Source organism: Condylostylus longicornis, unplaced genomic scaffold (assembly GCF_029603195.1).
Source record: "Condylostylus longicornis isolate FDR11 unplaced genomic scaffold, ASM2960319v2 ptg000023l, whole genome shotgun sequence".
NCBI classification, from domain to species: domain Eukaryota; kingdom Metazoa; phylum Arthropoda; class Insecta; order Diptera; family Dolichopodidae; genus Condylostylus; species Condylostylus longicornis.
The window spans coordinates 592,091-816,869 of NW_026577992.1; the positions used below are offsets into that span (position 1 = coordinate 592,091).

Here is a 224,779-nt window from a genome sequence, read left to right on the forward strand (position 1 = left end):
ATCTTTACATTTTTGATAAAGAACCGACCAAAAATAAAGTTATTTAACTATGAAGTCAACACGCTATACTTGGATTGAATATTAATATAAATCGTAAGAACAACAATAACAATAATCCAAGTATCTATTTATGTCAAAGAAATGTCGTTAAATGCAATAATAATTGTATGGTTATATAGACTTAAGTTATATTGAAATATCCGGATATTATGGTAGTCATTATTTTTAGTATTTTTCCAAAAAATTTTTGAAAAAAAAGTTTTTATTACTTTCACTTTGTCGCGGGCGCCCGACCGTGCGCACGGGTTTCTTTTTACAAAACTTTCACACCTTTGAAGGGAGAAAGCAGAAATTTCATATGTAAATAGATCTTCGCTTGAAACTTGTTTCCGTAGAAGAAAATTTTTCACTACTGCGTCATAACTTGGTTAATCTTAAGAAAATGAAAATGGCCGTTTAAATTAACCGTTATGTAAAATCTGTTTTTTGAAATTTTTGATACCCCTTTTCTTCTAGACAATTAGCTATAGGAGCCTGAGATTTTAACAGCATGTAAATATTACTAAACAGTTTATTTTATTAATAAGAACTTTTTTCTCTACCTTATTTCCCTCTCAAGTTATTGTCTCTCGAAATTTCTAAAATTTAAATTTTCGGCACTTACGTATGTTACTAAAACTGCAAGCTTCCTCAAATTTTTATACATGCAGAACGCTATCATGAAATGCCATAATTGTAAAAATATAAGTATTTGTAATGGTACGGCATTTACTAATTGTGTTTATACGCAATTGACCCTTGAAAACGATAATTATGTTAACGCCTCCTTTAAGTTTTTTTTTCTCATCCGGAATGTATGCAATATTTTTATACATAGTTGAGTAGAATCATTGAAACTAATTTAAATAATGTAGTTGTTATATTCAATAATGAGTAGATTGCTTTTAGAAGCTGTATATTCCACTTGTTAAAATAAAATGCTTTCAAAGTTTAAAAATAATATTGTTAACTAAAATTTGTGATAAAATTAATTTCATTTTAAAGATGGCCAATAATTAAAATAGAGTCGATTATTATCAATCGAAATAGCTCTCAAAAATTTAATTTTTATCGAATGACCATTTATAAGGAATTTTTCAAAGTCTTATATTAGGCAAGAAAAATGCGTAATTTAAATTAGGTTTATTGCTATAGGGTGCGTGAAGCTTCTTTATCCTTATAATTTTTAAATATTTTGCTTATACTACAAAAATTCTGTCTTAAATTTTTTTTTCTAAATATTTTTCTTTTTTAAAATTAAATATGGCTCACTTTTTGATTAAAAAAAAAGTAAGAGCTCTGAAGTTTTTCTCAAGGAAATTTTGCAACACAATTGCATTTTTTTTTAATAAATATTTGTATGAAATCAAGTTTTTTACGATCACTTAGAAAGTTTTAACATACTTTAAACAAAAAAAACTTTTTTTACCACATTTTAGCACTTATCAGCAAAATTTTAAATGCATGTTTTCTAAAATCCATAAAAAAAGTGTTGAATATGTACACACTTGGTTTTTCAATCGGACAAAAAATGGCATGGATAGTTGAAGATTTTCAAAGATTTTCTTTAGGGAAAAATTTACATTTTTAGTTTAAAATTAAACAAACAAATTTTTTTTCTGAATATTCACCATTGAATGTTTTAAACTTCTCTGAAAAATTGATTTAACTTGCAACAAACAAGAAATCGGATCAATGAAAGTTTTTTGTTTTTAAATTTATTTGAATTGTAAATTTTAACAAGACTATTGTTTTCATATTTTCCCATACGCTTTAAGCTCTTATTTTAATAACTTCCTCTATATGAATTTGAATTTTATTGAATATTTTTCTATATAGATTCTAAATATGAAAATTTCAAGAAGAATATTGAATAACAATTGTTATCTTTAATGACCATTTTTCTTGCAAAAAAATTCAAAAAAAATATTACTACACAAGTCATAAAGCAAAATGTTCGACTTACATGTACAGCAATCACGAGACCGGTGTATAGAGATTAATCGGCAATATGCTTACAAACCACAATGTAACGGCTCTACAGAACATGACAGGCTACTGGACTAAAGCATTGCCTTAGAAATCTCAACAGTCTTATCAAACCCAAAGAAAAAGACGATAATTTGTTTCATATTTTACATATATTTTTATAACGAACGTTCATAGTGATCCAAGTACTTCATTACTATTATTCTGCCAGACAGAAGTTCGAGGATATTATACACAATCACAGTCTCATAATAATATTTTCCAGGAAGAGGTTCCTCAGGCATATATGAAAAAAGCTTGAACGCATAGTGTGACTTTTTTTGAAAATAAACGTTTTCTAAATTTATTTACTACGAGTATAATATTTGTGTAACAGCAGCTGTAAAGTCATTTATGAATTAAATTAGGTTAGTTTGTTTTTGCATTTTCTGAGCTGTGTATACAATTCAATTCAATTCTATTCTAAATTTTACTCAGGGTACACATATGCCATGTCTGTTCCACGTCGTTGTTCCTGAGCGTTCTAAACAAAGTGATAAAACTGTAATACCATACAAAAGTTACGTAAATCATTCGGGTTTAAAAATCAATTTAGAAACAACTAAAAATTTTAAAATTTTCCTTAAAATAGAATTCAATAAAAAGAATTTTAGGTGTGTTTTAATATGCAAATTTTGAAGGTAATTAAAACTTAAGAGTTTTATATACTTTAAGGAAACATTTTTAGGGCTTTATTGTTAAAAGAAATAAAGGATATTTATTGAATTTTTTGAATAGAGACTTTTTGTTTAATTACAAAGTTCATTTCAGAATTGATTTTTTTTTTAATAACGAACAAGTGTTGATCTATTTAAATGATTTCCGTTTGAATTTCGCTATAAAGTGGTTATATTTTTACATTAGGTTCTTTAAGAAGGTGAATATATTAAATTCATTGACATGTAAAAGGCGTTACTAACTTTTTACCTTTTCCTTTATTTTTTCTAATAAAAGGAAAGAAATAAATAAAATAAATTTTTATCATTCTTTTTTTATTTTTTCGCATTTTCTGTATAGCTTACATAATTAGGAAAAATTAAAACAAATTTTGCTGTCCTTTGTTCATTTAAAAAAAGAATTGAATTATTGAATTTTAAATGAAAGATTAGAAGCCATTTTAAGAACTTTTATCATAAGTCATTTTGTTTAATGAATTTTTATTTGGGTTTAAATTTTGGGAATGAATAAAAACTTGTGCACTTAGGCAGACCCGTTCTTTTAAGTTTTAGTAAGAGAAGAAAATGACAGAGTGTCAAATTTTGAATTAAATTTTTGTAAACTGTCATATAGATAATATTGTTTTTTATTTTAAATTTTCAACTGAAGTTTATTTTCTAATATTTAAGTAATATGAAATTTGCAGTGACTCGCTTAACGAGTCTTACAATTTTTAAAAAATCAATACCAAACTAACCCTATACAGCTTTAAAAACTAGAGGTATTTTACGAAAAAAAATCAAGTAACGCAACCATTTTTTGGGTACTACGACACTATTGCCAGGACTAACATAAATAATAATAAATTGAAAACTGTTAAATTTGCCATACAATCTTGAGAAAAAATTAGTTTGCTCAAGTATTAAGAAAAAATTCAAGTATCAGACACATTTTTATTTTTAAATCACCTCCAGGAAATCCTCCCATTTGCTAATAATATCAAAATTTTTTGTTAACAATTCAACATATTTTTAATACATGTACACGTTATGGTCCAATTAAAATTTCCTGTGGCATAGAAAATATTAATATTTTGAGAAAGGATGATTTTAAAACAGATGCAAAAGTTTTCAAATTTATCAAAATCGCACAAAATTTATAATTTTATATAAATATTTTAAATATTGTAAATACCAAAACTCTAATTAAATTATTTTGTACATAAAATTGTAAATGATTCCTAATATTGCAAATTGGGCTCATAAAACCTCTCTGTGTTAGTAGCTCTGTAATTTCTTTAAATTCTATATACATAAAAATAATATGAAAAATTGCATTTCCCTGTAAAGCTTTCGTTAAAGTCATTGTTTATTTTCATCAAGAAGGCATTTACTTCGACGTGTTAGCAACAACAATAATGATATTTTCATTTTCAAAAATCGTTCTGTTTTCAATTTTTAAATTTTTCCTTTATTTAAAAATACAAAGAAAAATTATATTTTCAACATTTTTCTATAATATTCAATAATATTTTTATACATATTTTTTCTTTTCAGAATTATTATCGTTATCACTATAAATTTGGACCACTTTCGTTAATAAACTATTTTTAAGAAATCCAAAAATATCTTGGATTGTGCTCAAAGAAAAAATTTTTATTTTTAAATTGTTAAATATTTTATTTAAGTGAAAAACTCAAAGTTTTTATTAAATATGCATTTTCATAAACATAGAATGTAGAGTAAATGCGCAATACTAGTTTGTTACACAAAAATATAAATATATTTTATAAAAGAATTTAATTTTGGAACCTCAGAGAAATAATTTAATTTCGGTTTTTCAAGGTATGTAAAATTTTTATTGTATAATGTAATTTATAAAAATATTTTAAAACTTATTTTTGATTAATAAAAAATTAAATTTTTATAAAAAAAATGTTAAACAAAACATAATCAGGTTGTTAAAAAAATCAAATATGAGCTGCACTGTACATGTATGAAATCCACATTAATTTGTTTTATTAGTTGAACCGAAGTGATACACAAGATTGACTAAATGTCCTTTTATGTATGCACTTATTTAAAATTTTAAGCAAACAAAGAATCTTTCAATATAAGCGTCCCTTCAAAAATATGAAATTTCTTACAAAAGATTCTTACCTTTCAGGTTATACATAATATTTTAAGACAGTCTGTTCTCAAAAATATTTTCTCAAAAACTATAAAGTCGGCATATATAAAAAAGGTTCAGTCAAATTAAAAATAAGCAGACAATTTTCATTAAGGTCTGTTTAGACGAAATTAAAATACAAGCCAAACATAATTAAAGAAAGATCGACATCTTTATAATTAATTAAAAACTATTAATTTAGACTTCTCTTTCATTGAGAAACGAATTTCCACGAAAATTCGGCATGCCAAATCTTGGTTATTCTTTCATAATAAAATTTAGCGGTATATTTGTTTTACAATTATTGTAACAAGTTTTTTTTTCCATACTAAAATTATTGCAACTTTCAGAGTAAATTTATTTTGTAACAAACTTTAAATTAGCATACAAAATAGAAGACAACCCCAAAAAATTTATAAAGTTTGAATATCATTAACAAAGAAGAAAAAATATCATTAACTACGAACCCTTACCTCAAACCAATTTCTTGCCTGTGTAAAATTTTTTACCTTTTCACACGACAACTAGGATTAGCTCCAAATTTCAATCAATTATGGATATCTATTAATATTTTACATCTCCTCTCCCTGGTTTATTGTTTCACAGAGTTTTCAAAAAAATTTTCATAATATACACATTTAAACTTCTATTTAAATAAGTGATAAAGATTATTTTTCTTATAAAAATATTATTTTATTTAATTATTACTTTAGATAATCTTAAGTATAAAGTTCTTAAACAACTCAATTTATTTTGACGACTAGCAATAATTTTTTTTTTTAATAAAAAAAAATCCCACATAATCATTTAATATTGATTTCTTTAACCATGGTACACTGACAGAATTTAAGAAGCATTTTGTTGATGAAACAAATTGATAGTAGATATTATAAGATTTAGTAAAATCATAATGACTTCTTGCCATATTAATTATTTCAGAAATTTATGCTATAACTTTTTTCTGCTTTCGATTATTGTAACTTAACTATAATAACGCAAATCAAATGGTTTTATTTTTCAAAAATTTGCTATTTATTATCATTTTGTCTATATTGTTGTTCTTAGATTTTTTTTATAGTGTTCTATAAATTGTAGTATAGCATAGCAATATGTTATTTATAAAACAGTTTTATATATTCTATTGAATTATAACAGTTACATGTTTAACATTGTATATAACTTAGTTACAATATCAAATTTTAGTAAAAGCAACAAATTTTATTGCAAATAATAAAAAAAATTACTTACTCTTAAATTTAGTTTAAGTTTTTATTCATGCAGGCTTGAAATTGCTTAAATGAATTTTCTTAATAATTAATTAACCGCTTAATTATTAAAATAACCTCGTTAAATCAAAATAATTTCTAGTTGTCAAATAACCTTTTTTGGATCGAAAGGATTTGAGTATTCTACATACGAAAAATGTACTTAAATGTACTTCAATTGAATAACAAATTTAGTACATTTTCTTTTAAGTATATTATTTTCCGTATTCAACAACATGAGCACTTTACAATACCTTCGACTTTGACTTAACTTATCTTTATTTATTTTGAAAATTTTTTGAGAAAAGCGATTTATAGACAGGTAAAATTCTATCCATTTCTCTTGCGTGAATAATAAAAACAAAAATATATAGAAGAAAACTTTAAGTTTGGTCATGCATAATAATTTTTCTCATATTATTTCTACTAGATTTCAATATCATAATATTATAGTTGTATAATATACAAATAGCTTAGAAAATATTATTTACTTTGGAATTTTTAAATCATAAATCACGTAGTTACATACATTTAAATATACATTTATATATATATTATATATATATCATTATTTTCATATGATATATGTATCAGTACGATTTTTGTTATCCTATATATATATACGAGTATAGGCAATATAGACTATAGAGTATAGAAAGTTCATTGTTTTTACTTATTACATATACATATATGTATATTCTAATATTTTATTGTTAAAAGATAACTTTTTTACACTAAAATCTTGTATATAATTAAAGTTATACGCTTCATAATATCCCATTAATAGTTAAAAAGAAATTCAGAAATTTCTAATCATATATTCAAAATTTATTTTATTATTTCTTATTTTTACAATATAACCATGAATCTTAAACAAAAATCTATATATATATATATATATATATATATATTATAGACTATATATATAGTGTGTACATCTTCATATTTTGATTTTGTTATTAAACATGGCAACTCTCTGTAGAAAATTATTTAAACGTGTACAAATTATTAATAATATTCATTAATAATAATAATTAATATAAAAATGATTTCTTAACATCCTAATTGGTTATTTTTGATTTAGTGCGTGATGGTTTTACTCATCTCTCATGAATATATGTACGTTATTGTAAAGTGTAAGAAATATTTTTGTATACATAGATTTTTTTCATATTGGTATGTTCATAGGGTGATTTTGTTTATCAATTTAAAGAAAAATACAAAAAAATACTAAATATGTACGTTATTTTTATTTAAAAAAAAACAAAAATTCATGCAAATTTTGATAAAGTTTTCGCATTAATTAGGTCGCCAATTTGATGGGTTCAATAGTGACACAGTATTTTTCATTTATGATTATTTTCCAAAATGTATTGGGATCTATCTTGAATGATCGATATAAGCAAGTTATTCTTACATGATTAATAAATTGATTTTTTGCCCTAAAGAAAACATTTCTGAGGATAGATACAAACTGCTAAAAAGTACAATGGTAAACATTAAAGATTGTTTCCAGTTCCTGACATCTGTTACAAGTCAAGAGTAAGGTGTCAAAAATTAGAATATGAAAAAAGCATACAAGGCAAGCTATTTCCTGGAAATTTCGTTTTTTCTCTCAGAAAGTTGAATTTGTTTTCTGGGTGGATGAATTATTCTTTGCTAAGTGCATTTATCACTTTAAGCGGTTTGCTTTGTCACAAATAAAACAGGTTCTACTTGAAAATTCTTCTTAGGTTAATTGAACTAAATTCAAACCAAATATAAGTTTTTTATATTATGTTTCATATATACATACATACATATGTACATAATTAACATTATTAAATTTTGGTATATAAAAATAAATATTAGAAATTATCATGAAGGAGGCGATACTTATACTATGATTTATTTATATTCATTAATTATTATCTATAAAATTTTTCGTGCTAAAACAAAATATACACAATATACACAATATCATTATATAGCATAGTGCGTACTATCTAAACTAAATCATGTATAACATATAATAGTGTATAATACAATTTTTGTCTTAGTTATTCATTTTGTTATATTATTAAATAATTGCTAATAATATCTGTAATTAAAGACTTTTAAGATGTTGTTATTGCTTTATTTCTTAAAATAATTTCAATATAACAAGAAATAACTTCCTTTTGTTTTTATTTAATGATGACAGAAGCAAAAACAAAATGAATCAATTTAAGTAGATATTTTAGAAAAAGAGAGACAAAAAAAAAATAAAGCAATTGCTAAAAATTTTTATTTTTCTTTTATAAAGCTATAATGAATAAATTATTTCAAAATTAATATTCTAATTAAGAGAATCAAAAATGTTAGAAATTAAAAGTATTAGAAATAATTAAACACATATTTTCAAGGACTCTTTTCTTATTTGTATTTGATGAGTAAAGATAAAAATATTTTTTTTGTTTTTTGAAAAATAATTTTTAGCACATTTCCAACAATATTGAGAAAAAGTACGAAATAATAAAAATTAGGCGTTCCTTTCTGAATTGAGCGAGTTTTTTTTTTTTCTAAGAAGAGTCATTTTATTGAACCAAAAATCATTGTCATTTTATTTGTAATAATATTATAAATAAATTATATTTTAAATTACTTACATTATTGTAATGATATTCGGCGGTGTCACAACGGACCATACTGGAATATATGTACCTTACGGCAGCCTCGTCGTCCTAACCTAACCTACTTATTATATTATAAATAAACAACAATACAAATTTAAATTTGTTTGCCCTTATTAGTTTCGCTCTACCTATTCGTTCATCCGTACTCTCATGATCCAGTTTGTAAAATTTTTTTTATACAAATAAACAGGGCCAAGAAGCTTATTTTGCTAGAAGAAAATTTTTAATTTAGAGTTATAGTTTTCCAAATTCAAAAAACACACTAATTTTTAGAATTTACTTTGTCGAAATCATAAAACTTTTTTGAATTTCTTAAACATTAGAAAGTAACGAAATATTTTTCTTACTGCGAAACAGCATTTATGCAACTTTGCAATGGCAAAGCAACCGATAAAATGAACCGTCATCTTCAAACAATTTTTGTTTTTTCAATTTTTGGCATTGTTTTTTTTAGACGGTAAGTTTTGTACTTTCCTTCGAAATTGGTAAAATATTAGTTTTCAATATCACTAATTTTTCCGAAACTCCTTAGCTCTTTCAAATTTCCATTAAAACAAAAAGCCAACAAAATGTCTTACCATCAAAAAATTTTATATTATTTATTTTAATTGTTCTGATTAGTAAGCGAATTCGATTGATATGTATTTTTTGCAAAAAATCCTGATCCCAAAAGTATGCAATTTTTATAATAATTTAATGAGAATAATTTTAATAACAGATCAGTTTTATTTTTAGGTATTTTAATTTGTTGAAAGGAAATGTGCTATTTTGCAAACCATTTGTTTAAAAAGAATTTTATTTTTATTACGTTTCTCATAATACAGACATGTGCCACATCAATATACAATTATAATGTGGATGTAAAACAGAATATAAATTATGTCAATTGATTTTCTGTATAAAAAATCTTACATGAATTTAAATTTTAATTTTAAATATTTGTTTTCTCATAAAAGTTTCTATATATATATAAACTCTGTATATCGTATTATATGATTCTGTCTTTATCATCAATATTTTTGTAATTAAAATTATTTTAATTTTAATAAGATTCTAATACTCGTAGTATTTCACTATTTACATAAGAAACTCAAATTACATTTTTATTAATTATGAGATTTTTTATTTTAAATAATTCCATTTAAAAATTTGTTTTATTTAATTATGCTGATTCTCAAAGTAAGTATCTGTTTTAGGTGACTTTAATTAGTTCTAAAATTGTAATCTGCATTATAATTTAAAAAATTTGTAAACTTAATTTGAAAATTTCGAAAATATCGATGAAGGAGAATTGGAGGAAAAAAATATTTTAATAAAATAAGTTGTAAAACAAATGCGTCTAAAAAGAATGTTCGTTATGGCGTCTAACTAAGCTGTATCTATACTACATAATGAACTAATTTATACGGTTCTCAATTTTAACCGGTAAATATAGAGCAATGAATACCACATAATTTCATTTATACACAGTTACTGTAATAAAATTATTATAATTTGGCATTTGAAATTTTGATTTTTATACAATTCAAACTCTAAATTTGAAAAGATCAAAGGCTGAGTCCCAACACTGAAATATTAATGAGGGTTATTGCAATTAAAGAAAATTTCTCTACAGCCATTTATACCTTTTGAATACCTTCAAGTACAAGTAATATGCACTTATTTTATTTGCAATTGCTTTGTAAATGGTTAGAAAAATAAATATATTCAGTACGATGAAATATCTAAAATCGAGTATTTTTTTTCAAATTCTAAAGATTTAAGTACCCATTATACACATAAAACTATACTACACAAGAAAACCATTTTCATTACTATGACCATATAAAATCATTAACACTAATTTAACTAACAGATTAAATTTGTCAAAAATACACAGCGAGGATACAAAACCAAAAACCTTTCTACTTGACGATTTAAAGATTTATTTTTGCTTCTATCTCAACTTTTTTTTATAAAATTTTTAAAGTTGAAGCGGATTTATAATTTTATATTTTATTTTTCTTTTATTTTTTCAAATTGACATTGAAAAAATAAAGAGGAAAAGAAAAAAAAAGAAGAATTTAAATTCATTGCAAAAAACAATATTTTTTTAAAACTTGCTTGACATTATTTTACGACTATTTCAAGGAGATTCTATCACTATAAAAATTTTTTATATTCCATGTAAATATATATACATTTTTTCATGATGTTAAACAAGAATTATGTCATAGTAACAAGGGCAGGAAAAAAAAAACAAAAGTCGAAATTTTCAAACCTTTTTCTGTAGGACGGATTTGCCAATATTTACTCAATTCTCACTTGCTTAAGGTTATTGTTTTGCAAATTATTTTAAGAATTTCAATATTTAAAAATGTAGTATTGTTGAAACACAACAGACGTAATATCTTAGCTTTAAATAGATGATTTAATGTTGAATTCGAGTTTATTATATTGTTACTATTAGCACCTACAATATGTAACCATTTCCATATACTGCAAGAACTGTTCTGTACTAAATGCATTTCCAAATAAGTTCAAATTTATTATATTGTATAGTAAAATGCTAACATTTTTCACAATTACTTTTTCCTGCACTTAATAAATTAATATCCTTTAAAAATCTGTAAAGAACAAGTGTTCCATAAAGCATGTATGGTGTAAAGGTATAGAATACCAAAATATACATATAGCAGTAAAAATAGTTATTAATTTGTAATTCGATTAATATTCGTTAATGATAAAACAATACGCTTTCTTGTAAACTTTCAATATTTCTCGAAAATTCTTATAGAATATACGAAATTGTTCAACCAAATTTCCTTCAAATTTAATTTACATACTTTTCAGTGTTTACATCACATAAATCTTAAAGTGAGCGCTAACAAACAAAAAACCTTAAACCAAGTCATATTTTTTTGCTGCTGAAACAAATCTAACCCAGCATAAGTCATATGCCTAACGTAATTATTAAAACGTTTATAATAATAGTTGCTTAAATTTTTAAAGTTAGAATATTTTTATTGCAATATTTGAAAGGAGAAAGAGATGAAAATTCTAGTTTAAAAAATCGGTTTATGAGATTATTATCAATATTATTCCAGCTCTCATTTTTGCATTAAATCGGAGATATATACATACACATATGCATACATTAATTCATAAATATTTTGAAATATTTTGAAAGGAGCTCTGCAATGATCGTAGTTGTAGCTAATACGTACATAAAATATATAAAAATAGTAAAAAATATTTTCATTTACTCAAAATAAAATCCTCTAATTTTTTTTTTTTGAATAAATTCTCAAGTAGTTTCAGATTATAAAATAAGTTAATTAATCTGTGATTTGGCCATCAGTTATATTATTCACTCTGTACATTAATGTTTACTAAAATATTGTTATACAAAACATTATAAAAGCAAAAAAACCAAAAATAAATAAAAACGAAACACAAAACAAAAAAGAAATTAAGATTGAAGATTTTTCTCCCAGCAACCAAAAAATTATGTTGAGAATATTAAAGACTTGTAAAACACAAAAGGCATATGAAAAATAAAAAAAAAAAGTTCCGACAGAGCAATAACAAAATATGATCACTTGAAAGCGTGGTTTCATTCACGTTTGCCTTTTTTTTTTGTTCTTGTGATACTTTGTACGTTATAGGATTTCTCCACCACACTCCATGATATGAATGATAAAGATAAATTGCCGCAGAAAAAATAAGAACACAATAAAAAAAATGAGAATGAAAGAGATAAAAATAGAGAACAAAGAATTTTTCATTTTTTTTATTTTTTGAAATATAGAAGAAAGAACAAAAAAAAAATGAAAATTATGAGGGGAAAAACAATAGAGGACTCCGACGCCTTTAGACATTTTTAATAGACAATAATTTTAAGTTATTCTAATCCCGGAATTGTGATGGTTCTCGTGCTTCTTTGGTTTTTTGTTTCTCTTTATCCTTTTTTTCGTTTGTAAGTTATTTTTTTTTTTTGTTTTGCGGTAAAAGTCAATTGAAGATTATGACATATCATTTTTAATACATACATACACACATTTCACTTGTACATAGTCATATTTATATTAGTATAGGTAAATATTGTTTTTTTTCCCATTCTCAGTCTTGTAGTGTTTTTGACAGCTATTTTGGATAACTGGAATGTAAATATTTTTTATTGTATAAAAAGAAGTAAATTGTGTAAATTAACTTTGTTATTTAAAAAAGGATCTTTTTTAAGTAAATTTTTCAAATAAGGCAGAAATAAGTTTAGAAAGAAAATATACATACAAAAAAAATTTGCTTTAGGTGCTGTAAAATGATAAAAAAATATATTTTTACTCATTTTACGTAGCGTGTATGTTTTTAAAAATTCTAACACCAAAATTAACCCTCTTAATTACTAAAAAAATTTATGTACAAGTATTATGTAGATACATACATCCATAAAATTATAATTACATAAAGGCTCTGTACAGAATATAACAAAGACTTTGATTATTTTACATTTACAACCACAGTTTCTTGTGGTATGTTCAGGGAATTCATAAAAAATATCATGAGAGATTCCAAGTAGAGATTGTTATAATTGTTAAAAAAAAAGTGAAAAAATAGTAAATCATGTTAAACCTATAAATGAAAAATTTCATTTAATTCTAAAAAAATTGGGCAATCTTAATTATTCAATATAATTTAACCGAAAAATTAATTGTAAAAGAGTGTAAAAATTAGTGACATTGACACATAATAAATTTATATTGTTTCCAATGAAACATAGACATTAGGGAAATTCTTAGATATATATACATAATTTAATTCTAGAGTGTGGTTATCTGAAGAGATTACAATTTAAATTATATGAGAAAAAATGATTTATTAACAGGAAAAAGTCAATTTAGTTTTAATTCGATATTGCTAATCACCTACACGTAAGGATATATTCAAAAACAAGAATTGGTTGAAAATGAATACTTTAAATTACAAATTTTCCAAAATGTTAAAACTTTCATGTAAAAAAAATATAAATAGCTACATACGAATGTACAAAGAACACCGCCAAATTATTGAAGAATTGTTAGAATCTAAGAAAAAAAGTTAAAATTAAGTTGAAATTATCAATTATCAGTGACAACTGATCAATTCAAATAGCGCGAATTTGATTTTATTTTAATGAATAACTTCGCTCATGGATAAAGAACATTTCTTACTAGTTTTTTATCTAAAAAACTTCCCATTTCTTTACTTCATTTTACATAGAAACACAATTTTCAGGTTATAATGTGAACTGCATAATTTACGTTCAACTTAAATCGATAACAATTTTTATTTTAGATTAAAGTTTCTAGAAATACATTCCCACCGAAAACTCGACACACAAAATTTGGTGCCATCACATTCCTCCCTTATTGTATGCAATATGGTCGATAAAAAAAATAAAATCCCAATAAATATTATTGTTTCCTCTTATATGTATTTAATTGCTATGGTGAAAAGATATTGAAATTGAAATTAATACAGTTATATAGAATACTAATTAAATAAAAAAAAAATTTACCCTTTAAGAGGCACTTAAAACATATCTAAATATATAAATTCTACATGCTACTGAAAAATATATTTTGTAATTATTCTCTATTATACAATAATATTACTCTAAGTTTGTATAAAATAAAAATTTAAATCTAAATTTAAAATCTTCAATACCATTACTCTATTTTATATAAAGTTGAATATTATAGATACTTGTGTATATAATTTGAAGTGTAAAAAAATGAAGAACATAAAGAAGGTGGTAAAAACAAATAAAAGGATGTTATTTAATATAATGTTTAGATGTATGAACGAGTAAGTATGAAATTCACCTATATTATAAACATTCACGTCCTTATACTAAATTCTCGCTTTTATTTCTTTATTATTAAAACTAAAGGAATGTTATGTGAAAAAAAAGCAAAACTTTAATATATTGTCTCAGTTCTATAGAGGTGAACTGTTTGTTAAAAAAATTATCTCTGGAATGGCTCTTAAATTTATTACTTTTTATAAAGTGAACTTGAATATATTTTATCTACATATATATGTGTATAATGTATTCAAGTTCACTTTATAAAAATACATCTTACATAGTGGTTTTTTAGATTTATTACCAGATTTCAGTGTTACCATAATGTAAAATAGAGTAGATATATGCAAAACTAATTTGTTTATTAAATTTTAAAAATTTCCAAAATACAAATTTAATAATATTGCTTTCGAGTATCACTTTCAAAATTGACTAAAACTAATTTCTCAGAAATAATTGAATTTGAAACTCAACATGCCAATTTGTACTAAAGAACCACGATTTTAATCAAATGTTAAACTTAATAATATTGCTCTTCTTTTAAAAAGTCTCAACTTATGATTTTATTTTCTGCAACAACATATTAATGAAACATAATGAATCTTCTATTTAAATTTCAATAATATTGTCCAAGTTTTCAAAAATATCTGGCATGATGTAAAGTTATAAATTGCTTGCACTAACATGTGTTACAAGGATATCAAGAATAATATTATAATGGTGTAATCTGCTATACCAATAATAACAACGTAATTTATGATCTCACATCTTGAATGGTTCATATATTAAATTTGATGATTAGAAGATTTTAATGCAAATTTTGCTTTCCCAGCAATTGAAATATAAAATTGAATAAAATAGAAAATTACTATCTTCTGGTCAAAATTATTGTTGATCGTTATAACATTTTAATAAATCGATTCAAAAGTCATGAACCACCTGATATAATTAATTTTAAATATCGAATCAATGTTACATTCAATAGTCATTCTAAAATAAAATATGAAAATTTAAATAATTTTATTTTCATGATTATCTAATTTTTTCTTGAAAGAAAAGAATACTACAAAGGATTTGACTAAAATTTCACACGCTTATTATTTGAATAATATGGGGTCATTATAGGATCATCAAATATTCAAGATCAAATAACATTCTTTTCATCTTTTGAATGACAATTTATGTGTCAATTTACCATACTCGTAGTTCTTAATTATGAAAAATTACTGATCTTTCCATCCGCTAAATTATTTTTATTAATTAAGATAAAGTGCAAATTTAATAAGGAAAATAAACAGAAAATTTTAAAATTTTTAGAATCAAGACCTACTATATACCCCCAATAAAGTTTTTGAATCACATTTAAAATAAACGAAAATTTTTTTTTGTTTACATAAACTTTTTGTATATTCAGAGTTCGAAATTATTCTTGCCAGTTAGTATGTAGTTTTCATACTCCATACACTTTTATATCGCACTTTCAAAAATTCAAAATTACTAAAAAAAAAGAAAATCGTTTGATAAGGTAAAACTGTGGTTGAATGTGCAAAAAATAAAAAAACCAAATTTAAAGAATTATTTTGCTTTTATCTTTTTCGATTGAGAAGGAAAGGAAACTATAATTTAATATGTTTTTTTTTTCACCTTAAAAGGATACCAAAGGGTTTTCGATACAGCTTTAGTTCCTTTTATTAATTCACAATTTATTTTTTATATTTTTTATAAAATTCTATTAGTAGAAGGATTACAACTAAGTGAAATTTCTCTATTTTCAATTTTTGCTGTAAATTTTCAACTTAAATTTTTTTTGTGTGTGAAATAATATCGTTTTAAAAAGTAATTTTTTGAAATAATTAAAAGGGTTCTCAATAAAAACAAATTTTATTGAATAATGAAATTATAAACATTTCTCTTTAAACAATTTTTTTTTATAATAAATTTATAAAAAAAATCTAATAAATTCAGACTTTATCGATCAAAGACGGTTTTAGAGTGAAAGTAAATTGAGTATAATCTGAAAAGGGAAAGAAAGCAGTTGTCACGTAAATTTTTATTTAATTTAAGAAAGAAAATTTTTAAACTTTCAATTGATAGAATTGAATTAATTTGAACTGAAACATTAAACTCAAAGGTGTACTATGTTGTACTAATTTTTTATTAGCTGCTTCTCTTTCATCAACAATTTCAGGAAAAATTATGGAAAGTGTATGATTTTTTCCTAAATTCGAATTGATAAATATATCGCATAAACGAGAGTCGGATTATAAGTGATCTTCAAATTCCACTATTCAAATATTGTGGTTGCAGTTGGTGTATTCACTCTTTTTAGTTTCTAAGTTTACACAAACTATAAATTTTTATTGTATTCCAACATTAAAATGAATAGCATTGTGATTCATAAACGTTAAACACATTACAAAACCCTGTTCAATAATTTGAGGGGGCGGTTGAGTTGTAATTTTGAATACTGTTCATTTTTTCATCAAAACTCAGTTATCAACTACAATTTCTAGACTTAAATTTATACCATTTTTATTGATCAATACCAGCCATAATTTAATTTAGTTAATTATAAATTTTTCATTCTTCTCAATGTTTTCAGCTTTAAAAATTAAAAACTTATTATAATGATAAAATCAAAACTAATTATATTATATTGAATTTTCTGCAAAATTAACTAAATTAAATTATTGGATTGAAAAACATTATTTTAACTATATTTTATTGATTATTACAAAACGAGAAAAAAAACATTACTAATCCATCATTTTAATTAACTTTATAATCCAAATTTAAATAATAATATTTTTGCATAAACAGAAATGCTTTCAATTATAAAATTTCAAATTAATTGCATTTTTTGAATTTATAATATTTTCCTAAGTATAAATATCAATTATGAAAATTTGCAGTACACATATATACATACAATATATAATTACATATTATACAAAACAATTTATAAATTATAATAATTCCAATCATATTTCAAAAAAAAAAAAAAAAAAAACAAATATGTGCAATATTTCATATCATTTCATTAATATCCCATACGAGTATTAGATTTTTTTTTATTACCTCACTTTAAATAGAATTTGAAAAATATTATATAATATTTAATTTAATATTTTTCATCATTTCAATTTCACTATATTAAAAATCATTTTTGTTTTATAATCCTAATCCAATTTTATGTTATTATTCGATCTTTTTAATTTATTTTTGGATTCAAAACAGCTATCATGTCCTTCTAAAAACAAAACAATAAAATAAATATTATATCTGCTTTTATATTATAATAGCATAATAAATAAAAAATTGTAATTAAAATATACATATGGAATTGTAATTTAACGGAGAATATTTTGGAATGGGTATAAAATTTGTATATTTTTCATATGAGATATTGTACAAAAGTTTTTGCAAATTATGACAGGAATATTAAAAATATTGAAAATTAGATAATAAACTATAATACATGCGCTTAAATAGCAATTAGTTAATTTTAGTAATAATATTCGTGACTCTTTTAAAATTTTTTATTAAAATAAATTTGGTTTAAAAATATTTATAGAAATTTATTTGAATATTATAAATCAGTGACGATTCTTAAATAACACTGAAATAACACATAATTGCAATAACAGTTTATACAAAGTAAAGGTTCAAACGAAATTTAGTGGTTAATGTCTAAGCTAATTATTTATTTGTACATAATAAATAAATATTCATGATTATATTTATCACATTATAATTGTGCTAAATGATGCTATTCACTAAGAGAGTTAAAAATGAGCTTTAAGACTTTAACCATGAAGCCGTAATATATAATTGCCAACAGTTTACATCAGTGTATTTGCAATATGGTAATAATACAACCACATACTCTTGTAATTATGAATGAATCGTCCCTGATTTGAAAACATTTTGCAAGAATTTATATTACATTATATACATTTAGTCAAATTACCATCTATGTATGTAAGTATATAAGAAATTTAACGAAGAATAAACAATAATAAATAATAAAAATAAAATATAGAAAAGAAAAGAGAAAGAAAAATGTCAGAAAAAATATTACAGATTTTTGTAGATTTCTATTTTAATTGTAAAGAATTCTCATTTATGATTTGGCTAAAGTCCTTGTTAAATTAATTTGCTATTGTTACTAAAACAAAAGGAAGAAAAAACGAAAAACGATAGAGACAAGAATAACAAATCAAAAATACATACTTTGGAACATAGAATAAAAAAAATTTCTTTTTTTTTTTTCTGTCTTCTGCTTTACTCCTACACACATATCAATGAATAATAATCCAAATATAGATGAAAAAAATTTAAAAGCTATAGAAGGAGAAACATTTTTATTTTTATATCTGGAGACAAAAAGTCTTCTCAGATTATTATCTAACAAGCACACATCATTTTGTGCGATATAAAGTTAAATATTCTCTCACCAAACAATGCTTAAGAAAAATGACGCGTTAGCGAGTCAAAAATATAAAGTAAGAAAGAAAAAACATGAAAATGAAAACAGTTAAAATCAAAACGGTTATTTTTTCCTCACACATATACATAATTATGTATACCTATATAGATATAAAACACACACATTCACAAAATGTCTAATTTTCTTCATGTATGACGGTATATTCATTTGTACTTGGGTACTTAGAAGCGGTGTAGTTGAAGTACTTAGAAGTCGTGTAGAAGAGGAGAATAACATGTTGTTCTTCTTTTTCGAATTTCCACATAAAGCATTTTTTTATTTTATACTTTTAATCTCGGTTTCTAGTTAATATTTTCCAATTCAATTTTTATCATTAAATGTTCTTTTATTTCATTTTTACTTTTTTCACTTTACATTTTCCGTGTATTTCAGTATTTTTCCTAATTGTTATGCTTTTTCATATTTTTGTATAAATTGTATTTTATAGGTTTTTTAATATTTTACTTAAGTATAATATTTCTCCAAAATATACCATTTAATTAAAAATGTTATAAGGTTACCAATTGGTATAAGTTCCAAGATTAAGTTCTCGTCAAAGTTATGTTAGGCGGTGTAGAAGGGCATTTTGTACATCGAGTCTTTTTAAATATTTTCTCGAAAATCTTTTTTTCGTATGTTTTCATAGTACATTTTTGGAACTGAAGTTCAATTAGTGCTTTTGTATGAATTCTATAGAAATAAAGATTATTAAACATAAAAATTAGCACTTTTCAACAATTTCAATAATTTTCCAAAAATTATTTTCTGATAATTATACCCATGAAATCATCTTACTTAGCATGTTCCGACTGCGTGTCGATAACTGTGTGGGCTACAATGACAGTGAAATTTGATTGTGCAACTTGTTCTGAGTTTTCAAGGTTTACATAATTAAGAAGTTTCCAAGTTAGAATAGACACTTTTCATATTATTTCAAAACAAATTAAAAAAAAATAATTTTTAATATAATTTTTTCGACATCTTCGTCTATACAAAAATATTCATTTCGTTAAAATAAAACTTTGAGCTACGGTTCCCCCATCTGCACCTTTTTCTTTTCTCTTCAATTATAAGCATTTTACTTATTTTTTTAATTTTTTAATAGCAAATTCAGGTGTTAAATAGCACGCACAATCAGTTTTTTTTTTTTTTTGTTTCAGCATTAATCGAAATTTTCAGGTAATATTTTTAAATTCGTCATCAAATAAAGATTACTATATCTGGTTTTTTGTTCTGAATCAATTTTCATCTTTTGCTCCAGACGAGTTCCAATTTAGGATTCCTATATAAAATTTTACACATATAGTATTTAAAAATAAGCTCAAAAACAAATAAAGGACTTTAGCTTCAAAGTAAATTTTGCGATAACTCAATTTAACATTTATAACATTCTGATGCTGTTGCCAAGTTAAGTAAAAAAAAAAACAAAAGTATTAAAACAAAAAAAAACTTCCAAGATGATAAAGTTTAATTTCATTAGTGTTATAAGACAAAGAATTTTTTAAAAAATCCTAACAATGTACCAGATTATTCTTTTAAAATTTCTTAACTCTGTGTCTTTTTTTAATAGTTTCTTTTTCCTTCTTTACTGTACAAATTTTATTAATATACATACATAAATACGGTTATTCAGTACAACTCAAAGTATACAATTTTGGCAATGATATTTTTCTTATTATTTCTCTATACACAAATAGAGAAATAGTAAACTAAAATAGAAACACAATTTAAAATATAAAGAAGTGAAAAGAAAACAAAATTGTAATGAACGGATCCAAAAAAATGAAAATTACAAGGAGTGACAAAAAAAAAAATAAAAATATTTTAATATAATTTTTCTTTTCATTTGGAAAACTTCAATTTTATTTGTTATTTTTGGTTTTCATTTCTTTTTTTTTATTTGATTTGTTGTTGTTTTTCTTCTACAATTTTGTGTTGACGTTGTTGTATGACTTACACATGTACATATACTTTATATTACATTTTGTCTATAACCGGTTGTGTTCCTTTACATTTTTTTGTTTATTTAATTTTTGTGTTGATTTATTCACATTTTGCTTTCCAAGATTCATGTGTCCTTGTAAGTACATAATTCAATCTGATTGAGACTCCATGCTGAGCGAGATGACTTATAAATATTAAATTTTCTAAAAAGAATTTTCTTTCAATCTTTTTGGTTTTTATTGCATCTAAGATTCTGTTTTTGTGTTTTTTTGTGCTTCTTGTACTACAAAATATTGTATAATACTTCAGTGTCATGATAGATGAATAAGTTAGCTGCATATTTTGTATACATATTATCTACATGTGTATATAATGTAGTGTAGGTATGAACGATTATTCATATAGCGAAAATATCAAATTTTTCCATTTTCTATAGTTTTCCTTTTTTTTGAAAATACATAATTCTTTCTTAGAAAATGTTATGTCTAACTCTATTTCTTATTAGTATATTGTATAACATTCGTATTTTTGGAATTTATGTACATTGTTGATAACTTTGTAATATAGTGTTGGTTTGTTAAAAAGGATTTTTGTTTTTTATATTTTTTTTTTACTATAATATTTAAAATTTTGTTTTTTTTTATACGTTCATATTATAGAAAATATGTGCAATAAGTAATATTTATACATACGTTTATGGATTATACAAACATATAGATTTATAATGTGCCAAATATAAATATTTTTATGTATGTGTGTATTCGATTTTTTGGTAAAAATAATTTAATTTTATCAATAAACTGAGAAAATTCTATTTATAAAGAATGACATTTTTTTTCTATTATTAATACTTTATGCACATACGACTATGTTCACAGAAAATTCACCCGACATAAAATACAATTTTTTAAATTTATATATATACAATAAGTACATAAATTTTATTATACATAATATGTGCACATTGGGATATTTATCAAAATATAAGATGAATTACTGAAAAAAAAGACTAAATACGTATGTCAAAATAGAAAAAAAAGAGCTCAAATAGAATATAAATCAAACTTAAAACAATTGTATTCTGTTTTTTCAAAAAAAGGAAAAAGCATTAGTATAACAGTACATGAAATACGCTATGCATTAAATCTTATTATACACGATAACCCAATAAGCACTTATATGGTTGAATAATGGAAAAAAAATTAAAGGAGAAAAAACTAGGATAAAAGCAATTTTTTGTAAAGCATTAAATTTTTCTTGATAATTTATGTTAAAAGTTAAAGATTTGACATCTTGTCATAGTACCCATTTTGTTAAAAAAAAAATTTGATATTCGAATCACACCTATATAGTTTGTAAAGTAGCACGTTTTCCGAGAAACAAAGGAAGACTTTGTTTGTTTTTTTTTTTAAATCTCTCAACTTTCATTTTAAATTACTCTAAATTACTTTCATAAAATATACTAGAATATACCAAATTATTGCATATATTGAGGGTGAGAGAAAAAAAAACGTGAAGAAGCATAAAAATGATGCAATTAGTGACTTGAAACAAATAATTATATGTAAAGCTTTTATTGGAAAAACTTGAAATACGGCGCTGCCCCAAAAATTGATACATTGGAATATTTTCAAACTTAGTTCTGATTACACTAACTCTTGACAGAATACACTGTCAAATCAAAATTACAGTTTTGCTAAAACAATACACCACTTACGCTTTCTTATGATGTAGATTTGATAATTTTCGTTGATAACTCGACACGCGCAATTTGGTGCAACTACATATATGTTATATTATGAAATATTTAGTTATACCGTAAAACACATGGTTTTTTATCAATGTTATATAATTATCATTAATTTTATTCAATATTTTAATTCATTTTAAAGCCTTATCAAATTAGTTGAAAACAAATTATTGGAAAAAAACTTTTTAATGTTTATGTTTAATGCTCTTATTTTCAACATATCTAAAACAAACTTTAAGAAAAATATTTGACTTTTGAGCAAAATACGTACATATTATGCAGACGGGAAAAAATATATCAAAGAAAAAATATATTTATAAAAATTATTATCAAAGGAATAAAAAATTTAATATTTATTTACAATAATAATATTTTCCCTCTTTTCTATTAATCCTTTTCCCTTTAAAACTGCAAAAGTAATAAAATTTATTATATAGATTCTTTCAAGTTTAAATTTTATTTTGAAACCTTATACTTAATCATGCATAACTAATGTTTACTGGGTTTAAAATATAAAATTTATTTTTTTTTCCTTCTTATTATTAAATTTATTTATAAACTAACCATATCTCTTGTTTTTATTAATAAATCAACCAGTATAACATTACAACAATCCTATATATATAACGTACATATATGTACGAGTATATATGTAGTTTTTACATGTATTTGTAAAAAAAAAGTCTAATATTAAATTGGTTTTTTCTATAATGAAGAATAAAAAAATTTTATTAGAAAATATGAAAAATATTATGAAAATCTATAATTTTATGTATACGTACATATATGTATATATATTATATATGTAGAAAACCGTGCACACTAATGTAAATTGAAATAATCAAAATCTAGAAATTTGACACAAATTCGCTTTGATTATGGTGTCGGATAATGGAAAAAATGCTATACAAATTTATTTATTGTTATATTTTTGATATAATATTAAATTGTATTTTAATATAACGAAATATATGTATACATGTAGGCGCAGTATGTGCCACTACTTCAAATTTTGTATAAAAAAGATATACTGGAGTTTTTTACATAAAAAATATGATGGAAACCTTACAATAATTTTTTATATTAAATAGATTCCAATACAAATCCTATAAATATTGTACTTATTTGATTTGTTTATTATTTGTTAGAAATATCCGTAGCTTTTTTATCATACTTTGTTGAAAGAGCAGGCTGAATAAAAGAATATCATACGCTTTATCGAATAAGGTGTAATTGATTTCTCATTACTTTTTAGCAGCATGAAATTAAAACTAAATTGCATTTGATACCAATGATCATATAAATTCAACGTCCGAAGTATTAGAATGTCTTCTTTCTTCTTTCATTTAAAAAAGCTACAATAGGATTTCTTAAATTTTAACATCAAAATTTCATTTTGATCAAATTAAGTCGATGACATTTAACATTATTTCCATTTTACGAAAAGATGAATTGGTTTAGGAATTTACTTTGAAAGAAAGAAGAAATATTAATTAAAAAGAAAATTTAGATGGTCTCTTGCCAGTTTTCAAAGAAAATTAGACTTTTGGAAAATCTTAAAATAATCTTTAACATTATATATTTTTATCTTAAGTAATATTTTGTTGAAATTTTAATGTAAAAACTGAATATCTCATAAGAATTCATTCAAAAATATTTATGAATTTGAGATCTTTTTGTAGAAGAGTGACTGTATATTGTACCTACTATTGCACGTATCTATATACATAGAATATAACATACTAAAACACATAATATAGTATTATATTTGTGCGTAGATATAGTAAAAAAAAAATTTCAAGTTAACTGAGCGGAAATCTCAACTTACATCATACACTCATTATACAAACCGTTTCGTTTATAAAACGTTATAATATTATATTTTATCCTTTTAAAATGTTATTAAATTTTATGATTATCCAATTTGAAGGGAAATTTTTCCAATAGAATTTTTTTTATTGAAAACTTTAAGGACATAATATTGATATTTTTGATATTTCTTCAGTTTTTCGTTTTTTTCATATTATGTTTTTTGATTTTTATGAAATTTTATGAGTTTTGTTTTTTTTTTTTCGAAAGTAGTAAAAATATAGCATAAATTTTTATGAGAAGTTATTATTCACAATAATGTTGATGATTTCGGCAATTTCTGTTTTGCTTTTTTATCCCGATATTAAATTATTGTTATAATATTTGGAAAAATATTGGAAAACCAAGAAAAAAAAAGAAAAGATGTTGGCATTTTGATTTTCTCATAGTTTTGAAATTCCTTTAATTTTTCGATAAAAGTTTTTACAAATTTAAAAAAATTTTCGCTTCTGTTTGTGTTGTATAGCTGTATACTATTTCGTATATGTCAGTCCAAAAATATAAAAATGAGAAAATTTCGACTCTTAGAATCGTTTCCATAAAAATGAAATGCTGAAAATTATAAAAATTTAAATTTGAGTATAGGAAAAATGTTTGCAATGACTAATTTTGAATGACAAAACAATAACAGTTGTCTAATTTATATACCGCATTGCATTCATTAAAAGAGCTCATGTAATGACACAAAGTTTCCCATGTCGATTTTTCGGTCAAAGTATATTTTTGTGTTAAGGAATCGTTAATATATTATAATGTCCGTTTTTCTTTATGTAAATTTGTAAACTCTGGTATTTCAATTTCGGTCAAACCAATTTTCCCAAAAATTTATATTATCTGAATTAATTGTGAGGATGGTACAACTTTATTGAATTCTGAGATATGTTAGGTCTCAGTTACTGGACTTGTTCTACTGGCCGATTTTATATAATCTTTACTTGACAATACAACAAGTCACTTACCGCTTTGAGAAAATTATCAAATATTAGCAAAGAGAATCTGGAAATTTTAAGAGGAACCAAACTTAAACTTATCTTATCCAAACTCCAAATTTAAACTTAATTCAATAAACGTCTTACTATTATTCGAGGAATTTGAAATTAAATGTTAATGCGATCGGCTTTCTGCTGCCAACATAAATTTTTTACCATAGAATTGAGTTATTTTTGAAATTATCAAATTTAAGAACTCAATTATTGAGGAATTCCATAATTTTCATCCACTGAAATTAGCTAATTTTTATGATATGATATTAAATTTCTATACCTTGTGTTATTTCTTTTTATGAAATTGCATGAGATATAGAAACATATAATTTCAATTTCAATGTTTTTCAAGAATTTCAAAAAATATACCAATTATTCTTCAAAAACGAATGAGTCCTTTATAAATTCTTAACACGAACATATAAAAGGGAACTGAATTTAGCAAAATCTTATTGAAGATAAAATCAAATTTAATTAAACATTGCATTTGTTACAAAATGTTAAAATTAATTTTTTTAATTTTTAATATTAAAATTTTATTTGCATACTATTATGTGCAATATATAGAAATCAAAATTCTTTGTGAATTTTCAATTTAAAATTTACATTTTACATATTCTACGAGTATAATGAAAAAGAATATAGTATATGTACATATATATATGCACAAATAAAATTGGTCAAGGAAAAATAAATTAATAAAAATAATAAGAGTTCAATTATATTAACCTTCACTTTAATATTTTATATTTTCCAAAATAAAGAAAATTATTTATTCAAAATGTAAATATAAAAATTTTACTAATTAAATTATTTTTGTATACAAAGGAATTGTACATAATATTATAGAGTAGATACTTCTTTTTTCCAGTGATACCTAACCAAAATTTTTTTAATAGAGAGCACTATCAAATGTATGTGTGGTATATATGTACATAATATGTGTACATCATTGTGAAAATATGTATGAAAGCATACACTTCAATTTATATTATACTAATTCCAAGGATATTTTTTTTTTCAATTTAGAACAGTGGCATTAATTTGAGTCATGATTTAAAAAAAAAATCTATATTATAGTATTATTATTGTCTTTATGTGTTTTTATGTCAATAAACGACATATCAATTTGAAAATTACAAAAAAAAAAAAAATTTCAAATCCAAAAAAAGAACACCCCTAACTCATATTATATTTCAACGAGTACAAAATATATGTATACCTACATATGTGTATATGATGATACAAGCGTGTTTACACATCTTCTATTGTATTCTTAATGTCGTTATTTATCATCTCGCTTAATAATAAGTTCATGTTCTATGAGACATTAATAAACATTATAGGAAAATGAGTGAAATGAAATAAAGAAAAGTAGAAACAAAAAAAAAATACTAAAAACAAAAAAGAACACAGCAAAAAGACCAAAGACCATTTTGTTTATTTGTTTATTTGTATGTCCTTCCTTATATCCCTTACAATGTATTATCCATGTATTACGTTTGTATAATGTAGTTTATATGTTACATCATCTGCTGATCTCGTTAATATTGTGAATGTTATGTTTTTTTTTTTTTTTTGCCGCTTCTTTGTTTATTTATTCTTAACATGAATATGCCGAGTTCTTTTTATTATTTTTCTTTTTTTTTTAGAGAATATTAGTAACCAGAAAGTATAATATTGAGAGCATCCTTTCTAATTTCTGTCACATAAGTATCATTGTATTTAAGTACTCATGCTTCCATTAAGGATATTAAAATATAAGAAGGACATTATGAACTGACGATAACATAATACACTTATATATTCATTATCCACATATACATATGAGTATATATATAATCATATAGTTGTGTTGTGCTTACATAATAGTATTATATGAAATGTATAACTATTTGCAGTATATTAGTTACAAATTCATTTTCTGTTTTATTTATAGTTTATTTTTAAAAGTGCTCATATATATACATGTTTGTGTGTATACAATTCATAAAAGTTTATATAATGTTGATTGTTTTGTAAGAATAAATTCGAAAACTTATTCAATTTTCATTCTGATGGTTATTTTTCAACAATTATTTTATTTATACATACTTTTAAGATTTGTAGAAAAACAATATTAAAAGTATGTTTAGTTAGAAATTTTATATATATATATATGTACTTTTGTATAATACAAGAAATAATGAAAAATGAATATTATAACAAAGAAAAAAGAAAAAGAAACAAGAGAAAAATGTAAACTTTTTGCAAAACAATATTGAATTTCTTTTGTTGATCTTTCCAGAAAAAAGTATAAGAAAATAAAAAAATTACTTTCATTCGGTTTTACATTGTTTTTGTTTTTTGTTTTTTATTTCATTGGTATGGTAAAATTAGTAAATGATGGTCACAAAGTATTACAGAATTTAGGTAATATTGAAAAACTGAAAATCTAGAAATAAAAGAGAATAATAATTAAACGGATCTAAATATTTATTCATTTCAGAATTCTCATTTTAAGTTTTAATTTTCAATATTATTATCTAATACTTATTTTATGAAAAAATATACTTAAATATCGAAGACTTGTAGATAGGGACCGCGATCAAATGTCTCCAATTCATTTAAAATATTCTGAAATTAGTTTCATCTTCTTTAACATTAATTGCAAATAATACAAATACCTTTGAATCAAAACTTGAAAAATCAAGATTTCTTTTTAGCATTTTTCACTCTGTCCGTCCCTCCGTTCATCTGTTCGTGTGTCAATTTACAAAACTTCTACACCTTTAAGAAATAGAAAGCTGAAATAAAATTGAAATGTGTACAAATAGATCTTTACTAGAAAACTATTTCAGTAAAAGAAAATTTTAACTTAACTCCTCTGCAGTAAAATTTATAGTCTTCTAAAATTTAAAAAATGGGACTTTTTAACTATTTATTAAAATTAAACCACAAGTAGTTTTTAAATCCCACGGTCATAGGATGATTGCTATATGCTTTTTTACCATTAATTGCATTATAATTAAATATTGAAATGACAAAGTTAATCATTGAATCAAATTAAAAATTAACCATTGTCTAAAACGGTTTTGTTTTTGCAGTTTTTGATATAATTTTTTTTCTAAACGACGGTAAGTTGCAGAATTCGAAAATTTGAGGAACTTTAGAAATCAAAAAATATTTTATTTCGTTGGAATAGCAAGAAAAATTTCGGTGCCCTATATTTCCCATAGCCTTTTCAAACTTCAATAAAAGCAAAAATGTAACATTAAATGTCATGCCATTAAAAAATACAACTATTTTTTTTAACTCACTTATTTAACAGGTAAATCTGACAATTATGTTAACATTTGTTTCAATTTTTTGTTTGTTATCCTAAATGTATGCAATTTTATTTTATACTCTTGCACAACAATACGATAGATTGATGAAGAGTATCTGCAATATTTTAATCGTCTGCAACAATATTGCAATTTTTGTCTCCATATAAAGGGTTCCCTTTATCAAATAGATACCCCTATAAAGAATTAGATATATTTTTTGTTACTATGTTTTTTTCACTGCCATATAAGTTATTCTTAGTTTGAAATCTCAAAAATACAATGAAACTCATCATATTCAAATATTACTTAATTTGTATCTTTCCTTTGAGCTACTTTGTTCTCTTTTGTAATCAATATATTTAAATTGATTACGTATTCATTTCAATAATATATTAATATTATTAATAGATAATATTTTCAAAAGCCTCTTAGGAATACCATATACATAATCATTTTTTTCTTCTTTTTCCTAATTAGAAAAAACAATTATTGACGTTGCTTTGATTTTTTTTAAATATTTCTCTGTAATCGGAAAGAAGGAAATATCGAATGTGTCAAAATTTGTAATTAATTTTGTTTTTAATGCATTTTCTCATCAAATTTACCAAGATTTTAATATTTAAGCAAAATGTAGAATGAGGGTATATTTTAAAATATTAATCAATTTCTTTCACAAAAATAATTTCCAGTACACTTGTAATTTTCGCGGATATTTGTAAATTATTTCTGATGTAATCTCTTAGTTTGGAAGCCTGATAGATATGCAATTTATGATAGATTTGGAAAATATATCTATATTAATTGTATAGGAATTAAGAGCAAAACTGTCCAAGAACTATTATTATGACAAAATTATTGTGGCATTTTTAAAAATATGTATCAACATTTAAAATGTTAATTACATATAAGGGGCTACTGCTATGTAGATTTTATGTGTAAACAATAATTAGAAATCGGCAAGAATTTCATAGTCAAAAATTTTCAAGAGAAATGGTAAGCAATACACTAGACATTTTTTTATATTATTCAGTAATAAAAATGATAAAACAAATCCAATGATGATTTTACTGAATGCTGAAGACAATTTTTTAAATTTGTAATAATATGATGAGAGAAGCTCTTTAAAAATAGTATTTGTATACTTAAAGCTAAAAAATAAATTTATGTTAGACCTCGATATTTTAAAATTGAAATTATTTTTCAAAAATAAAAAAATTAAATCTTAAAATTTATTAAGCTGAAAATAAGTAAATTGTTTTTTTTTTTAAATTCTTATATTTCCGAAAATATAATTTATACAATTTTCTTTTAATGTAATAATACTTTTACTTTTTGATTTACATATTTAATTAAAAAAGTTTCCAATATAACTTAAATAAATAGAATCATTACCCCATCTTATTAACTGATAATATTATAATTGATTAAAGATAAATGTGTTTGAAATTAATTGTCCGATACAATATACAATTATGTATTTATAGGCAGCCAGTTAGGAGTCCAGTTAGAGAGAAAGGAAAAAAAAAATTCCAAAGAGAAACGAATCTTAATGTACTGGAACGAATATTTATAAATTATTGTAATTAATTCATTTTGTTTCGAATGTTTTCAATTGTTGAACATTTGATTTTATTGCCATTAATTTCGATTTCTTTTCTTATTACATTATAGGCTTTATTTCTTCTTTAACAAATATTTTTGCTTTTATTTCTTGTTATTTGTTGTATTTTTTTTTATTAGAGAAAGGACATTGTTTTAGGAAAACAAACTAACGGGTAAAAGTAAAAACAAAGGAATAAGATAGATAATTATTGTTGAAAAAGAATTGGAGATAATAAAATAATTAGAAATAAAAACTTGTTAAAGTTGAGATATCGTTGTTACTTTTGATAAATTTAATAGATTTTCGAAAAAAAAAAATCAATTCTAAACGTTAAAATCAAAAAATTTTGTACTTGTATTTGAATATGATTATGTAAAATGTGTGACAACTCTTAATTCTTGAAAATAATGAAAAAAAATTTATATGAAAAATGTTCGACAAATTCCAAATATGCTTCAAGTGACTGAGAAGCATAAAAGCAGCTTATGGTTAACATAAATTCGGTAAATCAAAAAGCATCTGTTCTCTAAAAATTTTCACGGATATTTTAATTTCATAAATATAACTGTTTTTACATTACAATTTGAATCCAATTTAAATTTCAATTAAATCCCGTTAATATTGTAAATTTGATTTTTTTGCATACTTTTAGGGTAAGCATAAAATTTAAAAGATATGTCAGCATAATGTTTGATAATTCCGAAGCTAATTAAATCCAAAAAGGTAAAAAAATTGAAATTTGATAACGCGTTTAAAGCCATCTTCAAAAAATCAAAAGTTTAAATTTTACTTATTTCGATAAGTAAAAATCCGGGAGACGAGAAATAGTAAAAAAAAATTTTTGTGCTAACAAAATGAATCTTTTATCAATCACAAGAGAGTATTAAGATTTTTAATTTCTATACAATATATTATTTAGTATTTTTTCTTCTCCCAATACCGTTTCACGGCAGAAGAAGAAAATTAAAATCTTTCAATTACTAAGTGGAACGTTAAAATTATATGCAGTTCTGGCAAATTAAGACGTAGAAAATTGCTATAGAAAGTAATATTGAAAATAAATTCTCGAAAATTTTTTCATACCTTGATAGTTTACTTGCTAGAGTATCCGTCTAAATAGCAGTAGGTTATTAATACTTCTGCTTAATTCGTTCCTTTGACTATACGTTATCGATCTGTTCTGAAATTGAATAAAGAAATAATTTTCTATATTTATTTCTTTAAAAAATTACAGACATTTTGTTTAAACAAAAAATTAAAATAAACACCTACATAATGTCATTGTTTCTTTGTGTTAAGCTAAATTAGAAAGCTTAAAATAAAATCCTAAAATAATAATATAGAGTTTAATACAATTCAAAAGGAGGAAAATTTTATATAATTTATATTCAATCCTTAGTTTTATTCAATTTGAATTAAAGTATGTACGTATGTGAAAAAAAGTTATTTAGTTTGAAATGAAATTCGAATGTAAACTATATCAATCTGCACCCTATACTGCCCACTCATTCAAATAACTTGCCTGAGATACCTACGAATAACAAACAACTTATATACTAAAATATAAGTAAGCGAATATTATTCTTTTCTTAGAATTTCTTTAACATTTTCCATAATTTTATTAAACTTAGGAAGGAAAATTTTTCTTTTGGTTCTTTTCACATGACTTTAGGTATGGTTTAGGTCATATCTTTTAATAATAAAGAGTTATTTTTGTTTTAATTTAGGTCACATTAAGATAATTTCTATAGTTATATTTTACGTATACCTACATAGTTTTGTGTCTGCTCCATTTTATTTTAAAAATCCTTTTAGTTTTTTCCCAATATATATATAGTAATAAAAGAATAATTTTTTAAACCAGATCCTAAAAATAATTTTGTCATTTCATAATATACAATTCCATTACTTATTCCAAGTTACGTAACGTATATTAATAACGTATGCTTCTTATATTATTTGAATGAAATTTAGTTTTAGTTTTAATTTTTATATTAGCAATGAGTTTCCGTCTCTTAGAAAATTTTCTTACTTTTACTATGTATATGTATAATGTTTGCCTAATTTATTACACCTTCGAGGCGTTTCATAGTTTTGAATAAATTTTCCTTTTATTTTATATTTTATACGAATGTGTATATATATATAAATATATTATAATTAGTTATATTAAATACATATGTAGATATATATGTGTTTAATTTCGTTTCATTCTGATTACATTCATAGATGGTATTACGGTTATTTTGTGTGCGATGCTTTTATCCTTAAAATACATTTTTATTCCTTTATTTTTATTTTATTTCAGTTAATTTTTTGTCTTTCCTTTTTTTTCTTTTTGATATCTTGTTTTTGTTTCACTTTAAGAACCCATTTGTGGTTCTATAGCTCCCTATTTGTGGTTCAACATTAAAAAGAAATTGCAGGAAATAGTATTAAATTTCATATATACAGGAAAGTACAATTTGGTATAAAATTTGTAATGGGTAATAAAAACGCAGAGCTTTTTAATTTTTTTGAAATATTGTAGCTATGATATTTTCCGAATCAAGGGTCAAATGTAACGAAGATTCAATTAGTAACGTTAAAGTTTTTATAATAGAAGAGAAACACCATTTTGAACGGTTCTTTCTTTTTAACATTGGAGGGAAACTAGCTATTGGTTTAAAAAATATTTGTAGTACTTCATTTTTCTCAATAACTCCTAGACCGTGATATGCAGGAATATGACTTATATAATCAAGTAAAATTCAGTTAACAAGGTTGCCAGCTGTACTAAAATTAGAAAGAGAATGTTTCTCTCTGAAGTTTGGAAATCATATTTAATAATGCGCCTATCTGACACAGAAACTTCTTGAGCTGTGAACATTGTCTTCATACAAAAGTTTTTCCATGAGGGTCTATTCAATGGTATAGAGATAAAAATTTACACTTATGATATTTTAGACATATTTTTATTCCCAAATATTATACTGGCTTTATTAATGAATAAAAACAAAGGAACTAATTCCTATAAATGGCTTCACAAATGTCAAGCCTTAAACGTCAAATTTTCAGAACAAAAGTTTTTCTATGTTTGTTTTGACAGGATTTTAATCATACTTTCAGTCACTCCGAAATAATTTGGAAACTTGTGTTTAGTTCGTGTATTTTAAAAATATGTGATTAACTTTTATTTTCCAATAATCTTGTGTGAATTCTAAACTCAGAAGTTTAAAAAAAGTTAAAATAATTTCACTTCAGTACGCAAAAAGTACGCAAATTTAGCAAACAATTTAATTTATAAGAAAAATTTTAAAAGAACTAGTGTTCGCGTGCATTGATTTTTGTATATCACGCTTATATAATAAGAACAACATGCTACAAACAAATTTTAAGGTAAATTATAAAATCACTTTAGAGATTTATGTGATTTATCGAAATAATATAACTATGTAATATAATTACATAGTTGGATCGGACGCACAGATAAACGGAAACATCAGATTAATTAGAATTTTATTCCAAGCGATGATGGAAACCTGAGTAGATACTTAATTTTGAAATATAGAAGGGTCTATCAAAAGGTTTATTTTCGATTAATGTTTTAATTGAAATATTTTACGGTAAAGCAAATGCGTTATATGATTTAACAATGATCATAAATGTTAATATCGTTTTCTAGAAATTAGATATTTAATATTTGGTCAAAGTATTCATTTATCAGTACATTCAAATTGAAGCTTATAAAATAAAATGCAAAACCCTGTACTAAAATATTGTTAAACTACGACTTTTTTTTTCCTTTTTTGAGAATTTACTTGAATTTTGAAAACATCTGATTCAGTTAAAAAACAAAAATTTTGTGCAAGTGCAACAAAAAACTGTAATATCAAATAACTGGCCCGTAAAATAAATTCTGTTTATAAGCGACGTAATCATTTTGTCTTTAATTAAACCCCAATAGTAAAAAAAAAAATATATCTTTTGTGTAACTCTCCTGTCTCACCACCACTCCACCGATTTTTCTTATTTTTACATTTTGTACTTTCCTATACTTTGTAGTTTACTTTCACTTTGTAGCTATTTTGCAAAATAAAAACCAAAGAAGAGAAAACGAAAACAACCAAACTGGGAAAAGAAAAAGAAAAAATTCTCTCATTTTTGTGTCATATAAAAATAAAATAGCATAGTGTTAGGCTTCAGCGAAAACAACACAGAAAAAACATTAAACAACAACAGAAAATCAGGGAAAAGTAGAAAAAGAAAGGCAAAAATACGAGCAAATAATTCGCAAGCAAATAAAAATGAAATTTTAGATGATTTTCGGAAACATATATGGCAATAAATCTTAACAAATTTTTTCTCTGATAGTGGCGTGGCGGGTAAAGTTTTCTTTTTTTTTTCGTTTTATTGTTACTTTGCCGTTTTCATTCCCACCTCTTCGTTTCACAAAAATTCATTTTCTGATTATAGTGAACCAATTTTTTTTTTTTGGAATTTTTGTTTTCAGAAAAACGCTTTTAGTAAATTTTTTTTTTCTATATAAATTTTCCCTGTTTTTAATGTTGTTTTTGTATTCAATTTTCATTTTTGCGTTGGTTCATTTTCTTTAATGTTTCTTTTAGTTTAGTTTTGTATAACTTAACTGGCTATTAAATTACTCATCTGTAAAATTTAATAATAAAAAAAATTTTTTTTTTTTTTTTTTTTGGCAAAGCATTCAAAATTATTATTATAAATGGGAAAATGTATGTATATTTTATATATGAAGAAGTGCGTATATAAATATGTAGATATACAATATAATAAATATATAAAGTATTTCTATAGAAAATATGAATTTATTGCAATAAATATAATTGAATATTTTATCAAATCTGGGAAGTTAACAACAAAGAAAATATAATATTCTCTTCATAATAAAAGATATTATGTTTTCATAAATGTTACATAACAGTATGTGTGTGTTTTATAAAAGATTATTGTATATAAATACATAAAATATATTTATGATTTGATTAAGTAAGATATAGCTACATGTGTATGTTATAATAAATGCGAATATCAAGATTTAAAAAAAAATTGAACACGAGGACTTCTTTTGTATACAATATGTTTGTGGAAATATAAAATATTGAATAATGCCCTTAGATTATATTATATATGAATATTATATTTGAAAATTTATTTGAATTTTTATACAAATCAATAATATTTTTAGTTAAATTTAATAATAATTTTCGATATTAGTTTATTGTATGAACTTATGGTCTCTAAAAAATTGTTTTCAATATGCAATTAAAATAGAATTATTCAAAACAATGACGTAAAAAAATTTATGATGATAAAAGAAAAATTTTATGTTCGAATGTTATAAAAGACTCCAGTAATTTTGTCGAAATTATACTGCCACTAGATATTTTTTATAAATCGTTCTCTATTCACTCTTCAACCATACAAACTGTTTTTATATTTCGTATATTGATAAATGTACACATATTTAAATTTGATAAGCCAAATAAATTATTTTAAATAAATGTGGAATCAATACACTTGAAATAATTGTATTTCTTAAAAATTAATTGGATTGCAGCTGCCCATTCATCACTTCGGGAACTCTGAAAGATGTGTACATATTATAATTTTCTTCTAAAATTGGTTTTTTTATTTTTAAGGCGTTTTAACTTGTTAAAGAGAAATGCTTAATTATTATTTACAATTCCATTTTAACTATTAAAGGCATCAACTGAATCATTAAACACAATTGTTTTCTTTGAAGAACAAATAAATTCATCGCAATTACTGCATTACAATAAAATTTCTTTCACATTTCAAAATTTCCAAAAATTTCCACCTAAAAGGCTTTTCTTTTTTGATAGATTTTTAGTTTTATATAAATATTTTTATGTACAAAGAGAAGATGAGAACACTTGTTGTTTAGAATAATAAAAGTAAAAATTATTGTTGCCTAGTTGTGTGTTATGCGCTCGAGTTCCAGCAAAAAAAGAATTTTTTTAAAAATTTGTATCCAGCAGAACGTCGCGAGTGAGCTTTATAACAAAATTTACATAAATAATAAGTATATACGTAAGTGAACTATAGTCGCAGAATTTCTATCAACCGCTTTTGTTTCTTTCTTGTTCCGGTTTTACAGAAAAACGAAAGAACAGTATCCTTTCATCATAATATCATACAATAAACGAGATTTATATTTTTTTCGTGCTTTCTTTTAAAGGACAAAACAAATCTTTTTCTATACTCTTTATATTCGAAACATGATATAAACATGCACAAAATATGAAAAGAAAATTTAGTAGTAGTGGTAGTGAATTAGCACATCGTTAATGATATACGACCATTTTTCAGCGGCTGAAATATTCTATTTTATACTAGTTAAGGCAACAAAAATTATTTCTTTAATTTTTTTTTCTCTTTGGTTTTAACATTCTATAGAAGAATTTGCATAGCATGGTTTACTCAACCAATAAATAATTGTTATTTTTTTTTTATTCAGTATCGTTTTTTTCATGCCAATAGCAAATGTACTTGGTTTAAAATATACTATCATTTTATTACTTTCGTCCTGTTAACTGTCTCAGCTTTCGGTTGATTATCACTCTTTAACTAAAATATTATGGTTAACAAATGGGAAACTAATTTTAGGTCAATTAATCCAGTTCAAACGCTTTAACCATAAGAAATTTAAGAAACAATTTAATTTTAGAAGCTAATTTATCTCAAATAAAATTGTTATAACCTAAAAATAAAATGATTGAAAAAGTGCTTTTCTGTTTCACCACAAACATAATAAAGCTCTAGAAGTTTTAAACTAAACTTAATTTTTGTTACGAATATTTTTCCCTCCTATGCGACGTGTTTTAATGACTCAATTTTTTTTTTCGAAAGACAAATAATAAAATGTCGAAAATGATCTTACTTGATGTGAAACCTAGTATAAGCAAATTGCTGTGTCGCATATAAATTTTCATTAAAAATTTTTGCTCACTGTAACAAAATGACATTAACTAGACATAACATTTAAAATATACGTGAGTAAAAAATATTCTTAGAAAAAAAATTCCCAATGAAATGCCCCCGATTACTGATGGTATTAAAAAGCATTAAAGTTTCCGTTATTTTAAAGCTTTAAAGCTTTTCGACTTTAAATGAAGAAAAAAATCTGCATTGAAGAGAAATTTTTAAAATTTTCATGCAACATTAATTTTAAAGGTTTTTCATTAATATTTATTTTTTTTAAATTAATCAATATACTAAATCATTTAATATAGACTTAAACGCATTTGGCAGACATAAGATGCAAAAAAGATTTTTTTCGCATTTGCAACTGAATCACTGCAATAAGCATTGCAGTGATTTTTTAAAAAAAATTTAGTTTCTTATATTAACTTCAATAAATAATTTCAAATTCAATATAATTAAAATTGTCAGGCATGCAGTAAAATTCAAATGTACTCACGAATTTCAAATACAAATTGTTTATGTAACTTGTATATTTCATGAAATCGTCAAGTTCAACTAAATGGTAAAATAATGGAGTTTTAAAATAAATTTTAGTATAAGCTAAGATGTTAGAGAAATTTTATATAAAATTATGATCGTTAACGAATTAATGATCGTTAACGAATGTTTAACAAAATAGACCTAAAAATAGTAAAATCTATAAATCTGGTTGTTTTTCCACTAAGGTTTTTTTTTGATATTCAAGTTTCTGTGAAAAAATAAATTTTTGTAGAGCTCCCACGTTATAGCTTCTTTGAAAGCCGACCAGATTTAGCGTGATTTAAACACAAAAGTCTTGAATATTTTAAAATTGTATGCCCATGTAAATATGAATGTGTTATGAATTTCGTCTTAATTAATACAAGACGAACAAATTAGTGCAATCAGAGCTTAAGGATTCTTAAATTGGATTTATTACTTGAAATGAATCTCTCCCGAATATATATACTTTACACTGTATTTCGAATGTATTTGAAATAATGTGCTGACATTGCAATAAATTATTGATTTTTCCTAAATATTTAAAAAAAATCTCTTTTGGCTCTCATTTATCACACGTATTCTTTAATTTTTCTGGCCAAAAGTAATTTTTGCTTTATGTTAGCCCAAAATTTGCTATATTAAAATCGTTATGTATTGTAAAATTTATGCATATTAATGTGTGTACTAATATCAAAATTTCAATAACAAGATTAATTACTATGGAGAGCTGAAAATTCTGTGTATTTTGAGATTATTGCACGTAAAATTGATAAATATGAAAATTGATTATGTTACTGTATTATATTGTATATAAATATATATATAAATAAATTATAATTATGTATTTATTGTATCCTTTATGCCACTAAATACTATAGTTCTAAAAAAGTAAATTATATTTCTTATTTAATATTTCTTATTAAATTTCAAAAGAAAATCATTATAATAATATTGTCTATTGCACAAATATTTTCCTCATATACATGTTATTATATAAATTAATTAATATGTGAAAAAATCCAATCTATTATTGAAGGTACCTATACATAATATCTTTTATATAATAACAAAAATAATTACAATATTTTAACCCTTAATTTATATTCAATAATTTTCTTTTCAAAAAAAAAAAAATAAATAAGAAAAAACTATAGTAAATCTTATAATATAAAAATGTATAAGTATTTTCAGAGTTCCTTGACTTTTTTTCTATAAATGATTTTCTAAAACTAGAAAAATTCTATAATTTCTATTCATAAAATGAGTGTCAATAAACTTAGAAATAAGTTAAGAGAGTGAATATGAAAATCTTCTTAAAATTATTATGTAATATGTATTCCTATATGTAAAGTGTATATTCTCTTTATATAAATACATAAGGTATAGTTTTTCCATATTTTATTATTTTTTTTTAGTGGAATACTTATAGTTATTACATGTTGTATATTTTTGTACAATGATAATGTCAACAGTTTTACAAAAATCATTATGAACTTTTTAGCATAAAAATCTCATTTAAAAAAATATTTCTTTAATTATTATGTACAAATACTGTAGGCTGTTTAGCTAATATCACATTATATTTTGTAAAAAGGAGGGAAAAAATTATTCATATTAATTTATATATGTATGTACAAACAAATAATATCCTTTTTCCCTTATGAATACAGATATACAAGTATATACATATGCGGTACAATGCCTACCCATTTCTACCTCAACTTATTTTGAAAACTTAATCTATTACAGTTATAATATTATACTCAGTTGAACTTATGTATATCTATAGAGAATTTTGTTCATTGCAGTAGAAATTTCTATACACAAAATATAGATAAATAATAGGTAAGTATTGGGAAAATAAGAATGAAAGAAGAAAAAAGAGAAAAAAAAAATAAATTGTTATGTTCCCCCTTTATTCATTTCTTATTCAAGTAATTTCGAATTTTCTTTTTTACTCGAATTTTTTTTGCTTGTTTTAGTATTTTGTACTTCTTTTTTTTATAATATAGTATTTATATTCTTTCTCTTTCTATACCGTTTAAATGAATAGAAATTTCTTTTTTTTTTCCTTATCTTATGGTTTTTTTTTTTCTTAAGTATAACCATATCATTAATATTCATGTGTGGATCTAATAGAATGCCAAAAGCAATTTATTTGCGAATTTCTTATTATTTTCATTTTTATATTATTATTATTTTTATTATAATGTAAAAACCAACAATGTACAATGAAATGATTCTGGTTTCAATTGATGTTAATATTTATAAAGCGAGAACAAAATATGCATGAGTCGAGGTGTATTACGGGAAACAAATAAGAAAAATGATTATATTTTAATTTTTTTTTTCTTGATTTATAAAATAAAACAAATGAAAATGTTTCATTCACCATTTATTTTGTCGATTGATTTATACCCTATATTTGGAAATTTAATATTTTTTATATAGGCAAATTATGTACTTTTAACATTTTCCATGAAATTTAATACAAAGCCGCTTATGTTTTAAGCAAGATTATCCGAATTAACGAGTGTATCAATATCAACTATGTAGTTCTACATGACAAAATAAAAAGATTAAAGGATAGTATGACATCTTATATTGATCTTCATATACGTTCTTCACATGCTACTTTAAACAAAGCTTTTGTAATAGGAAAAAGAATTGCCAGTCAAATTTAATTTAAAATTATTTAGGTGTTTGACTAATAGGAACAACAATTTAATAATTTAATAATTTAATAATAGTTGGTAACAATCTAAAAGTTGTCATTTTATAGTCAAATATAGTAAAAATTTTAATACATTTTTTTCTAGTTCTATAACGAAATAATTAACCGCTAAAGAAAATGTTCTAAATTTGTTGGCCCTTATTAAACTATTCAATTTATTACAAGTTCCCCATAATGTTTGTTTTTGTTTATAGAATACAGCAAAATTAAAAGTACACCTTTTACTGAAAACAAAACTGCGATATTATGTTTTCGTAAAATAATCAACCTTTGTGGATGAATGCAGGGTGTAAAAGAATTCTTATATACCGAAATACCATGTATTTAAATAAGGCTTTAGGTTTTCATTTAAGTGTTTTAGTAAATATAAGATAAAAATTCTTTTTGTGTTAACTTGAATTTGCCGTTTAATATCATGACAAAGAATAAAATCAAAATAAATTTTAGACATAACTGTAAGATCACATTGAAAATATAAAGTAGACACAATCTTAAATTTAGAATTAAGATATCGAATGTTATAATATAATTATTACGTAACACTAATTTTTGACTAATAGTTGTTATTAGAAAGAATTTCCAAAATTGTTCGATAATTTTTATATAATAGATTTACAGGAAAAATAATAACGAATGTTCTAATAATTTTTAAGGTAACTTAAATTTTTAAGGTAATTAAATTTTTGATTCCAAATTATATAAATATTTTTATAATCATAGCAATTGGTTTGCTTAATTTTTTTACGTTTTGTAATGAAAATCGCGAGTGTTTAAATAAATTTATTTTGATTTCTTAACCGAATCCAGTTTACGCAGTGAGGATTTATTACAATTAGTTTTATTGTTTGATTTTCCTCTGATTTCTTCAAAACATCAAATCAAACTTGAAAAATTCTTAAGCAATAGAAAATTCTTAAGCTTAAATAATAAATTTTTTTTAAATGATGTTTATAAGCTTTATTTTAGTATATAATTAATTCGGTATAATGGAATTACCGAAAAATGGAATGGCTGAAAAATTTTGATTTTGTTCATTGAATCGAAAAATTCTTCATATATTTCAAAGGAAATTTCTTCTATGAATTTCATTTAATAGAGCTATTCTTAAAAATATTAACCAACTGAAGCAAATTATGATGGAAAAGGTTCGATATCATTAACGCTTTTAACATATAATTTTTCCAGAAGATTTATGAATAGATGCTAATATTAACATTTATCTTGAAGATACTAATAATTATAGTAACATTTATCTTAAATTTTTAAATATTCCCCATTGCATTTTGAAGTTTTTATAACATAGTTATTATAATTTGGCTTTGGATTAAAAAACGCATAAGAAAGTATTTTTAATCATTATTAATCATTTCAAGCGTTTACGTCACCTCTTTTTATTTTATTACTAAAAATCCAACTTAAATTATGAAAAAATATTTTTTTTTATAAAATTTATATTAAAAGTACGTTTTTTACATTTGTAAAATAATAAATTACAACTTTTATAATATCTTTGTATACATGAGATGAATAGAAAATGCTCAATTAATGTCAATTTCTATTGATAGCATCTTGTAAATTTTAACTTTTATCAAAAATTTTTTATTTTTTTTTTTGTTATTTTGTCATTTTTATTACATTATCCTGTATGTCTCAATTTTAAGATAAGTATGTTGTATAAAATTCAAATGAATCAAAATTTTCTTGTATAATAAATAATGGTTAGTATTTCATGTATTAAGTATTCGAAAAAAAAGTACCTACATCCAATACGTATACTAAATCCATATGCATAATTATTATTATATAGACATATAAATGTACTCATGCTGTATAGAATGGCATGTACAATAAAAATTTTATTAAAGACTCTCAATAATGCAATAATATGAAAATAGGAAATTTTAAATTTTTATTATAGAAACACTTATATTTAAAATATCCTTGTAAATTAAAATATTCTTGTGTGTAAAATTGTTTATTAAATTTATTCTTATAATTGAAATACCGGTTTAAGAGTTTACTTTCTCAATTTAGAAAATAAAATCTTTAATGATTTGTCTTTTAAGTGTGACTTAAGGCTTTTTAAGATTTGAGACTTTTTAAAGACTTTTTCTGAAATATCATATAATGTCTATTAGTTAATAAGATTGACTAAGTGACTGACGAAAATTTATACAATTTATGCTTGGTTATAATATAAAAATATTCGACAATACCGGATTTACTATATTTGAATTATTATAATATAGTTTTAGTCATTTATGTAACCTACTTTTTAAATAATAGTTTTTCGACGATGTCCATTTGTTAGAATATGAATAAATCCTTGTTAATATTTTGAATCTGTGTTTACATTAGCTGTCCAAGTCGAGTTCGATAGTTCTTTCAACTATTCATAATATATTATTAAAATTATGTAGAAATCTGCAGTATAAAAATGAAAATTGTAACTATATGTCTTATTCTAATGAGATTTGGTCAATATGTTCCAATTAGTTTCGAAGTAAAGAATAAAATTAGTATCAAAAAAAGCTGCAATTTTCATCAAATATTGTATGTGGTTTTCTAATTCTAATTTAAGTGTAGATCTAACCTTAATATACGAAAGCACAAATTAACCTATTATATATTCCGTCTCAGTTTGGTCAACCACGATTTTGGTTTTCAAATTGAACTTTTTTTAATTAATAAACTCTAAATTCTAAATATAATTTTGTAATAAAAAAGTTTTTGGAATTAAGAATAAAACTTTTCAATAATAATTAAAGAAAATTACCATAGAGTGTTGGTACTGATTAGTGAATTATATGAAATGGAATTTTTGGGCCAGCACATGTTGCAAGTACAATATTTATTTCGTATTTCCTAACACAGTTACTATCAGTAAATTCACTTGCAAATAATTTTCAAATCAAAATTAAATTATCTACATATTAAGCTTAAAGCATTTTACTTTGAAAAAATAAATGAAATGATCTTCAAAAACTACTTATACTTAATAATTGTATCATACTGTTTAGTCCAATAAAATGAAATATTTATTTGATAAAATTTACTAGCTAGTACTTTTTTTTATAATTTCGAGCAGGACATGACTTAACAGTAAAATAATAAATGTTACTGTAATTTAATAAACTCAATATTAAAATACATTATTAAATTTCAATTATAGGAGTATATCCTATGGTCCTCGAAGCTAGTTCAATGTAAAATTTTAAAAGAATTTTTTAAAATTGAGGTATGATTAAGAGGTGATCAAAATTTATTGAAACATCCTATTTCAAATAACTTTTTCAATTTTTATTTTCTCAATTTTAATAAAAATTTCAATTTAATATTCATTAAATTAAATGGAAAATTTATAAGAGCACAAAATTTATAATAAATTTAAGAATATGACTTTGTGTTTCATTTGGATTTCGATCAATAATATTAATCTGAACTATTATTTATACAAAAATTATTTCGTTGAACATAATTAGAAAAGTTTTTAATCGAAAATGTTTTTTATTGATTAATAATAGTTGAATAATTATAGTTTCTAGTATCTTCGTGTAATATTGGTAGTGTTCCGTATCTTAAAAAATAAAGTTTAGAAATCACATTTAACTGTATTTAACTGTATTTAAGTACAAAACCACTTTATATTTTTAAGAAAAAATAAAGTTTTAATTCATATTTAGGGATAAATTGGCAAAAAATGTGGCTGCAAAGAGTGCTTTGATTCTTTAAGTGGCAGTCTTTTTGAGGACCAGGGTTAGATGTCAGGAATCCGCGAGTTGATTATTCAGTTCTGATCATCGATGTTCCAGTGGATTATGACATATTGATTCCGCAAGTAAAAGATTGGTAGGCCGGAGGCGTCTTTGTTTACCATGATGGTTCAAACTAAACATTCAGTGGTGTTTCCTACGTTCCTGCTCTGTCAAATCTTGCAAGATTGGGGTATCGGTGCATGGTGAACTTGAGGGACTTATGCGGGCTATGTCAGCAAATCTGTTTATGATTGAGTTAGTCTTCAAAATATAGTTAATTGTGATTAGTTAGGGTTCATTCAGTAACAAATCCATGTAAATTCTGGAAATTCCGTTAACCAAACTCAATTTGATTTTGATTAATCTTTATATCTGTAGTAGAGTTACGATCAGACGTAGCTCAATCGACACATAATGCAATTTCCTACCGTTATAAAATTATGATACCCCTAGTATGTTCGTTTTAACGGGTAACAATAATTTATTTAACAACTAAAGTTTTAATTAAATGATGGCATATAACTGAATAAAATAAACTGAATTTAACTAAAACTTTATATAAAATTGGTGAAATATGTTTGTATTATATATATTTATATAATAATATATGTATTATATTGAATATATTATATATTTTTCTCTTTATTTAATTATTAAAATATACACCATATTCTTTGAATTTTACATAATTATATTTTATTAAAGGTTTTTATAATTACTTACTAATGATTGTATTTATTAATAAATAAAATAATTTCCTTTTAATTTTTAATTTATTTTTATTATTATGGTAATTAATATATAAATTTTGGTTAAGTATATATTACATAACCGATATTATATTGTATTTGTATGGCATATTTTTTTATATATTTTTTTAAAATCTTATTAAACAAATATAGAAAACAAACAATATTTAAATCAATTAAATAATTTTATATTTTGCGGCAATTCAACATTATTTTTTTACCGAACAATAATTAATTACTGCAGATTTTAATTTATTTTTATATTATACTATATAATTTTTAATCTTATCCTTAAAAATTAACAAGGAGAAACCTACACAATTTACATATACATATATATATAAATATACATTTATTATTGATTGATTTGATTTTGAAAAATACTGATTGTTTTCAATTAATTTTTAATGAAAACTATAAAACGTATACAAAATAATATTTATGTACACAATACACTTCATATTTAATATAAATACACACAATTGTTATTTTCATATTGTGTATACACATATTACGTAAAATATGTGTATTATATAAGTTCCTTAAATTTAATTTCTTACAATTTTTATTTTTACAAACATGCACATAAATATTGTGTACATAATATTATAATACTGCAAATTTATTATTCCTTAATACTTTAATTTTAGACAAAAAAACTATTATAAGTATTCAAACAAATAAAATGTCCTTGTAAATGAATATTCTTGCAATATACAATAATTATTAATTGGATCATAAATTTCCTTTATAAAATTTGTATAGGAAATTTTATTATAAATAAAAGGATACTTTTGTATACTTATTTTATACAAAATATATAATAATAATGTGATAGGATTTTAATTATAATATCACATATAATATATTATTATGGACACTCAACAATATTCATCTTGTATCAATAAATATTTCATAATCTTGTCGAATTACTCAATTTATAAGACTACATGATGATAGTAATATTATATAATATTAATATTATAAAAGTACGTGTAAGAGTTATGCGTTTAGAATAAATCAAAAAAAAAGAAAAAACAAATAATAAAATAAAAAATACACTTTTCAATTTATTTTTTTAAATATACGGGGTGATTACTATACTCTCAACTAATTGCAATTTTTAAAACCAATCGAAAGGAGATCAAACAATTAAAGAAAACGGTTCCAATTACAAAGAGTATTTCCTCACTATCTAAAATAAACTATCATGAGCACGTAAGGTTCATTCTGTACCTTAATGTCAAACTTTTGGCAGCAACGTTTTAAATATCAAAAATGGAATCAAAAATTATTGTTGCAAATTTTTTTAAAAAATTTAGTTGCATGTTTTCTATTTTTTCCATCAGATTTCGTTCATACATCAAATTTTCATCAGATTCAAGTTTACTATTATAAGATTTACGAGTATATAGTCTAATGTGTAAGGACATCTAATCCAAAATCTATTTAAAAATGTTTCTCAAAAAATATATTTCAAAATATAAACCTCGATCACCAAATGTTAAATATTTACCTTAAACACTTTACGTTCTTGTTCTTATAGAAGTTCCATTGAAGTTTTAAAATCGAATACTGTTAAAATTTGACACAATATCCGAGTTGTAATGTAAAGAAAAGTTGATCTGAAAATTTTGCAAAAAGCTGGTTTTCTTATATATCGTCGACTAGCCTGATATTTGCCTAAAATTTCTGTACGATAAAAGCAGCATTTCCTTATCTTTACAGTATTTAGCAAATTGCTTTTGTTTTGAGCAAAGAGAAAATATATGAAATACGTAATAATAAAATTAATTCAAAAGAAAGCTTAGATTAATAATTTTTAAAAATATTGTGATTTGCCACATTTATGCAAATATAATTTCCCTATAAATAATTATAGAAAATTTGTGTTATAAGTAAGTTACGAAGAATTTTGTCAAAAAAATTTAAATATATGTAAATTATTGCCTTTTAAATTACAAATATAAGACATTTGGTATAGTCTAATTTAAAAGTAAATTCAAATTTAAGTGAATTGAAATCGGAAATCACCCTGCAAAAGTCTTTAATTTATTATTCTTAGTTTATTGAAGAATAAAAATGTCCTTAATAGTAAAATAATTTTCATATAAAATAAAATGAGGTAACTAACCTATGTATGAAAATGCATACACTCATGTTATGCAATACACTCACATGTGTATAAAAATGTAGGCACACAGAATATGTTATAATATTTTTATTATAATGTTGTTTATCATCATCATCGTCGCTTACATATACATTAGTGTAGTTGTAAACTAAAATTGTAAACACGTAAACGTGCAACCACGTTAAAATTCATGATGTGAAGTGCTAAAAATCTCTAATTGAAATCTGTTTGTCTATATGCATATTATATAACATTATATACTATAAAATAATAATATGAATGCTATGTACTAAATCTGTTCCTATCCTGAATGAATAATATATTCCAATAGTTTATATTATTATTATATATTCATATCATAACTCTTACCCTTTTATTATCCCCTAACGTCTGCTTTTCCTGCAGTTTTACCTATATATATTTATGAATTTCATTATCTATCTTCTTCACACCATATTATACACAAATAATAATAATAATAAAAATTTGTAGATGTAGGTTTATAAATATGTATAAAAATATTAGGAAAATTATTATTAATATTAATGTTATAAAATATTCTAACAGCATATTTTTATATAGTATGTAAAGGGTATACTTACGTTTCATTCCATATTATATAAAAAAATTTGCATTTAAAGTTGTAAGTTTTTTTAATAATACGACTCTATTAGCTATTAATAGAAAAATTGCAAATCTGTACATAGGAATTTTAATAATTCAAGTTAGTAAAATGGTTTGGAAAAAAGTTTGTATAATAGTAAGAGAAATTAAATTTCCAAAAATTAAATTTCCTAAAATTTTAATTGGGAGGAAATTTGCTGTTATGAGAAATTTAGTCTTTTAAAATTTTATTTTTAAAAATTTTGTTTACGAGTAGACGAGGAAATTATTTAAACAAAGATTGTTGAGAAATTAGGAAATTTCATGAAATCGCTATATGAAATTAATTTTCTCAATTATATAAAAATCTTAAAATGCTAAGTTTTTGCGATGACCTAAAAAAGTAAAAGTGCTGTTTGCAAGACTTCAAGATAGCTAATGCTATGCAATTTACGCAAGCTATTTAATAAGTTGGCACACATTGACTTGTTGTTTTTATAATTTATCATTTACCCTTAATCAAATTCTAATATTTGAACGATTTTCATTAATAAGAGAAACTTGATGAATAGGGGTGAGGGTTTGAAACTTTATTGCATAGACAATCGCTTTTCACTATTTTGCATTTGTGTAGACGTATTGAAGAGTGAAATTAGTTAGGACTTTTTCCAATAAATTTATTTTTAATTTTTATAATCTTATCCATATCTATTTTGTCACCCAACTTATAATATAAGTTGGGTGACCGTTGTCTTTGTATGTTCCATACCCGTTTCTGTATTTGGGGTGTGTGATTTCCTATTTTTATTATTTCATTTAATATAAAAGTTTTATACAAAAGTTGTGATTTCCAAAAGGTTTTTTGAAAAACATTTCTTAAGGGCCATTCAATTTATATTTTTTATTAGTTTATTAGTTTACCTACACCTATATATTTTTACGTATTTCTCAAAAATTTTATAATCAATCAAATCTTTAAGAATAAACAATAACTAAAATAATCATTATAGCATGAAAATTTGTGAAACAGGTTTTTTTAACATTTGGCTTTACGATAACCTATTGAAGTTCAACTGCCTTTGATGTATGAATTTTTGCCTTAATAATTTTATATTATAACTAGCAATAATGAAACCAATTTACACGACCTTATTAAATTAATTAAATAAACCTCTTATTTAACCTAGTTCTCTGATATTCTACTTATGGTACTACTAGTTATTTTGTTATTTTGTTTTGGTAACATACCCATGGTTATGTGACTTTAAAGTTACAAGTCAAGTTAATGTACAACCAGTCAAATACAAAAAAAAAAACAGTATAACAAAATTCAATTAACATTTACAATATAAATGACATTCCTACATACATAGTATGTGCATAATACATAATACATTTAATCATAACCATACACAATTGAAAATTTATTAGAAAATTTATTATATCTACTGTTGCATATTAAATAATAAAAAAATATATGTAAATGGGATAAAGCAAGAAAATTCAAAACATCAGAAATTAGAGTGAATAACAATAAGAAAATTAAAATACAAAAACACAAACATTTTATATACATACTCGTACGTTCATAAAACTCCTTATATAATGCGAACCATATTTTTAAGTATAACAAAGTATAACGGTATGGATAATGGTAATAAAAGTCATAACATAATCATAACCAATTTTCCGCTTGATATCAGGGGTATTAATATCGCCTTTAACTTTTGCGGTAATTCATTGAAAATTTTGTGTTTTCTTCTTTTTTTTTTTTTGCCCCAACTATACTAACATATCATTATGCTTAGTAAAATGAAAATATTTCAGGATACATTAATATATGCGGTGTAAATATATTCATGCAAAATACATACCATATTAGATTATTCATACTTATACATACGCTTAACCTAATAATACATACATACATATAATAATGTTGAGTTTTTTATATCGTTTGGTATATTTTATGATTATTGAATTGAGGGCCAAATATAGAAAAGTATTCAGTAAAGAAAGTTAAAAAAAAAACTGTGTATACCGTCAGGATAATACGATGATACCGATTATTATCGTTAGATTTTAACATAAGGTCATATAAAACTGTTTCTTATTATTTCATATATTATGAAAATATTTTTATGCATGTATGTACATACAAATGAATATACTTAGTTATTATGGCTTATAACATATGTATGTATAGATATTTTTTAAATTATATAATTAAAAAAAAACTGTTTATTTTATCTATTAGTTTTATGCTTGTACAACATTATAGTTTAATATGCATATTATATAATATACAGAGGAGTATACCTGTGCAACGTGGTATTAGAATTTTGGAATCATAATATTATAATGATGTATTTTGCGGAATTATATATTAGAGAAATATAATAATATTATTGTATACAAAAAATTATACTGTAAGCACATTCTTGTGCATTAAGTACATTGTACGCTCTTAAATTTGGATTTCATAAATCTGAACAATAAAATATTCACATTTGTTTCTGTTTACTACTATTAACATCCTTATTTTTAATATGAATTTTGAAATTTTCATATATATTGAGCTGCTGTATATATATTTATATATACGACGTAATCAATGATAATTTTGGATAAATTCAGTTTGATATGTAAAGCAGACTTTGATCTGAAATTATCTGATAGAACTCAGACGATAGAACTAAGAAAATTATAACCACTCTCACAGTCTCACTCGTTGTTCAACACTCTCACAAAAAAACAATTGTCGCCATTTTGTTTTAAAAAATCTAAACAATTTCTAACTTTTACCAGACGAATTTTACCAGACCAAATCTTAAAATTTTTCGCATATTCATAAACAATAACTAAGCTTCAATTTAAAAAAAAAGTTGATCTTCTGATTTTAACATTTCATTAATTTTAACTACTCTTTCATTAATTGATCTGGATTACTGAGACTTCACTGTTAATACATTGTATAAATGTTATTATTGAATTTTTGTTTTATAAAATTTCATAATCCATATTATTACTGAAGCGGATAATTTTTCAAGGATAAGTAAACAGGTGCAAAAGTCGCTAGACTAAAAAATTTTGACCTTTTTTTTTAGCTTTGCCATAGAATTTAGATACACATACACGTACATAATATACATGATAAATTAAATATTAAATATAATAATAATATTTACGTTACATGGGTTTTTGAAGTGAAAATATTGATAAAAAAAGGTTGTTATAGGTAAAATAATTAGGGATGCTTTTTTTTCCCCATTTAATTTCTATACCAAGTAGGTAAGAAATTTAGGTGAATTTGATTTTTTAATGTTTAAAATTTAATATTCATGTGTATAGGTATGTGTGGAATATATGTATGAGTATAATATCCCTATACATATTAACAAATAGATAATTCAAGGATACAAAATATTATGTGCCCGTTGAGGTATGCTAATTTGTTTTTCTTTTTTTATTGAATAAACGTTTTATACTTAATATTATGTACAGCAATAAAAATTTTTATAAATCGTTTTCTATTAAAAAATATGTGATTTAAATATGTATATGTATGTGTGTATATATGCGTACATAACTTATTAAGTATTTAAATGGTAAAAGTTATTTTAATGTCAATACTCGTATATAAATATTCATGTATGTTTTATTGTGCCAATATTTGTATTTATAACGGAATTTGTAAATGTATTTAATTTGATTTGGAAATCTTTTAAAAATGAAATGTTTTAAAGCACTTGAAAATCTTATATAGATGAAATTATAGAATAAATTCCACAATTTTTTAAATATTTGTATGTGGGAGTGTAGAACAAAATTTTAACAAGAAAAAATATTTTCTTAGGTATATTTTAGACTTGTGATCTCAAAAATATTCGAAATATTCGAGTCATATGAAATTACGTTTACTTATCATGTGGATTACAGTATAAAGCAATGTGAAGAAGCTCAGTTGGAGTATCCGCATAAAAAGCTTTAGGTCACTGGTTCGATTCTAGTTCGAGCATCTGTTCTGCAATTGTATGAAGAAATTTCAATTAACTTAATGCTATTAGTGTAATAGGCACAATACTTATTAACTAAGCTACTATAAGTTACGTTTACTTATTGAATCAGTGTATACAAAATGTTAAAGCTGTGTGGTTGTTTACATAATAATTTTATGGAAGGTATTGAAAAATTTTGTTATCGTACAACACAAGTTTGTAATGCAAATTAATAAGCTTTACTTTGTTCTATTGTACATTAACCTTCATCCAGTTTTCTTATAATGAATCTTATAAAATTCTTATAATTATAGGAAAAGAAAAACATCCTAGGACATTTATTATTGCAAATTTAATTAAGGCATTTTCTATCTTAAAAAATTTTAGGATCATAGGGTTTTCTTATTCTATAAATTTATATTTTGTTTTTAGATGGTCATTGAATATGTTCTTTAAATAATTATGAAATTAAGCAAACAAACAATATATCAAAAATGCAAATCCAATATTCTTAAAATTAAATTTTGCTTAAAAATATAAATTTTAAATATCGTAAAAAATTTTAGATAATATAAATAATTTACTTTAAATAATTATGGTATACTTGCATATAATGTAAAAATTTGTTTCGCTTCAAAGAATTCACATTATTTAAATGTTAGCTAAGTTACACTGGGACTGCGTTAAAATTTGAAAATAATTTTTATTAACAACCATGGTTGTATAACACATTATTCAAAATATTGCGCCAACTACACAGTGTTTAAACTATAAAATTAATAGAATTCATTTAGAAAACTATTACTGTTATTATTTGTATAGTACGAAAAAATATTAAAAAACTCCAAAGGCTAATTAAAAAATAATTTAACTCTAAAACTTAAAACAATTAGGTATTTAGCATCATTATTGATATTATAAGATCTATACGTAACTGTATTTGTTATTAGTGAGCTGTATAATTGTTAATTTATACATGTATATAGTTAGAAACAAAATTCGTAAGTATTATTAGGGTATTTTAACAAAGATTATTATAATTATTATACGAAATGAATTTTCTCAGTTAGTTAATAATAAAATAATGAAGTTGAAACTGCCTCACGATTAAAATTTATAAACTTGGGGGAATTGAAAAAAAAAAAACACATCCTCATTTATTGCTCTATTTGTAAAACACTTTAGTACCTATACAAATAGTTTTCGTTTTTTTTTTTTGAAAATGAATAAAACTAATTTTCCGTCCTATTAAATTTTAAAAGTTTTTTCAATCAGAAATCTTTACTTTCAATTATTGAATTCACTTTTTAACGTTTTCAGATTTTTGTATTTTATTTCTTTTTTTTTTTCAACTTAGAACTTTTGTTTTTAATATTTATTAATATTTTTTTTTCATTTTTGAATTTTTGTAAAGTTAATCTGCTGTATGATTTAATTTAACTCTTAACTAATTTTAAAAAGTATATCTAAGTATACTTACATTGCTTATAAAGGAACCGTGATAGTTCATTGCTATGTTACCTATGTATAAACGTTAATTTTATACCACCTTTTTCCACCTTTATTTTTTGTTGTTTTTCTAATTTTCAACTCAATTCTTTTATTATTGACCACATTTAAATTAAAAAAAGTAATTAATGAAAATTATGTTCATTTTAAAAGTTAAATAATTTACTAAAAAATAATAATAATTTATTCAAACTTGAAGAATGCAAAAGGTGGACCACCCTCTCTTCGTTTATTTTCATAATAATTATATTAACAAAGTTTTGGCTGTTTTGGTATGGTAGTTCGAATAAAATTTTTCAAATAATCGAAAAATCATTCCTTTCGAACTTATCAAAATCCTGTAATTTTGGCTGTTAACTGTTTCAAATATTCAAACTCAAATTCTTTAATCTATAAACAAACTTTAATGTATGTTGTCGAAATGTAGTTCATGCACTATGGTTATGTTCGTAAATAATATGAACAAAAGTCTGAAAAGATTCAATTTTTTTTTTTTTAAATAGTTTTGTACTTCAAAATTTTTAATTTTGTTTGTCATTAATATTTGAATTTTTTAAATTTTCCATAACTTTCCATATCGTAAAACTTAAAGTTCATTTAGTTGAAATGCGTTTTTCGGAATTGATGAATTTTTCTTTAGCACAATAGATTTCAGCTTTATTGTGTAGTCTTCTTCAAATAGAAGCCAAAAACGGTCCGGCTTGAATTTATAGTGTACTTTTTAGGCACACTTAAACTATTTTGTATGAAAGCTATAAGTGTAACATAATTTTTATATTTATTATAGGAAAAAATATTTTGGGGGCATTTCTAAAATCATCGAAGAAAAAATAGGGCCAATACTTATTGATTAAATTTAAAGCACTTTTTAATATTATGAAAAATCATGTAAAGAAGTTGGTCTATATGTTTTGAAATGGTTAATAGGTTTCCTTAAAATTAATTTTAGTCATTTAAATAGAAACGAAAATAAAAAATCAATAAATTTGTATCGAAAAATATTACGAAATTTCAGCTACAAAAAATATATAAAAATTTTTTGATGATGATTTTTCGATGACTTGGCAACAATAGTTAACGAAAGTTACCTATTAGTCTGGTTGTTAACGAAAAATTCATTTATTAAGGTCTTGTTTCTTTTGTTATTTGAAGGCTAAGAAAATTTGTGATGCTTCTAAGAAACATTTCTTTCAAAAGAAAAATTTTGCTTCGCCTGCTTTTCACCATCATGCTTTTCAACATAGTATATTTTATTTTCACTTTTGTATATATAAGTAAATTTTTGTTTATCAATATTTAAAAGTTACCTGAACTTTGACATAAAAGAATTTAGTATTAAAGTTATTTTCTCTTTTTTGAAAAATTTTATGCTGTTCTAACTTGCTAAATTCAGCAGAATCTGACTTTATACCCCCGAATTCATCAATTTATTCATCATTTATTCTATGTTACTGCAAATGAGTACTTAAAATACATGCATACTTGAAACATTCGCGTTTATTCTAGACCGAAGTTGTCAGGTACGCATACATTGAAATGAATTGGGGCTATTTATTATTCTTTCAAATTGTATTCAAATATAAAACAAAATAAAATAGCACATCAGAAACGAAAAACTTTTGCAAGAAAATAAAAAAAAAAAAATAATTTAAAAACAAAAAGTGAAATGAGATCTTAATTAATTTTTTTCCTTTCGCAAAAATAATGGCAAAAATTTTTCGTAAAAAAACCAACAAATTGAAGTTTTTTTTGTGTACTTTTTCTGCTGCTGTTGTCCTGCTATTGCTATTTGGAATTTCCGTTTTTTTGTGTTTCTCTTTAATCGCGCAATTTTACAAACAAATTAAGTTTTTTTTTTTTGTTTGCAATTTTTATTTTAATTCAAAATTTTCTTGTATTTTTTTATTTTTTTTTATGTTTTTGTCTATTAGAATTGAATTTCTTTTCATTTTTGTACATTTTATTTATTTGCAATCTCACCAATTGTGTTTTTTTATTTAATTTTTTACTCTCGTCTTAGTTGTACTCTCTTTAACAATGTATGTAGGTTTAAGGAGAAAAAATTCTAAAAAAAAAATTCCGAATTTGAAATTGCGTTATTGAAATGACCTTAACAATTCTGTAATTTTTTATGAAATTAAAAAAAAATATCTACCTGAAATTTGGATTTCAATAACATGCCACTTTTATTACCCATCACATTGGGACGGTATAAAAATTTTTATTGAGAACTGCAATTTTGCTAATTAATTTCCATAACTCTTTTTATCGATAAATTGTCAGAAGTAGCATTTTTAGTAGAGGTTCAGCATAATCAATGCTTTTGGTACCTAACACATTATTTAAAAACTAAAGACACAAGCGTAAGTCTTATAATACCATCACATTAAAACTAAAACATTAATAAATTAATATGCAGAAATAAAATAATAACGATAAATTTGTAAAGTATTAATAAAGTAATATTTTTTCATACACAGACTTAATAAAAGAAATACTTGTTTACTGAAAAAGTTAATTCATCCTTCATAAATCACTGAGAATCAATTACTTATATGCAAAAACTTAAGTTCACTTCATCAACCAACTTTACTTAAAACCTGAACCATTTATTACAAACCAAATTAAAATCATATAGAATCTTTAGTCATAATTTACAATGTTGTAATTAATTAGAATTAAAGTAAATAACATAATAGAATGGTGGCCTTGTAAGTGCTTTCTGCAAGGCCACTCATACAAAAAATATTGAAAAAGAAGAAATAAAAGTAATGCGGTTCAATTCAAAACTGCTGATTTTACTTTTTAAATTTCAATTATTTTTTTATAATTTAAGTGTGCAATTGATGAAACTTATAGAAAACTCTCAATTTCATCTGAAAACTACCCCAAATTTCAAAAAATAAATTTACAAACAAAGTAGCTATTTCTGTTCTTTCGTTTTTTTTTTCATTTCTTAATTAAATGAAATGAAGAATGCCTTTTTGATGGAAAAATGTTTACATTTTAGCAACTTTTTCAATTGAAATTATTTAATATAAATTTTATTTTAATTAAAAACAACTTGGTATAATGATGAAGTCCAAAAAAAAAAAAAAAACAAAAACTATTTTTTTTTTTGTTTTATGGAACATTGAAATGTTATACTTTTCTTTCAATTTTTCGAAAAACAGAAAAAAAGTACAAAAAATTATTTTTAAATTTCAAGCGTTTCTTTTTTTTTTGAAATGCTGGGCATATTTGTAAATATGCAAATTTCATTAATTTATCAAAAAAAAAAAAGAAACCCATTTAAAAAATAACTTGTTAAAAAACTATTTTTTTCAGTTTTTTTTTTATTGTACACTACATAATTATATAGCAAAGTTAATTTCAAATGAATTCAAATTCAATTTTAATTCATTATCAAAAACTTTTATTACAAAATTTTAATTTCATATGATGTGTATGTTAAATGTTGCAACTAAATGACTTCCAAAAACTTGAAACCTAGAATAAAAAATCTAACGTGGTCAGCACATAACCGACCGCATTGTGTATTGTCTAGTTAAATGAAAGTTTTACATAATATTATAAAAATGTCTGTTAAATAGTTCTTTCCAATTTTTAGGACATTAGTAAGCTTATAGTTAACATACCTAGAAAAATGTAAATTTGGCTCTTAGTAGAGTTTCGCTTTATGCTACCCGAATTCCCTGAAATGCTCGCCAGTTAGTTTCGGTAACAACCAGAACTCAAATATCAAATTTCAAGAAATTCCATCAATTTGTTCTGTGGATATGGTAAAAAATGTAAAATCGCAACCAGATCAGTTTTCGAGCCATGATCTTTCCAAAAAATTTATATGTTCATTGTTTTAATACGAGGAATTTAAATATGAAATTTCAAGAAAAACGGTTGAATATTTTCTTCAAAATGTTCAAAAATGTAAAACAGGCCCGTTAAAAAGTGCAGTTTCCGAGGCCTGATATATCCCAAAAGTTGATCCGTGCCATGGTGGAAATAAGCTTACATATAAAATTTCATCGAAATCGGTTCAGCAGAACATGAGATACACGCGTGCACACACAGACCGACAGGTTGCTAAAAATAGTTTATTTACACTTCCCCAATATGGAGAAGTGCATTCCCACCGAAAACTCGATATGCAAAATTTGTTGCAATCACATAACCTACCTATTGTATACACAATACGGTCGGTAATTAATTAATTTTCCGAGTTAATTTGAACTCATTCAAAATTTTCATTATTAATTGGAATATCTTACATTAATATAAAGCTTTTTGTCAAATGTCCATTCTTCCTGAGATTTGATTTTGAAATATTAGAGCTAAAGAAATTATTTTGCAGTAAAATTTCAATTCATGACGTGTATTATGTACAGGTACGATTCTAACTTGTTCAGCGCCGCTCGCGGTTTCCGAAATATGTGCCATCCAGCCCTTCGCATAATATTCACTTTCTTGTAGCTTCATCATGCTGACTGCTAAATTATAGTAATAGAGTTTAAGCCTGCAATTAAACAAATTGCTTTTTGTTTTTCAATTGTTGTATTTAAATTCTTGTTATCAAGTTAATCTCACTATAAATAGAAAGAAAAATAAAGTTTGGTCAAACCGTAGAAGTTTTGTAAACAGACACATAAGGTTCCACCTTATCCATAAATCCTCAAAAGTTACGCTTTATATGGAGACATTTTATTCCGTATTTCATTTATTAGTCATTGCTTAAACCTATATTATCATAACGTGTTATACAATAATTAGAAATAAAACTTTCACATAATAGGTAAATACTAAAAACTAGCTGGTCAAGTAAATGAGATGATTGTAAACAAACTTTTTGGAAAGCAATAGCTTTTCATTAATATTGTATATTTTAAAATCATAATATTATTTGATCAAATTATGGAGTTTCAAAACATATTCATTGAAAAACCTATAATTTTAAAATATACATAAAATTTTAATATGTTTCAGTTTTAGTATTCTCCTTAAATTTTAATAACAATTAAATGAAAGAAAACGAGAATTATTATCTAAAAATCAACTCTTAATTAGTTGTAAACTTGATATTATTCAACTAGATATGTCAATATACTAGGGAAAAACCAAATATACAATAGATTATTGTATAATAATATTATAATAATACAAATAAATTTTATATATAATTCTATTCACATATTTAATAATGATACGAGTACTACGTAGTACCTTTAGAAATAGAAGTAATAGCAGCTTGTATACAAAATAGAATTTCTTGTTATCAATATTTATGTTGTCTTTTTCTTAGTATATACTCTTGTCAACAAAGATAAATTTCAATTGAATTCCTTAAAGTTTTTTTTTTTCATGATTTTTATAACTCTAATTTAGCTTATACATATTTTCATTGTTAACGTACATTTCTTGTTAGAATATTAACAGCTAAAGAAAATATCAAACAAACACAACTATTCGGATATTATTATATATAACACAAATTTAACTGTATTGTAAATGGAACAAATTTCTATATGTGATTTGTTTTATTTCCATAAGAATTTTTGTACTTCTATTTTTCATTTTGTATATACGAGGAATATTATTTTATAAAATATATATTACATACCTTGCCTACGTATAGAATAATTCTGTTTACATATAGAAAATTATTTTCTCCTTCACTTATACATAAATACAAAAATATTTTTGTTAGCCGCATAGAAACCCTCAAGATTAAAGACAAAACAGATATAAAGGACCTTCTAATATAAATAATAAGATGAAGAAAAATGTTAAAATAAAAATAAATACATAAGATCCTTAAATGAAACTATAATCTATATTATTATTGTGACGGTTAATATTAACATACCTTAGAAACATCTATGTATGTATAATAATGTTCAAATTATTATATAGATTGGCTAGAATTTATTTCAAAAAGGATATTCACATTTTTGTTATTATATTAATAAAATAAATATCAGTTCATTCAGTATGATGACGCTTGTGATCTTAGTTTTCGATATTATTTTAGTTTATTATTCTATAGGATTGCCACATTCCCAATTTTTTGTTATAAATTAATTTAATAATAAGCCATTAACACTAATATAGAATATACCAGAATAATAATTCTAGAATTTTAGTTTCTAACAAAAAAATCAATTAATTTTAAAACTATTAACCTATTCCGGATCACGGTTAGCACATGGCATTTTATAATTAACAATATATCAATAATAATATAGCATAATTAAATAATTTCAAATTTATTTATAAAATAAAGAAGCTGAGAAAAGTTAACAATGTATTTGTTTCCATCTTTTGTACCCAAAAATATAGAAAAACATTTTTAAGTAACACAGAATACAATGGAAATTTTAATAAAATGTTCTAGCACAAAATGTAAAATTTCTTTTTTACAAATAAAAAATTCAAGTATGGCAAGCAATTTTTCACAAAATTTCTAAATTTTTCTAACATGAAGTAAAAAATTATAGAATACACAACGTCTAAAGAATGTGTATGCTTGTATATAGGGAATATTTTCTCATATTATTATTATACGAGTATACTTAGATATATTTTGTTAAAGAAACTCTTTTAGAATTTGTTTTATCCTAGAATAATTTTTATACAAATATACCATGTAAACATATCCTTGCGCTTACATACATACATAAAACAGAGAATAAGAAAAGGAAATGAAATGAATATCCTGAAGGTGTTAGATAACTACGTAAACATTTTGTTCTTCTTCAATATTTAAGTATAATAAAGAAAATTAACAAAGGTAGAAAAGAGGAAAAAATATGTATTAGATATTTTGTATACATAGAAAATATTATTTTTGCAGGATGTACGAATTATTGTATTCAATATAATAAAATAAAAAAACAAAGAAATTTTATTTTTATAAGTTCAATATTAATTAGGTTTATACGTCATGTTAACTAAGTAAGTACGTCATATTTAATTATAGAGTAGCATATTGAAAATAATTATTATTCAAACATTAACAAATGTTATATAGTTGGGTATCACAGATTATGATGGTTATATAATGCACTCTAATTTGCAATTAATTGTTTTCGAATTAGCGAATTTATAAATCAATTTTTTTTTAAATGTAAACGTTAAATATTCGAATAATGTGTAGGAATAACAGAATTAAAAATACTAGCCTTTTTCATCCACTTCAAAAATTTTCCAAATCCCTTGTGATTTACATACAAATTGGGAAATTATTTTTAATTCACTTTCTGAGCTTGGTCGCCTTACAGATGTCCACAAATATATTTATCGCATTACCTCAATTTTAAATTTTTTAAATAAATTTTAAAATCGCAAATCTTCCCCACAGTACATTACAAGTAATTGTTTTTATATTTTATTTTAGTAAATATTAGGTTTTTCAAAAACAACTGGGAATAGCTGGTCTAGATATTTTGTATCTCACCTTCAGTCATATAAATCTTTGAAAATTTAATAATTTTCATTTTTTGTTTAAAATTAAAAAAATTTGAAGATAATGGTGTGTCGGAATACCATAATATTACACTATGCCAAAATTATTTGTGTATCATAATGATACGAGTATAAGGAAAATTATTGCATTTATTTGTATTTTGTGAGTTAAATATGTAACGTTCTTAAAGAAATTTCTATAACAGAAATTAAATAGATAAAATTCTTAAACATTAAATTCTAAACCAATTACGTTTAAATAATATTAATTTAATAATATTGTAATTTCAAAGAATTTTCCTGAATAAATTAAATTCACATTCTAATATGGCATATATAAATCCAAGATAGTTTGTAAAAATCTATTTCTATTATTAGAGCATTCAAAAGACGACAATATTTTATTATCATAACTATTTTACAATAAAAATTTATTGTAAAATTTAAATATAAATTAACACCTAAGTATTTTCCTTAAAAGTATATTTTAAAAAGGAAATTTTTAATTAATAAATCAATGAGTGAAATAATGTTAAATAAGAACCATAATATTATAAAATTCAATTTTTTTTAAAAAAATACATACAATTTGTTATAAATACTATACATATTTAATTTTTTAAGTATATAAGCAAAATATCTTATGGTTTTATTTCTTTAACACATAAGTATATCAAAGGAAAATATTAATTAAATTTTAAAATATTAAATATTTAACTTAATATAATTTTAAAATTTATATTAATTTATGCAAATATAAGTGCATATAAGTTTTATATGCACTTATTATTTGAATTTAATATTTTCAGATTAGGTAATAATAATAATAATAATAGTATTATAGAACAGATTTAAAATAAATAATATTTAATTTTATTATATATGCAATTAAATTTGTATCGGAAAAATTTTTATAATAAATTTTGTATATACTAGAAAAAGTTTTCTTAAGTGACATTGAGTTATCATTAACTAATATTTTATAACTTTATGAATTATTTAATGAAAATTATATAAAAATAATAATATTCAAAATTATATACAGGGTGAGAAAAATTAATGGTACTTCCAAGAAATAGAATTAACAAATAAAATTCGGATCGGGATAAATAACAAAAGCAAAATAAATGTTGTTATCCCTTTACTGCATTTCTTTTTAAAAATTTTACCTTGCATTAAAATATTTGGCAAAAAAAAAAGTGAATCTTTGGAGCGGACAATACTTTTCTATAAGAAAAGCAATTTTTGATTTTTAAAAATAGTTTATTAAATTTATTCTGTTTCTCATATTTCTCGACCTATAAGGATAAATTAAAGAAATATACAAACATTTTAGGAAAACAATATTTGATATTCAATATAATTCAAGAAGGAGGGAAGACAATAAAAATGTTTTCTTGTTCTTCTAAACTAATTATATCACACTATTTCAGCAATATTATTAAGTTTTTAACACTCTGTAAAATATTTGAAAATTGTTATAATATTTAAATATATATACATGCAAAAAATATCATTGACATACTTAATATAAAGTATTTATGATCAAATGAAAATAATAATATAAATATATAAAATATATACTCTAAATCAATGTTGACCTAATAAATTAAAATTTATTTGAAAAATTTTATGATTTACATAAAATATATTAGTATACTATACTGTATAGCTATTTATGTAATAATTTTGAAAACATTATACCAATATACACCGGATGTATTTCGTATCTAATAATTATAAGAATGTGTTTATCTAAATTATTTTCCAAATTTGGATATTCTAATAGATAAAAATTCTTGTTATATAGAAAATATTGGTAATATCATAAACTAGATTATCTATTACAAAAATACTGTTATGTAAAATTTGTTCTTATAAAGAAATTTCATTAACTTAAATATTGTAAATATAAATGTTTGTTACAAAAAATATGTATATATTTTTATTGGTAAAAGAATTATGTATCTTATCATAGTCCAAGAAAATTGCTAAAACTGAAGAAGATGATGTTTCAGACTATTAATTTTTACGTTCAACTAATAAAAAGTGAAGTAATTATTAAATTACAAAGTTATAGTTGTTATTGTAATTATTTATGATATTTAAAACAAGGTACCTTCTAGTTTCATTAAATAAAAAATTCAATTTCAGATAATATAGAATTTGCTTTCATTAAATTATGTTACATAACACGCATACATTAGTCAATCTCTATGTGTTCTATCATTTGTACACACATGTGCTTTTAATCCCTGTATACAGATTTGATTTATACTGCAAAATATTACAGGATGCTTTCCATTCGTTCTGAAAATGCAATGCTATTATATTGAGTAATTTATAGATAACAATCTATAGATAAATTGTAATCAATTTATTTCTACTAAATTAGAAAATATTCATTGCAGTCAGTTATGTGTTGGCCAGATCAGATTTTTTCGAATAGAATATTCCTTCCAATTTTATGAGATTCTATGACTTAAGTGTGCTTTTATTATTCATTAATTACTTTGAAAATCAATAACTTGAATGTAGTATTCATAGAATTTAATGAATTTTCTGAATATTTAAAACAAAGTGCTATAAAAAACTAAATTTAATGATAATTTTTTTTGTTCTGTTTATTTTTCAGAAAAAAATTAATTTCGGATAAAAAATTAAAACAAAAGGTAAGAAATATTTATTTAATTAAAAAATTATTTAACAAATTAACTGTTAATAAAAATATCATAAAAAGTAAAAATATTTTGCTTTCGAAAATCATTTTATCTATTATATTGTACGTACATATGTATATATAAAATTCGCCTACTTATTTTATAATTTGAAAATGATTTTCTATAAAAATTTTGCCTAAATGTATGCAATTTTAATTAAAATGAAAAAAAATTAGTGTTGCATATTATGTTTTAACTGCTATTATCAAATCATTATATTCAGTCTGAAATGAAATTTAATTTTCTATATACTATGTAGCAATATTTTTAATTTTTGTAAACTTTATATTAATTTAATTATTTATCTTCATTACATTGAAAAATAAATTTAAGCACTATTATTATTTATATTATTTTCTATTATAAATTAATATTCCAAAGTAGCAATATATCTTTTAATTACACACAACTTTTTTCGATTATTTATACAAAATTCAATGTTACGTGATTTAATTAAAATTTAATGAAGCCGCTCTTATTTTATGAATTTATTTTTGCGGGAATAGACCGTAATGTTCACGTTGTATTATAAATATGAAATTATTGATCATTCATAGTTTTTAATTAAAAATTTTAAATTAAAATTAAATGACATTTTAATTATCTAATATTAAAATATTTACTTAATATTACTATCGATATCAATATATAATAATATCAGAGATTTTTTAATAAATTATAAGTAATTTTTTTATTTATTTATTTTGAGACTATATATTAAAATTTCCAATTATTTTTGAATATCTAGAAAAGTATGACCAGATGGAATGTATTGCTGAATCAATAATCATGTGCTTTTCACATTATATCGAAAATTAGGCAGATCAAAATCCATTTTATCAAAATTAACATACATAGGTACTTTTAAGAGAATTTTTAGAATTTTAAGAGAATTTTTGATTTCTTGGAAATTCATGATACTTGACGAAATAGCACAAAATCATATAAGATATAAACTATATTATTGTTCATGCAGAACTACATTCTAGAGTGAATCACGGTATAAAATGAACTGTTTGAAAAAGATTCTACTGTACATTGTAATTGTAATTATTTTACGTAAAATAGTTTCAAAAAGCTTAAAGACAAATTTAAAAAAAATAGGTACGTAATATTTTGTCCCAAGATATTTTTACTTTAAATTGAATATTTTTAGATTAAGTGTCATTTTGAGGGTAAACCTGCTAAGTCGTAAAGGATTATGTTTCTTTTTCGTTTTTTTATGGAATTCATAGAATAAATTCATATTATGAAATATCATAAATTCATATCATAGAATTATTATATGAGAATTTTAGATTATGAATTTAGAGAATTATATGAGAATTTTAGATAAAATTTTTAAGACTTTATAAATAAAGGTTTTACCAAATGTAATAGTACATAGATTACGAAATTTGATAGGCTCAACTCTGAAACTTTAAAACTCTTTTTTATCAATTTTTCTATATTTTTTGTATTCAGTAAAAACAAAAATTTAGGCATAAATGATAACATACAAATATTTATGTATTATACTTCGAGTTATTATTTATAGCACCGAAAATAATACATAAAAAAATGAAAAAAAAAATGATATAAGTGCGTATTATAAAAATACAAATCTTTTTTAAACACAATAAATTTAATCCAATTATGAAATTATACCGTACATTGTTTTAATTTATATTGATAAAATTTTATGTACGTTCAACATTATTTATTATACCATAAAACTCTTCCAATCTCAAAAGTATTATTGTACACAATAAAATATATTGTACATATTATATAAAATGCACACAACTACTTACAAGTGAATACAACGTAATTGTGTGTAAATATTACAAACATATATAATTCACATACGTACAATATTGTATGAAATGATTTTTACACAAAGGTTATGTAATTGCAATTATTGCGTTAATTCATTTTATTGCCTTTAATATAATTTATATCCATTTTTCTGGCTACACCTACACATATTTTTTATTGTGTACAAGTTATATATTCCCGCATATATTTAAACTTTTATATAAATAATATTCAATTTTACAACCATACTTACACTTGCATTTACAACATATGCATACACATAATGTACATATATATGTACGTATGGTTTAATCTGTGCTAATATTTTATTGTATGTATTTATATATAATTATAAAAAATAAATAAAAATTTATCAAAAATATCAACTTTAATAATTGAAATTAACTCTGGTAAGCAATAAAAAAGTAAACATAAGGACATAAATGTAATTGAAAACATAAAAAACAAAAATAGAAGCAGAAAAAAAAAACACATTACAAGAAATATGAGAGTACAGAAAAAGATCAGAGATAATAAATTTGAAAATGAGAAAAAAAAAAACAAAACAAAAAAACAAAACACAAAGAGAATGGAGAAAAAAAAATTTGCAATAAAAATGAAAAATTGCCCATATGAGAGCATTTCTGTAATTTCGCCTTCTCTTCTCATTTTCGTATTATTTTGGATTATTTTTATTTTTCTTTCATTTTATTTTTTTCTTTGTATTCTCAAATATTGTTATTATTATTTATTTGTTTCAAAACTCTTATGATGGCAAAATTGTTGGTTTCATTTGTATAGTTGTTAAAAGCGAAAACAAATATTATACATTACCTATACATAATTGTTGTTAGTTGTTTACATAGATACAGAACAAACAAAATATGGCGAAGATAATTCTATAATCGGGGAATAGCACTGATTTTTTTTTCATACATTTTTATTTTCTTTAATTTAGTTTTTAATAATAATAATAAATGCATTTTATTTATTCTTTCTCTATAATTTATTTTGTCTATTTTCCGTCATATTTATGTTATGAAGAAAATTGAAGAGGAGGCTGAGTAATCAGAATTGGCAAATTATGTCTGATGTATAATGCCAAAATTATTTTTATAGAACAAAACTACCCACCTAAAAAAAGCATTCTTTAGAATTTAATTTAATCTTGAATTTATATAATATTTAGAAAAAAAGCACAAATAAAAGAGTAAATTTTACATAGTAGGGAAATAATATGTCCAAAATTCATGTTTTTTGTATACATTATGCGATTTACTCAAATTATTTTAATTCTGCCGTATAATTTAAAATTTCTTAGTAGCAATATTGAATATTTTTTTAAAGTATATCCATATCTTATCATATCTTTACAATTTATTCATGAAATTGATTCTATATAACCCATGTTTAATGTGTATTTAAACTAAAGTTCCTATTTATAATATGAAACTTTAAAATTATATTATCTTCTTCTTCTTCTTCTTTTGGCTCTACAGTTCGGGGTGAACTTTGGCCTTCTTCACGATCTGCCTCCAACTATCACGATCCTTTGCTGTTGTTTTCCAGTTTATGATTGTAAGCTTTGCAGCATCACTTTCAATATTTTCTTCCCATCGTCTTCGGGGTCTTCCTCTGTGTCTATTTAGGCTAGGTCTTGCTTGCAGAATTTTGCTTTGTGGTCTATTATCATCCATTCGAATTACGTGTCCTGCCCATTTTAAACGCTGCGACTTGCTATACCTTATTATATCCTCGCCTTTAATTAAGTCGTTAAGCTCATCATTTGTTCTTCTCCTATATTCGCCGTTTTCTAGATTTATGGGCCCAAATATTTTTCTTAATACTTTTCTTTCGAATATTCTTAAATTATTTTCATCTACTTGATTTAGGGTCCATGATTCGCAGCCATACGTTACTACCGGACGAATAATTGTTTTGTAAATTAGAATTTTAACTTGTCGCGATAGCAATTTTGATTGAATTAATTTTTTATTCGCAAAGTAACATCGGTTTCCTGCCCTAATTCTGTCTTGTATCGAGTGAGATATGCTGTTGTCGTTACATAATAATGTACCGAGATAATTAAAGCTTGTCACTCCTTCAAACTCAAACGAACCTATATTTACATTTTGTGGTCGTCTTCTTTCGTTGTTTCTCGACATTCTCATGTACTTAGTTTTATGCTCGTTGACGCATAGACCAACCCTTTTTGCTTCTCTCTCTATTTGTAGGAATATTTCTTCCATTTCTTTATGTCGCTTTGCCACTATTGCTACATCATCTGCATACGCGATAATCTGATACGATTTAGTGAAAATAGTTCCACCTCTGTCAAATTTGCCTATTGCGTATTGCAATACCATATTAAATACTAATGCCGAAAGTGCATCTCCTTGTCTAACACCACTTGTAATTGGAAATTCTTTTGATATATTTCCCTGTACCATTATTTTGGCTTGTGATTCATTCATTGTCATCTCTATCAGTTCTGTAATTTTCTTTGGTACGCCTAGCGCCAGCAGTGCAACCTTAACAAATTTTCTGTTTACACTGTCAAACGCCTGCTTAAAATCAATAAACAATAAATGTATGTCGATGTTGAACTCATAGCATTTTTCCATTATTTGCTTAATAACAAATATTTGATCTATTGTGGACCTCTGACTTCTAAATCCCGCTTGATACTCTCCTATTTGCTCCTCATAATAACTTCTCAACCTGTTACATAATATTTTTGATAAAATTTTATAGGAAGTGTTCAATAATGTAATTCCTCTATAGTTGTCACACAGTAACTTGTCTCCTTTTTTGTGAATGGGACATAGTATTCCAGTTCCCCATTTTTTCGGCATTCTGGCAGTCTCCCAAATTCTACATATTAACTTATGTACTCTTAATTGGAGGTGCTCACCTGCCATTTTGAACAGTTCCGCTGTTAATTTATCTTCTCCAGGAGCCTTACAGTTCTTTAGATCCAATATTGCACTTTTCACTTCTTCAATCGTTGGCAATCTATCCTCAGGTTCTGCAGTATACAACTCGAGATTTCTATTTTCTATATCATCCTCATGCGACGTATTTAAAATTTCACCAAAATATTCACGCCATCTATCAAGGATCTCATCCCCATTGTTCAGAATGATACCAGATTTATCCTTGCATGCGTTCAATCTTGGCTGAAATCCATTTACTTGATTTTTAATTTGACCATAAAATTTTCTTATGTTCCCTACATTATGTTCTTCTTGTATTTTCTTTACTTTATTTTTTAACATTTCTTTTTTCTTTAGTCGACACAGTTTTGTAGCAATACGGCGTTTTTCTTTGTAGTTTTCTCTATTTGCTCTGGTGTTTCTCTGTAGCATTCTTTTTCTAGCATCATTTTTTATTTCAATTGCATCCATACATTCTCTGTCAAACCATTCGCTATTTCTTTCTATTGGTTCATTACCTATGTTTTCCCGAGCCGCAACGGTCATTGCATTTTCTATATACGTCCATTCATTGTCAATATTATTTTCCTCTTCACTATCATTTTGTTCTAATTGCTGCTCTATGCTGTTTTGGTACTGGCGAAGAACACTCTGATTTTTCAATTTCTCTACATCCCACCTTATTCGTTTTACTCCTTTCTTCTTGACAATGTTCGATATTCTTTGCCTTATCTTTGTTATTACAAGGTAGTGGTCACTGTCGCAATTTGCGCCACGAAAAGTTCTAACATCAATGATTGATGAGGCCCATCTTTTAGATATAAGTACATGGTCAATTTGGTTAACTATGTTTCTCCCAGGTACCTTCCACGTTCCTTTGTATATATCTTTTCTTTGAAATGAGGTACTTCTTATTTTCAACTCATTTTCCGTAGCAAATTGACATAATCTCATTCCATTATTATTTGATTCTTCGTGCAAAGAATAGATACCAGCGACGTTTCGAATATGTTCCTCCCTTCCAACTTTAGCATTAAAATCTCCCATTATTACGACTGTGTCGTAGCTAGGGAACCTTTCACATGTATCATTCAAGCGGTCATAAAAATCATCTTTATCGTCATCATGTGATTCTTCCGTTGGGGCATATGCAGTAACTATTGTCAAGTTATTAAATTTTCCCTTAATCCTAATATTGCACATTCTGTTATTTATTGGCTCAAAGCCAATTACTGCACTTTTCAGCTTTTTATTAACTATAAATCCAGTACCATATCTTCCTGATCTGTCGACATCACCACTATAATACATTGAGAATGTAGGTTTGTTTATTGTTCCCTTACCTTTCCACCTTATTTCTTGTAATGCTACTATATCCACTTTGTATTTCGTCATTTCATTTACTACCTCCTGCATTTTACCAGGCTGCATCATTGTTCTTATGTTCCATGTTCCAATTTTCAAATCATAATCCTTTATACGTTTCCGGGTCTGTGTTCCATTATTTCCACCAATTATCCGAGGCCTATTTGAAGATTCCATAACAGTTACATTTTTCACAGGGTAGGATCGTTAGCCCTACGCCCAACCCCCATCTTTGGAGGGCCGTGGAGATGCCCCTGGATATTTAGTCCAAGGCTTTGTTTTCTATGGTTATTCCGCCAATACTCGGTCGCCATTGCCTCATCCGTTTTAAACAGGCTCTACCACGTGAAGGTTGAGGATGACATTTGACCATGAGAGGCTATATAATCGCTTCATGGCCCATAGAGCCCAAAATTATATTATATAGTCTATTATTTCCATACTTATAAAAATCCCTAAGTTAGTAGCTTTATTTATAAATATTAAAATCAGTAATTAATTATTATGTTGAAATAATTATCTCATATAATAATCGACCTTCGTTAAAAAATATTGTTAAAAAAATCCTTAAGTTACTTGTTATAGAACTGATCTGTTTCACCGGAAGTCATACAGACATAAAACATAGAAAGGGAACAAATTGTGCTCTTAAAAGTTGGGCTTAGATTTCTAATATTTTTTCCACTTATATTACTTATTTGAAATTGAATTCGCAAATTGATTAATTTTTTGAAAATTTTACGTGCTAAAGTATAAAATATGTACTATAAATACTAGATTTCGTAATATCCTATACTATATTAGTACTTAATTTTAAGATTTTCCTAAAAGCTGTAAAATGTCCCATATTCCTAAAGTTTTTCACTTTTATTCATATCTATACAAAATATGTATGTTTGTACATTAAATTAAATTTTTATTTATAAATATAACGAAATAAATTATCTTTAGATACATGCATACATACATACATTCTTATTCTATTTTTTTATAGTCATCACTTAAAGGATTACCAGATAACGTTTTTTCTCCATTTTTTATCTTTCTTAATGTAATTGACAAAAACAAAAGAAAAGAAAAATCAACAAAAAAATGAAAAAAAAAATTGAGAACAAAAGAGAAACTTTCCTATAAATTATTTAATGGTAATGATTATAAATAATTTTCTCTCATAATGACATTTGTTTTAATAATTTGTAAATGAATTTATGTATTTAAAAGATTATACTATAAAATTCCTATTTAAAAAAATTTATTACATAAAAATATTGTTTTGTTTAACATTTCAAATTATAAACTAAAATAAAATTTGTGAAACTCATTAACCATGTAAAAATTGTAACATATTTCTAGCAAAAATTTTATTTTGAGAAATAAATTCCTTAGTTTAAAAAGTAATAAGATGGGCATTCTTGACTCTTAGTAAGTCAAAATTCAAACGCGTCGCTTAATGACATTTAAACAATTTTTTACTAATTGGATTAAACATACTATTAAAAAGTAGTTAAGAAAACTTGTCTAACACCAAAAACACAAAGTCTCTCTGAAAAATAAAATGTTTGTCAATTAAGTAAGTTTGATGAAAGTCATAAATTTGTTAAACTTTTCGTTTTCCACAGCCGCAAATTAAAATTTTTTCACAAATCTACATTAACACAAAAATTATTTATTTGTTGTAGAACACAATAAACTTCCTAGATTATAGTTATAATATGGCCCGCTTTAACCAATGTTTCCCAATTCCGTTATTATTATGTTTACTCTTAAAAGTTGGTAAAATTCAATATAAGAAAACTATGTAAATTCGAAATAAAAATCACACAATGCAATACATGTATAGTTGCAATTATATGTAATAATTACGATATTTTGAAACATGTGGTCGATGTTATTATTAACTTGGCGATATTATATTAACTTGACATTGACATCTGTGGCTTAAAAAAAATCCAGTTATAAAAATTATATTGGAGTGGAAATTTGAAGATTACCTACAATAATATTTACATTTCAAATTTCAAAAGCGTAAATCAACTTGAAATGGAAAAATTGTATCAATAGATTAAAATCAGTTCCGTTTCAGTGCTCTGTTCAGTTATGTTGCATTAATTTCATTAAATTTTTTTACAAATAAGCTGCTTTGGGTCCTAAATTTCAATTATCTCTTGAAAATAATCGTTACATTATTCATTTAGGCCAAAAAATATTGACTCCTTGTTAAAAACTATTACCAAAGCGTATGAACCAAAAGAATGAGCTTTTGAGTTAAAAATAAATATTTACAAACGAATTTAAAATTATAACTGGTCAAAAATAGCCATTATAACTTATTTAATGAATTCTCAGTAGTTTAGCTTATTTAATGAAGTTTCAGTTGTATGTAACTTTCGCTAACTATATCTTAAACAATCCTTTTTAACAATCTTCAATTTAATTATTGAATAAACTTCAGTTTTGTCCTACTCTAAGTACATATTTTTTTTGTAAATAATTTTATTTCAGATTTTAATGAAAATTCTTCTTGCTTTTTTTTTTATTTTTGCTTTAATAACTTTAAAATACATTTAAATTCATAATTATCTGCCATAAATAAGTTTTTTACATCTCTATTATATTATAATATTATGTATATAAAAAAAATTATATAAAAGAAAGAAAAATTATAATATAATGTTGGAAAGAAAAAATAAAGGAAAAACAAAAAAGGCATTGAAGCCTGTTATCGTTCAAGAACTCTTCTTTTTAGCTATAACATTATAAAACCTCTAACTCTCTAATTTTATATCGATTTAAATTATCATGGGAACAATAGAAAATATATTATATTATGATCCTTTTCTTATTATGTAATAATGTCATGCTAATAATGACATAATGGCATTGTCACAAACTATATGAGTGTAGGATGTAACTATGTATGGATATTATGGAAACCCTACGTATAATATTAAAGTATTACTTAGTATCTCTCTCTATACAACCCTCTCTATCTTCGTCAATGGGGTTTTTTTTTTGTGTGGTTTTTTTTGAATAAAACTTTTTACTTAACATTATCATAACGTACATATACGTGTATGAGCGACAATGATGATGACAACGACAACAACGAAAGTTATCTCTTTATGCATGCATGAGTAATTTCTTGTATTTTTTTCATTCTTCTGTTTGGAATGTCAGTCGAAGAAACGTATCATTAAAAGAATTTTTAAAATTTAATAATTAAGGCCATGTCAGTTAATAATAAAAAAAAACAACTAAATACAAAAAATAAGTAGATATGAGTAAGTATTAATTCTAGGGGTCTCTAAAGAGCCCTATTTTAGCCGTATATTGATTTATATACGTATTAAAAACTAATTTGAAAATTCATTACTTTTTGTCTACAGTTTTGTTTTCTCAAATCACAAGTGAAAATTAAAAATATTAAAGATTTATCACTATATACATATACAAATGAATTAATTGATTGTATGTAATCATTAAAAAGTAAATTTTTTAGAGTAGTTATAAAATCTTGCAATCAAGATTGTTTTGAAATATAGGCGAGCCATAATGGGACAACTTTTCTTTAAATTTTCTTGGATGAAAGAGAATAAAAAATAAATACTTAAATAATTTTTCGATAGCGGCTTACTTTAAGTATAGTAGGGGCTACGTACAAATAAAACGAACTCTTAAAGTCAATTATAATTAACCATTATTAAATTTGCTGCCTGATAAAATTTGCTGCCTGAAAAAATGAGAATTAGTAATACCAGCCAGGCCCCCATATACGTACAGGGTGTTCCGATAGAGGAGGTATCAGAGTTTGAATATCTAGGCAGTACAATTACAACAGATGGAGGAACTGCTAAAGACATAGAACATAGGATCGCTAAGGCTAGGTGCGCATTTAGCAGGCTATGGGCAACCTGGAAGTCAACTCTAATAGCACGCGGAACCAAAATAAGAATATTCAATGCATGTGTTAAATCTGTGCTGCTTTATGGAAGTGAGACATGGTTGGTGTCCAAAGCTAACATGCAAAAAATACAGGTCTTCGTTAACAAATGCCTCAAAATCATATGTAAAATATTCTGGCCAAGAAGAATGATGAATCAAGAACTATGGCTGATGACAAAACAAGAACCAATAGAGACACAAATAAGAAAGAAAAAATGGAGATGGATTGGCCACATTCTAAGTCGCCCAATAACATCGGTTGCACGTCAAGCTCTGGAATGGGGGCCCTAGGGTCGAAGAAATGTGGGAAGACCAAAAGAGACTTGGAAAAGAAGTGTGCACAAAGAAATAGAACAAACAGGCAAAACATGGGCACAAATAAAGAGGCTGGCACAGAACAGAGATAACTGGAGAGGCTATGTTGAAGCCCTATGTTCCCTAGGGGAATAACAAGGATTTAAAAAAAAAAAAAAAAAAAAATTTGCTGCCTGATAATTTTCAATAAAAATTCCACATTATTTAAACTCTAACCTCTACACAATTTCCATCAGTACTCAAACAAAACTGACTAGCAAACAGCATTTAAATTATTGTTTAATAAAATTTTATATTTTCTTAACAATATTCTTTAGCAAAAAAAATTTTTTTTAAAATAATAGGGTTACACAAAAAAAATCCCATTTTATTATCCGCTTCATTTTTATAATTTTCACTGGTTTGCTTCTTCTTTATGTTCTTTTTAGATCATCTATTCAAATAAATTAAGACATAGCTTTATAATTTACAACATTTTTTAACAATAATAATTATTCGTTTTTTTTTTCTCATTTCTCCATTTCCTTTCTTAAAATGCAAACATATATACACAATTGTACACATACATATACACGTCGATATATCTTTAAGGATTCTAAAATTTTATAATTAAAATTAAAAATCATTTTACAGTGGGAAATTGTCTTAACCCTTACAAGATGATAAAAGACAGAAAAGAAAAATGTATAATATATAAAGACAGGGTGTCACAACACGGAACATCATTGCCATAATACGACATCATGTAGATTCTCGTTTATAGAAAAAAAAATCCAGAAAAGATTTGTAGCGACGCGAAGAAAAATATTAGGCAGGTGAAACACCCCGTATGTAATTTTTAGTCTTTAAAGTAATGGTATTATAGTATGCATACATGTATGTACGTTCGCCGTTTTTACAACCACATTTTAGTTTAATATGAGATGCAGTTATTCGAGAATTGATTCTCAATAACTGTATTGTATAACACGAAATGCTTCTGGTATTTTCTAAGAGAATTTGATTATTATTAACTTAATCAGCAAGGTAGAAGGTAGTGATAAAATAAATAAATAATTTAAACCTAAAATAAATAATAAATAATAATTGTTAAAATAATAATAGAAAAATATAAAATAAAAGAATTATTGAAATAAAAATAATAAAAATAAAAATAATTAAATAACGTGTTTTAATAAATAAAAAAATAATAGATGCCGACGACGACCACAGATTCAAAAAGCAATTTTTTTATATTTTGGGGTTTTATTCTGCTGAAAATCTTAAAAAACGGCAATATTGCATCACTTTAGAAAATATCGTTTTATGGAAAGTCCACCTTATGGAAAGCCTGCTATTTCTAATGTTACCCAAATAAAAAATTTTGTCTTAAGGAGCCTCTACTTTCTAATACGGTTACGATTTTGAAATATTTTTTTCTTTCGAAAATAATACTGTTACGAAAATTTTCACGCTGTTACAATCATAACGTATATCTCAATGAACCACAAGGAGGAACATCCTGTCTATTTAAAAATATTTAAGTGCTTTTTGTTAATGTCAGATTATGTGTAAATTTCACTTTTTATACTTTTCAACTGCAATATTAATAATAATAAAGGGAAATATGCTGTTACAACGTTTAAATTGTTATTAGAGAAGCAGATAACTTTTTGAATGACATAAATATTAAAGCACATTGAAAATATTTAATTTTGCTGATATTTCTGCAAAATTTATTTTAAAACTATTACTTTTTAGGTAGAAGTCACGGAATATATTTAATATCTGAGTCATTTTTCAATATACCTGAACGAGTTTTTAAAATTATAAAACTTCTGAACTATCTTAATTATATACAACTTTTTTAACAATAACATAAGAACAATAAATAAAGTTTTTTCAAACCTATGGTTTGCAATGTAGCACTTTCCCTTCAACAAAAGGAAATACTGCCTTTAAACACAATCTATTTATACGTACTACACTACAAAATTACTTTCATACATATACAATTTTATTCCAACGATTGCATACATATAGGATGAGGAAAAAAAAATTTAAAAAGGTGTTAACAAAATGCTCGAGTTCAAGGGTTTATTGAGTGGGTTATGAAAAATAATTGTGTTTTTTAATGGCGTGGCATTTACCGTTAGTCCTCTGTCTTTAGAAAAATTTGGAAAAGCTTGCAGTTTCGTAAATATAATGTACCAAAAATTTTAAATCTTACAAATTTCGTGAGGCGATAACTCGAGAGGGGTTGGGGGTGGATAAAATTTTTCTTCTACAAAATGAACCATTTATTAATATTTAAAACTGCTTATAATTTTAGAATTAAGTTTTAATGGCTGGCCGTAGTAGTCTAAAAACTTTTAAACTCCTACAGTTGGCGGTCTACAAGATATCAGATTTCTAAAAGAGATATCAGAAATTTAGAAAAAAATCGGATTTTAGATAACGAAAAATTTTAACGGTTAACTTTTTTTCAAATTTTTTTCGAAAAGTGTTTACAAACAATTTTTAAATATGGAATAAATTTTTTTTAAAGAAATATTTTCCAACTTCATTTAACGCACTAATTCAATCTCTATACGAGTATTGGCATAGCGAGTCCATGTTTATTTTTTAATTTTAACTAAAACGAGAAAAAATAGAGTTGACCGTGTCAACTCTGTAATACCCGTATGAATTTGTTATCCTATGCACGAATAAATATGCCATAGCTGACTATGGGACAGACTTCAATATTTCCTAAGATATGACCAAACTACTATTGAAGTTGTATGGCTGCTATCACAACGAGTCAAGAAATTTTAAATGATTTTTATCACATATAACAGGCCTAATAATACACTTGTTTTCACGAGATTTATATTATAATTCCAATAACTTTTTCAGTTGTATGGCTGCTACCACAAAGAGCGATTTTTATCAAACACATTGGTCCTACTATTATATTAGCTTGTGTGAAATTTCAATACCACAGCTTTCATAGTTTCTAAGATATAGTCAAATAAATTTTAAAGTTGTATGGTAGCTACCCAACCCGGTAACCCAATCATGTCCAATTTAAATAGAGTTCTGACTCTTACTACAATAAATCATTTATGAAATTTTGGTAAACTTAGTTCAATTAGTTTTTTAGTTATCGCGGGGACGGACGAACGGATGGACAAACAAAGCTAAATCCACTCAGAATTCGACACTGATCAAAACATACACTTAAGTTAGGCCGTTATTTCTTAGCGTTACAAAGGGTAAGTCAAATTTAGTATATCCTTCGAACATGCGTTCGCACGGGTATAAAAACGCAACGAAAAGGAAACATTGTTTTTTCATTGGATTGTGCTCATTAGTCCAAAGCATTTTTAGTTTCAAAATGCTTTGGACTAATGAGGAAAAAATCAATATTTTTGTTAAATTTTATTTATAAAATTATGGAACACTTCGCTCCTCTTCCATTAAAGTTTTCTTACTCCAAGATGAAACTTTTCCATGTCATGTGGCACATAATTTTCAATTATGATTAGATGTTTTATTTTCTACAGTAAGCATTAATGATAAATGCTTAATATGCTATTATATTATAAATGCTTAATATGCTATTATATTATAAATGCTTAATATGCTATGTTATCCATGTTATTATATTCACCAATTATTCGATACTTTAGATATCTAGCTCTCTGAATTTGAGAAGCTTAATAAAGTTGAGATATTTTTGAGCAATCAAAAGAACTTATTTAATATTCAATCACAATTTTATACTTTTAATAAAAAATAGAGCAAATTTACTATTGCTCTATTTTTTATAGAAACAGAAAACTCTTCTATTTATTAAAATAAGCATATCTATCACCTACATACCCCAACAGCAAAATCCCTTTCTGTTTTGAAAAATTTAGCCAGGGTATTTTTCACATATACTCGTACACAAAACTTCACTAATTATAAATTTTCTCGACAGATCTCAAAGATCATTTGCAACATTTTAATTTTCTTACGTTCATATTCCAAGTTTACGTATGACCTCAAGAATTTTAAATTTAATATTAAAATAATCAATATAAATTTATTATTCTAAAAAAAATAACATTTAATTTTTCTTATTCATCTTTATATGAAAATATTTTTACAGACAAGTTGATTATATTGATAATTGAAAGCTTTGAAAAAAAAATTATTTAAAGTTAGAAATACGTTTATCATTGTACAACAACATTAGTATTCAATATAACCCTGTCTATAAACCTGATGCACTTACTATATATAAATTTTACATTATTGTCCTTTTCATTCAATTTTTTTTTTATTTTGGTAGTAAATCACCATTAGTTGAGCTCACCGTTTCTTTCTTTTTTTTTCTTCGAAATTTTATTTTTCTATTTATTTTCCCTATTTTCTTAGGTACTTCTGGCATAGAGCTATAACTTTCATGGCAATGAACTATAACTAATAAAATGCTGTTATTGTAGTGTTTTATAATAAAAACAACAAAAACAAAAATTTTAAAATAAAAATTTTTTTTTTTTCATCTTCATCTTGCAAGAAGAATTTCTGATGCATTTAAAAGAAAAAAAAAGGAAGTTTAGTTTTCATTTTTGAACAAATGAAGTAGGACAATGGACTTCATCCACTTTTTGCACTTTATTAAAAAAAAACATCAAAAAAAGAGAAAAATGGGTAAGAAAACAAAAAAAATTATAAGATAGAATGAGAGAAAAAATTCTTCTCTCCGTTTTTTGGAAAAGACTTTGGAAAGAGAAAACCGTATGAAAAATGAATGAAAAAAAACTTATGTAGGTTAGGTAACCCGACAATGCGGAATTGTGTACAAGTAATTTTCATTCCATTGCAGAAGAATCGAGACAACAAAGACAAGACAACAAAAAAAGAAAGGAAAGAGTCGAAAAATTCAATAACTGAAATGAAATTTATTTTTTGATTAATTTTTTATTTGGAACGTTTTCGTTTTTCTTTTTATTTCTTTCGTTTTAGTTTTCATTAGCACCAGAAATTTTTATTGATGATGGAACAATCCTTTTTATACGTTATTTAATTTTTTGTTCTTTTTCGCTTTTTGTTTTCAGTTTTATCCTTTGAAACTTTGAACACCAATGTTAAAGATAATTGTAGACGACGAAGACAAGTTTTTATAATTTAAAATTGCCTTATATATTGAAGATAAATTTAATCGAAGAATATTGATGAACTAAAGATATACCAGAAGAGAGAGTGAAAAAAAGATGAAAAAGAATAACGTCATCCATTTAATTTGTTTTTTTTTTTTTTCTTAAAAATTTATAAATTGAATGTGCAAAGAAAGCAAAAAGATTAAAAATAAAACAAGAAATGGGCAAAAATTTTAAGTCAAAATTGAAATAAAAGTAAACTTTTTAAATTTTTTTTTAAGAAAAAACACTCCTTTAAAGGTAATAATAAAAATGGATTAATAAATTTAAAAAAAAGGATAAACAATGTAGAAAAATTTGAGTCAATTCATTAATTAAATTTGAAAAAAAAAATCTACAGAGTTAAAGTATTGGATAAATAGTTTAAATTATAAGTAAATAAAAGACATGGAAGTGAAGTGCATAATGAATGAGCATTTATAAAAGTGTTAATGATTAAGTACAAGAGTAATTGCTTTCAGGCTTTTATTTGTAGATTTTCATAGTGGAAATATGTCAAGTTGTTGGTCAAAATTATAAATCTCCAAAATATAATTCATTTATATTTAGACCAATGATCCTTACAATGACACGAAAAAATTATGTTATAGACCAAAAAATTAATTTTTATTTTTTGCTCTTACGGCAGCGCTCTATAATAAGATTACAGACTGTTGGCGTATTCAACTCAACTTTTTTTTCATAATTTCAGCTGGACAACAACACCAGTTAGTTTGTCATACAAGTTCAATAGGTCTAAATAATGGGACCATAATTTTATTAAAATGTTAATACAAGTTGCATGTCGTATAAATCTAAGCAAACATTTTAAGAATTTATAGGCTTTTTTAATTCAAATTTTATTTAAAAAAATTAAATAGTCAGTTTTGACTAATTTTAAATTGATTTCATAAAATTTTTGTAATATTTTTGTAACAGTACATAAAAAATGAGCTTTACAGTACTTCTTATATAGAATTCAATAAATTTTACTAGAATTCAATAAATTTTAAATTGCCTGTATAGGAAATTATTATGGATCTAAGTACGAGGGTCACTATTTATATTTCGGGTCCTGGCAATACTAGTGCTGCCAGGTGCAATCTGACACTTCCATTGGAAAGTTTGACATTTTTTAGGACAACTTCACTCAGAACGTTTTGTCATTCGAGCGCGAATTGTTTTGTTTACAGTGACTTGAAAAATTCATCTCGGTCAAAAAATGGAATTGTCCCGTGAAAATTTTCGTGCGATGATTTTTTACGATTTTCGGCGCTCCAGGATGAATTTCGTGAAGGTCGGCCAATTTCGGTCGTTTTGCCGGAAACCATCGATGCTGAGCGCGAAATGATAATGATGGACCGGCATGTGACATACTGTGAGATTGAGGCATCCTTGGGCATTAGTTCCATCAGCGTAGTATAATATTGTTGTTGAATAAAGTTCTGCTTTGAGAACAAAAACAAAATGACAGTAATATAATCAACCCAATAACTAAAATGACATTAATAGAAATATTTCAATTGGATCGCAAATGTGTTTTCTGTAAAATATCAGTATAATAAAATTAAATATAATATTCAGGTAGGCGAAATGACGTTCGTATGTTATTAAATTTAACAGAAATACAGAATAAAAAAATTGATATTTAGTATTACATAATTATTATAATTAATTAATTTATTACATAATAAACAAGAATTATTATTAATTTTAATTGAATTCAAAAAAAAAAATCGTTCGCTTTATTTTCCGATATTTGTTAATCCGTCAGCTAAAACCACTTTTGATCCATGCGACATAGTTTTTGAATCGAGAAAAACGTATTTTACAACATTTTATTTTAAAACTAAACGATGGGATTTCTTAAATTGTAAGGTTCGGTGCGATATTGATCCATATCCACTTTTTGATCCTTGGAAAATTTTCACTTTGTATGATCTGGATCAAAATGACCTGGACTTATAGATATATATCAGAAAAGCAGAAACTTATAGGTTCGTTTAGCTGCTATGCCACTCAAGAAGATTATTTTATATATTTCAATAATTCACTAATAAACTGATTGCATGTATTTGGTGGTCATATGTCCACAGCTCAGATATTATGTCGCAGAAGTTTCTATGAAATAGCTTAACAGGTTCAGATAACAGCCATAGTGATAGATAGGTGCATGAAGTTTTGCAATTATGTGCCCAATTGCAGTTCCAAAAACTTGAAATTGCACCAGGAAATTTGGTGATAAAGTACAAAATTATGCAAGCCTTAAAAAACTTCTTCAGCTAATTATTTAACTTTATTAAGTTAGTCATTTAACTATTAAACTGCCCATTATTCAAATTATTTTCTATTGCCACATTTTAAAAAAATAGAATGTAACTCACGCCGCTAATGATTATAGTGCAATTGAATATTAAGTTGGCCAAAACATTACATAAATCGCAAAAATGCGCATTATAACGGTATATCATACTTTAGGCCTAATTTCAATCTTAATTATTATTATATAATATATACACTAATCACTGAAGTTAAATACCTAAAAAAATTATGCAAAGACATTTCAACTTAACATAAAAATGGCCATGATTTTTCTTGACTCTTTGTATTTCCAAATCCCCAACGTTATTTGAATTATTATTTACATATTTATATTTCACACTCATTATTGTGTAGCAAATCATCACACCGTAGTCGTGAGGATTATATGCATGTATAGGTATTCAAATATACAATAACATATTCGCAAAATATGTTCATACTAATAAATATATTATAATAATTCAACTATGCTAATTATTTTACATTTCAAAATAATTTAAATTAATTAAAAGTGGACGTTTTTAATTAATTCCATAAAACCGCATCTGTTTACCACTAAATCGTTACCATTTAAAATTAATTACATAACGTACTTATGTAGGTACATTTATAAAGGCATATGGCCTTATAAAATAAACCATTGTATTTTAAGTAAATAAATTGCTTTTCATATCGTCCTACACATGAATGAATAATATGAACGCATGTTGTTATAAATATTTACATGCATATGAGAGTGTGTCTGTTATATAGGTTTATATATGGTACAATATATGTATCCATGTATTTGTTTAAAGTAAATTGAATAAATATGCGTGAATAAATTACAGGTGAATGGTTTTTTTTTCCATTTTCATGGTATTTAATTTTTGATTTAGTCGAAAATCTGTACAAAAATTACAAGTATTGAAAAAATTTGCTTATTATTGTTTGCGGATCATAGATTTTTTTTCGATCACATTACAATTTTGTAAAATTATTATTGTCGGTTAAATAAAACTATTATTTGTTTTTGTAGAGAAATTGTCAAAAATAAAAATTTAATAGGTAATATGATTTAAAATTTAGAAAAAAAAATTTAGTTTCTGCAATAATATTTTGTACACATTGAAATTATTAAATTTTATTTATTTGATTTTTTAATTAAAAAAAATCAATGAGACATACATGCAACAATTATTACGATTTAGATATTTGAAAATTTATTTACAGTCTAATCGTGTATCTCGCTTTTTCATCTCACTTTTTATTCACTTTCAAATCAGAATTCTTCTTTTTTTCTAAAGGATGTTTAATTTTTCTTATAAAATTACTCATATTTGCAATTGAACTATTGCATTTTTTCTGAAATTATCGACTGAACCTGTAACCTTCAAATTTTGTATATTTTTCAGAAAAAAAAAAAGAAGTACGCAATACGGAAAAATTCTTCTCACTCGAAAATTACATTATACACAAATATGTGATAGTCCCACGGCGAGTAAAATAGTGAAATACACGATAAAGACCTTAGCTATTTGACTTTTTTTTATGATTTAAGCTTTAATTTGGGTTTAATTCAAATAATTAATAATTATCAAAGCTAATTTTCGCTGGGTGCACCTCTAAATATTACTTTGTTCTGCATTTGTATGAAGAAATTTCCATTAAGTTAAATTATTAGTGTAATAAGCACATTCTTATTAATTCGCAACTATGATGTTGTATTAGTAAAATTCATAATTTAATTAGTGCAATAGGCACAATCCTATAAATACTTATATATGTTCTTGTTATTGTGTGTTTCAATAGTAGATTGTATGTAGCAATCAATGTAAACAAAACAAATACTTAGTAATCATGTGAATTACAGTATAAGCAATGTAGAGTACATTTCGTCGGCAATTTCTTCATGCCTCTGTAGCTCAGTTGGTAGAGCGTCCGCCTAGAAAGCGGTAGGTCACTGGTTCGAGGAGAAAAATTTTTTAATTAATTTTTCTGCCTTTAACTCGTTCCTTTGATTACGTCTTCCATCTGTTCTGCAGTTGCATGAAGAAATTTCCATTAAGTTACTTTGTCTTATTTTTCACGTGTTTTATTTTTATGAGGGTTTGGGAAATGTAAATCCCATTTTTTCTTATTTTGTATATAGTAATTTAGTTATTCAGCCTTATTATTGTTATATTTTTGAAAAATGCATTAATTGAAGCTATTTTATTATTAAAAGTAAATCGGCGTTTTAAATTTTGTAAAAACCCAATTAATTTTATAAAATCAAAAACGTTTATTTGATTTACGAACATTCTGTTTTAACTAACATTTTAAATTTTTTTCCACAAAGAAGCAATATTCTGCATTAATATTTACATAAAGGTCTATGACTGTTTACTGAATTTAAAATAAGTTGAACAATTTTAGATTTATAACTGCATCGATTATAATCATGTTACTTTAAACAGTAATTCTGTGTAGCTAACTTAATAAGTCAGTGTGGTACGTATGCAAAAAAATGACCAAAACTTCAAAAATTATATTATTATAATCATACTATTATGAAAATAATATACTTACATAAATTAGAATTTAATTTAAATTCTTTACAATATTTCATATATGTGCGTACTTAGCGTGTAATGTAAAATTTTAATTTATGATACTTAAATATTATAATATAAAATTATATCAACAAAAACACATCCTTTCGAAAATTAATTAGAAATAATTGAAATTTTTACAAATATATATCTACTTATACAATAATATTATGACAGCTATATTAAAATTTGTGGAAAAAAAACGACAAATTTACAAGTTTTGCTTTATAATCACCAGCGGCACTTTCTAAATTATTTCGTGCTAAAAAAAATATGTTTGAATTTGAAAATAATTATTCCGAAAATAATTAACAATTTAACTTCATAAAATAAAATGTAAAATTTAAGATAATAAATTACGATATAAATGTACATATTACGTATATAATAATATAGAAATATTATGTAAACAGATTTATATACAATAATACCATGCTATTTATTTGACTTATATTTTATAATTATTATATTATTTTATAACTATGTAGTGTAATATTATAGTATCTATATCAAATTGTTATAAAAAATTTATAATTATTGAGTTCTAGGTATGTATACAGCAACACTTTTTTGTATATTTTTTAATATAATGATGTTATTTAAAGATAAACATTTTATTTGTTTTTATCTCCTGTGGAAAATTGTAATTTCCATTTTCAACGACTCGATATTTTTTTATAAAATAATATTGAAGTAATATATAATATATCTGCTAATGTATATATATTTTCAATGTATATTATGTAAAATATGTGATATTGTAATATTAATTTTAAAAAAATACCCATAGGTCTATATTAATAACTTTCTTGGACAATATATTAATGGACAATATTCTAATTTTATATATGTATAGAATTATGTATCATATTTCTGCATTTATATATTATACACCTACAAAATTTATATATGTTTTGTATACGAAAAATAATAATTATGTAAATACATATTATTGTAAAGTTATACTTAAAATATTAATTGAAAATTATTTAATTAATTTCCTATGTCCTTGCTTATAGTAAATAAATAATTGCAGATTATACTCTTTTTCAAATATTTTCAAAAATATACTAAATAATCGGTTAAATTATATTTTATTTAGTTAATTTAATTTTAGAAAAGAATCCATTGATTCTCAATGTAAAATATTTACCCCTAAATATATGCAATTTTATTCATAGTTTTGAATAATTAATTAGAATAGCAAAATAAATCAAATAATTAACTTTTCCAAATTAATTGTAAGCTAAATTCCAAAAATTTAGGTAAAACTAAGTATACATAATATACTTAAAATATACTTAAAAAATAATATTCGTATTATTTATATATAGCTACTTCTCAGGTGTCAAAATGTACGGGTACTTCTACGGGTACGGAACAAAAAACATTAGATAGGGTTTTGCCTCTAGGGTTACAGAAAAATCTGACATTGAAACTTTTTTGACCCGAATTAGCCCTATTTTAAAGTTTTCTGAAAAAATTTTTGTATAACAAAAGCACGTTTTTCTTTTATACTTTTTATAAGTAGAAACACAAACCAACAAATAAATGATACGTTTTACGTTATTATTAGAAACACAAACCGAGAAATAAATAATATTTGAAAGTATAACGATCTCACATATTTTTGGTTTGAAAAATCGACATAATCTTAACATAAATAAATATCAGCTTTTATCAAAGACATCAGATGTTTTGTGGTATCTGCATATTAATGCTTCATTTGTTATTGTTTTGTATACTATGTTTCATCAGCAAGCTTTAAAAAAATATACATACAGAATTTATGTACGTATGTACTGAAAATTTTATTTTTATTGTTCAAAAGCGGAAAACTGTAAAATGCTAAATTCTAATACATTCATATGTACATACATATATTTGTTTCAAACCACAGTTTTGAATATTATTCAATTCATATAGAAACCTTAAAAAAAATTAGTTAGGAAGCTTACAAAAATATACATACTTATTTATGTACTTTAAATTTTTGCGAATTTTTCCTATTATAACAATATAAAACTATTATAACAATATTTTTTTGGAAATTTCTTTAAACTTTTATAATAATTTTTATCTGTTATCTATTAAAAAAATAAAACAGAAAATTTAAACAAAATAAAAAAATTTTTTAAAATAATGCAAATAAAGAAAAATGCAACAATATCTAGGCAAGTATCGATCCAATAACCTTCTAGTTATCAGACTACCACGCTACCCGTCAGGCTACGCAGTACCTTAAAGTTGCCTTTATAATTCTATATTTTATTTATATTTCGTTAACATTATATATATATATAGCTACTCCTCAGGTTTCAAAAAGTACGGGAACTTTTAGAAGGGCTAGAGACATGGGACAAAAGGCATTAGATAGAATTTTGCCTCCTAAAAAGCATTAATTCCATCTGCCCTCCCCCTTCACCCCCTCCCAAGATGCTTTGTGACTTCTTCTTACAAAATGGTACTACATCTTGTAGGGGTAAATTTTTTATTAATTTTGGTGATATAAATGTAGTATGAAAATTCATATTTGGAAGTGTATAACAAAAAGTGAACACTTTCTAAAGAAAATTGTAAAGATTTAATAAAATCTACATTGTTTTGTAATAAGTACGTACGTATTTAGTTATGTATTCGCGATCTGTTGCAAAATGTATTAGTAAGCAAAACATAAGTGTACATTAAATTTTAGGACAAAATTTTATAAGAAAATGTTATTCTATTGCATTAAATTTCTTACAAATAAGGTATTTTCAAAAAAATATTTAGAACGGAAACTCGCTGATATTGATTTGTAATGGTAAAGTTTTTTTAATTTCATTTTAAATAAAATCAAAAAAAAAATACAATTCTCAATAAAAGAAGTTTATCTGACAAATCGCATTTTATAGGGTTCGAACCTGAGACCTTTTGCATAGAAATCGTATGCCATGCGCATTACGCTATACGTTAGTATTAGTATTAACTGATTACACATTCACGCGTTTTATTCGCCTGTATTATAAAATCAAAATACATATGTATGTGCATGGATTTTAGTAGCGAATTATTTTTTGCGTATTTTACAATTTTATGCGACATAACTCACAGCGAGGTTCTGAAATAAATTACTCAAAAGATATTAGATCTCAAAAAACTAATTATTTGCTTAATTATGTACTTTTTCGTAATTAGTTTTAAGAGCTTCTCTTATTTTAAGTTTAATCTTATAAAATATTAGGAAAAAAAACATATCTATATGTATATTACGGGTGTGTTTTTTAAGAAAAATAAGTAAACTTAAAATATTTCATACACAGAATGGGACACAATTTCAAAACTACACGCATAATACTTGCAAGGCTTGCAATGCAAGCACACACGACTAGTTCATAATAAACAGAAATAAACTTTACAAAAAAACCATTTACAATTAAAGGGGATCAGAAAAAGTTTTAATGACAATAATTTATTTATTTAAGCAAATTAAACTAAGTTACATAAAGTTAGTTAAATTTTGTTTCATATTTTAAAAATGTTGCTTAAAATTTTTACAAATCAACAACACCATAATTTTTAAAAGAAAATGAAACACTTTATTTTGGTTATATTTGTTATGTTTAAACGAAATTGAGGAAAATTTTAAATTCATAACCTTCAACAAAATTTTCCATATAATATCATGAATTCTAATATATATAATAAGAATAATAATGATAATAATATGAAAACAATCAAAGTTTTATTGAAAATTTTCGCTGAAAGTGTTAAAAACTTCTTAAAATTAGTACAAAATAAAAATCTATTTAAAATATGAATATATTCAGTGTTAAGTTCATACATACATAATATATCCATAACATACATAGAATCATAATATTTATATACAGTAAAATTTTATATGATAATTTGTTATAGATATTATATTCCTTTAACTAAAAATATTTCATAAATAATTAGAGGAATGTTAACAAATTACACAAAAAAATTATAATAATAATAATTTCTACTGAAAAATAAACTTTGCCATAAGGAAAGTTAAAACTTTTTGTGGAATTACCAAATTATTTTTTAAAAAGAAACTTTGAATTGCAAATTTTTTCGGTGAACCGCTTTTTTATAAAATTTAAAAAGAGCGAAAATTAATAAAAATTTAGAAAATACAATAAAATTGAAAAAAAAAGAAAACTGAAAATAATAATGAAAAGAAAAACAATAAAGAGCAAAGAAAAAAAAAATTGCATATTCATCGAAAATTTTTTTACATTGTGATTTTAGCATTATGCTTTAAAGTGTTCAAAAATTTTCAAGGCAATTAAATTCTGTGAAAATAAAAAATTTTAAAATCATTAAAATTATTAAGGAATAATAATTAATTAGCTACATAGCTGTAGCTATATCAAACTTCTAAAAAATTCATTTTGAGAGAAAAAATTCCATAAAATTTTCCCAGTTTTTTGTAATCAAAATATTAAAAATAATCAGAAGAATACAATAACTATAATGAATCATTAATAACAATTTAATTTCAAATGAAAATTTAAAAATTAACGATATAGAAATTAGAAATAGCTATGTAAAGAAAAATTTAAAGTTCATAAAGTAACAGGACCTGCTATGATCCATACTACAATCCAATTTCAATTTTCAAAGGTTGAAAAACTTGGTAATTATAATTATTAAAAAACTTTTTAATATAAGTTTTCTGCTGATCTAAATTTCATGGAGTAAAAGCTTTTGAAGTTTAGCTACTTATTACGACTTGAGCTAAACTCTCTTAAACTCTGACTCTTTCTAATCAATCATTATTAGGATTAATAAAATTAAATTTATGGTTTTTTAGTTCTTCTAACATTCATCTAAAAATAGTGAAGCCCCTCGAATTATGCAATTCCGAAAATACAAAAAATAAAGAAATCCAATGAGCTTCATAAAATAATAAAATTTATAATAACAGTAATACTAACGATAATAATAATAATAATAAATTGTACAATATAAAATAATTAAAACCTTGGTCAACTTTTTGGTGAAAAAAGAAAAAAATAGGCGATATAAATTTTGTAAAACTTAAAATCAAATTAAAACACGAAAAAAATATTTTTTTAACTTTCAACAGAAATTATCCTTTAAAAGGCGGGTTTTTATTTACAAATTAATGAAAGATCTCCAATTCCCTATGTATATACAATGAAAAAAAAAAAGCAATTTATACTAAAACACAAAATTTTACTAATTGTAAATTTAAAAACTTTTTTATTCAGTTTTGTAATGAGCATTCCCCTAAGAAATACTTCTCTATATTATTTTATAATATGAAGAAGCATATGATGTATATGTATATGTGTAAGTCTAAATTTATATTATATTGACTTGTGTTTTATTTGAATGTATACATTACTTTACGAAAACTGTGATTTAATTTTCTTATTTTCGTATTTAACAAGTATTTATCAAGTTCTTGATGCTGATGATGATGATGATGATGATGATAATTATGATAATGATGATGATAACAATGACTATATTTATATGAACGCGAAGATTGAATCGAAAGAATAAAGATAGTCATTTTTAAATTTCCTACTCTGTCTCTTTTTGCTCTCTCTTTCTCTCCAACTTTCTCTGCCTCTATCTCCTCCTCTCGTATAGATTTGCAAGTTTTATACTTCTATAATTTTAAGATTACATTTTACTTTCTTAAGAAATAAAAAACAAAAAAAAAATTATTTTTCCTTTATAAAAGGACGATAAAAACACAAAGTAAAAACGAGGATGGATATAGAAACAAATCAAAAACTTAATTAAATTAAAATCAACATTTATTCAAAAAATGTAACACTGTATATGTATATAAACACATGTTTATTAACATATAAATGGGATAGAAAGACTTACATACAATTATATAAAATTATAGACTACAATATTTTCTTTATATACATATACACATAACTACATAATATTATTTTCTATATTCTTAAATAAAATTCAACTATATAAATATATTTCACAATGCTTAAATTTAAGTAAGTAAGCAGATTTATATATTATGTAATATAAAAGGTTTTTATACAAACACAAATCCGTAAATAATATTAACGCTACAAATAAAATAAAAATACAAGTAAAATAAAAAGCTTCAAGGAAATTTTTCAAGCTAAATGTTAAAATGTTTATAAACATTTACGGTTTTAAAGATAATAGCCTCAAACTACTTCATAATTAATGATAAAATTTTGCAATTCTGAAAACAAAGATAATATTTTGTAATATAAATTTTTTTAACACATTTATTTATTTATTTATAATTGTCTGCTGCATTATAATAGACATATTATAAATATGTTGCGAACTTAAAAATAATATTGCGGGTTAAAACTTTAAAACTAAAACTTTTGGTTAACAAGTGTCCATTATTAAGATCTGAAACTTTACAACAAAAAATACTGAACTGATATCTTCCTTAAAATATTCAAGGTCTAAGAAATCTCATCCAAGAATTTTTATAATATTTAAAATTATTATAATCTTACAAAACATTGCGGTTCTCGGTCAAATTAATTTACACATAATTGATAGAAGAAAAAAAAGTATAAAAATATTATATTAATTGTCTGTATCAAAATCTATCAGAGAGCAAAATTCACTTATTAGGTTTGCGGTTTTCGTTTTAAGTTTTTGCTAAAAAACTAGATACTTGGCCTTAAATATTTTTCCTTTCTTATAACATGTTAGCAGAATTTGAATATCATGAGCATTCTTTGATATTTAACTGTGATTGATAATTCTTTGATTAATTATTAAGTCTAATAATGAATAAATGTATAGCCCTACAATCTTAAACTTTGTAATTTAGAAATGACTACTTTCAAAAAATTATCAAAAATAAGAATTTTGTGTATAGAAAACTTTTATTAATTTTGTGGAAATATTCAAACATTTTAATTGATTACATTACGTACTTTGCAATCTAGTTAACTAGATTTTCATAGAGTACCAAATTAAACTTGCAATATCTTGCATTCCATTGAAATGCTTTCACAAATTTATTATCAACTATTCTAGTTTTACACAACACCTTAACTCTATATACATTAATATTATCTTGTATATCTTTTACCTTTTATAAATATTACGATTCATATTCTTGTTAATATCTTCAAGAATACTTTCAAATTAAAAATTGATTTCTCTAAGGTATTAATTTTGATTCTTACAAAATGAAATGAAAACTTTATTTTGTGGAAATGTCAGCATAATTATAACTAAAGTGGTTAAATAAATAGCAATTATATTTGTTAACATTGAAATAACTTAATAATTTAAAAAGATATTCAAGCAAAAAATAAAAAGTTAAAATAAATATTGATGTTAAATGATTAATGTTTAACCTTGATTAAAGATAAAAACTAATAGTTATGCATGTTGCAGGGAAATTTTCAAAAACTATAAATATTTTGTATATATACTATATTGTACGTAATATAATTGATTGCAGGTATTACGTCATTTAGTAGTATCGCAGTAGTAATTCAATAAAAAGTAATGCACTGAACCTATGCATATTTATAAATTCCAATTATTGCGATTTCATAACAAAACGTTGAGTTCTTCATCAACGTTTACGAAAATATTATGCATAAAATGCTATAAATATTTTAATTAACTTGCATTTTCAATTTATTTTTAAATAAGGGATCCCATTAAATTGGAATAATATTGCACTTCTAAGAAATTTTAATATTTAAAGAAATGTAGCCAGTGAAATGCTTAATTGAGTGGTCACAACTGATCTCCCTATATAGAAACTTACAACTTTCATTCAAAGCCTACAATTTTTGCGATTTTAGTTGAGAGGATGGAAACACTGATAATAAAATTTATTTTTTTTTTGGTTTCTTACGGATAATTTTGATTTTCCTATAAAAATTTCAAATAAACTCGCCTTTATTTAAGAAAATTAATTACATTTTTAAAAAAAATCTAGGTCATAAACAATATCAACTATAATTCATTCTCATAATTTGAATCAATTGATTTAATCTTGTATATTTTCGTTGAATATAATATGCATATAGTGTTAAAGTGTTGGTTGACTTTAATTAAATGTTAAAACATATTAGAAATTCTACCGAAAAAGAAAATGATATTGTGATGCAAATTTAATATTCAGAAAAACTAAATGTCCGTTCCTTCTAAAATATAAAAAAAAAAATGCAAAAAAGGGAAATAATTTCAAATTTATTCCTTTCATATTTTATATTAGATTTAAATAATCTTTTCTTAAAGTTTTCTCAAGTGGAAATGATTTGAGTGTAAAATTTTTTACTTGGTGAAAAGATCTTCAACTTTTTTTTTCCAAGCTTTTTTCTCTCTTTTTTTTTCTTATTGTCGTTCACTCTCATTTATAGTGTACAAGAAGAGGAAATAGAAAAAGAAGAGAAGAAAAAGAAGAAATCAAAATAAGAAAAATGCGAAAATTAAAATTCCAAATTTAATTATGTGCTAGTCCTTGCTGCCTTCTGTCAGATGCGTTTTAGGTCCCGATAACTGCATTAATTCACTTTTTTTTTTTTCTTTTGCGTTTAAAATGAAATTGAAAATTTCCCAGTAAAAAGAAAATGTGAAAATGGACATTACTATCAAAACACAAGAAGAAAAATCCATAAAGAAAATATAATATTATTTTTTCCTTTTTTTATTTTCTTAAAAAATGGGAACCTAATACTTTTGAACTTTAAAAACTTAATTTTTTGTCCTTTTTATTTTTCTCCGTTTTTTTTTGTTGTTGCAAGGAATATTTAAAATTATTTAGTGGTTTTTTTTTTTCTTATTATTATTGAAAAGTTTACTCACGAGAGAATATAAACTTTGTCCTTTTCGATTACAAAACTTTTCTTTAGCTCATATTTCATAATATTTGAAGAAAAATGGAAGGACTTTGAAAGAAAACTTTTATAAATTAATTTATTAATTTATAATATAAAAGAAAACTAAATTGCATAAATTATTTATAAAGTAAATATAGAAAAAGATTTATTACAATTTTTTTTTTGAGTGTTGTATGGAGTTTTCAATAAAACACTTTAATTTTATTGATATTCTTTAAGAACTCAAGTTTTCATTATTAAATTTTAAATGAATCGTAAACGAAAGGTCCAAGTAGTTTTTGGTCATAAATCAAAATACGTTATAATAATAATTCTGAATTGAATTAAAGAATTTTTGATAAGAGTAATGAAATAAGTTTGTTTTGCATTAGAAAATTTCACATTTTAAGTTTTACCGTCGAATTTACATATATAAATTTGCATAACTTTAGGAGATTGTTTTTAAAATATTTTCACAAAGTTCTAAAAATTAACTGTTCTCAAAGGGCTTTATAGATCCATTGTGAAGTGCAAACGTGAAAAAATTTTCGAAAGGAATGGCTATCTCAATTTTTATAGTAAATTGGAGTAAAAATACTTTAGCAATATTACATATTTTATTTGTATGTAAGAAAACAATAACCATAAGAATTTATGAATTTTAGCAAAATTGCTAAAAAATTAAGTAAAATTATTTGAAGTTTATTCCAAATTAAATTCCATCTGTTTGAGAACAAAACAAGTAAAAACGTTTCAGTTGGTTTGAACCGATTGAATTATACCCTGCACCTTTCATTGTTGTATAGCAATTACCCAAACCTGTGAAACCATTCTATAGAAACTTCACGGATATGTCTGACCTATAACTGAACACACAACTACCAAGTTTCATGAATCTGACTTTATTTTTTTTCCAAATATTTAAAATTAGCTTTTGGAGTTGTATGACAGGTACCCTGCCAAGCAATTCCACTAAAACTTCGCTAATATATCTGATCTATAATTGGACACACAACTGCCAAGTTTTATGAATCTAACTTTATTAGTTTTCCAAATATTTAAAATAAGCTTTTGGACTTGTATGGGAGCCACTCGAACCTGTCAAGCAATTTCACCAAAACTTCAGAAATATCTTTGACCTATAATTGGACACACAACTGCCAAGTTTTATGAATCTGGCTTTATTATTTTTCCAAATATTTAAAATTAGCTTTTGGAGTTGTATGGCAGGTACCCGAACCTGCCAAGCAATTCCACTAAAACTTCGCAAATATATCTGATCTAGAATTGGACACACAACTGCCAAGTTTCATGAATTTGACTTTATTATTTTTCCAAATATTTAAAATTAGCTTTTGGAGTTGTATGGCAGGTACCCGAACCTGTCAAGCAATTCCACTAAAACTGCACAGGTATATCTGATCTATAATTGGACACACAACTGCCAAGTTTCATGAATCTAACTTCGTTATTTTTCCAAATATTTAAAATAAGCTTTTGGACTTGTATGGGAGCCACTCGAACCTGTCAAGCAATTTCACCAAAACTTCAGAAATATCTTTGACCTATAATTGGACACACGACTGCCAAGTTTCATGAATCTGACTTTATTATTTTGCCGATTATAAAAAATTTGCTTTTGGAGTTGTATGGCAGCCACCCGAACCGGTGCAGCTATCTCATTAGAATTTTTAGAGCATATGTAGAATATAATTGGACACATGTATACAAAATTTTATATTTGTACCTTTATTAGTTTTTGAAATAATTAAAATAAACTCTTTGAGTTGTATGGCAGCTACCCGAACCCGTTGTCCGAATTGGTCCAATAACAATAGGGTTCGTCCTTGGCACAAAAGAAGCAACTTGTGAAAGTTTGGTGTCGATTGCATTATTCGTTTTTGAGTTATCGTGCGATCGGACGGACGGACGGACGGACGGACATGTCTAAATCAACGCAGAATTTTACGCTGAACAAGAATATATATATATGTCCATACCGCAGGTGACTCCTTCAAGTAGTTACAAACTCCATACCAAAGTTAATATACCCTTCACGAAGTGCAGGGTATAATAATATAAAAATAGAATTTTAAATATTTTCATCACATTATACCAACACTACTAATATTGTAAATTTTTTTTAATGCTCACACCAGAAAATCATAATCAAATATTAATAAAGCCTTATACGATAAACTTAAAAAGTAAATTAAAGTTTGAGAACGAATACAGAAATTCTTTTGCGCTAACGCATATTATCTATGAATATAAAAATTTCCAAAATGGTTTTATGTAAAATGAGAATCATTTAAATTTTTTTTTTTTTGTTTGTCTTTTTCACATTATCGATAACAAAAAATCAATATATGAAAATTGAAATATTAATGGAGAGGAAAAATTACAGTACATTATTATTATAAGCAGACATATCAGAACAGAACAAAGAATACATTTTACAAAAAAATTCTATGGATTTAAAAAAAATAATCACAGATAGAATTCAATTTTAGAGAGTATTAAAGTTCAAATGTTATAGAACGTTGTAAAATAAAATGACTATATGAAATTTAAAATAACAAAATACTATATTCTGAGATCAAAGAATTGCGATGTAACGCATAATCGTGAAAATCTAAAAACTGAATAATTTTGTAAAAGATAAAGTTCATGTAGCTATATACTCGTATATGGTTCAACAATTTGACTAATCAGTTTCAAAATACGTTTTTCTTTTCATTTTGTAAAGAAAATAACACAATTACGAGGATAATAAATTATATTTTGCCTGAATGAACAATAACACAATGCATTTTGCCTGTAATTAATTTTTTCTTTTCTATTTCACTTGATTGAAACAAGGAAAGTAACACTTGATAGAGTTAATAATTGAAGAATTATTGTATAAATTCGAATATGTTTAATTATATCAAGAGAGTTTTATCAAAAGTAACTTCTATATCTTATCAGAATTATCAAAAAATCCGCGGAATTCAGAAACAGAGATCAAAATTCATCTGTTTTTCATATTTGAATATATGACACTGAACAATAGTTTCGACTGCATAAATTTTATAGAAACAGCTATAAAAAGAATTTGCTTGTATAAGGCGAACCACATCCTTTGAATGATCTCACTTTTTTATAGCCCGCCGCTAAGAGTTTTCATTCAGGAATTCCTCTTCAATCAGAACACTAAATTCATTTTTAATTATAATAATAGACAATAATTTCTCACACAGAATGTTTCATATCTTATTTCATCTGATAAGAATAAGATCTAGATTTCTATAAGATCGAAAGGAAATTGAAAATTTTTATTTTAAATTTTATTCTATAAGTAATGTGGTTTTAAAATTAAAGAATTGGAAACCTTTATTATAAAAATATTTTTGAAGTAAATTGTTATGAATTGAAAACGACACTGAGTTTTATGCTAAGGTATTTGTAGACTGATAAAAAATGTCAGAATTTCGAATTAATTTCTCTAAAATAAACATTATTTTGACATGATATTTCTAGAATTTTTTGATTTACGACTTCTTATTAGTCGCATGGTGTTATTAAAACGTTTTTAAAATTACTTAAACACTCATGCTATTATAAACTTATGCAATGTAACTTAATAATTGTAACAATAGAATAATTATAATTGAAAAAAATTAATTTAGCAGGAATTTTTTTTTAAAAATTACAAGAAAGTTAAGGAAATTCGCTACCTTACTGATAATGTGAGTGAGCAACTTCATTTGTGTTTTTATTATGATGCAAGTAAAATACATGTATTTCTTCTAAAAATGACGTCTGTAATGAATTGCAAATTTTGAAATGCGAATGAAAATGTGGGTTACCAATCCATGCTCATGCTTTATTTTCATTTTTAAAATGAAAAGAAATGCGGCAGAAAATATTCTAACCTTAATTTTTTTTATTAGTCGCATTCCTATTATAAAAATCCTTAGTAAAAATGGAACCAATTTTTAAAAATTAAAAACAAAAAAAAATAAATATTTTTTAAAAAATGTAGCATTTGTTTTTTTTTTTTTTTAATATGGAAATAGGATATTTTTACCATCATAACCAATTTCCACCATAACCTTTATTTATTTATTTAAAAAAAAAGAAAGAAAATAAGGATAAGAAAAATAAAAAAAAATAAAAATGTTCATGTTTTTCAAATTCTGTTAACGAATGGTAATAACAAATGTCAACAAAACGAATTTTCAACAAGACTGGAAAATTATTTATAGGCCAATTGGGAAAGATAAATTTTTCCTTTTTTTTAATTTGTTTTTTTTTTATTATTATTTTACTTATTTCTATTTTTTTCTCTTATTTTTTTTTGTATTCTACCTCTAAAAACAAATCTAAAAAATGAACAAAAAAAAAATTAAAACTGAAAATGAAAATTGCAAAATAAAGACAACAAACATACACACTTACACATTGAATATTATGTAGGGTTCTATTTTATATGCAGCGCAGTAGAAAATTAAGTAAAAATTCAAAAAAAATAAGAAAAAATTCAGGAACAATTGTGGCATGGTTTTATGGTAGCACAACGGCATAGCGAATTAATAATTGTTAAAACATAGATGGGTTTAAAATAGCGAAAAATATTATTTTGTATTTTTTCTTATATAATAATATTATGCATATACAATATGAAAGCAAATAGACAAACAAACAAATAGTAAAGTACACAAAAATAAAATGTATAAAAAAAAAACTTATATAAAAATTATTTTCACAGTGTTGATGACGTTCGTTCGTTTACTTGGCTCTACATATGCGATACACAAATTAATACTTTCTGTCTAATTTCTATTAAAGCATCATAAGAAAAAAATTTGATGCGGTCAACACATAAGAAGATTGAAAATGCTATGAAAGCTATGAATGTCTTATAAACGTCATAAGGAGAGGAAATTATTTTTTTACAAGAGGTTCATTTCCTTGAATACAATTTCCTTAAAATTTCAATAAATGCCATTACTTAATTCCTAAAATGTAAAAAATGTGAAAGCGGCTTCTAGAGAAAACTCCATTTAATCTAGACTGACATCGTCATTGAAGTTAGGTGACTTGTTGTACATTGTCACATAGAGTTTACATATGAAATTTAAGAAAATCTTTTAATTTTTTCCTCAAAAATAATCAAAATAATGAAATCGGACCATAATAAAAGTCAAGTTCTTGAAGGATGACAAATCTCGAAAGCTGATAAAACTGTGTTATCCCGTAAGTAAACATAGATATAAATTTTCGTGAAAATTCATTCATCCAAACTTTAGATACAGAAACGAAATGGCAGATTAACAGGCAGATAACTTTCTTAATATATTTTATATATGTTTTCGCACCATAGAGAATTGCATTTGTATTAAAAATTCGATATACAAAACTTGATACCATCACGTAACTTCCCTTATTGTATGCAATAAGGTCGGTAATAATATATGGGAAGAAAAATAATATTGGTATGACCTTCTGGTTAGTATAAATAAAAATAAGCATCATACTCTAACGTAATAAAAAAAAAAATCAAAAACTGGGAGAAAATTTTACATATGAAAAAATGAAACACACAAATATATAAATGAAAAATAATACGAAGTATGTTTTCTCCTTTTTACATTTTTTTTATTTTGTCTTAAATTTTATTTTCTAATTTTAATTTCAATGCTCCTAAAAATGTTTTTTTGCTTTTGTAATAATTTCCGAGATGCAGTAAATTGTTTAAAATGTGCAATAGAAAAGTAAAAAATTCTAATGAGATCAATATATGAACCACACTGCACGGTATTTTTTCTAAATTATATTTCAAACTCTAATATATCCAGTTCTTAAAAGAGTCTTCATTCAGAGGATTAAATTTTCAAAAAAATGCTTGCACAAAGTAAAAAGACAGTATTGCTGCTTCTGATTTACTTACAAAGCCTGTTGTCAAAATTTACTTTTAAAATTTTTACTAAATCTACAAATAACTTAATAAATATTAAAGGTTTGGTTGCTGATCAGAAATCATTTTAAAATAGAATTCTAACGGAATCTAAATCTTGAAGCAATATAACTAATAAAATTTATTTAATAATTTATTAGTAATTTATATATCAGGGCGTTATGTTTTGCCTCGAGAATATTTTAATTAAATTATTATTAACTTTTATATTATTCACACAAGTCTTTCAAGATTGTTGCGCGTCTAACGTAAGTTTTATATTTTTAATTTTTATTCAAAATAAATTTTATTGCACAACATACTTAGTATGTTATCAATATTTTTATTACATTTGGCAGATGTATGTGAAAATCAGTAAGCCTTAAGTTTAATAATTTCTTATCAGTTTTTGCTATAAACTGGTCACATACACTTACTACATTTTCTGTCGTTGTGATTTTTTAATATTTAGCTACGTACTTAAATTGACATTATCAAACTAGATAATTATACGATTTGTTGTCAAAACGGAGATTCTTATTTCGAAATAAAAAAAAATTTTAACAATATTATTCTTATTAATCAATTCTACATATATAAGTAATAAAATTTATAAAACAAATTTTTTTTGAATTTTGCATCAAAATTTATAGTTTTACCGGTAACTTCTTAAATTAATGGGAATTAGTAAAAATAATTATTACTCATTTGTTCTAAATTGTAAATAAATTTTACTAAAAAATTAATAATTCTTAAAAACTTGAACTGAGAATCAATTGATGAAAAATAATGTAATTTAAATTTATTGAATTTACCGACCAACAATTTTAACAATAATGTCGATATTTGATTAATAATCTTAATTGTATTCAGTCAAAAATTGAATATTCTCAATGTATATTTTGCAACACGGATTTGATTCAAGAAAATTACCTCGAAATCAAATAACTTTTGACATTAAATTAAATAATTCACCTCTTCAATTTATATGGGTCGTTTATTTTTAAAACACAAAAATTTTGTATAAAAGCATTCCAATACTCACTAAATAAAATAACAAATCTAACATATTTTCATTTTTAATTTTCAGCTATTCCGACAACCATGACCAGAAAAAGAAAATTCTTTTACGAATGGTTTAACTTGTTGGCTTTAACATGGATTGTGATTTCTGACATTTGTCTTAACGGTAAGTAATCCTTAGTAATCAAGATTTTTTCTTAGAAGCCCATAAATACAGCAATAGTGACAAAATATTTTTTATATTACTTTTTAATCGGAGTTTATTGCTCGACCTACGCATGTAATAGAGAGCCATAATTGCAAGAAAAATGATTATTTATAATAATTGAGGATGAGAATAACAGGCAAAAAGACAGGTATACAGACAGACCGACAAAAATTACTCTAAAAATATATTATTTACGGCTCCGTACCAAGGAGAAGTGCATTTCGATCGAAAACTAGACATGTAAAATTTGGTGGAATGCTTCACCTCCCTTGTTGTATACAATGTGGTCGGTAATCATTGAAGTTGCCTTCAAGTTCTTCTTAAAATTTTAAATTAAAAATTTTTCTCCGTAATTCAGTGACTTCCAATTAGAATTATGGGAGCGATCTGAGTTTGGTAGCCTTATAAATATATAGGCATGTATGTATATGGCATCAACAAAAACTAAACGGCTTTATATATAATAAAATTGACAGACATATATAATAAAATTGACTAAAAAATTATTCAATATTTAAGTAAAATTATTGGATTTATTCAAACGGAAATGAGTTTCGATCGCTTGGATGTAGCTCTTTCAAGATGTTACAAAAATTGGAAAAAATTAATTTATTGTATTGCACCACCAAGTTTTTGCTCTCCTAAAGAAATTTTTTCTATTTTTAATTTTTAAATATGTAATTTGAAACTTTTTTAGTCTTGTGACTGTTCTTATTGTTTTCAAACACGATTAACTTTGTTTCTCGGCATGTAAACGTACGTAAACATTTGGTGTCTGTAATAGCCGCCCGCATATAAATTTTATATTCCTTGCACCTGGCTTTTAATGATTATTATACTTGAAATACTTTTATTTTTAACACTCTGTTTTTGTCTTCTTGTTTTATATTTTGGTTTATCAACACCCTTACGTGAAACAGCATTTACTTTCCAGTTTTTCTTTCTTCATTTTTCTTTTCTTTTGTTTTTCATTTTGATATTTTTCTTTGCTTTAAATTTTTCTTTAGTCCTTACCTATTGTTGTAATATTCTTGGAATACCTATAAAACAGTTGCGAAAAAAAATTATTATTCTTAAGAATGCATCTAAGATTTGATTTATTACGAAAATTTAAATTAATGATGGTAATTTTAAAGGAAGGTAAAATTTTGCACCTTTATTTAGCCTATATAATATGTGTTTGTATATATTATATATTTTTCGTAAGTACGTACACGTATAAATAAATTTACAGTTATAGTATTTTTGTTCGCTTTGTTTCTGTTCTTTTTGGAGTTTATGACATACGTATGCACATCTATACATATAACGATAGCTAACACATTCTGATTTTTATAAAACATTTAAGAAAGTTATTATATAAACCACAAAAACGAGTATGCAAATAAAAAAAATTATACAGTGAATATTCGGTAAAATTACATTTGAAAATATCAATATGAAATGGAATTTTTTGCTGTCAAAAAAAGAAAAGATCCTTGGGTGAACCTAAACTAAGAATTTAGATAACAAGGCAAGGCAGACGTCTGATAGCTGTCGCGAAGTAACATTAAATCAAAAAATTTATTTTAACATACGGAGTATGACATGCCTCTTTTAGAACTTAAAGCCACTAACCAAAAAAAATACTCGAATGTTTTATAATTTTTGAAGGAATGAGGTACTTATTTACTATTTAAAATAAAGCATGGCCGACCTCGTGTTTTAATCTAGCGAAAATCCCACAGAAGACTGAAGATATTTTCCGTTAATCTATTTTATTTTCATACATGAAATTAAAGAAAAAGATATAGAAAAAATATGAATGTCTAGTTTCTCAGTCCTAAGGAGTGCTCTGGATTTCTAGAGTATTTGGCCTTGAAACTTGTTTTTAGGATAGAGAATTTTTTTGTATCAAATTGATAGAAACTAAGTTTATCAGGAGAAATTTCTTGTTAAGGAAGTACCAATTTATTTTTAAATGAATATTTTGTTTTCCGAAAATTTTGAAAAAGAAGTGTTAGATTTATCATTTTTTGACTTCTTATACATGTCTTTACTAATAATATATATATATATGTATGTATTATATAATAATAAATGAACAACTAAAAAGCGTGAAAATGATAAGAAAATAAGATGAAGAATACCGAATAAATTCAAAAAAAAAAAAAACAAAATAAAACAAGTAAAATTAAATAAAGAAAAAATGTTTTGAATAATTTAAAAAGATTTATTTTAACTTAGCAACTTTCACCGTTATTAAACATTCATACATAGCAGTAGCGTTTGTAAAATATACATCAGAGTATAAAATTAACATATTTACAATGATATACATAGAGAACAAACAGTATGTGCAAATATACATATATGAGGGTGTATAACTTGCATATAAACTGTAATGTATAACGTCTTCATGCATGTGCGTGTGTATGTAAGTCAATATAGTATATGTATATTTGTGTGCGTTCATTTGTTTGAATAAGTCTTTGAGGTTGTAGTTTTGTTTTCACTTGTTGTTTTCTTCTTAAATTTTAAGTTAATAGGATGGCGGATTCATTTAGGCTAATTGAGATAAGTACTTAGATTGTGGAAATAAAATTATTATCAATTTAAAAATGTAAATTTTGTGGTTTCTCTTTTACAGTTCTTTTTTTTTTCTTTTTTTGTTTAATAGATGCTATTATAACTCGAATTTTTCATTTATTCTTTTTATAAATTTGTTTGTATTACTTGTGGTTTGTATTTTTTCATTTTATTTTTCTAATTGAAATTAATATTCGTATTTAAAATAATAATCTTAGTGATAATATTAAATCACAGGCGATAATGAAAAAGTGAATGATCTCTTTGAAGGTAACTTCTTCTCATTTTGCTCAAAAACACGTACAAGTAATTTTTTATACTTTTATTTTTGCGTTAGAAAAAAAATTTAATGGATTGAGTAAATTTATAACATTAGTTTAAATTTAAAACGCTGATAATCTTTTTATATTGTCGTCCTTTAGGTGTAGTAGATGCACCCACTCTATATATATATATATTTTTTTTTGAAAAATTTTTATATTTTAAATGATTTAAGGGCAGCCATTAAAATGAATTAAAATTTATCGTGGTTTTAAAATTCCTACCTAATATATGCACTTGCCTTACACATAATATACACTTAGACTCATTTATATTCTAAGATGATTTAAGAGGAACTCAGGAGAAAAAAGTAATTCTTAAATGTACATATGTATAACTTTAATAAAAATTGATAAAAAATTAAAAAAAAAAAAATTTTTTTTTTATTTTTCAATTCATGCAGTAGACATCACTTACTCTAAATTTCCCTGAAATTCTTTTAGAAAAAATTTAATAAAGAAAAATGTTAATAAAAATATTTTTGACAGAATATTTTTAATTAACAATATCTGATCTTGGGGAACGAAGTTACAAAATGCTTTGAAAAAATTTTGAGATGGTATTAAACATTTGTCAGTTAAAATATTTAAAAAAATAATAAGAGTTAGATTCATGAAATTTTCCAGTTGTGTGTCCAATTATAGGTCAGACATATATCCATGCAGTTTCTATAAAGTGGTTTATCAAGATCGAATACTGGTTATATAACAATGAGATCTAATTCTAGATATTTAAAAAACAAATTTTAAACTCATATTGCAAAGGTGCATAATTCGGTCGGTTTATACCGACTGAAACGTTTTTACTTGTTTTAACCTTCTAAGGCAATATAATAATTGCATTTTAGATATCGTCATGAATAATTTTGCATTTGAATGCATATAAAATATATAAGCAACATTTGAATGTTACACAGCTTTGATTGGTGGCTGTGAACGAACAGTACAGCTTAAAAATACTGAACATTTCAATTTGCAATGAAAATATTACACAATAATTGAGGCTTAATCAACTTTTTCAACTTTAAAAATTTATTATATTTAAATGAATTATTTTTTTTTAAATATTTCTTGCGGTTTTCAGTTTTTTCTTTGTGAATTATAATATAGGGAATCGTTAATTTACTCAATATTTTAAACTTTCAACTTATTTGCATTAAGTTCAGTTATTCAATTTTGAATAATCAGGTCTTCGCGTGATATGAATAAGGAATGGATTGAGAAATTAGCTGAAGTAGAATTTATACTGAAGAAATTCTTTAAATGTCTTAACACCAAAAAGTTGGCCTCAAATATTCTTTCAATGAAGCAAACCTGTTAACTAAGTATTGCATATGTTCCATGAGTGAAAATCTCTAAGTTTTGTTCTTTTAACAACATTTAGATGTGTGAAAAAATATATTTAAGAAATTAAAAAATATGAAAATTAAGAGATGAAATCAAATAATAATTCAATTTATATTTCATTGCTTTTTATTAAATTAATAAATAATTGTTCTCTTTTATATGATCGATATTATTGATCAGTGCAATTTATTTGAAATTGCAACATTACAGCCAATTTTATTTGATAGTTAATTAAAATTTAAATTAAAGGCTTTTGTAATAATTATAATATTCTGGGTCAACTTCTTTTTTGTGGAAGATGAAAGTATCATAATAGTACATGTTAGGTGTATACCATTCGGTTTCTTCAATTGGACGATCGAATGGATATCCTAATGGAAGGGTATCAAGGTATCTTGATCCTGATCCAACACCACATGTAATATATTCGTCGAATGTTGAGTATTGTTCATGTTCTGGAGCATGATATGGTGAGATGATGAAATAGAACTGTACTGGCATACCACTCTTCCAACCTTTAGGTAACATTAAACGTTGTGGGAAACCGCAGTGTGCTTCAGTCATATCTAATGGGAATTTATCTTTACCATCGTAAGCTCTCATAACCCATTGATACAATTCATATGATGTGGTACGGTCTTTAACGAAATAAGTGAAATCTTGTGAATGACGAACAATACTGTTCTTTCCAGGAACCAAATCATAAGTAAAGCTTTCCATAAACCAGAAGTTTTCGCGCATTTCATCCATATCAAAAGTGTGTCCCATTTCATTGTATTTTGGTCCTAAATACATGCGTACAACAGCTTTACCACTTACTTTGGAATCAACGTTCATTTTAACTGTGAATGGAAGATGATTCAAACGCCATTGGCGAGCATAAATTACGAAGTCATCATGTGTAATGTCTTCACCGGTAGTATAACCAAATTTAGCAACGCTTGAGATATCTGAATCGAATTTGTCGAAGTATGTAACAAGTTTATCGATTTCAACTGATTCAATTTTAACACCTTCATAGTAAAGTTCTTCACGTGTATAATATGGAAGATGATCTTTGAATTGCCAATAGTAATTGATTAAACGTTTGTACAACATATAGAAGAGAGGATCACGCATAGATGTTTCGAATTGTTCTAATACGCTTGGTACATATTTAACATTATGTTTACCCTCCCATGTGCTACCAAGAATCAATCTAGCGAAAACTGTCAAATAACGATGGAATTCCCAATGTTCAAAATCTGGATTTCCTTGCATAATATTTCCAAGATATTCAATGGATTCTGGTTTGCTAAGATCAATCTTTTCTCCACTTGGAAGGTAGATGTAACCGTAATCGATGGCATCACGAATACGGCGTTCGATGTCTTGAACTTTCATGATATCATAATAATTGTATGGCATGTAGAAGTTGAAGTTATCTTCACGAGTTGGGAAGAAAAGTCCATTATAATAACGTAAATTAGAATAATATCCAGTTTTAACAGGTAAATACCATGAGAATTCTGGGATACGTCCTAAGTGATTTGAAATACGTTCCATATAATAACGGGCTAATATTTGTTGATGTTCGAACAAGTATAATTCACCACGACGATCTTTGTTTAAACCAAATTCTTCACCTTCCATCCAGAATGGATAATCGGTATGGAAATAATAATAGTATGTATTTAAACCAATATCTTCAGTGAAATATGAAACACTTTGTTCGTCACTGTAGTACATATATCTGCCAGTATAATTCATTGGAATAATAACTTCATATTTATTTTCAACTTGTTTAAGTCCATAGAAATTATTTAATCTGTATGTGCGAGCTTTCTCAATTACTTCAGAATTGAAGAAATAGTATGGATAAATTTCATAAGGTGCAGGTAATTCCATACCATGCATATCATCACGATGCAAAACAGCAACGCTTAATGAATATACGAAAAGACCTTGATTAATATGATATTTAGCCCATACCATTGTATTGTAGAAAGTTTCCCAATCTTTTGCATAATAGAAAACATGGAATAGAGATACAGCCCAGTCACGATGTTCATCATACATGATGGAGAAAATTTCATCTTTTTCCATTAATCCATATTTGTAATATTTAACGAATTCCTTGACAGCGTCAACATTTGTGTACTTGTCATAATGATCTTCTATTTTGTAAGCCATAGCATCTTTGTAATATTGTGAATTATAATCGTATTGATCGACATAACGCAAGATTTCAAAAATTACTTTTTGTTTGACTAGAAAATCATGGTCGGCAATTTTAACTTTATCGCCTGGTGTAACGTAAGCCGTAGCACAAAGTGCCAATCCAAGAAGTACTGCAACTGTGATCGCTCTCATGTTGACTGATACCAAATTGGATTTTTGCATTTGCTTTTATACCTGTGTTCTTTAATATCAACGTTTTAATTTCAATAATTTTTATCATTTTTTTTTTCATTTCTTTTGTTCTATTTTTTCTAATTATTTTTCTTCAAAATTTTTCTCAAATTTCTGATAATTTTTATATAAAGGTGACCTACCGCTTTTTTTAATAAAATATATTATTATTTTCAAAATTATTTGATTATTATGTTGCTTTCAAATTTTGTTATACACAAGTCCGTATAATTCTATATGGACATGGGTTCTGTTATAGAAATGTTTTTGAACTTTACGAACTTTTCTTTTGAGAACAATTTGATAAGAGAAATTTCTTGTACATCAACATTTAATTTGCATTTTAACTTTTTTAATACATTTTTGAGCAGAGTAGCATAATATCATGTAATAAAACGAAATTTTATTTTGCTTGTTTAGCTAGCGCAAGAATTCCTTTTAATTTTCATCTTATATTTTAAAATTTTCTTGCTTCTTTCCTCATCTTTTTTTTAGATGTTCCGAGAGGTTTACTTAAACTTTCAAAAAACTTAAGACTAAAAGTAAATGACCTAGTTTTAACATTATTTTAAGTGTTGAAAAGAATATTTTTATTCTTTCAACGATTATTTTGAAGACCTCACCACAAAATATATACTCTCTTTCTTTTAGTGTACACTTGGTGGAAAATAATATATTTTTCATTACAATAGTATAGTAATGATGTAAAAAGTTTTCATAAAAATTATAAAATTACAACAATAAAACATAAAAAGAAAATTAAAAATTGTTGTAAAAAAGTTAACCATCGCCGCTAGTGGCTCATGTTCATAACAAAACTTTGAAACGAAAAAATAGATTTAAAGTTTCATATACATAAGTCCATTTTATAGAGAATATTATAGCAGAAGAAGAACAACAAAAAAAAAAGCAAAATGTGATAAACTTCTTCGAAGTTGCTCCTAAGAAAACAAGTTAAATAGTGTGTAACATAACAAAGCAATTATTGCACTATAATAGTTCCTTTAAGAATTTTTAAACTATAGATATAAGATCATGTGATATAATGTAAAGACGCATAAATCCTATTTTTTAATATAAATGTTTTAGTATTTTTAGTTATTCAAGACGAAATTAATGCAAATAAATAATTTTTTATGAAAATTCTTTCTTTTTGCTTGTACCTATGTACGATTTTACTTTTCGGGGTTATTACACCATTCGTATTTTAATAAAAACAACTTAACTTTAAGTTGGTTATTAAGTTCTAAAAAGAAACGCAAAAAAACAGCTCTATACTGTACAAACGAAAAATAAATGTCTACACTAATAAGATTTGTATTAAATATAATACAATATATAGTACGTTTGCAATTTCTAAATATTTGACAAATTATTAATAAGACTAAAAATTACAAAGTCTTGAGGAATACAAATGTTTGTAAAATTGTGATTAGTTTTGGAATTCCATCGCAGTTATTTGGTTTTGCAAATTGTCCATCCACTTTATATCTGACTTAAACTAAATCAATATTAATTTGTAGCTACCATCAGTTGTTTAATAAATATATTTTTATACTATATAAAAAAAACGCCTCAACTTCATTATTTTGCATTATATTACTTGAAGACAAGAAATGTGCAATAATGCGCAACGGAAAATTGGAATTTAATTGAAAAACCAAAAATTAATTTTTTTGCATGTCTGACATAGTTCCTTATAATATAACACTAGGTATTTTATATAAAATGTGCTCTCGTATTAATTTATAATAATTTATTCTAATGGTAAGCCTGATTAAAACTATGACACAACTAATGACGTAATCGAATTTTAAAGAAAAGTAATTATTACCTAATTTCGATTACTAACATTTATTTTTATTGGCGTTATTTATTCAGTACGACCCTGGTATTTTATTTTTACTATAAAACTATTAAATACTTATTACCAAAAAATCACCTTCGAAGAGATTATTCACTTTTTTAATATCATTTGTGAATTTTCAATGCTATCGTTATCACCATCCATGTGACTATTAAAAGTGGCTAGTAAACATAATGGCGCTCTGTGTTCATATTTCTCCCAATATTTTTTTATTTAATCTAGAATATCTTATTTCAATTATTTTGAATAAAAAAAAAATATTTCAGAAAATTAATTTGTGATAGAATTTTAAAAAAATATATAGGGTTTTATTTTTCATTCAATAAACATTCAATAAATTATTTTATTTAATTATTTTTTAAATAAATGTTATTTACTAATGCTTAAATTATTTTTCCTTCCATTACTTTTCCACACAGCATTATGTCTGAAAGACTTAAAAATATTTGTACCAGAAGCAGTGATTATGGGAAATGCTGCAACATTATCATGTCAATATGATTTAGAACAGGTAAAAGGCTCCAAATATTTTAATTATGAAGAAATTATTAAATTTAAATTTTTTTTACTTATAGGCTGCTTTATATTCTGTACGCTGGTATTTCGAATCAGAAGAATTTTATCGTTATGTACCAAAGGAAACACCGCCAACACTTGTTTTCCCAGTTTCAGGAATTAATGTTGATGTAAGTAAATTTTGGATTTCTATTTTATTCCTATATTTTTCCTAATAATTGCTGGCTTTCTAAGTAAAATTTAATTTAAAACTCTAACTTCAAAACAGATATAAAACGCAAGTAGTAAAAAATATTTAAAAAAAATATTTTTCTAAATAAAACCATTTTCCAATTATGATATGAATACGGCCAATAAGTTATCAAAATTTTTCTAAATATTCTTAATTGAAATCATAGTTTCTTAAAATATCAAAATGATATCTTAATTTAACAAAACAAATCCTTTTAAATTTATTTAAAAAACTTTAACTTTTAAATATAATTTAAGAGAAGTTGAGTAACTCGTTACCTCTGCTATTCTACATTTTATACTTCTCTATTTAATATAAAATATTTTCTAAAACTTTTATTAGAAATTATTAAGACATAATTGAAACACTCCTTAATTCTTGGGATGTTGTTTATGCTACAATATTTACCCACCTAATTATAAAAATCAAAACAATGAAATACCATAAATTCACTGTTGATGGTGTTCCAAACTCTACAGGGAAGTTATATAAACCTTTTCATTCTCTAATTTTTATTTATGTATATATTATAGAAGCCATTTTTTTCATAATTTTTTATTTTACCCTAAACATAATTTAGCGCGAAGTCAATTAGGGAAATTTAATTCTAATTGAATTACCTTTAAAACACAGAGAAAAAAATAAAATAAAATAAAAGAAACCACACAATAATGTAAAACTCACACAAACACACAAAATATAAGCAATTCAAACAAGCTCAAATTATCTATATAATTATGTAGATACGCATAGATATGCCATATTACATAATTAGAATATAATTTTGTGTAGGCATGTTTTTATGTTAATCAAGAACTTTTTTAAATACTCTTTTTTATTATTGAACTAATTTTATGGTGAATTTCGAATTTTATTTATAAATGATCTCTATACAATTTTATTTAATACCATAACCTGTTAGGAAAAATCAACTACAATATTTATAAAAAAATTTTGTCCACAAAATTCTATTTCTATATTTAAAAAAAAAAATCTGATGTGTTCAGCACATGACCGACCCCAATGTGTATTGTTTAGTTTAATGAAGATTATGATATTATCTTTAAAACACTTGTTTCCAATTTTAAGGAAGTTAGTACGTTTTTAGTTAACAATAAAATATAAATTTGACTCTTACTAGAGTTTATCTTTGTGCCATTTGAATTCCCTCAAAAGTTCAATAGTTAGTTTCCGCAACAACCAAAACTCAGATATTAAATTTCAAGCAATTCAACTAATTTTAGTTCCTTAAATATTTTAAAAAATGAAAGTCGACCCCTAGTTCCAAAAGTTTTATGTGTCCATGTTTTTATCATTCCGAATTTATGATTAAATTTTTATGTAAATTGACTGTTTATTTCTCTTTATATGTGCAAAAATGTAAGATCGAAAAGATTCATCATCCCTCAAAAATATACGAAAACCAAAATAAACACACATATAAAATTTTATCAAAATCGGTTCAACCATACTTGAGATACACGCGTGCACTGCACACAGGCCGAAAGATGTGCTTAAAGTATTTTATTTACACCTTCCTACAGCGAAGAAGTGCTTTCCTACCGAAAACTCAACATCCGAAATTTGTCTCCTTGCCATCACATAGCTTCCCTTATTCTATGCAATGCCGGTCGGTAAAATGTGTAAGCTATGCTAGAATTCATATATATATATAATATATTGTATAATAGGTAGGTACTGTAAATTGGCATAGAAAAAGGAAAAAATATAATTGCGTGCGGTATCGTGCTGAACATGCTAAATTTTTTTCTTTGTTATTTTTCTGCTTTTGTAAGTGATGAAAAACAAATTAACAGAGCAAAAAAAAAATCGAGAAATTGTGTAAATCGTGTAAAAATGATTTAAGCGATTCTTTTATTTACTTAAATGTTAGCTAATAAATTACTTTTTTTTTTTCTTGTTTTTTTGAGTCCTCAATTTTATAAGTCAGTAGTTGCATGAATGATATTTTAAATTATCCTGTAAACTAAAATGTTAACATTGGGGGTGGGGGGGCATTGTATTAATTAACGTTTTAGAAATTAGTTGTAATTGCCATTTAAATTGTTTTCTTTTTCTTTATTCTAGATTTCATTAAAATAAAAAAAAAAACGGAATAATTGCTTCGATGTGCAATTAGAGCCGAAAAAAAAATTAAAAAAATAATTTAATGTTTTCAAAATAATAAAATTTTTGATGCAAAATAAACTTAAGCTGATTTTCAATTTAATTGAAGGTGAAAAATTTTCTTTTGTTTTCCAAAGTAATTATTTTCATGGTTACTTACGAGGTTATAGAAATTCATACATGCTCCTTTCTAATGCCTAAAATATTTTTATAAAATCTTAGAAACAAATTTTAAACAAAAAAATGAAAAAGATTTTTTTTTTTGAAAAATTTGTCCAAAATTTTTAAGGTCATTTATGTTACAATTAATTTTAGTAAAGTCAAAGCTAACGAAATTATTAACAATATTTTCTAAAATATTTAACTATGCGGAAATTCAATAGAATATTTTTTACGGTCAAAAATCACAAGTCTTCAAATAAAATTTTTGTTCTATATATGAAATTTTGTAATTAGTATAAATTACTTTTCAATTTGATTCTTTTGTATTCAAAATATCAAAGTTAACTTTAAAATAATACTGTAGTTAAAAAAAGGTTTCTGAATATAAAGTCAATTAAGAATATTGAACAAAGGAAGAGGCAAAATAACCAAATTAACAAGCGAACATTTTTTCCTCATTGCATAGAGAATAATTATTCACCACGAAAGATTCAGGATTTAAAATATTTCCTTAAATGTAAAAATATGTTACATGTTTTTCGGAATACAATACACTCTATTAGAATATTTTTGAAACTCTATTTGAATTTTGCGTACTATGTTTTCCCACATTAAATTATTATTATTATCTTTTTGTTTAATTTCCAAAATAAAATTCTCTTTAACCTCTTAAAAGAAGTCATAAAAGAAAGTAAAGTTTTGGGAAATTTTCAAAATATTATAAATACAATTACTTAGTTTTCAAAATATTATAAATACCTGACTTAGTTCTTTGACATTAAAAAAAAGTTAAATAACGCACTATTAATCTTCATTCTGAAAACCTTAAAATTGTTATGAAATGAACTCAACCACACACTCTAATATTATTTATGATGAAATTAACATTTAATATCTTTGCAACCTACCAACACATTTTATGCTTTTAAAAATTTATTTTCTAAGTAGAAAATTTATTAGATCTTTAGATTAAATCTCTAAACATTTTTCAGTCTCAAATTTTTTATACTTTTTTCTTACATAATATCTAAGGCTGTAAAGAATAATTTCTTATATTTTATCGGTTGCTGAAACGTCTGCAATAATTATTTTTACCTTATATTTTTACCTAACAATAGTAACACACAAACTCATATAATTTCCATTTAAAAAGGGGTGTCCAAAAAGCAAAAATAAAACAAAAAAAACAGAAAATATTATTGCCTTTTCAACGCCAGCATTAGTTTTATTTAAATACAAAAAGAATAAAAACAGAAAAGAAAAAAAAGTAAAACAGAAAAAAGGATACTCTAATTAAAAGACTTTAAGGAAAATGCGTACAATATAAAAGAAAAAATTAATTTTAAAACAGAGTGACAAAAAAATGGACCCTAAAAAGGGAGAAAAAAAACGTAACTTAGAAAACAGTTAAAAAAGTGGACGATTGTATAAAGAAAGGACACACCAGTTTATTTTTTAATAAATACTGGGAACGGATTCAATGAAGTGTTTTTCAGTTCCTTTCCACACTCATTCATTTCTTACCCAATTCTTTTGGTTTTTATCAGTTTTTTCTAAATAAAGTTACAATCAGTTGAAAGAAAAACAATTCAACAGTCGTTTTTGTTTTTCTACCTTAATTTTTTACTTCTTTCCTTTTAAAAAATCTTTTGTGCTTTTTAAATTTAAAATATAAGGGTATAAGAAATTCACTATTCGTTTTTAATAGTCGTTAATTCAGTGTTATGTTTGTAATTTAACACAAGTTTTTATTTTGGGTTAATTAAAAATGAATCCTGGTTGAATATCGTGCTTTTTATTAGCCTCGCACCAGCTACATAGGAATCATGAAGGGTTTCTCCTATAAATTTTTTAAGCATTTTTTCAAATATTGCAAGCGCAGTGACTTGCTTCTTCTACCGCGACCATTTTGGAACTTTAAAAAAAACAAAATGGCCGTTAAAATTCAACGTTAGCTAAATAAAATCCGCTTTTTAATATTTTTGAGGTGGTTTTTCTTCTAGAACAAAGATTGAAAAAGTCTGAAATTTCGGTAGAAGAAAATTTTTTTCCATCTCCACCCGCTCTCAAGTTATCAACTCACGAAATTTGTAAAATCATTTCAAAGGCTGTACAAATCTTTCATCCCAAAAGTATGCAATTTTTGAAATTTCAGTATATGAATGATAGTTATTTTAATAGTGTAGTAGGTATACAGATTGTTTTTAAAACCAGTATTTTCACTTGTTGAAAGGAAAAGTGCTATATTACAAACCATAGGTTTGACCCAACTTTATACATTTTTCCTTTTTATGTCATAAATTATATTTTTCATATAATTCATCTGCATAAAATTTTGAAAATTTTTAAAATTTCACAAAGCACAAATTTTCCAACGTATTTTCTTTTGGTAATTAAATTAAGTTTATTATACCAGAATGCCTAAAATATCATATTAATCTAATATTATTTGAAATGAATTATATCAGAGCAAAAATCTTCGACAAATGATGGTAGAAAATAGGTCAACTCAACCCTGTTACGTAGAATCATTGCTAAACTCAAATGTTATTGTTCTCAATTTTACATCAAAACTAAAAAAAAAAATCTTATAATTGACTGGATCAATTACCAATAATTTTGTTACGCTTTAAACATTATTGTTATTATTATTATTTTAATTCACTTTTGCTCCCAGGACAATTTAACCCTTTCATTTAAACAATAAGAAAGAAAAATGCTATACTTATATACACAATATATTGGGGTATATATTTTTTAATTACATATTTATTTTTTGTGCATTACATAACATTATGTATGTATATATTTAAATTATATGAAAAAAAAAATGTTTTTTCTTGCTGAAATGTTAAAAATTAAATTTTTTCTCTCCTTGTCAGTACTTTTTAGTTCAGAGTTTATGTGAGTGAATGTATGTACTCGTATACATTAAATTAGATTTCCTTTATTTTAGTTTTTCTTTTTTTTTTTTTCTGCTACCTTTTTAGGTATGAAAAATTTTTGCCTTTTTCAATTAAAGTCCTGCTGGGAATGTAATTAAAAATAATTAAAACCAACAAGTGTTCGGAATACGCAATTTGTCACAAAATGAAAATGAAAGGAAACTTTCTGTAGTTTTATTTTTTTTTTTTATTTAATTCTTATTCTTTGTTTTGTTCTGATCTCATCCTTGTTTTTCTTCACAATATTTACTGCCTATGTATATATACAAAGATATTTATATGTATCGAAAAATTATAATGAATGACAATTAAATGTAGACAAAAGAAGTTTATTTTGGGCTCCCGATATTGACTGAAACACGTAACCGTAAAAGAAAGAATATAATAATGAAAAATTTGGTTTTTTACTTTTGTTTTTTTTTTCTTTTTTCAAAAAGGAAAGGACTGGGACATTATAATTTTTATATTAATAAAAAAAAAATGTTTAAATTTTAAATTAAACATTTTTGTTTTATTGACAAACTGTTCACGCATTCAAATTAATAAAAGTCCATGAATATTTTAATATTTTTTTGTGTCTAATTATCAAATATCTGGAAAACAAATTTTATTCAGTCATTCCTCTCCTCTGTAATGAAACGAGTAAATTTAACTAATTTTTCGGAATATTTTCAGATTGTCCTTCCTTTATAATTTTACTTCTAATAAAATCTCCTCATACCATTTAAATCAGAGAGGATATAAACTAAATAGTCACGGTAGGGGATTTGAAAAAGCTTGTCAAGCATAAGAAATACATTGGGGGTATAAACTTATTGCGTTTTATATAATAGTAAATACATTTTTATATACTTACATATGAGTTTTTATGTAAATTGTCAAAAATTTTTAAAGTATTCAATATTAGCCATAAATAAATTTTTTGTAAAATTCTTATAAGAAGGGTGGCCTACCTCTTGGCTTGTAGGTACTCAAATTTTTAAATATTTAAGAAATATTAAATTTAAAATTCAATTTTTATGTACAAAACATGATGACTTTCATAATTTTACTCAACCAAATTTAATTATATTGCATGAGTGCATCTGGCTGCGTAAATATTCTAATTAATATAGAAAAAAATTCATTTATAAAACAACATCCGTATAATCCCACATATCTAATTTATAAAATCTGAAATATTATATTGTAAATAAAATTCATTATTCCGCAATTTTATGACCATTTCTCTCGCCTTACTTTTAATAGGAAAGATAAAAAAAATAAAAGTCACGTATAGTTGTTGAATTTTTTCGTTTTTAAGTTGCTTTCTTTTTTTTTACAAAATCTCTATTCATATATACCTACATGTTTCGTCCTTTTTATGCAAAAAAAAATATAAAAAAGAAAAATTTATTTTTGTGTTTTTGTTTTTACTTGCATTATTTTTTCACTTGAACTGCTAAGAGTAAAATTCCGCCGTACATAATTCCATTATTCATCATTTTTTTTCTTTAATTTATATAATAATTGTGCAAAAATAATTAAAATGAGTATTTAAAAGGGCGTTATAGTTGCTACTGTCATTTATACAGATTATAAAGCAGTTAATATAAAATTTTAGTAGATAAAGCAAAAGTATTTCAAGTATAACGAAAATATGTGGGTAACCAAAAACCAAAGTATTAAAGGCATATATGTATACAAATAAATATATATAAAATTTACGCTTATAATAATATTATCGAGAAACGATAACAATTAAAGTTATCTAGTGGGATTATAGCAAAAACAAAATGAAGCTTTTAGATTAGATGAGGATAAAAAATTTTAGCAAATTTCCAGTAATTTTTTGTAGTGTGTTTAAGATTTTAAGGTGAAATTCAAGAAAAACCTTCTTCTATCTTCTAATATTCTTGCAATTTTAAAGTTATTCTGAAAATTTTACGATAATAATAAAATAGTTCCCTATAACCTTTTACTAGTTAAACTACTCATTTAATTGCCTTTAACTCTTGAAATACATACAAATTTCAAGTTCAATTCTGAATTACTTCAGAAAGCTCCTCACTGATTTAAGTTAATATGAACGGTAATATCGTCAATAATCATTATTATTGGAAAAAAATAAAAGACAGAATATCCATCCATTTCGAAACAAAAAAATATTTCCCGTATCTTTTAATCTTTACCCTTACATTTTTGTTATATAGGAACGTCAATCAAATAATACCCAATCCATTTGCTTTATAATATAACCATATAATTTAATATTATGTATAAGACAAGGAAAGAATTTTATGTTTGTAAGAGTTATAAATATAAAAATGAAACACAAAAACAAAAAATAAAATAAAAAACCATTAAAATATACACAACTTAAAGTGCATGTCCTTTGAACAACAACCAGAGTGTGTTAAATAAAAATTAAAAATTATGAAGGTCTCAGGGTATTGTTTTTCGGTGTAATTCCTGCTTCCGTTAAGAGCAATAAATTTTTCGATGATTTTTCTTTTTCTTGCTTCCTATTATTTTTTTTTTTTTTACTTTATTTTTGAAACAAATAATTTTATTTTTTTTTTCTTGATCTCATGCTTTTTATTTCCAATGTTTTGTTCACATTTTCTTTTATATTTTATGCTTCTGTACGTATTTTAATGTGCATGCGTTTATATTTTATGATTATATTAAATAAAAAAATATAAATTATATTATATAAAGGAAAAAAAAACAAAACATGAAAAAAACAAAGAAAAAATTTAAATTAACTTTTCTTAATTTAGCATTTTTTATTTTCCAGCTTTAAATAATAAAACATCATGTTACAGTATCGTAACGGTACATAAATATAAAATTCAAGGACATTTTTATACTAGAAATAAATATAGAGAAAAAAAATTGCAATTCTTCTCTTTTAATTTAATATCCTTGAAATATTATTCACATTTTTTTTATTCTTCTCGTTTTTTTCTCTTTCATTTTTTTATTCTATTCTTAAAGTATGCAGTTTCGTTTTTATTTTTGTTTGCTTTCATTTAGAAATAGTGTATAATAAGGATTATTAAAATTAAAAAATTAATTTTTAACTCTTTTTTGTTCTGTTTTGTTTTTTTTTTCTGATTTAATTCAATTAAAATAAAACTCTTGTGATTGAAAAGTGTTAAGATATTTTTAATTATTCATTAATTGTAATGAAAACCGAGAGACATTTCAGTACTTGATTTTCTATCAAAAAATTAAATTTTATGTTAGAAGAATGCATTTTTTTGGCCAATTTTCATTGAAAATATTTTATTAAATACTTTGTATAAAATAGCGTGGCATTTCAGTAACTCAAAAATAATTAAATTCTCCATTAACAGTAAAAATCTATGAACAAGTCATTATTTTTGTCACTATAACATTAAAATTTTAATTTGTCACTATTACATTGCAATTTTGTAAAATATCCATATAATTCGGCTCTCTTCATTCACTTAATAAATCATTTACTTTGTCGATTCGTAAATATTTCCTAACTTGCAAATATTTGTGATGTTAACAGCTTGTCTTCTTGAAAATCTGAATGAAAAAATTTTCAAAATCTTTTCCTATACTTTCGGATTGTTTTTGCTACAAAATTTCACTTTCAGGTTAAAAGAGAGCACTGAATCTCTTCAGCAGTAAAATTTCTTTCCAAAGTTTGAATATTTGGGTTCGCTAGTCGCCGGAAAAAAAAAATTTTAATTGGTCTACTGTAAATGTCCTTTAAATTTCTACTTTTTTCTTTCTTTATTTATAAAGAAAGCGAAATGATATTACTAGGACTTCTTAATTCACTCAATTCTCTGAATGTTTTTCTTGCATTTTTGCATATATAAATAGTAAACACTTAAATGTATATACATACACTTACTTACCAGAATCTGCAATATCACAATAATTCTATACTAAACTGAACGAAGTGATTGCAATATCACTTCAGTGCATTTTCTTAGATTTGACATAATAAATATTTTTTTCTTTTTATACATACGAACTGTAATTAAAATGTACACAAATATAAATATTGTATATGTATGTACTAGATGTACAATACTACATTTTGAAAATCTCACGGTTCTACTCATAGTGAATTTAAACAAAAGTTAATTAAGGATTATCGTTTCAGAAACATTGAAACCGGATGTATGTTATTTAATGTTATGAAAGCTGTGATTACATTTATTTAATTAGAAAACTAAAATTAAAAACAAAACAAAGAAAAACAACAAAATATCGTATACGTTGTAACAACACAAGATATTGAAACGGTGGAGATGAGAACTTGTGCACATTACGATGAAATAAAAAAAAAATATTTAAATTTTTACTGTGGTTTCCAATTTCAAAAGGATTGTTATATTTATTTTGAATACTCTGATTTGGAATATTGTTCAGAAATTCTTGATTAACAATTTTATATTATAGCACGTTATAGAATAATAATGTTTAAGTATTAGTGAGAAGCTTATAATAACCAAACATTCTTAGAGTAGGTTAAATACCCTTTCATATACATTTTTAATTATTGAATAATAACCGCGTTGTCGGCAGCCACGCATTGTTGCATTTAAAGTGCAATTATTAAAATTTATGAATTTAAACCTTAAGTTTTTTTAAATTGACGCTACTCGCAATGTACAAGAGAAAACAATGTATTTAAGTGAATGGGACCTAAATCACCTAGATATATTTTTAATTCTGAAATAACATTTAGATTAATTTATATTTCAAACATATTATATGCTTAGATACTACTAAAAATAATTTAAGACATTTATTTGTGAATACGTTTATCCAAGAGGCCCTTTGTGCAGCTTTTAAATTACTCATTTCCCGCAATTCAATAACGTTCGGTTTACATTCTGCTAGCTTAATTTCTTTATATGTCTAATTGCACGTTTAAAATGAAATACAAAGTTTTTAGTTCCTTCAAATATTCTTTCACATTCCGCCCCTTGTAGTACTCAATACTGATAAAACTTGACAAATTAACCTTTTAAAGAAAAAAAGCCGAAAATAAAAAATTCCAAATATTTTATAAAATTTTTTTCGACGAATGTATGACGAAAATATGGATTAAATAATTAAGCAGTTCCATGAGATCAATTTGATTTCAACAAAACGTAATACTGTTATTGGTTATTGTCCTGGAAAAATTTTTATTCAAATATTATACAGTTTAAGTTTAGCTTAAATTTTGCTCATACTACTTGAAATTTAACTTTATAGATGTTTTTAGCTCATTTCTTATCGTTATTTTATCTAAGTTTATCCGGTTTAAATTTTTCTTGCTTTTGTTTTCTAAATTAGGTGCAGTTTTCATTTACGACAAATATTTGAAAATAAATGTTCTGTGAATGGTGTGATATTATTTTTTATTGTTATCCTGTGTTTCTCTAAAATAGTTTTCATTTCCAGATCTACCTTCACATACAAATATACACACATAGAAAATTTATTATAGTCAGCTAACATAGAAAAAAAAATAAATAATTTTCTTTATTTTTTATTTCATCTCTTTTTTTTTTCTTTTGAAAGGATCCAAGGGAGGATTATATATCAAATCCAGAAACAGGATATAAAAAGTTGTTGCCGTATCCACTTAGATTACATTAAATATTTGTTGCAAGTTCTTGTTTTTTTTTTCCTGCAATTTTCCTTTTTTTTTAGTTTGTTTTGCTCATGTTTTAATATTTTTTACAACAAATCTAAAATGGCCACAACATTATAAGGAACTGAGAAATTTTTTGTAGTCTATTTTTTTCCTCTCTCTCTTTTATTTTTTTTATTTTTTTTTTATAATTTGTTTCTGTTTTGTATTGCAGTTAGTTATTTTCCTTTGGTTTTTATTAACGAAAAAAAAAATTCTAACTTGCATAGAGTATTGCAGTTTATGATTTCCTTTTTTATATTATTAGATAAATAAATTGCGGTTATATTTCCACTATCGAATAGTAGCTACTACACCAACAAATTAAAACTGTAGGATTTTAAAATTCCCATTTTCCCAAGTTCATTAATTTATTTGATTTTATCTTGCTAATTTGAGATTTAAAAAGCGGTTTGAATGTTGAATATTTCATTCTTCATTATTTTTCTTTTGCAATTATAACAAGTTAAAAAATAATGTCAATAGAGAAAGGATTTAATATTTTCTTTCTGATTTTTTTCATAAATTTCCTCATAGAGTTAAGAGATACAATATTTAATTTGAATGATAGAAAAATTAGTAGAAATAAATATGGTAAATTTTGTTCATTTTAGAAAACTTCCATTTGTAAAGTTGTATTTTAAATTAAATTTAAAACAGTTTTAAAAATGATTTCTGGAAGTTATTATTAATTTATACTGGATTGCAATGTAACTCTTATCGAACTCTTTTCAATATTTTTTACTCGTCCTTTATGGTCATGCTGTCACTCATGTACAAATTCCCTAAAAGTATGCAAGAATTATTTGCAAAGTCTGTTGTAAAATAAAAAATTGCTTTTGTATTAAAATTAAAATTTTGTAATTAAAAATACTTTTATGTAGACATTACAGCTCTAAATTTTTATATATATATACGTATAATATATGTATATATAATTATTATTTGAAAAGAATACGGCAACCAATTACCATTATAAAAAGATTTAATTATACCTACGTATACTATACAGTTAAAAAGTATGTCAAGGTATCCTTTAAAATTAACTCCAAGAAATAGACGATCAATAATAATTAGTTTTTTACATATAAAGAATAATAATTGATAAGCAATTAATATTTAAAAACTTGTTTTTTTTAAGTAATTTGGAATTCATAATAAAGAAACGCTAAAATCACTCAATATCGTGATTTAAAAATTTAACATAATTTAAAAATTTTCAAAAAAAAATTTCATTTTAAAATTACTCTAAAGTACAAAATATATTAATATTTACAAAAAATTGAAAAATATATTAAAATTTATTACAGCCATATAATTATATCATGATATTTAAACATATGTATATAGTTTCTTTTAAAAATATAAAACAATCATCATCAAAATTGTGTAACTAAATAAATCTGCATGCAGTATAATTATTATTGTGAGAAGAACAAGAATTCTATTATAATTTAGTCGTGAAGGAGGAATATTTATGTATCTACCTATATATACATAATATATTATATATTTGGTATTGTATTCCTTACCACAATAGATGTCAACAATTTTGTGGCTAAAATAACATCTCATTTAGTTAAGTGATAATATATAACATTAGATGTGATTCTTAACTTAAGAAAATTTGTAAAATAAGGGATTCTTGGTTTCTTTTTCTTTCTATATTTTTTCTTTCTTTTTTTTGGCTTTTTGCGCAGAGAAACCAAAACTCTCAGCTTGATTTTGGTTTTGTTTTTTTTTTTTATGTGTGTGTTTTGTATAAGAAACATTAAAACCTAACAAAAAATTATAAAATTAATATTAAAATCTAGGATCATAATTATTCTGCTCTATATATGTAAATACAAATTTTCAGCATTTACCACACACAATATATGTATAATATATATTAATATGTACATACTTATACACACATATTATACAAAAATAATTTAATGAAATTTGTATTTGTTGCAAGAACAATATAATTACGGTGTTATCACTCTTCCCCGTCTCTCAACCAACTCAATTTGTTTTAAAAATGTTAATTTTAATGGTACTACTACGTAAATTTCCTGGTACTTTAAAAAAAAAAAAACAACAATAACAAAACTCAAAATAACAAAGTGGAATATACTTTTTTGTTGTTGTTCTTCTTCTTCCTGCGAATACTACTATTGTTATTATATTGCTACTATTTTATTGCTAATGATTTCGCTGCTGATAATTATTATTGTATATAAACTATTACTACAATATTACTTACATAATATACATATTGAACATACATATATACAATTATTATATATAAACAAATATGCAAGGATCAAATTCAACAATGTACAAAATATAATAAAAACACTGATGATGCAACACTGTGAGTAGAAAAAATTGGAAAAGAAAAAAAGTAAAACAAAATGGGGTAAGAAAAAGAGTAAACTAAAAGAAGAAAAAATATATGTATGTTGACATTATGTATGGCATCTAGTTTGTGGTATACGTGGTAATGTAGAGTGGCTTTAGCATACTTTATGTCTTAACTTAGTATTATGTATATAGAGAGTATATCTACATAAATGTGAATACATATATAGTGTACATAATATATGCGAAAACAACATATTATGTTTATATGTTCAAAAAGAAAAAAAAAATTTAAATGAAAATTGTGAAGCCAACATCAAGAGGGATGTGTTGTTTTGTTGCTTGATACTCTCATGGATTTTATGTTGCGGAGAAAATATATTTTACCAGAGCTTTGGTCGCATCCTTAATTTGGTATTATATGAATTTAATTTTTTTCTTTCGGTTTGTCCTTATTTTTTCTTTTTTTCTTTTTTCATATACATATTTTTATATTTAATATAATATTTTTATTTTTTGTTTTTTATTTTGTAAAGTATGGAGGAATGTTTTACTTGTCGCTTCATGTTACTCTTTAATGTAATACAAATTATGCACATATATATTATCTATATGTAGGTTAAAAAAAAATTTACATACAATATATAGTATATATTAATAATGTATTGCAAAAGAAAAAAAAAGAAACGTGTAATGACTTTTAAGGTTGTCATTTTAACATGCTGTAAAGGAAGCATGAAAAAGAAGAAGTGCTAGGATTTAAATTCAAAAAAAAAGGACATACTATGCATACATTTTTTTTCAATATAAACTTAAAAATTATTAAAATTTATTATATTTAATAAAAGTGAACGTTATATAAATAATGTCTATATATATTTTTTTTCATTTGAAGAATAATATAGAGCATAATAATATACACATATAATATTAGTGTCAATTATGCATATGTGATTTTGTGTGTATTAATATTTTAATTTATGTAATTATTTTACTATGATATTCAAATTATTTTCTCAATTTTTCTTATTTTTTCGAAAAAAAAAAAAGAAAATTGGCAAAACCTCAAAATTTTCGTTAACCATAATTACATGCCGTTTCGTATTTTTAATAAATGTATTTTATGTATACAAATGTTTTTTTTATATATAAATTTATATATTGTACATTCCCACACATTATATGAAAATGACTTAATAATTTCGAATGGAAAATTGTGTCAACTGCAATAACAATGAACAAAAATAAAAAATTGAAAATTAAAAGTTGCGAATAATTTACATTATGCAAATAATAACAAAATTAAAATGAAAAGAAAAATATATATTAATTGAATTTTGAATCATAATTAATTTGAAATAATTTTTAAAATTAAATTTATGTAGAGTCCTTTTTTTTCAATTTATTTAAGTTTTTTTAATTCAATCATTTTTAAATGAATAGCGCGCGATAGAAGTTATTGTTAAAAAATGTTGTTAAAGTTGATTAACAAATTTAGAGTTACATTAAAACTGTCAATATAAAGTTCGTGATTTGTGAGCTAGAATGAATAAAATGATAAATGTGGGTACTTCTGAATTTCATTGTATTGAAGAATTTTTTCAATTTACATAGTAAAGTTTTTAATATGAAAGAGTTAATACAATTTAGTTTTAAGAGAACTGTTTTGTATTAAAACTCAAACTTATATTTGCAACTCTTATTGATCTTGGAATTTCACTATAATTGTAGATTTGTATAACCAGGACAACAGTGCATCGCGACTATGAATAAGGATCTATTGTGCTCCCACCCTCTGAGAGCAGGGCATGCCCTACAATACACGCTCGAAAACCATTCTCCTTATAAACTGAAACCAACTCCGCTGCCATGAGAGCAAAACTAACCCTTTTTAATGGGTGAGAGCTTCACACCCCCCAGAGGGAGGTTTACATTGGTCTGTCGCAATCCCAAAAGACTTCTCCAACGCTCCGGCTTCTATGATTCTTTTCTTATTTCCTAACGAACAATATTTATGAAGTTCGATTATGCAGAAGAACTCCGGTCCAAGAATTCATTGAGCTTCTCAAGCCAGCTTCATATAAAAACTAATTTTACAAGTTTTTTTCAATTTCAAAATTTATAAGGCAGCAGTTTAAATAATTTGAAAAAATGTTTTATGTGGTTTTTGGATGTGCTTAAAACACAATTTTGGATTTTACTTTTCTGATATTTGAAACAAAATCCACCAATTATTATTTTTAAACGTTAGCTTCTTCATACTGCCACCACCCATTCTAATTAATATTAATTAAATTTAATCTTTTTACATGTAATAACCTACATTAGAATTCTTTAAAATACAAGCATATTTTCGAATTTATTGTTATAATATTCTAAGTGTCCAGAAAATTAAAATGTTAATTATTATATAAATATTCCAAATAAATAAAAATAAAGATAATTTGATGGGTTTTACCAATAATATCAATAAATTTTATTTAATGGAATACTTTATAAATAATCTAAATAACAATAATATAGATTACGCCTACAAATCTATTAATTGTTTAATATCACTTAATTAAAATGAAATATTTTCAATTTCGGTAGCAATAAAAGGAGTTTTAACGATTTCATTTTAATAACAAAGTTGTTTAATAAATTAAAAACAAGAACATTAATTCACAATATTGTCTGGGAATCCTTTTTATTATTATTGTTTGTAAGAACAAGAAAAAGAAATATTTTTTACTATTACAAATGGTTGTTTTACAAAATTTCTTACAAAATACAATTTTATTATTTTAGTTATTCAAAAATGAAACACATTGAAATTTAATGACGTTAATTTTTTTAGAAAAGTTTAATAAATCTATACTGCAAAACATTTTCCAATAAAATTTTTCGATTTTCTAAAGTACTTTATATTTTGTGTTATATAATTTATTTTCACTATTTTCTCCTTATAGGTGTCATCATCAGATGCTACTTCTGTTACTCTAAGAAGTGTTACACGTGAATTATCTGGTAATTATCAATGTGAAGTATCAGAAGATGCACCATTATTTCATACAGATATAAGATCAGCGCATATGCAAGTAATAGAATTGCCGAAAGAAGAACCGGTCTTACATGTAGATAAAAGACTTATAAGTTCATTAGATTCATTAAAAGCTACATGTACAGTTGGTGCTTCATATCCATCAGCAAATTTTACTTGGTACATTAATGCCAGACGTGTAAGTATCAATTAGTTTTGTTGCCATATTCGATTCAAATATAAAATTAAATTATAGGTTTTTAATAAATTTATATTTTGAATTTTATTTAAAATGCTATGGAACTTTACTTTCATATCTGCTCAGCTGATTTTTTTAATTTAATTTTTTTTCATTTATTTTTTGTTTATGTTATATAAAGTCGTCAAGGTCAAACTTTGAATCATATGGTTTTCGTATTTGATTGAGTATCTTGTTTATTTGTGGTTGAATTTAAAAGAATTATTCAGCATAATAAAAAAAAATATGATTTTTTTAATAATAATTTTTATACAATCATATTTTCAATTTCAAGGTGACTTTCATCTTGATCACTACATCACTGTATTAGTAAAAAAGATTTTTTTTCTAATTTTCGTTATTAAAATTTTTGTGATCATAATTTGTTTAGTAAATATTTTTTTTTTGAAAAAATGATAACACAAAAAATTACTCATAACCAAATTTAATTTTTCGCAGATAAAGAATAAATTTCAAATAGTTATGATTAGAGGTTGTAAATAGTGCAGACTGATGGTGACAATGCATTTTTGTGTGCACTTAAAATGAAAGAATAGATTTGAATTTTAAATAGAAATCCGATTTTAGAAAATCCTTAAACTTGTGCATAACAGGGGAAAGTTAATATTTTATGCTTGATCTCTCGCCCTAGAGAATTATTTTAAGAATTTTAAATAAAATGTGACGGAGGACGACTAAGTTTTTGGTACTATACCAAAATAATAAGTAAAATTTCAAGAAGAGAGTCGGTAAAAGTACATTTTTTCAATTGTTTCTCGTCTGATATAAAAATTTCAAAACTAGGCAATTGAGTTCACATATTATGAAAAAGGGTACTAGAAAATGGGAGATCATTTTTTATTGCCAACTAATATATTTTGAAAAACCCGAAAAATTATTGTAATAAGTTCGGCTAAATTAAATACTCATAATAAGTTAATTATTATCAAAGAATGTTTTATATTAGTAGAGCATAAAGTCTAAAAAAATTCTTTCAAATTATATGCAATTACTTTTTTATAACATTTCTTCTGACTTAGTTTAAAAAATTTGTAACAACTAGACGTATAAATTGCATATTTCATATTTTATTTTAATAAAAAATTTTAAATAGACACTATTTTATATTTTCGATAATCTTAAAGTAATTTTTGAAATTTGAAAATTTTTCAAAATATTACAAGTTAAAATTATGCTATTGGTAAAATTCACATTTTATTGTCATAACAGAATTTTTATCATTCACTTAATATCTCCACCTATCGCGAACAAAATATCCTTTGTAATATTAAATATTCTAAAATAATAATAAAATTACTCCATATTATACTATAAATAAGAGTTATAAAACTAAAAATTTAATTGAATCTGGTCGTTAAATATAGATATATACTCGTATGTGTGCATATACTGTAATTGCAAAATAAATAAGAGTATTATAAAGTAAATTTATTTAAACACGATTTATAAACATAACATACATATATCTGAAAGTACTTAACATAAGTACATCAATATGGTGATTCCAGAACTATAAAGAATAGTGTTTAGTTGTTAAATTGTTAAAGCGTTAAAACAAAAGTGGTGAATGTTTACTTAAAATATCTATAAATATATGAATACCTAACGTAGCTGTTCAGATTATAATTACCATAATATACCAATAAAATCGAAAATTAGTTTTTCATTTCATTACATAAAATTTGTTCTCCAAAAAAGCTGCGATTTTTTTTTGCAATAAATAGAAATTTATTACATTAAAACTTTTCATTCCTATCTACATACACATAATTAAATTTCTGAAAAGGATTATTAAAATATTCTCCTGTGTATAATAATATGCATAGAAAAATGACAAACCTTTTTCATGTTTTTTATAATTTTAAAATAAGTATTCCAATATTAAATTGCTATTTTAAATTTTCCAATTTTTTTTTCTTGTTTTTTTTATTATAGGTTTATAAAACACCATTTCAAAGAATTAGCTATTCACCAACAATTTCAACATTAGAAATGTATCCACACAGTCAAATTATGCAAAGTATATTTCAAACTGTACCAAAATATCAAACAAGTATTTTGGTTAATTGTGAAGTTTCAATTTTACATGTTTACCATAAAAATGTACAACAACGTGTACAATTAAGTATGCTGCCACCAACAACACATTCACCGAATTTATTACATTTGGAAGGTTCAAAACGTAATGGTGATCCAGATAATTCAGCATTAACTGGTTCCAGTTCAACAAAATGGAATTTCTTTAGATTAAATTATTTTATTTCATTTATAATATTATATAAAGCTTCAATATTTTTTGTTCAAATTTTAGCAAATAATATTAATAATAATAATTATTGTAATATTTTAAGTATTTTAAATGTCATTTCATATGTTAATAATGTGTGACGTAATTAATAGTAGATATTTATTATATATATATACATACAATGGTAGAATGAGAGTAAAAATGATGATAATGAACAAAAAATTTCAAAATTAAAATAAAATAAAAACAAAGAAGAGAGAAAAAATTAATTATTTCTTAATTAAAATCTAGAGAATAAATCTAGAGGTAAAAAAAAATGGAGAAAAAATTATAAAAAATTAATTTTTTTTTTGTTTTCGTTTTTGAAATGCCAAATAAAACTAAACTAATTGAAATAAATAAATTAAAAAAAAAATTAAATAAATTTATATAAAAACAAATAAATTACAAAAAAAAACCAAAGTAAGGAAATGAAGCTGATTTATTTTTATTATAGTTTTCACCTTTGTTATTATTTTATTATATTTTATTAACAAAATAATTAGTAAATAAAATAAATTTAATTTATATATATATATATACATAATATTGTAAAATTAAATAAGAGAAAATAAATAAATGTTAAAATGGCAGTAAATTGGAGGCGAAAATAATTTTTTTAAATGACATTATTAAATAATTTAAATAAAAATAAATAAAATATACAAAATAAGAATGGAGAATATTGTAAGAAAAGCAAAAAAAAACCAAAAAAAAAGGAACGCAAATTATATAATATAAAAAATATTTATTTTTAAAATTTATATAAAATATAAAAATTATAAATAAAATCAAAAAAACCAAAAAAAAAAACACAATTTTTTAAAAAAAAGGAAAAGAAAAGGTGAATATAAAGGATTGTTACACACAAAAACACACATACACACACATGTAAATATATGTTTACATAAACACATACGTATGCGCTACAAAAGCCCATACATACGTGTACAAACAATCAATAAGCTAATAATAATTAATATTCAAAAAAAAAAAATAAAATAAAATAAAAAATATTAAATTGCATTACGTGCTTTAACACTTAAGAAGGATAACAAACAAACAGAAAAAAAAACATAATAAAAATAACAAATTTACTATTGATTTAAGCAAAAAAAAAATGCAAAATTAACCCATAAATGAATTTTATTTAAATTACTAAAAAAAAACCAAAAACCAAAAAAAAAAAACAAATGCGATTGAATTTTACGAGCTTATATTGAACATTATAAGAAATTAAATAATATATGAATGGCTTTAAAAAAAAGTACATAACATTTTTCTATTTTTATATAAATATATACATACATACTTATAATTATTATACAATGCAATAATTACATTTAAATAAACAAAAATTGCATGTATAAAAAAAAATTTGTTACTTTTTTGTTTCGTTTTATTTTTTTTTTTAATTTAACAGTCAATTATTTTTAAATTAAAATATATAGAGCGTATAAACATCAAATTAATATTTCATTACGTAATAATTCAAAATTAACCCTTTAATACATTAAGTGTTTTCGATAAAAGTGGAAGCGTAATTTTACTTTCAATTGGTTTTTTATTCTTTCATATACTTTAAACAATTCAGATATGACAGAAATTAAAAATATTTATTTGAAATAATGTGAAGTTTATCAGAACACGGTGTTAAACATTAATTTATTTCCATTCGAAATTACATTTTAATATTATTAAAAATGAAAGAACTGAAAATTACATTTAAATATTGGAAGACACGAATAAATGGAGCCTTTAACTGCAAAATTTTTGACGTATTAAGTGAATTTAGTTTAAAGTATTAAAAATGTTTTTAACAAATATTATATTTTATAACATGCATTTTCCATATGAAAAGTAGTTTTTTTTTTGAATATTTCTTTAATAAAAGATTACTCGTATTACTAGATTATTATACATAAAACAATTTTATTGAAGTAAAAAACTTCGTTTTCGTGAAAATTGTAATTAGTCCCTTTTAATCGTTCATATTTTCTTACATTTGATTCTATCAAAATATTAAAACTGTTTAATTGAATTGGTTCCCTTTTAGAGATTATGGTAACTGCTGGGTTAATTAAAGTTAAAAATCAAGGCGATATGCTGATAGTAAGAGAAGAGAATAGTTACCACGTCGAAATTGTATGCTTGCAATCCGAAAACTATGTTTAAAATTCAATACATTTTTTCTAATTTTATTCTTATTTTACTATTTTTGAATACGAAAATTCTACAAATTGCTTTAAAATAATGTATGACAGTTTTTAACACTTTTATAACAATTATAACAATAATATCTATGTTTACAAATTTCATAAAATCATTCTTTTTAATGCATTTTTAACAAATTATTATTTGTTTTTATATTAATTTCATAAATTTAAAAATAAAAAAAAAATTTTAAATTGTTGAAATTTAATTACCTAAACGAATTAATTATACTAGTATTACACAAAAAAAAAAAAACAAAAAATAAATGATATACGTAAGTTCATGAAAATTCTTAATAATTAAATAATAATTTCGAAACAAAATAATTATAATATTAAATAGTATATTTGCAAGTATAAATTTTTTAAATTATAATAATATTATATAACAATATAATTTGAAACAGTTCTATATGTTTCAAAATTCTATGAACAAATTTGTCTAACAAATAATTACCATTATTATAATTTAAAATATAATTATTATAAGAGTAAAATTTAATCGCATTTTCTAATTAAATAAAAACAAACCAAAATTAAATACATAAAATATTGTATATAAAACTATATAATTATATAATAATATGATAGTATAATTAATACATAAATATGTATAATCTTTAAATATATATATATTATTATTATTATTGAATAAAAATCAAAAAAAAAAGAAAAAGAAAGCAAACCAAAAACCCATAATTATAATAGGTAAGAGTATATTATTAAATAGCATTAAAAAAAAATTGAAATAAATTGGCTATAAAAAAAATTGAATAAACTTTAGCAAACGTTTATGACATAAACAAAAAAAAATTATAACATAATAAAATACAGATGAGAAAAATAATAATCAAAATTAATTACAACATTATAAAATAAATTTAAAAATAAATTAAATAAATATATAGACTAAAATAATATAACAGAAAAAAATAAAATATACTTATAGGCACAGATTAGTTTTAAAAAAAATCTAGGTATATATATTATTAAAAATATAATTATATACAATACATATATACATAAACATATATGTATGTATGTGTGCATATATGTATATAGATATAAAAGAAATAATATAAAATAAATAAAAAAATAAATGTGTATAAAAATAAGTAAATAAAAATTATTGATAAAAAAATATTAAATTGAAAAAGAAAGAAAGCAAAAGGAAATAAAATTTAAAATTAAAAAAAAAAATATATTATATAAAAAAAAAAAAACAAAACAAAATAAGTTGTATTAAAAAAATAAAAACAAAAAAAAAATATGGTGAAAACAAGGAAAAATACAAAAAATGATAAAAATTGTGACAAGAAGAAAATAAAATTAAAAAAACAAAAACACATAGTTTGATTTAGAAATTCTAATAAGACAAATAAATTCGTTTTTAATTATACAATTTCAAAGGCGTTTTTATTTAATTTAAACAAAAAAATTTTTTTTGTGTGAACTTTCCTGTGGGTAGCATCGATTTGCAGCTCAGGTTTTAGTTTAAATAATTAACGGCCTCTGTATAACCAAATACAATAAAACATCTGTTTTTTAACTACATTACTAAAGTACGAAACATTAAGGATTTAGTTTAGGGTAAAATGGAATTTTGACTTATTGAATTCCCTTCAGTGGAATATATATGTATATATTGATTTTTGGTGACCAATACCTTTAAAAATATCATTTTATGAGATCTAATACAATCCACTGATCAAATCAATCTAGAATACTTAGAAAGAAGACCAATATATTAGAATATTCTCTCCCATTGTCTTACATGCATTATCGGAGGTATAACTTTTAGGCAAACGCTTTTAAAATATTAAATGATCTTGATTTTCAACCAATGTTATACATTAAAAAGTTAGGAAAAAGTTTTATTCAATATTTTTTATGTAAGTAAATATTTATTAAAATTAGAATTCCATAAAGAATTTACTGAAAAAATAGTAAGTATGAAGGTATGAATCAATTTATTGCTCAAAATCTAGTTTACATTTTTCTACATGATAAAGTTGTTTTTCTACAGGTAATTTTATCATGAAGCATATTAATTACACAAAATTAATATGGCTATACGGCAAAATGAAAAAAATTAATCTTTTTTGGAGAAACTAGATTTTCAAACTATAGAATTTTAATTTCGTGATAACTGCGATAAAAAATCAAAGATGTATTTTTAATTGTTTTGGGTGTTAGTCTTTTTTGGTAATTTTTTTTTTATTATTATTATAAAATAGTAGATTTCTTTCTAAATACATTTAATCATTTTTATTATAAAAGATTTACTAATTTCAAAACATATATATCTACAAAAGTTACAACATATTAACTTAATGAACAGCATTTACATCAGCTTCGGTCTTGTGATAAATCATAGTGTCGTAGAAGTACATGTTATCAAGATCGAAGTATTTAGTATCAACATGACGATTGAATGGGAAGCCAAATGGTAATGCATCAAGATATCTTGCTCCAGATCCAACTCCACAGGAAAGTGTTTGATCGAATCCACTGAATTGTTCAACTTTTGGTGCATGATATGGTAAGACAATGTAATAGAATTGGAATGGCATACCACCTTTTTTGCCACGTGGCAACATAAGTCTCTTAGGGAAACCACAATGAGCTTCTGACATATCTAATGGGAATTTGTGTGAATCACCATTTGTAGCTAACATTACATTTTTGTAGAGTTCGAAATATGTTGTTCTATCATTAACGAACCATGAGAAGTCATTTGAGTCACGAGTGATGACATTTTTGCCAGCAACTAGATCAACTTTGAAATGTTCCAATTCAACAAAGTTTTGGAAGTTATCTTTAAGATGAATTTCATGTCCCAAATGATCATATTTTGGTCCAATGAAGAATTTAACAACAGCTTTTTGTGCTTTGTCTGAAGTAACAGTCAATTTTGTTTTGAATGGTAAGTGATTGAGACGGTATTGACGTGCTTTAACATAGAAATCATGACCATCATAATTTCCAACGCGTCCAAATTTAACGAAATCTGTTGCTTTGGTTTCATCATAAATTTCAACATCTACAGCATTTGTAATATCAGAGTCGAAAACATCGAAATATGTAACTAATTTTTCAACTTCAACATTTTCGATTTTGACACCTTCAAATCCTAATTCTTTTTCGGTGTATGAGTCTAAATGTTCAACAAAGTCCCAATAGAATTGTGTAATATGTTTGTACATTGAGTAGAAAGCTGGATCTCTCATTGAAGTTTCATAATGCATTAAAACACCTGGGAGTACATTGCCATGTTTTCCGAATGGAATGCCATCATTGATGATTGTACGTACAAGTCTATCGTAGTCACCATAGTATTTAACATTGTATGAATCTTCGGTACCTTGGATCATGTTTCCGAAAATGTCGTAAGATTCCATTTCGTGTTCGAAAGTATCGAATTTCATTTCATACCAGGTAAAATCTTTTTTGAGTACATGATGGGTGTCGATAACATCAAAGAAACGTTGTTCATAAGCGGAAGCACGATGTACGAAATAATAATTATCTTCATAATACAAATGATGGAAATCATCACGGTTGGGGAAGAAAACACCATTATAATAACGGAGTCCAGTATGGTATCCAGTATCGAATTTTTCATAGTAGTTGAATGCTGGTACTTCTCCTAAATTATGTGACAAGCGTTCCATATAGTAACGAGCCAATAATTGCCAATGAAGGAAGAAGTAGAAGGCACCACGATGATCATTCTTTAAGGGAGCCTCTTTCAAACCTTCAGTCCAGTATGGATAATCTAAATTGTAGTAATAGTAGAATTGATTCAAGCCAACATCTTCAGTGAAGTATGACAAAACATTTTCATCATTGAAATGTCCCCATTTGCCAGTGTAATTGCTTTGGATAACGAGTTGGTAAACATCTTCAACTTTCTTGATGGTGTGGAATCCATGCATCTTGTAGAATTGAGCTTTTTGGATTGTTTCTGAGTTGAAGAAATAGTATGGGTAGATTTCGTAAATTGATGGTAAAACAATGCCGGCAGCATCTGGATGATGTAATACAGCAACTGTGAATGCATAGACGAACAATTGTTTGTTAACATGGAAACGTGCCCATAAAGCAACATTTTGGAATGTTTCCCAATCTTTAGCAAATACAAATACGCCAGCCAAATAATGAGCAATTTTAACGTGTTCTTCATCAAAAACGCTGAAGATTTCATCGTCAGTTAAATGATGATGTACCCACAAGTCATAGAAGTCTTTAACAAATTGAACTTCCTTGAATTTGTCATAATTTTCTTCAAAATGGAAATCTCTGCCAGCTTCATATTTGTGAATAAATACATCATCTTGATGAACGTGTTGCAAGATTTCAAAGACGAAAGCTTGTTTTACTAAGAAATCTTTTTCTGGGTATTTGACTTCAGAAGTCATATAACTACCAGAAGCTAAGGCGGCTAAGGCACAAAGTACTATTACTGCAGTCCTCATCGTGATGAATGATACATTAACTGAGCATAACTTTGCTTTTATACTTACTTTTAAACCGGTACTTAAACACATACAATCATAATATTATGGTTTTTCTAATCAGTTTTGTACGTTAAACATAAAAAGTAAGAAAGTAATTTTTAATCATTCATTTTTAAATAAGTGAAATGGAGGTGAAAATTTGACCTCGACTATGATTGTTCTGAATAGAATGTATATGTGATATCAATTCTAAGTTTTTTTAATACTTTAATTATTTTTGCTTTTAGATTGAACAAACTAATATTTTAGTATGTTGCTATAGTAAAATTTATATCATATTACGAATATTTTTCATATTAGGTATATGTTAAAATATTTTGATATACATTCTACAGAGACTTAATTGAATTGCAACCGATAATATAAATATAACATTAATTGATTATTGAGATGTGTAAGTTATTGATGGAGATCAAGAACGGAGCACATTTATTGGGCTGAGTTGAAAGAGTTTTATAAAAAAAACTTAGTAATAGAAATAATGGCGTCGGTGAAAGTAAAGGTAAAAGTAGACAAAATTTGATCGGAACTGCATCTTGGTTCGTTAGAAAATGTTTTTCATAAAAAAAAAGAGATTTTATTTGAAAGTAATTTTTTTTCGGTTAAATATTTGTAATGTTAACAGTGTCAAATAGCATTCGCTAATTTTTCTAATATTTGAAATGTCACAATATAAAAAATTTACTCTTAAATAGATGTGTATAACAAGAAACACCGTAATAATATTATAATGAATAAGAATGAATGCAGTTGAATGAATTGTATTGGAAAATAAAATACAAAATAGAGTTCCTACAAAAAAATTTTATGCTTCGGTAAAAAAATTATTAAGTGAATTAATTGAAACTCATAAATTTCAATAGGTTGTACGATGTAGTGTTTCAAACTAATTTAATTTCAATTGACCTCGAAATATTGGTAATAATTTAAAATCGAACTCAATTCACCTAAAAAATACACTCTAGTACATAAGATTTCTGCGAAAATTCAAGAATTTTCTTTAACATTTCGATTTCAAATACAATGTATTTTGCATACATTGTGTTAATAGTACACATACAATCTTTTCACGGATAGAAAGCTTTACAATTTTTTATTATAAATACTATTTCTCTTAATAGACAGCTGGCAGAGGAGGTCATTTCAATTATAACTTTTCAACTATTTTATAATATGTTGATAATGAGTACACAATGATTATACATACATTGTATTAAACAAAATTATAAGCTTATTCCATTAGCTTATTTATATTAAAACACAATCTATTTTTAATCAATTCCAAACTCACCAAATCAATTATAATAATATTTTCAATAGGATCGTCATATGTTATATAATTAATGCAAAACCTAAAATTTATTACTCCAAATAAAATCTAAAAAAATTTAAAAATTTAATGCTATAATGAATAATTATTTGTAATAATGTGCTGGACATTTTTATAAAGAATATATAACTAATATATGAGGGGCTCAGAAGCAGAGTGGCGTAAGCCATAATGTGGATTATGCCACTTTGCTTTTGAAAAATCAGAAAATTTTTACAAAAGCAAAAGTAAAAAAAAATTTTTTTATTTGTGGCTTATGCCACTCTGCTTCTGCTACCCTAAGGTTTGTAAGAAGGTGTAGTAAATTCATAGTTAAAAATCTCTTTCGTTGCAAATGAGAACAAATTATTGATGAATTCATACAAAATTTAAAAGATCCGGCAAAACGGACTTTTATCTGATTATTTACAATATTTCGTTTTCTAGTTTTCTTTTTTTGACTTTCAGTAATTTTTATGACTACGCATTTTTCACATTTAAACACAATCAACCGACAGACCGACAGGTTGCTAAAAATAGTTTATTCACATTTCCCTACTACGGAGAAGTGCATTCTCACCGAAAACTCGATATGCAAAATTTGTTGCCATCACATAACCTACCTATTGCATACACAATGCGGTCGGTAATAATTGTTATGAGAACTGTGAAAACTAGTAACACTAAGTATTCTCCTTTAAATATGAGAACGAATATAGCCAGTATTTAAAAAAGACACAATGTATACAATAAATAAATACAAAGCAAGTTATCTATTGGACAAACAACAAACACAATGACGCAAAATTGTCTAAGGTAATTTTATTTAATAATAAATGATTACATTAGAACTGTTTAGCTTGCATTTATGTTATTGTATAAGAAATATATTACAATAAAGTAAAATATAACAGAGTGTGACACTAATTATGTGTAATTTTTCACCGATTTCAGTGCATATAAATGTTTATCTGAAACGCCCCACTACGTTATATTTTGTACATTTTTAGTGTACGACTACTTTTACGGTTTTTTTTTTTAAGTTTTGTACTTTAAACTTTTTGGAGTAAATTGGAACCCATGAGTTGCTTCAAATATATTTATTCCAGCCTCATTTGCCGTGGCAAACTATATACTAAATGGGGAAATAAGATCTTATGAGTGAGACTTTGACTATGAGATTATACCATGTCAAATATTTTTTTGCAGGGTTTAAATCTCTGATTAATACAATACAGATTAGTTAATAAAAATAAAATCACTACGTATCCCTCACAGTAGGTTTTGTACGAAAAATTTGTGCTGCAAAAATACACCTCTTATCTTTTTGGGTAATCAATAATAAGGCTAAATCATACTAATTTATAAATAGATCACAATATTATTTTAACGACATAATGTGCTATAATATTATGATTAGGTTATTTATCAAATTGTAGTCTGAAAAGTTTGCTGAGGTAAACAGATGTTAGTGTTACTATGGAATCAATCGGGGGTATACGTTATTGTTGCATCAATGTTATAAAATCATCAAATAAATTTATATTAAGTAAGTGTCAGTTATCAATAAATTTTCAATCAAAAATTTCTCGTGAATGATAGATTAAAAATGCAAGTGATTTTTAGAATATGGTTTTGTAAACATCACATTTCCTTTAAAATTTTTAGTACAAACCTCATGATAATTCCATTATTGTATACTGTATAAAATTTATAGACTTCGTCAAGCCAAATTTTATTAAAATAGAAGTAAAAAATTTAGCCTAAATAAATCGCTCACTTTCTCCTCACATTTACGTTATTGCTCAAATTTTAGAAATACAGCGCATTAGATTTCCAAGTTCTAAAGATCAAGGGAAATTGAACAGATTCTGGGCGGGAGAGGCAAACCGAGAGATCACCAAATTAAGGTATGTTTAAAGGGGTAGAAAATTTGCTTAAAGTAGAGAAAGTGCAATGTTACGTCACCATATCAAGTTAATATTGGAATTAAATCTAAATTATAATTAATGTATGGACAGACTATAATTTTTACTTTAGTGCATTTAAATAATTTCTTTTTAATCGCAATGCAAAAAAACACACTTTTTGTGTGAAGTAGTTTGTATTACTCTAACAAAAAACTAGTTGTGCCTGAAATAAAATTTTTTCATGATTTATGAGAATAATAAATAAATTTTTGCTCTTGAAAAGTTCTAATTATACTACCAAACTATGTATGTAAGTATACATTATAAAAAGTAAAAGTCGAAAAACAATAAGTTTGCAACAATAAATATTCGAAAAATTTTAGAAAATACAAAACCTATGAGCAAAACGTCATATATTATAAAGTGTTAAAATTATCTTTAAATCAAGGAAATAGTTTTCATGATCATCAAATCTGCCACAATTGCATTTTATGATAAGTTGAATAATTACAATATCAAAACAAGGTGTGTTACGCACCTAATCCTTACTCCGCCGTTTATTTCATTTCGATTCCAGAAGCATGTACCTATTTTTTATAAAATTAAAAATTAAAGGAAAAAAATTACCCACTAAAGGAAAAATGGGTTTGGACCAATAAGTCTGTTTGTAATAATTTTAATTTAATTGTTGCCTAGTATAACAGTTCTTCGATATTTTATTTTTATAAACAAAAAATAATAATCAAACCATAAGACTATAAACAGTTTTTTTATTCGATTATTTATTTTTCATAAAGTTTACATACATACATGTGTATATACATATTATAATAATAAAGAATAATAATAATTTTCAGACATTACAGAAAAAAAACAATAAATACAAAAAAAAAAGTATTCTTATACTACCACACCATTATGTTTTTCTATGCAATAATTTTGTCTCTTTCTTTTTAATGATACTTTAATGTTAAGGTTCAATGTCAAGTTCAAAAACATAATTTTTACTTTTTTTTCTCTCTATTATCGTCGTCTTTAATGCTCGATTCAATGGCCTTCTGAGGTTGAATTCTTTTATCACCAAAATATTATGATTCTTTAATTTTCATAACAAGTAATAATTTAATAAAAATTATCAATTTTAGTATTTTTTATATTTAAAAATATTAAATACAATCATGACATTAAATTACATTATCAAAAAAATATTTTAATAATATACACGAACTTATGTATGTATGTATGTAGGTATATAATTATAGATGTGGGTGCGTGTGTATATTGTATAAATCTATATGCAGGATAGATATAGACTCATAAGCAATTACAGTGGGAATTAAGAGACAAAGTGGAATTTGTAAAAATTGTATTTATTTTTATATTTCTTCGTTTTTATTGCGAAACTGATAAATTGTCTGGAGCATTTAGGTTCATTAAAATCAAATAATGTATTACAAATATAGAAAAAATATACAAATTATAAATTTAAATCTATGAATTAGAGAATTTCCAATAAAAATGAAAATAAACCTAAAATAAATTTCATTCAGTAATTTTCTCGAGTACAACACATTTTTTGATACCATTATTAATAGCAGAGATATTTTCGTTTTGTCTCTAGGTAAAAAACATCAAAAAATTTTTAGTTCATAAGTATAGAAGTAAAATATTTTCATATCTCAATTATTCATTTGAATTCATTTAATTTCTAACAGTGAAATGTTAAGTTTGGAGTAAGCTACAAATTTTTTAATATTTGGCGAATTATTTTTAACAAGTAAATGCAAGAAATCCAAATTACTTGACGAACTTTAGACTTAAAGTCGGTGTATATGGTAAATATAAATTCCAACATAAATATTTACTTTAGTTGTCTGCTTTAAGAGTCATGCCTGTACTTTCTTAACTAAATGATTTTTCACTTTTTCAAATTAGATGTCGAAGTATAATACCTTGCTGAACGACGTGCACTTTCAAGGGGTATAAGCAAGTATAAAAACCAAACTTTCCAAAAACATCTTTTGAGCTTTTAATAATTTTTTTTAATCAATTTTAATTTTGAAACCTTTGAGGTTTCAAAGAACCAAATTTAAAAACAAAATTATTGTATAAGTTCAGAATTCAAAATTAAAATCACTTCATAATTACTAAAATCTCGGGAAAATAAAAATAAATAAAAAATTAATTTGATTTAATGATTCTAACATTCTTTTGATTCAAAGCAAAATAAGAATGAAAAATTAAAAATTAATTGCACGTGCAGAAATGTTAAAAAATATTGTTTGTCTGTTCTTCGAATACTTTACAATATAAGTAGTTACTAAATAATTAAAATGAAAAACAAAAAATGATTGTTTTTAGAACGAAATTCAGTAATTAAGATTTTTTTATTATTAAAAAAATAATTATGATGTGATTGAATTTTCATTTATTGTGCTATTTCGAAAATTTCAACTTAATTTTAAGTATTTTATAAGATTATGTATTATATTATAAGATTACGTTCACATTCTAGACAAAATTCTTGGTAACTACGAAATAAAGGAGACTAATGAAATTAAATAATTGGAAATTTAATATGTAATACAAGTATAATATTGTAATATTTTTACAATCTGTGTATGTGTATACACACGTAAGTTCAAATTAAAGTTGAGAATCTGTATGGCCGTCAGTGAAAAGAAGTTCTTGTAATATATTTAAAAATTTTCTAAGTTCATATAAATTTTGCGGCAGAAAATCCCATATAATCTCATAGAATCATTATTGTTTTATTTTTAATAACAATTAGCTAACTACTTTAACTACTTGGCTGCATCCTTTATAACAGCTTAATTTCTAAAATCTTTAATCATTAATGTTCAGTTTCATTCGATACCGAACTATCTAAATCGTTGTTGTGGCAATACTTGTGAGCTGTGATGTAACAAATGCGATATAATAAATGATTGAAATTAAATTATTTTGCAGAAAGAAAAAATAAAATAATGGTATGTTATACAGCCTTTCCTAAATCATAATTTAATTTATGACCATTAATCGAATGTCCAAATACATACAAGTTTTTTTTTATTCATTTTGAAAGATTTATGTATTTTAGAAGTTATTTATTTCTAAAGAACAAAATGTCACTTCCAGTTATGTATTTAAAGTTTGCATTAATTTGCTCATAAGTTTTCATGAAGAAAATTAAAAATTTCATGAGACTTTTTATAAAACAAAACTATAATAATGTACGTATGTGCAAATATAATCTTCATATGTAGAAAAACTGAACTATAATATGTATATACATGTGCAAATAGTATATTCAAAATGTATTTATACTCAGTGGTTTTTTTTCGCTATTCATGCTAAATAAAAAATTGCCTTTTTTTAATATAAGGATAAATTCATAAGTGAACTGATAATGCATTATTCAAAAACGTGAAAAGGGCTTTCTGACCTTAAATTTTATGTCAATTGTTTAAAAGTTTTCTCCATGACCTGATAGAACACTATTTAGGCCAATGAAGTAAATAAACTAATTTTTTTCACATTGATAAATTAACTTCAGTATATTAATTAATAAGATAGTAAAATATCTCATACAATGTGGATCTCATACAATGATTTTATTAACGTCATCTAATCGTCAAACATCAATTTTTTTTTTCCAAAGTTTAGGTCTTGGTCAACGCACATGCATAGACATACTAAAATTGAGAATATTATAATACTTCCAAAACTTTTCGCTTATGTATTAAGTTTGGGTAGTATCCGAAAGAATTGCCATTATTATTTTAATAAACAAATAAATTATTATTTAAATTCAATATCTTGTAAAAAATTCATAATCAAATGTTGGTCCAAATTTATACTTACACACATGTATATTTTTAATTAAATTATAAGTTCCTGAAAACTTTTGAAAAGACTCTTAAATTAAAATAATTGGAATTATTTCTTGGAATGTGAATGGCTTCTTCTACAGCGACATACTATATTTAATCTTTAAAAAAACAAAATGGCCGCTAAAATTAACCGTTACCTAAAGACAGTTTATTCCAATTTTTTGATAACGTTTTTCTTCTACACCGGACGTTATAGGAGTCTGAAATTTTAGACACTAATACATACAGTATGTCAAATCCGTATTCGTACACCTCGTTTTTTTTTAAGTTCTCTTTAAATTTTGAGTGAAAAATTAAATTATGCTCAAAAAACGCAGTTTTTATAAAATAATATTAAAAATTATTTATTTTAAACAAAACAACAATCAATTCATTTTATTAACAAAAACAAAAATAAAACATAAAAATTTTCGGTGGTGTCAAATTCGTATTCGTACATCATTCAACTTTCATAAATTCGTAATCCTTTCAGTCTCAAACTTTTTTCTAATATTTTGTGGCGTGTCCTTTGCTCTGTACGATTGCTTCAAGACGACGTGGCATTGATTTTACAAGATTTGTAGTCAAACTTGTTGGAATTTTGCGCCATTCAGCTTTTAAGGCTTCTTTTAAGTCTTTTGGGTTTCTAATATTGTAATTTTTGAGCTTTTTTTTGAAAATGGACCATAGGTTCTCTATAGGATTCACGTCAGGGCTCTGTGGTGGCGTTTTAAGGTAGCGGGGGCAGTTATACAAAAGCCAAAGTCTGGTATTTAACGCTGTGTGCTTTGGGTCATTATCCTGTTGAAAGATGAACTTCTTTTTCAGACCCATTTTCTTCGCACTTTTTTTTAAATTTTTCTTTAAAATGTTAATATATTTTGTAGAATTCATAATTCCATCAATAAATACTAATTTCCCTACTCCTGCTGCACTGAAACAACCCCATGCCATCACAGAGCCCCCTCCGTGTTTGAAAGTTGGTAACATATTTCTTGGATGCAATCTTGTATTTTTTTCTCTCCATATTTTTACCTTTCCATCGGATGTTTTTAAGTTAAATTTACGTTCATCAGTAAATATAACCTTCTTCCAAAACCCAAATTTCTTTTTTTTATACATTTTTGCAAATGACAAACGCTTTAGCCTATTGGTTTTACTAATAAAAGGCTTCCTTGATGCAATTCTACTTGAAAAATTGCGTTTCTTGATTGCATTACGTACTGTTTGTGCACAAACTTTGAGTCCATAGTATTTTCTGAGCATATTAGTTAGGTTCGGTGCACTGATAAACGGATCCTTTCGAATTTCTCGGGTAATAAATCTAATATGGCGCGAACTGAGTAAACATCTTTTTTTATTACGCTTAGATTTTTCAGAAATTCCTTTAGCTTTATATTTTTTTATTACGTACTGAATAGTAGAGTGGCTTCTTTTAAAAATTTCTGCTATTTCCCTGTACGAACGTCCTTCATTAAATAAAGAAACTATTAATTTTCTATTAGAGTTCGACAACTCACTAGATTTTCGACCCATTTTGGCAGTTACGCATAAAAACTAAATGAATAATACAAACAATTCAGAGAAAGTGAAGCATAAAAGGGAAAAACCTTTTTTTTGTGGAACAATTTTACCGTTTTAACTGATTCGGCCAAAAATTTTAAGTGATGGAAGTGGTTCACATGAAAAACTAAAAGTGTACGAATACGAATTTGACATCACCGAAAATTTTTATATTTTATTTTTGTTTTTGTTAATAAATTTAATAATTGTTGTTTTGTTTAAAATAAATAATTTTTAATATTATTTTATAAAAACTGCGTTTTTTGAGCATAATTTAATTTTTCACTCAAAATTTAAAGAGAACTTAAAAAAAAACGAGGTGTACGAATACGGATTTGACATACTGTAGTTCTATTTGTTAGAAGAAAATTTTCTTCCACCTTCACTCCCTCTCAAGTTATCGCATCTCGAAATTTGTAAAATTTGAATTTTTGGCACCTTATATTTCCAAAACTGCAGGCGTTTTCAAATTTCTACAAATGCAGAAAGCTGACGGTATATTCCATGACATTAAAAAATGTAATTATTTTTCCTAACTTACTCAATTAACCTTTAAAATCGAGCATTATGTTAAGCCCTCTATAAATGTATGTCTGCTTTCTTTCAAAAACTGAATAAATCATTCATCCTAAATATATGCAATCCTTAATGAAATAGTTTCGTATATGAATGAAAATAATTTTAATACGAGTAGTGTGGTAGGTACACGTACACTGTATTTAAAAGCAGTATTTTCACTTACTGAAGGGAAAAGTGCTACAATACAAACCATTGGTTTGACCCAAATTTATTTTATTATATAGCTAGATATTTATTTTTTTTTTAATTACAATACATAGCTTTTTTGTTTAATTTCGTAAAAGTACTATAACACAAAATGGTAAAGTATTCTTAAGATTAAAAACAAAAAAATTTTCAATTTTTATTTTTTTCTCATTTTAAATGGATGATAGAATGAAGACCTGAACTTTTTACTATGTTAATTCATTTTTAGTGTGTAGATATAATTATGTAAAAAAAAAAAGAGTTTATAATCTTCCATTAAAAACTAAAAATGATATAACATTACCTTGTTCTTTTTACCTTTAAATTTGTAATAATAAGCATCCAGATATGTATGTGTGCCCATGTATGTCTAAATTACATTAAAATACATTTAAATTTTTAAGTTTATTTTTCTGTTTTTATTATTTTATTTCTACATATGTATATAATATATACGTATGTATATGTACGGAATAACAATGTAAAATGTTTAAGTACTAAAACTATATTAATGTGTAATTGAAGTAATGATGCATTCAACATTTTCTTTCTCTCCCTCTCCCTCTATCTTTATCTGTTTCACCTTTATTTTTATAAACCATTGTTGTATTACAAAAAAAAAACAAAAATCTCACTTTAATAGTTACAAAAAAAAAAATAAAAAGAATAAAACAGAAATTAAAAATCTGTAAAATAAAATCATCGTTCATATCCTGTGAATATAAAATTGTTAAACATAAGTGGTGTTCACATCATCAAGGATTTAAAAAAAAAAACAGAAAAAACAAAAAAACAAATACAATACATTAATAATAATAGAATAAAGCGCTGAAAAAAAAAAAAAAAAAACAATTTTAAATTCTTTTACTTACATCAAAAAAAAAAAATTATACCGTTTTTTATTCTCTTATTCTTTTTTTTTTGTTTTCTTAACGTTTTCTATAATATTCGCTTACCTTTTCATTTAAAAGTGTGCATAAAGTTGTACCGAATGTAAAAACCTGAACACTAAAAAGGCGCTTAATATTGATGATGATGTTGATGATGGTAATAGTGGTACTTTTATTGCCTTAGAACCATTTTCTGTAAAACATAAAAAAAAAACATAGAACAAATAATAATAAAAATAAATAGAAGAATATCAAAAAAGTAGAAAAAAGAGAAAAAAATGGGCGAACATCAAGGAGTGAAATACAACAACAACAATGCTGAAAAAAAAACCGAAAACAATTTAAACTTAAAAGCCTTAGAGCTCTAATAAAATTGTACTTGAGCTATTAAAGGTGTTGTTTCCTCCTTTATTTATATACATACTATAATTTTTATGCTTTTTCAATAGTTGATTGTTAAATTTTATAATAGATTTCGATTGTTATACAACAATTTATGTGGTTTTTTTAGTTGGTATATGCGGAATGTATCAATCATGTGAATAATGTTATATAAATAATTTTAATGTCTTATATAAAATTTGTTGAATTATTACCGGTAGTAATTACAACATTTCAAGTATAATATATAAAAATTTATAATATTGTTCATTAAAACCGGATATAAAAATGATCTATTGATTGTAATCATTACAAGTTTATTGAAGAATATACAAAATTTTTAAATTAAAGACGAAAAAAGAACCGCGGTGCGTATTGCTTTGAGGTCATGCAGTCCAAATATTTTAATATTTCGATTACACTTATTTTAGGCAGTTTTCCCGTTATGTAAGAGAATTATAACAATTTATTAACTATTCAAACATTAAGGATGCGTACACAATTGCACATTAAAACTATTAAATATTAAAATATTAGAGATATATATATATGTACACATAATATTTGTAAGTATCCTTTTCTAAGTATTTATTTTAGTAAGTCTTTTGAAAACTAATAAATATTAGGATCTACAATTTGGTATGGAATTCAAAAAATTAATTAGTTTTGAATGTCTCAAAACTGTTTTTATCTATTTTTCGAAATTTAGTATTTAATAAACAAATGTTAAAATATCGAGATGCAATTGAAATTTAACTTTAATAATTATTATTAAATTTTATTTTCTTCTAAAACCATCGTATCACCACAACTATAAGCGTCTTTTTTTCAGGGCCCGATGAGACACCAATGAATACATTTCAGATTCGCTCAAAAAATCAACCAAGTTATTAAAAAGTTATTGCATATTTTAATGGTTGCGGTTTTTTTTTTTTTAAATATTCCAAACAAAAAACATGTACATTATCGGCAATACGTCTATTAACAATTTTAGACATTTTACAAGATATTAATTCAGACTTAGGTATTGGTTTAATTTGATTAATCTTTATTGTATCGAGCGTATTTACTATGATTTATTACCGACCGTATTGTGTAAACAATAGGTAGGTTACGTGATGGCAACAAATTTTGCATATCGAGTTTTCGGTGGGAACGTACTTCTCCATAGTAGGGAAGTGTAAATAAACTATTTTTAGCAACCTGTCGGTCTGTCGGTCTGTCGGTCTGTCGGTCTGTCGGTCTGTCGGTCTGTCCGTCTGTCGGTCTGTCGGTCTGTGTGTGCACGCGTGTATCTCAAGTTCGGCTGAACAGATTTTGATGAAATTTTATATGTAAGTTTGTTTCCACCATGGCACGGATCGATCAACTTTTGGTATATATCAGGCCTCGGGAACTGCACTTTTTAGCGGGCCTGTTTTACATTTTTGAACATTTTGAAGAAAATATTCAACCGATTTACTTGAAATTTTATATATAAGCTCAGCTCGACCGTCCGCAAAAATTCGTATGTTTTGGAAGAAATCAGGCATCGGCAACTAGACGTTTACTACGGGCCAAATATACATTTTTATGTATATAAAGAGAAATAATCAACCGATTTCATTGAAATTTAATATATGAATTCCTCATATTAAAGCAATGAACATATAACTTTTTTGGAAAGATCAGGGCTCGAGAACTGATTTGCGGGCCGATTTTACATTTTTCACCATATCCACAGAACAAATTGATGGAATTTCTTGAAATTTGATATTTGAGTTCTGGTTGTTACCGAAACTAACTGGCGAGCATTTCAGGGAATTCGGGTAGCACAAAGCGAAACTCTACTAAGAGCCAAATTTACATTTTTCTAAGTATGTTAACTATAAGCTTACTAATGTCCTAAAAATTGGAAAGAAGTATTTAACAGACATTTTTATAATATTCTGTAACACTTTCATTTAACTAGACAATACACAATGCGGTCGGTTATGTGCTGACCACATCAGATTTTTTTTTGATATCTCAATATCATTCCATACAAATATGCAACACACCAATAACATGTTTAAATATGACATATCGAAATTGAATACTTAAAATAATGTCAGGTCCTGGGAAGGAGAAAGTAAATTGTGTTACGGATGACTTGGGACCGGGGGATTATACCTGGAATAGGTAACCTGTTAACATTATGAAACGTCTATAAATAAAACAAAACTATTAAGAAAAAAATTATTATTTTTGTCATATGACAATCCTATATTTGAATTTTACCCTCCTTTTTCACTTTCTTTTTTGATTCATTATAAAGATACAAAAAATCTTTGTTTTTTGTATTATTTGCATTTTAATAGGGTAGCTTGATATATTGATGATTCTTATGCACAGCGTAAATAATATATGTAGGCATATAATAGGTACATACTTTTACAAGCTTCACACTACTGCTACAAAAAAATTACCCTTAATATTCAAGATAATTAATTAAACATTAAACTATCCATGGAGTAAATTTTAAAATCAGAGCATTTTTACAATGCACTCTTAATAAACAAGCAATAAAGCTGTTATTAAAATTTAAACAAATGTTTGTTTTGGAATTTCAAATTTGCGACTTGAGATTTTTTCGATCGGCTGGGCTGGTCTAAAAATGAACCAGTTAAATACAGAAAATGGAAATACCAGCTAATAAAAAATGTGTGAGTTTTAAAAAACTAAATCAATTTTCAAAATCACAAATAATTAAAATTTCTATTTTAATAATTAAAATAATTTTATAAAAGTTCACGAATTCCATTAGTTTATGAGAAAATGGGTAGAAATTTGCCAAAATTGGCGGTGCTAACCGTGGTTGATAATTTCGTAATAATAAAATAGTTATTAACGTAGCTTACACAACTGATATTTCCATTAAATTCTTCAAAATAAATTTCTGTATTAATTTTAATATATTTTATGTATAAAACATAGATCATTATGCCAAAATTATAGTGTCAAAACGGATCTACTTCAAAGGATATTATTATTATATTCAACATTTTATAATGTTATGTACACAAGTACTCACTTATGTTTAGACAATATGGAAATTTCTAAAGAACATCGCGAAAAAAAAAACAAAAAAATTAGACTGTCATATTTCTCAAGGACATTTTTTCTTTACCTTATACTTTGAAAACTTTAAAATAAATTTTATATTAAAATATGAATTTTCATACAAAACACAATCTGAATTCACCTGAATATGATTGTATTCTATTCTTAGTCATCTTTTAGTAATTTAGGAAGAAAGAAAAATAACAAAATAAAAAAATAGAAAGAATGTAGAGTCCTCTAAAAAGTCATGCATGACGTTAACGAAACCATGATATAACCATTTCTTACTAATGTTGTTATTCAAAGAGCATATAACCTAATGGATTTTGTTATCATTTATGAAAACCTACTTACCTGTAAAGACAATGTATACATATAATATACGTACTTACAAACATTTTGTATTATAACATGTACACTATCTATTTGTATATAACATGTTATAAATCCACCTATGCATACGAACAAAAGCGTTAACAGAAAATACAACTTTGGGTAGGGTTTAGGAATTTCTAACTTTCGTTTAGCTGTTGTTTTTAAATACATAAGTGTAAAATTAAAATATACTCACAGTACGTATATGTAGTGATTCCGATAAGAGTTACTACTTAATCTAACAGCTCTTTACGTTCGAAAATTTTACTATATTGACATTACTTTGTTGAAGTCCAAAAATTTTTTAATTATGATTCGACCAACAGGTTTCCGTTTAAGCTACAGATTATTTATTAAAATAGTAATAATCCTCAGTTGAAATGAAAATGTTGCGATTTATAAATTAATATTGCGGTAAGTGTTTTGTATAATACTGTTGCCACTTGCAAAATGTTGTTAGTAGATTTTGTGAATGTGGCCAGCAAAAATTTCTGTATTATGTGGCCATTTGTGAAATATATTTTTAATGTGAAGAATGAATTTATTGAACTGTTGTCATCGACAATTTTGTGTGAGCACCACCGTATTTGACTGTTATAGTGCATAGCAAATCTCTTTTCGGATGTTGAAATAGCATATATAATCAATTTATACTTAGTGTAATACTGCAAAATATTACAACGTAGACTCCAAAAATATCACTTAAAGGATACGCTTATGAATTATTGTATAAAAATAGTACCTACGTCTATATAATATATATGTATTTATTTGTTGACTCTTACATTATGTACGTATACTACTTAAAATAAAATAAGTTTTAAGTATTTTATTGTTATTATTTTTATTTTTTTGTTTTCCAATTTCTTTCACATTTCATTCAGTTGTCCTTTTCAGAAACATGAGAATAATATTGTATATTGTTGAATAAAAGGAACAAAGAGTAAAAGTAAAAATAAATGTTAACGATGGTTGCTTCTTTCTATTTTTCCATCGCATCCTTTCAGATCGTCTTTTTTTCTATTTTTTTTTTAAAGTCAGTTTGATTTTCTTACAAGCCCCTTACTAGAATAATAACATATCAAGTCATACAATAATTATATAAATTTATGATTGTATAAAATATATATATAGTAGTATGTACATTTTATGTTAACTTTCTGATATGATCATCTTGTTTACATACATACACACATTTATATGTAGTATGTGTGAATATGTATGCACTTTTTGTCATGTTAAAGGTTACAGTGATGTACATATAAGGTTAAATGGAATTGTAAAAAATATAACTGAATATAAATAGACTACGTCCTTTTATATTTTATTTTTATTGTGTACAAAAATAATGCATGAACACATATTGTCTGTACATACACACGTATGTAATATATATTTAAATACATATTATACAATATGCACAGAAACATTTATATTATAAAAATATAATATTCATTTAAGTGTAAACTATACACTCTTACATATTATGTACATACAAACATACACATTACATTATTTTGTAAGACATATGAAAAGATTGTCGTTTTGAATGGCAGTTTGCTATCACGTTAAAATTTTTTCTTCTTAATTTGATGGGTCGTTTGAAACAGGTGGATGAACAAAAAAAAAAATCCAAATAAAATATAAAGAAAAAAGTAGGAAGAGCATAAAAAAAAATGTGAATTATTTTTTTTTTTTTTTTTTGATTTCCTATCCTTTTAGACACTAAATGGAATTCAATTGCTTGTCTTTTGTACCTTTTAGTTTTTTTTTGCCACTTTATTTTCAAAGAATAGAAAATGTTTCTTGACATTCGATTTTTTATTACTTGTTTGATATTTTCCAAAACAAAAAAAGGAAAAAAATATTTTTTTAATGGAATCTATGATTTTTTAGCTTCAATTTATTTGCAATAAAATAAAATTGAAATTAAAGTGACATTTTTAAAAATTTCATTTTTTATTTTATTTTTTTCTTAATTTTTAAGCTAGCTATGTCATAGAAGCAAAAGAAAAATTTATACTTAACTTATAAACACATCAAGAGTACCTATAAATGTACTTAAGGGACACAATGTATATTAAATTTTATTTTAAAATATTAAAAGTAAAGGATTATTTTAATGTTTGTATACTTGTAAGTAAAAATGCATATATACATTTATGTACGAATGTACAAAAAAAAATTAATTTTAAAAAACTTTCAAAATTATTGTAATAATTTTTTCAAACTTCTTAAACTTTTATATTTTTAAGTACACTTTTAATATAAAAATCGAAACAATCAAGTATAAAATAAAAAATAAAGTGTGCAAGTAGGGAAATTTTGTGTGTTATGGATAATAATTTTAATAGTAGTTTTAATAAAATTGACTTCAAAAGGTAGTGAACCTTATAATGTCAAATTTATGCAAGTATTTGTTAATGTAATAATTCTAAAAATTTTGAGAATTCACATATGAATGTATACTTAACATAACAGTAGGTTAATATAAGAATACAATATGTATATGCGTATATGGCAAAAAAAATATGACTCAAGCTCTACCAACTAATTTGAATTTTTCTTATTCACAATAAATTTACAATCAGTACCGGAATCGGAAGCTAAAAAAGATTGCTGACAAAAATTGTTGCAGCGTATTCCAAAGCTCTTCTCTATGCTCTACTTTAATTTTAGTGAAACGCATAAGTTCCAAAAATTCTATTGCAATATAAAAAAATCTGATGTGGTCAGCACATAACCGACCGCAATGTGTATTGTCTAGTTAAGTGAAAATGTTACAGAATATTATAAAAATGTCTGTTAAATACTTCTTTCCAATTTTTGAGGCATTAGTAAGCTTATAGTTAACATACCTAGAAAAATGTAAATTTGGCCCTTAGTAGAATTTGGCTTTGTGCTACCCGAATTTCCTGAAATGCTCGCCGGTTAGTTTCGGTAACAAACAGAACTCAAATATCAAATTTCAAGAAATTTCATCAATTCACTCCGTAGATGTGGTGAAAAATGTAAAATCGACCCGCAGATCAATTTTCGAGGCCTGATCTTTCCAAAAAATTTATATGTTAATTGCTTTAGTACGAAGAATTTAAGTATTAAATTTCAATGAAATCGGTTGATTATTTCTCTTTATATACATATAAATGTGTATTTGGCCCTTAGTAAACGTCCAGTTGTTGACACCTGAGTTCTTCCAAAAGTTCGGAGGTTTCGCGGACGGTCGAGCGGAGCTTATATATGAAATTTCAAGCAAATCGGTTGAATATATTCTTCAAAATAGTCAAAAATGTAAAACAGGCCCGCTAAAAAGTGCAGTTCCCGAGGCCTGATATATCGCAAAAGTTGATCAATCCGTGCCATGGTAGAAATAAACTTACATATAAAATTTCATCAAAATCGGTTCAGTCAAACTTGAGATACACGCGTGCAAACGCAGACCGACAGACCCACATCCCGACAGGTTGGTAAAAGTAGTTTACTTACACTTCCCTACTATGGAGAAGTACATTCCCACCGAAAACTCGATATGCAAAATTTGTTGCCATCACGTAACCTACCTATTGTATACACAATATGGTTGGATAAAAATAGAAAAATCAGGGAAGAATAAAAGATTTTCAATTTTGTGACTGCAATTTCTTTGGAACAAAAATTTGTGTACGTAGAGTAACAACAGCATATAAGTTTTGTATACTAAATTTGGATATTGATTATGAGTCCAAAAGTATTTCGCTGATAAATATTTTGTGGTATACTATAACTATAATATATTTCGTATACAAATTAAATTTTAATAATTACGTGTTATATTGCATTATACGAATTCTTTTAATTGACTTGTTTAAGAATTCGTTGATTTAATGGCATACTTTAACACTAATTCATAATAACAAAAATAACAAAATAAAATAAAGAAAATTCATTTGAAATTTTTCACAATAATTAATATTAAAAAAAATATACTTTTTTCTTGGATTTTTAAATATAATAGTATTCACATAAATATATTATGTGTCTTTTATTTATCCAAGTAATTTTCTTAAAGCTTCTATAATAAAAAGAGTACCCCTTGCTTTCGCTTTGGTAATACTTTACTAGTACAATACATGAACAATTAATACTAATAAAGGTATCAAATAAATTATTTTTAAATTATAATATTCATAAATAAGTGTTCGAATATAGTACCTTTAGTATTATTGTATGTATTAGAGAAACTACAGTAACATTCTATACTACAATGAAACAAGTCTGCAATTATAGTGTTTGTGTTAAAACTTAAGTACAAAGCAACGGTCAACGATGCTGGAAAATACGCACAAAATAGAGATATCATCCTAAGTTTATGCAAAATTTTATGCTACTGCAAAAATTTACCACTCAATTTTTTGAGCCAAATTGTAATTATTATTACAATTTGTATGTGGTAAGTGTGTATTGTATGCGGTAAGTGTGTGTAATATTAGTATATGTATTTCATTTTACTTTTACTTAAATAAATTTTAATCAAATTGTAAAAAAGTAAAATGAAACTTATTTAACTCATTTTTAAGTTCAAACTATAGGTTACACTAGTAAAATCAAAAGCAAATAGTATTCTTGAAGTATGTTCAAATTTGAAGTGGCACTTTTCAATCTTAATGCTCATATTTGGAAACGCTCATACTCAATTTTATTCCCAGTACGTTCATACATATCTTAAAAAATTGAGCAGTACTAAGAATAAAAGCTAAATATTACAATCTGTTTAACAAGATCACCAAAAAAATCAACTAGCAACTAAATTAGCATTCAAATTAAAATAAATCAAATATTGGTACAATTTACGTAATCAATACAAGTTGAAACAATTTAAAAAAAGCTAGGAATTAAATGTGAAGAACTGAAGATGTGAATCGGAGACATAGGGAATAACGATAGTGGCAAATTACATGCAAAGAAGTATTTAAATTTGCTTTGAAATGAAAAAGAAACCTGAATAGCTTTACGTAAAGAATATAAGAGTAATAAATGTGTTACTTTTAGACGGATAGGGTTTTGAACTTTCAATTTTCTTCAACGTTCACTATAATACATTTTTTTTATACATATACCAAAATAATATTATTATTTCGTATTCATCATACATATTTTATTTTTTAAACAAGCTGTAAATTTCAATAAACCGTCAATGAGTATACAAGAGAAAAAAAATATTCTAAGTAAATTTTCCTGCATTAAAGATTTTTTAGTTTTTATGAGAAAAGCATAAAATTGTAAATTACTTAAAGTTCATCCAACAATCATAATAAACTTATTACAGAAGTAGAGAAAATTTATTATATATATGTATATATTTTAGGATTCAGGATATCATTTCTGTTTCTTATGTGCTTCTAACATGCTTTATTTTTATTTATTTTTAGTTTATTTTTCTTTTTTGTTATTCATGTTCAGCATTTCCTGGGCACTTTGTCTTTTAATAGACAGCCTGGAGGATAGAGATAAGTTCCTGTAATTTATGATGAGTATGAGAGTATATGGTATTCATGGTGAATAGTATACAGTGTTTAAATATTTTGAGACAAGAGTTGTATGTCTCTCTCTATATAATCTCTTTTTATACTTACATATTTATTATTTATTTTTCGGTATTTCTTTTTTTTTTTTGTATTTTCTTTTTCATATTTTTTTGATTATTTTTATTTTTGGTTTTGTGATGAATTACCTTCACATGACCGTTTATCCCAAGAGAGGTAGGGAAATTCTAATTTGCACGTACATATCTTTTGTCCTTTACAATACGCTCCATTTATACAATGATTGTCATACAAACATTTTTTGCCGATAGCTGGAAATAATATAAAAGAAAAAAAGTAATGATAAATAAAGATAAATGAAAAAGACAAAAATATATATTGAAACAAAAAAAAAAAAAAAAAAAACAAAAAAAAAGTTAGCAATTTCTGGCATTTAAGTTTTCCTAGTTTTTGGTTATACATACATTTTTTTTTTTGTACTTTATAGTTTTAGCTTAGGTTTATAAAAAGTTATAAAAGTTTGAATCTTTAATTGTTTATGTGAGAAAACATTTTATCCACAATGGTATAGTATAAGCAAGTTGGTGCTGTCATCATACATACTACAAATTGAAAAAATTTACCCTAGGGATGAAGTACATAAACACAGCATTATAATCATGTATGTGGATACCCTCAGGATGAAACAAGAAATCAATACGTGAAATAAGAAATTTTTAATATGATTAGTGTGAACCAGTTTTGAAACGATTATAATAAATACTAAAAATTTACCAGATTATGACATAGACAAATGATAATTTTAACAGATTCAATCTCAATATTTCAACATTTTGTAAATACTATCAAAGTTTAATTAAAAAAATAAAAAAAAAAAAACTGATATTAATTTTAAAAATATTATTTAATAATGAATTGTTCTGTCAAATTAATGTCTAAAATAATTCCAAAAGAATTTGCAGTCTACTTGTCAATAGGACGCTGCTTTGTAAGAATTGTGTACAAGAATAAAAAATTTTTAATACTAAAAATATAGTCAATGTTGCGCCCGTTAGCAATTTCTTTGTTGCTAATAACAAGTTGTGTAATTACCTATTTCACATGAGTTGATATAATAAGAAGTTTAATTTATTAAAATTAAACATTAAAATTAAATTATATGGAATTAACTTAATTTCAAATATTATTAATATTTTCTATTATATTTTAAAATAGCTACATATTTTAAAATATAATAGAAAATATTATATTTTAAAATAAAATTAATAGCTTATATTTTAAAATTTTCCTGAACGATACAACACAGTAGTCTAAAAATATCATAATTTGTATTACAATTTAAATATTTTCATTTATATTAAACATTTCGAAATTTTAAAAATTAAAAATATTTGTTCTCAATTATATAGAAAGTTTTATAATTAGAATGAATTTTTAGAAACCATAAAAATTCAATGTTTTCATTGTACATACATATGTATGTACATAAGTATGTATAGTAAAAATTTCAAGAAAATTATTTAGAATTTATTATTTTTTCTTTTTTTCTTTTGAAATTGAACTATGTATTTTTTCATATAAAATTTTCATGAATGCAATTTATTTAAAATATTTTTGCAATTTTATTTATTTAATTTACAATATTGTTCTGAATGTAAATAAATTAAAAATCTCAAATACAGAAGATAAACAACAAATCAAAATCTAAAAAACATGGAAAAAAAATTATAAGAAAAAAAATTCATTTCTGGTATTGCAGATTTTTTTGTGTGTTTTTGTTCATTTGTTTTTCTGCGGTTTGCGATATCATTTGTGTATGATTGTGTGCAAATCTTCATTAAATATATTGTATTCTGCAATCCATAGAAATAATCATTTATTATAAAATTTATTGTAATTTTTTTGTTTTTTTTTTTGGTTTCTGTGTAAAAAATAAATAAATTTCAGAAACAAAGACTAAATAAAAAAGTTGGGTCAAACCAATGGTTTGTATTGTAGCACTTTTCCCTTCAACAAGTGAAAATTCTGCTTTTAAATACAGTCTACGAGTATGTATACCTATCACACTATTAAAATTTTTTTCATTCATATACAAAACTATTTCTAGGATTGCATATATTTAGGATGAACGATTTATGCAGTCTTTGAAATAAAGCAAAAATTAATATAAGCAGGGGTTAACATAATGCTCGATTTTAAGGGTTACTTGTGTGAGTTAAGAAAAATAATTATATTTTTTAATATCATGGAATTTACCGTTAACTTTTTGCGTTTATAGAAATTTGAAAAAGCTTGCGGTTTCAGAAATATAAGGTGTCGAAAATGCAAATTTACAAATTTCAAGAGGCCATAACTTGAGAGGGGGTGGAGATGGAAAAAAATTTTCTTCTAACGAAATGAACTACATGTTAATGTCTAAAAGCCCCTAAAATTTCAAGCTTCTACAGGCTGGGGTCTAGAAGAAAAACGACATCAAAAATTTGGTAAAAAAGGACTGTAGATAACGGTAAATTTGAATGGCCATTTTGTTTTTCTAAAAATTAACTATAGTATACCGCGGTAGGGGAAGCAAGCCACAGACTTTCTGCGTTTGGAAAATTTCAAAAATGCTTATGGTTTCATTGGAACAAATAGTTAAAATAGGCCATTTTTAGTGCTTTGGCGGGGTATAACTTCTAGAGGGGGGGAGATAGGTAAAAATTTTGTTCTACAAAAATAAGTTTCTAGTAAAGATCTATGTACGTATTAAATTTCAGCTTTCTATCTTTAAAAATGTAGAAGTTTTGTAAACAGACACACGGACAGACGGACGGACGGACGGACGGACGGACGGACGGACGGACGGACAGAGTGAAACTAATAAGCACTTTTTTTCAAAAAATTTTTGGAAAAGTGCTAAAAAAACGCAATTGAAAAAATACAATGTTTTATATTTAGAAATCTCAATACAAAATCATAAATATGATTCGAAGAAAGGCAAAAAAAAACAACAAACACGTTCGATAAACACTGGTTCTATAAACTCAGTTATTTTTTTTATTTTTCCATAATCGAATCAAATGGCATTGCAATACTAAGCTTTTCACATTTTTCATTCCAAGAAGTGAAAACTAAACAACAACATATGAAAATTGAATAAAAATACGGATAAGTAAAAAATAGAAACAAAGAAATAACGACTGTAAAAACAAAACTAAGAAATTTTCTTTTCCACCAATATCCACGATAAAACAAAAACAAATTTACAAACAAAATGCAAAAAAATCATAATAATGAAATAAAAAACTTAAAAGAAGAAATGAATACCTCCGCTTATTCTATCTCTGTCTCATAACAAAATAAACGGGAAAATTAAACTCTTCTCTATAGATGATTTAATGTGTTTAATGTTTTATTCATGTGTCGCCTAGATTTTTAACACAAAATTCAAGAAGAGAAATATTAAAGAAAAAAATGAATTCCAATGAAATGTTTTAGCCAGGCACATACATTCAAACACACTCATTCGAAATTTATATGTATAATTCCAAAAAACAAAAAATATAAAATAAACGCAAATGAATGAAAATGAAAAAAAAAAACAAATCTTAGCATGATATAAGAAGAAAAAAGAAAAGAAAAAGATCACAACAAAAAAATAATAATAAAACAAACAATAATAACACAAAAGTGAAAGAAAAAATAACAAAAAAAAAACAAGTGAATTTCAATGAAATTTCTCTGTTTTTCGAGAAGGAAGAGAAAAAGGACAAAAAAAAAGAAGAAAACTAAAATATATATAACGTTGGTAAACAAATCCCGGTTATAAGCAAGCACAATACAATATAGAAATCCTATATTGTTATAATATAATATTATGTATTAGTATATGTATAAGCGTGTGTGTTTATCGAAGAAAGAAGAATAATTTAATATCCGTTTTGGTGCCAAAATCCATTCATCACCAACACAAATATAATCTTCTCCTATGGGAAGGACATATAGAATTTAAAAATATGAAAAAAAAAACAAATATACAAGAATAAAAACCTAATAAAATGTTGTATATGAAACAGAAACACTAAATTTTATAATTCTTATGCATTGACGAAAAAATCATAGGGTGTTTAAGTATAAAATTCAAAACCCTCAATTCTCAAATTAAATAAAATTCAGCAAAATAAAATACCTCACTTCGAAGACTCGAATTTGTTTTAATAAAAGTTCTTTATTTACATGCAAAAATTGCCAAAATTAGAAATTGGCGTTCCCAATTTCTACTTCCTTAAATCAAATACTGTTTTTTACCGACCGTATTGTGTAAACAATAGGTAGGTTATGTGATGGCAACAAATTTTGCATATCGAGTTTTCGGTGGGATCGTACTTCTCCATAGTGGGGAAGTGTAAATAAACTATTTTTAGCAACCTGTCGGTCTGTCGGTCTGTCCGTCTGTCGGTCTGTCGGTCTGTGTGTGCACGCGTGTATCTCAAGTTCGGCTGAACCGATTTTGATGAAATTTTATATGTAAGTTTGTTTCCACCATGGCACGGATCGATCAACTTTTGGTATATATCAGGCCTCGGGAACTGCACTTTTTAGCGGGCCTGTTTTACATTTTTGAACATTTTGAAGAAAGTATTCAACCGATTTACTTGAAATTTTATATATAAGCTCAGCTCGACCGTCCGCAAAAATTCGTATGTTTTGGAAGAAATCAGGCATCGGCAACTAGACGTTTACTACGGGCCAAATATACATTTTTGTGTATATAAAGAGAAATAATCAACCGATTTCATTGAAATTTAATATATGAACTCCTCGTATTAAAACAATGAACATATAAATTTTTTGGAAAGATCAGGGCTCGAAAACGGATTTGCGGGCCGATTTTACATTTTTCACCATTTTGAAGAAAGTATTCAACCGATTTACTTGAAATTTCATATATAAGCTTTGCTCGATCATACGCAAAAATTCCTAACTTTTGGAAGAAATCAGACATCAGCAACTGGGCGTTTCCTACGGGCCAAATATACATTTTTGTGTATATAAAGAGAAATAATCAACCGATTTCATTGAAATTTAATATATAAATTCCCCGTATTAAAGTAATGAACATGTAAATTTTTTGGAAAGATCAGGCATCGGCAACTAGACGTTTACTACGGGCCAAACATACACTTTTGTGTATATAAAGAGAAATAATCAACCGATTTCATTGAAATTTAATATATGAATTCCTCATATTAAAGCAATGAACATATAACTTTTTTGGAAAGATCAGGACTCGAGAACTGATTTGCGGGCCGATTTTACATTTTTCACCATATCCACAGAATAAATTGATGGAATTTCTTGAAATTTGATATTTGAGTTCTGGTTGTTACCGAAACTAACTGGCGAGCATTTCAGGGAATTCGGGTAGCACAAAGCGAAACTCTACTAAGAGCCCAATTTACATTTTTCTAAGTATGTTAACTATAAGCTTACTAATGTCCTAAAAATTGGAAAGGAGTATTTAGCAGACATTTTTATAATATTCTGTAACACTTTCATTTAACTAGACAATACACAATGCGGTCGGTTATGTGCTGACCACATCAGATTTTTTTTTTATATCGAAATATTTTTTTTTTATATCGAAAGATTTGCAATTCTTTGACTTTAAAATTTTCCTTGTAATTCAACTAAACTTTCATTAAAACAAAATATATTTTTTCTTTAAATTTAATTTCGTTAACTAAATTAAAAATCTTAATTTTTAATTTAATCGAATTACGGTTTTGAGACTAAATAAATTTTTTCGTCGAATCAAAAACTTAAAATTTTGAATAATCTTAACTTTTACAATATAAAACATTTTCCCGAAAGAAGAACATATAAGAATAATGCACATTTCCAATCGGTTGTCGGTTTCTGGTACTATTATAAATCTGACTTCTATTTCTAACTGCATTTTCAAATTTAATTTTGTATTGAATGTCTTGATATCCTCAATTACTTATGTATGCCTCAAATAAAATGCTTGTTTTGTTAATACCAAAGTTTTGTCAAATTTTTAGAAGATATAACTCAGTGAAAATGGTTTTGAATAAGATAAAAACCAAAATTAAGAAACATTTAAGTTCAGTGATATTCAAAATAATCAAAAGAGCTTAGAAGAATAGGTCGAAATTATAAACCTATCAAGTAATTTTATATGTACATAAACTAAATATTAAATTTTGATTAATTTCCAGCTTTGTAGAGATGCCCTGTACATTATTATTTTTAAAATAACAAAATTTTTACATTGCACATCTCATATTGTGTTCAAGTTTTGGTAAATTAAGTATTTAAATTAAAAGAAATGAGAACAAAAATATTTTTGTTTAGGCTTTACATAAATATAAAATTCTGTAATAGAACTACAGAACAAAAAAAAAATTAAATTGTTCATAACAACCACAAGTAATTAAATATTAAGATAGAAAACTTTGAGAGGGGGTTTGTCATCTATAATAAATTTTTATTCAAATTCCAATACCAAAACTATTGATATCGTATTTACAAAACGTAGCTAATTATTTTGCAAATTAAATTGTTTTATTGAATTTAACATTTTTCCTGCACGAATAATTAATTTAAATGCAATTGAACTTTTTCTTCTAAATAATTTATTAATTATTTAAAATTATGAAATTTGATTTAAAATTAACAATTTATTTTTTATAAAGATGAGCCTCAAAATAATTTATGCCCCAAAAATAAAACTCTAAGTATCATCACATCAGGGAAAATAGTAAAAAGTGAATTATATTAATTAAAAATTTATCCACTTCTTCAGTTTCAACGATAAATGAAATTCTGATTCCTTCACGTTGGTGTTATTCACACAGATTTATTTATTTTATTTATCTTCATTAAAATAAAACTTATAAAAATATACTCAAGAATACTACAAAAAATTATATATTAAAAATCTTCCAGAGGAAAACTAACTATAAAATAAATGCAACATTCACTGAACTACTCAATAAAACTCAAGAACCAAGTAGGGCATTTATTACTTTATTGAGACTTCCTCACTATTCAGATGAACTTGCATCCTTATAAGTTTTGAGTTAGCATTACATAGAATTAATGCCATTAGATTTTTTAATAAGAATTTTTTATAATTAATTTACTTAATGTTTTCTTTATTTTTGAAATTCTTGCAACATTCGAAACGTAAAATCTTTTCATAAATATATTTTGAAGAAATATACGCATGGTATACATATGTACATTTGTACAGGGCCTTAATGCATAAAAAAATATTATCTCATGTGTAAGTGTATTACTTGTATACTTGAGAAAAAAACCAAAAAAAAAAAAAATAATAAAAAAAAAATCTTGAAAAAGAAAGGACAAATAAAATTTTTTTCTTTTTCTAATTTTACGTTTTTCTTCGTCTTGTTTCTGTTTTCCTTTTTTTTACTAAAAACACTAAAACATACAACTTGGAAACAAATAGCTGTAATGGGAAATATGTAAACGCCTACCCAACTTTTAAATTTAATAAAAGCATTTTAAATCTGATCTAATCGAATCGGATATAAATTTCTGAAGAAGTTCTTCCAAATATAATTTACATTTTTTTTTTTCTATCTGTCTTCATTTTAGAATCCAATATTTTCGAATAAAAGGGTAAGAGTGTAACACAGAATTTTGTTAGTATATTTGTATATTCATGTACGGGTGCATAATATGTTCTTATGTTATTCTCCTATATAAAATGTATAAGGAATGTATTCTTGTAATCCTTTAATAACAAATAGAAAAGAATATAAAAGGACGTAAACTAATTTAGGCTTACCAGATTTTTTGATTTACATAATTTACATTTTAAGGACATTTTCTTACTAACCATCTAATATGAGTATATTTTACATAATATGGAATGTGCATAGAAAGATTTGCATATTTTCATAAATTGAAAGGATTAGAAAGGATCTTATTAATATGGGATTTTGAAGAAGAAAACAAAAACTTGTATCTTATAAAACATGTGCATAGAAATTGAAGATTTAAGCTGATCGATCAAATCTTTTTATCAGATATTATATTATATGAGTTTGAAATTTTATATTTATGCATAATACAATTCAAATTTGGGGATTCACAATTTATTATCCCTTATAGTTTATTATTTTATGTAATATTATGTTTATTATTTAATTTTCTATGAATTAAAGAATAAACACAATTATTAGGTATTTTAATAATTAAATATCATTAATTATTTCACAAGTACATTAAAGAAAACTCAATGGAGTCAATTCATGTATTGAACTTAACTTTTAATTGAATTTGTAAATAAAATCTACAATTTAAAACTTAATTACCTATTAAGAAAAGAATTAGAGATTATTCAAATCGCACAGTCGATCTATCAAGTATAATACGATGATTGGTAGCACACCTTAAATATAACAATTGCACTAATTTCTTAGTGGATTAGATGAGTGTAGGTGCGAAGAAAAACTTGTTAACTGCATTTATAATAAAATAAAAATAAACTAAGAATATGCAAAATAAATTAGGTTTTTTTTGCAGTCATGCTTGAAAACAAAAAATATTCAAACCTTAAGTTAAATCACCGGTTGAAAATTGGGGAAGGATGTCATCATTCAAAGTTTTTTCTTCAAACATACTCAAAAAAGTTCCACATAGACCTGTCGCCGTAGTATTGCCAACTTTTGCACACTGCCAATTGGAACACTTGGGAAATTTGGAGTCCTTTTGCAGAGAATCTGCGGGGCACTGAAAAGACTGTCAATTCAGATTAATTGTATTATTTCTTGTGGCCAAAGAGCACAAAGTTTGCTCGTTATTACTAGGTAGGTGCACAGAACTCTTTGAATGAAATTTTCGACAATATAAACTGACCGATATAATACAGATGGTAGCATGAATTATTTAATAAACAAACTTTTGATGCTATTATATTTTGATATCAATGATATCAGTGATATGCCGAACATAGTCGAATAACTTGATTTGAAAAAAAATCAAGAAATTTTTGTTAAATTGACAATTCCCAAAATTGGAAAAGGCAACTTTGTTCAATTCAACTATATAAATTCTTTTAATGCAATAGAATTAAGTATTGCATTATCTTTTACAATCGTATATACATATTGTTTTCTATTATTACATTTTGATTGTATTTTACAATCATTCAGGATAAGCTGAAAATAATTGCAGATTACAATCAAAATATGCAAATAAAATGAATAAAATACAAAATTAAACTCAAAAAAATAGTGTTCCCTTTTTAAAATATTCTAAACATAAAAATACATCCATATATAGCTGACTCTTTATGTAAAGTTAAAAAAAAAACAAGTAAAAACGTTTCAGTCGGTATAAACCGATTGAATTATACCCTGCACCTTTCGTTATTGTATAGCAATTACTCGAACCTGTAAAGCCATTCTATAGAAACTTCACGGATATGTCTGACCTACAATTGGAAACCCGACTGCCAAGTTTCATGAATCTGACAATTTTTCCAAATATTTAAAGTTAGCTTTTGGAGTTGTATGGCAGGTACCCGAACCAGTCAAGCAATTCAACTAAAACTTCAGAAATATATCTGATCTACAATTGGAAACCCGACTGCCAAGTTTCATGAATCTGACAATTTTTCTAAATATTTAAAGTTAGCTTTTGGAGTTGTATGGCAGGTACCCGAACCTGTCAAGCAATTCCACTAAAACTTCAGAAATATATCTGACCTATAATTGGGCACATGACTGCCAAGTTTCATGAATCTGACTTTATTATTTTGCCGAATATAAAAAATTTGCTGTTGGAGTTGTATGGCAGCCCGAACCGGTGCAGCTATCCCATTATAATTTTTAGAGCATGTGTAGAATATAATTGGACACATGTATACAAAATTTTATATTTATAGCTTTATTAGTTTTTAAAATATTTAAAACTCTTCGAGTTGTGTGGCAGCTACCCGAACCCGTTGTCCGAATTAGTTCAATTACAATACGGTTCGTCCTTGGCACAAAAGAAAGAACTAGTGAAAATTTGGTATCGATTGCACTATTCGTTTTTGAGTTATCGTGCGATCGTTCGGACGGACGGACGGACATGTCTAAATCGACGCAGAATTTTACGCTGAGCAGGAATATATATATATGTCCATACCGCTGATGACTCCTTCAAGTAGTTACAAACTCCATACCAAAGTTAATATACCCTTCACGAAGTGCGGGCTATAAAAATCGCATATTTTTCCAATTAATACATGTACACTAATAGAATTGCTTTATACTCGTAGCAAAATATTAGAATAATTTTTTTTTTACATTTAACGCAGAAGTTTTCCTTAAAAACGAAGTCTATGTCTTTCTTTACGTACATATAATAACCTATGATTCCCCAAAATATGTGCGAAAATTATGTATAAGTCACTTGTTTGTTCCTTTCTGTATCATATTCACTGAATCGTATAGAAAAAGTCTCGATCTTACATGCGTTGCCCTTTTTAAATACAAAACCAAAAATTGAATTTTTAAAATGAAAATTTCATAGTGCATTCTATTTTTTAAAAACACAATATATTATTTTGCAATGCCGTAGAACTATGAAATCATTGTTCATATATGTGCTATGTGTATAGTATATATCTTTTAATAATATATCGTCTTCAGAATAAAATAAAATTTACATAAGAAAAAAAAATTAACATCTAAAAACTTAAATCAAACGGAAATTGAAACATAAACAGATTTTTGGCAAAAAAAAATAAATAAACTGATTGTTATTTAAAGCTATACATAATACAGTATACTCTATAGTCTACCATATTCTTACGCAAAATACATTTTGAGAAAATTATATCCATTTAGTACTTGACGTTTAGAATGACATCCTTTAAGTGGTTCTATTTGTGTTTAATATTCTTAAATAAATATAGTTTTTATTTTTAGTTGGCAGCATATTTCACACATTTCGATCATTAGAAATTAACAATAAAACAGCGCAACACTTTCAAGACATGCAAGTTAGAATATTAAAGTATATGTATTTAGGAAGTAGTTCGAATCTCCGTTTACATAACACTAATGCTAATCACTCAACAATATTTATATACAAAAAATTCTCTTAGCTTAAAGAGTTAATAAGTATACATTCTTTTTCATTTACATAACAAATAGATGTTCTTATTTTTCGTATGTAAAGTATAGGAAACGAGAAAAAATAGAGTTGTAGATTCTAAGGGAACCGAGTGGGACAGGAGTAACCCCCCAAGCCACCGCAGCCATTTTTGACTTATTGTAGCCCCCCCACCCTCCGGTCTATAATATCCCCGTCCCAACCACAAAGCCAGAGATATCCCTAAGGGACTTGGACAACAGTTCCCGAACACTTAGGGACCATGTCCAAGACAATTGCAGCGCCGAACAGCCAGTGCCGGACAGTCGCAGAAAATGTGCACGGCGGTCTCATCGCCACCCCCACAAAATCTGCACAGGGGGGAGCCCGACTTCCCCAGTCTATGCAGGTGGTACTTCACTGGGCAGTGCCCCGTGAAGAAATTCGCAATAGTGCGAACCCGGCTCCTGCTCATCCCCAGCAACTCTGCGGTGAATCCGCTGGAGCACGCCGAAAGAAACATTTTCGCATGACGGCACCCTTTCGTGTCCCGCCAGTGACGGCCGCATTCCGCCGCGAGCAGGCAGGCAAGCCTGGCCCCCACGGCGGAAGACGGCAGACCGCAGAAAGGCAGCGGCTGCACAAAGTCAGCCCCAGATCCCCTCCGCGCCAGTCCATCGCATGGCCACTATGGCCCGGCACCCAAATGAACGTCACTCTGTTCTCCGATGCCAATTCTATAAGTGCAGCAAGGCAGCTCCAGACCAGCTTGGATGTAACCTGGGCTGAACGAAGCGCCAGCAGTGCAGCCCTGCCGTCCGAGAACACATAGATGGTGCGGTTTCTATACCCCCTTTCTAAATTGATTCTCAGACAGATCTCTATTGCATGTATTTCGGCCTGGAACACCGTGCAATACGGGTCAAGGGTTGCATATACACGCGTGTCCGGGCGGACACCGTATACGCCCGAACCCACACCCGACTCCGTTTGGGACCCATCCGCATACCACACGCTCGAACCCGACCTAAGTACCGGGCCACCCCGATCCCACGTCCATCGATCGGGAAACAGAACCCTGTACCTGTGGTCGAAGTTGTACTGCGGCAGACAGGTATCCGACATGGTTATTCTTAGAATCGGATCGCTCTCAATGAAGTCTCTGTGAGTCCTGTGGGCCAACTTTTGCCCTGCCCCGTCCTCGCCAGAAAGAAGTCGGTAAGTCAATAGCCGAGCTTCCTTCAATATATGGAGGTGCAGTGGCGGCAATCCGATCATCACCTCCAATGCAACGGTGGGAGCCGTCCGCATTGCCCCGGTCACTCCCAGGCAGGCCAGCCTCTGTAGCTTTTCCAGCTTGGCCCGCACACCCGCTTGCTGAGCCTTACGGCACCATACGATCGACGCATAGGTGACGATGGGACTAGCAATGGCCGTATATAGCCACAGTGCTATTCTGGGATTGATTCCACAGGTCTCCCCGATGAAGCTCCTACACGTCCACAAGGCGGCCGTAGCTCTCAATTCCAAGAGAGACGATCATCCAGGGTTACCCCCAGACACTTCACCTCCCTAGAGTAACTAATACGTTCACCAAACAGAATTGGGCTCGTTAATCTATCCCTGCTTCTGCGTCTGGTGAAGGCGACCAAAGTGTTCTTTCTTGGATTTATATTTAACCCAACGCCTTTGCACCACCTTTCCACAACACGTAAATTTTGCTGTAGAAGATCAGAAATAGTGCTTTAAAATTTTCCCCGCACGACGGAGGCCACATCGTCGGCGTATCCCCAGATACGCGCCCCGGAGCCCCTGAGAGCAGCGATTAGATCATCCACTACAATGGACCACAGGAGGGGCGAAAGAACCCCGCCCTGCGGACATCCTTTTGCAGCGGAGATGAAGAGTATATCGTCAGCTATGGTGGACTTAATAATCCTATCCTGTAGCATCCGATTAACCCATCTGTATCAATCCCTCGTTTGTGCAACGACTCACAGATGACATGTGTGAAATTTCAATACCACAAGTTTTACAGTTTCTGAGGTATAGCCAAATAAATTTTGAAGTTGTATGGCAGCTATCCGAACCGGTACCCCGATCATGTCCAATTTAAATAGGGTTCTAGCACTTACTACAATAAATCATTTGTGAAAATTTGGTGAAGAGAGCTCAATTAGTTTTTGAGTTATCGCTGAGACGGACGGACGGATGGACAGACAAAGCTAAATCAATTCAGAATTCGACGCTGATCAAAAACATGCACTTGTGTCTATATCTAAGACCGTTATTTCTTAGCGTTACAAACGGTAAGGCAAATTTAGTATACCCTTCGAACATACGTTCGTACGGGTATAAAAATATAAAGAATTTTAAAAGTGGTACTTTCTTTTCTGTAATTCATTCCAGCACAAGGTGGTGATAATCATTGTTTCGTAGCAAAAGTTAAATATTTTGAAAATAATGGAAGTCGCATGCAAACAAAAACTAACGGCTTAAAACGAGTCGAACTAAATCTTAAATAGATATATTTTGCTTAACCCATTAAAGAAATCGCAATGAGATTACCTAGTACACAGACCATATATTAGATCATACATTAAAACAAATTTCAAAGCAATCGTGAAGTTTTCCTAAAAAGATTAGAAATGGGAGATTCAGTAAATGTTCCGCTACGTGGAACACTAGTGGCGTTGTAAGTAGAAAACGTGAATGGTTTTTATTAAAACTAAAAATAACAATACATGTTTGTTGCCGGAACATACTTAGGGGATGATTTAAATGTGGCAGGTTATAGAGGTTGTAGGGCGATGAGTTGCCCATCCCGTAATTATTCAAAAATGCAATATGGATATTAAATAGATAAAACAAAAGGATGATAAAATGGAACCGATTCGGCACTAGATTGCAAAACGCTCGAAAAAATATTTATGCCATATAAATTTAAATCATATTGTTGAAATACTACAGGACAACATTTACTTACAAAAAAAACTGTAGAGTGATTCCGATAGAAATGATGAGGAATTAACATTTGGTTGATATGGAATATATATTCATTAAATTTAGTGATAGAGTTATATATACGTACTTATAGTAAATAGGCACAATCGCTGTCTAAACTTATTTAGGTTTCCTGCGCATTTATAATATGTAACAAGTTTAAGTTGTTTTTAAAGAAATTAACATCTGAAAACACTATAGCAGAAATAGCAGCTAGTGCTTTTTTCACGAAAATCGATGATGACCACCTTTACGCTCAACACAACTTTTAGCCTATTCCCGTGAATTAAGTATTTTCCAAGACTAGAGGAGTCTAACGTTTAGGAGGGAACGAGAAAGGTCAGCACGGCTCTTTATTATTGTTAAAAATGTATCATAAAGCTATGAAGATTGAAACCAAGTATGTAATTGCATGCAGTTGTGGTGCTATCGGTGCTCATTCATGGTACTCTAGTATGATACTAACGGTAGACAGAAGCTGAAACATTACTGTTACAGCCAGCTGTGCCAAAAGTGAAGTAATCTACAAAATTATGGAATTGCGGTAATTTTTTTTTGTGCAAAACTTCAAAATAAGATTTTTAAAATTTTTCAATTGTACATACAAACAAAAATATCTTTAAAATTAAATCGACAATTCCGTTCTTAGGTTGGATAGGTTTCTAGGTCTAAGATGGCACTGTTTTTAATTATATTATTAAATAAATGTTATTTTCTTTTTACAAAAAACTCATTTTATGAAGTACACTAGCAAAATTTTATTTCAAACTTATTACCTAAAATTTTTTGATAAAACTTGTTATAGCAACCAAAAAAATTCGATCACAATTATTTTTCATTTTTTGCAAAATATATAATTTTAAAAATGGTGCCTTATGTATCTATCAGGTCACCAAGCTAAAATTATTTTCCGAAGTATTCCGAAGCGTAAAAATAATAACAACAACGCTCAAAATTTCATATTCCAGGTACTCAAAATTGAGTACAAAATGTAAAGAACATCTTTTCAAAATGCAAAAATCTTATAATATTTAATTTTGACTTCTTTTTTTGTAAATATCAATTTTTTACATACGAGTATTTAAAAAATATAATTGGATTAAAAAGTATTTTTCTAATGAACAGAGCACATAAGAAAAGGAACAAAAACATAAAAGGTCAACAAATTACTTTGCAAATAATACATTACATTGCAAGTCGCATAGAAACAGTTTATCGTTTTATAATAAATAATATTATTAAGCTATTTTCTCCTATTATAATAATTTTTTTAAACTGGTTGCATGTAAAAAAATTAACTAATAACAATGCGCGGTAAAAGAAGTAGTTTTGAGACTATTCAGTTGTTATACGACAACAACCACAATGGTAAAGATGCAAAACAATTAGTTGACATATTTAATTAGAATTTGAGAACCGTATATAACATTGTTAATCGAGATGAAAAAGAGGGAAGTTTGAAGTATAGAATGTGAATAGCAGGCCAAAAAAATTATTTTCAAGAAATAAGAAATTATTGCTAAAAATAATTGAAAAAGAACCAAAAATCCCACAAGAAGGTTAGTGGGGTGAATGTAAGTCACACAACTATACGAAAACTTTTGAAAGACAATAATTATTCCTCGCTCGGTATGCAGAAATATCAATCAATAAAAATTTCAATAAAAATCAATTAAAAGTTTACTGGAACGATGTAATATTCTGCGATGAGACCAAAATAATGCTGTATGACAACTAAAGCGTGTGGAAGACCATTCGAAGGTTTAAATAACAAAAATATTATACCATTACCAACCGTTAAATTTGGCAAATCGTCTATAATGGTTTGTAGTTGTATATCTAATCACGGGGTGGGAAACCTGGTTTTTATAAATGGTCATATGGATAGGTACCAATACCTAGATATCTTAAAAACGAAACTGATAAACAGTGTCGAAAATTTTGGTCTTGTTGGTCATTATAAATTTTATCAAGATAACGACCTAAAATATAAATCTTATTTCGTACGAAGCTGGTTGCTTGATGACTGCACAAAAGTGCTCGATACACCTCCTCAGAGTCGAGACTTTAATCAAATCGAGAATTTGTGCGCCCACTTTAAGAAGAATGTGGCGAAAAGCTATCGAAATCTAAAAGTGACCTTGTACAGTATGTAACTGAAGAATGGTCAAAAATTCCGGAGCAATTTAATATGCAAAAATTGATTAATTCCATGAAACGAAGACTCTAGGCAGTTTTCAAATCTAAGGGCTGTCATACAGAATATTAAAATCTTTTATTGTTTTTGCAATTAATTTTTTTGTATAACGGTAGATTTAAAAAAACTAGTTTAGAAAAGACTTTAGTTACAACGTAATTTGCTGAACTTTTATGTTTTTGTTCCTTTCTTATGTGATTTGTTTATTAAAAAAAACTTTTTAATGCAATTATATTTTTTAAATGTGTAAAAAATTCATATTTTTTAACACAAGTTAATATTATATATATCACAAGTTAAGAGGATAAATTAACTCAGTTATCCCAAAGTTGTCTTAATTAACCTAACTTTATGCTTTATTCTTAATTACAAAATACTTAAAATTTATTTACATTTTTATAGTAAATAAAACATAAAACATGAATAAGTGTGGATTATATAGTACAACAAAAAAAAATCGTATTCACATGCTGCTTTTTGCTTTTATTTTTTACTATTTTGCAGTATAGCTGTTACATAATAATATAACGTATGTATTTAAAATTATTTGTGTATGTAAGTATATACGCTGCAAAACTATTTTCAATCGGAATCAGATCAAAAGCAAAATGCTTGACAAGCAATGCAATGTCATTCTTCCTGTGACTTTAAAAGAAGAAGAAATTTATCATGCTGTGTGCTCTAAAATGTTGGATACAGCATTCAGTATAATGCTGATTGTGAAATAAAAATTATACATTTACACTCAATTCATAATGCACACACAATAAAATGTATTACTATGAAAAATAAAATGCAAGGCGAAAGAATAATGAAGACAGAACTAGATGACTATGGAAGCAGAATAACATTTAAAAAATATTTTTTAATGCCTCCTAAATATTTAAAAAAAATTTTTCCTCCTTTAAATTTATGAGAAAATTATTTTTTTAGAATATTTAAAATTAAATTGAATAAATTACAAATTACTTTATTCAAATAATTATATGAATTTCCACTTTAAATTTAAATTATTTTAAATAATTGGAAAATAAATTAATACGGCAACAAAAGAAAAATAGAATGAGGGAGGATTAAGTGAGAAGAAGTTAATATTACGACCTTGCTTCCTCTGGGATTCCATCTTGTCGCGGTAAGGAGGCTTATGTAGGTCTAAAGAACCCAAGAGCAATGTCGGAGGATACTGTATACCTTAGTGTCTGGCAAGTGCAACCATGCCGATAAGGTCGAGAGGGAGGTCTGAAAAGCCAAAAGAATTCCACAACCCAATTATGAAGGATGTCGACAAGGAGTACTCGTATTGAAGAGCGTGCTGGGATATCAGCTCAAGTGTCGTCCATATCAGCTCAAGTGTCGTTCAGACCTACGACGGGCGGCGAGTGGTGACGTAACTATCATCTGGAAGACTGACTCCGTTTTGCTGTCGGGGGACGGTGGCACAAGCACCAAGACCGTCAGTGAAGCTAGAAGCAGACTGCAGCGACTATCGCTCAAGATCCCGCAGGAGCTTAGTCCTTGGAAGATAGAGCAGATGGAGAAAGCGAAAGCGATTCTGGGCTCGAAGGAGATCAAAGAGGTTGCGAAACTCATGATTCCAGAGAGAAGGAAACCTGGGGGATTGCTCCGGTTTCATCGAGTTCCGGGGCGTGCACCAGGGCTAGGTTAAAAGGAACCACCTCAATAGGAAGAGGGTATGTTCCGACGAGGGTATCCTCCCAAGCTCCTCCAAGAAAGCGAAAAACACAGCTTCGCAAAAGGGGGATGTGATGCATCGTGAATGAGAGCGACCTGGAAGGCCGATTGGGCCATGAAAAATGGCAAAGGGCGGAAGGAAGGATCCAGGATGTGCTACTGAAGGTATTTTCATCTGGCTCAGCAAATGAAATCATCTTCGACGGCGCCGGATGGGATAAAGGCTACAAGGTGGCGGCTGATAGGCGTTGGAGAGTGGGTCCTTGGCTGGTATACTGATTGCATGAGTGTGTGGTTAGGCCTACTCTGACGTATGGTGCATTGGTCTGGTGACCAGCGGTGCTTCGAGATAGGGAGAGGAGGAAGTTGGAGAGGATGCAGCGTATGACGTATGTTGGTGTGACTGGTGCATTGCGTATTGTGAGACTCGTGCATTGCGTTCCCGGCGGAACACTTTCTAAGATAACCTATTTTACCTGTTAATTCACCAATCAAAAAATTTTTTTTTTAAGGAAATCATAAGAAACTGTACCACTAACAATACCTGAGAAGACCATAAGAGATTATACTAATAAAAAATATAATAATCATATTATCACTATATTTTTAATTTTTAGTTGAAATATAATCATAATTTGAAATTTTGAATATATTTTATATATATTATATATATATATTATATTATATAATATATAAAATAAATATTTATATATATGAAATTATATTTTATATATATATATATTATAAAATATTAGCATTGAGGTAGCGTTAAGTTTAACGCCCACGGATGCTATGAATTAGAGTTGCATATTGGTTTCTTGGCTTCAGCGGCTGCCAAACTCATGCAGCCAGGTGCTGGCGCGGAACGCCCCACAGTAATGATCCAGGATCAGTACCCCGATGCTCGCTGGGGAGGGTGTCGATTAATGCATGCTTGGGTTGTAGATCTACAGAGGTATCGTATTGAGTTTAATCGCAAGAGCGGAGAGGAGATGATTTATCGTTGGAGAATTTTCAACATTGCTTTATTCAACGATGGTTCCAAATTTGGGAAAGGAAGGTTGGTTATTTCGATGGCAGACTGTATCTACTTTTCTTCGTTACTTTGATAGATCGGTTCTATTTTTGACTTATCGCGATGGCCATGGATAGCCAAACGGCACCGCAATGATATATCACTTGCGATCAGAACATTTTTTGATAAAGTTTTTGAAGAATTACAACCAAAATATATTGTTGTGGAATGTGATGTGATGCGAAAATTCTAAAATGCAGAGTGGCAATCGTTATTGTGAAATGACGTTCTAAAATAATTGTAAATAAATTACATATATGGATGAGATATTCAATTCCGATAACTGCTGATATAGTAATAAAATACGAGGAAGTATTTAGGCGTTTTATTATAAAATATTCGAAAATTTTTTTGGCAAAGAGGTGAAGTTTCACGGATAGCCGGGCTGCGACATTTGTCCTGAACTTATCAATAAAAAACTTTCAACGTCGATAAAGTTGGGCAGGCTAGGATCGGCCATAGACAGCTCAGCCGCACAGGGAATATTCGTTTACATCAACATCGTCGAAAGTGACGTATTTGCTATATGATATCGTTAACCGGGCGCATATTGAAAAGTTTGGACAGCGAGAATACAACAAGCGTAAGAATTTTGAAATTGCTACGGAGTGTGACTAAAATAGCAGCAACTTATACATTGTTGACACGCTGCAACCTTCCCTTTAACTGATTTTGAATTTGTTCATATATTAAAAAATTTTGCATTAACATTTGCTGATGTAGAATGATTAAGGAAAGAAAAAATGCATATATTTTTTTACGGCTACAATCGTTTTTTAAATCAAATTTAAGCTCATCCGAACTTGTAGTATATGATAAGTTAATGTTTTTATTCAAAAAATCAACACCAGCACACAATTTAGTAGAAATAAAAAGTGTTCTTTACACGAAAAACGAAGTTGCCTGGCTTTGCACTAACGATATTTGAGAGTAAGGCACCAAACCTATGCGAGCAGGTTGGGTATTTCAGTATCATCCTAGACTAAAAGCTTATTTGCGAACTTAACGTTGAAACAGAGGAAAGCCTCCGCGGCTCCTTACATCTGTATAAAAATTATTAGGCTGTAGGAATTGAAACCTAGCATGCTTTCATGGTTGCATATAGCTGTGATGCAACCTGGGCTCTCGTATGATTTGTTGTTACCGTAGTCATCGGTAAATAATAGCATGAAACCGTATCAAGATTAATTAATCAATACATTTAGTTTTCTATATTGCATAGTGTAAAGGAAGCGACATATATTAGAGCGTTACGTATGCGTTAAGGTCGGCGCCTTTTGAGTTGGTGAAGCGAGTATTGTGGACTTAACATTATTTCTAAAAAAAGTATTGACAGGATCCCTTAAAAGGCAAGATGGATGTAATGACCGACCTGTATCTGTCCTATCAATGACGACCATGGCACATTTATGCTGAGATCGCCTTCCAGTCTGGAAGGTTGGACTACAATAGCAAAATTTATTTATATATATTTATGTTGTTAATTAATAACAATATTGATGAATTAAATATATTTCAAAGTTATTGGAAAATTTTCAAAAGTTTGGGGAAATTCAACTGAACAATAACAAAGTAATTTCAATCATCCATTTGGGGCGTTGTTGAAATCAAACTGAGTGTTCCTTTTGGGAAATTTTAAAAGTTACAATTGTCAGATGAAGAAAGGAAACTTCGTACTTGTCCAATGAAAAGTGAAAATATTCCAAACTTAATTATTTTTAAGTTTATAATATTATACTTTAAAATAGCGAAACAGCAACTAATAAAAATTGAAAAAAAATTTCAAACGACAGTGTGATGCAACTTGTAAAAACTGGAATGTCAATAATTTCACTCTGGCTCACTTTAACATAGTTAAAAATAATACAAACTATAGGTAGTAAACAATTTCTGAGTATTTGGAAAATAATAGCTTAATTAGCAAAAGATAATGCGGATTTCTTAGAAACTGAAATACAATTCTATTTAACACTGTAGCTGCTATTCAGCATGAACTTCTCCAACACAAAAAGTAGCAATAATAGTCACTAATCTATTGACTTAAGATACCGAGTTTTACTTTTTAACATTTTATAAACGAAATAAAATTAAATCAACCATGTTGTGCACAAAAGAGGTACATACTGCTGAGAATTTATCCAGTAAACTCAAAAATATTTTTCATTATTGGTTATAGTTAAACATTGTAACCATTTTTTCTCCAATAAAAAATAGTCAAATGCCTGAGTCATTACATTTTGGTCGTTAGGATCGCTGCTTATTTCTGTTAGCGGCATTTCTGTTCGCACATTACTAATTTATTTCTTTACATTAAACACTATAAAGAAAAATATTTTCAAGGCCGAAACTGGAGATACAGCATTTCGATTTTCTCCTTCACAGAATTAAGACACAATCATACGATAGAGGAAACTCAGGGTTAGTGAGTTTGACTGGTGTAACCAAGGTGCGTTTTAGGTTAGATTAAAGTTGCCCACTATTGATAGGTCTGACGACAATAAATTCGTATCCGCCTATCTTTGTCTCTGGATAATTTTCAACACCACCTTTAGCAATACTCTCACTGTAAAATTCAAATGTGTTTTGAGGTATCAGTGTTCATATTGCTTCGTAATTATCCTTATACTTTTCAAACTATGAAATTTAAAAATTTTTGAAATCTATTCTTGAAACTTCATACCGTTCAATATAAAAAATATAGATCACTTCACTTATAACAAATTTCACTACGATCTTCTTGAAACTTTCATTTATGTTGTTCTTCTTAAAATTAGTCGCAACCTAATTCAAATTTTGTCTCGTAATTTTATTTCCCAATATATTTATTTGTTAAATTTTTACAAAAATCTTTACCAGGATTTCTTATTTTAGTTAAAAATTTTTATTTAGAATTTTTCCTTTTTTTTTATCTACATATAATTTGTTTATTTTTGAATGCACCAAAAATTTTATTTTTTCTGCAGTACCCAGCATGAGATAGATATGTCAATTTTCCAACTCAGAAACGACGAACATGAAATTTTACAATGAAAATAGGGAAAAAAATTTTTGGTTGCAAACAAAAAGAGACACGCAAAATGCAATTTCGAATCAAATAAAACGAAAGTCCTTTTTTCACACTTTTTTCCGTTTCTTGTTTTTTTTTCTTTCCTTTTCAATATACTACAATCTTTTCTTATATATTTTTTATTTTATAACAAAAGTTTGGTTTTCAATTGTTGGGTAGAGTGTTGTAAACTAACCGTTTGTAACGTTTTGAAGAAATTTGCTCTCTGTTACAATGAGCTTCTTTAAGTTGAATTTTTTAAGTTGCAAAGCCAAATTTTGTGTGATGACAATTAAATACTTTATTTAATATACAAACTCATTTCCGTAAAAAGTTTTCACAAATGAATAACATTCATATAGAGCTGAATTGAAAATTATTGCCGGGCAAAAGGTTAAAGGGAATTTTAAAATCAAAAAATTTGTTAATCGCTAAGCCACTTTGGATCATTTTTCCAATATTTCAATATTTGAGTGCTTTTTAAAATGCTTGTTAAAGAAATTATGTTGCTTGATCCAAAAATTATGTTATATTGATTTGTTCACTGCGAAAAATACCTTACATATTAATTCAGTGTTTGAATTGAGGGTTTGTTAATTTCGAATCACTATGTTCAATGTGCCATATTACTATGTACTATTTGCGATTTTGTATATAAAATATTTCGAAATCCAATTAAATATTTATTAATTCAAATATATTGAAAGTCAAGGAAGCAATTAATTTGAATTACATTCTGTATTGTTTTGGATTGTGTGGCATACACATTTTTCTCGAAATATTCACATTCCAATTACTGAATACACATTGCAATATACTTTTCACTATAAAACTATTTGCCATTCATTATTCCGGAATATCCTAAAGTTGACCCACGATACGTTTTAAAAAATCCTTGCATCTTCTAATGTTACAAATGTTATAAATATAGGATAATGCTTTTTTATAAATTCATGTCACACTTTGTGAATATTTATTTGGCAGGAAAATTCACTTGAACAAATATATTTCAAAACAGAAATATAAAAAAAATTCAGTTTCTTTCTTCTTTTTTTTTGTTTTTATTCCTCTTCCGCCATATATTTTAAACATTTTAATAGATTTTGACATACCATGGCACTGAACGTTGGTGGTAATCATTAATGTGTCACATATTACGCTGTTTACATTAGAGATGACATGGCAAACGGTTACTACTAATATGATACTAAATTATTAATTACTTATACTGCTTCTATCAGTACTTTTAAATATTAATTCAAAAATAAAATGCGTATAGACAAATTTAATCCTGATGTAAGTTAAAAAATTTTTCATCACCCTAATAATTACTATAAGGTTTCCAATGTAATGAAAGATTTTTACACAAAAATTTTTTATATATTTAATTTTTATTTTATTTTATTACACGAAATGCAAAGTGAAAACATTGAGTTTATTGTGAGCATTATTGAAAGTTTGAAAAACAATTACAAAAATAAAGCTGTAGTGTTGAAAAACTCCTAGAAAAAACAGTGAATGTGAATCTACACATTATCAAAATAAAAAGAATTTCGCATTCACATTTTCAGTTTCTGGTTTCTTTTGGAGCATAAATTATTCGCTCAAAGTATTGATTTCAAAAAAGAAAATTTTTATTTTTTTTCTAACATCATTGCACACAATCAGACCTTATCTTGGAACCAATTATTACTATACCGCACTACAAATTTTGAACATAAAAAAATTTTCCAGTATTGCAAAATTTCTGTCTTTCAAAGTCAGGTTAAAGAAAGTATACCTGTATACCTCTAGTAAAATTTAAATTCACGTACTTGAAAGTAAATTAACCTTAAATTGCGGTAGGTAAATTTGAACGAATTTGAACGAAAATTTGAAACGAATTTCAAAAATTTTAATGTGTTTTAAAGCTTTTGCTTTAAAAACTTACCAGGTACGAGTACGTAATTTTTTGTTGTACGCGGACTAAGATTATTTACTATTAAAAAATAATATCGGCAACACTAAAGTAAATAAAAAAGTTTTTCTTAAGTTGAATTTTAATTTTTCATCAAATATGTAGACTACATGCAATGTACATTTTTCATATAAGAGCAAACTTTTTGCAATAGTCTGTAAAAAAAATATAAAGAACAAACTCAAATATTATTCTTCATTTTCCCCATAGAAATGTTTTGAAAAAAAAAAAAAATAGAATCAATAACTAAATATGTACGTATGTGCTTAATAAAAACACATCTTATCACGTTTTGATGCTTTGATGACATAAAAGACTTTTGAAAAAAAAAAACTTTAAAAAAATTATTTCTTAAAAAATAAAAGAACAAAAACCTCCAAAAAATAGGTGCTTTTTAAACTGTGGAAGTAAAATACAAAATTTTGGAAACTAATTTAATCCTACGTCACGTTGAAAGTTCATAAAAATTTTTATATGCCTACCAATATGTCGTGGTTAAAACGTGTGGCTTTTATTTCTAAAACAAAAAACTTTTATATAGAATTGTTATAAGAGTGACTATATCACTAGAAAATAATTGAATTGTTATCCTGTGAGAAAGACTACAGATTTCTGATTCCAACAGATTCTTTCGATTTTATTTTGTTTGCTAAGATATACCCAATTTCAGCTTGAAAACATAGTAAGTAAATGAATTTGTAAGAAAATATCATATTTATCAGTACGATGTTTATTAAATTGTGATATAATTAAAAATGCAACTGGTTTAAAGTTTTGAATACAGAAAAATTTCATTATTCTCAAAAAATAAAATCGTGTTGAAAATAAAAATTGAAATCTAATAAATCCAATGGATTACTTATTGAAATAAATTATTTGCATAATTCTAATGGCCTGTCAGGCATAGTTACTCTATATTTATCAAGTTTATTAACCATTTCATTGATTTATCATCATATTCAACAACTTTAAATATAATTTAAATATAAGAATTGAAAATGCTTTGAAATTTCAAAAATGCATCGTGTGTATAAAAAATATTTAAACAGAATATTGCAATGAGACACGAGTTTCTTTAATCATTTTCAAAAATAAAATTGCTATAATTTCAAAAATCAAATTCTCTAATCAAGCTCCGAAAATCTTGATATTATGTCTTTCCATTTACAAAAATAATTTGAATAAGCAAGTACATATCTAAAATTTTATTTTAAATTAGGAATTATTCAAATGTTTTATATTTTGAAAAGGAGCTCCAAAATTATTCTGTTTATAATTTTCTTTTTAAATTTATCAAATTAATGATCAAAAATAAATAATTGTAAATATGGTCTAACTAATACAAACATAATTATAAATAAATCATTTAAAAAAATTTTAAAATTTATCAAAAATATTATTAGTTTTTAAATATATTTAAATATATACCATAGAGTCTGTTCACCATCCTCTTATTGATAAAATTAGTTCTTATCTAAAAACCAATTAAATTATTATAAAATGCATTTTTTAAATACGAGTATTAAAAAATAAATTCTATCTATTAACAACCATTATAATTATTATAAATAATTGTAATTGTAATTAATTGGAAAAATTATTGATAAAATTAAGTTCTGGTTGTCAATTATTTCATAAAAATCTATTTTATATAATAAAAGGTACGTACGCGGACATATTGTATGTGTGTAAGGACTATGGTCAGAAAAATCGAAATTTAATTTTTTGGTTTTTTTTTTTGCAAATTAAGCTGATTAGTTATTCATTATTATTTGTAGTTGCTACTAAATTTAATTTACATTTTAAATAACGATCAGACTTTCTAATTAAATGTTTTTTTTTTTGTTAAATTAGGAAATTAAAGATTATTGAAAATATTGACTGTTCAATCAATTTGGCTTTTTTAATTTTCAAATATTTTCAATTTATTTTTTATAATAAGTTGAAACTTATTTTTACAAACAAACTTTTCAACAGTATGGTGATTTTCTGTATATTACATTGTAGCAATTAGATTATAAAATTCAAAGAGTGATTTTATAAATTTAATGCTTATGTTCGCCTATATTTGATAAATCCTATATTCATTAAATACACATGAAAATTGTAATAAACTTTCTATCTCGCAACTAGAATTATAGTAATTAATTTAATTAAAAATATTCAACAAAAATATGATATTATAATATAATTTAATATTAAAAATGTTATTATAAATTAACTACCTATAGGATTTTTCTGATTTATTATGATTTATTATGAATTAAAATTCAATTATTTTAAGAGGGCCATAATTTCACATGGGCAAATTTCAATATTTTTCTTAAAATACAGGTATAAAGATGGCCACCACTAAACCATAAGATTAAAGATTAAATTTCAATACTCTGGTTAATTAAGATTTCGCTCCAAATTAAAAATTTTCAAAAATTATCTTAAACAATTAGAGCTTGAAACATTCCCTAACTGGAAATATTTCTCTTAATTTGGTAACTTGTAATACGAATTCAATTTTTCTACCTTATATAATTAAAAAAACATCCCAAAAAAAATTATTAAAAACTTATATGAGGTTAACACAAGTATTAAAACATCAAAAATTTTGCGGTTTTATAACATTTTTAAAATATTCAAATGTATTTATAAATTGAAAATTAAAAACATTTTATAATTAATAAAAAAAAACTATGTACGTAATTTTATTATAAGAGCAAAGCATGAAATTTAATTGATTTTATAATAATTTTTGCGGTATTACAAATTTATTTTCAATAGGCATGCATTTATGTACGTATATGTATATGTAAATAAGAGTAGAAAACTTATGTAATGCATTTGTCAAAATTGTTAAATATGGATATACAAATTGAATTACCATCCATATTAAAATGAATATTCAGCATAAAAAAAAATTATGATTTTATTCTCTACCGTTTGTTACCCATTACATGTGCCCAAGTACATTTTATATTTATAATTGAGTTATTAAATCTTAAAAAATATAAAATCTAAATCGTTTTAAAATTAATTATTTTAAATAAATTGATGTATGTAATTGTTAAAGACCAAATTCTACTAAATAGCAAATTTTTTTTTAAACAAGACTAAAGGAGCTACAGCTTAGTGAATCTACACAATATATTGAGATACTTAAAAATTCTGTAAAATATATTAGCAAAATTGATAAAATATTAAACTGAGAATAAAAATTTCTCATCATTTTAAATTATTTTAAATAAAAGAGCTCATTATTTTGATTATTTAGCGAAAGATTGAATAAAAATTCAAAAAATATAATCGTTTTTCAGAACTACGTACGACTACATTAAAATAAGCCCAAATTATTTTTACTTGTAAAAGTTAAATACAATGCGCCTCATAAAAATATCACCTGAAACCTATTTTCAAAATTTTCTTGAACTTCAAATTGACTTGCTTCTGTCAACTACCATTTCCATTCTCGATGTCATACCAAAAGATTAAATAAAATAAAAAAAAACAAGTAAAAACGTTTCAGTCGGTATAAACCGATTGAATTATACCCTGCACCTTTCGTTGTTGTATAGCAATTACTCGAACCTGTGAAACCTTCTATAGAAATTTTAAAAATATGTCTGACCCATAGTTGGACACACGACTGCCAAATTTTATGAAACTCACTTTATTATTTTTCCAAATATATAAAATAAGCTTTTAGACTTGTATGGGAGCTACTCCAACCTGTCAAGCAATTCAACCAAAACTTCAGAAATATATCTGACCTATAATTGGGCACACAACTGCCAAGTTTCATGAATCTGACTTCATTAATTGAAATCGATTTTAATATGACATTAACTGACAAACATTATATATTAAATTGTCATTTTTCTTCAATCTTTCAATCCGCGTATATCCAGCCGATTTTCAAGTCAAGCTCATAATTTTATCTGATTGACTTGTATTTGGCTTGAAAATTGCGAAACAAGTAACACTTATATGAGTTCGAAATCCATTTAAAGTCGGCTTCAAGTCGCATATAAATGCAGTAATAGTGTATTTTTAAGGGCAAATTGAGTAAATCTAATATTTTAATAATTCGCAGAAAAACTATAATAGTTTATTTTCCCGGAAAAAAATATTTTCCGAAGCTTTCGGGAAATATCTATCCATCAAAAAGTGTGCTGTAAATCGTAATCGTAATCGCGAATAATATTTCGGAACACTATCTTAATGGTTCGTAATTTTTCTTTTATTCCTGAAATTATGGATTAAATATATTTTGGCTATTTAATTAAATTTGACGAATGAACGGACACAGTGAAACTAATAAACACTCGTTTCCGAATTTGTGTTAAAATATTATGGTAAATTTTTTTTTTAATTTGTTTGTTAAATAATAATGAAAATGTGATGCTACTCTTTAAATATTTTTTATTCCACTCTTTAAATTCTTTAACTTAGCCTCCAGATCACTTTCTTGTATTGAGATCTTATTAAAAAAAGTCTAAAATGTTATTTTATGAGGTTAATGTACTTTAAGTTACATCCATATAAATTTGAAATTACGCCTTCATAATAACATAAACGCAAATATAAAAAAATCTTGTTTTGCATTTTATTAAAATAAATTTTGTGTAAAGGTGTTAAACATTCCATACCATTCATTTGAGTTTAATTCACCATAAATATATTAAAATTTATTTTAATTCAAATAAACATTTGATTTCGATATACAAAAATTGAAATTTATTTTCAATATGACATCATTTTTTGAAATATTTAGATATTCATACATATTTTCACTACTGTAAATCTATATATGTGAATACGTTTTGTTATACGTTTATTTTTTTGCCATAAGTACGTGATCGGATACAGTACAATCCTTTTAATCCTATTTTTACAGAACTATTTTTAGAGAGGTGTAGGTCTGTTGGTTTGTCAGTCTTTCGGTTTGGCTGTCTGTATATCTGTGTGTGCATGCGTGTACCTCAAGTTTAGCTGAACTGATTTACATGAAATTTTATAATATGGCAGTTTGTCTTGGCTATGTCACGGAGTGATCAACATTTGGGATATATTAGGCCTTGGGAACTGGATTTTTTTGCAGGCCAATTTTAGATTTTTCCCCATATAAAGAGAAATAATCAACCAATTTCCTTGAAATTTACTATTTAAATTTGATACATTAATGAACATATAAATTTGGAACGATCAGGGCTCGGAAACAAAACTGGAGGCCAATTTTACATTTTTTATACCGTTATCTGCGGAACGAATTTATGGAATTTCTTGAAATTTGATATTTGAACTCTGGTTGTTACCAAAATTAACTGGCTAGCTTTTCAGGAAATTCGTATGGCACAAAACGAAACTCTAGTAAGAGCCACATGTACATTTTTCTACGTATGTTAACTAAAACCTTACTAACGGCCTAAAACTTGAAACAAAATATTTAAAATGCCTTTTGATGTTTCTTCTGTAACACTTTCACTTAACTAGACAATACTAATTGCGGTCGGTTATGTGCTGACCACATAATGAATGGTTTAGCGCCGTTCTCTCATTAAATAAACACGGCATTACTGTAAGATTTTTGTATACCTATGTATGTATTGGAATCGAGATGACAGTCGCAACAGCTAAAAAGTTTAATAACTTAATTTCAAATAATTTTTAATTTTTTTTGCACTGTTTAACTCGAATCAGCTGTACAATTTTAAAATTATTCTAAAAATCTTTTAAATAATTATTTTATATAATTAAAAAAAAAATAACAATTATTATATTTCTTCTAGCCAATTACGAGAACATTATTTTGTTGTCCCACATTGTGTTATTTTATTCATAAAAAATAATTATAAATGTTGGTGTAAAAAAATTCTTTAAGGAATGAACGGATCACATAAAGTAATAAAAATTTATTCTGAAAGTCAATATAATAAAATCATACTGTAAATCGCCTATTTTCAACTACTTATTTTTTCAAAGATCGTCAATTTTAGAAATATGATAATTTATCTTCATACGTATAACAAATAATGAAATTGTATAACATAATAGGTACGTGTAAATATGTACATTTATGTTATTATTATACATATAAATAATGTACGTAACCGAAAATTTTTTGTAAGTATAATGCTAGTACTTACATTTTTTATATTTAATTTATACACAGTCGAACTTAAAGAAAAATGTTACCTTCTAGGGCGCCAAAATCGAACATATTGTAATTTTACTTTAAATGGGGAAATTATTTTCTTTTATTCTTTTCTCATAATAATTTTTACTCATCTATGTACACTTTTATTGTTTCTGTAAATGGTTTCTTGCACCTCTTTTATTTAGTATTTGCACCAAAAATTGAAATAAACAAGAACGAAAAGACCAAGACGATTACGCCTAACTTATACGCTCAACTTTATGTGTGAAATTGTATAAGGAAGAGAAGGGTCGTCCATAAATTGAGTAAATCTCTCAATCTCGTGGAATTTCTTTTATCCAGGTGCAACTGTTATTACAAATACATGGTTTATTTGATATAACAATTTTTATGCTATTTACTTTTAAAAAGGACTGTCAACTCTTTTTTTCTACAACAATATTTTAAATAATCCTTTCTTGAATTTTCAAAAAAAAAAAAATTTGATTTATTTTTCATAACATTCAAGTGCAATCAATCGGATTTAAAATCGTGTTTTTTTTTTACAACTTTACTCTATCCCTTAAAATATCACGGACGAGGTAAAATATAAAAAAAAACACAAAGTAATAATTTGCATATGTATATATACGTTTATATGCGCATACCGTCGAGTGAATATCTCATATAATATTATGACGTATGAACAAATAAGTGTACACATGATTGTGTGCTATATTTTATTTTTATTATTGGAATTTATTTTTTTAACTTTACAAATCCAGTACACTCAAATTTTTCAATAAATAAAATTTTTCTTAAAATAAAATGAAAAAATTGAAATATATAGAAAAAAAAATTAAAAATAATAAAAGAAGACTATTTTTCCGCCCCAAAAACCAGAAACCGTCATCTTAAATAAACATTTAGTGTAGTTCTAAATTCAAATTCACCTACAATGTACACGAATCTACCTGCAAACATAAATATATTTTAAATAAAAATGATTTGTTGGTATAAGGAAAACATTCATCTTTATGTAGTACCGTGTTATATATATATACATGCATATTTAAATTTTCATGTAGATGAACATTTGAGTAAAATGTTAAAAAAAAATTGTTTTTGGTAATGGAATTAAATTTTTCCAGTTATACAATGGAAAAATAAAATTTAAAGAAGAAGAGTACCAAAATATTTTTAACTTTCATACATTTTTCAACTATAAAATCAAATACATGTAAAATGTTATATTACACAAAAAAAAATCTGATGTGGTCAGCACATAACCAACCGCAATGTGTATTACTTTTTTCAAATTTTTAAGGCATTAGTAAGCGTTTAGTTAACATACCTAGAGATATGAGAATTTGGTTCTTAGTAGAGTTTCGCTTTGTGATACCCGAATTCCCTGAAATTCTCGTCATTTAGTTGCGGTAATAATCAGAAGTCAAATGTTAAATTTCAAGAAATTCCATCAATCCCGTTCCGTAGATACGGTAAAAAATGTAAAACAGGCCCAATCAAAAGTTGATTAATCCGTGCCATTGTCGAAATAAACTTACATATAAAATTTCATCAAAATCGGTTCAGACGAACTTGTCATACAAGCGTGCACACACAGACCATCAGGTTGCTAAAAATAGTTTATTTGCACTTCCACCGAAAACTAGATATGCAAAATTTGTTCCCATCACATAACCTACCTACTGTATACACAATACGGTCGGTAAAATATAAAAATTCAAAAACAAAAATGAAATCCTTTTAAAAAATAATGTTTCCAATATTTTTTTAACTTTTCAATACGAGTACTCAATAATAAGTATCCGAAACACAAATATTGTAAATAATATTTTCCATGAATTTGGATTTTTTTATTATTAACTTCTAACTCTTATTTTTGTAGTTTATTTCAAGGTTTTGTATTTTACTTGAATTGCATTTTCAATTTATACTGAAATGAATTTGAAAAGTTTTTTTAAAATAATGAAATTTTCATATTTTAAAATAACTTCAATTGTTTTCCGAATAATCTCGATAAGTCAAAATTATATGGAACATTTTATTTGAAGTAATACAAATTTATTTTATCTTGAAAATTTTATGCACAAAAGGTAATACACACTTCGGGGAAATTAGCTTTCTTCGGAAAGAATTTTTTCTCAAATATTATTTATTTACAGACTTTGAATCAATTGCTCATTTACGTTTTGGTAATGTAAACTAATCAGGGAGTCGAGTGTTCCTTTTCGGAGTCAACTCTGACTATAAAATTTGAAAAAAAAAATTAAATTCTTCAGCTCTCACATAGAAATTTAAATATCTATAAACTTTTGTTATAACATGTTAATCTCCTGAAATCTATGTATGTATATAAAGTATAACGGTATTACTAACCATAATAATATCTTTATACTAAAATAAAAAAACGTTCCAATTTTGTTTCAAGAAAATTGTATTCAATTTTCCGTTATGAAAAAATGAAATTTTCGAACAAAAATAAAAAAACAAGGCATACTGTGTGTTACTTGTTTCAAAAATAATAGTTTTCAATTTTTTAAAACTATTTTTTTAATTTTTCTGTTCAAGTTTCAAATAAATGATTACATACATAGATATATATGTATGTACACATCCACAAATATTGAAATTTTGAAATTAAAAATAAAAATTAAAAAAATTTATTTTAAATTGACATATTAAATTCAAAATTATAATCATATACCCATATATTTTTTCGAAATTAAATTTTTTCTACTTTTTTGTTTGTTGTTTTCTTGTTAAATTTCTGTAAAGTTTTTCCCTAAACATTGTACTACCTTTCAATAACGCTTTACTACTTTTAAATAGAATGTTTCCTGTAAAAACAACTTTAATAAAAGTGTGTTTAACTTAGTCCAAAACAAAATTGTTATATTTTGAATGTTTTAATGAAAGAATATCCACATATACTTTGGTTTCTATTAACAATACATTGTTGTTTTCTCATACATTTAGAAAATATAGTAAGTTTTCATTTGAATTGAAGAAAGAAACATAATCTCCTCACGTAGGGCAGATTAATAATGAAATTGATCATTGATCAAGAGATCAAAGTTGTAAGCGAAAGAACGATTTTGCAAAAGTAGAAAAATTACAAAATGTTACACCCTAAGCTAGGAGCTCGAACCAGTGACCAACGCCTTTCCAGGACTATACCTTCTCAACTAATCATTAAAATTATAAAGGAATTATTTTAATAAAACTTAAAATAATGTATTTTATTTGATTAATGCATCAATAGTGAAACTTTACATTAAATAAGAATTAATTGTATATTATTAGTAGCTTTATATATTTTGCGTTAGTTCATGAGTCGATTGTTCTCTTCTATGATTTGTTTTTTAAAAATCATAAAAATAATCATATAAAGTGTATGCTTAATTTTATTCAACTATAAAATTTTATTTTATCTTAAATCTCATTTCAAGATCACAATAAAATTTTATGAGTTCGTAATTATTGGAAAATTTTTAAATCAATTCTAATTTTAAAAATCTTTAAAGCATTTCAAAAATTTACAAACAATTTGCAATAATTAAAAGAAATAAAAACTTCTTACATTATTGAAATTTACTCATCGAATTATTTGCGAATATAGACGTCTAAGGCCGCAGCTTCATTAGCTTGTATGTAGATCCAGTAATCTACTTAAAAATTAAAGTACTTGATCTTGATATATATATATATATATACATTAAATATCAGAGTAAATTTAGAACGAGGGCATGACTGTGCACATACATACATATACGTAGATGTTGAATAAATTTTAAAAACAAAAATTATAAAAATAAAATGAGGGTACTATAAAGGAATAAAAGATATTATGTAGGTATAAAACCAAAAGTAAATTGAATATATCTTTACTGTCAACTCTTTTGTCACGTCTCACTCAACACAAACGTGAGCATCTTTTCTTAACCTTATACATTATTATTTTTATTTTACATTTAAAAGAAAATAATAAACATAAATACATATACAACTTGAATAGGTAACATAAAAATAAATTTGTACTTATGTATGTATGTAAGCAGGAGTGTGCAAATAATGTAACGTACCATGCCTTCTTACAAAAATTTTGTTTATAATATTTTGTTTTCTGTTTTCTTATATATATTGTATATTTTTAAAATGAAAATTTTCCTTCATTTTCATATATCCTGAAAATAATATTCATATTTAAAATAGACAACAAAACTCTAAGATATGCTTATTTTTTTTTATATCGAAAAAAATTCTTACATCATCAGATTGTCTAACTTGAAAATATGCGAGTTAAAACTCTTAGAAAATTTCTTCCTATTACACGTGCACATACCTATACACCTGTTATGAGAAAATTATTATAGAATTTTGCATTCACATATGTATATGTATGTGAAATTGTTTTTTTTTTATAAAATTCTTTTATATATATCGTGGTTTTCTTAAAAAAAGCATAATGTGTTAAAGAAAAAAAAAATTGATATAGTGTAAAACCTTACAAAGAAGAATATTGAATGTAAACAAAAAAAAAAAAAAAACAAGTAAAAAAAATAAATATTTTTTTTTGCATTCTTATCCTTGAATACCAGTTTTGAATAACAATTATCCCTTTTCTTTTTCCAATAAAAAATCTAAATATTCTGTGTATGAATGGAAAAACCCTTAACAAGGAACAAATTTTATATCATTAAACTCGTGTATACAAACAATTTTTCAATAAAAATATAAAAAAAAATATAAAAGCTGTACCCGTCATATAGGAACATTCATATAGGAATATTATTGATTGTATTGATATACATAATACAACAATATTTAGGAATGTCAGAGTATTGATGATGTAAATTAGTATAGCGCATGCATTTCTATTATCATATTCATTTTAATATTGTGAAATCATGACATAAACTGATAGGTTAACAATTTTATGAAAATTGCACTTGTTTCAGAATCGCATTCCTATAAGAGAATTTAGCTTTTTAAATAATAATTTTACTAGAATTTAAAATAGAAAATCGAAAAAATATGAAAAAGAAATTCAAAAAAATTTTATATCAAAAAACCTAGCGAATTCTTGTTTAAATGAACTTCATTTGCACTGTTATAATGTTGAAATTTAATTCAATTCTATCATTTTCCAGTTTAAGAATGAATTAATTTGTATAATTAACGTAAATCAATACGAACGACTCTGTGATACCTAAATGACTATTTTTCAAAAAATAAATTACACTTTAACAAAAAAAACACCTTTTGAAACAATTTCTCAGCATGGTCATATTACTGAACTTGGTTTGTGTACATATTTTATTTGTTATTAACTAAAGGTCAATTTCTTTCGGATTTGCATGGCAGTTATGATAAGAACTTACACAATCACAACCAATAGTTTTAAAGTTTAATAGGATAGGAGCTCTGATATTCCATTCATTTACGCGAAGTTTAAATACTGTCAACTTTTCACTTACCGAAACATAATTAAATTACTTTTAGAGTTGCATGGCACTATTCACATTGTTAAGCAGAGTACTCGCGGTAACAATACTGATCTAGCTGATGCGCTGACAGGTAATCGGGCATGTATGTATGACTAAGTTAAACATATGCCTGTGTCAATATCTTAGAGTAATCAAGTGATAAATTAATAATACAGACCTCATTCGTAGAAGTATATTTAAGATTAATTCCGGATTTTAAGGATTTAATTTCTAATTTAATTTTATTTTAATTATATATGTGCTTTTAAAAAAAAATGCATAAATTAGTTCTCAATATTATGTGAAATATGCATACGAAAGTGTTCGTTCTTCAAATGGAAAAATTTCGTTATAAAATTATTTTCGAAAACAAAAATATAATCATTATAATGAAAATGATTGAAGGGATGTTAAAAGGTTCAATTTTAATCAGATGAAAATATTAAAAGAGATTTCAGCCAAAAATTTATATTTTCGGAAATTATAAAAATTTCCCAAGAATTTTAGATCAGGTATTAAATTATATTTTGTGTTACTGCTAACAGAAAATAAAATTTTTTACAAGTTTGCTCTTTATTTACTTTATGTACCGCTTTCTGTGAAATATATTTACACCATTTAACATAGATAATATATTTTGTACAAATGTGTGAATTTATTATTAATACCACACATTATAATTGGAAAAATGTATACTAGTTCTTTTTCCTGTTAATTCATGAAAAGGTATTTTTCGATAGTTTATTTTACTAACAAGTTAACACTAATTTCTTTTAGAATGAAGTAGTATTCACTTGAAGAAATTGTTGCATTTAAATAAGTGGTAGTTTTGAAAGAGTCAATTATCAAATATTTAAAGAAGTGAGAATGAGTCACTTGTTTGCTTTATCGCAAATTGTTTACATCAGTACCCCGTGAGAAAACACAATTATATTAAGTACATTTTAATTAACCTAATTCATAGTTTGGTCTTTTCCTAAAAATATGCAATGAGAATAGCAGAATGCAATATTAAAATATCAGTTTCTTGTTTTGAAAAAGTATTTTTAAATGCAACTTAAATTTTAAAATAGAAATGTACTAATTTATACAAAGACTTTATTTTACTCGATTTTATTACTCTTTCGCCCATTGTTATATTCAAAATAATTAATATTTCTTTTTCTATTATGTATGGTTTTAACAAACCAACCAGTTTTCTGTTATACAATTACAATGAGTAACAAAAAGCACCTAAAATTTTAAGGATAACTTGCCCTATTAATAAACAAAAAAAAACAAATAAAACAGCAAAAAAATCCTTGTTAAACACAATAATGAAATTTATAACAAAAAGATATGCGTAAATACTCATATATTCTGGGCTCTTCCAATAGATACATTTGTTATATCTATATTTGTCACATACACACGCACGTACATACATAATAGATATTCATGTGAGTAGGTGAAATATGCTGTGAAATTGTGATTTGGCAAAAGGTGTGTGCCTTAATAATCTTTATTCACATTGAAGTTCTCACGTGTAGTTGTGAAAAAACAACGGATTTTTAAATGAATTAGCACAATATTTCCAAATACTTCAATATTTAATAATATTAAAGCAAGTAATGCATGTATCTACATTTACAGTATTAGTTGTGTTGTTTCATAAAGTAAGGATAAACTCAAGAACTGTAATGACTTCCTAATTAATAATATTATCTTAATATATTTTTCCATTGAATTGGATATGGTTATGGTTCCGAATGCAAGAATAACTTGTTGTCTTGAATATAACGTATTGGTATATGATAAACTTTCAGATTGCATATTTAATTATTGAACAACTAATCATGTTATCAAAATTAATTCAAAGAAGCGATTATTTTCGAACTGTATTCATCATTTGGAAGAAATAAATTTTTATTGAATTATTTACAAAGCTAAATTTCCTTTAATCTTAAGCAAACTATAGACTATAATTATGCACGATTTTTAAATATTCCAACTTTCTCCTTCTTTTACAATATATACTGTATGGGTAGATTCCTTTGTTATACAAAATTTTATATAAAACTGATATGAAATCCCCAAAAGCAAGTGTGTAGATAATTCAAGAATATACCAAGTTAACATATTACTCTTACAGTAAAATCAATGGGAAATTCATAAAATAACAAAAGAGAAATCAAATGATAACAAAATAATGAAAAAAATATAATAAAAATAAAAATTTCAACAATTCAACAAACACAATAATAAGGACAATGAAATAGTAAAATGAAGTACAGAAGTAAAAATATGTAGGAACAACAAAAAAATTAAATGAACTTTTGTATAAATAAATCAAAGCAAAAATAAATCAATCAAAAAGTCATTTCTGAAAATACATTTACTGAATTTACAATCATTTTCGAATAAGATTTATGTAATATAGGAACACAATTATTATATACATGCATACATGTATAGACAAAATATTTATTTAGATAAACCCATAAACTATTGAATTTTGCGATAACCACACTACATCGTATATGCTTACTGGCTTACAAACACAATAAATAAAGAAAATTATTGAGTATAGACCAACAACAAATTAGAAATGAAAAACAAATTTAAATGTCGAATAATAAAAAAGATTTTCTATATAATGAAGAAAAATTTTAGTTTTTAGGCTTACTTTAAATTTTACTTGATAATTATTATAATCTGAAATAAAAAATTATTTTTCAAATTAGGAATCAAATAGAAAAACAAATTCAAAATTACAAAATACAATAAAAATGTGTTTTATTGTTTGGATCAAAATTGTCTGCCCTTTTGTTTCTTGTATGAATGGAATTTAATTGCATATAAGGTATAACTAAGCTTTCTAATTTTTAAAATATTCAACTCGTCAAAAAGCATGTTCCTCGCAAATATTTTGGTAGTATATTTGAATATTCAAACAAATTATTATAAACTGGGTTAGAGACTTTATTATGGAGAAAAAACTAAATATTTAATTTTAATATTTAATTAAAAAAAAATTAATATTTAATTTTATATTGCAAAATTAGCTTAATATAATTAAATTACGCCTAACCGAACCAAAAAATCCTATTATGTCTGATAAGATTTTTATGAATGTTAAATAATTATTTATAGCATGGGATAATATTTAAGCAACAGAAATCATAAGACCTTGTTGAAATTAAGTGAACGAAAAGAGGTGCTAATAGTGAGAAAGAAAAAGTGAATATGAACATATAAGCATATGTTGATCAGTTAACAATTAATTTCGAACTATGTCAAATATTTTTCAGTGCCAAGTTATTTTTACTATATTTAAAAATTTGATAGAAATTGTGTTAATTTACAAAATGTAAAAAATTTTTATATTTTCATAATAAAACATAATTACATATAATTTTAATTAAATAAAAATTATTTACTTACTTCCAAGACAATATAGATTATCCCCACTCGCAAAGTATCCTTCATTACATTCACAAAGTCCTTTAGTACTACAAAAATATGCTATCGATCGGCAATCAGAATTCTTCTTACAAACATTTAATAAATCTATAAAATTAAAATAATTTTTTTAGAAAAACAAATACTTCATTATAGTCATAAGAATTTCTACATTAAACGCCAAAATATATGCAATAGTTAATAAACTAAAAATACAAAAAAAAAAAACAAAATGTTATCTCTTTGTCGAACAAATTATGATTTCTCAACCATTTTTCGTACATATTCCGCAGAGCTTTATTCTTATCAGTTTCTACTACAGAAAATTTTAATTGAATAAAATATGAAACAAAATTTATAAAATAATCTTACAAACATTTCCGAGTTTCATCAATATTTTTGTACCACTACAATGATTCGCACCATTAAGGTAATTTCAGTTATTTTGCACATTAAATTAACGATATTGAAAGGGGTGATTTTTTTTTTTCAAATATTTTTAGGAAGAATTTCCATTATTTTGCTTTTTTAAAACTTAAAATTGTAATTTACAAAATATTTATTTAACTTCACATTCATTAAATTGTTAAAATAAAACTATAGAAACAACAAAACTACTGAGAACAACAAAAATTAATATTTTAATATTTTGAAAAAAAAATTTTTGAATCAAAGGTAAAATTAAATAAAAATACCTAAATATGCAAATAACATAACTATCCATACATATAGTATACTTGTGTATGTACAAGCACAGAGCAAATGCAAAATTTTTTGTTTGTATATACGAACAAACTATAAAAATTAAATTTAACCTTCTCTTGTTATAACAATAACTTCAAATTAAAATCAAAATTTTTCCCTTCATTTTGCAACATTGCTCTTCTTCTGTTCTACTATTATGCAACTTACTATTCTCTGTTTATTCTTATATACCTCCATAACATACATGTACATGCAACTCATAGCATGGTACACAGGTTTTAAGTATTAAGAGGAATATAAAGCACATTTAAAGTATTCCGAAAACAACACAAAATTACCAAAAAATCGCAAAAGTTGAAAGAAGGAAGAGAGAATGAAAAAAATACAAAAATGTAAAAAGGATGTAACGGTTCAGTACACTCAAAATCCACTTTTACAGATTCCCCATAATATGAGAAAAATCAACAGTCATAAATATAATTAACGGTTCTTTGTAGTTTTTGTTTTAAATTTTTTGCTTTTTTTTTTTTTTACAATAATACAAAATACAAATATAAACAAAAAACCGAAATAAAATAATAGGAAAATTTTACCTCTATTGGTACGAGATTGTACATTTTCATATCCTTTCTGCTGTGGTGTTATTTGTAAATTAAAATTTTGTTCTTCTTTATATTTATTTGTTTGTTGTTGGTTATGCTGCTGTTGCAAATTTTGTTGCAGTTGCCAATAATTCTTTTGTTCTGTTGAAATCATTGCTAAACTTTTACTATTATGTCTATTTTTACTAAAAATATCGTTATGTTCGCTCTGTTCAATATTATATCCGCTTATAAATGATTTAGGAGGATTTCCGAATATACCCCAATTACTATATGAACTTTTTATATTTTGTAATTGTTGATGCTGCTGTAAAATTTCTTCTTCCTGTTGTTGATTTTGTTCAAATAGTATTCGTTGTTGTTCTTGTTCATTCTGATAATTTTCCTTTTGTTGTTCATATTTAACATATTCTGTTTGTAAACTAACTGATTCTACTGTACCAATAACAATAAGAAATGTGACTAACAATAAAATTAAATGGTTTATTTGTATTGCTAAAATAACCAGATTAACATTTTTAAAATGTATAAATATAGGTGAACCAGTAGTGATAACCGCATAACGGTCAACAAATGAAGAAAATTTGTTGAATAAACCAAAATAACAACCTGCCATATCCACAATAAAAAATAAACTAAGTAAGAGGTTAACATATACAATATATTTCTGCTACCTACATATATATTTCGAGAAATAAATTTTCTATTATAACCACATAATGTAAGAAAAAATTAAAATAATAAGAATAAAAAAGAAAATCACACAACAATAATGTAAAGGGAAAACCTAAAATATTTTAACAACAGCCAAACTAACTAAAAAAAAAACAAAACAAAAAAATAATATTAAAAGAGGGTTTAAAAATAACACAAATAAGTGAAAGAATTATCTAAAGTATATGAGCGTATTGAAATGAAAAATTAGAATTATGGAACAAGAGAAAAATTAAATATTAAAATTAAAAACAAGAGGCGTAGATGCAAAGCTTTTCTTATACATATATATACAAATATATAGAAATATAAAAAGGCTTTGAAAATTTTATGACGGTGAATTAATAATTTTTTATTTAAACTTAAAATTTTTCCCATTTCTTTTTGGGTATATTATGTGAAACTATCCAGGTGAATAAAACTACGATAGGTATGGAGTAATAAATTCAATCAGTTCATAAAAAAAATTATTGAATAGTATAATAATTATGGCATTTTAGTGTGGAACAATTAATTTTAATTATAAAATTTTGAAATTTATATTACAACTAAATGTACGCCATTATTGTTAAATTTTGAAAGTATTCCGCTTACTAACTTATCATATTCAGATATTAGCATTGGCTTTCAAAATACTGTCATTATGCTGATGGATATTATAAACTAAGTCTATTTAAAATTTCGAAATAATTATTAATAATAAACAATGGTGTAAAAGGACTAAGGTATCCTATAAAATAGAACTCATTACAACACGAAAAATAACTGATAAACAGCGCTCTAAATCAAACTATTTCGTAACCATTACACGTAATTGAACGTCATACTAGATCTTCGTAAGTGAGGCTCCTAAAGACGATTTTTTTTAGTTGGCTTTATTAAAAGTAGACTATAAATTTGACAATGCTAGGTATAACGATATTTTTAGATATGTGATAGAATGGTAGTACAAGGGACAAATTACTACGCATGCAACAAACTTCATAGCGCTTTTTAGTATACATGCCAGTATACTACAATACGGAACATTCTTTTTCAGTCCACCCTAAACTTTTAACATAATTCGTATAACTTAAGAGGATTATTTAATTTACCATTTTACGTTCATATTTTTCTTTTTAAAAATTGTAAACAAAAGTAAAAAATGTTGATGACCCCTATAAATTGAAAAGCTCATATTACATACGTTATAGTCATTTTTTTTGGATCGAAAGTAGATTTACTGATATTTCTTTACAATTTTTTTTCCTGTCCTAAGTAATTATTGTTCGAGCGTTTTTATAGTACCTGCGCTTTTTAAACATTTCCAATATATTTTGAAAATTTATTATTTACACAATATATGAATAGGTATAACAATTACTAATGAGTGTAAAAATCATAACGTTTTTCCTTTAAAATATTTTCTTTGAAAATAATTATCAATAATTATAAACTATGTCCTATAAATAATATTGTTGTTGTTTCCCATTATAGGCCTTTATTACCCATTAATTTTCATTATACGAATATTTTTCAATAAGAATTCAAAGCATTTATTTGGATATACAGAAGCTAAGAATAGCTATTAAAGTTATTATTGTTCATTAATTTTCAATAATAAAAAAATTATTTTCAATAACTTTAAGTTTTAATAATTTTTGTAAGGGCAGAATAGCTTTAATAATTGCAGCATGTGTTATACATACGTTCTTCTGCGTACACCTACCCGAAATCAGAAATTATAAATAGAAATAATTAATAATTAAATAATTTAATTAATTTTATAAATTTTTCATACTGACTTTATCTGTATTTACCAAAATTAATTTTTTACGTGAGTTAAAAGTATATCCTTTTATTTGCCCTTGTATAAGTCATATATGTATATGTGTGTATGATAATTTGATTTATGTCTTACGAATTAGAATTTCACATATTATCACCAATTTTCCTATATTAAACAATTATAAATAGTTGATTAATATTATAATAATAGGAAGGGACACAGCCTCAGACGACAATAACGTTTTAAGCGCCAGATCTACATCAACACCGCGTGAACTAACACCCTCAAGCCTATCGCAACGATATACCGAAAAGTCAATACAAATCTATTTAAACACATTCGCTGTATAAATAAAAATAATGTGGAAGATAAAAATATCGGAACTCAAATTAATAGTGTACACCAATTAACCTAACGTAAGTATTATTACATTAAGTAAAAAATTAAATTGAATATTCAAGTGTTTTATTTTTTCAAACATTTTCTTTATCAAATTCTTTTTTTTATCATTCATTCCCAGTCTTAAAATGAGTTCAGGCTCATTTGAATTTTAATCCAAGAAAGGAAGTACTTTTGCTAATGCCTATAAAAAAAATATTTTACAAAATTTTTTAATGAAACATTGTAAAAAAACGCTTTTTTTGCTTTTCCGACAAAATAAAATATTACGGGAATGTTAGTATAATTCAATTAAATATGCTCAATAAAGTACAAATGACCTGTAAAGTTAAAAAAAATTTAAATAATAAAACAGTCATAAACCTTAACATACGCATTGGTATGTACACATACACACGTATTACGTACATTGTGAACACACAAATACATAAAAAACAAATACGCAACTTTCATCGTTAACCGCTAGGAAAATTTTTGGAAGTATAAAATGTCAACATTGTCAAAATGTTTTCATCATTGAAATTTCCTATTTTATGCTTTTGTGTTTCTTATCATGTTTAAAAGCAATTGGAGCATTAAACCTATTTCTCTAAATTATTGTTTTATCATACGTTAATAAGTACCACATGTAACGATTATCTCTCTATCCTTTTGAATATCAGTGGCGTATACCCTAAATGTTAAATTCATTTAAAAAATTTGTTTCAGTTTATATTTTATGAATATACAATTAGTAGAGGGTTACTCAATAAACATATAACAATCTGAACGCGTAACTCTTCCACATGTACCACCCTAAAGAGAGGAAAAATTAAATGGAATAATAAAGGCACCCTTGTTTTAATATAGGGTTTTTACAATTCTATATGAAAAGTTAATGTGAAATCTTTAATATTTATTTATATTTTTAGCTTTAATTATACGACCAGCATTTCAAACAGACTTTTAATATACAAACTAGTTCAGGGTAGTTCTTATTTCCTTTTTCATGTTTTCGTATTTTTTAAACATATCGTGCAAACATTTTTTGATATCAAATAACCTTGCCGCGTTTCACAACAATACGACTTATTAGCAACACCGACATACCTATTGTACTTGTTCTTATTTCCTTCTCACCCGAAAATTATATTACATAAATGGTAGTTCTCACCAAGTGAGCCAAAAGTGGGGATAGAAACTGATGACCTAAAGGTAAGTGGATTCAAACCAAAACCAAGCTTTTCGATTAAATTTAAACACAGATGCATTAACATAAATCATTTTGTTTATTGCAAGAACAATAAGTTTATATTCAGTAAGTCAACCAAAAATTATTAAAATGGATTGCCTCTGAAATAAACTTATATGAATTTTTAAATTAATATCTATGAAGCTATATGACACAAATAAAATTTAATTTAAGAAACACAATTAATATTCAGAGATACGGATACTCTTTAAAATAAGGTGTAATACGTAATGTAAACGCCTAATAGTAAATTAAATCCAGATTATTAAGCACAACACAGGTGTAGATAAAAAATAGTTTCTCCTTCATTCAGTAAACTTATATTAGCAACAAATAAAAACATTGATACAAAATTTAAACAATTTACATAACATTTTCTTCAAAGATTTACAAAAATTAAAAAAAAAGAGGTTTAAAAAACTTCTTCGCTTTAAATATATTTTAACTTACATAATGTGCATACAATGATATGTATATACTTAACCAATTACATATTATATGTATATGGATGCGATGGTAATATTTCTAGTGATAAAAAACGGTTATTTTGTTCGCTATAATATAAAAAATGAGAACTGAAAGTGAACGGAAATTCTGTATAATATTTTGAAATAATTGAATTATCAGCACGACTTTAAAAAAAGCAACTTAGATATACTTCACAATTTTGAAAACAAGCCTGTAAAATTTGGTGTTGAGTCTACATTCAATTAATTGAGTGTGTTAGGAATAAAATATTTTCGATTTTATTATAGAAATATTTTGTGTTATTTTGGGCATTAATTTATACAATTTTAGTCAAATTTTTTCTCGATATCTGCACATGGGTCTGTGCGTTTGTTCGCTTGTTGCCAATATTCTTTTTTGAGAACGGAAAAAATACAGAGCTGAAAGTGATTTTAATTTCGATTCTCCGGGTTTGCGGAAAAAAAATTCAATTAAGTCTTACTTTATTGTTTACAGAATATTAAAAATTTCGTCATAAAATGAAATGGGACAATAACTAAGAACAAATTTAACAAAGCAGATAGAACAATTTTTTTATAACAAATAAATAATAAAAAAAAGCTTGAAAGACAAAAAATAGAAATAAAAAATCTCATTAAAGTGCTTTCTTTAGAAATAAACAAATTGAAAGGTTCTCACGCATTTTATTCTCAGTTCAAATTTAATTATTTTCCTTCTTTATTCTTATTTTGAAAATTTATATCGACTTATAGTTTTTAACTATTATTCGTACTTACTTTATTTATACCTAATTATGTGCCATTATTTTTGTAAAGTTCACAGATGACAAACATTAAGAAAGAGTAAAAATTAAATTCTAGATTATATTTCCGTCATCATACAACGTACGTAGATACATTTAAAGGTCATATTTGTTATAGAGATTTGCGATACGCAATATTGAAAAAACACAAAGTGATACTACAAATACATATACAATATATTTTTGACAATACACAATTCTATGAAAGTAAAGCAGTTTATACGACTTAAATGCGCTCCCCATCATGATATTCCTATGTTACTGATAACTTGATAATGTTTACGAACAAATTTGATTTGCAACATTTTATTTGTAAACACAAATAGATCATTCTTTTGCCGATTATAATTACATATCACATTGCATACATTTAGGAGAGCATAATTTAATTTTAGAAATCGTACTAGCACCTGCATCAGTAAAGGGAAATATTAATAGTTTTATTAATAAAAAAATAAATAAAACAGTACAGATTTAAAATAAGCGGTAATTTCAAAGGTCTAATTAACATTCAATTAATTTCGTTATGTTTTAAAAAAAAAAAATCTTTCTCCGAATTTACAAATCTGTATGGATCCACCAGAATAAGTGGTTGAAAAATCGAATTTTTAAAACCTATAAAAACTACAACTAAACTAATTAATTAAAAAAATGTTACTAAACATGTTAATTTTGTGTTTATGGTAATATAGTAGGGATTCGTTTTTTTCCTACTCGAAACCAACATAAAACTCTAATTGTATTTTAATACAAAATTTGAATAATTTTCCATTAATAAAAATAGAATTAAAAATTTAAATACAGTAGATTTTTATAATTTAATTTTACCCTTGTTATTTTACCCAGTGTTATTACAAAAAGTGCGTTGGAAATGAAGTTAAAAAAATTTTATTTTAATTTTAATTAAAAATTTATTACTTCATCCCACATCTTATTCTTACACCATAAAAAAGATTGATTTTCACTTATTTATTGATTCGAAACAAAATTAAAAAAAAAATTGTAATCTGGTTATTTTTAAATACAGAAACTACTTTGTAACCATTGTTAATATTATATACGTATATACTATAAAATATTCTTATTTATTATTGTATTTAAAAAAAAAAGTTACACTCATTTTTACTTTATCCTGTTTTCATTACATAATATATAGTTCTTAGATTTTTAAATACACAATAATATTAAAATAAAGCAAAAACAAACAAACAAATAAGAAGAAAATAATAATCGTTGAAAATGCAATTTATTTTTCATTAAAATAAATAAAAAATTTAAATTGAGCTATTAAACTTATCTATCTTCATTATCCTTTATCAAAAGCTCAAATCTTCATGAATATATACACCGCAATTATTTTCAAATGTTATACATATAAGTATACATGTACAAACTATATGAATACATCATTATATAATATTTACTTGATTTCAATCCTTATATATATATATAATAATATTATAAAATATTACAAGTAAATAAAATATATTTTATATAATATAAAAATGTAACATTAATTCAAAATAAGACCATTCATGTATGCATGATGTACTTACCTACAGCTATATTCATATGCATATATGTATGACGTAGGTACATAGATAATGAAATTTATATAGGAAATCGTTATTACTATTATCAATTTCATGATGATCAATATTATTATTATCAAATGTATATTTTACAAGTATATGTGCAAATATATCATATATACATATTTTTTTTTCCAATATGTATATATATGTATATAATCAAAGCCAATGATTATAACCCCAAATTAAATAAATCCTTAAATTGATATCGATAATCCTTGAGATTTTATAATCGTACAGGCAATATTTATTTAAATAAACGTATATATTCGTGTATGTATGTTAATAGTAAAGATATAAATATTATTTTTATATATAGACGAATATACTTATATATAATATATAAATGTGTTAATATAGCATTATAGAAAATAATTTTACGAATATATGTATATATAATGCCATAATACGTATATATAATATGTATGTATATAATTATTACTTTATTCATTATTGTAAGGCGCATTCTGTAAAGATACGTGATTTGGTTCAATAATCTTTTACAAACAAATTATCAAAATTAAATTTTCTGATTGGTATTACCTTAGTAACAACAAAAACAAAACAAAAAAAAAATGTGAAAGAAAAATTAAATAAAGAGAAAAACAGTAAAACGCATAGAAAAATTAAAATAAATACAAATAGGAAGAAGTCATTTTATAAAATATATCGTAGAATATTAAAAGTATAATATTAAATACAGTAAATTATACCGTTTACAATAATGATATTAATAAATATTATATTTGAATTTTAAAAACATTGCAAAATTATTTCAATATATCATAATTAAAATATAACCATATACATATACATAATATAAATCCACAGCTGCAGAAATTTCACAGAAATTCCAAAAATATTTTGATGAAATATTTCGAATTCAAATAAAATGTATTTATTGAGTAAGTATAACATTGCTAAGATTTAATTTTAAAACTTTTAATGTTTTATTTATTTTTAGTATTGAAATTTAATTTAAGAATTTAAACTGAATTTTAATAATTATTTTTAATTTCACTTTCTTTGGTTTAAAATATTTTTTATTAATTTTTTATGCAACAGCAAATGAATCTTTAATTTTTCTTAGAAAAAAGTAAAATATGAAAATTAATTGAAGTTATTCGAATTAAAGTAATGGATTTCATAAAGTTATTATTAATAGAAGTGGTAAAATTATTGGCTCCATTCAAGTGATTTTATATTAATATTCTTAAAATTTCATCAGAATTTCAATAAAATTTTTGGAAAACGGAAATCATGATAAAAATTACCACACAAATAACAATTATTTTTTCTATATAATAAATGAAATACAAAATATCAGTTTACATTTAAAGAAAATTTCAATTCGAAAAATTGAATTGAACTGATAACCACTGTACAATAGTAGGTATATTATCATTTTCTTAATTGAAAATAGATATTTTCTTTTCCTCAAACGTCGTTAAATTACTCACGTTCATTTTCTTAATTCAAATTGATCTTACCTTTGCTAAATTTATATTTATTTTATTTTATTGTATACTTCTTTTTTTTTTTGATTCCTTACATATTATTTCCTTTCCTCCGATTTTGATTTTTCTTTCATGGCAAATCAAAATGTACAGCTTTGTTAGGCAAATATTTGTTAAACTAATTGTTCATCTCAATTTCTGAAATTGTACAAGACAACAGTACGATTTTAAAAAGCTTTTGCTACAGTATACGCAACATTTTCGATATTTTGCATATACTATGGTATTTTCCATTAAATTTTAAAAATTTTATTAGAAACGCTTTATCGTCCATAGCATATTATCACAATCTTATTATTACAATAAATGCTAAATAAATATAAAATCTTTTTCAAATTAATTGCTTTTACAATAGCTTGTTTATGAAATAAAGTTAACTTTGATCAAAAATAAAAATTGGATATTGATATAGGAAATATTGAAGGTCCCAATTTTTAAGAATTGATTGCATTATTGAACTTCCTTTCCACCAGTCAACTAATCATACAAATATGATAAGCTTTAAAGAAATAATTTAAAATCTCTTATAACATCAACCAAATAAATAACTACTCCATTAATCTACAACATATTTTACATCCAAATTTTTAAACTCAATTTTCAGTCGAGCTTATCTAGCGAGCTAGCAGAGGATTTGTTAGAAAGGCCTCGTTGGCGGTTGCAATAAAATTCGATATAATGAATTCGAATGGGTAAACAGTGGGTTTTATTTTCTATCCGTAAAAAATATTGGATTTTGACAGATATAAAGGTGTTATTGTTATAATCATTTCTGAGCGGTATATAAGGATATTTGTCAAAAACCTGAGTTTTTTATACTTAGCTATAAATTAGACAACGATTTCGATGTTATAAAATTTCAATTTACAAATGTTAAATTTTCATATTCGGTTGGACCATAACAAAATTTCCCGTATTTATTTTGTATTCCCCATATTTATTTCTTGAAAAAAAAAATATATATATATATAAGAAATCAATTGCGTTTATTCATTAACATGAAGGAAAATACGACATCAAATCAATTTATATAAGGATATGAAAATTGCTTTCTATTTTATTATTCCAACTTTGAATACTGGTCGTATTTTTCTTTTTTTCATTTCTTTTTTCACCGTCCTTGATTAAATCCCTGTGACTTACGACATCGATTAAAAATAAATTACCTCTTGCAATCCAAACAAATCGCTGAAAGTAGATTAAGCATAAAAAAAAAAGTGTATAAAAATAAAAAACACAAATTTGAAAAAAAAGAATAAGTAAAAAACAGCGAATAAAAAATAAACTATACGAAATGAAAAGAGAAATGAAATTGTAAACGCAAAATAAAACGCAGAAATCTCAGAACTCCAATCAATACTAAAGATGAAAAAAAATTATAATAACCTTTTTTTTTCCAATTCAAAGTCTCCTGTTTCTTAAGACTTCCTTTATTCTTACCGCACAATATTCCTTTTTTGTTTTTTTTTTTATTTTAGTATTTTTAGTTGATTTCTGTCACTTTTCAATCTCCCTTTGTTGAATGGAAATTCAAAAAAACATAAAAATGAAATGAAAACAAAATGTAGATAGAACGGCATTAAAAAATTTTAAATGACATACAAAGAATTTTTCCTCATTACATACATCTATACATAAAGATTACAAAAGCATAGATTACATAGCAATCTTTTATATAATATGTATGTATGTATGTATGTATATAAGAGAGGAAAATTTTTAAAAAGAACCAAAACAGCGACAGAAACGGAAAAAATATTATTTAAAAAGAAAATCAATGCTAGCTATGAAATTAGATCCTTACACCCTCAAGGAAACAGTTTTTTTTTTTCTTCCACATTTTACTTATTTTTCCTGGAAAATCCATTGAAATGATTTTGTATTATAGATTTTTTTAAGCTTTTAAGATTGAAAAGTTGGTATTTTTTTATTTTTTTTACTTTTGTTCCTTTTAAAAACATAATTGTGTAAAGCGACAGGTATGTATGGAATGTTTATGTATAAAGAACCATCTTTTTGTATTCTGTATAAGTACATAATATTTTTAATATTGAAATATCCATACAAATGTTAGAATATACTATAGAAAATATACACATAACTACAATAATACATATAAGTGTTAATTGAAACAAATTTTCCCAGAAGATTCTATGATAGCATTATGATTAATTCATAAATTGTCTACGTGTGTTGGTATACAAATTTTATTGATGAATATAATGATTATATTATAATCTGGGTAAGTTTTAAATTAAAAAAAAAAATAAAGTAAAAAATTTATTAAAAAAAAAATTTCTTCTTTTTATCAGTTTAATTTAGAATGTAAATTTTATCTTTTATTGGTGAGAACTTTTGATGTTTGAATTTATATTATCTATAAATATTGACAGATTTTATTTTTTCGTTTCTTCCAGAATATAAAGAGGACTTTAAATTTTAAAGAACAAATTTTTTGGTTTTAATCACACTTTTGTAACATTTCAGTTTTCCTTAATAATAATTTTGTATTTTATATACTTACGTGTACTCTGTGGTTACAAGCGAAAATAACCTAAATCAAATTTTAATTTGGAATTCTTGAATTTGGATTATTAACCATTTTCGACCCTCTAACCAATGGTATATGTTGTTGTATACCTTTCTGAATCACCCTGTATATCTATACATAATGAAATAAACATAATAATAAACAATTACAATGTATATTATAATTAAAACTAAAAACAAAACTATTGTCTAAATAAAGTTTATACTTTAAAACAAATCAATTAAGGATGACTTAAACATCATCGTTTTCGATGCGACACATCTAAGAAATACGAATAAGACTTATAATCAACAAAATAAAATATTAAAAATATTTTGCTTAATACAAATAAAAATATTTACAAAGTAAAAGAAAAAAGGAATATAAATTTTCTGAAAAATTTTCATTAAAGATAGAGCTATCAACAAAATGTGTCAAATGTGTTTTTATGTCGCATTTAACAAACCAATAACTTATTGTAAAATTTGTATAACAATTTTAAATATTTGTTTTTGCCCCATTTCTATATTGTTCAATGTTTTATTTTTCTTAAATTTAATAATAATATAAAAAACAAATACAAATATGTATTTCTTATTTTCATCTAACGCCATTTTAATTTGTTAACCCTTGTATTTAAGAAAAAATTGTTAGTCTCTACGGGTCAAATAGGATAAAAAACAAATTAATGAGAACCAAAAATCATAAGTTAGAGTATGCTGTGACAATCAGTATATTTTTTAAGTAACTATATTATATGAAATACAGTGAAAAATCAAAGTCGAGCTAAAAATATTTTCAATTATGAAAAGAAATTTTAATGATTGGGAATTTTTATGACAACCTTTTCTCAAAATTTGATTTAAAGGTTTATATTGAATTCTTTCTGACTTTTTAACAAATTTGAACGAAGGGCCCGAACGTCCTGTACTAATAATATTACTAACGCTTACATTCTTTAATATAGACCATTTAAAAACTTGCCCAATTTAATTAAAAAATATAAAATTTTCCATTTAATATTGGCCAAAATCTAAAAACACACAGTAACAAATTCTAAAATATACAAGTAAAAACCCACATATTATGAATTCATTTATACTTACATATATAACATAATAATATTTACCGTTTAGAATCGTCGTCCTCTAAAATAAATATTCCCCTAAAGGGGTTAAAATAAAATGAAATCTTACAATCAATTCCAAATATACAAAAAATAATGTAATAATTTATACATTTTTCTACGTATAAAAATTTCTATTCGTATTTACTTATGTATAGATATTGCACAAAAACTACAGGAATGTAATATCAAAACAATAGGTTTGAGTAATATTAAAAAATAAAAAGGGAAACAAATATATTCAATGTAAAATGCCAAAAATATTTGTTAAAAATGTCAAGTAAATATTTATTCCTAACAAAATTTTATAGTTTTCGAATAAATATTGCAGTTTTATTCTCTCTTTTTATAATTTGTCTTGTTATTATTTTTATTTTATTTTTTTTTTTTAATATTTTTCTCTTAAATTTTTATTTTATTGGCAACACTATTAAAATGGCATTTTGCCATTGCGTACTTCTTATTCTAATTTATATTTTTTTTTTTTATTTTTTTTTCCTTTTTATTTTAGCACGTTTCGTTCACTTCAATTGAATAAAACACCCTATAAATTGAAAGTGCAAAACATCATTGACGCTAGCAATTTTTCCTCAATATCTTTTGTTTTTTATTTTCGTGCCACTGTCAAATTTAAAAAACAAAAATTAAATTAAATAAAAAATATAATAAAAAATATAAGAGAATATACAAAGAAAAGTAATAAAAAGAAAATCATCATGATTTTTTAATATGAATTTTTTTTAACTAAAAGCTCCACACACAATACTACGATATGCCAAATAAACAATAAAATACAGTAAGGAACAAAAATCACAGAGTAGAAAGAAAAGAACAAAAAAAAAAAACTTCAATTTTACCCTAGCGGCAATTCGTATTCGTTTTCTTCTCTTTTATATATGTGAATAGATGGATTCAAATATATATACATATATACACGTTTTATGTTGGGAATTCAAGGAAAAAAAATCGACGAAAAATTCAAAAAGGATAACTAAGGTTTCCTTTTTGGAACAATCAACATTTGTAAGAAATTTTTTGTCGTTTAATTCTGAGATTTATAAAAATAAAAATGGAAACGTAAATAATAATTTTTTATTTAACAAATTCAATATTACGGGTAATCGCTGATTTTATAAAAGAAAAATAAAAAAAATTAAAAGAAAAATAAAATTTACACTAAAATTAATGAAGTTCTTGAATAATTCAAGCGATCCTTGTTTTTTTTCATAAAGTAGTTGTCATGATTTAGTTTTCAAAATTTTACTTTAACAAGTCGAATATGTTTGAGTTGCGGGAGTTCGAAATGGAGAAGTAGTATTTGAGGTTATAAATAAATTCCTTAAATATTGAGCAAGCGTCTGAGCACAATTTGATATTAGTTACAAAAACCTGATTAGAAAATCTGATAGTTTGAAAAAATGTTGAGGTCGGTTCCACAGTATTAACATGATCTGTGCGCTAAGACAATCGTATTTTGTAGTAGAATTAATTAATGCAACAAGGTTTAACAATAAGACTTCTCTAACAATATTTAATTTTCTTTAGACAACACAAGTCCATGAATATGTCATTGCATCAGTTTCAAGTAAAGAAATTTTGTTGTAAACGGAGTAGATTCGCATATAACTTACAGAGTTATTTTTCGATAATCGATATAAATCTTATCGCAAATCTTATTGCAAAAATGGGAATTCGAATTCATTTACTTTTCTCACCCGTGTGATAGTATTGAATTTTAAAATAACTAGCACAATTAACAAAACTGATACTCAATTTTTGTAATTAAATTTTGACAGTATTTTATATAAAATACATAGTACAAATAATGGAAAATTGCGTAGTGCTCTCATTGTTATTGACAAATTTATTGGAAGTTCTCTTAGAATGAATTTTTTGTGTACGTTACAACAATAAATTTAACATTCACATTACGCTAAAAATCATTTGTACATAGGTATTATCTCTGATGTTTGAGATCTGAATTAAAATTCAATCACCCACAGTAATCGTGTTATAAGAAATTAAAATAATTTAACAAGTTTTCTAAGGTATATAAAAATTTAAGTTATTTTCATTTTAAATTTGTAAATATTAGACGTTTTTTATGCAGTGAGTAATCGAATAATACAATTGTATAAAACCGTAATACTGCAGCTATTTGGAAGACTCGAAGCAAAGGTAACCAAAACTTGGTTTTTATAGAAAATAAAACTTATGTAAAAACTTTGCTGTTCACGGAATTTTGTTTCGCACAAATTGGATTGCCCGTTTCAAAAAATTGAATTGTTTATATTCAATTCATACTGCTATACTTTATTATATATGTAGGTACCAAATACCTTATAGCAAAATGGTTGATCGTATATGAATTTAAAAATGAAACCGTTTGTAAATTTATAGTTAAACACAAAAATATAGAGGTGGGTTACTTTGTTAGTTTGTCTAACAAAGTAACCCACCTCTATATTTTTTATATCTTTACAATAGAAGCAATAGCAAATGGCTCTATGGTTTAGCAAATTCTTTATTTATTCTCTTCTACATTATGTGCTTCTCTTTTGTGTATACTCAATTTAAAAATTGTACTAGAATAATTTTGATTTCATTGAATTTTTATTTTTCTGTTTTATTTTTTTTTTTAGAAAAATTATCAAAAGACCCGAAAAAAAAAATGTTAAAAGGAATAAAGGGATATGACACATTTTTTATATAAACTTTTTATTTTTTTGTTAATTTTTTATTTCACTGAATCAAAATTAACACTTCAAAAAAAAACATTTCCTTTCTTTTTTTTTAAAGATTTATACGGGAAGACAAACAGTTAGTTTTGTTACTTTTTCTTTTTCAGATACTCGCATATCCTCTAAAGCACACCCCAAGGACTAATGTACACGTGTATGTATTATAATACACCATATTATTATGTCGACATATATGCTTATACACGAATATCAAAAGAACAAAATGAGCGCAATGAAGTACCGTTAACAGAATAAGTAAGAAGTTTAAAAAAAGCATAAATAATAACAAAAAAAAAATTTGAATTATTGTTAGTACTTAAGACGTTTGTTTGTTAAAGGAATACAAAACAATCTACTACAATAAAAAGAAAAAAAACGGCATAATAAAACTCAAATAACAAATATTTTGTAACTTTCCCGACAAATCTCCGATTTTTATTTAAAATCAATCAGACTCATACACAATTATAATATACATATTTTAAGAGCGCGGCCATTATAATTTAAAACACTTGGAGGCTTATATCAAAAGTAGCCATGTAAATTCTACTTAGCATATTACAAAAATTTTTGAATAAAATTTGTCTATTAATTTCATTCTGCCTGTTAAAACACACATAATCCTGCGTTCATATCAAAAACAGTGATTTAAGGGCCATAAAAGCAGAAACGTCATCGACTATACTATATCTTTCATATGGAAAAATAGAAACAATTATTATGATGTCGAAGTTTGTTTTTCTTTATCTCAAACTGGTTTTTCACTGATTGTCAGAGCAATTTTTCTTTTATGCGATAATTCTTACAGAGTCCAAGTTTTAACAATCCATCGATTTATAGTTATTGGTAAATATTTTATTCTAATAAAAGAATTTTTTTTTGTAACTTCTTCCTCTGCAGAGTTATTGTTTCACACAATTTCAAAATCTCAATTTTCGGTTCCTTTTTTCTCCAATATACGGTACATATAAACCCTATCGCGTTCTGCAAAAGCTAGAACTGTTACATATTTATCAGAATACAATGGGTCTTTTATCGAAAAAATATACTCCTACGATCTTATATTATTTTTCGAGTATAATTTTAAAAAATTTCTCCTAAATATATGAAAAATTATATGATAAGAGAACTATTTCAGTAGACGTTAATATTAACATTATTTAGAGTAACCGATCAAAACCTACATAAAAATACGTTCTCTATACTTAGAATTGTTAAATGTGCCATAATATAAAAAAGAAGCCTTCAATATGTAAACCTCTCCGAATAATAGTCTTAAGTATTCTTCATATGTAAATCAAGCAGTCATAAATTAGTAGATTACTGAAAATATTACAGGTATATCTTTATGAGTTTGTGTCCTGAATACCGGGAAAGCAACTGAGAAATAGAAAAAAAAAAGAGGCATTAAAGTAAATATAAGGATTGACACTGACTGACATAATAAATTTAAAAACATACAAGTAAACTTTCATATAGTTATTTTATTATAAGAATAAGTATATTAGAATATCTACAGCTCTTGACGCAACGGAAAGAAAAATAAAAAAAAAAAACACAGGTAACTCGAAATTTCTGCTTTTTAATTTTTAATTTTTTTTTTTTTGTTTATTGCATAAATTTAAAAATATTTTTATTAAATTGAGTTTTATTATGATGTTTGAATTTATCAAAGTTGAAAGTAAAACAATATAACAAAATATTTAAAAAAAGACTAAAATTAAAGTTAAAATAAATTGCATAACAATGAGTAAATATTCAAAAAGAAAACAAGGACAATATTATTACTGTTTGCCGCATATATTAAAAAAAAATTCATTAAGAAAATTTGAGACAGTGTCTATGTGCAGATTTTTATATTTAAAATTAAAATTTTTAAAATTGTCTATTTGGAAACACGTGTAATTTAATTAATTTGAAATATTGAACCAGAAGAAGACGCCTATTTAAAAATATAAGATATAAAAATACAACAACCGAATTAAAAAATTAAATTTCGTGTGAAAGGCAAAACCAAGTATTGTGTAAGAATTTAATTGTATGATGATGTTACTGATTTGTAAACAAAGTAATATACAAACCAATAGCACCACAACAGCACACATTGAATCACATTGAAGCACCCTTCCACTCACATTGTATGTTTTTCAAATTTAATTTATTTATACATTCATAAAACTAGAAATAATTTTTTTATTTCCGTCTTTTCATAATAACTTTGCCCAATTTGCTATATAGATTTGTTCTTTGTAAGCCAATTCACTTTCATTTTAAATAACAAAGCAAACAAAACAAAAGATACATTCTGATTTTGACATTTCGATATGACCATTGTATTCAAGCAGGTATAGGTTTGATTAGGCTTATGCGGTTCAACGAAAGGCACCCATATGCCATTTAGGCCCGTATGACACTGCTGAAAGTAGAAATCTGCTGAAAGTAGTGCGACTGAACAAATATCTGTTCCTAATCCGTCAGTTCCGGTCATGAGAATAGGAGATGGATAACAGTTTCCCTCTCTTCTTTGTGACAACAGCTCCGCAGAAATCGTTTGCGGTGTAACCTGGCTTTACCCATGTCAACAAAATTTCCATGTCGCATTAAACGTTATTACACAGGCAAGAATAATAATTTAGTTAATCGGTTTTCCTGTACATCATGCAATTGTAAGTTTTCATAATATTGGCTATTATATTTGTAACTATATGATTTTCAGATTTCCGGGAAATAGAATTGAAATGAGTTCTCCGTTCGCGAATTATACGAAAATGTAATTTAACTGTTATCCCGTAGTATATTAATGATATCAAAATCTTTTATTTCAAAAACCTCCAAAGTTATTGCCAAATAGTGGAAGACGTAATGGAATTGATTAGGTAATTGAATCTGCCGCTTGCCAAATGATGAACCTTACATTAAATATATTCTTAACATATTCTAAATATATATTGTAAACATTTATAATATATATTTCTGTATTATTCATACATACATACAAATTTCAATTTAAAAATATAGTTTTTAACAATTAATTTTAAAAATCAAAACCCATTTATAAATTTTTAATTTTCTCTATAAAAATTCAAATTAAATTTATGCTATCTTAAACCAAGTTTCAAAATCAATAATCAGACGTATTGAATTAAAATTAATACACATTCTATGTATATACATATGTATATGTTATACGTATAAATTGAAATTTTAATATACGACAACAAAAAATTCATTTAAAATTGAATATTTTAAAATTTTATAAAGTTTATTATCGATTTTTTCTTATTTCATTACTACATATACATAATTATATACATACATATATTTTATAAGTACTTATTATTTCTTGTTAGAAAATCATCATATTATAAGGATACCATCAATACTTTTGTAATTTATTTTGTTAGAAAAATTTCATAAAAACCATTATTTTAAAAGCAAAATCAATTCGACTTTTTTGTTTTTGTTTTTCCTTTTAATTTTACATTTAATTAAAATTTAGTTTTTATATTTTAAATACTCTAGAAATTTTTTAGCATTCAATTTTGCAATACATTGAAATTAATGTATAACAAATACAATTTGTCCAATATACATACATACATATATGTACACAGATCTATTCATGCATAATAATTAATGACTTTTGATATTTGTTTTTTTTTTTTTTTATTTTCCTATCTAAATAAATCTTTGCACTTCAAAGTAAAAACTGTGAAATTTCAATTTCAAATAATAAAACTAATTCTATACTTTAATTCAAAAAAAAAGGTTCATTTTGTAATAGTTTTAATTTATTTTATTTAATTTTGGTTATACAAATGAAATAACTCTTTAATTTAAATGCTGAAAAATATAACAATGAAAATTAATGAGTGACGGAAAGAAGAGGATTTGCACTTTGTTACAATTAAAATTTAAGATAAGTCATGATATACATTTATACAAACATTATATTATCCTTTTCACTATATAAGAGCTGAATATTGTAGATAAATAAGAATTCGAATAGCAGTATAAAAGTAATTTCAACAATTCCCTCTACTATAGGAAAATTTAACATAAATAATGTTTGAGATTTCTATATTTCTGACATATCGTATAAAAATATCTTATTGTAACAAGAAGAACACAATTTCAGCAATTTTATGCAACATATGAGGTAATATTAATAAATTAATAAATTGCAAATAGTGGACCGCGCGTTCAATATTATTTAAATGCTTAAATTCGTAATAATTTTTATATTATTATAATTATACATTATAGTCGCTGTTCGTCAATTTTATTTTAAAACAAGTAAAAACGTTTCAGTCGGTATAAACCGATTGAATTATACCCTGCACCTTTCGTTATTGTGTAGCAATTACTCGAACCTGTGAGATCATTCTATAGAAACTTCACGGACATGTCTGACCTATAATTGGACATCCGACTGCCAAGTTTCATCAATCTGACCTTATAATTTTTCAAAATATTTAAAATTAGCTTTTGGAGTTGTATGGTAAGTACCTAAACCTGTCAAGCAATTCCATCAAAACTTCACAAATATATCTGATCTATAATCGGACACACAACTGCCAAGTTTCATGAATCTGACTTTATTATTTTTTCAAATATTAAGAATAAGCTTTTAGACTTGTATGGGATCTACTCGAACCTGTTAAGCAATTCCACCACAACTTCAGAAATATGTCTGACCCATAATTTGACACATGACTGCCAAGTTTCATGAATCTGACTTTATTATTTTTCCAAATATTAAGAATAAGCTTTTAGACTTGTATGGGAGCTACTCGAACCTGTCAAGCAATCGCACCAAAACTTTAGAAATATGTCTGACCCATAATTGGACATACGACTGCCAAGTCTCATGAATTTGACTTTATTATTTTCCAAATATTTAAAATAAGCTTTTGGGGTTGTATGGCAAGTACCCGAACCTGTCAAGCAATTCCACTAAAATTTCACAAATATATCTGATCTATAATCGGACACACAATTGCCAAGTTTCATGAATCTGACTTTATTATTTTTCCAAATATTTAAAATTAGCTTATGGAGTTGTATGGCAGGTACCCGAACCTGTCAAGCAATTCCTCCAAAATTTCGGAAATATATTTGACCTATAATTGGACACATGACTGCCAAGTTCCATGAATCTGACTTTATTATTTTCCCGAATATAAAAAATTTGCTGTTGGAGTTGTATGGCAGCCACCCGAACCGGTGCAGCTATCCCATTATAATTTTTAGAGCATGTGTAGAATATAATTGGACACATGTATACAAAATTTTATATTTATAGCTTTATTAGTTTTTGAAATATTTAAAATAAACTCTTGGAGTTGTATGGCAGCTACCCGAACCCGTTGTCCGACTTAGTCCAATAACAATAGGGTTCGTCCTTGGCACAAAAGAAAAAACTTGTGAAAGTTTGGTGTCGATTGCATTATTCGTTTTTGAGTTATCGTGCGATCGGACGGACGGACGGACGGACGGACGGACGGACGGACGGACGGACGGACATGTCTAAATCGACGCAGAATTTTACGCTGAGCAAGAATATATATATATGTCCATACCGCAGATGACTCCTTCAAGTAGTTACAAACTCCATACCAAAGTTAATATACCCTTCACGAAGTGCAGGGTATAACGAGTGGAGTATATGTCGTATACTATGACGATCTGATGACAAAATCGTAGTAAACCCGTAGATGAAGAAAATTTTTGAGGTATACACACTCATATGATTATAATTCTGCACTTTTCAATTCTTTATAATTCAAAGAGTTTTCTCAATTAACTCTTGAAATATTTGAAATTAGCTCTTAGGTTTTTATGGCAGCTAACTAAACCTGCAATGTGTTATGCAATGAAATGTAAATGTTATGAACTGTTGTACAATTATAGTTCCATCCTTAATTGAATTCTTTCAGCAGCAAAGGAAAATTTTAATTTATAAAAATATTTTTCAATTAATTCTAACAATTTCAGTTTTTTTTTCCCTTTTTATTTTTCAGCTTTTTGTTTACAAAGGATATGCTTATACTATATGAAAATAACAGTTCCCATTTGAATATTTGCGATAGAAAATTATTAACAGTGCTGTTATTTAAAATGTGATGAATGTTTATTTTAAATTACAAATTGCTTCACTGTTATTTTGTTTCAAAATACCAAAATACCAAGTAGTACATAAAAATCTTTCTAAAAAATCGTGACGTCAAACTCAAAATTTTATATTCAGCCGTATAATGCATTCCGTTCGTAGCTCCGAAATTTGGAAAATTGCGAATATTATGTTGCCAATTACGAATTATTAAAATTCAGCTCCGGCTATTCGTAATGGTTCGTAGTAAAATGTACTCATAAATTATGTTCGTAGTAAAAATAATGCTCAAAAGTCTACGAGAGAAGTAATCAGGCGTAACAAGTAATTTTAAGAGAAAAGTGTTATTAAATATTCAAGTTTTGAATTTGTTTCAAAAACAAAGCTACCATTAAGGGAAATGAGTTCATATTTGCCAAAAAAAAATGTTTTTCCACTTTTCAAAAATATTCAAAAACTAAAAAAACTGCAAAAGTATTGTATGAAAGTTGTTTAATGAAATAGCAATCAAATAATACAAATAAATTTTTGACAATTGTTGCAGTGAAATACTGATTTTGAGGCTCCAAAAAACGTAATTCATAATCTCTATGAAAGGAATTCGCGATCATTTAAAATTCTACGTCGTAGCTAAGTTCGTAATTCGTAGAATTCTACGGTAACATAGGCGACCAGTATAAACTCAGTCTTATTTATTTTTCTTATTCAGATATTTACAAAAATTCAGTATATTTTAAAGACAAAAAGCTATGTTGTAAAGCCCAAAAATTAATAATACTTAATATGTATTATTAAATTTTAAACAGTTTCGAATTTTCTGAGACAGAGAATTGCTCAAGGAATTTTAAAATTTTGTGCCTATTCTATACATTTACATATATTACTTATACCTACGTAATATACAAGTAAACTATCTAAGTAATTATTAATTATTTAGAAAATAGTTCATATTCTGGGTTTGTCATTTCGCATCGAAAACTATTTTGTTTAATAAATCATTTTCTATTTACTTACAGTTGATAAAGAGTTGATCCCAATACCAAGTCTTTCATAATTCTCTATATTCTTTATATTGCTTAACATTTCTTAAACACTAACTCACACTCTAACCACATCATAATTTTGTCAATATAACTAAAAAATATATTAAAAGAAATTACTGAAGAAGATAAAGTGGTTCAATATTTAGAGTTTATTTGGTTAATTTGTTTTGTACAATGACATTTTATTAAGGAAGTTTAGTTTAAAAACAAAATGTAACAAACGTGAAAAATTTCTTTAGTTTAAATTTCATTTAAATAAATTGTTTTTCATTACCGCAAAACCATTAAGTATATTTATATAATAAAAACGAATACATATATGTATGTACAAGTACATGTACCTTAAGAAAAAAATTAATTTGAAAAATATTTGGCTCGACATCCTGCTTTTAAAATATCCTTAAAGTTTAACATTTTTAATTAACAGCATTTTGTTACATACACATAGATTACTCCAAGAATTTATGTATTTTAAGCCAAATTTTTAGCTTCGTATTGTAAACGCATTCGTAATTATTAATTAATTCGCTGTAACTAAACTGAATAATTATTAACTCAGGTACGTACATACATTACATAGATATTAATTTAAGAACAACTTGTATTTTTGTCTCATTTCAATTTTGGGAAGTTTGAATGTAAATTGGCAAACTAATCCGTATAAACTATGGTTTTTATGACGAACATTAATTGTTTGTTAATTGGAACAGTTGTGGAAAAGTTTCATCATCTTTTTATGAGGAATATGAAAAAGTGTCCAATAACCAAATTGAACGTGTAGTCAAAAATCGTAAATTTAATAATTTTGTCTACTTATATAGCATATGTATATTGTAAGTATATATGTGTGTACATTAATTTAAAAATAAATTTGAATAAAAAATAAATTTTCTTTTCACAAAAACTGTACATTTTTAGAAAATATAGAAAATTATACAAGATGGAAAAAAAACCCTTATTATTTTTTCGCGTATTATTTTCTTTTTTCTAATAACATATATGAAAGTTAACTGAGTGTATAACCAGCAGATGGGGTAAGTTAACCAATTCGCATAATATAAACGAGATTTTTATAAGTATAGATATTTTTTTTATTCTTCCCCATTTTGTAAGTTATTTAAACTTTGACATATTAAAAAATGCTTTAATATTGATGAAATTGAAATCAGAGAAAAATAAGAGAGCGAAAAGAGCATCATGTATATGTGTATACGAGTATAGAAAAAAGAAATGGAAAATCAATTTATATTCCCTAATGTGGTGCATAACTCACTCCTTTTCCAGTTTATTTCGCCTTTTTTCTCTTTCTTTGAACAAAGACAAATGACAATACTTAAGTTTATATGTGTTTAGATATGAAAGAAAAGTATTGCAGTATAGAAATGCATTTTTATGTGACAACTTCATTGATGCTGAACTATCTATTGACTGAATGAGTAAATAAATCATTCTTTTTCTTTCTTACTTTTTTTCTCTTTCTTTTTATATATAATATAGTAAGTTGTAAAAGTCAAATTGTCAATCTTTGTCAGGTTCACAACAAATCACAATAAAACTTATATACATTTTAGATATTGCAATCATTTGTTATCTTATATTACAAATTCATATGCTTATGCGAATGAAATATTTGAAAAAAAATTTATATAGCTACAAAAAAAAATAAAATGAATATTTTCAAGATCGATGGTTATACATGCAATACCTATACATATTTTTACAAATTAATATTTTTATTAAACAAATATTCGGTTTTGCTAAATAATCTAATAAATTTTTATAATATAATGAAAAGACGAACCCTCTTCTCCGGAAACCGCTCAATTTTCATATAAAATTTGTATTCTAGAATTCGCCAAGTAATCTCGTAGAGATTGTTTGAATTTTTTTTTCAAATGTCATAATTATATGTAACTCCTGAGAAATATTCGTACAGCAATAACAGATTTTCCTAGTTTTCAATAAAATTTTTTTCTTTGGAGAAACGAGAAATTATACAATACCGTATTGTATCGGCACAACATTTCAAATTTGTTAACGGAAATTTCCTTCTATAAGATTCAAGGCGAAATTCAAATACAGTAATCTCTTGCATAAAGTCAATTCGATGTAAGTCTCTTAAATTTTTAATACCGTCAAAAATATACCATACTAACTTTAAATCAAGAATTGAAGAGTTCTTATAAAAAAAGTCAGATATGAATCTCGTTTTAAGTCTATTCGCTTAAAACCGTAAAATCTCGGTCCCGAAAGCGACTGATGGAAAATTACGCAGTATACTATTTTTGGTGAAATATCAGTATAGCAGTTTGTAGACTTATCTGGCATTGTGATTTTCCAATCGTGTACTTCAATTTCATATGAACAAAATTTCATAGAAACACCATAAATAATTATTATATAAACTGATATAAATTTCGAAAACTAACGATAGCATCTACAAATATTTGTAATATAATTTAAATGTATAGTGCATTATTTTAAAATTCAATATTGTACATCAAAGTATATCTATTTCTAGAAATTAATTTTTCTCACCATCTAAAATTTTTTTTTAAAAAATTTTTATTAAATTTTACTAAAATCTTTAGATATTTTAAGAAAATATGTGTGGTAGAGAAATAAAATCAAAATTTTATTCGCATGAAACAAAATTTTGTAAACAAAAATATGAATAACAGTGAAATATGTTATACGTATAAAATGTTACATACATTTTTACAGTTCCTACCCACATTTTATTTAGAAATTACTCAAATATTTTTACTTTCAATGTATTTTGAGTGGGTATAAATATCTTATTTATCAAAATAGCTCCATAAAAATTTTGATATTTCACTATTTTACATACTTTAAATTTTTTTTAATTTTTAGAATTTTAAACCAAAAATTTTATCTTTAATATCGAATTACCTACTTCATTAAAAATTTCAGAAAAAGATGTGACTTTATAGGAAACAAAAAATTATAACTTTTTCTTAAAAATTTTATTTGATCTTACAATTTTAAAATAATCAAATTTGTTTTCTTTTTTAAAAATGTGATTTTCGAATTATTCATTTAAAAAATTGTTACCATTATTGCCAATATTAAATTGAAAGTGTTGTCATACTAACCAAATCGATCTACAACTATTATGTTAAAGTTATCTACAACTATTTTAGAATTCAAAATAAACTTAAATTTCTTATTCCTTCGCATTTCTTAAAGACAATGGAATTTATAATATAGATTATATTTTAAAATAAAGTGATTTTTGAATTAGAATAGATTGTTAGATATAAACTTCACATCTTTTCAAAAATATTAATGAATATATGGGAAACTAAATCGCTTTGTTCTGTTTGTCAATTTTGAAATATTGAAATTTTTATTGAAAAAGCAATATCAAAAGCGACATTAAAATTTTTAATACAAAATGAGGCATCTAATTTGGTTTTTTCAGTTTTCGAGCCCTGATCTTTCCAAAAAATTTATATGTTAATTGATTTAGTACGAAGAATTTAAATATTAAATTTCAATGAAATCGGTTGATTATTTTTCTTTATTTAAGCAAAAATGTATATTTGGCCCGTAGTAAACGCCCAGTTGCTGACACATATAAAATTGTTGATTTGTTCCAAAAGTTAGGACGTTTCACGAACCATCGAGCGAAGCTTATATATGAAATTTCAAGTAAATCGGTTGAATATTTTCTTCAAAATGGGAAAAAATGTAAAATAAGCCCGCTAAAAAGTGCATTTCCTGTGGCCTGATATATCCTAAAAGTTGATCAATCCGTGCCATGGGCGAAATAAACTTACATATGAAATTTCATTAAAATCGGTTCAGGCGAACTTGAGATACACGCGTGTGACCGACAGATCGGCAGACCGACAGGTTGCTAAAAATAGTTTATTTACACTTCCTTACCGTGGAGAAGTGCATTACCACCGAAAACTCGATATGCAAAATTTGTTGCCATCACATAACCCACGTATTGTATACACAATATGGTCGGTAGAAATAAGTGCATATTCCACAGTCAATTGTATTCAATTGGTTTACTGGATTTGCTTCATATGAAAGAATAATTATGAATTATTACATTTATTTCTCTATCACTGAAAATTAATTTAAATATTAATACATTATTTTTACAATGATAATCGAAAAATATTTACTTACCATTAATATTTAAATTTTTAACATTCAAGCTTTGCAATTGAACCGAAAATCTCACGCTCTAAATATATTTTTTAATTTTTATACTGCAAATTATTTGACTAATACATGGACACAACACTAAACTTACATACATAACATACATACCTATACCTTTTTATTCAAAAATAAGGAAGAAAATATATGGAAAGAAGCAGCATTTCTTTTTACATTATTTTGCCATTAACTAAGAACATTTTATATTTTACATAATATTTACATCGTAATTTGAGTAAATTGCTTTATGTCGAAAAGGTCATTTTCACCGTTCTAAATCACAGAATTTTTCTATTAAGAAATTTATTTTAAATTTTTTTTCTTTTTTTTTGTACTGTAAAAGTAAGATTGAATATTTTTGCATTAATAATGTTCATGTAAAAGACCTTGTATAATCTAAAAATAGTCAAAGAAATACTTTAAGTATAATAGTATTACTAGATATACTCGTACTTATATAAGAAAAAATTTATATTAAAAAATTCCTTAGGACAATCTTAAGTTATATAGAGAAGGAAGAAATAACATAGAATGTTAAAAAATGAAAATGTTTATTTCTGTGTAGATTTTTAGGTTAAAAAAATTTGAATAAGTAAAGATGTTGTAATGATTACATAATTTTTTTTATTATTATAAAATTTCCAAAAACAAGTCCATATGAATGAATTAAAATTAAAATTTTATTTTCGCGTCTATACTTAAAAAGTTTGAAAATTTCAGTAAAATATATAAGAGTTCAAAATTAAAGTTTATTTAATTTTTTTTCTGGACATACAAGTGTTAGTGTTTCCAAGTACAGAAATACAAGTCAGAATTTTAAGTTGTTTGACTAAATTTGAAACAAAATTTTACAGTCTGTTGAATTTATACATAGACAATCTTTTACATATATGTAAATATTGTAATCAAGTTTTTCTATGTATTGCGTATACATTAAAAATTTATTTACTTTTTCATAGTTTTCGCCTTTTCATTATTAAAATCCTAAAAGTTAAATAGTGTTACTGCTCAAATATTAAATTTTTCTTTTCATCCAAACCCATGAGCTTTGGTTTCCAAGTACACCATAATGAAATGCAAGCAGCGACCAATACTTTTTCTAGCTAGAGACAAAAAAACGCTCCAGTGTACCCTCCTTCCAAATAGATTGGTTGCGTCAAACGTCCAGAAATATCCAGATATCCAACGCAGCATTGTCATAATTACGCATTTGACCATAGTCGAATAATTATTTAAAATTGTGGAAGCAAAATAACATTAAAATCACATTCACCTTCAAATACTTATAATGGGGTGACATTTAACGGTATCGTTTTTTTTTTTTTAAAGTTTTTGCTATGTACATAGTTGATACTTTACGTCATTACGGCAGTTATTTACAAATTACTTTACTGCGTTCTGAAAAGTAATTATAAATAACTCTTAAATTTTTAATTTATTTCAAAATTTCATAAAATCAGAACAATTTTAAATTTGGATTTCCTTTAGTTTTTCAACAATAATTTTCTCATATTTCAAAAACTATCCATTCAGTAAAATCTATATAGATATTGTCGGAAAAATCAAATAACATCATCAGCAAACTATTCTTTCTCTCTTTATAAATTTTTAAAGAAAAATTTTTTAAATAGATTTTTGCCGTCACAATTATTTTTTAAATTTAAAGATAATTTGACATTTTCAATGATTACTTAAATTTGACATTTCAAAGAAATGCATTACTTAAATGTAATACGTTACATACCTTTATATTTTTGTCATTATAATCTAAAAATATTTCTGTATTTTTCATAAAAATCGCATTATTTTAAGCTATTCATTTAATATTTGATGGACTCAAAAAAAAAAATTAAATACTTTAAAGTAAAACTTTTTTTTTGCATTGTAAAATTTATTCATTGTACTGCAAATTATGATGGCGAAATAGATTCATGTGCATAATAATGAAGTATTTCACACATATAATACTTATGCATATAAAAATACCAGTATTAATGAAATCCTGCATACATATGTATATTCATATTTCATAATTTATTAAAGGGTGATTTTAAAATCTGATTAGTTCTTCGCATTTTATATCATTGATACAGTTGTCGCCGTTTAAAAGCCGACTCGGTGAGAAATTAATTTCAAATTTTAAATGTGTTAGTTGAATGCTACAATAATTAAATTTGACTACTTTAAATAATTATTTGACAATCCAACATCAATTATAGCTTTCTGAGGCAATATTAAATATAATTATTAATGAGATTCAGGGCGGAATGAGCGAAAAATTTACTTAAAATTTAATATTTTGAGGCCTAAAACATTAACTTAGTGAATATTCACATGAATATTTAAGAATTAAATGACAATTTATTTATTTATATAGCATATTTGTGTAAATTTGCAATTTTTCTATTGCTTTATGTAAATATAAAAAACTAATTATTTAAAAAAATCGCCCTATCTATTATAAATAATCGTATGTATCATGTGTATATAACAAAAATATGTTAAATTAGTACATATCTAAAATTATTGTGAAAAATTTCTGAATTTAAATGAAATGTTAAAATTATACTTCAATGAATATTATAAATTATACATAAATTTTCCTAATGCATATTTATAAGAAATAAATATAACATATATGTATATTTTATCATAATAATAAATAATTAATAAAATTTCTAATTTTAAAATTAAAATATTAAAAACTAAAATATTTTAGTGTAGAATTTTTATGTAACTGTGTATATCTGTATATAATAAATTCTGTAATATAAAATTGTCAATTTTTTGAAATCAATGTATTATGTTATACACTATATTATGTTCAATTCGTAGTTACAATTTTCAACAGAAAAACAAATTATTTTAACTATAATGAACTTAGTTGCATCAAAATTAATTTGTATATATACATACATACGATAATATTCTATGTTATCATTAAAACAGAATATATATAACGTATAGTGTAAGTCATAACAGTATATACATATGTATATTAATATGTTCAATATTTTATTAAAACACTTAATGTGATTTTGCTCATATTATGACTTTTCACTCTTTTGGTTTATATTTTCTTAAAACAAAATTTTTGATCTGCTCTGAAATGTGAATCCCATTAATTTGTAAAATTTTTCTTTAAAATAATAATAACAACATAAAATTTAATTATTAATATATTTTCAACAAAATTTTACAAATATATATTTTATTATCCTGATTTCAAAATGATATATAAAGTGCTTTGAAATAATTTTGATTTTAACAAACTTTTATAGCATTTCCTGTATCTAATATAATAATTTCCCTTCCAACTTGTAATTCATATATGTATATATATAATATATATGTATAAACACACGTTGGTAAAAATATTTACACGTATTTATTTTTGATATTGTACGTAAATATCTATGATTTTTTATATGTAATAAATATTATAATAAAAGTACCTTATTGCTAA

At 25.1% G+C, this 224,779-nt stretch overlaps 3 protein-coding genes across 4 annotated transcripts; 1 reads left to right on the forward strand and 2 right to left on the reverse strand.

Annotated features, from left to right (window-relative positions):
- Positions 1-4,281: 4,281 nt before the first annotated feature.
- On the forward strand, positions 4,282-128,385 carry LOC129606980 (uncharacterized). 2 transcript variants are annotated; one of them, XM_055517646.1, is made up of 7 exons: positions 4,282-4,568; positions 63,643-63,679; positions 100,014-100,112; positions 109,067-109,158; positions 109,223-109,333; positions 125,580-125,849; positions 127,845-128,385. In XM_055517646.1, the coding sequence occupies exons 3-7, from the start codon at positions 100,028-100,030 to the stop codon at positions 128,295-128,297; spliced, it is 1,011 nt and encodes a 336-aa protein (XP_055373621.1). In that variant the 5' UTR covers positions 4,282-4,568; positions 63,643-63,679; positions 100,014-100,027; the 3' UTR covers positions 128,298-128,385. The 2 variants fall into 2 exon arrangements, with proteins under 2 accessions (XP_055373621.1, XP_055373622.1); XM_055517647.1 differs by lacking the exons at positions 4,282-4,568; positions 63,643-63,679 and adding an exon at positions 99,503-99,523.
- LOC129606979 (hexamerin-1.1-like) lies at positions 104,548-106,741 on the reverse strand. The gene has a single exon (XM_055517645.1). The coding sequence runs from the start codon at positions 106,739-106,741 to the stop codon at positions 104,633-104,635; it is 2,109 nt and encodes a 702-aa protein (XP_055373620.1). The 3' UTR covers positions 104,548-104,632.
- Positions 128,386-132,650: 4,265 nt separating the features above from the next.
- LOC129606977 (larval serum protein 2-like) lies at positions 132,651-134,893 on the reverse strand. The gene has a single exon (XM_055517643.1). The coding sequence runs from the start codon at positions 134,885-134,887 to the stop codon at positions 132,740-132,742; it is 2,148 nt and encodes a 715-aa protein (XP_055373618.1). The 5' UTR covers positions 134,888-134,893; the 3' UTR covers positions 132,651-132,739.
- Between the last annotated feature and the right edge of the window lie 89,886 nt (positions 134,894-224,779).

What these genes read in the sequence shown, in the direction of transcription:
- LOC129606980 (XM_055517646.1), top strand. Translation starts at nt 100,028, where the DNA reads ATGACCAGAAAAAGAAAATTCTTTTACGAATGGTTTAACTTGTTGGCT. An exon ending in TTCTGACATTTGTCTTAACG is followed by an intron (nt 100,113 to 109,066) that starts GTAAGTAATCCT and finishes TTTTCCACACAG; the next exon opens with CATTATGTCTGAAAGACTTA. An exon ending in GGTACATTAATGCCAGACGT is followed by an intron (nt 125,850 to 127,844) that starts GTAAGTATCAAT and finishes TTTTTATTATAG; the next exon opens with GTTTATAAAACACCATTTCA.
- LOC129606979 (XM_055517645.1), bottom strand. Translation starts at nt 106,741, where the DNA reads ATGAGAGCGATCACAGTTGCAGTACTTCTTGGATTGGCACTTTGTGCT.
- LOC129606977 (XM_055517643.1), bottom strand. Translation starts at nt 134,887, where the DNA reads ATGAGGACTGCAGTAATAGTACTTTGTGCCTTAGCCGCCTTAGCTTCT.